This window comes from Lutjanus erythropterus, chromosome 19 (assembly GCF_056507025.1).
Source record: "Lutjanus erythropterus isolate fLutEry1 chromosome 19, fLutEry1.hap2, whole genome shotgun sequence".
Classification (NCBI taxonomy): Eukaryota; Metazoa; Chordata; class Actinopteri; order Lutjaniformes; family Lutjanidae; genus Lutjanus; species Lutjanus erythropterus.
This window is the reverse complement of record NC_139335.1, coordinates 27,185,981-27,448,275: the sequence shown is the minus strand read 5'-3', so window position 1 is coordinate 27,448,275 and position 262,295 is coordinate 27,185,981. Positions and strand designations below refer to the sequence as shown.

Here is a 262,295-nt window from a genome sequence, read left to right as displayed (position 1 = left end):
ATTTTTTCTTAAGGTCCCATTCTGGTCACCTGGAAGGAGCTTGACTTTGGCTCTATAAGTCAATATTCACTCTCTTTTAGCTCTGTTTATACCAACTCCTAATGGAAATATCAGATGGTAAAAGGCAAAGGCCAACTTTATTATGATCATACAATAATACAGAGTACAATTACACAGTCAGTTCACTCTCTGCATTTAATCCAGCCTACCATTATTAGGACCAGTGAGCGGCCACTGTACAGGATCCAGGGACCAAATCCACCTAGTATACATGTTTGTGATGGAAAGGAAACCCATGCTGGCACAGCGAGAACATGCAAACTTGGAACACAGAAAGGCCGTGTCGCAACCAAGATGCAAACCCATCACGCACTTCTTATGGGCCTTTTCCACCGACGATTTTGGCCATGCCAAGCCAAACCATACCACACCAAATTGTATTTCAGTTATCACTTTCAGCGTGCAGAGCGGCGCAGGGCCATGCCCAAGATGGACCCACTTTGGGTTGGGGCCAAAGCGAGCCCGACCCACCTCCAAGTGGGCTGCGGTTACATCCTGAAAACAGCTGTCTGCTGTGACTAGAAACAAGGCTGAAGAAAGTGCTGAGACTGAACAAAAAATATATATAAAAATATTTTTTTTTAAAAAAGTGAGCTGTAAGATGCTAAAAATGCTCTGTAGACCTGACAGGAATTGCAGAGTACATTTCAATTTCTATGATCCATTGTTAGTATAAAAATATTAATTAGTGCAGTTTTAAGTTAAAGGTACGGTCGGTAGTCGTGGGGGCATGTAGCAGTGTAGCTAGTACTTCAAGTGAGACACGACCAAAGGACATGATGAGAATTTTTAAAAAATCCAATAGAATTGTAAATTATGTTTGTCATCAAATATGCAATCAAAAAATTCTCCGTCCACGTCATGATGTATTCAGTGGCGCACAGACCACCTCCATCTACAACACTGTCGCCACTTTTGCCTCTTTCTCAAGAGGTACATCATAATTATCAGTGTTACAGCCTCCTCAATTGTCACCATATTTGCTTTTGTCAGAAACTTTTGACTCTTTCTTCAGGGCAAACTTTGATACTTGTTTGGGGTTGATTCTGAGTGGATGTATTGGTGAACATCAGTTATATTGTTTAAAATGTTTTTGTATGTGAAGATAACCTTAATCTGACACGACAGATGGTTTGTTACACAGAACCATCTCGGAAGTCGTCCTTACAGACTGTTTTGAAAAGAGCACACACTTTCAAAAACAGTCGGCAGGTGATTGGATGATCCACTTGTCTAATATGGGCTAACTTCAACCAGTCGGATCAAATTCTTGCAGGAGACAGGAGACATCAAGAAAAGCCTTCAGCGCACATCTTTTTGCCTCGCAAGGTAATGTAAACACACCACAGAGAGCAAATACTTACATAATTTTGGGTTGGTAAACCATTGTTAGCACAGCAAAATAATGAGAAAATAAGGAACTCCAGGCAGAGGGCTGGTGTCTCTGCAGATACAAACAACACCACACACCTCTAGTGGGCTATAAATGATGACTGAAAGGGATTATGAGTCTGTACATTGTTTGTTTTAGGAAAATGTTGCATATTATGCCTTTAAAAAATAATGGGATGATGAGGGGATAGAGACCTAAATGACACCAGTTGCTCTGAGTGAATTCAGCTTATAATAGTTCTGTGGTGCTTTAATTGGAGCAGATTAGGAAAACACCAAACAGCCACTAGAAAGTGACATTTTATGCTTAGTGATGCAGAGGACATGCACGTGTCAGCATATTCATCCACAGCTCGTGTGTTAAGAGACAGCAGTGGGGAAGAGAAAAAGAGTAATGGAAGTGTTGGAGTGATCGGAATAGAGTTACAGTGCGTGCGTGTTTATATAATGTGACTGACGCGTGTATTTTCACAGGCATGTCCAGACAGTTCCGGGCCGGCCGCCCCTCCCAGCCCCTGTGTACACAGACAGGGTGCTCTGGTTTCAGCCGGAAGAATAAGCAGCACAGTTGGGGCCTCACGGGGGCTCACACAGGCACTTCCCCCCACATTCCTTCTTCTGTTTTCCTGGGTTAACCTCCCCTCCCCCCGCTCTTCTACACGGGTGAATCCCTGTTGCACCGCCTCCAAAGTCTGTTGGGGCATTGCTTCTAAAACTTGCGACCTATTTTAACATAAGAGTAAACAAGAGCTCTAGTTTATTTTAGGGAATAATTACTACTTGGTTTGTCATTCACTGGTGATTCAGCACAGGCTGACTGTGCCACTGAAAATCATGCAGAATGCTATTGTTGTTTCAAATTCAACTTTATTCCAATTAAAAGAAGTAGTACAGTTCTCTGTTAACCCTCCATCTTTTATTTATTTATTCCCCTCAAGTTAAGGATATTTTTGTTTAACATTCAGTCTTTAGAACTGGGACAAATCATGTCCTACTGAAAAAAGAGAAAGAGATAAAACCTTCAAAAGTGATTGATCCCAACACTCTACTTCCACTTTTTTGGTGAAAGCTTATACTTAAATGATATGATTTTTTTTTTTAATTCCTAAACTTTGTGACAGAAAACACCCTTGTCCCAAACAAGAATTCACAATGTCAAACCATTTAAAGATGTGTTCCAACCTAAGGATAAAATAGGTATAAAAATGTGCTATTATTGTATATTTTACATTATTTTACATTTCTAATGAAAATGTTTGCCCTTTGTTGGGTTCAGCCATAATCTGAGGACCCCTTTCTCACCTGGCAAGAATACTGCTCAAGCACTGGTAAGCTTTTTTTTTTTTTTTTTTTTACAAGTTCATTAAATGATATTGCTGTCAGACGTGTCTTAACCATAACCACTATGAAATGAACAGAAATGAACATTTTATTAACTCTGACAGATTTTTCATCCTAGAATTGACTACATTATCTACATTTAAAAATATTTTTTATAATAATCAATAGGTGCTTGGGCCATTACAATGTTTAATAGCCAAGAGTTTTATCTTTTAAAATATATTTCCCTAATATAATTGAAAGGTAAAAAATAAAAAAAGAACCCTCAAAATACGTTTTTGTCCAAATTTGCAAGAATGAGCTGTACCTGTATATTTTACTGTACAGTTTCTATTTTCAATGTAAACATTTTTTTTCAATATCCCCCAGTTATAGGAGAGGGAGTGGTGGGCTTCAAATAGTTCATTAAACTTAGTTTAAAAAAGAGACATGAAATGTTCAGTATGAGGATGTAGAAATGCATTTTATAATCAACTATATGCCAAAATTGAAACATTTTGATGCTTTGTAGGCACAACAGTTCGATCGCCAATAAATATTAGGTTAGAAAATAAAGATTTGCCAGATTTAGTGTGAATTCAGGGACAAACCACGCTCACTTCTGGTCTTCTATCCAAACACTAATACAGAGACAGATAATTTTGTTGCTGAACAGATACAGATACAAATAATGACTCTATGCTAGTAGTGACAATTTCACTTCTTCCTCATGTTAAATAGATGTTATTGTGCTTTAGACAACCAAAATCGTGTTTTGTGATGCTACAGAAGGGTGACAAATTAAAATAAAACAGGGAAGTATTCTCTCTAGTAACAGTTTATATTATGAAAATAATGCAATTTAAAGCACTGCAAGGATTTCCAGCACCCGTTAAACTCCTGTGTTGATAAGTACCCACTGTCATTAATAAGCTCCACTCCACAAATAATTGAATTTTTAACCTAACCTTTTGCACCCTGTTTGCTGGACCTGAACCAATGACTATTATCATTACAGTAGGCCACAGTAAAACACTCATTGACGAGCTAGTGGACCCTGTTGTTCCCAGTGTTTGGTCGGTCAATGGCTCTATGGCCTCCCCCCAGCACTCTGCCCACTGCAATCTCCTGAATTGTCCTTTCTTTTGTTCTGCAAATCAGTGTGTCTGTGTGTGGGGGTGTGAAGTTGTGGGGGAAGGAGGTAAACTTCTTCACACCCAAACCAGCTTCCTGTCACACACCCACACACCTCTTTCACCCATTATTGCACCAAAAGCAAATCTACCACCAACATTATTACCATACTTTCCCCTCTTCACTGCAAAAAACAAAACAAAAAAGGAATGTTGAGAAAAATAATTACAAGGCAAGTGCTTTCCTTAAAAAATGAGTATGTTGATTAAAGTGAAAGACTATTAATAATGTACTGAAACATTTCACTTGGAAACAATTTTGGAAATACAGAACGGCTTAGGTTTCTAAAAAGATTAAAATGTATTTAAAGGAGAATTTTCACAACTTTTTTCCCCAGTGCACAAGGTGGAGTTCAAATAATAAAATATTATTAGGCGGACAAACTTGTTTAATTATATTTTGAAGGTTTGACTTAAAACTAAGGCATTTGACCAGAAATTAAGTTTCCTAACTTTTGTTGTTTACAGTGTATGGTGTAGTTCCTGTCATAAACAACACATCACTCCAAAATTCAGTACAAAAGTGTTTTAATAAATACTGAGGTAGTTGTAGTCATTGAATGTTTTACACTTCAACACATCTCATCTTCAGTCAGCACTCAACACAAACACACAATGTTACACTTGCTGAGCAGTTCAACAACCTGCTTCCTACACAGACTTGTGGAAATGTTCATGAAAGCAGTTCTCAAGGCCCAAATCCAGATGAACCAGTTCCTTCAGTTCCGCTTCTGACCGGCTGAAGTCAGTCAGCCCCAGCGGGGGGAGCTGAGCTCGGGCCACAACTAGGCCAAAAGTCACCGGGACTATCACGCACCAGCTGGGCTGCTTCCGTGATTCCTGGAACATGCCCCGACTTGTCCGGAGGCACGCTTTGGGACTTCTGGGACCGCGCTGTCCCGAAGTGTTTCACCCCGAACAGAACCAGGCCCATGGCGAGGCTCGAAAAGTTTAGTCTCTCAGGGTTCTCAACCACTGACTTATCAATGGGTTCAACACGCTGCAATGGCCGTGTGTAGAGGCATGGGGGTTGGGGGAGCTCCCAGTTCACTGCTGCAGTTCACATAGTCCATCAAGACGGAATTTACAATAAGCTGCGGCGGGTTGAGTCCCTGCTCAAGTTTTGCCTTTTTGCACGGAAGAAAGTCCGGCTCCACGGCAGCTTTGCCCCGTCTTTTCCTCGAGTGCTGCGCCGGGCCACTCGGGCACACATTCTCCTTGTTTTCACGCAGTTCTGCGGGGGAACACACGACCTCCTCCTGTCCGGCGGCAGGCGAAGCGGGGCCCTGGAGCTCTGCAGGGGCGCCGGCAGGCTCAGCGGTCACCTCACCCGCGGAGTGTTCCGGTTCACATCCTGGCTCAACGCTCTCTGCCCCGGCCTGGGCCGCGTGGTACATGTCCCGGGCGGATTTCATCACCAGAGTCAGGAGGAGGCTCCGGTGGAGACGGAGACCCCCTCGCTGAGTGCGGGAGCTGTACAGTTTCCCCAAAGCCACGACCATGATTCTCTTGGCCTCCGCGCTGACCTCCATGTCAAAGCTTGTTTTGAAAGTAGTCCCGGAAAAACAAGCAGAGGGTTCACGCTTCGTGGATTTAGTCGCACCCCTCTGACTTCACACAGACACACAACAGACTTGGGCAGGCTGCGGGACAACTACTTATCACCTCTTTGACGTCACTCTCTAGCGTCATTCGAAATAGACCCGCCCACCGGTCTCACAACCGGTCTGCTATCTCAAACAGCCCTGCAGCAACTGTTTAAGCAACATATGTTGGTACACTCTATACGGGAGACAGGGGCACATAGTCACACTTTTTCCTTTCACTTCAATTTCTCAGTGTCAGTAGGCCTTCACCACAGTCAGTCATTTTCCATATTAAATTAAGAAATAAATTATTCCCAAAAGTATAATCTTTAGATTTTATCTCAATTTATTATAGAGTTATCAATGGATAAACACAGAATGTGCATATGACAAGTTGCCCCATCACTGGATAAGCTGTCACACTATATTTTCAACAAATAAGAACATGACTAAAATTAGTGGCTTTCCTTTTTCATGACTCATTTTGTGGGTAAAAGTCACACTTCCTTAGACAAAAATTTCACATATCATTGATATTTTTCAGATTTACCAGCCTCAATGCCCTTTGCATTAGGAGGGTGGTGGCACCTTTCTAATGACCATTTTCACTGGCTTCACTTTGAGGTCAGTCCTTTTTTTATGTTCTTCCTGCTTCTTGCATATAACTACAAAAATGTGTTAAATAATTAAAAATCATTTTAGTAATTATTATTATCCTTTGTATTTCAACCTGGCCAGATCATTTATAACAATTTAATCACTACAACTGGTACTGTATGAAGCAGCATACCAACATGCACACTGTTGTTTACATGTTGCATGACAACCTCCAACTTTAGCGGCTAGCAAAGTTGGCTTCTACAGGACTGCAGCTGGATAATGGACGCAGGGGCAAATTTACCATGAAAGCACGAGACAACTTGCGTTGGTTCACACTCTCTGTGCTCCGGATTTGGCTCAGTGGCACAACAGACCCAGAGTCCCCTAACATTTATGTAACCCCCACCTGCTAATATGCTATTGTAATCCTGCGATAATCCCCATTTTTACTGAATGTAACTGTATCAGAATCCAGAATACTTTATTGATCCTCAGAGGGAAAAGTGTTGATGTTACAGGTTCTCCTGCTCAAGCATAGAAAATATATATAAGCATAGAGAATTATAAGAATAGGAAATATGAGGTATGTAAAAATATATACATTATACTATAATATATAAAAGAGATTATGTAACAATAACAAAAATAACAAATATATACAATAAGAAGTGTGTAAAACTGCAATATATGGAAAATAATGCACAGAACTATGAGAATGGATGTAAAATTATGTACAAAAATGTGCATCAAGCTACAGTACAACAGCATAATAACAATGCTGTATGTACTGCACGGTGACTTACCGCACAAGATGTTGTAAATTCAAGTCAGAATTGCACACAAGAATTATTGCACAGTCAGTAGGTTATAGTCGGTGCCAGGTGTGAAATACATCCAGGATCATGTAATCTGATTATGTCTTTTTTTCCCCCGTAACTGTAATGGAATGCATTTACCTTTTTTGTATCCTGATTATGTAATCCCATTACATGTAATCCCTTACTCCCTATGCTTGGTGCACTTTTACATTCAGACTCAGATGAAGAAGGGCTCTGACTGAATCACCCCTGTCACATGCAAGTCATTAGTTTAACTCACATGCAGACGTAGCCTGTTGTATGGTATCAGTACCATCTAACGTTCAAACCGTAACTAAAGAGCATTTCTGCTCGCCATGACTGCACATGTAATGTTAATCAGACCTGACCTTCAGTTATTCCACACAGTGACATATGTCAGGCAGTTCTAAATGTTTAAGGACTATTTTTAAAACTGTAAAGAGAATTTAAATCCACTATAAAGTATTTGCTTTATAAACAAAACCTGTGGCAGGAAAATTGTAATCGGTGACAGATATCTCTGTCTGTGTTTAGTCTTTCTCACACCAGCGATGAATACCACTGCTCTATTATTTGGAGCAGTCAAGAAAGCAGTCTGAGCTCCAGTCTCACCCATCCCCCCCAGTGTGTTGCTTCCTTTTGAAAGAAAAAAAGAAAAAGAAAAAAAAGGGGGAGGGGGGGTGGAGGTTAACAGACAGATGCCCATATTAAGCACATCCTGCTCCTGTGGCACATGCAGAGGAAAACCCATGACGCAAGTGGGAGCCCTTGTTTCCTGGAGCCATTTAAAGTAACAGCAGTGAGGATTGCGTCAGGGTCCGCCACCTCCCTCAGCCCATATTTGGGCAATGGAATCCATTCTAGGATGTATCGTGACCAGAGACTGCATATAACTTATGTATTGTATTTAATTTAGAACTGTATTCACTGAATATTAAATCAATGTGCCAACATGACAATATAGATTTTACTCTCAATCAGTCTGAAAGTGCATTACACATTTTAATTCAAAGAGAGAAACAGATATAGACACTTTTTCTAAGCTTGCCTGTACTTCCAGAGGAATTTGTGGTATGCAGGTGTTTGTTTCTAGTATGGCTGCAGTTCAACAAAGCATCAGTTGCAGGAGATGACAGGCTGATGTTTGTATTTTTTCAATATGCTGTAACGGTCTAAAAAATACTCTATGTGATAGGAATGCGTCAAAATCAAAGTGACATGTGAAAGACAGAAAAAACAGAAGGACCTAGAGGAACAAATAAAAGAAATGGAGCACTTAACATATAAAACCAGAGGAATTTTTAAAATTGGAAAAGGTGAGCTACATAGAAAACAACATAAGATGAACATAAAGCACCTCAGGTAAACAAAAAAGTACAGTAACTGTTGACAATCTTACATCTAATTATTTTTGGTAATTTGTTGCTGAATTATTCATGGAATTAATTTAGATTATTTAACTAATTTGTGCCCCAGCCTCTTAAATTTTACAATTCATCTTTCCCCCCCCCCTTTTTTTTTTACAATCAAACTTTTATTACTGTGTGACCTGCTTTTGGTGGTGGGGTGGAAGAGGCAGGTCAGTGATAGACAGGAAGGAAGAGAAAGCAAAATGAAACTCTTCTGCTGACAATCAGGAATAATACATGAACAGTTATCACCTTGCTTTTAGTTGCCTCTCTTAAAAATACAACCTGATTTTGTAATAGCGTTAAAAGTCCCTCCTAACTTCCTACTGATGTTTTGAAACTCAGCACAGGTCATAGTGAAGTTTAATCATTAGAGCTGGAGGGAAACTTGTTTTAGATTCACTTTTGTGACGTCATTTCAGTCCAGTAATAGATTGAAGAGCGCCCTCCTGTGGTCTCATTGTGCAATCGACGCTAATTTGTGGAGACTGGGGCTTAAAAAGGAGCTACAATAATTAAATAACACTTGACTGTAGCTGCATGTGGGAGAAGTTTGCCCTCAGGACTTTTCTATGAGAAAGGCCAAGGGGATAGTTCAGACTATCTGTTGTAAGGTTGTGTGAAGTAGTTATCTATCAGTCAGTGTATTAGCTACAGTAGATGGTGAGGTGCACCCCCAGTTTGGAGAAGCAGAGAGGAGCACCAGCATGGAAGCTAATCGATGTACTGCTGCGGACAGGGTCAGCAGGAAAAGGTCATTTAGTTGCTTAAAAAAGGTTCAGCTAATAAAAATGAATATCAGTTTAGGTGTATGCTATATTTAGAACATTTTCACCTCTTTACCTTGCTGTCAGACAGCCTTTTCTGATGGTGAAAGACCAAATGTTGCTCTCTGCAACCTAACCAAACTCAATATGCTAAATCAGTGATTCTACCTCACAGTATACAGAAGATGCTGGTCTACCACTGCCTTTGTCTGTTAGTTTTTTTGCATTATTGTATGACTTTGGTGTTTTAAAAGGATGGTTCGGATTCACTAAAATCCCACAATAACTTTAACAAACTAAAAAATTGAAGCAGCAGTGCACTAGCAACTCCTGTATCCTGCGATGTAAAATTACTGAATTTGCCTGTGGAGTATGGTTGCTTTGGAGAGAGTGATATTTGGCACATATAACGGCAAAATTACTGTTAAAAAGGCCGTCTGTCTGATAAGTAAGATGGGGAAAATATTTTAAATATAGCGTACACTTAAACTGATATTGACCTTTTCTTAATGAACTAAAACATTGTTTTTAACCAATGTTTACTGTAGGTAATACACTGACTATCGATAAGCACCATACAATATATAATCCCACTACAAATAGTTGAAACTATTCCTTTAACCATTTCCCTTGACCTCTCTGGCAGAAAGCCCTGAAAGCAAACTTCTCCCAGTACCCCTGCAGCCCTGGGTCACAGCCTTCAACACTGTAACACTCTGACTTTTTAACCTCTTTTTATTTTTTCTGGACTGACATTAGTTAATACATTTATAAGTACAATGTAAATCAGGTGTCTAACGTGTGTCCTGCATGTCAGGGAACATAGTGTCCTCCTGTCAGTGGGGCCCTACTTAAGTTCATGTAAAAAATACAGAGTTCTCCAGATGGCATCGAGTCCATGATTTTTTTTTTTTTTTTAGAAATACCCATGTGAAATCTTTCAGCCTCTTGAATTCCTCAGATGCCTGTGCTCCACATCTGGAGAATTATATAACCACTGCATTGGACTGAATTCATTTCCAAGATATTATCCCTGAAAGCTACTACAAAGAGTTTTTAACTGGTTATAAAAAACAGTCTCAGTTTAATATCAACGCCTCTATATGACCTGCATCCTTAACAAGACCATCTGCAAGAAGATCTTCTCTTTCTGTATAGGCTGTCACCGGGTCAGATTCTCCTCAAAATCAAGAAGGAGATTTTTGGTTTCATGGTTTAATTTTTTTACTTCATATTTTGTGGTTGTTTTGGTGGAAACACTATCACTTTTGTCCACAGGGGCTCTAAAATAAACAAAATATGAAAGTTCCTTGTAGTAGCTGTAAATATATACAGCTGTGATTCCCAAAGTGTGAGATGGATCCCACTGGTTGGCCATGAAGGTCCTGCTGGTGAGCCTTGAGAGGTCATGAAAAATAAATAAAACATTTTTAGGTGTCAGTTTTATAAGTTTGAAATAACCATAGCATGTTAATTATTAATTTTAACTAACTAATAAAATAAAGCCATGGGATTTTATTTACATTATTCTTCCTTTATCTGACCTAGTTTACATCCTATTTGGTGACCTTTCACATTAACACTGGAGCATATCCTACATCTTGTCATTTTACTCTCGTATGTTGATCAGGGTTATGATTAAAGGTTTCAGTGGGCTGCAGAAACTTTCAGGTTTCAAACTGGGACGTGACATTCGTTAGTTTGAGAATGGCTGATATACAGTATTAATTCATGTTTTGTACACTTGGGGGCAGCAAAACATCACAACAAACAGACAGACACACAGCCACTCCAACTCACTGGAGTCACATTTGGAGCCAATGACAAAATGCTTTTTAGTTCTGTTTTGGTCTCCACCAACTTTTGAGAAAAATATTTGTTCTGTAACACATCAAATGTTAATTTTTTAACCAGCTATTTGCTAATTCAACTGTCTGCCATTTGATACAGGCTATGCATTGGGTTTATGGTTTTTTTTTTAAATTGTACAGCAGTGCTTAAACTCAACCATTAATTAAATGTGCAGCCAGTAAAAATAAAAAATCATGAAAGAGGCCCAAAAGAACAGCATTAGGGGCTCGTGATCTACATGTAATTAAACAAGCAGTTTAACTACATTTTGTTGTGACCTGCTGGCAGCTCAACTATATCATATTTGCATAGTCATTCAAGTAGTTAAATTATTTTTGTGTGTATAGATTTAACTACTGAAACTGAGGTCTGATGAAGTAAGAGTTAATACATTTTCCTGAAATCTCATTTTCTCCTCAGCTATACACCATTTTTAATTAGGGCCTTTTCCATCTCACTTCCACATTAAAGCTACTACAAGGAATTTTCTTTCTTTCTTTCTTTCTTTTTTAAATTTTGGAGGCCGCTGAGAACAAAACACATAGTCTGTCCACTGAAATAACCACAAAATATAATGTCAAAGATAAAATAATCTAAACAAAAATCTCCTCTAACCGTATTACGTACTACTCATCGTAACTTTGCCTGGGAGAATGTCAAAAGGCTGATTATATCTGATTCCAGGGAGACTACAACCCGGTAGCAGCCATTACGAACAGCTACATAGCTGATAAATCTTCTCAGAGGTGGTGTTGTTAACTTACGCAGGTCTTAAAGATGTATCAGTCTAAAACTGAGACTGTTTCATAACCTGTTAAAAACTCCTTGTAGTAGCTTTAAACTATGTAGCTGTCCACAGAAATACAGCACTATCATTGATGACAGTTGTGAGCTGCCTCTGGTTGACATACAACCAGTAGCTTTCTATAAACTATCATTCCTAAGCTGACAGATGCTTGTTACACAGAACAGTAGATGAGCCGTGTATTAAATGTGCGCTGGTGAGTGAGTGTTGAAATGGAATGATTAAAATGTAAAGCATTTCCTGTCACGTTCAGGGGCTGCATAAAATGTTTCTGAGGGCTGCCATTGGCCTGTGGGCCGCACTTTGAGAACCTCTTACACAGACTTGCACAGAATGCAGGTAAAGCACACAATAAAAGTCATTGTCAAAAGGTGCCTCCTTGGTTACAGCACAGTTTAATACTCTGGTATCATAATAAATGGAGCTGGTAAAATAGTGGATGTTTAAGTGACAGATGTCCTGTCAGTCGTCAACACTAGGTGGTGCACTAAGACAGGAAATTAAAAAGATAACTTGACTCTCGGGCCACTCTTTGTGGGCCATGCCTGCTTTTGAGACTAGTGAGGGTTTAAGGAAGTCAAACACACAAAGAAAAGGAAGAGGGCGCCAATGGTTTGTCTCATACGGTCCATATCGACATCCAAATTGTTTATCTAGTTACATTTACATCAGAAACACTGTCATTTGTAGTCATACATAGACTGAAATTTACATTTGTTTTTTTTTTTTTCAGCTGGACCACCATATATATAATGGATGAAGCCTGTTTTCAATTAAAGTCATTAACACTACAGGAGCGGTCATGTTGACCCTTTAATTCAAAACTCCCTTATCTCTCTAGATTAAAAAAAAGAAAGAAAGAAAAAAAAAGAAAAAAATGAAATAACACCAAATGTAAATTTTGTAAAGCTTAATTAAATATTTATCAATATGCATGCCACAAAAAATAATCCTGGCCTATGGGAAAAGGCTGGAAACGAGTACAAAAATAAAACTAAAAAGAGCTGGAAACATTGCTGTTTGTTTTAAGGGTACTTTGTTTCGAAATTTGAGAGCTTTAACACAAAAAAATCAGTGAGTTAAAGGTGCTGAGACAAAAAGAGGTTAATCTGTCCCTGGTCTCCCCTACTTTATGCTTAGTGTAATTAATTATTTGTATTTTAATGTCACCAAATTGGAACCTGGGGCCACTTGTGAAGTTTCATCAATGACAATTAGAATTGCTAAAAAAAAACAACAAGATGCATCTCCTGCACAAAAAAGTAACAATATAACAGCATCAATTTGACTGCCTACATATACAATAAGACATTTTAAATGGAAATACGGACGCTTTTAGGAAAAGTTTTAATTCAACAAAATCAATGCAAATATGAATTTGAAAACAGTCAACGTGAGTGTGTTGGCAGTTCTAGTCTTAAAATAGATTAATAAAATAGATCTTAAGATAGATTTTTTTAACCCCTTTTTAAAAAATGATGATCCAGTTGACAACAGGCCTTATCAAGAGATCTTGGGAAGGTTTAATTTGTGCATAAATGAATGTTTCTGACCATTTTTACTCCAACCGTTGCATCACCTTATATTATCCTTTTGCATGATATTTGAAACATATATATCAATGAGAAATAAATGCATTAAGTCTGAGTAAACAGGTCATCTCATTGTTTTTATTTCTTCTCATCAAGACAACAATATAGGACATTTTAGCCTACCTCATGAATCAGTGCAACAATATGCACATTTAAATGTTTTATTATAGATTACTGCAGATATAAATGTTACATTTGCAGAATTTCTTCCATAGTCTGCGGGAATGACTGCTGCATATGACCTACATAAGCAAACAAGACCAGAAGAGAAGATTATCTATTTCTGTATTATTATTCTTGATGGCTTCCGCTGGGTTGGATTCTCCTTGAAATCAGATGAAATGAGCCCATGTTTAAATATTCCCAGGCAAAGTTACAGTGAGCTGTGCATTAGCCAGTTAAAATGAAGCAGGAAAAGATTTGTATTTAGATAATTTTATTTTTTACATTATATTTTGTGGTTATTACAGTGGAAATATTTCCCCTTTTGTCTACAGGGACCTCCAAAATCAACACAATATGACAGTTTCTTACAGTAGCTTTAATTGTTTTATAGCAGAGCTTCTCTTTGAGGAAATGTGGTTTTAGATACATAAGAAAAATGTGCATTTTTGAGCTAACATAAAACCCTGTTTCACAGTTGTATGTAAAGTTTAGTGGTGTCGTTTGGTCACAAGTGTCTCTAGAGATCATGAAGCATACCAGCAAATACTTTCCTCATGAGACAGCTGTCTTTTCATGTATGTAAAGTATTGTATATCTAAGTATGAAAGCAAAACTGTAAGCAAATGAAGGCAGAAACAGCTGTGTGGGATGATATGTGCGTGAAGCATGAAAAGAACTGATCATACATGACAGTCTCCAGGTGTGACTACTCAAGTGTGCATAAAGAGGAACATTGAAGAATGAGCATGCATGTTTGAACTTTCTGTTTGTGGCTTTATGACAATTACTGTAAATGACATTAAATCATTTCACATTTCACAGTGTAAAGCATTTCTCTACAGGCATGTACTTGAAAAAAAAAAACGGCTTCCTAATTTAGATAATGCTGTAAATTAATTTTCAGAATATAAACAAGAATAAATTAGAGAGGAACCCCATGGTAAATGTATCATTCATAACATTTATAACTTAAAAAGCCTTAAGAAAAGTGGAGGAAAGTATTTAAAAATAACGAAACTGGTGATGCCACCATTTCCCATTGCCGCCTATGTTTAAAAAGTTGTTTGTGCATGTCTTCACAAAGAGTTCAGTGATTTCATATGAAACATGGGGTTAGATGCAGTACAGTGAATGTGCAAAAGGGAATTTTTAACCCATAGATGCATATTTTTTTTTACAAGCTGATGTTCATCATTGCCAACATTTACACTGCTTGTTGCCAAGTTGGCGGTCGCAACTATATTTGAAAGTATTATAAAAGTGCTCTTTTAAGTAATATTTCAATATTTTTGTTTAAAATTTATGTTGAATCAATGCCAGCATTTATACCCTTCACACTACACTTATACAATTCATGCTGCCTTGCATACAAGTATACTAATATCAAAAAGTACACTGTATTCAAATAGAAGTACAGATACTTGTTTGAAAAAAGTTGGAGTACTGATTCAACTTATTTACTTAAGTAAAAGTGAAAAAGTTCAGGCTCTGAAATGTTCTCTAAGTATAAAAGTAAAAAGCCGTCCTCTGAAGAACATTTCCACAGGCTGTGTCTGTGCAAAGCTAACTGAACCTCACCTTTTGTCCTTGCTGGAGTCTCCCTCTGTCTCTTCCATCTTGTGACATTTTTGTCTTGTTACGTGATGTTACATTGTATTCATCTCACTACTACTTTTATGTTTTTGTCTTGCTGTCTCTTCTACATGGTTTTTGTCTTGTTATGTCTTTTATGTCGTTTTTGACTTATGTCCTATTCCGTCCTATTATGTCTTTTATCTTGTTTTTTTTCTTTTAATGTTTTTGTCTTACGTCGATTTTGTCTCGTTACATCTTTCATGTAGTTTTCGTCCTGTTATGTCTTTTATGTCGTTTTTGTCTTGCATTAAAACTAAAGTCACAATGTTTTGAAAATGTAAGAAGTAGAACGTACAGATATTTGTGTTAAAATGTAAGAAATAAAAGTAAAAAGTTGTCAGAAACAGAAATAAACTAAAGTACAGATACTTGAAAAATCTACTTAAGAACAGTAACAAAGTATTTGGACTTTGTTACTTCTCATCTCTGACTAATACAGCGATATTTATTTAAATGATCACTTCAGAAAGTGATACCAGGCCATGGTTAAGAAAACACCCTTGAGCAACCATTTGGATCTCTTAGAATTTTTATGTGTTTTAGAGGAGACTTTTATGAGCAATAAATGTTTGCTAGATTTTCTGTTGCGATTTATGTGAGGTTCTACACTTTCTTCTCATAAAATGTCTGTATTGAAAAAGGGAAGGTTTTATATGATCATACTGAGGTGATTTTCAAAAGTTTGTTTATGCTGCAGTGTGTGTGAGGTTGACACACACTTTTGGATAACATGCCTGGACTAAAATGATCATGAGGCGTGAAGGTGCAGTTCTAGGAGCTGGTAGCTGAGCTATTTGCTTATAGTCAAATCATGCGGTCAGTTGAAATCTCAGCCAAATGTCTGAGGTTTGTCTTAAAAACAGCATCAAAAAAAGAGCCAGAGAGAAATTGTTACAAATCTTTTATTAAGATATTCATTATTTAATCCATTTCGACATTTTCTCTATGATTTGTATTTATTTATTTTACAGTCGTTAATGTGCAATTACCTTTGATAATGTTGGGTCACAGTTACAGGGCTTTCACAAAGTTATTGGCACTTGGAACACAGAAAGAATAGGATGAGCAGTACAGGATGTCCACTGGCGCTACGGGGTTACAGAGGGTAAGGAGCAGGGGCAAAGACATGGGCAGACCAATTACTGCACAGGTTGTGAAGAAGCGCTGTTTTCTGGGTAAATATATACCTCATGCTGCGAGTGCACAACAAACAATCTGACCTCTATGTGTGCATCTATATATAATATACAGTATTTATCTATACATGTGTATAATCATATTTATATATGTACTGTTTAGTGACAAAAGGTTCCCCATGCCGTGCCACACCTTATCCATTCAAGTGTGTAGGTCTACATGTTCTGTGAAGTGTAAACACATACGTTGAAAGATACAGAAATTACAGTTCGCTTCAAACATACTGGAAAAAAAAAAAGCATGGAATCTTTCTATTCTCAAATGCACACAAAGTAAAACACTCGCCAACTATTGCACAACTATGCAAGTAGGTGGTGAGTCAGGGACTTTTTGAACATTTACTAGAGTTGGCCCTGAAAGCTGACTAAACTGGCGGTAAAACCCCGACATGCTCTGTAACCACAGTTACTCCTACTTGTTCAGCTGAACCCAACGTCAGCCCTAAACCAGTGTTTCTAAGCCGGGCTCATGGGGCCCAACAGCATGGTTTCCTGACCCGGTCAATGGTGCCGTGCGGACATTTCTGGATTTGGACCGAGCTGCTGCGTTGTCAAAGCAGACTGACACGGCTTCCTTAGAATCGACGCTGATTCACTGGTGATGTTTCAGCTCTGCAGTGAGTCAGATCGGAGGACAAGTCATTCGTTAGGTCACCGAGTAACATGTTTACTGTGAGAAACTCAGTTAAAGGGAAGGTTTGCCACTTTTCATGTGTCTGTCCAGTCAGTGTTGATGCTATATGTTGTCCATTGAAGCCTCACATTGTGCTATATTGACAGTTTTTCTGCTGCAAAATCTGTTGTTCTTCCTGCATTCAGTGATATCACTAGCTGCAGGAAGAACTGTAGACTATTTCACGTTGGATTTCTAGTCTAAGCTTCTTGGTAGCTACAGAATGTCTTTCACCTAATGCTATGGTTCTGGCCAACAAAATAAAAGCTATAGGTTGGGTGGTACATGGCAACATGGTTGTGGGAGTCACAAGCTTGCCTGCAATGCATCCTGGTACATGCAGGCACTGCTGCATGGCACCATTAGCAGGAAACCTCAGTTTCTTGGTCAGTACAGAACACACTAAGGAATTTATTGCTACATTTACCATCAACACTGACTGGACATCCACATGAAGTGCGTTGAAGTTCCCTTTTAGCCGTTCCTATTTTCCACTTATTAAGATTCCTTATTTTTTAATTTTCTATCTTTTTGTTTTCAGTGGGAGACTCACTGGTTGTAATTAGACACAATCAGGCGTTGCAGTGAAAATGCCAGTTCTTTCATTCATTACGAGGGGGGGGATGGTGTCTTTAGGCTGTGGCGGCGGGTGCTGCAAGGATATGGAAATAAAACTGCAGAAATGTAACCCAATGTCACGCTGGTTGGTTAATTTGCTTGGTCCTTGCTTGGTTAATTTTATGCACCCCGCTTCAACATCTGGGTCTGGTGTACAGCGTGAGGAGAGGGAACAGAAGTAGCGAGAAAGTTGATGAATCAGAGAAATGTTATTTCCTGATTGTTTCAAAGCGGTTATGTTCTAAGCAAAAATAAACACCCCAGCACAGCCCCAACACGAGGAATGCGTGATTAAACAAATATGGGGCCTATCGATGATGGACTCACTGACCCATTGCTGGTTGTTTGTTTTTTTGGTGGGATTCTTGTCATTTTATTTTGCCAAGTTAATGGTCACCCACTCAGCCACCAATAGGGCTGAGTATCAGTACTCAGTACATTTAATTTATCAGTTGAAATATCCTTGTACCAAGTGGTATTGAAACTTCTCCAGTCAAACAATACGTGCCTTCAATCCTGTCGGTAACCAGGTCTAGACAAAAAAAAGACCATTTATATTGTTTAGCTCGCAACTAATCACAGCAAGTGTTCTTCATAACGAAAAAAATATCCAATGAAGTATTCTGTTGGTATGAGTATCACTTAAAGGGCAGTGGTATTGTATTGAATGATACCCAACCTTAACCGGCAATGAGTGCACACACGAGGAATGGGCCTGTAGAGACAGAATATTTTCACATCTAACTCAGTGAATTAAGGATTTATTTTGACCAAACCAGTGTTGGTGATTGTTGGAACAGTGGAAAGACAAACAAAAATGGTTTTGGTGAGTTTTACCAAGTCTGAATGAAGCATGATGATGCGTTAATGAGAAAATTAAGCTTGTCTTAGTTTGGCAAAAGGGGGAAACTTGGATTCAGAAGGTGAACGGGTGTATTAGGGGAAAAGGATGAGAATGTTTCATTTCTCTACAATTATGTAGCTGATGGACATAGCAAAAATATCCTGGCAATCGCCGGTTTAACGAATCACCCAACCCTACCCCACACTCTGCAACACCTGATTTGGTCTGAACACAGCCAGAGTGTCAATCATAATTAGACTCTGGATTCATTAATAACCTCCATGAAGGACACAGTCAATAACAGTCATGTAATGACTTAAGAACACTCAGACATTTGAACAGTAATTTGGCTACTGTCATGCCTGACTTTCTTCAGGCAGCAACATTGACAGATTCAGGCAACATACTGCAAAATGAGATATTAAAAAGCTACATTTTTTCAGAGAATTCAATTTCATTGCTCGATTGAATGTCCCATTGAAAACTTTCTAGGAAACGGGTGTTATAGTGGATTTAATTTGAAGCCTCTGAGTTTGATATATTTCAAATCTGAAATGTTTTCTGCCTATCATTGCATGATAAATCATTTAAAGGATTATGGTAACTTAAATACACCTGGCAAGGACTAACTTAAGTACTGTCATGATTAAAAAAATGACACGCATGATGTTGTAATTGGAGTCGTCGTGTAAACTCGGCTCAGTTAGAAGCCACTAAGCAAATTAAAGATACACTTAACTAGCTGAAACCACTGCTTTGCTTGTCTCTGACACACATGAATAAACTTGTGGAAGTGAAACATGACACCAGCTGCATGAAGGACAGGAAGCACAACAGTCTTCTGAGATACTGGAGAGGTAAGTGGGGGAGGTGTGCTTGTGTGGCATCTACAGTCAAATGCAAAGCTTACTGAGGTTTTGTTGGCATTACCCTTAACGGAATACTTACAAGGTACTGCATTTTTGTTCTGTCCATACACCCTCAAGTCAAACCATTAAAGTAAACTCATCTTTATAATTTTAATTAATAATGAAAATAGTTTCAGCTCTATTTATCATGCCTCTAGTTATTTTTTTCCCCTATAATATTGACTCAACTGCCTTGAATAAGAAGCTTTAAACCTTTCCCTATTTTTTTACACCATACCTGACTTCAGAGAAAAAAAAAGAAAACCTTCTTAGAAATGCATTTCCAGAAGGAGAAAGTAATCAATCGTCTGTGAGAGCATTTCAGGATAAAGGGACAACTCATCCCAAAATAAAAAATACATATTTTTCCTCTTTTCTGTAGTGCACGTCTTGGCATGAGTTGCTGAGGTTTGGAGATATTGGCCATAGAAATATACCTTCTCTCCAATATAACAAAACTAGATGGCACAAAAAATACACATCTCTTTCCAGAAATCATGACTGAGTCAGTCAAGATAATCCACAGACCTAATTGTGAGCAGTTCATTGTAGGAACTACTTTATTTCTTGTAGTAAAAAGTAGCTCTGATAGATTTAGTGTAGAAAGAAAACAGTTTTTAAATTTGTTTTGGGCTCTTCGCGAATCACAAGCTGCGTGCCTTCTAGTTCCAATACATTGGAGAGAAGGCAGACATCTCAACGGCTGATATCTCCAACTCACACCAAACCTATCTAGATGGATAAATAGCACAACAGGTAAGAGGGAAAATATTTACTTTTGATTTAGGGGTGAACTGTCCCTTTAAGAACACGTTCCACCCGCAACGGGAATAAAGAACCCTGTGATCTGCAGCTCAACATGCATTCAAAAAGCTTCTAGCAAACACAAACTTTCACATAAAAAAAAGAAAGGTCAGTTGTTGACATTTCAGAATCAGATGCATCCAGCAACAGAAAGGAAGAACACTTGGGATTGAACTCAACTTAACAGTCTTCTTGATTATTTACAGTAGGAGTTTGTGCCACTTCTAAACAAGAAACACAGGCGGACATGGAAAAGAAAGACAAATTCCACCTAAAGGGGTTCAGTTGCTACACAACATTTCTCAAAAAGGTGCATGAACCACTGGTTCTTCTCATTAAGGTGCAGAAACCTCCACTCGACCTCTCATGGAAGGTGCAAAATTAAAGAGGTGGTGCATTAGATACATGAATAAACTACATACCAAAAGACACAGACTCTCCTTCTTCTCCAAAGACACGCACACACACATGGATAGTACCACAAAACCTATTTGCTTCAAGCAATATTGCCTCCTCATGACATCACTGTACCCACCAGGCTTCTGCTTATTGATTTCAATTGAAAGGCACGTTCCAATATTCCATAATTAGTTCTTGTGGCTTTTGCATTTGCACAAAAATGTATAATAATTTCAGTACAAAGGAAGAAAAAAAAAATAGCTGAGCTGTCACATCAGTATTTCTACAAGCCATCCTCTAAATTGTGGGCCAATATATTATCGGAGGAGGCAAACGTTGCAGGTTCACAACCCAACGCCAAATGGTTATCATAGACAACAGTCAAGCCAGCTGAATCAGTCTTATTATTCCTTTCAAGCTTGTGAAGAGAAGATGAAATGCTTCAAATTTAGCAGTTCAACTGCTCATTCCATCACTCTGCACCGTCAAATAAAGATAAAAATAAACGACTAAGGGTCCTATGATAAGACTGCTTTATTATACTCCTTTTTTTCTGCAAAAATAGCACTTTTTTTTCCTTATTTGACAAGACCTCTTTCAATAAAACATGAAGATCGAGATTTTAAAACAATCCCGCTCACTCTCTTTGCTCACACCTTTCTCGGCGTGGGCGCTTGTATAAATATAGTTTATACTCTAAAAATATGACCATCTTTGATTACCTGTTGCCCCTTTAATTTTCTTTACAATCATCTTAGTACAAAGCTTTCCCCTTCTCTCTGGATCACCTTTCAGTTTGTAGACGGAGAGGCATGCTAGCGATTTTCGAAAACAGAAAGGTGAGATATATTTCTATAAGACACTGCACAGTGAAACACTCAGGTGAGATTCTCTGGTCTCGAGAAAGGTGATGAGGGCTGAAGAATGCTTGCAGGGCGACGAGCGGGAAAGGTGCGAGGGGAGGAAGAACAGGTAGTGTTAGCTTGTTTTATTACTCTTTTAAATTTAGTTCCTTTTCCGAGGCTGGAATACAAGTTGTCAGGCTTGCATAGAGAAAAATGCCACTGACATTTACATTCAATATACTCGCCGCCTCTACTCCTAGCCTGTCCATCGTCCAGCCATCCCTTCCTCCTCAGGGTGCACTGGCTATTCCCCCCCACCACCTGCATTTCAGGGAATGTATTTAATATGCAACAGTGGATGCGCTTACACACCTTAAAAAGACAAGGGGAGGCAGAGGGCAGTTAGGAGAAAACTTAACATCCTCTTACTCTCTCCCTTTTCTTAACTAACTCCGTTGTACAGTCATAAAGCAAAAATGTAAGTTTTGATGTCCTGGTTACATCAGGGCAACAACAGCTGTTGACCCCAGCAGTGTAGTATAGACAGTCAGATGTGAGAGATCAGCGTGGGCTGAAGAGTGAGGAGGCAAGCAGAACTGGGGAATACTGGTACGCCAAAATTTCAACCTTTTCCCCCGGACACAATGTTCAAAACAACGGTCCTCCGTCCCCGCCCACGCCCGGTAGCGATTCACCTGAAGAGCCACCCGAAGAGCCGCCCGACTCCATGCCAGCACCGCCGGCGGCCTCAAGGGAGGCGGGGTCGAAGGCCGGGTCCGCCCCAAGGGCGTCGTCCTCCATCTTGACGCCGTCCGGGAGGAAAGCGGAGTAGGCGTCGCTCTCGGCCATCAGCAGCTTCAGCTTGGGGATCCAGCTCTTGCGGACCACGCGTCGGGCGTTGGTGCACATGTCGGCCGCGATGGCGTTCATCTCACTCTCTTTGAAGCTGGTGGCGAAGTTCTGGCAATAAACTGGCAGAGGAAAGGGAAACAGCGCAGTTAGACGGACTGTGTGTTATGCTGTAAGCGACAACTAGGGATGAAATGGTTTTTCACAATAAACCACGGTAAAATTCTGGCGATGAGTATAACTGTTTCACATCTCATGCGTGAGCGCTCAATGGACCTGCATCTTGTCCAGAGCTAATCTCTTATTCTACTGGACTGATCAGACCAGTTTTTTTGTGCATGCTCATGACTGTATGCTAAAAGATCTCTGTGCTTCACAATTTTCAAAAAAACCTTTTTTATTGCTCCACACTGGCAAGGAGTGTGACCAAACGGCAACATGTTTTCAGGTAATCCCATTTTTGCGAACATGATATCTCAAGAACACCTTCTGTCAAACTCCGTACAAAAATCACCACTTGGACTCAAGGATGAACTGATTAGATTTTGGTGATGAAAGGTCAAAGGTCAAGACCACTGTGACCTCATGTCTGACCTGTATATCGACTGCCAGATAATTATTCTTGAATTTTAGTGATGTGGTTCAACTGTTCAAATCTTTAGCATGGACCAAGAAGAAGAAGAAAACTTCTCCCCTCATAAAATAATGGGCTTTCCTCTTCCTAACTTTGTTGAATTGAAAAAAATATAATGCTGCTGATATCTGACTTTTCCTGAAAGTGTCTCTATCACAGTATTATAGAAAACACACAACAGGCAAAGAAAATGTGATCATTTTTACCTGTTTCGGGCCATGGGCGGCAGAAATCACCACTGTTGTATTGTTACCTTTAGGACAGTTTGCCATTAAAACTTCACAAGTGGTCTCAAATTTCCTGACATTAAAATGCAAACAATTAATTAATTAGACTCAATTAAAAATAAAGTAGGGGAGACTAGGGACGGTTGTAACACTTTGTTCTCGCAGTACCTATAACTCACTGAAGTTTTGTCATAAAGCTCTTAAATTTTGAAACAAAGTACCCTTACTTATCACAAATAGCAATGTTTCAAACTTTTTTGGTTTTTATTTTGAACTGTTTCCGGTCCTTTCTCATAGGTTACGATTCATTTTTGTGATGATTCTAAGTGGAAACTGAATGAAATACATTTAACTGTTTCTCGCTCGGGGAAACTCTAGATTCATCTAAAATTTGAATCAGGTGACTGATGGTTATTATCCTACAGAAAAATACTCCTGTGAATACATGCAATCATTACGGTTTACTACACTTGGTGTCATGCATATTGATAAATATATTAAAAAAATTGACTAAATTTACATTTTGATGTTATTTCATTTTTAAAAAGATCAACTAACAGAATACATGCATTAATTTAATTTTTGATATTTATCATGAACTCTATTCATTTATCATGGATAGAGTTTGGAAGTCAAAGGTCATATGGCCATTATAGTAGTTATGAAGTTCTGACAGATAATGTTAATGCCTCCTTTTGTCTATTACAGCTAGCTAGCCAGTGGCCAAGGATACAGGCAGTCTTATGTACACTCTAAAAACAGATACAGGCATTACAAGACAACCAACTGAAGAATCCAGTTATGATTTCAAGTTAAGATAAGATACAAGGGTAGCAAAAGTCCTGAGTAGAGGAGAAGCTTTTTGTAATAGGAAGACAGACAACAGACATTTTCTTAGCTTGGAAACTTAAGAGAGGACAAGAAGTTAGAAATTTATTTATAACCGCATCCTGCTGCCTTAGTCATTTCACTCATGAGATGTAGAGAAATATGTTCATCTTCACAAAGCAAACTTCACAGAGCTTTCAAAGTAATTAAATATGATTTGTTTTTTCTGAACACATCGTCACAAGGGTTTTGCAGTCAGTTCTTTAGGGCCTGACATTCAGTTTCACAGTGAATGTTGCTACCTAGTGGTCACTATGAGTTATTACCTGTTAATCACAAGGGTGCACAAGAGAGCAGATCATCTGACATTTGCACTTTTCACCCAAAAGTACCCTAAAAATCGGCATGTTTCACTGAACTGAGACATTTATCAGCCAGTCGTTAGACTCAGCAACAATGCGCTTTACAGTACGCATATGTCCAAAATGAATGCACCCAACATCACAAGCAAATTGTTTGCATGCTTGTGGGCACACACCCACAGGCAGAAAAAAAAAAAGCATGTACGCTCACATTTGACCGCATGCAGAACTCTGTTGTCCAGGGGCTTGCGGCTCGGGTCATTGGTGGACGAGCGGATGCCTGTTCCACAGCTGTTGGCCAGAGTGTTCCTGATAACATCAAAATAAGGCAGAGTTGCACAAAAACACAGAACAGAGGAAAACAAAAATATCACTCTAGTGCCAAAAAAAAAATACATTAATTTCTATATTCAAACAAAGCTTTTGCTCACATCACATGAAACACTTGCAGAAATAGACCCAGACACGCACGCAGACGGAAGGGACGAACCTGTCAAAGAAGGCAGCCAGCAGCCTCCTCAGCAGCACCTTGTGTCTGGTCCCTGCGCTCACATGACAGTTCATTAGCTGGGCTCGCGATATATACACAGAAGTACCTGCAAAGAATATCATACAAACCAATGATCCTCCAAACATCACCGCTCCCGTGACTCACTTATTGTCTCGCCTAGTGGCATGTTTGACCCGCTCAAGTTAAGAGTCATATACTTGATTTACAGGAATGGAGTATGTGTTTATGTAGTGGCAGCTCTGATTCATATCAAACTGGAATGAACAGGCTGTCTTTTAGTTACATGTCAGAGTTTTGCTTGTTTCATGTTGAATTTCCTTTAAATATTATATTTACCATCAAACTCCCTGACAATGGTACATGTTAACTCCTGTTCTGTCTGTCTTTCTTTCTGTCTCTGTCATTCTCTCAGTCACACACACACACACACACACTACATGTAAGTCAGCCCATAAGGGAACACTGACATTGTCACAGGATGTGTGTGACAGAAACACACTGAGTGAAATGTGCAAGGCTGCTACGTAATCTGCATGCCAATGCCGAGCCATGTAAGGTCAACTTGCTTTACACATGTGCATGCATGTCAGTGCTGCTAACATTAGTATACTGCTGCATGATTATTTGGTTGTTTGAGTGTATATTCTGTAAAAACAAATATATTTTGTAAAAACAAAAAAAATTAAGAAAGCGCAAGATTTCAAGGCAACTTACTTCAATAGATATCTGAGTTTTGAGCCCAACTCAAACTTTTTAAGTTCTGAAAAAGTTTTACAAAATAATAGTGTTTGGTTGAAATAATTTATTTTCCTTCTTCAGACAGATTTTATTTGGTTTTAGAAACCACAAAAGGGTCCACGTCTAGGGGTCTGAAAAGTAAATTTTCTCAACAAAATATAGGTTATATCGGTTAAATATGGGTGAAATTTTACAGTTTCAGTGCCCTGATATCCTTTTGGACAATAACATTTATCATTTAACTGTAAAATATCCTGCCTTCATTACATATCTTTGCCACAAGTGTTTTGAACTTTTAAAGGATCATTGCAAAAAACACTTGGAACATGTGAGTTAGATGAGGCTGTTTCTAGTTACCACTAAATCCTACGCACTGGTCCTTTAAAGGTCTTAGACAAACACTGAAAACTATTCTGTGCAGTTTACAAGCCCCGCTTTCTCAGAAAGACATATTCCTTTGAGCACAAATACTCACACACACAAAAAAAAGCTCACACATACACACGTACCTGAGACTAACTCTAGTTTCTCAGCAGGGTCTCCTTCCTCGTACAGTTTGGGATGACAGCGGTTGCCTATCTGAGCAATGAGTTCTGCGGGGAGACATGTAAGGTCTCTGCCTCGCATCCTACCCCGTGTCTCTGTGTGGTCCGGTAGAGCTTCGACACGCTCGCCAGCAGCTGGAGAAACACAATACTGTGAGATTAGAATAAAACCACATCACTTTTACACAGAGAGGAAACTGAATGCACAGTGCAACGCCTGCTAAAAACAGAAATGCATCATATTACTATTAAATCCATAAAAGTAAAAGAGGAAATCTCAGCAAAGAAGGCATTTACATGTATGATTCTGTCTCATGTCCATTACCTGCAGCTCCCATGTTGAGCATGCTGTACATGGTATACATGTTGCAGATTTGCCTATACTGCTCTTCAGCACTTTCATCTGTCCCCTCTTCCTCCTCTTCGTCATCATGGTAACTGATGGGTGAGTCACTGGCGTAGGTGCTCAGGGTGCCGGGGCTGGCGCCCTCTGTGCTGAGACCTGCCGCAGAGCTCCCGTTGGTGCCGGCGGTGCTGCTGAGCCCACCGCTGGCCACCATGCCCGTCAGGCCGGTCGCGGAGGCACCCATACCCATGGCCAGTCCGAGGGCTCCGGGGCTCTGAATCGCGCTGCCCCGCGCCGCCTCCTGGGAATAACGGGCCGCCTTCCTGGCCCCCCCTCCTCCCCCCGAGCCCACCCCGCCTCCATCTCTGCTGCTGCCGCCCTCCCAAAGCCGCTTGGCTACAGGAGTGCAGACCACTGAGTAAGGGGTGGCGGCTTCCGGCTGGCTCGCTGGCTGCTCTGTCTTCACTCGTGATACCAGAGAGAGCGGCGTGAGGCAGGAGGTCGGCCGGGCTGCGCTGTTACTGGTCTGTGTTACAGGGCTCTGGGGCTCAGAAGGCGGGGCCTCTTCAGCGTGAAGGCCCTGTGAGTCGCAGCTGGGGGAGGAGACCTAGAAATGAATGCATACATCAACTGTATCAGCTAGATGAACACACCAATGACTCACAACATGTGTGTTTGCTTACATCTGACCAAACAACATATCCACCCATTTATCATGGCGAACTGCTTGTTGATAGCAGCTTCATGCAGGAACTATTTTCTTTCAGCAGATGAATTTACAGAACTACTTTCTTTCTAGGAGTAGAATCTATTGGAACTACTTTCTTTCTCCTGCTCACTGGATTATCTTGAGTAACTGGGTTTCTATAAAAGATGTGCTGGTGTTGAATTTTTCAATTTTACTTTTTTTAGCACTTTGAGAAACACAAGCCGAGCGCCATTTTGTCCAGTTACAATCAAGAGAAAGCAAACATTTCTATAGCTGACATCTTTAGAACTCTGCAACTCACACCACAACTATCTAGATGGATAAACAGCACTACCAGCCAGAGGAAAAATATGGATTTTTTGATTTTGAGGTGATCTGTCCCTTCAAATAATAGTTTTGGGATCAGACCTCTGCCTCCACTGTAATGCAATTCATGTACAGTAAATGGCATGCACAAACTTTAATGTGAAGAACTCAAAAGTAATTTTCTCCATCCATTGTCCTTAACCGTGGGTCGCGGGGGGCTGGAGCCTATCCCAGCTGACATTGGGCGAGAGGCGGGATAAACCCTGGACAAGTCGCCAGTTCATCACAGGGCTGACACATAGAGACAGACAACCACTCACGCTCACATTCACACCTACGGACAATTTAGAGTTACCAATTAACCTAACATGCTGCATGTCTTTGGACTGTGGGAGGAAGCCGCAGAGAACCCATATGGACATGTGAAGAACATGCAAACTTTGCACAGGAAGGTTCTGCACCAGCCACAAACTCCCCAGCCCCCCAGCTTGTTGTAAAGTGACGGTGCTAACCACTGTACCACCATGCCGCCCCCGTGCTGGTATCACTTTCTCTTTACTCTTTTATTTATCTCTCTTATATACACAATATATGTTTTTGACTGAAAACTCTTCCAGCTTTACCTTGAGGAAGAATTCAGTGCCTTTTTCCATGATCTGTTGGATCTGCAGGAAGCCGGCAGTATACATGAGGAGAAACTGGTCCCCCACCGTCATGCTGAGACGACCTGTGTAGCAGAAAGCCAAAATCTGCTGGAAGCTCTGGGGTTGTACAGCCGAGGGGAGCTCCACTACGGTTGGGCTCGTCTCGTTGCTGTTGCCACCTCCGCTATTGCTGCTGAAGAGGTCCCGGAAATAAGAGCTGCTGGCAGCCAGCACAGCTCGATGGGCCTGAGACAAAAGCAGATAAGTAAGACGTCCCATTAGAGCAGTGCTGATTTTGAATATTAAATGTAAGATTGCTGCTGACATCAAACTAAAGAACCTTAGGTCAGACCTTCTTGGGCTTGTGGTGAATGAAAGCCATGCAGAGCTCCCTGATATTAAGGCAGGGTCGCAAGAGTTTCTTACATAATGCTTTAGATTACAGCATGCAAAGCACTGCGTAGTTACTCCGGAGTTACGGTGTGAATTTTATTGTAATAATGCTGTACCAGTATAGTACATACCAATATATGTAGGTACTGAGGAACAAAATGGAAAAGGGGTGACAATTCAGGATTTTATAATTTTTTTTTACTGTAGTTATTTTTAACTATTGTGTATTTATTCTGTTACTACAGGGTATGTATATATTGAGCAATAATATGGTGTTTGGGAGAAATTTAGTGAAAATTAAGACTGTAGTTATTATTTAACCACTGTAGTTATTATTTAACCACTGTGGGCTGTAATGTAAAGAACTGTTCGTTCCCCTATTGTTACATTTAGTTACAGGGTAATTACATTGTAACTACAGGGTGCGTGGGCTGTAATCTAAAGCACTGTTAGTACCTTGTTACAGAAGTTAAAAAATAACTAAAAACAATTACAGTATATTTTTTTTGTAAATGATATACGCTTGGAAAGGAGGAGTCAGTCATGTTTTTTTTTTGCAATCTGACAGCTCACCACAAGATGCCACTAAATTCTCCACACCGGTCCTTTAACAGAAGAAGCCAAGCTTACAAATAAATCAGTGTTTAATGTTGTCGCTAACCAAAATAAACACAGCTTCAACATAAGAAGGGTATTAATTAAATTAAAGCTACTACAAGGAGCTTTCATCTTTTGTTGATGTTGGAGCCACCTGTGGACAAAAGTGGAAAAGTGGCAGTGTTTCCATTGCAATGACAACAAAATATAACGTAAAAAATGAAACTGTTTGAAAAAACATCTTCTCCTGCTTCCTAATAACTGGCTAATGTACTACTTACTTTGACTTTGCCAGGAAATATGTAAACACACGCTTGTTTGATCTGACTTAAAGAAAAATCCAACTCAGTGGCAGCCATTAAAATAACTATATAGAAAGAGACAATCTTCTCATTGATGGTCTTGTTTACTTCTGTAGGTCATATAGGAGTCAGCTGTATTGAAAAATTGAGACTGTTTGTTGTAGCTTTAAGTAAAGAAGACTAAGATGTTAACCACTGAGCATGCACTTTGCTGTCAATATTTAATTAATTAATTAATTATATTACATTAATATCATGATTCCTAAAATACTCATTTGGAGTTCTCCCAGTGTACCTGGAATTCACTGAAATCTTGGGACCTAAAAACAAGCTTACAGGGTAAAAAAGGTTGAGAAAATCTTCCTAGATGAGAGTGAAGAATGACATCTAACCAAGGCACATCAACTGAGGGGCTTAAAAAAGCCATTATCCAATTACCTTTGCAGGAGAAGTGGGAAATAACATGTCATCATGGAGGTCCAGTTGTCATTTCAAGTAAAGACGACAACAGGTGATTTAACTTAACTAGAGGATTTCAAAGTGGGGCTCAAAAGTGTTTCAGGGAAGGCTCAGCGAAGGGAATAAAGAAAAATAATACATTATTAGTCACATTAGTTATAATAGGAGATCAGATATAGTCTAAAAGCGAGTGATTTGGTTGAAGAGATAGTTCAGAGACACGGTATTGAGCAATTTTACCAGAGTCAGAAACTAATAAATGTCTTTGGACAGAGTGTTTTTATGTATTTGGTGTAGTCTGAAATTATGTGAAGCAGCAAAATTAGGCTATCTTGGCTCGACTGTTGAGTGTCTGTAGGATCAAATAACATGACAATCATCCCATAGACATGCAGGAATTGAGCAAAACTAAGTAAGGGGGAGTCTTTTTCCATGCTTTGTGCGAGGGGAGGCCCACAGACTGTGAAAACCTCTGGACTAAACCAAACCTTCAGCTACAGAGAGGAAGCATTTAAAATCTCATGTACTGTGATTAAAACCTGCACACTGTGAAAGTATATCATGATTCCAGGCTGGAATCATGATATACCTCTGTTACAAAGTTCTCAAAAAAAAAAAAAAAAAAAAAAAAAAAAGTTACAACCACTGCCCCTGTGTTCAGACTGTCCAAACAGCACTTCTTTTGAAGTATACTGGCATTCAGTCCTCCATGCAGAATGGCTGCCATGGAGCTACAGGACTAGCCTCATTGTTTACACCCGAGCCTTAACCTCTCTAAATTTAGCTTGGAATTGTCTTTAGAAACATAATTTTCATTATGAAAACAATAATAACATGCTGTCTCCTCTGTACCTTGAAGGCATGGCCCTTGACCACCACGGAGACATCGCAGTAGAGGCCCTGCAGCCGCTGCTCATTCAGACACTCTAAAACATTGTTGCCAAAGTTTGGGATCGCCATCTGGAGGGTCTGGGCCATGGTGCGCCTACGCACACCACCAAAGGGTCTGATTGGAAAAGAAAGACAGACAGACAGACAGACAGACAGAAAGAGACGAATGACATGATTATAACAAGTCACAAAGTTATATAAAGTCTGTGTATAACATGAGTTATTAAACTCCTCAGTTGTTGGTTCTACAGTGGATTTGGGCTGATACAGACAAAAACATCACAATATTTTTGATCCAGCACCTCGATATTGATATTTATCAATATTGCAACAATACTGTAGGAATGACTATTAGTGCTTTCACAAAATATTAACAGAGTTTTTGATTTTTGATAATCATCAGCCTGGTAAGGTCAGAAAATTACATCACTTTACTGTAATGCAGACTTTGAAAACTAGGAAAAGACAATATTATCCAAAATCTAAAAAGATATCTAGTCTCATGTCACAGTATCCATATAATATCGATATATTGCCCAGCATGACACTGGATATTACTTTTAATTGCGACACCACATAGTGATTGCACATAGCTTTTGCAGCCAGATCCCCATCTCCGTCTCGCTAAAACATTGGACGCTGAGAACAAGAACACCAATATTATGTGCAGTATTACTTTTTCAACACCATGTGTGCAATATTACTTTTTAATATCATGGGGGAATATTCTGTTCATTATCATGTGCAATTTTACATTCATTATCTGGTGCAATATTACTTTTTATTTCCTCTCAATATCACTGCCAATATCAATGTCATTGTCAATACTTTTTCTGTTTTAGTTTACTTTTTCACTGTACTTCTTTTTCCTTTTTTTTTTTTTTTTTTTTTTTTTTTAACAAGCTTGTCTCTAGAACTCTGAGTTTAAAGAGTTGTAGGACTGGCTATGTGAGATTCAGATGCCAGAATTTCAAACTTAGATTTGACTACTAAAATTTCAGGCACAATAATGATGACTAAACCGAACTGAGGTGAGCACTTTATTTTTTACAGTTTCTGTACTTTTGATACTATCAAATGCATAGGCTGATTAACAGAGACCATATTGTTTTACACATGTAGTATTGAAGTATGGATACTTTTGACAGTCTTACAGTAGATGAGCTCACGGAGTGACTCATCTATTATTCTGTGTTTACACTGCTTTATCCCTGGTCATATGAGCAGGGTCATTGTCCCAGGGTAACTTGGGCGGCTCTGTTCACAAACATGACAAAAGAAAAAGTTTTATCCCGACCGTTTCTTTGGTGTGGGGTGGATTATCGGCAGGAAACGTGGGGAGGAGGCGCGACGTAACGAGGCTACGTTAAAAGACAAAAATCCTAAGGAGAACAGACCTAAAAGAAAACAGGTGAGGAATGTCTGACTCTTCCATTAATGGACACAATAAAGTGGCTGATGGTCTTTCACTGGGACAAACTAATACCAAACATACACTAAACCTAATGGAACTCATTTTTTTTTTGCAACTAGGCCAAATCCGTCATATTGAAATGCTTCTATTCTAGAGAAAAGCAGTCCGGAGCAAGAATTATATCCCTTGGCATATCCAACTGACATAGGCCACAAATATTTCTTCACACAGTCCTACTGAAGGCTTTTGGCAGGCTCGCAGGACGTTGATATTTGAAACAAAGTTTTGTTGAAGCTTCTGTGGATAATCTACATTGCATTAATCCTATACGTCACTTCAGCCTTGCAGCACTTGTTATTGCCAGGAGCAGGCTCAGTAAAAGCCTTTTTATTTTCTGTCTTCTACCAGCTATAAAACCCTGGTGTCCTTAGATAACTGGGTCATGTTCTGTTATTCTATGTGCGAAAGTGTGTGTGGCTTAAACAAACACCGCATAGCATGTTTCCATTCACTTCTCTAAACAGTCGAAGGCAAACATACCCCCTCTGCCCTGCACCCTCTCCAAGATTCCTATATTATAGCTGTAAATATTAAAGTCTCCGCTGCTGTGGATATGAACACTGTGTGCAGGCTGAGTTATTGCTTGATTCTGTGAGATAGTTTCATATTCAGTGGCAGGATATCTTCAGAGTAAGACACTGCAGATATTAGGCTACACCAGATATATTTAGGGACGAAGGACAGGGATTTATTTTTTCAGACGATACTGGTAACCAATAATAACCTGCTTCTCATGGCCGATACCCAATAGGATAATTAGGATACATTTGTATTAAGTTCATATAGCACGTAGTTTATGCAGACCTGAGGGTAAGAAAGGCTCAGATGTAGTGAGCGAGGATTCAATATTCCACAGCTCTGACTGAACCAAGGGATGTTCTGTTATGTTCAGTTCCCATTCTTCAAATGTTTATTTATTTTTGTTTATATTTATTTTTTCTAGTGAAGTTCATCAAAACACTTCGCAACCAAATGCTTTGACAATCTGTCAAATCAGATATTAGTAGAACGCAGACCGATATAGCTGGATAGGCCAATAGACCAATTTTTTGCACATATTTTCTTTTCTCTTTCAGAACTGAATCCGTCTAAGTCCTAACCCTTTTTCATTTTGTGCTGCAATGACAGTTGAGTTAGCTTGGTAGCTCAGTCAACTTTCTCTTTTCCTGTTTTTTTTTTTTTTTTTATTTAAACATGCTATACACTAGGCTCATCTATGTTGAAAAGAAAACCAAATTTTGAAGATGGTTAAAAGACGCTGTTGGGGAACCTATAAATGGGCCTATATTCACATCTTATATTAGCTAATGTTAGAAAAACACTAGCTAGCTAATCGACATAAATCATTAGCTTTTCTAGGAAAAAAGAGGCTGAGATATCAAATTTTGTCTTGTTATTGGAGCACAGAGCAAACAGGGGTGGGATTTAGAGAGGTTCAAACTGAATACATTACCTTATTCTACAAAGAGACAAAGTCCCTGCCCCATGGGGCCTTACTTTGGAAAAACTATGAACAGCAGTCAAAGGTGAAAGACAAATATAATTTTTTATTCCCATTTGAATTATGCCACGAATTACATGCATGATGTTTGTCAATTTAAAAGATAAGTTTGTAAGACAAAAATGTCTCAATCTGTGGTAGGTTTGTTGTAGTTTAGTTTTGCGTGAAACCCTTCACTGAGCTACATCTTTCGTTTCGCACAATATACGTCATAAACACCAACATCGCGTCCCATGAAACCTTATTTGACCTGAAGTGTTTTATCCAGCGACTCCTGGTCTTTTTATTATCCAGGAAACAAAAGAATGAGCAAGAACTGTTGCTTGTGTGACTACACTCTGGTACAAAAACACACCGGCATTGCAGATTTAGCTTTCAGAGGGACAAAATCATGACGTTACTCACACAACTTTTGGGTGTGCAGTCTTTCTTTACGTACCTTCACAGTCAGATGCCCCAAACGGCAACTTTCTTATCTTTTAAAATTATCTTTTAAATTAATAAACATGGTAAGAGGTCATTTGTGACACAATTCAAATGGGATCAAAAGATTATTTGTTTCTCGCTATTGATTACCATTCGCAAGGGGCGTGACTTTGTCTCTCTATGATGAACGAAGGAGTCTACTTCTCAGTGCTGGGACTTCACAGGGCTGAGCAATACATTGATAGCGGGATGTGAGACTAGATACCATCAGATTTTTTTGGTCTAAAGGCTGCTTATTTTAGAGAAAATGCATATATCAAAATATATATTATATATTGCAGAATTTACTAAAATGTTTCAGGATTAACTTTTAATTCATATTAAGAGCCTTCAGACTTAACACGTATAAACAGTATATGCCCTTTGTACCCACAACCGCTATATGAGCACCACAATAACAGCTAACTATAAAACAGATGCATTGATAAGCCCACATGGCATTTCCCTTGACCATAAACCTTTACTCTAAGCAGAATACCAGTCATAAGTGTTTTCACAGATGAGTATACAGGCTTCCAGTGTACAAAAGTGTGTACAACACTAAGCTACTTTTCACACGGATGCTTTACCACTTAAAAGTGTTGCATGAATGCATGCTGCACACACACATGTACCAGAGACAAACTGTGATACTGTGAGAACAAACCGGTTGAAGCCCACCCTGCGAGAAGCACACAACCAACTTTGGTGTGACTGACTGATGAGGGCTGGAGTGAGCCGCCCCATCATATCCAAAGCCTTTCATTTGGGACCTCGCCAAGCTCCAGGGTAAAGAGAAATGCTCTCTTTGTCTCTGTCTCACTCAAGCTCCCTCTCCCTCATACTAAAACACAGATGCGCACACACAAACTCAAACAAACCCACAAAAGGCACACTGAGTCACACACAGACATTAGACAATACTGCTTGTTTACAGTTTGGCGAGCCGCAGTAAGCACACATGCGTGCACATAAAGACACACAAACACGGGGCTGAGAGCAGGGTGTGTTTGCACAGTTTGTCCTGACAGTGAGAGAGAATGTGACTGTGTGTGTGTGTGTGTGTATTTGTGTGTGCATGTGTGTCTTTATGCACCAAGGAGGGGCAGTGAGGCCTGCAGAGATGAGAGGGATCATCTCAGGTCCTGATTCCATTAAATATATAGAGCGCAGCCATGTGAACGAATGAAATTCACCCGAACTCACCCCGTGGCTCAGATCTCATACCAACCAGCCTGGTGAGGAAAGTAGGTCAAACATGCTCACAACATACTTAAGACCTTAGACTTTTCATAGTAAGCCTTCACAATGTTTTGCTTGCATTCAAAAGGCTTATGTTATGTTATGGTGGGACGGCTGTCAACATATTTCAGAATGTAAGCCTATAATTTACAGTTTATCCAGTTCCTATGCTGAAAACAGCCAGCAGTAGAAGTAACTAATTACTGTAATTAAGCAGTTTTTGGGTACTTTGGGTACTTGTACTTAAGTGTGCGTCCCACTATGTAATCTACTTGGTTACTTTTAAAATCATAATTGAGTGCAATTTGAATTAATATTCAAACCTTTCATCTGTAACCAATCAGGTTATCTGATCGCAAACGAGCCAATGAAAACCGTGACATGTGGACAAAATCTAAACACTGCATCAGCACAGACTTGGACTAAGGATGTTAATGATGAATCGCCTGTTTGAATTTAAACAATCAAAATTGTATTCACACATATTTAATCGATAGTCTAGAAATGGCAGTGAATGCACCTCATCTGACTTTGTTTTGTCTGGTGGAGCCATGTGTTGAATAAGGAAACTTTAAATGAGCAAAAAAACAACAACAAAAAAAACTGAACAAAATGACAATGAGGAAAAAAACAATGGACACGTGTGCTGAATCTTTGAAACTATCAGCTGATTGATGCATTTTCATCTATCAGTTAAGAAAAATGCACTAAATCTGCAATCCTGGTTTGGAGAGGTGAGTGTGAGCAAAACAGAGACAGACTTGGGACTAATTTAGACTAAAGATTTGGATAAACCTCTTTGATTGAATAGCCTACTACTGATAATGTCTTAAACATCAACAGTTAAAAAGTAACTAATACTAGTAGTTTTTGAGACAAATACTTTGTACTTTTAATTAAATATTTTTTAAAACCAGTGGTTTTACTTGTAATTGAGAAATATTCTAGTAAAGTAACAGTATTTATACTTGAGTATAGATGTTCAGCACTCTTTCCACCACTGAAAACAGTTCTCACACTGCTATGTGGCTGATTACTGTGGAGTCATTGGTGCAGCTGGCACACAATGCATTCCCTCTATAGGCATTTCCTGGTTCCCATGTGCCCATGCCTGCATGGCTAGTCCTGTCAAGTCAAGACACACAGTCTAAAAAGACCTGATTCGTGATTGTTCTTATATAATAAAGGGATCCTGAATATCAAGCACATGAAAGGCTAAACTTCTGAACTCCTTTTCTTGAAGCTTTACTTAACTAGTCTGCCTCTGTGCACAAGTTTAACCGGGGAGGGATGCAGGATAATGGGGCGCAGATAAGGAGCTCTTTAACACACCGGGGTGACCGCGCCGTGCGCCAGTCTCCCCGCCGGGAGTGCTCCACTGTCTGCTGGCACCGGAGCCGGGAGGCGACGGGAGAGGAGGGGGGTGGGGGGACGACACAGGATGGCAGCGAGCCCCGGTGATACCCGGGTGAGGGCGACGGTGTGTTACTGTTTACGTGCCGCCAAATGGCAATCAAAGTACACTAATGTAAGCCACCTTCAGCTGACTAAGCGGTCGTAACGCGTCCTCCTTTCTCCCCCGTGGCTGACAGCGCTGAAATGTTTGATGCCCTCTCCCATCCGCAGCAGGCCTATAGAGGTGGCTAATGGCTAAGCTAACAGTACTGTTAAATATTTTGGGTTCGCCCCGGCGCACCATCCACCTCACGCACACATGCACAATGTCAAGCATTTCCGCGATTGTCCACCACGCAAAAGACAAACAAGACACTTACTGCCTGTGCGGACGAGGTAGCCGTGCTGCGGCGCCGGTTGTCAAGCCCAAATGTTGCTTATTTAAATATTTTGGTGATGGGGGAAATCGCTCCCCCTGCCATTCTCCATTCTACCGACATCAACAGGTCATCCCAGGACACGCAGCAGCTGAGGGCGAGCCAGACGGAACCAGTGCGGCACGGAGCGGGGGGTGGGAGCACAACAAGGCACAATTCTTTACAACCGGTGCAGCCGTGCCAAAAAAAAACCTGACTGCCATTGGCATATTCGCATATTTCAGAGAGGAGATTAAATTAACCGTTTAAGGACAAATCTTGCACCCCACGCTGACAATGCAGGGCACATTTTGAATAGATGGTGCTAAAGAAAGTTTCAAACTGTGCCAACCTGGACTCATCCCCTCAGTCGCGCACTTATCCCAAACTTAAATCGTCCCGGAAACGTTCACCATCAACCCAAATCCACTCCTCTAACTATAAGGACACCGCTACAAACCGATCTCCTCTCCCCTCCTCCCCTCCACCTCACCCTCTACTGCCGCCGCCGGTGGATCCTCAGACGACCCCGGCAGGACGCCTCGCACGCAGCGGCAGACAGACAAGACACTCACCCCCACTCGCTGGGAAGTTGATGCAGAGCGTCGGTTCAAAGGAGGAGAAGCAGCGCTCTCTCTCCCCGCTTTCCCTCGCTCCGGGCAGCCATTCAGTGCGAGCGAAGCGCCGATAGCAGAGCCATCGAGGGCGGTACAGTATCCCAGGGGACTGCGGAACACAGAGCCACCGATCGCGCGGAACAGAAGAGTAGGAAGACAAGCATGACGCGCTCGTCATTCAATCGCATGATCGTTTCGAGCGCAGCCTCAATTTGGGGAGACCTATCCCACGGCGTGCACTGTTTGCGCATTGGCACAACAGCAGCAGCCTGCAAGGAGAGACCGTCTCTCACTCTCTCCCTCTAAAGTCTCCCTCTCTATCCCGCTCTGCATATGAGCGATAGAATTGGGAAAAGTAGGCCGTGTGTGTGCGCGCGCGTGTGTATACTCATTTAACTTAAGTGAACTCTGCGTGCCATAAAAAGTAGGAATAAAGCCGCGCCCAGTTGCTGGTTGTAAACAAGGGAAACCATATGTGCAAAACGCTATCAAACCGGTCGTACCTATATATGCACCTGTGTTCAGCAGATACACAATTGGCTGTGAGCGAAGACTCTTCGGGCCTTACTATGGGTCAAACCCAGGGGCAGACTCAAGGTTTCTGAGGAGCAGGGGCGAAAAAAATAAAAAGGGCACCAGCTATATGCATTGGGCATATAGCGTGATGCATTCATGGAAAAACAGTTCCAACCCCTGCTTTAGAATAAATCGTTTTATTATGTGACATACAGTACATGTCACATAATAAACTTGTGTAATAAAAACATACAAGGAACGATATTTAACCATTTAGAGGCCACCTTATTTTCTAATAAGTAGGGCGGCCTATTTGGCACTGCATCACATTTTCTTCACTAGTAAGCCTCCCTAGAGGGCACTTTATACATTTTATCCACAGACAGGGCACTCCAGAGGGCACTTTATCATGCTTCATTCATTGGGAGGGCACCCTAGAGGACACTTTGTACATTTTATTCACTAGAAAGGCACCCTAGAGGGCACTTTATCATGTTTTATCCATTGGAAGGGCATCTGAGAGCACTCATTCCCAAAGACTGAGTCATGACCCACAGATGGGTCACAGGTGATTTTTTTTTTTGGTCCCCAAATCAATAAAAGACAATGTAGGAAATTCGGATTAGGATTAGGATTTATATCTGCAGTAAACATTTTATAAATCATTTAAAATATGTTTGAGGAAATATTTCCTGTGTTGAGGAAATACAAATTCAGCCTAAATGATTTATTTTTCATTTCTTAAGTTTTAACATATGTATATGTTTTCAAAAAGGTAAAAATGGTCAGGAATGTTACATTTATTATTAACTCTTCCCAGAATTTATTGATACTTTTTATTGTGATTTGGGTCATGATGATTTGTCATTTTTAAAAAGTGGGTCCCCGGGAAAAAATGTTTGGGAAATACTGTCATAGAGGGTGCTTTATCATGTTTTATCCATTGGAGAGGCACCCTAGAGCAGTTTCCCAAACTTTTTCTCTTGGGACCCACTTTTTTAAAAAAAATGACAAACAATCATGACACTGGGCCACATTTTGCCCAGGTCTGCTCTATGACTATACCTCTGCTCCACTAGGCTATTTCACAATACGTGGCATTCTTGGACTTCATGTGCATGCATGTGCAGCTATATTTCCATGCATTTATCAGTGTGAAGGTGGATTCACACAGATAACCAACTATCATATTTAATGTGCCAACAGTAGTCCACGTAGAATCATATCAAGTTCAACTATGGAGTTGTGTCTTCAAAATAGCACCACACACGCAGCAGTGACTGTGACTGTGTAGGCTTTGAAAAAGTAACAATAACCTGTGACTGTCCTGGAACAATAGGAAAAAGAAACCAAACCTTGGTTATACTAAACAGTGTCATGGGAAAATACCTTGGCACATTTGCCACTGGAAACTGTTACTGTCCTGTCCATGTGCATTTTTGTCATGCAAATCACTGGTAAAGTTCTGTGCTCATGGTAGAGAGATCAAATTCAAATTAAACTAAACCTTTAATCACTGGGTTGATGTGTTCTGTTCTGTCTGTATGCTGGGTGTTTCCACTGGCCTGTTGTACTGCATACATTTTAGCAGAGCCTGATGAGAGGTCAAAATACTGGTGATACAACTGAGATGACTAAATTTTAAATTCTGATTTTACAGAGAGAAAATGTAATCTAAAATATAATTTAAAGTTTAATTTAAATTTTAAGTTAAATTAATGAATTTGATCAAGTACTCTATGCTGAATAAGTTATCAGAAAGTAATGGGAAAAAACTATTCCATCCAGCTAATCCATGACAAATTAATTCATAGCCTTCCATTCAAATTCTGCTAATTTATATGCAATGTCTCAACATAAAATTTTTACAACTCACAAGTCACTTGGTCCCACCCACGTCCAGTTATTGACCACATCTCATTTGTGTCCAGTACAAATTTAATAAGAGAAAACAGTATGATTTCATCTCCTAATGTGTGATTTAAATGTCTGGCTTTCAGCCTTATCTGCATATGGCATGGCATTAAATGTGATGCTATACTATATGTATAAAAGGTTTTCGCGTGCAACATTACAGGTTTCATACAGGCTAGGATTTGTCCGGGATGCTCACGAATGCACCACGAAGGTAGTCGATTGCTGAGTCTCACTCCCAGGACATCAAATGCAGATGTTTTGTGTTGGTGACGTGTCCGGAGCACAGAGAAATAAAGAGGAAAATGAGGAAACACAGGCAGAGCGAAGCAGACAGACATCACCACGCGCTTCCTGTGGGTCATAAGTGATGATTGAAAGGAGTTATGTTTATATGAGTTTTTAGAAAAATGTTGCAGATTATACCTTTAACCATCTAAAGAGTCCCTACATGAAGTATTTGTCTCCACTTTTTTTTTTTAGGACTTTTTCAGGTTTTATTCCTCAAAATTGAATTTAGCCAGGTATTAATAATATAAAGTTTTAATTCAGCTCTTTCTTTTCCCAGCATAGAATATCATCTACTTTAAACAATGATTCTCTCAGTTTATGAATAATATGAATTTTGGCACTGTACTACATTTTGAGCTTCATAGTTTATGTGACTTAGGCCTTAGAAATTCTCTGAAAAAATAAAGATGCTGTAATGGTCATAAAACCGTGTTAAAACACTATGTACACGCAAACGAACCTGAAAAATATCGGATGTGATTTTCTTCATTGTGTTTTGAAGAAAAGCTGATGTAGGAAATTGCTATAAATTCACAGCAAAATGATATCACAACTCTGTTGTTTTTTTTCACAAGTCCAATCACACATTTGCTTGATACAACCTCCCAGAAATAACAGCGGCTATCCTAGAAATACTCCTTTAACAAACATTTATAATTTTGCTGTAGTTTGCTTCTTGTGTGCTGTTTTTTTCAGCTGCATCATGCAATTGTGGTAAAAAGCTTTTGATTATAACAAAGAATAAGCTTCAGTTCCCCAAATTATGAAGTGTTACCCAACAGGACTGTCTTTATCAGAGCCATTGAAACCTGACGGTGTCCCCGTGACATGAAGATACAAATAAGAAAAAGACATTGAGGTATCAGTTTAAGTGGTAAACACAGAAGAGGGAATATTATATGGCAGAAAAGGAGACCATCGTAATTTTCTTGTATTGTGACGACTGAGCAATGCTTTGAAGGGTTTTCCTGGAGATATACAGTCATTGTCTGAGCTTGCACCACCATCTAGAGCAGAGGTTCCCAAACGCTTTTCCTTGAAGCCCCACCTACTTGTGTCAAAGAAAAGCTGAGCCCCCCCAAACCTGCACACAAACACACACAAGCTCCAAAAGAATATGTGATTCATCCGCTTTATTGTCAAAACTTAACATCAATTGAAATTGTTTCCATTCTTAGTCTTTTATCTAGTATAACCTTAGGCTTTGTTCTTTCAGCAACCCAACAGAGCAGGCTTAAACACACTCATCCCTACCAAAAAAATAATAATTATGCATTATCACAGAGCTTGAGAGATCCCAGAGGTGTGGCCTACTATTTACTGTTTTTGAGTGAGGACAAAAAATGTATCTTTTAAAGTAATTTTGTATACAGACGTCTGTATAAATTGTGATTTTAGTTAACGTGAGCAAATCTAATTTTGATGGTCTTGGAGCAGACAAAACCTTGGGGACCACCAGATTGGGAACCACTGATCTCAAAGATAATGAAAAGGCAAATGAGCAACACACCTTGCACTATTTCCAAAAAGAGTCCTATTTTGAAAGCAGCAGGCTTACAGCAGAAATAAGTCAGAATATTTGCTCAATACCATCAGTCAGAATTGGAAGCTGTCATTTCATCATCATCACTTTTTTGTCCTAATCGTTGTTCCTCTTTCAAGAGAAAATTCTGCACTTTTCTTGTTGATGTACAGTCACTGTAAATGTTGTCAGCTGCAGCAGTAAATTCCTCAGTGTTTGCTATATTGACCAAGAAAGCAGAATTTTCCTGCTCATTTCGTGTCGTGTTGGCAGTGCTTACACGTACCAGGGTGCATTGCAGGCGAGCTTCTGACTCCCATGCCCATGTTGCTCTGCATCACCACCACTAGCTATTACTTTGTTGGCCAAAACATACCGTTAGGTGACAAAAATACTCATCTAGCACGCCCCGTGGCTACCCAGAGGCAGAGACTTAAAAAAAAAAAATCCAAGCTGAAATAAGCCTGTAGTTCTTCCTGAACACCAACTACCTCACTGTGACATCACTGGATGCAGGAAGAACAAGAGATTTTTCAGTCAATATAGTACTCACTGAGGAATATATTGGCTCCACGGACTACATTTACCATCAAAACTGACTGGACATCCACATGAAAAGTGCAGAGATTCCTTGTAACTGTAATCTCTCGGTTCACATGTATGAATTACATACAGGTCATGACTTACAAGGGAGTCAACTGTTTCAGATGTCAGGAAGACCGGGGAGTGTTGTAACACCAGGTCAGTTGTAACGCTGTCAGTCTAAGCAATGAGAAAAGTGCTGTGGTGATATCATCAGTGTGATACACTCCCATTTCCTTTTTGAGCTCACAAAAGAAATGGCATGTCTCTGTGAGCAACGTTGTGGAATTTAGGACCAAAAACCTGTTTTTCAGATACAAAAGTTAAAAAAAAGTCTGTCTTTTAATGCCTAGCATTCATGGTTGACTTACATAATCTGAGTTAGCAGTTTCTCTATTTTAATTTGACGGCGTGTATTCATGTACCTTTAAGCTAACATGCTGAAACAGTTAACTATATCATGGCTGCTTGGAGTGGGGACAGTTGTAAAAGTTCATTAAATGATGAGAATTTGTGAATTGTGTGAATGGAACCCTTTGCAAACTGACGGGCAAAAAAAAAAAAAAAAAAAAGTGGGTCAAGTGTGTACATTGTCAGTTCTGGGCCCACAAAGACGGCACCCCAGGGGTAGCTATATCCATCTGCCACAACTGTGGCAGTGATTGAAACCTTATGTGACACAAGCACTTGCAGGAATACAGTACACACAGAAAGGGCTTTTCATCACTTTAAACTGTTTTCTTTGTTCAAAACTGGTATGTTTTTTATTCCTTAATAAAGCTCTTTTATAAATTGAATAGTGTGGATCTTAAATCAGCAAATTACCTCTCATTGCTACATCTGTCCCCAGCTGGTGTTACAACTTACCCCAGTAACAGAACTCTTTTTATATGATATTGACTCACATATGTGACTGTGTAGAATGGATGCCATGTGTTTAAGTTTGAGAGATCTAGCATGAAAATCCACTGAGTTACTGATGCTAAAAAGAGTTACCATCATCCCCAGTCTCCCCTATTTTATTCCTGCTAAATAGAGCAAGTAAATGATGGAAGTAAATTTTTGAGCTGTCTCCAATTTGTCAAATCTGTGGTGATTTATCCTTATCTGGCAAAGAATTATAGCGTTTATTGGAGAGTTTGACACCTCTGTCGCTCTTTTTTGTCACATCAAGGCTAAGTGGTCCATTTTCACTTAAAGGGATAATTCACCCAAAAATGAAAGTTGAATTATTATCTACTCACCAGTTGAAGGTCGGGTTTAGTTTTTCAGTCCACAAAACACAGCTGGAGTTTCACAAGAGAGAACAGTGCTGCAGAATCAAGCCCAAACAGTTGAGGTAAATGGTGACCAGTATTCAAAGGAAAAAAACAGCAGGAAAAAAAAACATAAAATGCTTCCATACTGGCGTCTGGTGTAATTTAAGTCTCCTAAAGCCCTGACATGCCGTGTGTCGTCACACCACACACACTCAGTTCAGATGTTATGCATGCATACATGAATGCAACTTAGCATGTAGCACTTTTGGAGACTTGGATCACACCAGACAAACCCCGTGGAGGCATTTTCTCTTTCTTTTTGTTTTTGTTTTCATTTTCATTTTTGGATGATTTATCCCTTTAATGCTGCAGTTAGAACTTGTTTGTTGTTATGGTTGTTTTGAAGACATGTGTCCCACATGGCCTGTGAATTTTTCATTTTATGCTTTTCTATGACATGTCAGGATATGAAAAAGGACTGCTGGTTTCCCTTAGTTTACACCATTACACCTCAGGTCAACATGATTATCAGAATGTTGCCACCTGCTGGAAGTTTTGAACTAAAACACACATGCCTTACATTATAATATGACATGTTACAACCACATGTTTCGTTACAACAATGATTTCAGTATTGTCATGGACACTTAATTGTTCAAATCTTGTAATTTGCAATCTGAACGAGACAAGTCCTCATATGAACTACTCTGCTTACTACCAGCTCGCCACTGACGACAGCAGAGCATGTTTTTGGTAGAATAGCACAAAGCATATGCCTTTATTTATGACTGTAATCATGACAGATGAGGAGTATTATATTGCCCCTATACACAGATTGGATGAACTCAAACAATGTGTGGATTCTTTCTTGTTGTTTCTTTCTTTCTTGTTTTCTAGACATGCAGTGTAAGTGTACAAGTGTACACTAGGCCTGTGTAACTAGAACACATTCATGTATTACATACATACTGTACTTTGCCCCAGAGATCTTCTTTGATATGTCTTTCAGGTCAAGTACTGCAGCAATGCCTGTGTTTCATACCATTCTTTTCCTTTGCATTTGGATGGTTGTAGGACCTCCAGACATGTGTTAGTGTTAATTTGATGCCATATTATACAGCATAAATGTAATGGAGTACAGCAATAATGGAGTTTATATGTCTGAGGACAGATATTGTCAACATAATAGCTTCACAACCATGCAAGATGCAGTCACAAAACTTTACAGGTGTGTAGTTGAGATCAAAAATAAAGGCCGAGTTCAAAGATGGGTGTGGTCTGAGTAAGGGCCCCAGAAGTAAGGGTAAAAAAAAAAGGAAAGGTGCCATTGGCCCACATTTATTTTAAGTCAGGGATCACTCTGTCCCAGTTTCAATCATTCCCATCCTCTCTAAGACATTAAGTAAAATTTCACCTTGTGAGTCTGTGTCTGTGTGTCCTCACAGCAAAAAGGGGTCCTGGAGACACCTAGTGTTGGGAATGCAAGTTGAAGAAGATTTAGATGAGTGTGATCTGACCCGTGGTGGTGTGATCTGTGGTCTTAATTAATCAATGACTGTTTAGTACTCATGGGTCAGAACATCAACATGTTGACAGGCGTTGCGGCCGGTCTGATCTCTAGTCTCCCCCTTTTTTTAATTATTCCCACCAGGCATAAACCGGGAGGGGATCATGGACCACTTCCGTGTGTGTGCATGATGCCTGAACCTGCATCTTGTCCACAGCTAATCTCGATTACAATTGAACCGATTACCCCATTTATTTTGTGTGATTTAAACTTCTCAAAAAACCTTAAAAACATGACTTTTATACCTTTATATTTTTATGGCTACAGGTCATCCCATTCTTGTGGGTACATCATACCTCCAGAATGCTTTTAAGGAATGTCTTCATACTTGAAACGAATGTTCACTTGAAGATGAAGATGATTTTGGTGTTCAGCGGTCAGAGGTCAATGTAGCAGTGACCTCACTAAACACATTTTTTGGCCATAATCAAATATTTCATACACTAATTATGACTAAATTACGCACAAATACGTAACAGGATAAAATGATGAGCTTATGACATACATTATTCAAAAGGTCAAAGGTCAACTTCATTGTGACATCATAATGTTCAGCTGTCTATCTAGTCCTCTGTGCTCCTCTGTAAAAACAGTCTCTAAGTGAAGACAGAATGTTTCTCAGTGGATGTTTAGTGATAACTTCCATTTTTCCAGACAATACACTTAAAGCCTTTTATTACATTCCTTCAAAGTTACAGGTCAATATAGTGGTAATTTCCCTATTAAAATCCCTTAAATCCTCACTATGTATTCATTATTATAAATCTGGACAGACATGGATGTAAACTGCAACTTGACTGGTTGTTGGAGACATACATACTGTGAGGCAATTCTATTTTTTGGCCGCTCTGTTTTGTAAGACCATTCACCATTCTGATTTCTCACTCTTGTTCACCGGACACCAGGGGGCGCAAGTGATCAACAACTGCTTCGGTTTGAAATCTTGTTTCAGCTCTGACAACTCATGTGGGGGTCATGTCAATGTTGGCAGGGCTTTGCAAATCTCTGCTGGTTGCATCTGGCAGTTGTGGTGGCATTGCTTCACCATCTGTTGCCTGCTGGGGAATCTGCACTCTACTGAAAAAAAAATCCATTTCAAGATAAAGACTGATATACACTACAACAGTTAACTAGCTTAAACACCACTCTGACCTCATGTGAAAACATAGCTTCCCTTACAGTTGCCAATCCAGTGTCATGACCTCCAGTGGAAAAAATACTTTGATTGGATGGAAATTTTTTTGTCTTTACACCAATCAATCAATCAGCCAATCAATCAATTGCACACAATAAAGTAAGGAAAAGCTAGACAAACTAATAAACTTAACAACAAACATAAACCCTTGTATTAGGTTAAACAATTTCACCATAGTTTTCATTGATATAGTCCAAAAGTAACTGAATTATGTGATACTTGGATTAGGTTACTGTCTACAATATTTAACAGGTAATCAGGGGATACGTTTTTAAAGTAACCGTCCCGACCCTGGCAGTGTGTGTGTGTGCATATGTGTGTGAAAGAGCTTTTAAGATGATGATGATTATGACAGTAATAACAGTGATAATACTTTAATGATCTTTTGAGTGGCAGCATTGATTTATTTTATTTTTTTATCTTGTTCCTGTCCAATATTTGCTTTGTTCTAAACAGATATGGTTTAAAAGGAAATGTTACAGAAAGGTGTGGATGCTCAACAGACAGCTTCTGAGACTCTGAGATAAGACTAATCTTTCTGTAAGATAAGATGCTCTGTATTTCCCAGCTGAAGCTGCACTGCGCTGCATGACTTCTTGTTCAGTTCAACATGTTTAACGCTGGGAGCTGCTCAGTACAACCACAGCCTTCTACAGTTGGCCACTGGGCAGTCTGTGGTTGAGTACCTTGCTCAGTGGTGCCTCAACAGTGGTTGTAGTGACAGAATAGTTCTCCTATGTACGTGAGGATGTTTGGTTGTTACTTGTCCCTGGTTCATATTGACACACTGAAGGGGTCAAGCGAGGACCCAGAGGGAGAGGGGGGAGCAGGGGGCTTGGCATGAGAACATGGGAGGGTATGGGGGTGTTAGACAGGGAGACGCTCTCAGGCAGCCTGCTGGGCATGGTGCCCTGCTTCCCTGTTGCCGGTCCCTTGGCACTCAGACTGGCAGCAGCATGCTGTGACTCCATCCCAGCAACAGCGTCACAGATTTGGGCCGGCTGCCACGGGGTCCCCAGCCAATCAGGGCACGCACAGTGCCAGATCACTCCAGAGGTAGCCAATGGCAAGCCTGGATGCGCTTAGTGTCATCCCTCCCAGATGCGAATTCCTTTAAACCCACAAGGTACACAAATGCAGACACAAACACGCAGCTCCAACTCAAAGACAGAGTGTGAACACATTTACAGTGACTCTGTGTGAGCATGTAGATGCATGGAAAAGGAACGATACAAAAACAGAGTCTGTTTGTGTTTTCATATGAATGTACTTCTGTATGGTACCATTTAGTAAGTTCAGTTCAGACCTGTCAGCATCTTCAAATTACTACACAACTCAGAGAGGTGGCAAATCGCCACTGCTGTGTGTAGAGCTTTGTCTCACTCTTGTGGACAATCTGAGTAATGCACAGGCATTTTCTGGAGTTGAATAATCTAGAGGTGGACAAAAAGAGTAAAACTTTTTTGGAGTTCAGTCTCCCATTTAGACTACAGCTTGTGCTCAGAGACAGTCTGTAGTGGTGTAATATTTTGGTTGTCATTCACTGCGTGTTGAGGCGCACGATTTAACACTACTTGAGATGTTGATTAATATTTACAGCTTTGTTGCTGTGCCTGTAAGTCTTCACTTTTTCATGAGCAGTGCTGCACAGAGTCCTGACAATCTGTAATCAAGTACAAATAATGTTAAAATAATAAAAAACGACTCAATTGAAAATAAAAGTACTAGTGTCAGAAAAATACTTAAGTAGAAGTGTATAGTTACTTTTTAACTATTGATGTTTAATGCATTATCATCAGCAGCATTCAATCAAAGGAGTTTTTGATTCTCCACTAATTAGTAATTAACAATTTATAACACAAAAAACAGATGGTTTAAAAACAGACATCTTTATTTGGTCATTTATTGGTTGTTTTAAATTTAAAATTCCTTATTCAACAAATGGCTTCACCAGACAAAACAAAGTCAAATAAGGTGCAATTACTGCCACTTTCTAGACCATTAATAAAATATTGATTAATACAGTTTTTTTATAAAATAAAATTCTTGAATCCATTAATGATTAATCATGAACATCCTTATTCTAGACCTGTGCATATGTTCTTGTTTTCACTGGCCTAGCTGCAATCAGATAACCTAAAAAAATACAGATGAAAATTGTACTCAGTACTCTTGATCTTAAAAATAACTGAGTATATGCAGTGCATAAATAAGCAGTTTATTTCAAAGACCAGAACTGTGCACATGCCTGATGCTACTTACACATAGTATGCTGTAGTGCTGTAGATAATAAACAGTTTTATATATCATCGTTTTATTGTAAACACTTCGATAAATCACAACAAACTTTGTTTTTCAAATTGGAATCTTTATTTTTCTAAATGGAAGACCAGTGACAGAGTTTGTTCATTAAATTGGCATTTTAATCTCAAAAGCTCAATCCATTTTATCAATTCATTCATTTATTGTCGTCTTGTTTCACACATACACACATGCATTACATACATGCCACACTAAATATGTAACTGAACCATACAAAGAAATTAATATCGTATAAACTAATGCCATTAACTATAATAACAGCAATGTAAAAAATAAAGAAACTACATTAGTACACTTTCAATGTAGTTAGGCTGCATGTCATCAAAAATCATCCAATATATCATCCATCATATAATGAGATCTGTCGTGTGATCACCATCATTTTCTCTAAAAGGAGAAAACATTAGAAATATATCAGAATCTCGTATTTAAATTCAAACTACCCAAAAATATTAACATTTTAGAGTAGTGACAATATTAGACATAGTAGAGATATTAAAACCATACAAGTGATACGAAATACTGTACTGGAAAAGCACTTAAAACTACAAACCCCATTTCCAAAAAGGCCGGGATGCTGTCAAATGTAAATAAGAGCAGTATGAAATGATCTGCAAATCCTTTTTGACCTATATTCTATTGAATACAGTACAGAGACAAGATATTTAATGTTCAAACTGATGAACTTGAATCAAATTAATCAAATTTAGAATTAATGTACGTATATTTACAAAATAATAACAGTAGAGTTAACAACTTTGAACATTAAGTATCTTGTCTTTGTACTGCATTCAATTGAATACAGGTTGAACAGTATTATGCTTTACACTAACTTTTTTGGAACTGGGGTTTGTACAATAGCTGTATCTTACCTTAATTACGGTAACAATGACGCCATAGATGAGGGCGATGAGGAAGAAAAGGAGGAAAGTGAAGGCCGTGTACCAGATTTCCACATCTATGTCTTGGTCTGCATCAGCTTGCAAGGTATCATGAAACGGATTAGAGTTCTCGTCTGTGAAAGAATTAAAATGAGATTTGTCAGTTAACTGTCTTTGTTACAGCAGAAGGACTGCAAAACATATACAAATAAGATTATTCATGTAGTTAGCAAACTGACCGACAAATGTGTGAAATAGGAAGGTAATTAATGTGCAAGAAAGATGCGGATCATTGGACAAACCAGCACCTGGTTTTGATATATTCAGGGCTAGGGTGGTGTTAGCATGCGTCACCCTGCAGGTGACGACTGCCCCAGGTAACCAGTTGACTGTGGACAGACGGAGGTGGCTTTGGATGCTGAACTTTCCGTTCGGGCCTCTGTGGGGTTCAGCTGTGTTGTAGTCACGCAGTTCCTTGGTGTTGTTAAGAAACCAAGTGATGTTGATGGATGCGGGGCTGAAGCCAAACACCAGACACACCAGTTCACCAGAGCCCTGGAGCAAGGTGGCTGAAGGCTCGCTGTAGGTCACACTGGCTGGAGAAAACAGACAGAGAAGTATTTTAATGATGGCTATTGAGTAACACTGAGACCTGAGAAGAATCAGATACTCTACAACGAAGAGCTGTCCCCATCTGAGTCCTTTAATACTGAGTATCTGCTGCTCAAATATCCATATTTACTTAAATACTGTTCAAATATGTATCTGCTACATTGAAATAACAGCTGTAGCCTTACTTTTCACGAGCTACTTCAACCAAATACTGCATGCCGATAGTAAGACGCAACAAGCTATACTTTGTATCGAATTAGAAAAAAAATAAAAATAGAAATAGAAATAACATGTCCTTTACTTGACAGTACTAGACCCTTTATTAAACCCTCATTAAATTTTATCAGAGGGTAACTAAGGACATATTACAACAAAGAGAAGTCATACATCTGTTACTTCCCCATATGGGTGACTGCACAGACTGTAGGCAGATAATTTGATTTGATCCAGTGAAGTAGGCGGTGGTCCTCTGCCAACTATATGTGAGCAGCCAACAAAGGTGTCTTTGGCTGAATACAAGGACTGATCCATAGGACTCTCTACTGTAATGAATGATGTAATGAACAACACACATCAGCTGTAAATTTCCTGAATGCTAATTCTCAGCTCACCAAACACATCCTTTACTGTGCTTTCAAAAGGCGTTTCAGACGACTCATGTTCGACAACACAAGAGAACGCGTCTTTGTCCGCAGTTTTGGATATGTTCAGTCTGCTGGTCATTGAATAAGTGACGCTCCCCGTGTCTTTCCACGCAGGACTGTTGGTGTAGAGACTTGATGGGACTCTCTGGCCATTCTCCTCCCAGTGCACTAAGAGGTTAGATGGGGAAAATCCAGAAACCAGGCAGAGAAGGGTGAGGGTGTCTGATGTAGACAGCTCAGAGTCAGTTGGTTCAATTATCTTCACCGCTGGCGGATGAAGCTCTTGAGAAACACAGAAAGAAGAAAAAAGTTTATAAGGTTTATAGTTTGGCTAGTTTTAATTCGATTAATTTAAATAAATATGATAAATAAATATGGCCTAAAATGTTACAGCAAACATTTCTGATCATAAAATGTTAAAATACATATATGATATATAAAAATATGATAAATGTTAAGATGCAGTAAAATTCGTATATCATCTGATGCCAAGCAGCACTGGGTCACTTTATTTTTTTGTATTTAATGTATGATTTTTATTTTATTTTTAAAAATTAATTTAAATGTTTAACCTAACTAATGGCTGATGGCAAATGGCTGACAAGAAAAGCTAATGACGTGAAACTGATCAAACTAAAGGAAGTGTCAAACTGAACTGATGCACCTTCAGAATAAAAGAAGAAAAAAATGAAAAGCTGTTCGGACATTTGAGTGGCGATTTTAAACTTATCATTTAGTGCACAACCAGCACAACCATCATGGGGAACATTTTCAATGGTTTCTAATGCAAGTTCACCTTCATAAACTACACTGTACAATAAGCAATCGCAAAGAATCAAATCTATGCTTTTTATGTAAAACATTACCTGTGCTTTTGCTTATATGGTCCTCGTAGCTCTGGTTGGAGCACTGATGCTTTCCCCTGCAAGACACTAGTTTATATGCATGCCAATCCTCCGCTGACACGTTGAGGAAACTCCTCAAAGTCTCTGTCCTATTGCTGTGAGTCACTGGTGGCTCCGTATGGACACTGAAAGAATTTTTTTTCCCATCTACTGTCCAGGTGATGGAGAAGTCATTAAGAGCAGAGCCGACCAGGAGACAGGTGAGAGTCACATGTCCATTGTTGTGAAGATCCTGGAGTGGTGGTCCCTGAACATATACACCAACAATCTGAGATGATGCTGGAGTAACTGAAAAAAGAACATATTGGGGGAGAAAATATGTTTATCAAGTAATGACAGAAAAAAATGTGTCAAATGCTAAAATGAGTGGTTCAAAAATAGTGTGACTGTATGTATTTATTAAGATTTAATACATTAAAATAATTAATTATATTAATGTATTGATTATATATTAATTTTACCTGAGCAGAAGCTGATGTTCTTCCTGACATTTTCATTCAGGGTCTTGTCAGATACTTCACAGGTGAAGACCTTCCCTGTTTTCCACTCTTCTCGAGGGATATGAAGTTGACTGGTTACTGCCACGCGTCCATCTGCACCCATGCTGATGTCAACAGTTGAAGAAGATCTTTGCTTACTCTCAGAAAACCATTTAATTTGAGGGTTGAAGCCCCATCCTGAGCATAAGAGTCTCTGTGTGTCTGACTCTTCACTGGGGTCCAGGAGGAGCTCCACTGATGGATCCACTATTAAAACAACATATTAAAGAATCAGTTCAATTCAAGTATCAGTTAATTTACATTGAAATAAATGTACTGACAGTATCAAATCCACTTGGAAAAATGAGTACAAACTCTCACCAAAAATGTTGCCAGTGGGCTGTGACTTGAAGCTGCCAGTGAAGCCTTGATTCACAGTGCAGGTGAAACGTTTGTCTTTCGTCCAGTACTTTTGAGGGACAGTGAAGCGTCTACTGATTGAATGGCGCTCTGGGGTTTCAGGAAGATCAACATACTGTTTGTCAGAGATGTCAACACCGTTGGCTTGAAAGGTGATGTAGAAGTCACTGGAGGAGAGTTCTGTGATGCTACACTCCAGCACAGCGCTGTCTCCCTTCAGTAAATCTGGAAGAGATCTCCTGATCTCCACTGATGGAGCTGTAACTGCAGGTCCTGGATGACACAGACAGAAAAAAAACATAAGTATGTCTCCAGTCCTTCAATGTGACAAAACATTTGATTGTCATGTTGTACAGTCATCTTACCTGCAACATTCACAGTCTTCTCAGTGGATGAGAAACACTCACTTTCAGCTCTGCATGTTATAAACTTGAGTTGCTTCCACTGACTTGAAGAAACTGTAATGTTACTGATTATATGAGTCGTGTTTGTGTCCTGGTTCACTGTGTTACTGGTTGAAACCATCCCATCCATCAGCCAGGTCACGTTGGCATCAAAAGCAGTCTGGACCAAACATGTTGCGTTCACCTCAGATGCTGCCGTCATTACTGTCTTCAAGCTGGGAATGTCCACATGAATGGAAGGAGGGACGCTTGAAGAAACTGAGAATAAAAAGCACATGGAAAAATAATTATAGAGAACCACTGAATCCTTAATAAATGATGTCCTGGTAAAATAAGTTTCTCGACATTCTCCAATTGTGAGACAAGATGCTTCGAAAGCCTTTGAATACCAATTAATTACCACATTTTATATAAGTCGTTATCTGCTTCTTGTGAAGGACAGATTGAACACAACTCAGATACTTTTGATCCAGTTTTGAGTTTATTGTACTCTTTACAATATTTTAAATTGTATCATTTGGAGTTTGGTATTAATTGACATTGACTAAATATTACTGCAAGCATTCTTCCAGTCTTTGATATCAAAACAAATGTTGAGATCTCTTTCAAATTCATCTGAGGGTATAGAAATTCTCTCTTCTTTGGGTAAGGTAATTAAACCAGAGATTGTGTTAAAGTAATAACCTGTATGACTGCAGGTCCGATGATAGAAAGTGTTTGAGTGATTAGTATAACTGTATGTCATTGGCATATAAACAGATTTTGTGATTACTTGTATCAACTGGGATACCTGGAACATTTTTTTCTTTGGCATATTGCAGAGACAAATAATTCATTGTTACACCTTGAAGTGGAGATGGTAATGGGCAACACTGTCTTGTTTCTTTATATAACTGACATTTTGAGATGTATAATTTTAGGTAATGACTAACAAAATCTAAAAGGAAATTGACATTTGATTTTTTACGTTTGCCACATGCCCAGAAAAACACTACATTCCACATTACTGTAAAATTAGTTTCATTTCAGCTGGATATGAAAGTTTGTGACTGTTTCCTGTGATCTTAACATCAGAGGGAGAAATGGTGGCAACTGTATTTGTGAACTTCTTCTGATCGAAAGTTTGCTAAAAGTTATTACCTGAGCACACACTGATGTTCTTCCTGACATTTTCATTCAGGGTCTTGTCAGATACTTCACAAGTGAAGACCTTCCCTGTTTTCCACTCTTCTCGAGGGATATGAAGTTGACTGGTTACTGCCACACGTCCATCTGCACCCATGCTGATGTCAACAGTTGAAGAATATCTTTGCTTACTCTCAGAAAACCATTTAATTTGTGGGTTGAAGCCCCATCCTGAGCATAAGAGTCTCTGTGTGTCTGACTCTTCACTGGGGTCCAGGAGGAGCTCCACTGATGGGTCCACTGAAAAAGATGAATCAGTACAGAAGTAAATCATTTTATTGCAGATAAATAAAGTTTGAAACGTTAAATCATTATTAGAAATAAGGGTAATTCCTCTCACCAAAAATATTGCCTGTGGAGTTTGACTCATAGTTGCTGGACAAGCCTTGATTCACTTTGCAGGTGAAGCTTGTGACGTTCTTCCAGTACTTTGGAGGCACAGTGAAGCGTCTACTGATGAAATGAGGTCCTGGTGCTTCAGAAAGACCAACATACTGTTTGTCAGAGATGTCAACACCGTTGGCCTGAAAGGTGATGTAGAAGTCACTGGAGGAGAGTTCTGTGATGCTACACTCCAGCACAGCGCTGTCTCCCTTCAGTAAATCTGGAAGAGATCTCCTGATCTCCACTGATGGAGCTGTAACTGCAGGTCCTGGATGATACAGACAGAAAAAAAACATAAGTATGTCTCCAGTCCTTCAATGTGACAAAACATTTGATTGTCATGTTGTACAGTCATCTTACCTGCAACATTCACAGTCTTCTCAGTGGATGAGAAACACTCACTTTCAGCTCTGCATGTTATAAACTTGAGTTTCTTCCACTGACTTGAAGAAACTGTAATGTTACTGATTATATGAGTCGTGTTTGTGTCCTGGTTCACTGTGTTACTGGTTGAAACCATCCCATCCATCAGCCAGGTCACGTTGGCATCAAAAGCAGTCTGGACCAAACATGTTGCGTTCACCTCAGATGCTGCCGTCATTACTGTCTTCAAGCTGGGAATGTCCACATGAATGGAAGGAGGGACGCTTGAAGAAACTGAGAATAAAAAGCACATGGAAAAATAATTATAGAGAACCACTGAATCCTTAATAAATGATGTCCTGGTAAAATAAGTTTCTCGACATTCTCCAATTGTGAGACAAGATGCTTCGAAAGCCTTTGAATACCAATTAATTACCACATTTTATATAAGTCGTTATCTGCTTCTTGTGAAGGACAGATTGAACACAACTCAGATACTTTTGATCCAGTTTTGAGTTTATTGTACTCTTTACAATATTTTAAATTGTATCATTTGGAGTTTGGTATTAATTGACATTGACTAAATATTACTGCAAGCATTCTTCCAGAGTTTGATATCAAAACAAATGTTGAGATCTCTTTCAAATTCATCTGAGGGTATAGAAATTCTCTCTTCTTTGGGCAAGGTAATTAAACCAGAGATTGTGTTAAAGTAATAACCTGTATGACCACAGGTCCGATGCTAGAAAGTGTTTTTTGGTGACTAGTATAACTGTATGTCATTGGCATATAAACTGATTTTGTGATTACTTGTATCAACTGGGATACCTGGAACATTTTTTTCTTTGGCATATTGCAGAGACAAATAATTCATTGTTACATCTTGAAGTGGAGATGGTAATGGGCAACACTGTCTGGTTTCTTTATATAACTGACATTTTGAGATGTATAATTTTAGGTAATGACTAACAAAATCTAAAAGGAAATTGACATTTGATTTTTTACGTTTTCCACATGCCCAGAAAAACACTACATTCCACATTACTGTCAAATTAGTTTCATTTCAGCTGGATATGAAAGTTTTTGACTGTTTCCTGTGATCTTAACATGAGAGGGAGAAATGGTGGCAACTGTATTTGTGAGCTTCTTCTGATCGAAAGTTTGCTAAAAGTTATTACCTGAGCACACACTGATGTTCTTCCTGACATTTGTATTCAGGGTCTTGTCAGATACTTCACAGGTGAAGACCTTCCCTGTTTTCCACTCTTCTCTAGGGATATGAAGTTGACTGGTTACTGCCACACGTCCATCTGCACCCATGCTGATGTCAACAGTTGAAGAAGATCTTTGCTTACTCTCAGAAAACCATTTAATTTGAGGGTTGAAGCCCCATCCTGAGCATAAGAGTCTCTGTGTGTCTGACTCTTCACTGGGGTCCAGGAGGAGCTCCACTGATGGATCCACTATTAAAACAACATATTAAAGAATCAGTTCAATTCAAGTATCAGTTAATTTACATTGAAATAAATGTACTGACAGTATCAAATCCACTTGGAAAAAAGAGTCCAAACTCTCACCAAAAATGTTGCCAGTGGGCTGTGACTTGAAGCTGCCAGTGAAGCCTTGATTCACTTTGCAGGTGAAAGTTTTGTCTTTCGTCCAGTACTTTTGAGGGACAGTGAAGCGTCTACTGATTGAATGGCGCTCTGGGGTTTCAGGAAGATCAACATACTGTTTGTCAGAGATGTCAACACCGTTGGCTTGAAAGGTGATGTAGAAGTCACTGGAGGAGAGTTCTGTGACATCACACTCCAACACAGAGCTGTTTCCCTTCAGTAAATCTGGAAGAGATCTCCTGATCTCCACTGATGGAGCTGTAACTGCAGGTCCTGGATGACACAGACAGAAAAAAAACATAAGTATGTCTCCAGTCCTTCAATGTGACAAAACATTTGATTGTCATGTTGTACAGTCATCTTACCTGCAACATTCACAGTCTTCTCAGTGGATGAGAAACACTCACTTTCAGCTCTGCATGTTATAAACTTGAGTTGCTTCCACTGACTTGAAGAAACTGTAATGTTACTGATTATATGAGTCGTGTTTGTGTCCTGGTTCACTGTGTTACTGGTTGAAACCATCCCATCCATCAGCCAGGTCACGTTGGCATCAAAAGCAGTCTGGACCAAACATGTTGCGTTCACCTCAGATGCTGCCGTCATTACTGTCTTCAAGCTGGGAATGTCCACATGAATGGAAGGAGGGACGCTTGAAGAAACTGAGAATAAAAAGCACATGGAAAAATAATTATAGAGAACCACTGAATCCTTAATAAATGATGTCCTGGTAAAATAAGTTTCTCGACATTCTCCAATTGTGAGACAAGATGCTTCGAAAGCCTTTGAATACCAATTAATTACCACATTTTATATAAGTCGTTATCTGCTTCTTGTGAAGGACAGATTGAACACAACTCAGATACTTTTGATCCAGTTTTGAGTTTATTGTACTCTTTACAATATTTTAAATTGTATCATTTGGAGTTTGGTATTAATTGACATTGACTAAATATTACTGCAAGCATTCTTCCAGAGTTTGATATCAAAACAAATGTTGAGATCTCTTTCAAATTCATCTGAGGGTATAGAAATTCTCTCTTCTTTGGGCAAGGTAATTAAACCAGAGATTGTGTTAAAGTAATAACCTGTATGACCACAGGTCCGATGCTAGAAAGTGTTTTTTGGTGACTAGTATAACTGTATGTCATTGGCATATAAACTGATTTTGTGATTACTTGTATCAACTGGGATACCTGGAACATTTTTTTCTTTGGCATATTGCAGAGACAAATAATTCATTGTTACACCTTGAAGTGGAGATGGTAATGGGCAACACTGTCTGGTTTCTTTATATAACTGACATTTTGAGATGTATAATTTTAGGTAATGACTAACAAAATCTAAAAGGAAATTGACATTTGATTTTTTACGTTTTCCACATGCCCAGAAAAACACTACATTCCACATTACTGTAAAATTAGTTTCATTTCAGCTGGATATGAAAGTTTTTGACTGTTTCCTGTGATCTTAACATGAGAGGGAGAAATGGTGGCAACTGTATTTGTGAGCTTCTTCTGATCGAAAGTTTGCAAAAAGTTATTACCTGAGCACACACTGATGTTCTTCCTGACATTTTCATTCAGGGTCTTGTCAGATACTTCACAAGTGAAGACCTTCCCTGTTTTCCACTCTTCTCGAGGGATATGAAGTTGACTGGTTACTGCCACACGTCCATCTGCACCCATGCTGATGTCAACAGTTGAAGAAGATCTTTGCTTACTCTCAGAAAACCATTTAATTTGAGGGTTGAAGCCCCATCCTGAGCATAAGAGTCTCTGTGTGTCTGACTCTTCACTGGGGTCCAGGAGGAGCTCCACTGATGGGTCCACTGAAAAAGATGAATCAGTACAGAAGTAAATCATTTTATTGCAGATAAATAAAGTTTGAAACGTTAAATCATTATTAGAAATAAGGGTAATTCCTCTCACCAAAAATATTGCCTGTGGAGTTTGACTCAAAGCTGCTGGAGAAGCCTTGATTCACTTTGCAGGTGAAGCTTGTGACGTTCTTCCAGTACTTTGGAGGCACAGTGAAGCGTCTACTGATGGAATGAGGTCCTGGTGCTTCAGAAAGACCAACATACTGTTTGTCAGAGATGTCAACACCGTTGGCCTGAAAGGTGATGTAGAAGTCACTGGAGGAGAGTTCTGTGACATCACACTCCAACACAGCGCTGTCTCCCTTCAGTAAATCTGGAAGAGATCTCCTGATCTCCACTGATGGAGCTGTAACTGCAGGTCCTGGATGACACAGACAGAAAAAAAACATAAGTATGTCTCCAGTCCTTCAATGTGACAAAACATTTGATTGTCATGTTGTACAGTCATCTTACCTGCAACATTCACAGTCTTCTCAGTGGATGAGAAACACTCACTTTCAGCTCTGCATGTTATAAACTTGAGTTGCTTCCACTGACTTGAAGAAACTGTAATGTTACTGATTATATGAGTCGTGTTTGTGTCCTGGTTCACTGTGTTACTGGTTGAAACCATCCCATCCATCAGCCAGGTCACCTTGGCATCAAAAGCAGTCTGGACCAAACATGTTGCGTTCACCTCAGATGCTGCCGTCATTACTGTCTTCAAGCTGGGAATGTCCACATGAATGGAAGGAGGGACGCTTGAAGAAACTGAGAATAAAAAGCACATGGAAAAATAATTATAGAGAACCACTGAATCCTTAATAAATGATGTCCTGGTAAAATAAGTTTCTCGACATTCTCCAATTGTGAGACAAGATGCTTCGAAAGCCTTTGAATACCAATTAATTACCACATTTTATATAAGTCGTTATCTGCTTCTTGTGAAGGACAGATTGAACACAACTCAGATACTTTTGATCCAGTGTTGAGTTTAATGTACTCTTTACAATATTTTAAATTGTATCATTTGGAGTTTGGTATTAATTGACATTGACTAAATATTACTGCAAGCATTCTTCCAGAGTTTGATATCAAAACAAATGTTGAGATCTCTTTCAAATTCATCTGAGGGTATAGAAATTCTCTCTTCTTTGGGCAAGGTAATTAAACCAGAGATTGTGTTAAAGTAATAACCTGTATGACTGCAGGTCCGATGATAGAAAGTGTTTTTTAGTGACTAGTATAACTGTATATCATTGGCATATAAACTGATTTTGTGATTATTTATATCAACTGGGATACCTGGAACATTTATTTCTTTGGCATATTGCAGAGACAAATAATTCATTGTTACACCTTGAAGTGGAGATGGTAATGGGCAACACTGTCTGGTTTCTTTATATAACTGACATTTTGAGATGTATAATTTTAGGTAATGACTAACAAAATCTAAAAGGAAATTGACATTTGATTTTTTACGTTTGCCACATGCCCAGAAAAACATTACATTCCACATTACTGTAAAATTAGTTTCATTTCAGCTGGATATGAAAGTTTGTGACTGTTTCCTGTGATCTTAACATCAGAGGGAGAAATGGTGGCAACTGTATTTGTGAACTTCTTCTGATCGAAAGTTTGCAAAAAGTTATTACCTGAGCACACACTGATGTTCTTCCTGACATTTGTATTCAGGGTCTTGTCAGATACTTCACAAGTGAAGACCTTCCCTGTTTTCCACTCTTCTCTAGGGATATGAAGTTGACTGGTTACTGCCACACGTCCATCTGCACCCATGCTGATGTCAACAGTTGAAGAAGATCTTTGCTTACTCTCAGAAAACCATTTAATTTGTGGGTTGAAGCCCCATCCTGAGCATAAGAGTCTCTGTGTGTCTGACTCTTCACTGGGGTCCAGGAGGAGCTCCACTGATGGATCCACTATTAAAACAACATATTAAAGAATCAGTTCAATTCAAGTATCAGTTAATTTACATTGAAATAAATGTACTGACAGTATCAAATCCACTTGGAAAAAAGAGTCCAAACTCTCACCAAAAATGTTGCCAGTGGGCTGTGACTTGAAGCTGCCAGTGAAGCCTTGATTCACTTTGCAGGTGAAACGTTTGTCTTTCGTCCAGTGCTCTCGAGGGACAGTGAAGTGTCTACTGATTGAATGGCGCTCTGGGGTTTCAGGAAGATCAACATACTGTTTGTCAGAGATGTCAACACCGTTGGCTTGAAAGGTGATGTAGAAGTCACTGGAGGAGAGTTCTGTGATGCTACACTCCAGCACAGCGCTGTCTCCCTTCAGTAAATCTGGAAGAGATCTCCTGATCTCCACTGATGGAGCTGTAACTGCAGGTCCTGGATGACACAGACAGAAAAAAAACATAAGTATGTCTCCAGTCCTTCAATGTGACAAAACATTTGATTGTCATGTTGTACAGTCATCTTACCTGCAACATTCACAGTCTTCTCAGTGGATGAGAAACACTCACTTTCAGCTCTGCATGTTATAAACTTGAGTTGCTTCCACTGACTTGAAGAAACTGTAATGTTACTGATTATATGAGTCGTGTTTGTGTCCTGGTTCACTGTGTTACTGGTTGAAACCATCCCATCCATCAGCCAGGTCACGTTGGCATCAAAAGCAGTCTGGACCAAACATGTTGCGTTCACCTCAGATGCTGCCGTCATTACTGTCTTCAAGCTGGGAATGTCCACATGAATGGAAGGAGGGACGCTTGAAGAAACTGAGAATAAAAAGCACATGGAAAAATAATTATAGAGAACCACTGAATCCTTAATAAATGATGTCCTGGTAAAATAAGTTTCTCGACATTCTCCAATTGTGAGACAAGATGCTTCGAAAGCCTTTGAATACCAATTAATTACCACATTTTATATAAGTCGTTATCTGCTTCTTGTGAAGGACAGATTGAACACAACTCAGATACTTTTGATCCAGTTTTGAGTTTATTGTACTCTTTACAATATTTTAAATTGTATCATTTGGAGTTTGGTATTAATTGACATTGACTAAATATTACTGCAAGCATTCTTCCAGAGTTTGATATCAAAACAAATGTTGAGATCTCTTTCAAATTCATCTGAGGGTATAGAAATTTTCTTTTCTTTGGGCAAGGTAATTAAACCAGAGATTGTGTTAAAGTAATAACCTGTATGACTGCAGGTCCGATGATAGAAAGTGTTTGAGTGACTAGTATAACTGTATGTCATTGGCATATAAACTGATTTTGTGATTATTTATATCAACTGGGATACCTGGAACATTTTTTTTCTTTGGCATATTGCAGAGACAAATAATTCATTGTTACACCTTGAAGTGGAGATGGTAATGGGCAACACTGTCTTGTTTCTTTATATAACTGACATTTTGAGATGTATAATTTTAGGTAATGACTAACAAAATCTAAAAAGAAATTGACATTGATTTTTTACGTTTGCCACATGCCCAGAAAAACATTACATTCCACATTACTGTAAAATTAGTTTCATTTCAGCTGGATATGAAAGTTTTTGACTGTTTCCTGTGATCTTAACATCAGAGGGAGAAATGGTGGCAACTGTATTTGTGAGCTTCTTCTGATCGAAAGTTTGCTAAAAGTTATTACCTGAGCACACACTGATGTTCTTCCTGACATTTGTATTCAGGGTCTTGTCAGATACTTCACAGGTGAAGACCTTCCCTGTTTTCCACTCTTCTCGAGGGATATGAAGTTGACTGGTTACTGCCACACGTCCATCTGCACCCATGCTGATGTCAACAGTTGAAGAAGATCTTTGCTTACTCTCAGAAAACCATTTAATTTGTGGGTTGAAGCCCCATCCTGAGCATAAGAGTCTCTGTGTGTCTGACTCTTCACTGGGGTCCAGGAGGAGCTCCACTGATGGATCCACTATTAAAACAACATATTAAAGAATCAGTTCAATTCAAGTATCAGTTAATTTACATTGAAATAAATGTACTGACAGTATCAAATCCACTTGGAAAAAAGAGTCCAAACTCTCACCAAAAATGTTGCCAGTGGGCTGTGACTTGAAGCTGCCAGTGAAGCCTTGATTCACTTTGCAGGTGAAAGTTTTGTCTTTCGTCCAGTACTTTTGAGGGACAGTGAAGCGTCTACTGATTGAATGGCGCTCTGGGGTTTCAGGAAGATCAACATACTGTTTGTCAGAGATGTCAACACCGTTGGCTTGAAAGGTGATGTAGAAGTCACTGGAGGAGAGTTCTGTGACATCACACTCCAACACAGAGCTGTTTCCCTTCAGTAAATCTGGAAGAGATCTCCTGATCTCCACTGATGGAGCTGTAACTGCAGGTCCTGGATGATACAGACAGAAAAAAAACATAAGTATGTCTCCAGTCCTTCAATGTGACAAAACATTTGATTGTCATGTTGTACAGTCATCTTACCTGCAACATTCACAGTCTTCTCAGTGGATGAGAAACACTCACTTTCAGCTCTGCATGTTATAAACTTGAGTTTCTTCCACTGACTTGAAGAAACTGTAATGTTACTGATTATATGAGTCGTGTTTGTGTCCTGGTTCACTGTGTTACTGGTTGAAACCATCCCATCCATCAGCCAGGTCACGTTGGCATCAAAAGCAGTCTGGACCAAACATGTTGCGTTCACCTCAGATGCTGCCGTCATTACTGTCTTCAAGCTGGGAATGTCCACATGAATGGAAGGAAGGACGCTTGAAGAAACTGAGAATAAAAAGCACATGGAAAAATAATTATAGAGAACCACTGAATCCTTAATAAATGATGTCCTGGTAAAATAAGTTTCTCGACATTCTCCAATTGTGAGACAAGATGCTTCGAAAGCCTTTGAATACCAATTAATTACCACATTTTATATAAGTCGTTATCTGCTTCTTGTGCAGGACAGATTGAACACAACTCAGATACTTTTGATCCAGTGTTGAGTTTAATGTACTCTTTACAATATTTTAAATTGTATCATTTGGAGTTTGGTATTAATTGACATTGACTAAATATTACTGCAAGCATTCTTCCAGAGTTTGATATCAAATCAAATGTTGAGATCTCTTTCAAATTCATCTGAGGGTATAGAAATTCTCTCTTCTTTGGGCAAGGTAATTAAACCAGAGATTGTGTTAAAGTAATAACCTGTATGACTGCAGGTCCGATGATAGAAAGTGTTTTTTAGTGACTAGTATAACTGTATGTCATTGGCATATAAACTGATTTTGTGATTATTTATATCAACTGGGATACCTGGAACATTTTTTTCTTTGGCATATTGCAGAGACAAATAATTCATTGTTACACCTTGAAGTGGAGATGGTAATGGGCAACACTGTCTTGTTTCTTTATATAACTGACATTTTGAGATGTATAATTTTAGGTAATGACTAACAAAATCTAAAAGGAAATTGACATTGATTTTTTACGTTTGCCACATGCCCAGAAAAACACTACATTCCACATTACTGTAAAATTAGTTTCATTTCAGCTGGATATGAAAGTTTGTGACTGTTTCCTGTGATCTTAACATCAGAGGGAGAAATGGTGGCAACTGTATTTGTGAACTTCTTCTGATCGAAAGTTTGCAAAAAGTTATTACCTGAGCACACACTGATGTTCTTCCTGACATTTTCATTCAGGGTCTTGTCAGATACTTCACAAGTGAAGACCTTCCCTGTTTTCCACTCTTCTCTAGGGATATGAAGTTGACTGGTTACTGCCACACGTCCATCTGCACCCATGCTGATGTCAACAGTTGAAGAAGATCTTTGCTTACTCTCAGAAAACCATTTAATTTGTGGGTTGAAGCCCCATCCTGAGCATAAGAGTCTCTGTGTGTCTGACTCTTCACTGGGGTCCAGGAGGAGCTCCACTGATGGATCCACTATTAAAACAACATATTAAAGAATCAGTTCAATTCAAGTATCAGTTAATTTACATTGAAATAAATGTACTGACAGTATCAAATCCACTTGGAAAAAAGAGTGCAAACTCTCACCAAAAATGTTGCCTGTGGAGTTTGACTCAAAGCTGCTGGAGAAGCCTTGAGTCACAGTGCAGGTGAAACTTCTGTGGTTCTTCCGGTACTCTTGAGGGACAGTGAAGCGTCTACTGATGGAATGAGGTCCTGGTGCTTCAGAAAGACCAACATACTGTTTGTCAGAGATGTCAACACCGTTGGCTTGAAAGGTGATGTAGAAGTCACTGGAGGAGAGTTCTGTGACATCACACTCCAGCACAGCGCTGTCTCCCTTCAGTAAATCTGGAAGAGATCTCCTGATCTCCACTGATGGAGCTGTAACTGCAGGTCCTGGATGACACAGACAGAAAAAAAAACATAAGTATGTCTCCAGTCCGTCAATGTGACAAAACATTTGATTGTCATGTTGTACAGTCATCTTACCTGCAACATTCACAGTCTTCTCAGTGGATGAGAAACACTCACTTTCAGCTCTGCATGTTATAAACTTGAGTTGCTTCCACTGACTTGAAGAAACTGTAATGTTACTGATTATATGAGTCGTGTTTGTGTCCTGGTTCACTGTGTTACTGGTTGAAACCATCCCATCCATCAGCCAGGTCACGTTGGCATCAAAAGCAGTCTGGACCAAACATGTTGCGTTCACCTCAGATGCTGCCGTCATTACTGTCTTCAAGCTGGGAATGTCCACATGAATGGAAGGAGGGACGCTTGAAGAAACTGAGAATAAAAAGCACATGGAAAAATAATTATAGAGAACCACTGAATCCTTAATAAATGATGTCCTGGTAAAATAAGTTTCTCGACATTCTCCAATTGTGAGACAAGATGCTTCGAAAGCCTTTGAATACCAATTAATTACCACATTTTATATAAGTCGTTATCTGCTTCTTGTGAAGGACAGATTGAACACAACTCAGATACTTTTGATCCAGTGTTGAGTTTAATGTACTCTTTACAATATTTTAAATTGTATCATTTGGAGTTTGGTATTAATTGACATTGACTAAATATTACTGCAAGCATTCTTCCAGAGTTTGATATCAAATCAAATGTTGAGATCTCTTTCAAATTCATCTGAGGGTATAGAAATTCTCTCTTCTTTGGGCAAGGTAATTAAACCAGAGATTGTGTTAAAGTAATAACCTGTATGACTGCAGGTCCGATGATAGAAAGTGTTTTTTAGTGACTAGTATAACTGTATGTCATTGGCATATAAACTGATTTTGTGATTATTTATATCAACTGGGATACCTGGAACATTTTTTTCTTTGGCATATTGCAGAGACAAATAATTCATTGTTACACCTTGAAGTGGAGATGGTAATGGGCAACACTGTCTTGTTTCTTTATATAACTGACATTTTGAGATGTATAATTTTAGGTAATGACTAACAAAATCTAAAAGGAAATTGACATTGATTTTTTACGTTTGCCACATGCCCAGAAAAACACTACATTCCACATTACTGTAAAATTAGTTTCATTTCAGCTGGATATGAAAGTTTGTGACTGTTTCCTGTGATCTTAACATCAGAGGGAGAAATGGTGGCAACTGTATTTGTGAACTTCTTCTGATCAAAAGTTTGCAAAAAGTTATTACCTGAGCACACACTGATGTTCTTCCTGACATTTGTATTCAGGGTCTTGTCAGATACTTCACAAGTGAAGACCTTCCCTGTTTTCCACTCTTCTCGAGGGATATGAAGTTGACTGGTTACTGCCACACGTCCATCTGCACCCATGCTGATGTCAACAGTTGAAGAAGATCTTTGCTTACTCTCAGAAAACCATTTAATTTGTGGGTTGAAGCCCCATCCTGAGCATAAGAGTCTCTGTGTGTCTGACTCTTCACTGGGGTCCAGGAGGAGCTCCACTGATGGATCCACTATTAAAACAACATATTAAAGAATCAGTTCAATTCAAGTATCAGTTAATTTACATTGAAATAAATGTACTGACAGTATCAAATCCACTTGGAAAAAAGAGTCCAAACTCTCACCAAAAATGTTTCCAGTGGGCTGTGACTTGAAGCTGCCAGTGAAGCCTTGATTCACAGTGCAGGTGAAAGTTTTGTCTTTCGTCCAGTACTTTTGAGGGACAGTGAAGCGTCTACTGATTGAATGGCGCTCTGGGGTTTCAGGAAGATAAACATACTGTTTGTCAGAGATGTCAACACTGTTGGCTTGAAAGGTGACGTACAGATCACTGGAGGAGAGTTCTGTGATGCTACACTCCAACACAGAGCTGTTTCCCTTCAGTAAATCTGGAAGAGATCTCCTGATCTCCACTGATGGAGCTGTAACTGCAGGTCCTGGATGACACAGAAAGACAACAAAGTAGAAATATTTCTTGCATGTCCTTCACTTTCACAACACACCTGACTTTTTTTTTCATGTAATCCTCTTACCTGAAACTTTCTCCTCAGCCTCAGTCTCCTCAACGGATTTGAGGCAGGGATGTTCAACTTTACATTTGACAACTTTCAGTCGTTTCCAGCGACTCAAGTCAACTGTTAGAGTGCTTATTAAGTGAGTTGTGTTTCTTATTTGGTTTACATTTGTACTATATGGGGCTGTTCTATCCATCTGCCAGGTCACCTTGGCATCAAACAAAGTGTGGACTGAACACGTTGCTTTCACCTGAGAATTTGCCATCATCACTGTCTTGAATCTGGGAATCTCCAAATGAATGGAAGGAAGGGTTCTTGCATGGACTGCAGACAGAAAATGGTCATAGATGTTAATGTCATTCAAACTACTCAGTTTATTCCAACATGCATTTTCTTTTAAATTTCACAAAATTCATGATATAGCAACAATATCCATACTGCGCTATAAAATAATAGCTGTACATACTCACCCTGACAAATACTTATTGTTTTCACAAATTCAGCATCATTGTGAGTGGCCCTGCATGTAAACTTTGAGCCAGCTGCCCACTGTTTCATATTTGGTGTAATCTCACTGCTTAGACTGAAGGTTTTCTCTGTTCTGTCCAAACTCTGCAGCTTCCTTTCGATTGGTGCATAAATTACACGTTGGTTGTCTCGTTTCCACATCACACTCAGTTTGTCTGGAAAGTAGCCACTTAGGGTGCAGATGAGTTTGACTTGTGAGGCCCCAACTTCTCCATCCCAGACAGGGTGTATTGTGATGTTTGGAGAGACAATCCTGGGAACTGAGACAGAAAAGAGATTTTGTTTTTACTTATTTCATTCTAAACACTGACTGCAGAAATGTTCAAAGTTTGAGCTGATTTGATCTCTTCAGTTATACATACCTTCAGACTTTAGTCAAGTAACCAACTGTGTTGTCTCAATTCTAAGTGTAATGTCTTTTATTTAGCCTAGAGGGCAGAGTTGTACTTTACATTAACTGTGTGGTGGGCTCAGGTGGAGTCAGGGCTGGAAGTCTGTTGGCCAGATGTTGCAGCATGACAGGGCAGAGTGATCAGCACCAGCAGCAAGCGGAAGCATTGAGTAACATTCAGGTCCCAAAAAAGTACCAGAATACAGAAGTGAAACAATGCAAAGAGCAACGGTGCATCACGGACACCAGGTGTGAGGTGTGGTTATGCCAGTAAGAGAAGCAGACTGCACATTTAAATATCTCATATCAGTTTACATATGCTATCAAATAGACTTGTCAGAAGATCTCAGGACATTGCTGAAGGTTTTAGTTCTGTTTCTCTGTTATTAATAGACTCAAGAACTAACTGACTGTGAAATCTCTGAAATTACATATTGAGTTGAACATGGGCTGTTGATTCCAGGTGCCTGGGAGGTGATGAACATAACATATTACACAATATGTAATAAAATAGAATTATAAAATAAAAAAAGAAAATCAAATACTACTGTTATGAGTATTACATATTGAACTTTTATTGGTAAAACTATGTACAGTTTGAACAATTTCAAAATAATGGATGAGAGAAATAAGTGGAAGGAGCAACATCAAGGGTTATCATCATCTAAACATTTATTTTCAAAAAGACACAAAGCTCTGATAGTTAAAAAAAAGTCAGAACAAAAGACAGTTGTGATTACTTACATGATACTATGAGTTTATAAGAAAAAAGTGGGAAAAATACTTTTTTTTTCAGAAAGTTCAGCTTGCTTCATTTAATCTGAAAAGACAGAAAAAAGACAGAAACAATCTGGATTAGTAATACTGTACCAAATTCCTATTTGTCACCACTTACATGTGTGATTATAAATGTAGTAAATGACCAACATACAGTACAGACAGTACACTTAAAATATTGCAATTAGGGCTGGATAATATGGCTTTTAAATAATACTATTCCACAATATATCCCAATATACACAGTTTCACAGATAGTGCAAAGATGATCTTACAGAACATGATGCATTGCTGTAGAATATATAAAGTGGTTAGAATTAGCTAAATCAAATATCTACAGTTGTAAAATGCAACATACATATCAATGCAGCAGTACAATTAATCCAAAACATCAATTATAGTAAAACATTGTCAGGGACCATTTTACTGCAGGACGCATACTTACAGTAAATTTTGCTAAACTAAATATTTTTATTAAGGTTTAGAATGCAGAATTTTTATTTGTAGCGGAGTTTGGGTTGAAAAATAAGATTATTATTATAATAATAATAATTATTATTATTATTATTATTATCATTATTATTATTATTATTATTATTATTATTATTATTATTATTATTATTATTATTATTATTATTTATGTATGTATTTATTTATTTAAATATCAGAATGTTTTTGACCAAATCATTGATATCCAAATCATGGCAATATTGCAGGAATGACTGTTAGTGCTTTCACAAAATACAAATGAGATTTCTGTTAAATAATCGTCAGTAATGTGGATAAAATGAAAATAATAGAACAGCTAGAGGTTAAAGATGGATGGATCAACATATGACACAAACTAACTGGCTTCTGTTGTAGGGTGCCGTGCTTACTTAATAGATTTTGTTTAATTAAGTTGTGAGAAAAACATATTTGGGACAATATCAAGAACACAATAACACCAGCACCTGCAAAATTAAATTTTTTATGACACCCCTAAAATTTTAAATAATAATTTTTGTTAAGACAAAGTACCACAGTAGAGGTGATTCAACACCTCTCTATAGTCTGTAAAAGTCTTTATGCTTCAGAAAGTTCATTTTTACTTTAGGTTTTTAGTGTCTGAAAGCATTAAAATTCACAAATGCTGAGCTTTTGTTGCAATTACTTTTAGAATTAGAATAAAGAAAAAATTATGAAAACATTTTAATTGTTGGTCAGAGTGATAAATAAAAAAACAGCAACAAGATGTCAAAAATAATGATCCATTATGATATTTACTGAGTGACTTTAACTGATGTGTTACTTTTTTCTCTTGTGGCTCTGCTCTGTGTGAACCTGTTGTCATTCCACACTTCTGAGGATTTTTCTGTCAACTCATCTGTGTTGTTTGAATACAAAAACTATTTCCTCCATTGTCTTTTTTCTGGTCCTCTGTGCACAACTCATTACATATAAACTCATTATTACCTTAACAGCAGTGGTTCCAATGGCGAACACCAGAGTGATGAGGAAGAGAAGGATGAAGGTGAGGGCTGTGTTTCCCATGTTGTCTTCTTCTGCATCCATGGCATCGGTGGCAATCTGAACCAGGAAACCTGAATATAGTGCACGATTATTAATCAGTTAGTTGGATTTTATCAATAGCTCATGAGACATTGACCATATATTTTAAAATTTCACAGATCAGTTAGGATTTAATCAGTAAATAAGTCCGTCAATCAATCAATATATTAATTAGACAACCACAAATTTAAAAAAACAGTATTATTAAATTGTTATGAGTGCACCATGACGCCTGATAGTTTTGCATGTTCTTATAAAATAATGATTATGTTGATAAATTGATCCTGCAATGATCCTGTATTGCTATTGAAAGACCTCATTATTTACATGACTTGGCTTGTGAATCCGTATGTTCATCATTTGACTGAGCTGGAGTCAAAAGTACATTTTTTCATCTTACCTGTAGTGCCATTTATCCATCTAGAAAGGTTTGGTATGAGTTGCAGAGTTTTAGAGGTATCTACCATAGAGATGTCTGCCTGGAAATGTCTCCCTCAAATACAGTGGAACTAGATAACACTCAGCAGCAGCATTTTCATTCTGCAGCAGAATCTACCAGGACTACTTTCTTTTAACTAAAAAAAAAAAAACAACAAAAAAAAAAAAAAACCTTCCTATACGAAACTGCTCACAAGGTCTGTGGAGACACCAGGTCATGATTTTTTTTTTTTTTTTTTTTTTTTATGTCTTTTGGCCCTTTGAGCACCACAAGACAACTGCCATTATATTAGAGGGAAGGCAGATATCTCTAACACTCAGCAACTTCCACCAAAACAGTCTCAATGGATAATAAATAGCACTACAATGAATTTTTGATTTTGGGGTGAACTGTCCCTTTAAACAATCATTTATCTTGTGTTGGGGGTGCAAGACCCAGTAGAGGAAACACACAAACACAAAGACAAGTCACACAAATGGTGTTAATGTACCATGTATGAATACAAATGAACAAATATGATGTATTAAATGTTATTTTGGACTAATGTTAGTGGGGTGGTGGTGGTGGTGGTATTCTACAATGTGATGTTGAAATTTTGATGTAATGTTGTTGTCAGTGTGTGTTAATAGACAAACAGGCTGATGTATACCCAGTTTGTATAGCATGACGACAGCACTGTGACAGTACACTCACAATGAACATGTAGCTCAAAACACTGATTAAATAAAGACATGAATTACATGCGACATACAACAACAGAGTTGCAAAGTGCTTTTTTTTATTTTGATTTTGAATCTGCATTAAAAAGACAAACACAACATCATATCACAAGCAACAAACATTAAACAACACAACAGCAGAAGACACAGCAACACAGGGTGACATCTACTGGGCCTTGCATGTTTCAGGGATGTTCAAGTTGAGGTTGACCAGGTTGGTTTTGTCGAATGTTGTGTACCCGATGGACCTGACAATAGCTTTGGTTGTGTTAGCCACAGACTCGTGGTGAACTGCGCAGCTATAAACCACATCTTTCCTTTGCCACTGATCGAGCCTGAGCAGCAACTGGCTGTAAGCAGAATAGGTTCCATGGTTGTCTACAGGATCTGTGGTGTGGAACTCGTATTCTGTTGAGTCTGCTTCCACGTCATCAACAAGCCAAGACACATAAATGTCCTGAGGGAAGAAGTCTCTCACATAGCAAGTCAGGGTCACCATTTCTTTTCTAGTATGTTCTACTGGAGGAAGCATAAACACTGATGGACGCTGAAGCTGTCCTCCTGCAAGCATGAGACAAACAGTTAGGCCTCCTGACACAGAAAAAAACACCCACAGTACTGAAGGAAATACCTGCTACAAAATACACATAACAACAACATTCATAGACTTTGATGGCATGATTGAGTTATTTAATAAATCACATGTGCTAACTGCTCAATTGTAGTTGAAGTAGTCAAGTAGTTTTCTCACCAACACTCCTTTCGTAGGGGACCTTATGTGGCTCAAGCCACTCGGTATGTTCAACACTGCAGTAGCGCCTGATCCCCTGGCTCCATTCTTCATACGTGATGTCAAGAGAAAGGCTCAGTGTTTTTTGGAATTGCTTTGAGTCGGTGTCTTTAACGGGGGTCAGTGTGGAGCTAACCATTTCGTTTCCTTGCGCGTCCTCCCACAAAATCTTTGTGACAGATGGCTTCACTACCTGGACCTTACACACTACTGTGCCTTTTTTGTTTAAGAACATGTCCTCCATTGTGGGACCAATGATTGTGATTTCTGCAGCTGCGTCAGGGCATACAATTTCATCTGCTGTGTGAGGAATTAATGAACAGTCATTAAAAAGAAAAGCTAAAAATCAATTCACAAACAATTTTTAAAGAAAATGTAGGCATGTACTTACAACATTTATCTTTGTAAATCGCAGATGAATTCACAGACATTGGACATTTTTCACTTTTCCCCAGAAACAGACATGTGATCTTGTCATTAGGAGACCACTCACTGGATGGTAGCGTGAGCAAACCTGCTGTGCTGTACAGTTTAGTTCCATTCTCCACTCTGTTAGAAGTTGTTGTGATCTCGTCAAGTTTGTTGGCGATGTCAGCATCATTTTTCAGCCATTTGATCTGATACTTGTTTGGTGAAAAATCTTTGGCAAAGCAGGTGAAGGAAGCTTCATGTTCCTCATCAGAGGAGGCCAACACTTTAAGTGTTGGCTGCACACAAGGCTCCACTGAAAAACACATACACACACAAATATACATATATATATATATATATATATATATATATATATATATATATATATATATATATATATATATATGCAGAAGCAGAGACAAACAGAATGCTACAGTGTTCATGTAATCTAGATTGATTATAGACTTAGAATATAACTGAAGTTATGATTTTTCAGTTCTACTGTATGTTGTGCAAATTGTACACACATATATTGATTACCCTCCTCAAAATGAAGACTTTGTGTAGTTTGTGACAAAAGTGTGAAGAAAGAGTCAAAAAGAAAATAAGATTGACATCGTTGGAAAAAATCTCAAAATTGAACAACGGAGCTTTAATGCTCGCTTCTGCATACACATTATTTACATTAACTGCTCAGCAAGCAAACAGAGATTTTGCTACGAGAATGTTAATCTCAATCTATCTACATAATTAGGATTATGTAGATAGATGGAAAGAAGCAGAGCACATTTAAATAATCTGTTCTTACACAGGTGCATAGGACATATGGTGTTTTAGCAGAGAATAAAATAGACTGAGTAGCAGCTGAGTGTATAATGAAAAAGCTTCAGCTGTCTCATTCCACCTCATTGTTTGGTTTCCTGATAATTATGGAATTAAAAATATTTAAGGATATGTCAAGCTATTTCATTTGGTAACACACTGTAAACCCAAATAAGTCAAGGCAATCATTTGCCACAATTTCAGAGTTCATAAATTGGAGATTATCAGAGCCTAAATATATTTATATTATGATTTAAATAATAGTACATATACATTTTATAATATATTAATAATATTTTTAGTAAATGCAATTTTCATTCACCCCTCTCACTGCAATTAATTAACAGAACTGAATAAATCAGTAGCATAGTTTATAGTATTAGTATATATAGTAAGATAAAAGCCCAGTATTTCATGTTCCATAAACTCAATATAGTAATAAATAAATGTGAGGTTCACTACTTACTACCAATAATTGATTTGAGTGTTCAATTCATTTTACAGTGCACCTGTATTTTACTGTTATCCTCTCCTATATGTTTATGTGTGTATATTTGTTTCTTAAACAGTTAAACCAATTGTTCCTGTCTTAAAGTCAGTTCACGTGTGTCAACATAAGCAGCTAGGAATAAATTTACAAAGGTGTGATAAAGTCTGCCTCTAATAACAAGAAAACCTGCAAAACCATTTAACTGAAATGAACTTTTTTGTAGTCATATTACACACTTATTTATAACTTTTATGACTATTATTACTATATTATTATTTTTATTGTCTTTTATTGTCTTACTTTTTTGTTTGTTTTGTTTTTTACATAAAACACTTTGAGTTGTACCCCTAAATATAATTACTGTAAAATTATTATAGCATTTTACATTTTATTATAATTTTGTAACTTAATTAGTTGTTTAACTTAAGGTCACCAAATGATCTTGTATAAAACATGCTGCAATTACAGTTTACTTTTATCCTCATCATCATAAGTAGTGACTAGAAGTAATTTTGTATTACATCGTCAACAATACTGTAAAATGTAAAACTTTCTCTGACTAATGGTTTTCTGTTTGATATTGTATTTTACCTCAATTTACTGGCAATAGCCAGCCAATTAAGTATAATATTATTCATCAATTAGTACTAATACTGTGAATAATAATAATAATCATAATAATACAATAGTTTCACAATAATAAAATATGTTAACAGCTTTAACATGTAAACCTGCTAGATTTCGAATCAGCAACTAAAAAGGTATTTATATATGACATAGCTGAAGTGTTACCTGGGGGGGGTCCTGGAATAGTAGCCTGTCCATTTCCAGCTCCGTGTGTCGCAAGACATTTGAAAGTGTCCTTCCCCCATTCCTGTCTCGGCACTTTGATCTGAGTGACTCCCGAGTAAGTGTCGCCTTTCTGTACTGGAGGGTACTGGATGAAGTCTGTCAGGGCAGCCCCATTTTTGGTCCATGAGTAGGTCACTGAGGAGGGCGAGAAGCCCGTGGCAAAACAGCCAAAAGTGACAGTTTCTCCAGCCCCAGAGCCACACTGCGTCAGAGGCCACACAGTCGGTCCTTGTGAAGTGGCTGAGAAAAGAAAAACAAGCGCGTAAATAAAATACCAAAAATAATAATGAAATTCAACATTACAGACATTTTTCACCAAGCAGCAGTTAAAACAGAGAGAAGTCAGTAACAGTGATCAATAGTGCAAAAAAGTCACAGCACTGAAGGTATTACCTTTGAATATGTTGAATGTGGAAATTTCAAGTGCCCTCCATACACGGATCTTAATACGTTGTACAAAGGTTAACCTCCCTCAACAATATTATTTGTACTCATTTTTTGTTAGTCTACATATAAGTAGGAACATTTCATTTCATTTCATTTCTGCATAACTTGAAAATGATCATTAGTACTAGGGCTGAACAATTATTCAAAATTGTATCAAAATCACAATATGGTCTACTGTAATTTTCAAATCGCAGGATGCACAATATTTGTTAAAGGCAAAATGCGTGTCAAAATACCATATTAAATCAAATGTTGTGGTGTTGCACAGGTTTCCTGGCCGACACATCATTGTCTAGACTTCAAACATCTGTGTTTAGTACAAACCCCCGAAAAAAATAACACACCATAATGGTTTTAATGTGTTTTTCAATGAAAATGAGACTAATGATATAAAAATGATCCTTTCCTCTAATATTGTAGAACACATTGCAATTGTAATATCAGTCAGAATAATTGCAATTATATTTTTCTTCAAAATCCTTCAGCCCTAATTAGTACACTTTAAATTACAGCGAAGGAATGAAGCTGTAAGGTCCATAAACATCCATTAAATGAGTTTACGGCAGTCAGATTTTTTTCTACAAAAACAAATTAAATTTGTTCAAATTCAGCAGTTATGATTAAAGAGTATTCTTACCTGATGTAACAGTTACTGTTGTACCTTTTCCCCAGTAGTCAAAAGCTTCGTAGGAGCACAGTGCTAGATCTACTTAGCTCTTAGTATGAAAACTACATCTACTAATGTCGAGCGAATAAACTCAACCTCAAAATTTAATTAATTCCACCATTTATAAAACTCACTGAAAAGTCTCAAAATACTCCAGCCATAAAAATCCACCACTGAATCAGACTGAGAATACGGCTATTTGATTTTTCACACTACTGCATTAAAACACATTACTTTTGAAATGACATTATAACTTTAAAAAAATGACACTTTACACTCTGAAACATACCCTGCTGTAAATTTTAAACAATACAAATCTTACCTGATGACACTGTTACTGTAGTGCCTTTTCCCCAGTAGTCGAAAGCCCAGTTGTCACAGTTAAGAGAATCAGTTCACCCTTCTTACAAAAACTCATTTCTGTAATATCCCTTTACTTCATGTCACAGTTTGGTTTCAGCGACAGTTAAAAAATAAACTAAAATATATACCGGTTCCCATTTAACTAAACATAAGGAGTTTTAAACTTTTCACAAAATCATCTTTGCCAGGTTGCAAAATACTGTTGCCGTTCATATCACCAAAACTTATCATTAAAATGATAAAATTTTTTAAAATGTGACCAGGAATTTTATTCTTAAAACAGAAATATTAAAATTACATACCTGAGGTGACGGTGACCATCGTTCCTTTTCCCCAGTAGTCAAAGGCATTGTCACAGTTCAACAGATTATTACCCACTGCATACAAAAACCTGTTCCCACATATCTACACTTTCCAAGGTTATTTTATAATCTACCCTCTAACACATTTTCCCTGGATTTTGCAAAAAAGGATTCGGATGATTTTGTCAAAAATGATTTTCACCACCAAAGACTGGATTGAGTCGACTAGTTATAACACATTTAACATACAGTATCCCAGAAATGAACTGACTGCACAATGTCACAACCTAATTTCCCAAAAAATACAAAAATAGTTTTCAAATCAAAATATATACGTTGCAGAAAACAAAATTAGATCGACTTACCAGATGTGACGGTGACCATTGTTCCTTTTCCCCAGTAGTCAAAAGCAGCGTCACAGTTCAACAAATTATTACCCACTGCATACAAAAACCTGTTCCCACATATCGACACTTTCTATGGTAGGATATTTTATCACAAACTACCCTCTGATACATTTTCCGTTTTTGTTTTTTTTTTGTAAAAGGACTTGAAGACAGAGCCAAACATGATTTTCACTACCAAAGTTTAGATTTAGTCAACTACTTATAACACATTTAACAATACAGTATACCATAAATGAATTGACTGCATAATGTCACAACCAAATTTCATAAATTGGTTCAAAAATGGTTTTCAAATCAAAATATACACGTTACAGAAAACAAAATTAAATTGGCTTACCAGATGTGACGGTGACCATCGTTCCTTTTCCCCAGTAGTCAAAAGCATAGTCACAGTTCAACAAATTATTACCCACTGCATACAAAAACCTGTTCCCACATATCTACACTTTCAGTGGTAGGTTATTTAATGACAATCTACCCTCTGACACATTTTCCTTTTTTTTTGTTTGTTTGTTTTTTGTTTTTAAAGGATTCTTAGGATGGAGCCAAACATAATTTTGACCACCTACGATTGCATTTGGTCATCTAGTTCTTACACATTTAACATACAATACCCAAGAAATGAATGGACTGCGTAATGTCACAACCAAATTTCCTAAAGAATTACAAAATGGTTTTCAAATCAAAATATATACGTTACAGAAAACAAAATTAAATTGGCTTACCAGATGTGACGGTGACCATCGTTCCTTTTCCCCAGTAGTCAAAACCATCGTCACAGTTCAACAAATTATTACCCACTGCATACAAAAACCTGTTCCCACATATCTATACTTATATATTTAATGACAATCCACCCTCTGACACATTTCAATCGATTTTTTTTTTTTTTTTTTTTTTTTAAGGATTTGGAAAACGGGGCCAAACATGATTTTCACCACCACAGACTTGATTTAGTCGACTCGTTGTAACACATTTAACATACAGTATCATAAAATACTGTCGACTGCATGGTGTCACAACAAAATCTCCTAAAAAATACTAAAATAGTTTTCAAATCAAAATACATACATTAACAAAATTAGATCGACTTACCAGATGTGACGGTGACCATCGTTCCTTTTCCCCAGTAGTCAAAAGCACCGTCACAGTGTTCTATGTCAACCCATCCAACATACAAAAACTACCACCTAAAGATGTTGTTGATGCCACCGAGGTCTAAATATACTAAATTAAACAGTGTAATAATCACATTTTCAATATTACGACAAAAGAAGCTTCTTTTACCTGTCGTGACGGTCACCGTTGTTCCTTTTCCCCAGAGATCAAAGTAGTAGTCACAGTGACAGGTTTTGAGGCACTTTCGTACAAAAATACTTAAAAGTTTCTATCATCTAATGAACTGCACTTATTCAGTTAATTACATTATATAACTAACATTTACACTGATCTTTTGATTTTCTGTAAATTATATTTTGGTTTAAGTGCAGTATAAACCAACATAAATCCAGAACCCAGAAAAATATTGAATTACCTTCACTCAAAATATATTTAATTATTACTCACCAGAAGTTACTGTGACTTGTGTTCCTTTCCCCCAGTAGTCAAAGTAGCCATAGCTATCACAGTGACACACAACAATCTGCTTCTAATACAAATACCAAAAATGTTGTTTAATCCAAGAAAAGCAAGCACGTTTCACTGACAAAGCAATTCCCACTGTACTATTTATTAACCACTTCCCTGAAATGTTAATTCCCTGTGGTCTGGGTTACATAAAATTGAGCGTGTTTGCCGACGGTTAGTGAACACTTCCTCTTTATCAGACCCTCCTGTCAGCTCCAGCTCCTCCAGTATGGAGTTCACTCAAGCAGATACACATGATTCAGCTGAAATGAATATTAAACTTGATAAAAGTTAATGATATATGGCACTGTTTTACATTAGGTTTAAAAAAAAATAAACCTTTGCACATGTTCTCTCCATGGTGTAACTGCTTTAGGGCATTAACTAGCTATTTGAGTCACTTAAGTTTAACACAACCATGCCAATATTTTAGTGTTAAAGGTGTTTAGTATGAAAGTTTTACAGGCAATTATTGGTAGATTTTTGGAGAAACATAATATAATAATCATAAGTATATTTCCACTGTGTATAATCACCTAAAAATAGGAACTGTGTTTTTGGTAACTTAGAATGAGATACTTACATGTACAGAGGACGTGGGTGCAGTGTAGTATCCCAGCACTCCACAGTATTTTAGACCTATGTGATTTAAGGGACCTTAGGCTGGAATGATGGGGTGTTTGGGTTCGTTAGATACAGCTAATGGTATGGTAGCTAATACAAAGGTTTACCTATACTGGGTGAAACTCAAATTTCCCTGATTATGAGCAAAACTGCTACACTTATCACTATTCACCTTTATATTTAAATGACTGGACCCAGACAACTTTTTTGAAAAAAGAATATAAATTTACTTTAAGTTTAGTTTTATAAGAATTACAAAATTACACTTTAATTTAAATAAAACACAAAAATGACAAAATTACAAATTAAACCTAAAAATACAAATGTATCCCTTAGAAAACACCAGTAAACCAAATGACTTTGACCAAACTTGTAACCCCTCAATTACTGAAAATTACTCAATACTTAATGGCCTTCTACCCAAAGTACACTGCAAAACTGCAGTATTAGAACAGATTCAGGCTTACTTGTTACTACTGTAACACTACTACTATTCACTAGAACAGTTAGCTTCCGATCACGTGCAGATATTCACCCTTGTTGACAAATGTTAAATCTAAATCTAAATGCCAAATCTAAATGTTAAATCCAAATCTAAATGTTAAATGTTAAATCTAAATGTTAAATGTTAAATCTAAATGTTAAATGTTAAATCTAAATCTAAATGTTAAATGTTAAATCTAAATCTAAATGTTAAATCTAAATCGAAATTAACGCGACGCATACGCGAACGCAAACGCAAACGCATGGTTAAACAGCAAGTATATCTCCGGCCTTACTCACAGCAGTTCAGCAGCGCATGTGCTGAACAGTCCACAGCTACAATCTTCTGCTTCTTACCTAAACTTTGACTCTACAATAGCAAAACTCCATATTTCCACCATGGTTTTTCCTTCTTCCGTCGTGCCTCTCCTCCTGACATTTCTACTTCATCCTTTGTGTTGTTTCCTTTGATCCCGCCCCCTACTGCTATCTCTTCCTTACCTACAACTTATTACCACAGGTGAATCTGACTGACAACTTCAGGAACCAATGAAACACTGAAATGACAGATGAAATTAAAGCCATGCTACGTAAATTTTGACCTAGTTCAGTTTACACTTCTGTTTGTCTTCAATATGTCATTTATGACAGTTTATTTCAACATTACCTGAACAGATTATTTTAACCATTTACTCAACTATTTACACAATACTGTATTTATAACTAAATTAATTTAACAACTCAGTTAACCATTTATTTTAATTTAATTTAAATGCCTTATTGTATGAGTTTTACCTGACTTTATTAGGAATTAATTTGTTTTAACCCCTTATATTTCCACTGGGCTACACGTGAATGCATTAAGGATGCACAAGATACCCTTTAACAATTGTATCTGATACTAAAAAGCCTTTGTAACATGTAATGTGCTGTTAAATGGTGTAATGAAGACCCAGATCTTTCGTAAACACCTTTGCACTTGATTGACTGCAAGAGACAAGACATACTCATTTAATAAAAAAAAAAAAAAAAAAACAATCTAATACATTTTATGCACTCTGTATATATTGCCACTGGCAGTGATGGACAGTAAAGAAGTACATTTACTTGAGTACTGTACACTTTTTGAGTATCTGTACTTTACTTGAGTATTTGTTTTTTGAAAACTTTCACTCCCCTACTTTTCAAAGACAAATATTGTACTTTTGACTCCACAACATTTCTAGGATGGTTGTTCTTACTCGTTACTTTTAGGCTAAGTACAGCTTTGAAGTCAGCTGTTGCTGTTTTTCTTTTCTAAAATGCAATTGGTCACATGCTGTGTTCCTCAGAAGGAAACCAATTACAGTACCTGCTCCCTACTGGAATTTATGTAAAAGCAGAAATACATCATCCAGATGCGCTCTGTAACAAGAGCAAGCAGAAACTCAGTAATGGCAATGGCAGGAGAAAGACAAAATTAAATCTCAAAATGTTAAATTAGAAAAAGAGAAATAATTCCAGGTAAGCTTTTAATGTTGGATTGTTTTTATTGTTGTGAAAAATAACATATAATTAATGTATATACTACCCCGAAGACATAAAGAAATCTCAGATATTTAACAGACTTGGAGAACTCCTTACAGTCAGCTTCAGTCTAATTTTATGTGGTGATTTTAATACAGTTTCATCAGAAAATGACAACAGCTGTCCTTTTTGTTTTTGATTGTATTTCTCTGTTGATGTTTTTATAGGTGTTTCTCTAGGCTTTGTGTAGTATCTATACTTTGACTCAAGTAAGTACTTTGTCCACCCCTGCCTATAAGCACCTTGTCCTTTCAGACTTAATCTGTGCTTCATGACATTTATTCATGTTTTTTCTGTCCTGACTAGATCCTTGCTTGTGTTCTATCAGTTCTCAGATGTACATAGCTTTGAATGAACCCGAACCCTAACCTTCTAAGACTGTAATGTTGTGAATTTCACTGTGCACTTAAATTACTTAGTTACGTTTGGGCACAAAAAAGTACTTGGTTAGCTTTGGGCATAAAAAAACAAAAAACAAAACAAAACAAACAAAACAACTACTTAGTTAGGCTTAGGCACAAAAAATACTTGCTTCAGTTTAGGCACAAAAGTCTGTGGCTAGGTTTAGGCAAAAAATATCACTTGGATAGGTTTTGGCACAAAAAAAATACTTGGTTAGGTTAAAGCACAAAAAAACTGTGTGGTTAGGTTTAGACACAAAAAACTACTTGGCTGGGTTTAGGTACAAAAAAATGTGTGGTTAGGTTTTAGTACAAAAATTGATTTAGTTACGCTAAAGCACAAAAGCTACTTGGTTAGGTGCAGACACAAAAAATTGTGTGGTTAGGTTTTGGCACAAAAACAATTTAGGCTTAGGCACAAAAGAAGAAAACTACTTAGTCAGGCCAAGGCACAAAAAACTACTTGGTTAGGTGACAAACCAAACACTAGTGATAGATAGGGCCTTTCGCGAGTTTTGCAGCCACCTTACATTCTGCTACATGCTTGGAAGGGGAGGGTGCAGCAACATGTTTTTAATGTGCCAGGTCACTGCTAGATGCCACCTAGACTGGTTCTTTAAGTAGTATGATGTACAACTCGCAAACTCTAGCTTATGCCACAATACCTCATTCATGACAACTGCTGTCAAATTGCTGATACATTCCTAAGTTGTTAGCAGTTTGAGACCATCAAATCACTTTTCTAAAGTTCTGCAGGTGTATAGCAGCAGAAATAAAAAGACCTATCAGCTTGTATTGCACTTATACTTGTATTGTGATCAATGTATGTGTACTGAACAACATGATAAATATGGATGTAATGATGAATTGCAGAAGCATGATTCAGCTTTATAAATGAAACAAAATAATTGCATAATAAGTCGTAATTCGTTTTTTTCATGCACTAAAACAATATACACATTTTAAATGCTGTATAAAAGGTGTAATCCAGATATGAACCTTCAAATTTGCAGGATTTCTTCAACAGTCTTTTACTTATTTGACGACCCCCAAAATAAGCTCCTGTGGCCCACCTGTGGGTCACGACCAGTAATGACTTGAGTAGAATTGACAAAGCTACACTATAACAATAATTATATCTGTGGCAAATGACAACATAACCAGAGAAAATTGGGCATGGTATGGTACACACAAAAACATGCAAAACTACATTACTGGTTTAGTTTGCCCATTCTGGATGAAGATAAAGGCCAGTGGATTGGGCGGCAGCAGTGAGAGATATTTCTCCAACAAAGCAACAGGAAACAGTGGGTTTCCTGGTTGCTCCAACATATATTCCCACAGGCCTTTTGTTTCTTTCACCAGTGTATCATCGATGTACCATCCCCCACAAGTAAGCCAACATCACTGCTGGATCCACTGTGTTCAGCTTTCTCGTTTTTCACAGTAGCATTAAACTGATGTAGAGCCTTGTTTCTTGCTCCAAATCAAAAGCCGCTCAGCCATCCCTGTAAATCAAAATTCACAACAAAATCTGACATCTTGAAACATTTTATTTGGCACAATCATAATAACAAACATTAATAAGAAAATTATTTATCAGATAAAATGAATGAACTTTAAAAGACCCATAACTCCTCTGACTCATAACTGTTTATACTATTTTCATTACTGCATCTAATTTTAGTTGTAAATACTTTGGCAACATTTATATAAAATTAAGATAGAACCTCTTCTATCATGCAGCCCCCGAAATGTTGGAGTCATTCATAAACACAAACCATAACCGTAAACTGCTCTTACCAGGGACAGAATGAAAAGCATATTTAAGCTTATCCTACTGCATGCTGCACAACATGGCTATCACTCAAACATCAGCCGTCTCTCTGTTACTAACAGTCTTATTTATGTTAAACATTTCCAACCAGCCATTGTCAGCCGATCCATCAGCAACTGGTGTTATATATTCATTAGGGTTGCAACGATTATTTTAATAGTTGATTAATTGGGTGATTATTTTCTCAGTTAATTGATTAATAGTTGTCTGTTATAAAATGTCAGAAAATGGTGAAAAATGTCAATCAATGTGTCCCAAAGACTAAAATGACACCATCAAATATTTTGTTTTACTCACAGCCTAATAATATTCAGTTTACTGTCAGAGAGGAATAAAGAAACTATAAATAAAGAAAGAAAAAAAAACATATTCACATTTAAGAAGCTGAAATCAGAGAATTTTGACTTCTTTACTCAAAAAATTGATTATCAAAATGGTTGGCGATTAATTTAATAACTGATCAATCAATTAATCATTGCAGCTCTAATATTTGTCCGGCCTCTCCCACCTCCTCTAGTCAGTCTTAGCTGTGAGATGTGTAAACAGAGAATTCTCTATGTTACATAGAGTCAAGAAATTAAATATTCTCTCACACATTTTCCTTTTAAATAAAGAAATGCAATGGTTTGTCCTCTGAATTTAAGATTCTATCTTTTTACCTTTTTTTTCATCTCAAATTTAAGTCCAACAGTATTAGAATTTAACATTATGTGTTATAATACAGGAGTACATTTCAAGTCATTGGTAGCAAAGTGTGTTAATATGATAACTGCTTAACTGACTCTTAATTTGTAATCATTAAATCACATTTAAAAATGAAAAATGCAGTTAACCTGGCATTAAATTAATTGCAAGTGGACAAAAAATAATGTATCTTTTCATTATCCCTATAGGCTTGGATGGGATCATATTAGTGGACCAATCAGTCTAATTTGTTTAGTCCACAGTCACAACTGTGTGCTGAAGGACTGAACAGTTTTTGAAACACCTTTTTTTATGGCTCTATGCCCGTAAAAGCCGTGGCTTGAGGCATTATGTTTTCAGGTCATCCCATTCTTGTGAACATGATATCACAAGCGCCTTGAGGGAATTTCTTTAAACTTGGCACAAATGATTAGATTAAACTGATTAGATTTTGGGGGTCAAGGGTCAAGGTCATGGTAACTGCTTCAGCAAGGGACAACGTATGTGGGGGGTCATGTTAATGCTGCTGGAACTTTACAAATTTCTGCTTGTTGAATCTGGCAGTTGTGGTGGAATTGCAGTAGGTGCTTCACCATCTGTTGCCTGGAGGAGATATGCTATTTACCAAAATAAGATGAGCATCATTGGCTCGTTAACTCCTTGAAAAACATTCAAACTTGACAGAAAAGCATGTAAAACTCACCAAAACCATCTTAGTTAGTCTATCCACTCCTCCAACAGCCACCAACTCTGGTTTGGTCAAATTAAACCTTTAATTCACTACGTGAAAAGTGAGTGCAAAGAGTCAGGTTCTGCAGGCTGTTTTCCTTTCAATCCTCACCCAGCTCAGAACACTCATGATCCGGATGAGTGGGTGTGTAATGTGCCGCTGGATGAGGTTGTTGTTGCTCTGCAGATCATACATGAGCAAAATAAAATGACAAATATCACCCCCCAAAAACGGCCAGAAAACCCCCCAGCTGGTGATGGATTCAGCCCACCATCGATAACATCCAATCGCCAAACCCTAATATGAATCCATTTATTATCATTATGAATTACAAAATGGTTTAAGATTTAGATGTGAAAACTTTACGTCACACTCGGCATTTGCTGTCAATGAAATATCTTAATATACAGTACATTAGCTAGCCTAGTTTAACATGGTCTGTCTCTTTATTGTTTAGAACAAGCAAAGCGTAATTCAGGAACAATAATTTGTCTTTCCCTGGCTCCTCAACCTGTCATAAAGTTCATACTGCATTAGCTAACTCTTACATCAACCAAATTAGGTAGCTTGTGCACCTAGCTAGGTGGCAAATAGCTGGAAACAACAGAAACTAGCTTTGATGAGTGATGAAGACATTACTGAAGATTTTTGGCACAGAGGCAAATTTCTTACATGAGCTAGCTAGCGTTGCTAATGTCACTTACCCTTAGCTTACCTTTCTTTATGCTTCCCTGCATTAAGTGTTGCCGTGGTCCCAGCTGTCTCAGTCAGTGTGGCAGAATTTTCACACTGCTGCGTGTTTTCTTTTGGATGTTGTTTTGTAGATGAATTCCTTGCGGTTTATGTAGCCAGATTACATTTCACTGTAGTGAAAAGAATTTAATAGATTTTTTTTAGGTGGGCCTAAATATGTGGCTGAAATACATTTTTCCTGCTGACCCCGTCTGCAAGAGCACGATACTGAGCTCCCGTGTCTACTGAAGATAATGTACTTACTATTGCAGTATTAGTATTGAAGTACCTCATATAATCCCACTTGAAATAATCCAAACTATCCCTTTAACTTCAGAGTATCATGCCCGTGTTTATTAGAGTATAACAAATAATAAGGACCAATATAATATGATGCATCCTCTACACAGCTTCGTGTCCCACCAGCAGTGTTTCATTAGTGTTTCAGCTGTGGGGTGTTTTGCCTGCCTGCTGCCTTGATCAGATTTTGCCCTCTTTCTTTGCTTTTTTCCCTCTACCATGGGTAAGTAGGCCACAAAGTTAAACTGCTTTTACGATTGCGAGTCTGCATGGGTTCTTTTATTTTGAAAATTAACAGGATTCTTGTTTTTTCCGTGTCTGCCTTCTGGCCCGTTCAATCTGCTCTTTGCAAACTGATGCACCGTTCATCAGCAACAGACTCGGCACAACTCGACTTTGAGCCAGAGCAGAGTGAAGAAGTACTTCTGAGATGGGCTGCGTCGCTGCTGGTGAAATCCCAAGCTTGTATGATTGAATCATGGTCCATTCAAGTATAATTGTAATGTTCAACTTGCATGTTTTTAGTGTTCATTCATTATATGAATCTGGACAGACATGGATGTAAACTGCAACTTGACTGGTTGGTGGAGACAAACAACTTCAAGGCCATAATTCTATTTTTTGACTTTGACTACTTATATGACCATTGACAGCTGACTTTTCACTCTTAACTGGCTGCTAGGGGCCACAAGTGATCAATAACTGCCTCAGTTTGAAATTGTATTTCAGCTTGGGGCAACATATGTGGAGGTCATGTTAATGTTGGCAGAACTTTAAAATCTCTGCTTGTTCATCTGGCATTTGTGGTGACATTGCAGTAGGTGCTTCACCACCATTGCCTGATGGAGATCTGCACTGCAAGTGACCTCTTCTAGTTCCTTCCATGCATAATAAAAGCCAAGAGAGTCCATATCTGTTGCCATTTAAAGTTTACATTGATCAGATGAACATGTATCATCACTGGCTATGAAGCTGGGAAGGTATGGCACAGATTTGGGGGAAATCATGAAACAACAAAATTATAAAAGTTAACAAAGCTTTCTTGTTATAAAGACAGTTTCTTGTCATACAAAGAGGCATAACACAAATAACTTGATGCTTAAATGACAATGTATATCAAAATAATGGGAAAAATATGCTTGAATATAAAAGTATGATAGCTAATGTTGCTCATTTTTGTAGTATATATAAATTTTATTTCACATTTTCTGAACAGTGTGCTTAATTTTGCAATCTTGAAATATAATTTTATATATTATATATTTTGAGATTTCTACAAAGGTTTGGATGTGTACCCTGAACTGATGCTGTTTTAAATTATTAATTATTTGCATATTGAAAACATACAAATCCAGTTTCCGGCCTGCTTTGGTCTTGTGTATTATCATGTAGCGTTGGTGCGGGTGTCTGAGCCTTTGGCTTTCAGTCTGAAGTTTCCGTTTGTTAGCTGGATGAGGAAACACCTGTTGTGGTGAAAAGTGTTTCCTCTGTGTTACATAAATATTAACCAGTAGGGATGTTGATAACCACAAGTCCAAAATGTACACACATTTTCCTTTCTCTTTTGATAGTATCTCAAATTTAAGTCCAACAGTATTAGAATTTAACATTATGTGTTATAATATAGGAGTAAATTTAAAGTAATTGGTAGCAAAGTGTGTTAATATGATAACTGCTTAACTGACTCTTAATTTGTAATCATTAAATCACATTTAAAAATGAAAAATGCAGTTAACCTGGCATTAAATTAATTGCAAGTGGACAAAAAATAATGTATCTTTTCATTATCCCTATAGGCTTGGATGGGATCATATTAGTGGACCAATCAGTCTAATTTGTTTAGTCCACAGTCTACTGTGCACTGTGTGCTGAAGGATTGAACAGGTTTTGAAACACCTGTTTTTATGGCTCTATGTCCGTAAAAGCCGTGGCTTGAGGCATTATGTTTTCAGGTCATCCCATTCTTGTGAACACGATATCACAAGCGCCTTGAGGGAATTTCATTAAACTTGGCACAAATGATTAGATTAAACTGATTAGATTTTGGGGGTCAAGGGTCAAGGTCATGGTCACTGCTTCAGCAACGGACAACGTATGTGGGGGGTCATGTTAATGCTGCTGGAACTTTACAAATTTCTGCTCATTGAATCTGGCAGTTGTGTTGGAATTGCAATAGGTGCTTCACCATCTGTTGCCTGGAGGAGATATACTATTTACTGATTGATCTCCTCTAGTTGTTTGTTATTCAGTAAGTAAAATACATTAAAAATAATTTATTCCACTGTACTACAGTTCAGTTTATTAAAGAGTCTTAGTCAACCAAGTTTTCATTTATTGGTTAATCGCAGAAAAAAAGAAAAAAAAAAATAATCTCCTTGCCGTTAGGCCCAGTAGAGTGTTGTTGGTCGATGACCAAGAATACAGTACTGAGGTGATTTAACATTACAGTAGCTCTGAGCAGAACTCTGACTCCGGGGACGATGAAGACACAGTGGGTATTCAGGGGTGAACAGGAGGTGTGAAGCAACTGAGGACTGAATTTGTAACTTAACAAATTAATTTGTAAGTATGCGTTGTGTCATGTAAGCTGAGATGGGAAATAACTAAGTACAAATACTTTGTTACTGCACATAAGTCAGTAAGTAGTATCTGTATTTTAACTGATTAATTTTATTTCTTTGTTTGCCAACTTTTTACTTTTATTCCCTACATTTTAACACAAATATTTGTGCATTTTTGAAACAGGCTTGTTACTTTTGTTTTAATGCAAGACGAAAACAATGTAAAAAGGCATAACAAGACAAAGACGACATAAAAACCATATATGAAATTGGTGTAAAAGACGTAATAAGACAAAAACTGTATAAAAAATGTAACAAGACAAACATGATCTAACAAGACAAAAATACCTTTTAAAACGCAACAAGACAAAGTTAAGTAACAAGACGAAAATGACATAAAAGGTTTAACAAGACAAACTAATGTAACAAGACACAAACATAAAAGATGTAACAAGGCGAAAACCATGTAAAAGGCAAGACAAGACCGAAACAATATAAAAGGTGTAAAAAGAATAATACAATGTAACAAGACGTAACAAGAAAAGAATGATGTAAAAATGTAATAAGACAGACTGATGTAACAAGATGAAAACTACATAAAAGATGTAAAAGACGTAACAAGACGAAAACAAGTCAAGACAAAAACAAGATAAAAGATGTAACAGGGCGTAACAAGACGAAAGTGATATAAAGATGTAACAAGACAAAAGCCACATGAAAGAGGTAACAACACCAAAACAGCATAAAAGGTGTAAAAAGAGGAACACAGGGTAACAAGACATAACAAGACGTGAATGACATAAAAAATATGACAACACAAACCAATGAAACAAGATGATAAAATATGTACAAGACATAAAAGAACAGCAGAAATCACGAAAATGATAATGAAAATGGTGTAAAAATGTAACAAGACAAACTGATGTAACAAGACGAAAACTACGTAAAAGATGTAATAAGGCGTAAAAGAACATCATAACCATCTGAGGACTGGACTGATTGTTTGAACTGACGACTGTTAATCGACTTGGAGAATCTTCAGTTGGTCCTACTTCAGGGTCTAATAAAATTTGGGAAACGTTTTTGTGGATACCATCTCCATCTCTTTTTCTTGACGGCTCAGTGACTCTCAGCCTAATTTCAGTTTCATACAAGGTTTTTGTATTGTCGTATATCACTGTGTCCCAGCCCCCAGGACACAGTGTCACTGACTCATACAAAAACCTTTGCCTGTTATTTTGTACTGTAATTCACTACTTTTTTGACAGAAAGACTAAGAAATCATGAAAAATTGTTCAATTTTTGCTTCATTTCTATAATGAAACCAATTATTATTTAATATTTACAGTTTTTCTTTGTGAATATTTGTATGATCGTCTGTATGGTATGAAAAATGTATCACTTTCAAACTCTTAGTGTCCTAACATTACAGTCATTTGTGTAAAAACAGATTACTGTCAGTCTTTGAATATAGTTTCCTAAAAAGAGTTTTGTTGTACAAATACAGGCAGCAGAAAGCAGCCCTACCTCTGTGTTTCTGTATCAGCATCACTGACAGTATTCTCTTCTCTGTGGAAAGAGGTTTTTGTCACACGATATTTCACTGTGGCCGCTGCCATATGTTGCACTGTGATACAAGTCCATACAAAAACTCCACTGTGTGCGCTGGATACCATGATACACAAATGCTGTTACACCTCACCTTCTCACCTGAAAATGAACCGTTATTGATGGATATTATGAAGAACATATGAAAATATTATGATGAAATCATTTATTTAAGCCATAATTCCTGCTTTTAGTGATTGAAAATGTTTTGTTTATTTATATAAAATATGTATCATAAATAGCATCAATATTGTTAATTTCATTTAACCTCTGTGGGAAGAATTCATGGCTTAAAAAAATGTGTTTGTAGCTCCTACAGCTTAATGTCAAATGAAAATGACTGTAACACACCTGTCACTCAAAAGTTAGATTTTAATCCCTCTGACATGACACACCCATGACATAGTAATATTGGATTCTTAACATATGATCATCACATTTTAATCATACTTTAAATAGTTTATCATTATATTAACTATAAGCAGTCACACATCTGTCTTTTTGTATTTGCTTTTCATTATGTGAAATTATTATTATTAAAATAAATTCGGGTGAGGAGGGTTCAAAGTAAAACTCATGATCAGTAAATCAGTAACTCAGCACAGTAACTCTGTGCCTCTGCAGGTTTTTGTATTACCATATATCACTGTTTTAGTCACCATACACCACCATGTCACACACTCGTACAAAAACCTTTGACTGATACGATGCATGGTCAGTGTTTTGTCTTTGTCCTCAGCAGGAGAATTTACCATTTTTCAGTTGTGTTTTTTACAGTAAAACAATAAAACCTTAAAAGAACATTCTACTTTCTGTTTACTAATGACATTTTTACTTGAATATTTACAGTCTCATGAAAGAAAAGAAGTAGAAAGTAAGAAAAGTAAGAAAGTAAAGAATAAGTTTTAACTCATTTGTGCATGAACACATTAACTTTTAAACATTTCTGCTTTTCATAATAAACTTGCTTTCAGTATCAGCTCCATGTCTCCTCAGTGAAAGAGGTTTTTGTCACAGGATATTTCACTGTGGCCGCTATACTGCACTGTGATATACGTCTACACAAAAACTCCACCCTGCGCACTGGCTATCACAAAAACACAACCGCTGTTACTTTAACTACAGTGTTTCTGATAATAGCTTAACAAGTAATGTAAAGATTCCATCGTGAAAGAAATCAGAAGTGAAAAAAGCCCCCTGATGATTTTTTTTTCATTATTATCACTATTATTTATCTATTTTTTTCATTTGGTCATGTTGTGCACAGTCCTGAAGAGGGCTTCACAACTATAATAACTGTACAATTAAACAAGTATAGTTATTGATTTATGGTCTGCAGTAAAACCATGGACAGATGACATACACCTAATGTGAATGAGGAACAAACTGTAGAATAAACCAGGATTAACAGGCTTTTATAGGATGGTGAGACATATTTCATATCAAGCTTTTTTCAGGCATATCATCACAAACCTTAAACAGTGTATGTGTCTTAGTGTAGCAGTATATTAAAAAAATAAGAGTATAGTTGTTATTTATCAGTTCCTTAACTTATGACCATTTAGCTCACATTTAAAATAAACTTTAAATAACGTGATATTAAATTAACTGCAAGTCACATCTGTCTTCTGTGCTTGTTTTTCAGGATGTGAAATATTTTATCTTTGACGATACAAAGCAAGTGGGTGTTATAATTTAACTTTTTTTTTCAGCATTAAAAATGAGAAAAGTACAATTTGACATAAATGCAGTTTGGCCCTCCAGCATTGCATTAAATGTCACCTTTCTTCAGATTATTATTTCTTCAGATATCACTGTGGGTTCCAGTCCACACAGTGTCACATGCACATACAAGAACCTTCACCTGGTGAATTATTAGCCTCTTGTGCTACATGTAATCAGCAGAGGGTAATTATGAAACATTCGACATGCTCTTTTTTTCTCCACTTTGTTTAAATTTGCACCCATAACAATTCTGTGTTCTGAAAATGACATAAAAGATGTACAAAACGAAAACGGCGTAAGAGATGACAAAAATGACACCAAAATGTAACAAGACAAACTGATGTAACAAGACAAAAATACATAAAAGACGTAACAAGACATAAAAGAACATAACCATGAACTGACGACTGTTTGGGAAATGGTTTTGTGGATACCATCTCCATCTCTTTTTCTTGACGGCTCAGTGACTCTGAGCCTAATTTTAGTTTCATACAAGGTTTTTGTATTGTCGTATATCACTGTGCCCCAGTCCCCAGGACACAGTGTCACCGACTCATACAAAAACCTTTGCCTGTTATTTTGTACTGTAATTCACTACTTTTTTGACAGAAAGACTAAGAAATCGTTAAAAAAGTTCAATTTTTGCTTCATTTCTATAATTAAAACCAGTTATTATTTAATATTTACATTTTTCTTTGTAAATATTTGCATGATTGTGTAGGTATCACTTTCAAACTCTTAGTGTCCTAACATTACAGTCATTTGTGTAAAAACAGATTACTGTCAGTCTTTGAATATAGTTTCCTAAAAGGAGTTTTGTTGTACAAATACAGGCAGCAGAAAGCAGCCCTACCTCTGTGTTTCTGTATCAGCAACACTGACAGTGTTCCCTTCTCAGTGGAAAGAGGTTTTTGTCACACGATATTTCACTGTGGCTGCTGCTATATGCTGCACTGTGATACACGTCCATACAAAAACTCCACTGTGTGCGCTGGATACCATGATACACAAATGCTGTTACACTAGTTTAAGAATCAGCAGAGAAAAACTTCACTGATGATTTTCTTTAAAGTTTGATTGGCATATGTATATTTTCATGTGGTCATGAAAATATGATCAAATCATTTATTTAAGCCATAATCCCTGCTTTTAGTGATTGAAAATGTCTTGTTTGTTTATATAAAATATGTATCATAAATAACATCAGTATTGTTGATGTCATTCAACTTCCGCAGGAAGAATCTGTGATTTAAAAAATTATCTAAAAAATGTGTTTGTAGCTCCTACAGCTTAAAGACAAAATGTATCTGCTGAAAAGTTGAAAATGACTGTAACACACCTGTCACTTAAAAGTTATATTTTAATCTGTCTGACACGACACGCCCAGCCCAAACTCTCTGCTCTGAATTTCACACATTCTCAGTCCTGGAGAAATCTTCACCATTATGATAATGATACAATAAAATAAATATTGTAATTGATCTACATTGTACAGTAAAACCATGGACAGATGACATCACCGTTAAAAATTCCCTGATTTTTTTTTTTTCAGGGTAAAACTGAGAAAAACAGGAGAAAATAAATTTGGGTGAGGAGGGAGCAAAGTAAAATTTCTGATCAGTAAATCAGTAACTCAGCACAATAACTCTGTGCCTCTGCAGGTTTTTGTATTGTCGTATATCACTGTGCCCCACCCGTAAGGACACAGTGTCACCGACTCATACAAAAACCTTTGCCTGTTATTTTTTACTGTAATTCACTACTTTTTTGACAGAAAGACTAAGAAATCATGAAAAAATAGTTAAATTTTTGCTTCATTTCTATAATGAAACCAATTATTATTTAATATTTACAGTTTTTCTTTGTGAATATTTGTATGATCGTCTGTATGGTATGAAAAATGTATCACTTTCAAACTCTTAGTGTCCTAACATTACAGTCATTTGTGTAAAAACAGATTACTGTCAGTCTTTGAATATAGTTTCCTAAAAAGAGTTTTGTTGTACAAATACAGGCAGCAGAAAGCAGCCCTACCTCTGTGTTTCTGTATCAGCAACACTGACAGTATTCTCTTCTCTGTGGAAAGAGGTTTTTGTCACACGATATTTCACTGTGGCCGCTGCTATATGCTGCACTGTGATACAAGTCCATACAAAAACTCCACTGTGTGCGCTGGATACCATGATACACAAATGCTGTTACACCTCACCTTCTCACCTGAAAATGAACCGTTATTGATGGATATTATGAAGAACATATGAAAATATTATGATGAAATCATTTATTTAAGCCATAATTCCTGCTTTTAGTGATTGAAAATGTTTTGTTTATTTATATAAAATATGTATCATAAATAGCATCAATATTGTTAATTTCATTTAACCTCTGTGGGAAGAATTCATGGCTTAAAAAAATGTGTTTGTAGCTCCTACAGCTTAATGTCAAATGAAAATGACTGTAACACACCTGTCACTCAAAAGTTAGATTTTAATCCCTCTGACATGACACACCCATGACATAGTAATATTGGATTCTTAACATATGATCATCACATTTTAATCATACTTTAAATAGTTTATCATTATATTAACTATAAGCAGTCACACATCTGTCTTTTTGTATTTGCTTTTCATTATGTGAAATTATTATTATTAAAATAAATTCGGGTGAGGAGGGTTCAAAGTAAAACTCATGATCAGTAAATCAGTAACTCAGCACAGTAACTCTGTGCCTCTGCAGGTTTTTGTATTACCATATATCACTGTTTTAGTCACCATACACCACCATGACACACACTCATACAAAAACCTTTGACTGATACGATGCATGGTCAGTGTTTTGTCTTTGTCCTCAGCAGGAGAATTTACCATTTTTCAGTTGTGTTTTTTACAGTAAAACAATAAAACCTTAAAAGAACATTCTACTTTCTGTTTACTAATGACATTTTTACTTGAATATTTACAGTCTCATGAAAGAAAAGAAGTAGAAAGTAAGAAAAGTAAGAAAGTAAAGAATAAGTTTTAACTCATTTGTGCATGAACACATTAACTTTTAAACATTTCTGCTTTTCATAATAAACTTGCTTTCAGTATCAGCTCCATGTCTCCTCAGTGAAAGAGGTTTTTGTCACAGGATATTTCACTGCGGCCGCTATACTGCACTGTGATATACGTCTACACAAAAACTCCACCCTGCGCACTGGCTATCACAAAAACACAACCGCTGTTACTTTAACTACAGTGTTTCTGATAATAGCTTAACAAGTAATGTAAAGATTCCATCGTGAAAGAAATCAGAAGTGAAAAAAGTCCCCTGATGATTTTTGTTTTCATTATTATCACTATTATTTAACTATTTTTTTCATTTGGTCATGTTGTGCACAGTCCTGAAGAGGGCTTCACAACTATAATAACTGTACAATTAAACAAGTATAGTTATTGATTTATGGTCTGCAGTAAAACCATGGACAGATGACATACACCTAATGTGAATGAGGAACAAACTGTAGAATAAACCAGGATTAACAGGCTTTTATAGGATGGTGAGACATATTTCATATCAAGCTTTTTTCAGGCATATCATCACAAACCTTAAACAGTGTATGTGTCTTAGTGTAGCAGTATATTAAAAAAATAAGAGTATAGTTGTTATTTATCAGTTCCTTAACTTATGACCATTTAGCTCACATTTAAAATAAACTTTAAATAACGTGATATTAAATTAACTGCAAGTCACATCTGTCTTCTGTGCTTGTTTTTCAGGATGTGAAATATTTTATCTTTAACGATACAAAGCAGGTGGGTGTTATAATTTAATTTTTTTTTCAGCAGTAAAAATGAGAAAAGTACAATTTGACATAAATGCAGTTTGGCCCTCCAGCATTGCATTAAATGTCACCTTTCTTCAGATTATTATTTCTTCAGATATCACTGTGGGTTCCAGTCCACACAGTGTCACATGCACATACAAGAACCTTCACCTGGTGAATTATTAGCCTCTTGTGCTACATGTAATCAGCAGAGGGTAATTATGAAACATTCGACATGCTCTTTTTTTTCCACTTTGTTTAAATTTACACCCATAACAATTCCGTGTTCTGAAAATGACATAAAAGATGTACAAAACGAAAACGGTGTAAGAGATGACAAAAATGACACCAAAATGTAACAAGACAAACTGATGTAACAAGACAAAAATACATAAAAGACGTAACAAGACATAAAAGAACATAACCATGAACTGACGGCTGTTTGGGAAATGGTTTTGTGGATATCATCTCCATCTCTTTTTCTTGACGGCTCAGTGACTCTCAGCCTAATTTCAGTTTCATACAAGGTTTTTGTATTGTCGTATATCACTGTGCCCCAGTCCCCAGGACACAGTGTCACCGACTCATACAAAAACCTTTGCCTGTTATTTTTTACTGTAATTCACTACTTTTTTGTCAGAAAGACTAAGAAATCATGAAAAATTGTTCAATTTTTGCTTCATTTCTATAATGAAACCAGTTATTATTTAATATTTATATTTTTACTTTGTGAATATTTGTATGATCGTCTGTATGGTATGAAAAATGTATCACTTTCAAACTCTTAGTGTCCTAACATTACAGTCATCTGTGTAAAAACAGATTACTGTCAGTCTTTGAATATAGTTTCCTAAAAAGAGTTTTGTTGTACAAATACAGGCAGCAGAAAGCAGCCCTACCTCTGTGTTTCTGTATCAGCATCACTGACAGTATTCTCTTCTCTGTGGAAAGAGGTTTTTGTCACACGATATTTCACTGTGGTCGCTGCTATATGCTGCACTGTGATACACGTCCATACAAAAACTCCACTGTGTGCGCTGGATACCATGATACACAAATGCTGTTACACTAGTTTAAGAATCAGCAGAGAAAAACTTCACTGGTGATTTTCTTTTTAAATTTGATTGTATATTTATTTTTTCATATGGTCAAATTAAAGTCCTGGACAGGGTGACCAGATGTCCTGAAAAAATCAGGACTGTCCAGAAGTACAAGCTGAATCCTGAATCCTGTCCTTTCTCACCTGAAAATGAACCATTATAGTGACAGATTTTATGAAGAACATATGAAAATATTATGATCAAATCATTTATTTAAGCCATAATTCCTGCTTTTAGTGATTGAAAATATCTTGTTTGTTTATATAAAATATGTATCATAAATAACATCAGTATTGTTGATGTCATTCAACTTCCGCAGGAAGAATCTGTGATTTAAAAAATTATCCCAAAAATGTGTTTGTAGCTCCTACAGCTTAATGACAAAATGTATCTGCTGAAAAGTTGAAAATGACTGTAACACACCTGTCACTTAAAAGTTATATTTTAATCTGTCTGACACGACACGCCCAGCCCAAACTCTCTGCTCTGAATTTCACACATTCTCAGTCCTGGAGAAATCTTCACCATTATGATAATGATGCAATAAAATAAATATTGTAATTGATCTACATTGTACAGTAAAACCATGGACAGATGACATCACTGTTAAAAAAAATTTTCAGGGCAAAACTGAGAAAAACAGGAGAAAATAAATTTGGGTGAGGAGGGAGCAAAGTAAAATTTCTGATCAGTAAATCAGTAACTCAGCACAGTAACTCTGTGCCTCTGCAGGTTTTTGTATTACCATATATCACTGTTTTAGTCACCATACACCACCATGACACACACTTGTACAAAAATCCTTTGACTGATACGATGCATGGTCAGTGTTTTGTCTTTGTCCTCAGCAGGATAATTTACCATTTTTCAGTTTTGTTTTTTTACAGTAAAACAATAAAAACTTAAAAGAAGCTTTTGTGGATATCATCTCCATCTCCTTTTCTTGACAGCTCAGTGACTCTCAGCCTAATTTCAGTTTCATACAAGGTTTTTGTATTGTCGTATATCACTGTGCCCCACCCGTCAAGACACAGTGTCACCGACTCATACAAAAACCTTTGTCTGTTATTTTCAATACTTTTTTGACAGAAAGACTAAGAAATCATTTTAAAAAAGTTCAATTTTTGCTTCATTTCTATAATGAAACCAGTTATTATTTAATATTTACATTTTTACTGTGTGAATATTTGTATGATCGTCTGTATGGTATGAAAAATGTATCACTTTCAAACTCTTAGTGTCCTAACATTACAGTCATCTGTGTAAAAACAGATTACTGTCAGTCTTTGAATATAGTTTCCTAAAAAGAGTTTTGTTGTACAAATACAGGCAGCAGAAAGCAGCCCTACCTCTGTGTTTCTGTATCAGCATCACTGACAGTATTCTCTTCTCTGTGGAAAGAGGTTTTTGTCACACGATATTTCACTGTGGCTGCTGCCACTATATGTTGCACTGTGATACACGTCCATACAAAAACTCCACTGTGTGCGCTGGATACCATGATACACAAATGCTGTTACACTAGTTTAAGAATCAGCAGAGAAAAACACTGATGATTTTCTTTTTAAATTTGATTTTATATTTATTTTTTTATATTTATATTTATATTTTTTTGTAATTGATCTACATTGTGCAGTAAAACCATGTAAGGATGACATAACCTGATTTAAAACAAAAAAAATGCATATTTAATGCAAAGTATTTTTTTCAAACATATCATCCATTGGTTGGGTGACCAACCAAATGATTATGTTTTTAGATAATCCTAATACTTTAACAGTAATATTGGATTCTTTACTTTTAAGTGAAAACAAAAAAGGGATTTTCTGAAGCATTAAAAATTCCCTGATCCCTGAGAAAAATAAACTCGAGTGAAGTGAAGAGGGTGCAAACTAATTTTTTTGATTGGTGGTAGTGTAGATGGAGGTTTATTTCAATTATTTAATTTCATTTTGTTTTTTCTTCTTTATCTTTTTATTCTAATAAGTGATTTGTTTAAATGCATTGACACAGCAATGTTCATGGGGCTTATCCTGAGTGCACAGATTTATGAACTATTTACTTATTTTGGTATTTCTCGACAATATGTGAATGAAAAGCAGCGTACAGAAGGTTTATGGGTTTACCTAAATGAATAGATGAGCTCTGTACATTCAAATTCTGTTATGACATTTTCCAATGTGAGCAAAGAAAAAAAAAATAAAAACTTGGTCACAAAAAAAAAAAAAAAAAAAAACCTTGAGAAAAAAACAATACCACAAAACTGTAATAGTATTCCATTAGATTTCACCTTTCCTCAGTGTCTAATGAATGTTGGAAATGGTCTTGTTTTGAGAATATCCTCACAGTAACTGAGGCACAGTGACTCTGTGCTTCAGTTTAGATTGGTGCAGGTTTTTGTATTACCACACATCACTGTGGTAACCATCATGCACAGTGCCACACACTCATACAAAAACCTTTGACTGATGCAATGCATGGTCAGGGATTTGTCTTTCACCACTACGACAATGACACAATAAAATAAATGTTGTAATTGATCTATATTGTGCAGTAAAACCATTTAAGGTTGACATCACCTAATTTAAATAGGAAACAAAACTACTAAGCAAGATAAATATCCTGAATGCACAGATATATCTGCTGTTTATTTGTACTCATTTACCTATTTCTGGTATTTCACAACAATATGTGAATGAAAAGCAACTTACAGAAGGTTTATGGGATTACCTAAATATGAAATGGAATATCCAATGTGAGCAACAAAAAAATAATAACAACTTGGTCACAAAAAGTAAAACTGGGTAAAAAAAAAAAACAATTCCACAAAAATGTGAGAGTATTCCATTACATTTCACCTTTCTTCAATGGCCTCGTTTTGAGAATATCCTCACAGTTAGGTTGGTGCAGGTTTTTGTATTACCACACATCACTGTGGCTCCCACCATGCACAGTAACACACACTCGTACAAAAACCTTTGACTGATGCAACACATGGTCAGGGTTTTGTCTTTGTACTCAGCAGGAAAATTTACCATTTTTCATTTTTTTCCCCAGTAAAACAATAAAACCTTAAAAGACCATTGTATTTTTTTTTTTTACTACTTTTTCTTTTTACTTGAATATTTACACAATCTCTTATGTGGTAAAGAATAATTTTTAACTTGTTTGTGCATGAACACAACTTTTAAACATCTCTGCTTTTCATAACAAGCTTGCTTTCAGTATCAGCTCCATGTGTCCTCAGTGAAAAAGGTTTTTGACACAGGATGTTTCACTGTGGCCGCTATATTGCACTGTGATATACATCCACACAAAAACTTCACGAAACACAACTGCTGTTGAACCATGTTGTGCACAGTCCTTAAGAAGGCTTCACATTTATGATACCTGTACAATAAAACAAGCATGTATAAGTAGTTATTGATATAAACTGTGCAGTAAAACCATGGACAGATGACATACACCTAATTTGAAAGAGGAACAAACTGAAGAATAAATAAAGATTAATAGGCTTTTATAGGATGAGGGGGACATATTTCATACAAAGCTTTTTTCAGGCATATTTTCAAAAACGTCATGTGACCTAATACAACTGGTTGTAGTCTTTATTTAAACACTCAGTTCCTTAACTTATGACCATTAGCTCACATTTAAAATAAACTTAAAATAATTTGATATCAAATTAACTGGATGTTACATCTGTCTTTTTGTGTGTTTATTTTATCTTTGCTGATACAAAGCAAGTGGGTGTTATAATTTTCAAATTTTTTTCAGTGTAAAAATGAGAAAAATACAATTTGAAATAAATGCAGGTTGGCCCTCCAGTATTTCAGCTGTCACCCTTCTACAGAGTGACAGGGAGTGACCTGATCGAGTCGTTTCCTTGAGGCACGGTGACTTTTTGTATTACCACATATCACTGTGGGTTCCAGCCAACACAGTGTCACACGCTCATACAAAAACCTGGTGAATTATTAGCTTCTTGCACTGCATGTAATCAGCAGAGGGCAGTTATGAAACATTCATCATGCATTTATTTTTTTCCCCCACACTTTGTTTAAATTTCACCCATAATTATTCTGTGTTTTTAAAAATTACATTTGTCACACTTTGGTGACTTTTAGTCATGCTGGCAGCATGGCTACAGGGATGGCAGAGTTGGTCTGCTGGGTCTGCCCACCAGTTTGGTCGGGGCTGAAATATCTCAACAACCGTTTGATGGACTGGGATGAAACTTTTTACAGATGTTCATGTTCTCCAGATGATGAATCTTGTGACCCTGGCGATCCCAAACTTTTCCTGTAGTGCCACCAGCGAGTGCCTCAATACCTTAACAACTATAATATGCAAAAGTAAGATTAACATGGTTAAAATATACACGCTTCAAATTCAAGAATACACATTTTCACTCTTACCTGTAGTGATATTTATCCATCTAGATAGCTTTGGTGTGAGTTGATCTGAGTTGTTTCATGTAGGAAATTTCTTGCTGCCGTAGAATCTCCTGGAACTACTTTCTTTCTACGAGAAAGAAATAAGTTCTCACATGAAACTGCTGGCAGCAAGGTCTGTGGATTATCTTCAATAACTGGGTCATTTTGAATTTTTTAAATGTATTGGGGGAAAAATGTGTATTTTTGATTTTGGGGTGAACTGTTCCTTTAATATCTTGACAATTATAACATGCTAAACTATGATGAACATGATTAAAATTATATATGCTTAACATAAGTATGTTAGCATGCTGACATTAGCTTATAGCTGACATACACCTTCACAGAGGCACTAGCTTGGCCAGGCTTTAAGTTGCGTTACCTTGTGAATACGTAAATAATCTCTTGTGTGACAGTAAACTGTCACATTTAATGATGATTTAACACAACCCTTTGTTTAAGGACACATTAATGTCAATCTTTGGATATATCTGCTTTCATAAGTTCTGTCAAACACACATCTCACCAAATCGTTTTCTATATGGGCCCCACATTTCCCTTTCAGCGAAAGAGGTTTTTGTCACAGGATATATCACTGTGGTGGTAGTTAGACACTGTGAAAAGAGTCCGTACAAAAACTCCACTCTGCACACACTGTCCCTCATGACACACACCAGCAGTTAGTGCTGTACCTTTAACTATTAGTATGTTTCATATTAGTTTCATGTAAGTTTTATCATTCCATTTTTTTTCAGTGTGTGAAATATTTTATCTTTGGTAACACAAAGTGAAAAAACGCTTCTCTGTTGTCTTAATTTTCCTGTTTCTTTTTTCAGAGTAAAACTGAGAAAAATATAAATCCACATGAATGCAGTTTACTCTGTTCCATTAAATTCTTCAGGTAACAGAGCACAGTCTGATCTTCTCTTGTTCTTGAGGCACAGTGACTTTGTGCTTCAGTTCAGCTCAGCACAGGTTTTTGTATTACCACATATCACTGTGGTGCCCACTCCATACACTGTGTCACATGCTCGTACAAAAACCTTTGCGATGGTGACAGCGTGAAGTGTAGGAAAATAATACAGTTTAAGTGTTGTTGTTTTTTTCCAAAAAAAACAACAGTGCCATTGTTTAAAAATATGGCATTTAAAGGGTTAAAATGATGAAAATGAATGAACATTTTGCAGTTATGATCAGGGGAAAGGGACATTCTTGCCCTCTGGGTGTAAATTTGCCATTTTAAAAAAAATCTGACACAAAAATAGAAATAAATGAAAAAAATCATGAAAATCAACATTGTTGCTAATCACTGACAAATCCCAGACTCTGATAACCCCCCAGAAAAAGCTTATGCAGAATAATACATTTTCTTTCACTTTTTTTTTCAACAAAAAAGTGAAAGGAATATAAGGAAACAGTCATTTAAAAAATTAAAATTCTTAGAATGGTTATGATAAAAAAAAGTAGACAAAAACATTAATGTATAGTTTTTGCTGTTTGTTTGTTTGTTTCTAACACTGACACTGCACAAAAAATAAAAATCCATGAAAACCAATGTTGTTCCCAGAGCATTTACTATATGGAAAATAATTTATTTTCTGTTTTTTTTTCCCATAAAAAACAATAGTGGCATTATGTAAAGAAACAGGGGCACTTAAAGGGGTAAATTAAAATTAATGAATATTTTGTAGTTAAGATCAGGACTGAAGTTGGTTAAAAGATAAGTGGAAAATAATATTGATATATATTATTTTTACACCTTTTGTAACCTTAAAGGCATTTTTGTGTAAATATTAGGTGTGAATATTGATGTAGTTATTATGCTGCGCACAAGAGCGAGGGATGGCGAGGTTGGTCTGTTGGTCTGTCCACCTCTTTGGTCCCGGCTGAAATATCTCAACAGCTGTTTGATGGATTGAGGTGACGCTCACTGTCCCCAGATGATGATGAGTTCAAATAAATTCAGTGATCCTTAATGTTCCTCTGCACCACCAGTGCTGACGTTAGCATTTAGTTTTAGACACGCTAGCAGGGGCGTTTTTATACTTTTTTCACTTGGTGGGGGGCAAGTGGAGCTTATGCAGGGGTGGCTTGAAGTATGCACGCTTGTATGCACATAAATGTGCCATTTATTATATCAACTTTAATAACTAACTTAACACAATCTTACAATTTCTTACATTCCTGTGTTTAAAATTGATATTTAAAAGGTAAATAGTCCTATCACAACACAGAGTGGCACCATGACAATACAATATAAAGCTTCTGTACTTAATTCTGTAAGTCCTCAAAAAGAAAATGTACCTCCATTATACATTTATTATTTAGGTAAATAAAAAAAAAATAATAATAATGGGGTGGCACTTTGGGTGGCTAATCATATTCCAGGGGTGGCCAATGCCCTATCCCCCTAGAAACACCCCTGTAGGCCAGCGTGGCTACAGACTTTTAGATTTATTACCTTGTGAATATTTATGATCTACTGTGCTTAAAATTTAAGGCCACATCATTGTCATTTTTCGAACATCTTTGCTTTTCATAACTAAGTTTTCTTAAACACACATCTCACCTACACTTGCTCTCAGTAACGGTCCTACATTTCCCTCTCAGCAGGTTTTTGTCACATGAAGTACCACTGTGGATGTTATACTGCACTGTGACATGAGTCCGTACAAAAACTCCACTCTGCACCCTGGCTATCATGACGCACAACTGCTGCTACCTTTAACAACAGGGTTTTTCAAATTATTTATTTCTTTTATAATGTTAAGATCACATGTGAAAGGAACCAACAGTGTAAATATTTCTTTATTTATTTTGCAGTGATAATTTTGTGTTTATTCTTGATAAAAGGCCTCACTACAATAACATAACAAATACATATTAATAAATAATAAATAAATAGTTATTATTATTATTAGTTCTTCTTCTTCTTCTTCTTCTTCTTCTTCTTATTATTATTATTATTATTATTATTATTATTATTATTATTATTAGTTCTTCTTCTTCTTATTATTATTATTATTATTATTATTATTATTAGTTCTTCTTCTTCTTCTTCTTATTATTATTATTATTATTATTATTATTATTATTATTATTATTATTATTATTATTTTGATAAGTATTTAATACTGTTTTTTCAGACATCCAGAGGTTGGGTGACCACAGTAGTCATACTGTATCAGCAATATTTAAAAAGATAAAAACATAAAGTAAGAAGACTTTGAAAAAATAAAGGCTTAAAGTAATTATACATAATGTACTTGGGCTGCACTTACTGTTAACATACCTCTTTCATCGTATTAAGACCTTTTTGTCTCTTGAGAGGTTTTTGTAACTGTGTGAATTACTGTGGCCACCCCCGTAAACACAGTGAAACACCACAAGGCAAAAACCTTCACCACTGTGAGGCTGTTATACCCTTTTTTATACTATTGTGGGTGTGAAATGATGGTTGTACAGTAAGTGTCTGTTTATTTATTTATTGATGTTCATGAATGCATATTGTTCTGTGGCAGGAATAATAATTTCTTTGGCCAATTATTAACGTTTAAAAAAGTTTTTTTTTAGAGGTGCAACAATTAATCAATTATTAAATCAATTGCCAGCTATTTGATAATCACTTAAACTATTTCAGTAATTTTATTAAAAAGAAATCAAGTCGAAATTCTCTGATTCCAACTTTTTAAATGTAAATATTGTCTGTTTTTTTCACTCCTTTATAACAGTAAACTTAATATCTTTGGATTGTGGGCAAAACTGCTTCATAAATCAATAATGTCACAGGGTCAACAAACACTTTAAAATCATGTTGCAGAGCAACTGTATTTAATTTATTGCGATTTTACTAGTGTGACACTGTATATGTTGACTCACTTTGTTCCCATTCTCTACATTTAAACAGTGATTTGTCTTATAACAGATTTATTACTGTGCTACTTCCCCAATAAGTAATGTAATTTAAGAGTTTCAGTGTATCCTTTAACAGAAACCTAATATTATCGTTGATCATTCATCTGGACTTTTACTTACAGCAGAGATACGATCGAGTCTCACATGGTTTTTGTTATGGCGTGTAACATGGTGCTGTAACTGGTACCAGTCCAGCTACTGTACGCAGCCACAGTGACACAAGCACTTACAAAAACCAATGCCTCATCTGCAAGAGCCCACAATTTGGTAAAATAGTGGATTTTTCTATGGAATAAGTTGACATAAAAAAGAGAGAGGTTTTACAAAAATAAGAGACAACATTTCTCTGTAGCCTGTGTCTTTGTTTTTTGCATGATGTGATTCCATGTAATTTTGACCTTTGACTATCCCTCATGGCAAATCACAAACTAAGAAATGGATGCATTTATTCTGTAACATAAATAACACCAGAATGTAAATTTTGTGAAAATGTTATTCATATATTTATCAGTATGCTTATAATAACCATCAGTGATCGGATTCAAATTTTAGATAAATCTACTGAGAGTGAGAAACAGTAAAAGGTATTGTATGAGTTATAAACATTATCTTAATATTATTTAAAGCAAATTTCCGCCTAGAACCATCACAAAAAATAATCATTGCCTATGAGAAAAGGTTGGAAACAAACACAAAATTAAATGAAAAAAAAAGAAAGAAAAAAGAAACATTACTGTTTGTAATAAGTTGGGGTACATATTTTCAGAACTTTAACACAAAATTTCAGTGAGTTAAAGGTGCTGAGACAAAAAGAGCTACAACTGTCCACTTTATTTTTAACTGAGCCTAATTAATTAATTATTTGTATTTTCACATTGAAAATTTGAAATCGAGACCACTTGTGAAGTTTAGCATATTTAGGAATATTTAGGCATCTCCAGCTGTGCAAAAACTAACAATATAAGAGTGTCAGTTTCCTCAATGTCTTAAATGAAAACACAAACAAAGGAAAAGTCAGGCACCGGCAGCATTGTATTTGATTTATTTTATTTTATTTTATTTGTACAAACAGAAGGTGTATGTATATAGTCTCGAGCAGAAATGAAATAATTAAATGTAAATTAAATATTTTAGATTTTTTAATTCTTTACTATTTTTATTCTATCTTTATTTTACTGATATTCTATTTATCAGTCATTCCTTTTTATACCTGTACTTCTTGCAGCTGCTGTAACATGTGAATTTTACCCAGTGTGAGATCAATAAAGTTTATCTTATCCTATCTTATCTTATTTGATTCAACAGTATACATATAAATTTGAAAATGTTCAAAATGACCACCTTGACTGTTCTTATGTTAAAGCCTTGAATGAAGTAGCTTTTACTTTTGAACACTATCTGAACATTTGATCATATTTCATAAAATCAAGGAACAAATGGTGATGGTCGCTGTGCGGTCATTCAAACTGAACTTGTCCTTCAATGAACTGCTGCATAAGTGGGCTCTTTCAAGGACACACTGGGCTGCAGCTAACCTTGGATTTAGGGAGTTTTGACACCAGATCAGTGTCATCTGCTTCCATGTATGTCTGGGGACAGAATTTCAAAACTTTTAACCCAGATAAGAATGAGCCGGAAAGGATTAAATCTCAGATTTGGGTATTTCAAAACAAGACTCAGTATTTCAAAACCAGGATTTGTGATCTGGATCCTACAAGAACAGAGTACACATTTAGTAATCTAATTCTACCCAGAATCCAGATCAGATGTTATTTTTGGGGAGTTCAAAACTGTAAATTAAGATTAAGATTTTGATGCTTAAAAATCTAGATTATTCTGATCCCAGGGGATTCAGCATGGATTCAAGATGGATGTAGGGCTCATGGGATGTATTTTATCATTCTTTTATTAATTTCTTGCATATTAAAGTAACATGGTTCAGGACAAAATAATATCCTTTCCAAATGAAAAAAAACAAGAAACCGATATTTTCAGTTAGATCACCAAAGAAAGTCTAAACTGTTCAATGTATCCTTTAACAGAAACCTGATATTATCATTGATCATTCATCTGGAGTTTTACTTACTTTACAATTAACAGCAGAGATATGATTGAGTCTCACATTGTTTTTGTTATGGCGTGTAACATGGTGCTGTAACCCGAGCCAGTGTATCTAGCCACAGTGACACAAGCACTTACAAAAACCAGTGCCACATCTGCAAGAGCCCACAGTTTTCCACTAAAACAGTGGATTTTTCTATTGAATTAATTTAGATAAAAAAAGAGAGTTTGTTTCACACTTGTCTGTAGCCTGTGTCTTTTGTCTTTTTTGTTTTTTGCAGGATGTGATTCTATGTCAGTTTGACCTTTGACTTACAAACTCTATTATCTCAAATAATAGACTAAGAAATGAATGCATTTATTCTGTAATGTTATCTTTTTTAAAAATTAAATAACTGTTATTCATACATTTATCAGTATGTGTTTAATAACCATAAACAGTTAAAGGTATTGTATGAGTAATAAACATTATCTTAACATTATTAAAAGCAAATTTCCACCTAGAACCATCACAAAAAATAATCATAGCCTATGAGAAAAGGCTGGAAACAAATACAAAATTAGAAGAAAAACAAAAAACAAAAAACAAGGAAACAAGGAAAGGTAGTAAGGGTACTTTGTTTCAAAATTTCAAAACTTTAACACAAAAATTCAGTGAGTTAAAGGTGCTGAGACAAAAAGAGCTACAACTGTCCATTTTATTTTTAACTAAGTCTAATTAACTAATTATTTGTATTTTCATGTTAACAATTTGAAATCGAGGCAGCTTGTGAAGTTTTATTGACAGAAACAACAATAGCATCTCCAGCTGTGCAAAAACGAACAATATAACAGTGTCAGTTTCCTCAATGTCTTAAATGAAAACACAAACATTTTTAGGAAAAGTCAGGCACCGGCAGCATTGTATTTGAATTATTTTATTTTATTATATTTGTATAAACAGAAGGTGTATATAGTGTATACAGTCTTAAGTGTATAATTTGATGCATTTAATATTTTTAAAATTCTTTTATATCTTCTTCTGTCTTAATATGATTGGTATTCTATTCAAACTGTTTTGCAAAAAATGGGTTGGTGCAAAAAGAAGAATTTCACATACATCCTCTGAAAGTGCAAGATAATTCTTGCCTGCATCACGCTTCATGATATCACTAAAGGATGCATGTTTCCTCACTGCGTTGTGGAAGCTCTGAATAGATGACCCTGACCTACAACTGGTGGCACTACAACTAGAATGAAATGTTGGAGGTCTATCCAAAGACTGGCCAAATCTAGATTCTGTGATCCAGATCTTGTGGTATCTGGATCAGAATGATCCCATCTGGCAGATCTTTGAAAAACCAGGACAAAACCCACAAGATCAGTTTCATCTGGCATAGTAAAAAAAAAAGGATTACAAAATCTGGATAATTCTAATTTGAAAAGTTATAAAATACTGACCCCTGGTGTTAGTGTTGGGTTTGTGTTTTTAAATATGTTTTAGTATTATTTATTAATCATTTATTAATTATTGATTATTTAATTTCATTTAACTTCCTTCCTGCAGTTGTCAGACTCCACAACCAGCACTGCTCCCTGTAGACCAATATATATACTGCAGGTGTAGTATTTTCACTTCAGCCTGTGCAATATCAGTGTCTCACTCAGGTATAGTTTCATTTTGACGGTAAATAAGCGCTCTACCTCAGATTGGGGGCAGTGCACAAAGAAAGCAGCAGATGGCAGCATAAGCACTATTTTCAACTTGCATAGTTCCTGTATTGTTGTTATTGTTGTATTGTATTGTTGTTGCAAACGCTCCTGCACACTACAGGATGCACCAGAGGGCAGTCCAGTGCTGTGGTTGCTTGCTATCAGCTGCTGCCCTCATGTGCAACAGACACTAAATGAAACAGCTTGTACGTGCAAATACAGTGAGTGGATTTATAGGCCTGTATACCTTTAGGGGCGTATCCACACGTGAACCATCCACATCAATGAATCCTCAGTTTTCTATACTGTGTATGATGGAGTTTGTCTGCAAATGTTTTAGATCCATGATAATGAGATTAATAGAATAAAGAAACAGGATCTGTAGTAGTGTACACACAGCTTTCTTTGACTTTTTTTGACTTTATGAGGATTCATCTGTCAAAAAAAAATTTTTTATAAGTGTTTTATACTTCTAATCATGTTATTTCATTGACTAGATCAAGTCAAAGTGATGGATCACCTTATCTTCACATAGATTTTGCCACTAGGTGGCAGTCTTCCCTCACTCTGACTTTTATTAACCAGTTAGAAGGTAAACCAAAATGTAGGGATGGCACATGAACCAGCTGAGGTCAGTATTTCAAAACTTTTAATATAGATCAGAATGATCCAGGTTTTGTAATCTGTTTTTTTGTTTGTTTGCTTTTTGTTTTGCTACCCTGGGTAAAACTAATCTTGTGGGTTTTGTCCTGGTTTTTCTAAGAACTTTCAGATGAGATCACTCTGATCCAGATAAAACAAGATCTTAGTCTTTAGATGGGCCTCCGTCTGTTGGTCAAAGTAACATTTCATTAACTCAGACATGAACATGTTGAAAAGAAGTACAAATGAGTATCATTAAAAACCTGGTGTAAATGGCATATTTTTGGGTCAAATTTTAATGTCGTGGCTTGCAGACATTTGGATACACCACACAAGCAGTACTGAGACATGTTGTGGTTTTTGTTGTGTTCTTTTTTTACATTTTAAAACTGGTCACCATTCACTTCAATTGTACTGGATTTGGCTGCAGTGCTGTTTTCCTCTAATGCTCTGGGAGTGTTTTGTGAACTGGAGAGCTTCACTCATCCTCACATCAGCACAGAGGTGAGTAGATATTGAGTGAATTTTCATTTTTGGGTGAACTATCTCTTTAAGCCAAACAAAACATTCACAAAGCCACTGGATCATCTGACAATGCATGGTTATTTTTCTCAGCTCCTGGAAAGTTGACATTTTGGAGATTAGTGTTTTTTTATTCGACAGTAACAATTTGCTGGATACTATATTTATCCGTGGTTTAACTATCAAATTAATAAATTTAATGTGTTATTATTATTAGTAGTAGTAGTACTAGTAGTGTAATGTGACCATTCAGTGTGTGGTGGCTGGATCACTCTTGTTGAAGATAAACAGTAGGATGGCAGCACTTTACTGTTCTATACACTTCAGCAGCTTCACAACAACAACATTTCCCTGGTTGCATTTCCTTGTTCTGGGTCACATCTCTCTCAACTAACCAATGGGAAGCTAGAAGGACTGAGACTGAGATAAATGTATGTAAGATTTAAAGAGGCACATCCAGCCAATTATGTAACTGTTTTTAACAATGCTGCTGCAAATAAATATATTTTTTAGCAAATTACTAAAATATATGAATTAACTTGACTCGTAAACCTTACAGTAGTAGTGGTATGAAACGTATGAAACATGCTGGACTTTTTTTTCAGCATACTACTGCTTTTATTGATCAAAAGACCCTCGGTGTGTCTCACTGACAGTCCAGCTGGTCCATGTGCTTGTAGTGCTGGTGGGTCAGGACCATCTGTTTGGGGCTGTGAATGATCACCTCTTCCGTTGCAGCGAGGAAGCTTGCGTTGTTCAGTGATATTATGAAGCACAATACGGGCGAGAGTTACGTTGCGTGCACACTGTGGGTTTCCATGAAGGTTGCGGGCATTCAAAGACCCTCAACTAAGTGTTCAATCGTTCTTGTACTTCTTCCAAGAATAATTCAGTATGTGCTGTGTGTCCTACATACACCTTGAATCCATACTGAATTAACCCTTCCAGTGGGATCAGGATTATACTGAAATTTTGCAATAAAATTGTTTGGGTTTTAAGATACCCCCCAGAAGACATTTGATCTGGATTCTGGGTAGGACTGGATTACCAAATCTGCATTCCAGTTTTGTAGGATCACATATCCTGGTTTTGAAATACCAAAATTGTAGATTTAATCCTATTCTAGTCAATTCTGATGGAAAATACTGGCCCCTGGTCATTTTAAAACCTGCTCACTGTTAGGTACACAAGTGCACACAAATACACCAGGCATAAATGTACTTCCTCTGTATCTGATATATCTGTATCCTGCACACACTACATTTGCTGCTGTAATTTCATGTCTCTGTGTTTATCCTGCATCATCGTAGTGTTTCATGAGAAATGCTTCAATGTCTGTGAAGATGTGTCTGCAGTACGTGTGTCAGCTGCTTCACGCCTGGATACATGCTGAGACGCAAATATGTGCAGTGAAAGATGAAACTCTCGCCTCGAGGAAGTTTATTTGCAGCTCAGACGGTTTCTACAAAGTTTCACTGCTGCAGGTGTGCTCCCAGAGGTGCAGAGAGAGAGCGGGGAAGTGGCTCTCTAAAGATGATAAGTTTAGAAATTGAAAGACCTTCACAGTCTAACTGATAACAGAAGTTTACGGTGTGTTGACTCCATGTGGTTATTTCTTAGATATTCTTAGATCCCTGTGTCGTGACTCAAACAACAACAAAATCCTCAAAGGTTTCTGATCACAAGTGAACTCCATTCAATTTTTATGTGGCTGCACAGATCTTATCTATTGTAAGTATCACATCTGTGACAAATTATTGATTTATAATCAAATTACATAATGCAAAGCCACATGCAGATTATCTTTATTTCTGTTACAGAACATTTATTATAAATGTAACAATGAAAAGTTTATTAACTGACACATTTTATTGTCACCTAAGAAAAGTAATCAAGAAGACTGGTGATCAAATTGTAACATGCTTACATTTATTAACACAAACAATTAAGAAGTACAGTTTTATTTATTTTTTTTTCTGCAGGTTACAGAGAAATCCATTTTCAGTGGCTTAGTTCAACATTATATAAAGCAGATATACAGTCCACTGTAAAAACCAAATGCCCACATTAATTAATTGTAATAAGAAGTAAAATAGTAAAACTTAAACTCAGAATTTTTAATTAATAGGAACTTTACTGAACATGAAATATTTTTTTTAATATTAAATTTAATCAGTTCTGTTGAGAAAACTTATTTTAGAGTTTTGATTCAAGCTCAAACTCTCAAAACTCAAACTTTTGAAATAACCTAAACACAGCTTTGCCGACCTACAATCTTTTGTTGAGATAATTTACTTGTTTTCTTCAAAATCGAACCTTGTATTGTGAAAATTCCTCACAGTGAATTATGAATCTGATTTGTTATTATCTGGGTGCTTGAAAATTAGTTGCAAGTGAAAATATTAACTTATGAAGAATTGTTTACGCAACAAATTTTGAAATGCACATTTTTGGAGTTTCTAAAACTCAAAGATTCAAGTTTTTCTAAAGAAGAAAATTAAATTATGTAAACAAAACATTATTAGTTGGTGAAACTTTATAAAAACTGTTGTTTCTCTTGTTTTTTTAATTGTGTTAACTTGTTGCAATGGGAGGTGTCTATATATGTACATATTCTGTAAATATGTTTAGTTTAAAAAAACAGGCAAAAAACAAAAGAGGACCTGAAGTCATCAGTGCTGTAGATCCATCTCATCCTTTATTGTTTCTTCATCTGGAAAGAAAACATCAAACAATTAAAAATATATATTTGTATAATATTCATTTATTAAATGCAGATTGTTACACAATGCTGAGGTTTGATGGATCACTTCAATCTGGAGTTTCACCCTGCTGGAGAATTAACACCAAAATGATCTGTGTGTCTTCAGCAGAGCAGATTTGCTGATATTCTACGACAATTTGATTAGATTATTCTGTTCAGAACAGAAAGTGAAGTGAAAGTGAAGCATTTCATATCGTCTCCATCAAAATCCACACAATGAACCTGTAATATCACAGGTTTTGTTTTTCTAATCTTAACACAAGGTTTGTTGTATTATAGAGCTGTTCACCAGCAGGAACTTTTCAAGTATTGTTGATGATGGATTTCTTGATCGATTGTTTTGTCATTCAGCTAAATGGAAGCACTTTTTCACATTACAGGGGCAAGAAAGTGAGCAAATCTAGAAAAGTTGGCAGTCCATCACAAGGATAGACAGAAAATCACCAACTTTAACGTGAATTTGTCTCAGCAAATTGGAATTTTTTTCTTCTCCTGCACTTTCTTGTCGGTGAGGACCCTTAAAAAAACTATGCAAAGATGAGTTAATCAAAAATTTGTCTAATCTTTATATTTTATTGTTCACACATGCTCTTTATTTCCTGTAATGTTCTCGGTCAAACTCTTTTCTTATTTTCAGTGAACGTATAAATCCTGTGTTCTACTCTATACAGTGTTTAGTATAACTGAAATACAGAAAAGGTCTGCATGTTTACCTTAACCAGGCTGAATGTCATGCTATAGAGGACAGAGAATATGAAGAGGGATACGAAGGAGGAGGCTGTGGACCACAGACTGCTGAACTCATCCTCTTCAACAGGAGCGTTTGAGCAACTCAGAGCCAAACTCAATCCTGATTCTAAAGGAAAATCAAAGAACAGTGAGGTATAGGTGGTTAGATTAGAGGTGTGTGTGTGTGAAGAAAGTTTTTTTTTAAGATAAACTCTTTGTCTGTCTTGAATAGTGCTCATAAACTAGATCTGAACATGTTTCACTCTCTGATCACATGTTGTGTGTACAGTTGAACAGTGGAACAGAGCAGCATACTAATGTGACTTTGTGCTCTTTTTTTCAGCTTGTTTTTGAAATACTGAATCATTCACGAACATGAAACACAAGTTTCTCCATGCAACATTTATTTCAAACAGTCAGCACACTTCTGAAGCTGTTAGACATCGTGACAGAGACAGATTGACACACAACATGACGGCAAACAAAACTAAACTGACATGATGACTTTTACTGTTACAATCACAAAGACTGATGAGATCACAGAGTGCACATGGCAGAGAGAACACACAGGGATGCAACAACACATGAGCACAAACTACTACATTTAAAACTGCTATTTGCGACATTCAATTGAGTTACCCTGGGCCTTGGACACTTCTTGTCTCATGGACTCGTTGCTACCAGCAGCCCAGACATTGCACTCGAACTTATGTGTGTTCCATTTGTCGGTGGTGTAAACACTTGTAGCTACATAGCCGTCTTGGCTCTTCTGTGGGGGGAAGTTAATGCCATCTGTATAGGAGCCAGTCCTGAGTCCTGTGTGCTCTAACCAGGCGATGTAGAAATCCTGCTGCTTGCGACTGGAGACCAGACACACCAGATCGACCTTAGCTGCACCTCCTTGTCGGATGACCTCGTCTGGGAGGACGTGGACTGTCACTTTTGGTTTACTTCCATCTGAAAGAGATACTCAGTTTAGCAGGGAGGTTCATATGTAAGATTTATAGATTATAACATGTTTGTGTGTGCAGGTCAGCTGCCTCCTTTTACAGGGCTGTGTCCAGACTTTTTTTTTTTGTTTATGCAGCGATAGTATACATATCAGAATGGTATTTACATTACAAGCTTGATTACATCCAGTGTTTTCAATTCCAGATCAAATAAATGCATCCAAGAATTTATTTTCACTTTACCTATGATCTCATGTCACACTTTTAAATGGTAACTAGGAAGTGGCTGGATGCTAGCGTTAGCTTCGATAGCCAATTGGTTATCTTATATGTTGCTTTGGCTTGAAATATGGTCCAATATCTCTCTGGATTTTCACTGCCCATTGTCTTTTAAGTTGCTGGTCAATCAGGAATCGTTGAAATTATAAAAGATTATCAGATACTCTACGTTTGGAACACAGCAGTCTTACATTTGAAGTCAGGGGAAAATAGCTGTCATGTGAATATGGTGTATGGAATAACAGATTTCTGTTCTACCAATCAGTGTCCATCACTGAGTGACGTACCTCCTCTGTGGACAGTCAGTTCTTCATCTCGAGTCATATCATTTCTACTGGCAGAACAGCGCACTCTGTCGACTCTCTGCCAGTCAGTGCGATTGCGAGTCATTGTGCTGGTTTTGCTGTACTGACCATCTTTTGACACTGTTGCTCCTGTAACGCCATCAGTCACATTTACTCCATCAACATTCCAAGTAACTTGTATTTCATTTACAATGGTCTGATCTTGTCCAGTAACGACACACTCCACTTTTGCCTGGTTGTTGTTGAATATTTCTTTGGCACTTGGTTGTTTCAGTGTCACTGTGAAAGGAGCTACAGAAAAGAGAGCAGCAGAGAAAACTATTTCTTAACATCTGGAAATTCAGTCGGACAGTTAAAACTCTCATGTTTTGTACTATAATGTCACTAACAGCGTACACTATGACACTATTATGTAATTGTGTGACTGTAGTAGCACTGTACCGTCACAGGAGGCCTTTGGAGGGACAGAGGGATCCTCTGAACATGTGGAAGAAAGAGCAGAAAAAAAGACATATGTTTCAATTGAGGATTTTTAGAAATAAAAAAGTGTAAAATACCAGACAGATAAGGGTAAACAGGACAAACAGAAGTTATCAATGAAATTCTAAAATAAAAATAAGACGAACAGGCTCATAGCACAAAAGTATGGGGTGCCAAATGTAAAAACTTGATTACAACTGATATATTTTCAAGATTTAGTTCATTTTCTTCACATTTAGCTCACTTTACACACATTTGAGACATAAATTATTTAAAAATTTGGAAATATGTGAACGAAAATGAAATATTAAATCTAAATGTATATCTAAATGTTAAATCTATATCTAAATGTTAAATCTATATCTAAATGCTAAATTTAAATCTAAATGCTAAATCTATATCTAAATGTTAAATCTATATCTAAATGTTAAATGTTAAATCTAAATCTAAATGGGTCGCCGAGTGTAAAGCTAAATATTTAGAAAATATCCTACGCCCCTTCTCAACCACGCCCACAAGCTTGCAGCCAAATCCAGTAAAATGGCAGTGAATGGAAATCAAATGTAAATGTAAAAAAAAAAAGAACACAAAACAAACACAAAATATCTACATCCTGCTCGTGTGGTGTAATCCAAGTGTCCGCGAGCCGCGACATTAAAATTTAACCACAAAAATCGCCATTTACACCATGTTTTTAGCCGAAACGTCAATTGTAGCATGTAGCAGGTAGTATGTAAATATGTCGTCGATCTCGCGAGACTTCCTATATACCTTAATGGATGCGCGTGTGAAAATATCGCGAGATCATTAGCTGCAACCATTTACTGCTGAAACTCCACTGATCCCTGATCATAGATATAGATTTTGCATTTAGATTTGGATTTAGCATTTAGATATAGATTTAGCATTTAGATTTAGCATTTAGATATAGATTTAACATTTAGATATAGATTTCGCATTTAGATTTAGATTTAGCATTTAGATATAGATTTAACATTTAGATTTAGCATTTAGATATAGATTTAACATTTAGATATAGATTTAACATTTAGATATAGATTTCGCATTTAGATTTAGATTTAGCATTTAGATATAGATTTAACATTTAGATTTAATATTTCATTTTCATTCACATATATCCAAATTTTTAAATAATTTATGTCTCAAATGTGTGTAAAGTGAGCTAAATGTGAAGAAAATAAACTAAATAATGAAAATATATCAGTTTGAAAACTGTAATCAAGTTTTTACATTTGGCACCCCATAGAGCCGTGGCACTCGGTATTGCCATTATAGTCAACGCTATAATTTACTGCAGAAGCGCCGCGGCGCGTCTCAGCAGCATCACAGAAGCGGATCAGCGCTCCGCGCCGCAGACGATATACAGCAAGTCTATTTTTGACGGATGGCGTGTCAATTGACACAGAGCAGGTCGAACGGGCAGGAAGTCAGGCACGGAAAACAGGGGAGAATCTGGTTGATTTTCAAAATACAAGACCCCGTGCAGACTCGCGATCATAAAGACAGACAGAAAATAAACAATTTAACTACGTAGCATGCTTATCCATGGTAGAAGCACATAGAGCAAGGAAAGAGGACTTAATCAACAAAATCAGAGCAAGTAAACATAATCAGACGGGCAAAACGCTCTGCTGCTAAAACGCTTCTGCAACGCTGCTGGTGGAGTCGCATGCATGATCACAGAGTGCACATGGCAGAGAGAACACACAGGGATGCAACAACACATGAGCACAAACTACTACATTTAAAGCTGCTATTTGCGACATTCAATTGAGTTACCCTGGGCCTTGGACACTTCTTGTCTCATGGACTCGTTGCTACCAGCAGCCCAGACATTGCACTCGAACTTATGTGTGTTCCATTTGTCGGTGGTGTAAACACTTGTAGCTACATAGCCGTCTTGGCTCTTCTGTGGGGGGAAGTTAATGCCATCTGTATAGGAGCCAGTCCTGGATTCTGTGTATTCTGACCAGGCGATGTAGAAATCCTGCTGCATACGACTGGAGACCAGACACACCAGATCGACCTTAGCTGGGTCTCCTTGTCGGATGACCTCGTCTGGGAGGACGTGGACTGTCACTTTTGGCTTAGTTCCATCTGAAAGAGATACTCAGTTTAGCAGGGAGGTTCATATGTAAGATTTATAGATTGGCTTGAAATATGGCCCAATATCCCTCTGGATTTTCACTGCCCATTGTCTTTTAAGTTGCTGGTCAATCAGGAATCGTTAAAAGTATAAAAGTTTGTCAGATACTCTACGTTGTATGACTTGTAACCTGGAACACAACAGTCTGACATTTGAAGTCAGAGGAAAATAGCTGTCGTGTGAATATAATATATGGAATAATAGATTTTTGTTCTACCAATCAGTGTCCATCACTGAGTGACTTACCTCCTCTGTGGACAATCAGTTCTTCATCTCGAGTCATATCATTTCTACTGGCAGAACAGCGCACTCTGTCGACTCTCTGCCAGTCAGTGCGACTGCGAGTCATCGTGCTGGTTTTGCTGTACTGACCATCTTTTGACACTGTTCTTCCTGTAACGCCGTCAATCACATTTACTCCATCAACATTCCAAGTAACTTGTATTTCATTTACAATGGTCTGATCTTGTCCAGTAACGACACACTCCACTTTTGCCTGGTTGTTGTTGAATATTTCTTTGGCACTTGGTTGTTTCAGTGTCACTGTGAAAGGAGCTACAGAAAAGAGAGCAGCAGAGAACAGTCAGCACACTTCTGAAGCTGTTAGACATCGTGACAGAGACAGATTGACACACAACATGACGGCAAACAAAACTAAACTGACATGATGACTCTTACTGTTACAATCACAAAGACTGATGAGATCACAGAGTGCACATGGCAGAGAGAACACACAGGGATGCAACAACACATGAGCACAAACTACTACATTTAAAGCTGCTATTTGCGACATTCAATTGAGTTACCCTGGGCCTTGGACACTTCTTGTCTCAAGGACTCGTTGCTACCAGCAGCCCAGACATTGCACTCGAACTTATGTGTGTTCCATTTGTCGGTGGTGTAAACACTTGTAGCTACATAGCCGTCTTGGCTCTTCTGTGGGGGGAAGTTAATGCCATCTGTATAGGAGCCAGTCCTGAGTCCTGTGTGCTCTAACCAGGCGATGTAGAAATCCTGCTGCTTGCGACTGGAGACCAGACACACCAGATCGACCTTAGCTGCACCTCCTTGTCGGATGACCTCGTCTGGGAGGACGTGGACTGTCACTTTTGGTTTACTTCCATCTGAAAGAAATACTCAGTTTAGCAGGGAGGTTCATATGTAAGATTTATAGATTATAACATGTTTGTGTGTGCAGGTCAGCTGCCTCCATTTACAGGGCTGTGTCCAGACTTTTTTTTTTTGTTTATGCAGCGATAGTATACATATAAGAATGGTATTTACATTACAAGCTTGATTACATCCAGTGTTTTCAATTCCAGATTAAATAAATGCATCCAAGAATTTATTTTCACCTTACCTATGATCTCATGTCACACTTAGTAGTAGTAACTAGGAAGTGGCTGGATGCTAGCGTTAGCTACAATAGCCAATTGGTTATCTGTTGTTATGTTGCTTTGGCTTGAAATATGGCCCAATATCCCTCTGGATTTTCACTGCCCATTGTCTTTTAAGTTGCTGGTCAATCAGGAATCGTTAAAAGTATAAAAGTTTGTCAGATACTCTACGTTGTATGACTTGTAACCTGGAACACAACAGTCTTAAATTTGAAGTCAGGGGAAAATAGCTGTCATGTGAATATGGTGTATGGAATAATAGATTTCTGTTCTACTAATCAGTGTCCATCACTGAGTGACGTACCTCCTCTGTGGACAGTCAGTTCTTCATCTCGAGTCATATCATTTCTACTGGCAGAACAGCGCACTCTGTCGACTCCTTGCCAGTCAGTGCGACTGCGAGTCATCGTGCTGGTTTTGCTGTACTGACCATCTTTTGACACTGTTCTTCCTGTAACGCCATCAATCACATTTACTCCATCAACATTCCAAGTAACTTGTATTTCATTTACAATGGTCTGATCTTGTCCAGTAACGACACACTCCACTTTTGCCTGGTTGTTGTTGAATATTTCTTTGGCACTTGGTTGTTTCAGTGTCACTGTGAAAGGAGCTACAGAAAAGAGAGCAGCAGAGAAAACTATTTCTTAACATCTGGAAATTCAGTCGGACAGTTAAAACTCTCATGTTTTGTACTATAATGTCACTAACAGCGTACACTATGACACTATTATGTAATTGTGTGACTGTAGTAGCACTGTACCGTCACAGGAGGCCTTTGGAGGGACAGAGGGATCCTCTGAACATGTGGAAGAAAGAGCAGAAAAAAAGACATATGTTTCAATTGAGGATTTTTAGAAATAAAAAAGTGTAAAATACCAGACAGATAAGGGTAAACAGGACAAACAGAAGTGACAGTAAGTTGAAAATCACGTACTTTTTTGCAGTTTCACACTGCCGGAGCCTGCAGGGTGAGTCACAGAACAACTGAAAGACTTCTTTGAATCCCAGTCAGATTTTGGCACTTTGATCACACTGATTCCTATATATTTGTCGTTTCTTTGAAATGGAGGATATTGTACAGAAGTCTGGCTGGTCCCACTGTCATCGGTCCACTGAAAAGTTGCGCTCTGGGGGAAGAAGTCTTGTGCAAGACAACCAACAGTGACTTGACTGTCAGACCCAGTGCTGCACTGAACCATCGGGAACACAACTGGTGGCGAATTTGTTTCTGTGGAAGAGGAAACATGTAAACACCAATATAGATAAATTCAAGAACACATGATCAATAACTTATCTTAAGGCTGATTAGAAATATTACTAGTGAGAATAACATGTTTCTTTCTTATCTTTACTGTGTCAGCATATAATCACTATAACAAAACAGAACCTGTGTCATTTTTATGTTGAAATGCTGCTGCAGAATCATAAAATTATCTTCATCCTTCCTCAACAGCAATGGCATCTTTAAAATACCTTTTTAAATGTCTTTCTTAATAATACTAAATAAAAACAATCATGTGCAGGATACGACCTCACCAACTGTGACTGTTGTTATTTTGCATAATAAAACTGAGGAGAGATTAGAGATCTGCCCAAAAGATCATTTTAATGAATAATAAATTTTGTAAAAAAAAAATTTGTTCATCTGCTCAGCTCACAGAAACAGTATTTCTAATACAGCAGTCTTCTGTGCAATATAATTAATAAGATTTACATTTTTTTCCTCACATTTCTGACATCAGTCGACTGCAAAAATCTCTTTGGGTTAAAGTCACTGATTTTATCTCGAGAGACTTTACATTCAAAATACACAATTATAGACTAAACATAAATGATTACAGATAACCAAATGCTTTTTTAAAAGATTAAAATATTGGTTGAATCTTTAAAATACAGAATAAAAAATGGAGCACCAAAGTGTTGAATATTTAACAAATAATCATACAAATACAATACTTGTGTTATATGGATGAAATTGTCAACTAATTCAATAAATGTTTAAAACTCAGCTCATGATTTAACATTTTTTTCTTTACTTTTTAAAATCATTTATTTATTGAAACTTATTTTTAGCGTGTCGTATTAATTTATTTAACACTGAACACATTGTGTCTAATATAAAAAAAATTCATTGTTCACATCAAAACGCCAATCATTAATGAGGAGAATGTAAAAATTTCACAAACTGAAAACCCGAATCGGTCTTCACCATTTTGCAGGAACGACTCCTGTTTTATCTAAAATATATTTATTTTTAATAGTTATTAATAAAAGAATACATGACATTTAATTAATGTTAATATAATGGACTAGAAAAATGATTAACACTAGCAACTATGACAGCAGTTTGCACAATAATAATGAGGACATTTTCTTTCATATGTGATAAATAAAACACTATGAGGCTACTATAAAATCTTCATGTCTTAACTGTGCACATGTAACTATTTTATCACATTTGATGATCATATTTTGCGCCTTTTTGTTTAACAGCAAATCTAAAACCCTAAAAAAGTTTTTGGGAAGAATTACAGATCACTTGATGTGAGAAGATTCCCATAAAACTTCAATAGATAATTAACAACTGAACATGAGTTTAAATGCATACAGTCCCTGTCTTATTTCAAAACAAACTATCGACTCCACACTTTATAAAAGTATATACTTAGTTATGTCTCTGTTTAGTCTTCACTTGTTTAATTGAAACAAATACTGACCCTGTATTTTAACACAAAAATAAAATATTCCTATTTTAAGATCTACTTCTATTTTAAAAAAGGCAGAACAGTATGGTGTATAATTAATTTCCATGGTAAAAAAAAAATATATTCAATAATAGGAAGATTAAAAAGAGGCAGACATTCATCAGACGCAACTGCGATCCAGCTGAATAAAACTAGATTAAAGAAAAAAACAAAAAACAAAAAAACAGCTCCTGCATTAAGCGATAATGCCAAAGAAGCTTTTTCTAAAGCTTTCTAAGAAACAGTTGCATTCAAAACATCTGTCTGGTCTGTTTTCTAGTCCGTACAACATCAGTTTAAACCTAAATAAGACCTCGAGTTAAACTTCTGTACCACAAATAATCACATTTTAGAAATAAAAATAAACTAGACAGTGAAAATATTAGTTGAAATGAGACTTACCTGAAGTTACTGTGACTTGAGTCCCTTTACCCCAGTAGTCAAAATAAGCATCACAGTGCTGCAGCTCCACTCACTGCCTGAACAAAAACCTGACAGACCAGAAAAATGTCTTCAAACCACAATAAAGTGTTTGAATTACACAGAGATCCTGGTCAGTATTTTACCCCGGTGTCATCCTGTGAACATGTCTTTTGTTTTGATTCTTTATCTGTTTTTAAAGTTAAGATTTACTGGAAGATAACATTTACATCTGTGTACCAACTGTGGCTTTAAAGTACTAATTAACTAACTTTTAACTACTAATGTGCTTATTAAAAATCATAAACACAGCAGTTACCTCACATTCCATTGAAAATGACTTTGTCCTGTCCTTTTTTCCATCACAAGAATGTAGGAGTGTAAGATTATTGATCTTAGGTTTTTGTATGGATCTGTACCACAGTGCCCACCAGCCCATCACAATGATAAACTGTCATACAAAAACCCAACACTGTTTCCTGCACAGTAAACTCAGGGGACATGTGTTGTCAGCAGTGGGCAAGAATAAAACAAAATTTAAATTTTAATCACATTTGAATCAACAATAGATCATATAACTACTGACAACAATTAACTCTGCTTGATTGAGAAAAATTGAAATATCAAAGCAACATTGAATGTTTAAATTTGCAGTTTGTATGATTTTGATTTTTTTAAGAAAAGCTTTTAAAGTTTTACTTTGCATGCAAATAAGTATCTAACTATGATAATCAAATACAACATTCATAAAAAAAATACTCAGATTACTGTAATTATGTAGTTTTTGGGGCACTTGTACTTTTATGAGTAGATTTTCAAGTCTGTACTATTACTTGTACTTAAGTATTCTTTCACCCTGTAATCTACTCAGTTACTTTCAAAATCATAGTTGAGTACTGAGTACAATTTGAATTGATATCCAAACCTTTCATCTGCATTTTTTTGTGGCCAATCAGGTGATCTGAGCCAGTGAAAACAAAGACATAAATAAAAAGATGGCAGTGATCAAGAGTTGCATTGACTCCTCCTCACAGTGCTGAAAAAATAGATAAAATATGATATTAATGGAAAAGATTTGATTTACACACTTGGAGTATTTTTGTTAATTATAATGAGGTTTCAGAGCTGGTTGTAGAAGATGTTCTGTGACATACAACATAAATGGAACTGATCCAGCATTAAGGCCTGATTCTGAAACACAGTATAAACAATCCTTCAACGTTAATTCCCAGCAAAACTCAAGAGTATTGTGACACATGTTTTGTTTTAAATATAATTTTATGGCTACAACTAAGTAACACATTTAATATTCATGGTGAGGATTCTTACCAGATTACTAATCACTTGCCTTTTTCATGGTCACAGCTCTTAGTGCACATTGTGTAATAGGCAGTAACAGGATCCACTTGCAGCACATCTTTGTTACTGCAAATTCATGAAAAAGTTTAGAGTTTTACATGAATTTAAAGACAAGCAGAGAATCTTGCTACTCAGATACTGAAAACCTGATAAAGAAAAACAAAAAACTGTCTGCTTCAGGTCAGAAGAAACTTGTCGGCCCTATATGCACGCAACACAAGATGCATAGGGCCTTGCGAGGAACACGAGGGCCCCGCCTCTCCCTCCTGTCAGAGCAGGTGTCAGTGTTTACAACTTTGATGAGAGGATGAAGCAGAACTAAAGAGAAAGAAACAGTCGTAACAGAGTTACTGGAGTGAACAGTAATCAGGTCAACTTGTGTTTCCTCCTCTACCAGTTTGATATCATTCATTCACAGTAACGTTGAGTACATGCTCCTCCATCTGTCTGTCTGTCTTATGTCAGATGTGCTGCAGTCTTCTAGTCTTTGTTGTGCTTACAGACACATCCAGGGCTGTTTAGATACTGTCTACCACAACTCTGAACTAATGCAGAGTTGGAAGATGGAACTTAATGGATTGACAGTGACCGATGATTGATTAAAGATTGAATTTAAAATCAATTAACTGACTAATGACCAGGCAGCAGACACAAAGCTCAGTGTTACGTTTTAGTATTTTCTACATTTTATATATTGTAAAAAATCTTATTTATGTTAATGCCAATATTCACTTATCTTAAGATTCTACACAAAATATTCTTTTCAAAGGGAAGGAGTGGAGATTTGAGTAAATTTGAGGTTTAATCCTATTCTAGCTGATCTAGATTAAAAGTTTTAAAATACTGGCCCCTGGTCATTTTAAAACCTGCTCCCTGTTAGGTACACAAGTGCACACAAATACACCAGGCATAAATATACTTCCTCTGTATCTGACATATCTGTATCCAGCATGCTCCACATTTACTGTTCTTATTTCATGTCTCTGTGTTTATCCTGCATCATCGTGGGGTTTCATGAGAAATGCTTCCATGTCTGTGAGGATGTGTCTGCAGTACGTATGTCAGCTACATGCTAAGACGCAAATATGTGCAGTGAAAGATGAAACTCTCGCCTCGAGGAAGTTTATTTGCAGCTCAGACGGTTTCTACAAAGTTTCACTGCTGCAGGTGTGCTCCCAGAGGTGCAGAGAGAGAGCGGGGAAGTGGCTCTCTAAAGATGATAAGTTTAGAAATTGAAAGACCTTCACAGTCTAACTGATAACAGAAGTTTACGGTGTGTTGACTCCATGTGGTTATTTCTTAGATATTCTTAGATCCCTGTGTCGTGACTCAAACAACAACAAAATCCTCAAAGGTTTCTGATCACAAGTGAACTCCATTCAATTTTTATGTGGCTGCACAGATCTAATCTATTGTAAGTATCACATCTGTGACAAAGTATTGATTTATAATCAAATTACATAATGCAAAGCCACATGCAGATTATCTTTATTTCAACATTTATTATAAATGTAACAATGAAAAGTTTATCAACTGACACATTTTATTGTCACCTAAGAAAAGTAATCAAGAAGACTGGTGATCAAATTGTAACATGCTCACATTTATTTACACAAACAATTAAGAAGTACAGTTTTATTTATTTATTTTTTTGCAGGTTACAGAGAAATCCATTTTCAGTGGCTTAGTTCAACATTGTATAAAGCAGATAGACAGTGCACTGTAAAACGAAATGCCCACATTAATTAATTGTAATAAGAAGTAAAAAAGTAAAACTTAAATTCAGATTTTTTAATTAATAGGAACTTTACTGAACATGAAATATTTTTTTTAATATTTACATTTAATCAGTTCTGTTGAGAAAACTTATTTTAGAGTTTTGATTCAAGCTCAAACTCTCAAAACTCAAACTTTTGAAATAACCTAAACACAGCTTTGCCGACCTACAATCTTTTGTTGAGATAATTTACTTGTTTTCTTCAGAATCTAATCTTTGTATTGTGAAAATTCCTCACAGTGAATTATGAATCTGATGTGTTATTATCTGGGTGCTTGAAAATTAGTTGCAAGTGAAAATATTAACTTATGAAGCATTGTTCATGCAACAAATTTTGAAATGCACATTTTTGGAGTTTCTACAACTCAAAGATTCAAGTTTTTCTAAAGAAGAAAATTAAATTATGTAAACAAAACATTATTAGTTGGTGAAACTTTTTAAAAACTGTTGTTTCTCTTGTTTTTTTAAGTGTGTTAACTTGTTGCAATGGGAGGTGTGAATAAAATGAAGTTTTATATACTGAAAATATTTGAGTTGCCTAAAACAATCATTTTATTTTACTGTGATCATGTAACACTAATTATATTTAAGCCCTGATAACATCCAACTTTTAAGTTTATCAACTCAAAAAATTGTGGCGACTGATTGCTTCAGGTTTTTTTTTAGTATTACTATCTTATTTTGTTTTACAGTGTGGATTATCTATATATGTACATATTCTGTAAATATGTTTAGTTTAAAAAAACAGGCAAAAAACAAAAGAGGACCTGAAGTCATCAGTGCTGTAGATCCATCTCATCCTTTATTGTTTCTTCATCTGGAAAGAAAACATCAAACAATTAAAAATATATATTTGTATAATATTCATTTATTAAATGCAGATTGTTACACAATGCTGAGGTTTGATGGATCACTTCAATCTGGAGTTTCACCCTGCTGGAGAATTAACACCAAAATGATCTGTGTGTCTTCAGCAGAGCAGATTTGCTGATATTCTACAACAATTTGATTAGATTATTCTGTTCAGAACAGAAAGTGAAGTGAAAGTGAAGCATTTCATATCGTCTCCATCAAAATCCACACAATGAACCTGTAATATCACAGGTTTTGTTTTTCTAATCTTAACACAAGGTTTGTTGTATTATAGAGCTGTTCACCAGCAGGAACTTTTCAAGTATTGTTGATGATGGATTTCTTGATCGATTGTTTTGTCATTCAGCTAAATGGAAGCACTTTTTCACATTACAGGGGCATGAAAGTGAGCAAATCTAGAAAAGTTGGCAGTCCATCACAAGGATAGACAGAAAATCACCAACTTTAACGTGAATTTGTCTCAGCAAATTGGAATTTTTTTCTTCTCCTGCACTTTCTTGTCGGTGAGGACCCTTAAAAAAACTATGCAAAGATGAGTTAATCAAAAATTTGTCTAATCTTTATATTTTATTGTTCACACATGCTCTTTATTTCCTGTAATGTTCTCGGTCAAACTCTTTTCTTATTTTCAGTGAACGTATAAATCCTGTGTTCTACTCTATACAGTGTTTAGTATAAGTGAAATACAGAAAAGGTCTGCATGTTTACCTTGACCAGGCTGAATGTCATGCTATAGAGGACAGAGAATATGAAGAGGAATATGAAGGAGGAGGCTGTGGACCACAGACTGCTGAACTCATCCTCTTCAACAGCATCGTTTGAGCAACTCTGAGCCAAACTCAATCCTGATTGTAAAGGAAAATCAAAGAGGTATAGGTGGTTAGATGAGAGGTGTGTGTGTGTGAAGAAAGTTTTTTTAAGATAAACTCTTTGTCTGTCTTGAATAGTGCTCATAAACTAGATCTGAACATGTTTCACTCTCTGATCACATGTTGTGTGTACAGTTGAACAGTGGAACAGAGCAGCATACTAATGTGACTTTGTGCTCTTTTTTTCAGCTTGTTTTTGAAATACTGAATCATTCACGAACATGAAACACAAGTTTCTCCATGCAACATTTATTTCAAACAGTCAGCACACTTCTGAAGCTGTTAGACATCGTGACAGAGACAGATTGACACACAACATGACGGCAAACAAAACTAAACTGACATGATGACTCTTACTGTTACAATCACAAAGACTGATGAGATCACAGAGTGCACATGGCAGAGAGAACACACAGGGATGCAACAACACATGAGCACAAACTACTACATTTAAAGCTGCTATTTGCGACATTCAATTGAGTTACCCTGGGCCTTGGACACTTCTTGTCTCAAGGACTCGTTGCTACCAGCAGCCCAGACATTGCACTCGAACTTATGTGTGTTCCATTTGTCGGTGGTGTAAACACTTGTAGCTACATAGCCGTCTTGGCTCTTCTGTGGGGGGAAGTTAATGCCATCTGTATAGGAGCCAGTCCTGAGTCCTGTGTGCTCTAACCAGGCGATGTAGAAATCCTGCTGCTTGCGACTGGAGACCAGACACACCAGATCGACCTTAGCTGCACCTCCTTGTCGGATGACCTCGTCTGGGAGGACGTGGACTGTCACTTTTGGTTTACTTCCATCTGAAAGAGATACTCAGTTTAGCAGGGAGGTTCATATGTAAGATTTATAGATTATAACATGTTTGTGTGTGCAGGTCAGCTGCCTCCATTTACAGGGGTGTGTCAAGACTTTTTTTTTTGTTTATGCAGCGATAGTATACATATCAGAATGGTATTTACATTGCAAGCTTGATTACATCCAGTGTTTTCAATTCCAGATTAAATAAATGCATCCAAGAATTTATTTTCACCTTACCTATGATCTCATGTCACACTTTTAAATATTAACTAAGAAGTGGCTGGATGCTAGCGTTAGCTTCGATAGCCAATTGGTTATCTGTTGTTATGTTGCTTTGGCTTGAAATATGGTCCAATATCCCTCTGGATTTTCACTGCCCATTGTCTTTTAAGTTTCTGGTCAATCAGGAAGCGTTGAAATTATAAAAGATTATCAGATACTCTACGTTTGGAACACAGCAGTCTTACATTTGAAGTCAGGGGAAAATAGCTGTCATGTGAATATGGTGTATGGAATAATAGATTTCTGTTCTACCAATCAGTGTCCATCACTGAGTGACGTACCTCCTCTGTGGACAGTCAGTTCTTCATCTCGAGTCATATCATTTCTACTGGCAGAACAGCGCACTCTGTCGACTCCTTGCCAGTCAGTGCGATTGCGAGTCATTGTGCTGGTTTTGCTGTACTGACCATCTTTTGACACTGTTCTTCCTGTAACGCCATCAGTCACATTTACTCCATCAACATTCCAAGTAACTTGTATTTCATTTACAATGGTCTGATCTTGTCCAGTAACGACACACTCCACTTTTGCCTGGTTGTTGTTGAATATTTCTTTGGCACTTGGTTGTTTCAGTGTCACTGTGAAAGGAGCTACAGAAAAGAGAGCAGCAGAGAAAACTATTTCTTAACATCTGGAAATTCAGTGGGACAGTTAAAACTCTCATGTTTTGTACTATAATGTCACTAACAGCGTACACTATGACACTATTATGTAATTGTGTGACTGTAGTAGCACTGTACCGTCACAGGAGGCCTTTGGAGGGGAGCGAAACTCTGAACATGTGGAAGAAAGAGCAGAAATAACGACATATGTTTCAATTGAGGATTTTTAGAAATAAAAAAGTGTAAAATACCAGACAGATAAGGGTAAACAGGACAAACAGAAGTGACAGTAAGTTGAAAATCACATACGTTTTTGCAGTTTCACACTGCCGGAGCCTGCAGGGTGAGTCACAGAACAACTGAAAGACTTCTTTGAATCCCAGTCAGATTTTGGCACGTTGATCACACTGATTCCTATATATTTGTCGTTTCTTTGAAATGGAGGATATTGTACAGAATCCATGTTGCTCCCAACGTCATCGGTCCACTGGAAAGTTGCGCTCTGGGGGGAGAAGTCTTGTGCAAGACAACCAACACTGACTTGACTGTCAGACCCAGTGCTGCACTGAACCATCAGGAACACAACTGGTGGTGAAGTTGTTTCTGTGGAAGAGGAAACATGTAAACACCAATATAGATAAATTCAAGAACACATGATCAATAACTTATCTTAAGGCTAATTAGAAATATTACTAGTGAGAATAACATGTTTCTTTCTTATCTTTAGTGTGTCAGCATATAATCACTATAACAAAACAGAACCTGTGTCATTTTCATGCTGAAATGTTGCTGCAGAATCATAAAATTATCTTCATCCTTCCTCAACAGCAATGGCATCTTTAAAATACATTTTTAAATGTCTTACTTAATAATACTAAATAAAAACAATCATGTGCAGGATACGACCTCACCAACTGTGACTGTTGTTATTTTGCATAATAAAACTGAGGAGAGATTAGAGATCTGCCCAAAAGATCATTTTAATGAATAATAAATTTTGTAAAAATAATTTTGTTCATCTGCTCAGCTCACAGAAACAGTATTTCTAATACAGCAGTCTTCTGTGCAATATAATTACTAAGATTAAAATTTTTTTCCTCACATTTCTGACATCAGTCGACTGCAAAGATCTCTTTGGGTTAAAGTCACTGATTTTATCTCGAGAGACTTTACATTCAAAATACACAATTATAGACTAAACATAAATGATTACAGATAACCAAATGCTTTTTTAAAAGATTAAAATATTGGTTGAATTTTTAAAATACAGAATAAAAAATGGAGCACCAAAGTGTTGAATATTTAACAAATAATCATACAAATACAATACTTGTGTTATATGGATGAAATTGTCAACTAATTCAATAAATGTTTAAAACTCAGCTCATGATTTAACATTTTTTTCTTTACTTTTTAAAATCATTTATTTATTGAAACTTAGTTTTTAGCGTGTCGTATTAATTTATTTAACACTGAACACATTGTGTCTAATATAAAAAAATCATTGTTCACATCAAAACGCCAATCATTAATGAGGAGAATGTAAAAATTTCACAAACTGAAAACCCGAATCGGTCTTCACCATTTTGCAGGAACGACTCCTGTTTTATCTAAAATATATTTATTTTTAATAGTTATTAATAAAAGAATACATGACATTTAATTAATGTTAATATAATGGACTAGAAAAATGATTAACACTAGCAACTATGACAGCAGTTTGCACAATAATAATGAGGACATTTTCTTTCATATGTGATAAATAAAACACTATGAGGCTACTATAAAATCTTCATGTCTTAACTGTGCACATGTAACTATTTTATCACATTTGATGATCATATTTTGCGCCTTTTTGTTTAACAGCAAATCTAAAACCCTAAAAAAGTTTTTGGGAAGAATTACAGATCACTTGATGTGAGAAGATTCCCATAAAACTTCAATAGATAATTAACAACTGAACATGAGTTTAAATGCATACAGTCCCTGTCTTATTTCAAAACAAACTATCGACTCCACACTTTATAAAAGTATATACTTAGTTATGTCTCTGTTTAGTCTTCACTTGTTTAATTGAAACAAATACTGACCCTGTATTTTAACACAAAAATAAAATATTCCTATTTTAAGATCTACTTCTATTTTAAAAAAGGCAGAACAGTATGGTGTATAATTAATTTCCATGGTAAAAAAAATATATTCAATAATAGGAAGATTAAAAAGAGGCAGACATTCATCAGACGCAACTGCGATCCAGCTGAATAAAACTAGATTAAAGAAAGAAACAAAAAACAAAAAAACAGCTCCTGCATTAAGCGATAATGCCAAAGAAGCTTTTTCTAAAGCTTTCTAAGAAACAGTTGCATTCAAAACATCTGTCTGGTCTGTTTTCTAGTCTGTACAACATCAGTTTAAACCTAAATAAGACCTCGAGTTAAACTTCTGTACCACAAATAATCACATTTTAGAAATAAAAATAAACTAGACAGTGAAAATATTAGTTGAAATGAGACTTACCTGAAGTTACTGTGACTTGAGTCCCTTTACCCCAGTAGTCGAAATAATCATCACAGTGCTGCAGCTCCACTCACTGCCTGAACAAAAACCTGACAGACCAGAAAAATGTCTTCAAACCACAATAAAGTGTTTGAATTACACAGAGATCCTGGTCAGTATTTTACCCCGGTGTCATCCTGTGAACATGTCTTTTGTTTTGATTCTTTATCTGTTTTTAAAGTTAAGATTTACTGGAAGATAACATTTACATCTGTGCACCAACTGTGGCTTTAAAGTACTAATTAACTAACTTTTAACTACTAATGTGCTTATTAAAAATCATAAACACAGCAGTTACCTCACATTCCATTGAAAATTACTTTGTCCTGTCCTTTTTTTCCATCACAAGAATGTAGGAGTGTAAGATTATTGATCTTAGGTTTTTGTATGGATCTGTATCACAGTGCGTCCCAAGTATCACAATGATAAACTGTCGTACAAAAACCCAACACTGTTTCCTGCACAGTAAACTCAGGGGACATGTGTTGTCAGCAGTGGGTAGAAATAAAATGAAAGTTAAATTTGAATCAATAAAAAAATATTTAAGCATGTAAATTGGAATATTTATTTTATTTGGCATTGTACTTTTCAATCACTTTAACACTGTTAATTCAGAAACTATCTTCATCTGTATTTAATATACAGTGACATAGCTTACTTTTATATTTTCATCTGAAGAACTGAAATTAAAAATTAGTCCAAAGTCATTTTTTTAAAAATTTTAATATATTGATACAACACCAGTCCACTAATTTATTTAGACCACAACAGTGGATAAAACTGTACCATCATTATATACCACATTAATTTAATTAAAAAAAATGAATACATATTAAAATTAATTGCATTTTTTAATTAAATTAAATATTTAAAATGTATTTTGTACATATTTTAAATATTCAAAGTATAATTTGTAAATATTTTGGAACTTTTAAACATCTTTAAAGATACTTCATGACAGCTGAACTAAACAATAGATGATATAATTACTGACAACAATTAATTCTGCTTGACTGATGAATAAAAATTGAAATATCAAAGTGACGTTGAATGTTTAAATTCACAGTTTCTATAATATAATGTTGACATTTTTCAGAAAAGCTTTTAAAGTTTTACTTTGCATGCAGGGGTGGAAGTAACTGATTAATTACTGTAATTAAGTCGTGTTTTTGGGGGGTACTTGTACTTTTATGAGTAGATTTTCAAGCCTGCATTTTTACTTGTACTGAAGTATTAATGTCACCCTGTAATCTACTTAGTTACTTTCAAAATCATAGTTGAGTACTGAGTACAATTTGAATTAACATCCAAACCTTTCATCTGCATTTTTGTGGCCAATCAGGTGATCTGATCACAAACGAGCCAATGAAAACAAAGACATACAGCTGAAAATCAACACAAAATGGTACAGCAGCAAACATTTGGAGTAAGGATGTTAATGAATAATCATTAATCATTAATCATTAATTGCCATTAAGAATTTACCCAATTAGAAACATATCCATTGATGTTCATGGAAGGAACTGCACTTCATTTGATACTGATTTATCTAGTGGAGCCATTTGTTGAATGAGGAAACTTAAACTTTGACCTAACATGAGAAAAAAATGAACAAAAACACAGAAAAAAAGAAAATTCTGAAAGTAAAATGTCTAAATGTCTGTCTAAATTATTAATGATTAATCAAATGTTAGCGTTTTCAACTATTGGTTCAGGAAAACACACAAAAATATACTTTTACTTAAGTATATTTCTAACACCAGTACTTTTATTTGTAATTGAATATTTTAGCAATGCAACAGTACTTGTACTTGAGTATAGGTTTTCAGTACTCTTTCCACCACTGCAAAAATAAGCAACATAAAACATAAACATAAAGTAAATAAGATAATGTTGAGTGCGTATTTGCCAACTCCTATGTCAGCTCCTTACAGGTCCTAAGCTGAAAGACTGAAATATAATAAAACTTTTATTTTGTTATTTACAGACAAACTGCTGCCCATCCTCGTCACAGGAGATGATCATCCTGATGATGTGTAAACTCCCCTCTCATACAGGTATTTTTAAAAACAGCTTGATTAAAGTGGTTTTAGATCAACTTCTATCAGTGACTGTAACAGAGACATCTGCAGTGGTTTTTGAACAGCTCTGTGGCTTCCTGTATCACTGTGGCTCTCGAGCACAATAATAAACAGCAGAGTCTTCAGTCGTCAGGCTGTTCATCTGCAGATACACCTGGTCCACGTTGTTGTCTCTGGAAATGGTGAAGCGATTCTTAACTGATGTGGAATAATGTTTAGTGCTTCCGCTCGGAGCAGAAATGTAGGCAACCCCCTCCAGTCCTTTTCCTTCAGCTTGTCTGATCCAGCTGATATGAGCATCATCATCTGATATTCCTGCATACGTACAGGTCAGTTTGTGTGATTCTCCAGGCTGCTTCACCACTGGTTCAGACTCAGTCAGAGTCTGACTGCAAATACCTGGAAGAAAAGCAGTTCAATCAGAACAGAAGCAAACAGAAACCTTCAGGGAGAAAAAGAAGAGTTCAGAAGTGTGTATTCAGCAGAAATCAATGAGAGCATCAGATTCAGAAACATTATCCATGTAGTTAAAGTCATAGTGAAACTGTGCTCTCTGTCTGTTGGTGGTTTGGTTTCTCTTCTTCAGTTTGCAGTGAGATAAATAAAGATGGCAGTGATGAAGATTTGCATTGACTCCTCCTCACACTGCTGAAAATATTAAAGGATTAAAATGATATTTTTTTTATTTTATTTTATTTTATTTTTTTATTGATGGAAAAGGTTTGATTTACACTCACTGTGTTGAACATAATGAGGTTTCAAAGCTGTTTGTAGAAGATGATCTTTGTACAAGAATAATAATAATAATAATTCATTATACTTATATAGCGCTTTTCAAAATACTCAAAGACGCTTGACAAAAAGAAAAGAGAAAGAAAGAAACAACATACAACAATACAGCAAACAACAAAAAGGAAAGAGAAAAAAAAACAAACAAACAAGGGATGAGGAGAAGAAACTGTCAGTGGTTGAAAGCGGCATTGAACAGATGAGTCTTGAGCAGTTTTTTGAATATGGGGAGAGAGGACGAATCTCGGATGGCTAAAGGGAGTGAGTTCCAGAGGGTGGGAGCAGCGATGGAGAAAGCCCTGTCCCCCCAGGATTTGTACTTGGTCCGGATGGGTGGGTACAGGAGATTAGCATCAGCAGAGCGGAGTGCACGGGTGGGAGTGTGTCGGTGAAGAAGTTCAGACAGGTAGGGTGGAGCCAGGTTATTTAAGATTTTGTATGTAATTAGGAGGATTTTGAAATGAATTCTCTGGGGGATGAGCAGCCAGTGGAGTTTGTGGAGGATGGGGGTGATGTGTTCACGGGTGCGGGTATGGGTGAGTAGTCGGGCGGCAGAGTTCTGGATGTACTGGAGCTTATTGAGGGTTTTTGATGGTGAGCCGTAGAGGAGACTGTTGCAGTAGTCCAGACAGGAGGTGATGAAGGCGTGGATGAGGGTTTCTGCAGCTGTGGAGGAAAGGGATGGACGGAGATGGGCAATGTTCTTGAGGTGGAAGAAAGCTGTTTTGGTGAGTTGTCTGATGTGCTGGTTGAAGGAGAGGGTTTGATCAAAAATGATGCCAAGATTACGGATGTGAGGGGAGGTTGGTACTGAGGTGCCGTCGATGTTGAGAGTGAAGTTATGGGTGGATTTGGTGAGTGCTTTTGGACCAATGATGATTATTTCGGATTTGTCGCAGTTTAGTTTGAGGAAGACACACAACTTTAATGGAACTGAGTGGATCCAACATTAAGGCCTGATTCTGAGCAAACATTTTGTAACAAACACACATTAATTCACAGCTCAGAGCAAAACTGAAAAGAGTATTTAAATTTCTCTCCATATTTTAATTCTCTTTTCTTTTTCTTGAAACACATCTGTACAGACAAAAGTTCTCAGAAACAAAAGTTACATTATCCGATCTTCTTAAATAACATTAGTGTTGACAAGAAAACCAACAAAAGACTGCTTATGTTGATGAAAACATCTATTGTTTGTTTGATTTCCTCACTGCCATCACTTTCATGTATGTTCCATGTGAGTTCATGACTGTGATCAGTATTATAAACACAGTTGGCCCTTGTCTGCCCTCTAGAGGTTTAAAGGAGGAACTACAACTATCTTGATTTCAGCATAATGTAACTCACTTGTATAATACAGAAAGATGTTGTGTCTGATGCTTTGCGATACACTGTTAACCTGCACATATCCCTGTTTCCCCTCTAGTGCATCCTGGGATATGCTCCAGCACCTCACTGATGTGACAATGAACAGAAGACAGAAGCTGTAGAAAAAGAATGGATGGATGGATGGAAATGATGGATTATGATTATTAATTATGTTTGATTGTTATTCCTGCCTGACATAAGTCTGGAGGGGATCATGTAATCGCTTTTTGTTTGTTTTGTTTTTGTGCATGTTCATGACTGAAGGATCGCTATTATTCAGAATTCTTGAAAAATACTTGAAAAACAAATTTTTGTGACTTTTATATCCTTGTATTGTATATGGCTGGATACATCATTTTCTCAGGTCATCCCATTCTTGTGAACACACTCTCTCACACCTTGAAATGTCCTGGTTGTTCTGTAAGATTTTTTAATGTGTGGGAGACGAAGCTTTACATAGAGCAAACTCTACAGGTTTTGACATTCAATGCTCTCAATCATATAAGGTTAATAATATAAATGTTCTTACCACAACCACTCAGTCATCAACAGCATTTCTACAGAAAATTGTAAAGAACCTCCTTATGTTGTATAAATAGTTTAATGTCATTGAACAGACTATGCCATTTTCTGAATTCAGAAAAAAATCCCTCTACAAATAGACAAACTCTTAAACTAAGTTTATTAAACTGATGTAGGCAACTTTTAGTTCTCTTTGACGAAATGTAACCTAAAAAAAAAAGCATGTCCAAATTAAGTGCTGATCAACATTTGTTCACTTTTTACAGCTAGGGCTCTGTCTTTCACCTGGTGCAAGGCGGATGCGCAAGTTGCATTGCTATCTTACACTGGTGCAGTTGCCATTTTTGCCACATGTAAACAGCACTGTATTAAACAGCGCTGTAGTGCAGTGTGCTTGCGTAGACAACAGTTTGTTCAACATAGCACCTTTTCTGTTAAATTATATGTTTTGCTATGGCCCTGCTTTTAAAGGTGATGAGAGCTGACTTTTTGGTTGGTTTACTGAATGTTCAGCCTAACACTCACCCATGAAGTAGTCAAGGCACTTGTGCACAGTGCTGTGTGCTGCTGGCACAAGAGGTGGATACCCCTGCACCCCTGGTGCAAGATGGCAAAGGTGGATTGGGACACACCTTGAATAAATTAAAACCACTGCCGTTTGTGCTTCCAATTTTCAGTTTAGATCAGTCTAAGATAGTAGATACTTGCTGTGCTTTCTTTACTTGTATACTTGTACATCTGTGTCCTTTGTTAAGTTTTTAAATACTGTGTTGTTGTTGTATTGTTTCTGTACATGTCGAGCACAGTAAGGATGAAGAGTTTGTACAGCTGCTCAACCAACTCCACAATAATAGCACAATAATAAACAGCAGAATCTTCAGTCTTCAGACTGTTCATCTGCAGATACACCTGCTGTCTGCTGTTGTCTCTGTTGTTGTTAATGTTAATGTTTTGTCAAGAATCTCTATTAAGGCCATGCAACAGTACTACACATCTATTAATGGCAAATTATAGACATGTCTTTAAAAAAATCACATGTTCACATGCTGACATTGACATAACATAGTTGTGAACATACTGGGCAGCAGAGCACAGGGAGGGGTCCTAAACTGCAACATACTGGTTTCTTTTTGTCCACTTTTTAAAAAACCTGCTTTTGAGTAGACAAATCACTTTTTAAAACTTTATACAACTTTCTGACTTTATGCAAACTCAGTTTTGATCATGATTTCAGCTAATTAGTTAAAAGATTGAGACGATAAATGAACTATTAAGTTTTTTAACACACAAAATGAATATTAAAATGAAAAATAAAACAAGGTCATATTGTCAATCCTGTTTCTTTGCTCAGTAGTAAAACTAAAACATGCTGTTTTCATACATACAATACAAGGATACAATCTGGTCTCCTTGAGGGGAAAACGGACAGAAAAAAGATGCAGTTGTGTTAGATTTTGGATCCATCACTGTTAAAGTTTAAAAAAACCAAAACTAATACAACAAATGTCTTGAATTACAAGGTAATAGATGTACATCTCTACACCTAATTCAATATAATACAGCAGTCCTGCAGTGACTGGTGGAGATCAAGGTCAATAACTTCCACATGTGTTACGGCCTCCAGTTGAAAATCCTCGCTGGAAGAAAAAAAAGAAGTGACTGGTTTTCTTATTTTCATCATATATCCATCATTTCCTGACTTGACATAGATGCTGTCTGCAGATTTGCCTAGTAAGTGTACCTACACAGGGTACTTATTATTACTTATTCAGACACATTTATATCCTATTTTTATTGCCAGTTGGTTTGTACTGACTGTGCTACTGACAGATCTTCTCCGGCAGTGTTTACGCTGGTGAAATCTAGGTTTGGTGATCAATTAATTAACTGATTGCAGCTTTAATGGCAAGATGTCATTCTGAAAGTCAAAACCAAAAGATTTTCTTTTTGATCAGTTTTATATTGTTAAATAGAGAATTTACCATTCAATATAGAACAATACATTTTGACTCTTTCCTTTTAGTTGGCTGATGAAACATCATGAAGACAATTAAAAAAAGAAACACACTGATGTTGTAAATATATATTGGGAAGGTGAATAATATCCAATAACCTTTTAGAAAAAAACCCAGATGTCATTCAGATCTCATTGTTGTTTGTTGTGTGTGGAGGTTTTTGTGCAGCTGCTCCACTGTCTTCACTCACTGTGTGTCTTCGAGCACAGAAGTAAACAGCAGAATCTTCTGCTGTCAGGCTCTTGACCTCCAGGTACTGAGTGCTGCTGGACACGTCTTCAGTCATGAGGAAACCACTTTGAAATGAGCTGCCATAGCTAGCAGTATTTGTGCCTGTGTTCATCCACCCAACCCACTCCAGAGCTCTCCCTGCTCTCTGTCTGATCCAGTGAATATAGAAGTCTGTCATGTCAAACCCAGATATGATACATGACATCTTGACTGTCTCTCCAGGTCTTTTCACCTCAGAGGGAGACTGGTCCAGTTTGATCTCACTCCAAACTCCTGTAAGTAAAGAAATGATGATCATTATCAAACCTGTAAATCACATGTTGGACATTTACAAAAGAAATAAAACAGGACTGAATTTCTCACCATGGATAGAAAGTACAAATAATAAACTCCAGATAATTGTATTTTCCATTCTGTGATAAACACTGTAGCTCAGTGCTCTGTGATCTGAGTGTTTGACAAAATATATCAAAGTGTCCCAGTGTCCTGCCACAAGCTGCTGATGGTGTGTTTATAAGAGAGGAAGAGTTTGCATAGACGTCCCTCTGCAGCTTTAAAAAGACAACAAGACACACACATACATTTACATAAGTAGAGTCTGATTAGAGCTTCCACCATGGACAAATTACAAAAGGAAAATTTGCATTTGTGTTTTAGTAAAAATATATTCAAGTTTAGTTGTAGTTTATTTTTTAATTTAAATGGTAAAGAAAACAATGAATATACAGTGCAGGAAGAGGCAAAAAAAAACTTAGGGGGCTTATTTAAAGCCTCACCTAACAAAGTTAAAATTTCAACGTTCTCACAATTAATACAACTGACATCAGTAATGAATCTCAGCATAAGTTCAGTGAGGAAGACTATCTTAATGTCTCATTCATCCATAACTGTCTTTCTTTACCTCCCTCTCTTTAACCACAAATTCTAAATTGATCTAATTAGCCACAATCTCCATCCATCAGCCATGTTGTTGTGTCTGTTCTCCTCTTTGACACTTTCAGCTGTCATTTCTGCTTGGAATTGTTGCGACCCTCTTCCACCCCATTCCCCTCCAGTTCCTCTAGTCCAGTGCGGAGGTTGATCTCATCAGAAGTCCAGTCCTCATTCCATCCAGATCTTCAACCATCCCTTCACCACCACCAGTGTCTAGACTCCACTGAGGGGTTTCCTTTACTAATCACGGCTTCATTACCCTCTTTATACATGATGTCACAATGGAGTCTAATCGCCAAAGACTTTTCACATTTCTCATCTTGACTGTGCACATGTCAGTTAAATATTTTCTATAGACTCAGAACGAAGTCTCTCCTGATTAAAATGTAGTTGCTTTTTAAGTTATAGTTATAGTTAGATGTTATTTTCTCCACCATTGCACTCCATGAAAACAGGGGAAATGTTTTCCCTATCATTTCCAGGCAATAATAAATCAATAAATACATGCAGCTTTTATTGAGAGATTCTCTCAGTCTCTTCTGTACTGATGTTGGAACTCAAATTAGATCTACATGGATACATTAAAACATTCAACTCTTCTTCTCCCTCGCACTGACAAACAAATAGTGTTATTTAGTAATTCACAAACATTATTTGTCATAAACTCATCAAAGAGCACTGTCTTTATTACTGTTGACATTTAAAATGTGTGTGTGGTTGAGTCACATGGTTGTTGAGTATTTGTGCAGGTCTGTTGGTGGTTTGTATCACTGTGGCTCGACGTACACAGTAATAAACAGCTGTGTCCTCAGGCTGTGCATTCTGTCCTCTTATTGTCACTGTTCCAGCTGAAGTGTCTCTGCTGGAGCTGAACTTGTTCTTCAGAGCATTATTTTGATAAAAGTTTCCTCCTCCATACTGGTGGAAAATCCACTCCATTGTTTTTCCTTCACACTGTCTGATCCAACCTGTTGCATAGCTGTTATCAGTCACAGAATAACCAGAGACCCGACAGGTGATGGTCAAATACTGTCCAGGCTGCACAACCATTGAGTCTGGCTGGATGAGATCAATACTGTTCACACCTGTGGAAACAGAAATCAACATTATCTCCATCATTCATGTGAATATTCAGTGTTTCTAATGTGTTTCTTAGTGTGAATCCACTGAAAGCTCCTCACAGGATCCAGCAGCCAGCAGCAGCAGCAGAGCTACAGAGAACATGGTTGGTATTGAAGGTGATCTGATGGGAGCTTCTCTTCTTCTGCTGCAACTGACAGCATGATATCAAGTCTTTATATCAGACTGTGAGGAAGTTCACTTTGCATAGAGAAGGACACTGACAGACTATAAAAGAAGGATCAACTGTCCTCTCACAAGCAGTCATAGCTGAGAACTGTGTTGTGAACATTTATTTTGACTCACATGGAAGAAAATGTTTTTAGTTTTTTGCTTTTTTGACTGAGTTTTATAATTCACAGACTTTCCAATATTAGTTAACAAAAGCAAATGACAGCGTAATTTTTACACAGAGACAGAATATTTACTGTTTCCAGTCTCAGCTACATGTAGGAGAACAGGAATTAAACAGTTTTATTGAGACTTTGTTTTTCTGAGTGTGTTCATGATGTTGAATGTTAATTTCTGTTAATGTGAAAAGCAGAAAGTAAAGTTTTGACTTGTTTTGACATGTTTAGTTTTTGTACAGAGTTTCTTCCTCCTGTGTCACTGTGGGTATCGAGCACAATAATAAACAGCAGAATCTTCAGTCTTCAGACTGTTCATCTGCAGATACACCTGCTGTCTGCTGTTGTCTCTGGAGATGGTAAACCGACCCTGAACTGACTGAGAGTAGTAGCCGCTACTGTAGATATAAGCGATCCACTCCAGTCCTTTTCCAGGAGCCTGTCTGACCCAGTTCATCCCATAGCTGCTGAATGTGAACCCAGAGGCTGTACAGGTCAATCTGTGAGATTCTCCAGGTCTTTTAACCACTGGTTCAGATTCTGTCAGAGTCTGACCATCAACACCTGTCAAGACAAAAAAGTATGTGTCACTTGTTATGTTGGTAAGAAAAATGAAAATATGTCAAATAAAGATCAGTGAATATTTTCACCTGTCCAGCAGATAGTTAAAAGCAGCAGTCCTGTCCTATAGTCCATCATGTTAAACTGTGTGTCCACTGTTCTCTGTCCTCCTCTCTGCAGTCAGATAAGTAGAGGTGGAAGACATCTGAGTTTTGCATTGACTCCTCCTCAGGGAGGAAACAGTTGGACTGGAGATATTTAAGGGGAATGAATGTCCCACTGTCTTCACATTTGTCTGACATATTTTAATTCATGTAAAATGGCTATCAGCATGTAGAAAACAAATTTATCATTTAATGTACATTTATCATAATTATACAAAAATGTTAATGTTGTCCAAAACATAACATTTCTATTGAGATTAATAAAATGATAATAGTCTTGATGTCAAGGCTCTGTTACTCAATAGTCATTACAATCATAATGGGCAGCACATGACAACATTTACAACAATAAAAATAAAAAAACAAACAAACATGTTAACCTGTTTAAATTGTGCATTTCTGTTTGATATAATTTATTTGTATTTTTGAGATCAGTTTGATGAGTACTAGTGGAGGATTTGGATTGTTGTGTATTGTTTGTCTTTACAATGTGTATTATATTATATGAGTATTGTGAGGATTCAGCATGGATGATGGAAACATATCAACAAAAATCTACACTGCAATAAATATAATAAAGACAAAATGTGACGTTCTCAGTGGTGGTAAATAGAGGAAGTAGTTTTTGTATGACTCTCCTATTATTGTCTCTCACTGTGTCTCTTCTGGCACAGTAATACACTGCTGTGTCCTCAGTCTTCAGACTGTTCATCTGCAGATAGACTTTACTGCTGGAGTCGTCTCTGGAGATGGTGAATCTACCTCGGACTGACTCAGAGTAATAGATAGGAGTACTAGATGTGTGTACAAGAGCGATCCACTCCAGTCCTTTTCCAGGAGCCTGTCTGATCCAGTTTCAGACTTCGCTGCTAAAGCTGAATCCAGATGTTGTGCAGGTGAGTCTGTGGGATTCTCCAGGTTGTTTAACAGCTAGTTCAGACTCTGTTATGGTCTGACCTTCAGCACCAGTCCAAACAAACAGAGCAAACAACAAGAGTGTCATCTTTCTGTCAGCCAGCCATTTTCACAGTGAGCGTCTGATTTCAAACCCATCAGTCTCCTTTAAATATGATGTCAACTGGATCTCTGTGACAATTTGTTTACAGGAAGCTCCTCCTACATCACATTCTGCTTTTAGAGTCACATTCAAAATAAAACCTGACAGTTAGCAAATACTGATTTAAAACAACTGGTACTTCATGACTACAACAAACTGCTGAGTCAATTTAAAATATGATAAAATATGAAAATATATTTAGTCTTTTTTCACTTTGGTTTTCTTAACAGATCCAGCAGATTTATTCTTCAAAAATTTGACTCAAATAAGTTAAACAAAGGCCTCACTGCTCCTGATTTTAATTAAAAACCCCCCCCGTTAATTTCAGAAATTCGAAGATCATGAAAAAGATTCATTTGATTTTAATTGTAAGATCCATTTATTTCGTTTATATACATATATATATATATATATATATATATATATATATATATACATATATTTATTTATTTATTTATTTACTTTATGGGTTTTATTTTGGTTTTATTTTGTTATTGAAAACAAAAGTGTGTTTGAAGCCACAAACATACGGAGAAACTTGAGAGGAAATTAACTTCTAAAAACCTGTGTCATGACATGAAACAAAAAACTAATTGCTGTTGTGTTCAGGAAAATGTCTGCAGGCTTATCTGTCAAATAATGTGTCTGAAAGTGATCTATTATGTCACTATTCAATATTAGATTCAAAAATAATAAAAACAAAAAAGTAACAATTCTCTAAAAGTGTGTAACTGCACTTTATCGTTTTCTTTGACTGCTTGACATGAGGACATTAATGATGTGAGATAATTGTGGTGAAGATGAAGTGTATATTTGGCTGAATTTGTGGAATTTGACTTGTGGATAATCAAAACATGTTGAAAAAAACTAACATCATAATAAATGTAATGCAGATAATATTTGAGTCTCCCAGATGTGGTGGTAAATAGAGGAAGTACTTTTTGTATGACTCTCTGATTATTGTCTCTCACTGTGTCTCTTCTGGCACAGTAATACACTGCTGTGTCCTCAGTCTTCAGACTGTTCATCTGCAGATACACCTGCTGTCTGCTGTTGTCTCTGGAGATGGTAAACCGACCCTGAACTGACTGAGAGTAGTATTTGCTGCTACCACTAGGTTGAGTGAGATATGCAATCCACTCCAGTCCTTTTCCAGGAGCCTGTCTGATCCAGTGCATGCTGTAGTCACTGAATGTGAATCCAGAGGCTGTACAGGTCAATCTGTGAGATTCTCCAGGTCTTTTAACCACTGGTTCAGATTCTGTCAGAGTCTGACCATCAACACCTGTCAACACACAAAAGAATATTATGAGAATCAAGATTGAAAATTGAAGTTATAACAGCTACAAATCAAGATCAGTGAATATTTTCACCTGTCCAGCAGATAGTTAAAAGCAGCAGTCCTGTCCTATAGTCCATCATGTTAAACTGTGTGTCCACTGTTCGCTGTCCTCCTCTCTGCAGTCAGATAAGTAGAGGTGGAAGACATCTGAGTTTTGCATTGACTCCTCCTCACAGTGAACCAGGTTGGACTGGTGACTTTACTTTAAACTCAGAGGACAGACTGAACAGTGTCCTCTGTTCATAATTCATTGCTAATATTTATGATTAAAAGTTATTGATATTAGTATTATTATATAATTTAGTTTCAGTTAATGAAGTATGAAACATATTTTCTTTTGTTTGAGATGGGCAAACACTTATCTTGTCTACATAAGTTATTTTTTGTCAAAGTTCAAAATTTTATATCAACATAATATGAACAGAATTTCATACATTTTCTTTCAGGGGAGCTCTTAAGTTTTTTGACTGCATACTTTTTCTTATTAATAAATTTCATGTACAATAGACAACAATAAAACTCAGAGCACAAAATTCAACCTCTGACAACTATTGAAATTCAGAACAAATCTCACATTCAGTTGCATGAATATAATAATTTGACTTCATCTCTTAATTGTATTCAAGGTTCTGCAGGAAGTTCTCAAGCAGTGATCAGGTTTCTATCAGGATTCATCAGATCACAGAAAGAAGCAGGATCCTGATCATGTAACTCTTTAAAAACAAACAGTCAAATCTTAAAGTCATTTCTAACATGAACAAGCAGCAGGATCAGTGTAAAATGTTCACTTTTCTGAGTGTATTCAAAGCCTTACAGAAGCATTTTTATGAGCTGTAGTCAGTGAATATTTTACCTGCTGATTCCAAAACACACACATAAAACACAAAAATACTTTAGTTACAACTGGAGGAGATAAAAGACTGGATGACTTCTCCAGGTCAACAAATGAGACAACAATTTACAGCAAATAAAACATTTTGTCACATGTCACAGTGTGATGTTAAATGTGTTTCTGGATATTTGTGCAGGTTTGTTGCTGGTTTATATCAGTAACATTATTACACAGCTGTGTCCTCAGGCTGCACATTCTGTCCTTTAATATTAACTGTCCCAGCAGAAGTGTCTCTGCTGGAGCTGAACTTGTTCTTCACAGCATCATTTTGACAAAAGTCCAGTCCGTTTATTTTCCTTCACACTGTCTGATCCAACCTGTTGTTTTGTTGTTAGCTGTAGTTATAAAATACCTACAGAACAAATTCAAGACTAAATTCAAGAAAAAATTTAACTTCCATGTTGTTCCCTCCTTATTCCACAACTTCACATCTTGTTCCCCTGTACCTTCATGTATGTATCTGTACATACTGTCCTGGTTCACCATCAGTACCAACCACTGTAAACTGGGAGGATTTACTATGATTAGATTATGATTATGAATTTTAATGATTTTATTTCATAATATTTATTTACACCCAAATTAGATGTATTTATCAATTCTGCTCAGCAACATTTAGTGGATCGTCCATATACTGGATATATCATGTATAAATGTTCAAATATATTCTCAACTTCTGCTGTTTAAAATCAATAAAGAGATTATTATTAACCACTATGTTGACTGAAATGTACAAAACAGGAAAACACAAACCACAAAGTCAGCTGTTGCTGTCACAGTGTGCATGCATGTGTGTGTGTTAAGTAACATTGTCATGTTCTCATTGGTTGGTGTTATCAAATGTTGATCTTCTGCTGCCACCTGCAGGTCTTTGGAAAACATGTTTGTAAAGCCTCTCTGCTTCTTTTAACCAGTGTGTGTATCTGGCACAGTAATACACAGCAGAGTCCTCTGGCTTTAAGTTGGACAGTCTCAGATACACCATGCTGTTGCTGTCATCTCTGCTGATTTCTATTCGTCCTTGCACACTGCTGGCATAGATGTTTCTGCTGGCATTGGAGTAGCCGCTACCTGTCCATTCCAGTCCTTTTCCTGCAGGTTGTCTGATCCAGTTCATAACACAGCAGCTAAATGTGAAGCCAGATCCCCTGCAGGACAGACTGAGAGTCTCTCCAGGCTTTTTCACCACTGAACTGGAAGGAATGGACTCCATACTCTGACCTGTACAAGCTGATGAGATGAAAGGAGAGAGGAACCACAGAAAAAAGTGAGACAGTCATGTGTGAAGTTTTCTGCTCTCACTGACTGACCATCAGTCCATGTTGTGTGATAAAAGATAAAAGAGCAAGAAGCAGGAGAACTCACAGGGCAGAGAGAGAGCAAGCAGCAGAAGAGTGAGTGTGTTCATCATCCTGAGGCTGGAGATGTGACCTCTGATGCTCCACACAAAGTACAAGAGCAGTCAGCAGGACACAAGTACACTGCACACACTGAAGATTTGCATCAGGATATCATTCAAGGATTCAAGGATTCAAGGTACTTTATTGTCATACCAGCTCACCTTTACAGTTTATGGTACGAAATTGGTACTCGGGGCCGGGATTGAGCCATAAATAATTAAAAACAAAGTATTAAAGAGCGCAGGTAAGGCAAGAGAAGAATATACACAAGGCAATATACAAGTAAGGCAAATCATGAGGAGGGAGTGGCTCATGTACACACACTCTGTTACACTTTACTTTCATTCTGTCATTTATTTTGTCTTCATGTTTTAATGTAGCTGATTGTCCTTCCATGTTAGAAACAATATCACATCAGAAAACAGGACATTCTCAAATATTTCTTAATAATCATAAAGAAGAAATAATATGGCAGATGGCGATATGAAAGACAATATCTCATCTGGTTATAATTGAATGATTCATTGACTGATATATTTATGTTTTTGAGGACTTTATTGTGAAGCGACATGATTGTTTTTATACTGTTAAAGGATTCAGATTGTGGCTGTTTGAAGCCACAGACATACAGAAAAACTTGGAGCCTTAAGAGGAAATAAACTACTGAGAAGCTGAAAATTATGTGATGAAATGCAAAACACAAATTGCTGTAGTGTTCAGGAAAATGTCTGGAGGCCTGTCTGCCAAATAATGTAAATAAGTGTGATCTTTTATATCACATCTAAATCTTACATTCATCAATTAACTAAACCATTTAATGAAACAAATGCTGTTTATTGTTTGGCTCCTGTTTTCTCTGAGGAGTCATTTTAATGAAGCTCTGAATGAACAGGATATGCATATTTGGTAAAATCATTATATCTCTGTTTTGAAATATTTTGTTAATCCAACATTAATGATTCTCTCATTCAGTGTCACAGTTTTGAATCATTTTCTTGGACATTAATCATGTGAGATAATTGTGGTGAAGATGAGTCCTGTAGGATTTTGTACAGCTGTTCAACCAACTCCAGTCACTGTGAGTCTCGAGCACAATAATAAACAGCAGAATCTTCAGTCTTCAGACTGTTCATCTGCAGATACACCTGCTGTCTGCTGTTGTCTCTGGAGATGGTAAACCGACCCCGAACTGACTGAGAGTAGTAGATGCCACTACTGTCACTGTAAATTAAAGCGATCCACTCCAGTCTTTTTCCAGGAGCCTGTCTGATCCAATTCATGCTGTAGCTGCTGAATGTGAATCCAGAGGCTGTACAGGTCAATCTGTGAGATTCTCCAGGTCTTTTAACCACTGGTTCAGATTCTGTCAGAGTCTGACCATCAACACCTGTCAAGACAAAAGATATGTGTGTCATTTGTTATGTTGGTGAGAAAAATGAAAATATGTCAAATAAAGATCAGTGAATATTTTCACCTGTCCAGCAGATAGTTAAAAGCAGCAGTCCTGTCCTGTAGTCCATCATGTTAAACTGTGTGTCCACTGTTCTCTGTCCTCCTCTCTGCAGTCAGATAAGTAGAGGTGGAAGACATCTGAGTTTTGCATTGACTCCTCCTCACAGGGAGGAAACAGCTTGACTGGAGATATTTAATGAAACTGGAGAATTAAAAGAGAGTTTAAAGAGTATTTTGTGTAAAATGTCTGTCTCTATTAAAATCACAATCATTCAAATTATACAGAAATGTTACAGACAATGTTTATTGAAATTAGTCAAATTATATACTCTATTATATATTATCTTATATTATATATATTATTTGTATGAAGGTTCTGTTTCTCATTAGTCAATTTGGGCCGCATATGAGATCATTTATTAAAGTACAAATAATCAACAGTTTTATATAACAGCACTGAATAATAAATAACACCATTTTTGAAATGTTATGTCCTCTATTGTCATCTCATCATCTCACGTCACAATATTAATCAATGTTTTCAATTGTGGACATTTCAGTTTTCCAGTTATGTTCTGATCAGGTCAAGTTTTCTGTCTGATCAAATGTTTGTCAGTTTGTTTCACTTTGTTTCAAACTAAATTAATGAAATTTATGTTTTGTTCACTGACATACTGTGAGTGATGTAACATTATCAGAAAGAAAGTCACTCATTTGTAGCATCACTATGATTTGATTTTCGACAAAAAAAGTCTTAAAACTCATGAAGTTTGAAGAGGAAGAAGAAAAATGCATCATTGTATGATGCATTTTTTAAAAGTAGTTTTTTCTGTTTTGTTGAATTAATGTTGTAATTACAGTGAGGTTGTCATCTTATAAATACAGGCGTCACTGTTATGATAAACTGTCCCAACACACTGACAAACACATTTTTATTGATGATGAAATGTGTTTCATTCAAAGGGACATTAGTTTTTAAAGTCCTGACATGCTTCAGTGATTCTCACACAGAGATCAGTGTTGTTCAGTTTTTGTACAGCTTTGTAGTCTGCTGTGTCACTGTGGCTCTCGTGCACAATAATAAACTGCAGAGTCTTCTTGTTTTAGACTCTTCACCTCTAAGGACACAAGACTTCTGGAAGTGTCTTTGCTGATGGAAAACTGGCTCCTTTTCTTTGGGCAAATATTGTTCCAGTTCCTGCATCAATGCATCTGATCCATTCCAGTCCTTTCCCTGGTTTCTGATGAATCCAGTGCAGCCAAGACAGAGCAAGTCCTTCCACTTTACAGGACAGAGTGACTGGTTCTCCAGCTCTGCTGACCACTGGCTCTGAGGACGTGAGGGACTGACCCTGAGCAGCTGAAAGAGACACACAGTTTAGATGACGGGGAGTCAGCAGACATCCAAAGCTCCTTTTCTCCTCCTCCGCTGGACACCGACTTCACTCACCTGAAATGAGAGCCAAGAGGAAGACACTTTGTACAGCTGTCATGGTGGGAACTTGGCTGAGTGTGCAGCTGCAAAGGCTGTAATGAAGGATATATATTGTGCAGGCAGAATGGATGGAGACTGTCATCAGTGTGTGAATTTGCATTTTACCAATCAGAGATTTTGGAGTTAAAAACAGACTGAGACACCAAGAATAAAGAAGTTGTATAAACTGTAGTTCAGTCCACAGTTTGAGTGTCACTCAGTTCAGATCTATGACATCAGCAGGTATGAGAGTCTCGTTATAGAGACAGAGGAGAGACAAACTGGACACTGACTGACATCTAGTGTTTTTATAAAAGCAACTGCAACATTATTTTTCACTCTCATGTTGAGACCAACTTTAGATGGCAAATAATATAAACATGAATGTATCTGAAATGTTAACAAGGTATTTTTTATTTGTTTGGAGAGGAAATGATCATTACAGGAAGACTTTTTGTTGATTTATGTGTTTAATGTTTATTGTTGGTTAATGATGAGATTTTTCAGGGTCTATTTTCATGATTTTATTGAAAACAACAAAAGATGAATTCAAAGTGTAATTCTTTCTCAGGATCTACTACAAAAAGCCCAGAAGTGTTTGTTAAACTAACTCGGCAACAAAAAATAAAAAAAATGAGACAAAAACTAAAACAATGTAACAAATGAAGGCACAGGTTTATTTCTTCTCAAAGAGAGATGTATCTGACTTTTCTTTATATTCAGGTACAAATAACTTTGTCTGTGTCATTTGTTACATCCCTTAGCTCGTGATGGGAAAAGGGAAGGAACATAAAACCAGTTGTAATTGGTAAATTAAAGTTGTTTATTTGTACAGGCGGTTAAATGAGGCAAGTACTGTCAAAGCAGGCAACAGGGCCGTCAAGTGCTGCTCAACTCAAAGAAAATAGTAAAATGAAAAGAGAGTGCCCAGAATGGGGCTTAACAACTACCTACCATGGCTAAAAGGAAAAGAACAAAAGGGAAGCCTGTAGCTATCTACCTGGTCGAGGTTAAACAAAAATACAAATGAGACAGCACCCCTTTGCCTGGTGTAATGTAATGCAAATGTAGCTCCCTCTGTTCCAATTCAGTAAGCTGCAACAGCATTGTATGTTACTGTTATGACAGTTTTCTGACAATTAAATTCTTTAAAAAACTCAATATATCGTTGTGCCTATAGTATCGCAGTATATCGCAATATATCGCAATATATCGTACTGTTACCCCTGTATCGTGATGCGTATCATATCGCCAGATTCTTGCCAATACACACCCCTAGTTGATAAAGTTACATTCTCATGAAATGCAACTTTAAAGCCAGTCATACATCAGTGGTACTCAAATATCTCTGTGTTGTATCATATTAAATGACTTGACTTTAATTAGTAGAAATGTTTAGTATTTATAGTTGTTTAATTTCAGCAGTCAGATTGCTGTGCTGTCTTTAGTCCTTTTATGAACAAGTGATCTTTGTTGTGTTTTTTATGTGTAAACTGTTTAGTAATAATGTTTCTAAGGAACAGTTCTTTGTGTAGGACTTTGTATGATGCAGGGACAAAAATCATTTTCTTATTTTGAAAGTAAAGTAGAATACATTATAAAACGGCAAAAGAAAACTGCTTCATGGTTGAACTCTACCAGCCTGAGAGATGAGTCCTGTAGGATTTTGTACAGCTGCTCAACCAACTCCAGTCACTGTGAGTCTCGAGCACAATAATAAACAGCAGAATCTTCAGTCTTCAGACTGTTCATCTGCAGATACACCTGCTGTCTGCTGTTGTCTCTGGAGATGGTAAACCGACCCTGAACTGACTGAGAGTAGTAGATCTCACCACTGTCAGATCTGATCAGAGCGAGCCACTCCAGTCTATTTCCAGGAGCCTGTCTGTTCCAGACCATCCACCTGCCACTAATAGAAAGTCCAGAAGCTGTACAGGTCAATCTGTGAGATTCTCCAGGTCTTTTAACCACTGGTTCAGATTCTGTCAGAGTCTGACCATCAACACCTGTCAAGACAAAAGATGTGTGTCAATTGTTATGTTGGAGAGAAAAATGAAAATATGTCAAATGAAGATCAGTGAATATTTTCACCTGTCCAGCAGATAGTTAAAAGCAGCAGTCCTGTCCTATAGTCCATCATGTTAAACTGTGTGTCCACTGTTCTCTGTCCTCCTCTCTGCAGTCAGATAAGTAGAAGTGGAAGACATCTGAGTTTTGCATTGACTCCTCCTCACAGGGAGGAGAGAATTAGCGTGAATTTGGCTTTCAATTTAGCGTTCAGTAACACTGGAGAATCATTGTTCAGGAGTCATTCCTTCATGTCAGTCAATTTCACGTTTCTGTTAATTAAGTATTAATAGCACCACCACATTTCCTGTAATAAAACTTGCAAATGGTCATTTTAGTTCAGATATCTGTCTCATTTACAAACAGTTTATTTGAATTAGTTTTAGTATAATTCATTTTGGCATCATGTGTTGTGCCAGAAATAGTTTATTCATTCAATATCAAGGGATTTCTGTATTCATGACCATTGGCTGTATACTACTTTTCACAATGCATTGTGGGATACTTTCAATCCACAATACAAGGTATGTAGCATGGCTGAATGCAACCGTAGCATACTGGAATGGTTGATAATGACCTTTGTTGTCACACTTGCAGATCAGGAACTTGATCAGGCAACACAGGATAGGAAACTGTTCATAACTCAGGAAAAGAGTTAACAAAGTCTCTGGGGTTTCGGCTCGGTTCCTCCTTCAAGTCGAAACCCCAGGAAGTGGAATAATGAGTGACTGTGTGAGCCCACAGATCCAAGCTGCTGATCAGGAACCAAGTGAGTAGTCAGATGGAGCAGATGAGCTGACGAGGAACAAGCAGGAGGTGGGTTGAGCGCAGGGGATTCAGAGCCAGATGAGTAGACAGGCAGAACAGACGAGCCAATAGGGCAGAGGCAGAAGATCAAGGACAGGTGAGGGATCGATGAGCCGACAGGTAGGCAAACAAAGAACACTCATACAGGAACACATGTGGTGAAACAGAGTCTCTGAGCCACAGATAAGTAGGTGGAAACAATCACTCTGTACCATCGTCGAGTGGAAACACCAGGCAGTCACAGACAAGCAGGTAGCAAGGACGCCGACACAGATCTCGTGGTTGGGGACAGAAGGTGTGTTGACCATGACAGACAGAGCAAGCAGGTCAGAGGCATGCAGAGTGGACAACGAGGAATCAGTCCAGAGATGGACATTGGAAAGTCTTGCATGGATACAAAGAACAATCTGGTAATGAGTGAGAGAACTGGAGAGGCTTATATACTGAGTTGATCACTGATGAGCTGCAGCTGTGAGACCAGGTGAGTGGAGAAAAAGTGAAAAAAAATATTATGAATGTTATTGAATCTTTAAATAAAGGAAAAACATGTATCCTTATGGATGACATGAATACTGAATACTATGCTTTTCAGTCAATACAAACAGTTTTCATTGTGTTGAATTTCTTGTTACATGAAATGTCTTTTCAAACAGTATGAACTGAAATAATATTATTAATTCGCAATAATACTGTAAATCAGAAAGAGAAGACACTTTGAAAAATGCTTCCTGTGTTCAATATTATTAATATTATTGTCTATTTTAATAAAAAGGTGTTATATCCCTTTCACTTTTTCATTGTTCAATGTGTCTGTTTCTGTCTTTACTGTAACAGTGAGCTGGTGTTGAAATCATTAGTGGTCTGAGGGCTCCTCCTCTGGTGGCTTCATGTTACAAGTGTTCAGACACTGAGGGGTTTTTGTTCAGGTCTACTGATGGTTTGTCTTATTGTGTCTGTCTGATCCAAGCTGTGAACAGAATAAGAGACCTGACAGGTGATGGTCAGACGGCGTCTGTTTGTGAGGAAATACAGTATCCAGGCCAGAGTGCTAAATTTGACAAGAGATAAGATAAAGATACACGATGGCATCTTATGTGTTTAGCTCGTCTGGAAATGTGGTCTCACACATGGTGCTCCTGCTTTTTTAGCCTGTGATGTTCTGGATTGATTGACACATGTCTTTGGTGTTGAAGTGTCTCTCCAGTCTCTGCTGATGTCTCCTCTTTGCCTCCTTGATGTCACCTTTCAGTTTTCCTCTGGTGGTGCTTTCGTTCCTTGCCACCTGAACAAAGGGCATCTTTGAGAGCATTAAAAAGCACAATATACATATATATAGAGGCAAAAAACACAGAGAACTTGTTTGAAGCCTCAACCTAAATGTGGTGAAAATGTCTCTGAGTTCTCACAACTAATGTAAGCGATGTCAAGCGGTGTTGTTGTTAAAGTTATAGTGTAAGTTGATCAGATGTTATTTTCTACACCATTGCATGAAAACAGGAAAAATATTTTCCCATCTTTCTCAGGTAATAATATATTATTAAAACATGTCTTTTATTGAGAGAGAATCAATCTTCTCTGAGTCTCTTCTATACTGATGTTGGAACTCAAATGAGATCTATACATTAAAACACTCAACTCTTCTTCTGTCTCCCACTGACAAACTAACAGGCTGATTCAGTAAATTCATAAAATATGATTTTTATATTCTCATCAAAGAGCACTGTTGTTACTTATGTTAACTTTTAGAACATGTTGTTGGTTGTTGAGTATTTGTGCAGGTCTGTTGGTGGTTTGTATCACTGTGGCTCGACGTACACAGTAATAAACAGCTGTGTCCTCAGGCTGCACATTCTGTCCTCTTATTGTCACTGTTCCAGCTGAAGTGTCTCTGCTGGAGCTGAACTTGTTCTTCAGAGCATCATTTTGAGTAAGGCTTCCTGCTCCCCACTGGTGGAAAATCCACTCCATTGGTTTTCCTTCACACCGTCTGATCCAGCCTGTTCCATAGCTGTTATCAGTCACAGAATAACCAGAGACCTGACAGGTGATGGTCAAAGACTGTCCAGGCTGCACAACCATTGAGTCTGGCTGGATGAGATCAATACTGTTCACACCTGTGGAAACAGAAATCAACATTATCTCCATCATTCATGTGAATATTCAGTGTTTCTAATGTGTTTCTTAGTGTGAATCCACTGAAAGCTCCTCACAGGATCCAGCAGCCAGCAGCAGCAGCAGAGCTACAGAGAACATGGTTGGTATTGAAGGTGATCTGATGGGAGCTTCTCTTCTTCTGCTGCAACTGACAGCATGATATCAAGTCTTTATATCAGACTGTGAGGAAGTTCACTTTGCATAGAGAAGGACACTGACAGACTATAAAAGAAGGATCAACTGTCCTCTCACAAGCAGTCATAGCTTAGAACTGTGTTGTGATTTTTTGACTCACGTGGCAGAAAATGTTTTTTATGATTTGGTTTTATTATTGACAAAATTTCTAACGTTAGTCAACAAAATCAAATAAAAGCATAATTTTTACACACAGACAGAATATTTACTGTTTCCAGTCTCAGCTACATGTTGGAGAACAACAATTAAGCAGTTTTATTGAGACTTTGTTTTTCTGAGTGTGTTCATGATGTTGAATGTTAATTTATGTTAATGTGAAAAGCAGAAAGAAAAGTTTTGACTTGTTTTGACATGTTGAGTTTTTGTACAGAGTTTCTTCCTCTTGTGTCACTGTGAGTCTCGAGCACAATAATAAACAGCAGAATCTTCAGTCTTCAGACTGTTCATCTGCAGATACACCTGCTGTCTGCTGTTGTCTCTGGAGATGGTAAACCGACCCTGAACTGACTGAGGGTAGTTTGTCACACTACTATCAGTGTTAATCCAGGCAATCCACTCCAGTCCTTTTCCAGGAGCCTGTCTGATCCAGTGCATCCAGGAGCTACTAATAGAGAATCCAGAGGCTGTACAGGTCAATCTGTGAGATTCTCCAGGTCTTTTAACCACTGGTTCAGATTCTGTCAGAGTCTGACCATCAACACCTGCCACAGAAGACACAGAGAAATAAAATTATATAACTGAAATGAAACCTTTTACAGATCAAGATCAGTGAATATTTTCACCTGTCCAGCAGATAGTTAAAAGCAGCAGTCCTGTCCTATAGTCCATCATGTTAAACTGTGTGTCCACTGTTCTCTGTCCTCCTCTCTGCAGTCAGATAAGTAGAGGTGGAAGACATCTGAGTTTTGCATTGACTCCTCCTCACATAGATGAGACAATAAGATTAAACTCATCTTTCATTTTAATGTTTAGTGAGATGGGAGAGTCAGTGCTCAGGAGTCATTCCTCCAAGTCAATTAATTTGTTTGTCTGCATGTTTAAATTTCATTTTCATAAAATGTCTGTGAGTATAAACAACATTACCAAATTCCCACATGTGAAGACTTTGACAATATAAATTTCATAATATCACCAAAGTAAGTGTTACATTACATTCATTAAATTTTCATAAAAAAAAAAATCCCCCAAAAGTTGCTCATTGTGTTTCACATTTGATGTTTTTTCACAAAATGTTCATAAGTCAAACCATTTTCACTTCATCAAATAACTCCATGAATGCCATAAATGTGCATATTTTCCACTCAGTATAGAATTTCTCTTGTATTTAATTTCTTGTTTGATTAAATTATTTAAAAAGCACAGTGTGATAAAACATTGTGAGTCAGACAGACAAGAAAAATACCTCCTGTATTCAGTATTATGAATATTTTCGTATATTATTATAAAAGGTGTCATATTCTGTTAAGTTTTTCACTTACATTAACAGCACTAAAATAATTAACTGAACCACGAGATACAGTTTTTCAGGACTTTTTACTGTTCAGGTGCAGATTCAGTTAAACAGGTACCAATCCACTGACACATCACCCAACCTACCAAACAGGTACACTGACCACTATGTCAGCCAACAAAAAGTAGTGCCTTTCCAAAGCGTGCAAATACTGTGTCATTTCCTCAAATACATAACATATTCCTTTTATTTTTTCATTGTTAAATGTGTCTGTTTCTGTCTTTACTGTAACAGTGAGCTGGTGTTGAAATCATTAGTGGTCTGAGGGCTCCTCCTCTGGTGGCTTCATGTTACAAGTGTTCAGACACTGAGGGGTTTTTGTTCAGGTCTATTGATGGTTTGTCTTATTGTGTGTCTCTGGCACAGTAATACACAGCAGTGTCTTCAGTCTTCAGACTGTTCATCTGCAGATACACCTGCTGTCTGCTGTTGTCTCTGGAGATGGTAAACCGACCCCGAAATGACTGAGAGTAGTAGATGCTGCTACTGTCGCTGGTGATAGCAGCAATCCACTCCAGTCTTTTTCCAGCAGCCTGTCTGATCCAAGCAGCATGAATATCACTACTGAACCCTGAATATGTGCAGGTCAGTCTGTGAGATTCTCCAGGTCTTTTAACTGCTGGTTCAGACTCAGTCAGTGTTTGACCCTCAGTACCTACAGACAGTTAAACAGCTCATTAGTTACTGTAATGCAGCCATATTGTCTTTGTAGCAGGAGGTTTGTCAGAAAAACACTCATTGTTCTTACCTGCCCAGTTAATAGACAGGATGAGAAAAACAAGCAAATAATCAGGTGTGATCATTGTAAAAGCCAGTTGTCTCTGTCCAGTCTACAGTGTGTATGTCAGTGATTTAGTCTCTGTCCTTCACTCTGCAACACATATGTAGAGATGGAAGAGATCAGAGTTTTGCATTGACTCCTCCTCCTCACACAGAAACACAACACATCTCACATCTCTGGAAACAATATATTTTAGATCATTATTTTACATCATGATTACATTTATCATTTTATAGTTAGTGATTTCAAGGTGTTCAACAGTAATGTTTATTTTTTCCTAAATTAGATGTATTTATTTATTCTGCTCAGCAGCATTTGGTTCATTTGTATACTGGTTGTTTCATGCATGAATGTCCAAATATATTCTCAACACCTGCTGAGAAACAAGAAGTCACAAACCACAACATCAACTGTTTCTTTCATAGTGTTCATGCATGTGTGTGTGTTTAGAGGCTCTGTCATTCTCTCCTTAGTTAGTGTCATCTGACTTCATGTGTTCTGCTGCCACCTGCAGGTCTTTGTAAACAAATGTTGTGTGGAGTTTTTGTAAAGCCTCTCTGCTTCTTTTAACCAGTGTGTGTATCTGGCACAGTAATACACAGCAGAGTCTTCAGGCTGCACATTCTGTCCATTTAGAGTTACTGTTTTGCTGGAAGAGTCTAAGTCGATACTGAACTTGTTCTTCAGTGAATCTTTGTAGTATGAAGCTCCAGTATATTTCATTCCAATCCACTCCAGTCTTTTCCCTGCAGGCTGTCTGATCCAAGCTGTGTAGTAGCTGCTAACAGAATAAGAGACCTGACAGGTGATGGTCAGACGTTGACCTGGCTGCACAGTCACAGAGGCTGGCTGTGTCAACTGTTCACACTTCACACCTGTTAAAAAAAAGAAAATGTTTTGTAACAAATGATCAAGTTCTGCTGCAAAAGAAGAACTGTTGACTTTGACAAATCCAGAGAGACTCACATCCAGCTGCCAACAGCAGCAGCAGAGCTACAGAAAACATGGTTTATGTTGAAAGTGACGTGCTGTGAACTCCACTGACAGCCTGATGGCAAGTTTTTATAGCTGAGTAACAAGGAAGGTCAGTGAGTTTGCATAGAATCAAACATATGAAGCATCAATGTTGGTCTAACTGGAGCCAATAGAAGAGTCTGTTGACTGTTATTATATCTGCAGAGTGAAAACATGCCTGCAAATCACCTCTGCTTTACATGTGATATTCAACACTGAATGTGTATTGACAACAGTTTGATATTAAACCATTATGCAAATTGTTGTATAATTTCACACCATAATAAGGAACATTATTACTGCAATCACAATGATTTGCACACAGAAACAAAAGGAGTAACCACCAAAAATGTATCTTTCTGTAATTCATGTTTACAGTGTTTCACCTGTTTTCATGTGATTAAAACACACTTGAAGATGAAGGATTGTAATGACAGCAGTCAGAATCATGTAAATAGTATGAAAACTTCAGTCTCATGCTGCTGGTTTGCAGATTTGCATAAAAAACCTTTTCAGTGTTTCAGTGTTTGTAGATATTTGAATGACTGTTGTATCATGCAGTGTGATTTATAGTTTTGTTATTTGGGGTTTTCATGTTATTTCCAAATAAAATTAAAAAAATGAGAGACAAAATCAAAAACAATGTAACAAAAATAGGAAAAGGTTTATTTCTGCTCAAAGAGAGACGTAGCTAACTTCTCTTTATATTCAGATACAAATAACTGAAACTAAATAAATGAAACTTGTCTGTTTTATTGAATCAAACAGTCACTGTTCTCACCACATGTTGATAAAATTACATTTGTCATGAAATGTAACTTTAAAGCCAGTCATACATCAGTGGTACTCAAACGTCTCTGTGTTGTATCATATTAAATGACTTGACTTGAGGACATTAATCATGTGAGACAGTGCAGGGTCCATGAGGATGAGAAAATGTTTCTTCCTGCTGTATTAATCCTTCATCCATCTGAACCATCTTTAATAATCATCAACATCATTTTTAGACATTATTGCATCTTAATTAGTAGTTGTTTCATTTCAGCAGTCAGATTGTTGCGCTGTCTTTGTCTTTGTGTTTTTTTTTTTTTTTATGTGCACACTGTTTAGTAATAATATTTCTCAGGAACAGTTCTTTGTGTAGGACTTTGTGTAAAACCCCTGTATTACACAAGTATCAATTTGTTATTTAAAAATGAACGTAGAATTGAATAGGAAACTGCATATGAAAAAACTATGTCATGCTTGGACTCTACCAGCCTGAGAAATGAGTCCTGTAGGATTTTGTACAGCTGCTCAACCAACTCCAGTCACTGTGGCTCTCGAGCACAATAATAAACAGCAGAATCTTCAGTCTTTAGACTGTTCATCTGCAGATACACCTGCTGTCTGCTGTTGTCTCTGGAGATGGTAAACCGACCCTGAACTGACTGAGAGTAGTATTGGCTGCTGCCACTGCTGATATACGCAACCCACTCCAGTCCTTTTCCAGGAGCCTGTCTGATCCAGGCGAGATCCAAGAAGCTGAATGTGAATCCAGAGGCTGTACAGGTCAATCTGTGAGATTCTCCAGGTCTTTTAACCACTGGTTCAGATTCTGTCAGAGTCTGACCATCAACACCTGTCAAGACAAAAAAGAATATTATGTGAATCAAGATTGAAAATTTAAGTTATAACAGCTACAAAACAAGATCAGTGAATATTTTCACCTGTCCAGCAGATAGTTAAAAGCAGCAGTCCTGTCCTATAGTCCATCATGTTAAACTGTGTGTCCACTGTTCTCTGTCCTCCTCTCTGCAGTCAGATAAGTAGAGGTGGAAGACATCTGAGTTTTGCATTGACTCCTCCTCACAGGGAGGAAACATCTGGATCAGACTTGGATTTGTTACTAAAATTTACAAATTAATATTAATTGTAATTTATAACCAAAAGTCACAATCAAAAATCACAATCAAACAGTTAAAGACTGACATTTATGTGTGACCTGATGATACTCAATGCATGGTACCCAGAATAACCAGGAACTAGAGGCTACTGTACCAAAGTGCTGATTTTATTAGAGTGCATGGAATAAAGCAATTCTTAGTCACAAATCTGATCAAAACTTAAAACAACAAGCAAAGAAAAAACAAACCAAGAAAAAACAATATGAGGAGACTTAAACCACACACTAAAACACATGCAGTACTTCTACCATTCTACTCACCTTTAAACATTATAGAATTTTTTGTTTAATCACAAACTATGATAAGGATAATTGTAGCTATTCTTAATGTGAATATCAACATGAATCTAATTGAAAACATCATTATATTCAATATTTATTGCGGAGACAAAGCAGCAACCATCAAGAATGTTAATAATGATAATAATAATAATAACTTTATTTGTATAGCACTTTTCATACAAAAGGAATTGTAGCACAAAGTGCTTTACAATCATAGAAAAGAGAACACCCCCCCCCCCCCCCCCCCACACACACACACAGGATCATACAAACCCACACAATCAGCACTTATGTTACATCATGATACTGAGGAAACGCCATCTTGAATTAAAAAGAAATGGAATGAGGAAACACAGGAGATAAGTTTGAAATATTAAAACAATAAAAGTATACATAATAATAAAAACATAGAAATAAATAAATAAATAAATACATAAATATATAAGATAAAATAAAGTATGACAGATATAAAAAAGAATAAATTGAATAAAATACCTAAAAACTGATCAAATTAAAAATTTAGTTAAAAGCCAGTCTAAAAAGTTTGGTCTTAAGTTTGCTTTTAAAAATATTAATATTACATGTCGCCCTCAGATCTTCAGGTAGGCTATTCCATAAATGGGGGGCATAGTAGTAAAAAGATACCTCATTGTATGTTTTAGTTTTAACTTTGCAACTTTGTTGTTTTCTATAATGTTTACAGTGTTTCACATGTTTTCAAATAATTAAAACGAACTTTAAATATATCAAGCACAGCTTTTTAGGATTTGTAGCATTTATTAATTCATTTATTTGCTCACTTACTGTTTTTACTCACTATATTTAAGACAAACAGAAAAACAGTGACTGCAGGACCAGGATCACAAAAGTCTGAGAACTTAAATCTGATTCTAAGTTTGGATAGAAGTCATTCAGAAGACAAACGGAGAAACTTGGAGTCTCTGGAGAAAAACAGCTGCTCAGGAGATGTGACAAAATGCAAAAGACTACATCTGAGTGTGGACTTGAAAGTCAGTCAGTTAAGATCAATGAGAACAAGACCAGATCTGAGCGTCTCCTTATAGGAACAGGTTTGAAAAAAACTTGACACTCACTGCCCTCTACTGAGTTTATACAGGAAACTGCAACATTATTTTTCACCCTCATACTGAGGCTCCCTTTAGATTCCACATCAGACATTACTGTCTCTTGAAATGTTTTAGTATTTGTTGTAGTTTAATTTCAGCAAACAGATGTTGTGTTGTCTTTGGTCCTTTTATCAACAAGTGATCATGTAAAACAGTGTATATAATATAATAAAATATAATAAATACAATACAATATAAAAATAAAATATACACAGTTTAATAGAAATTCAAATAAAGGTACTTCATACTCGAAGCCTGAGAGATGAGTCCTGTAGGATTTTGTACAGCTGCTCAACCAACTCCAGTCACTGTGAGTCTCGAGCACAATAATAAACAGCAGAATCTTCAGTCTTCAGACTGTTCATCTGCAGATACACCTGCTGTCTGCTGTTGTCTCTGGAGATGGTAAACCGACCCTGAACTGACTGAGAGTAGTAGATGCTGCCAGCAAGATTACTTATAAAAGCAATCCACTCCAGTCTTTTTCCAGGAGCCTGTCTGATCCAGACCATATGGTAGCTGCTGAGTGTGAATTCAGAGGCTGTACAGGTCAATCTGTGAGATTCTCCAGGTCTTTTAACCACTGGTTCAGATTCTGTCAGAGTCTGACCATCAACACCTGTCAAGACAAAAAACATATGGATGTCATGTGTTACATTAGAAGTACAGAAAAAATATGTCAAATAAAGATCAGTGAATATTTTCACCTGTCCAGCAGATAGTTAAAAGCAGCAGTCCTGTCCTATAGTCCATCATGTTAAACTGTGTGTCCACTGTTCTCTGTCCTCCTCTCTGCAGTCAGATAAGTAGAGGTGGAAGACATCTGAGTTTTGCATTGACTCCTCCTCACAGGGAGGAAACAGTTGGATCAGATTTGGATTTGTTACAAAACAAATGACAAAAAAAACAGCTAAAACATCTATATTATGACTGAGGTGTCCAAAAAAATCACTTCACCAACCATTTTTTGTCATATTTTTAATACTATGAACATCACATTTCTGTGGATATGATGTCAACAGACAGAAACTCATGTAACAAAATTTTCTCCAGCTTTCCGACTTGTTGTTCTGACTGGAGTGAGTGTTCACAAGAATTTTTTTAGTCAGGGAATTTTTTTTCACATTATTCCGACACTACATGACTGCATTATAAGTCCAGGAAGAAAATGCTCAGATGATCTCATATATACGTAGACGTCATACTGACCATTTCAGCTTGTTGCTGCTTTTTTTCATCGTTGCTGCCATTTTCACTCAGTGAGTGCTGTTATATCCAAGGCTTTATGATCTCAGTGGATTCAGGTCGAAAAAACAAACTTATTTTTCTTGGTCCATGCAGATCAAGACATGTGTACACAGGTTTACCACATCGATACAGAAAATTCAATCAGTACCACCGTATGAAACTGGAGATAATGTTTTTTAACATCTTAATGTTGTTTCAGAGAAAACACACAAAAATACATAGTTTTACTTAAGAAATTAAATTCAAATTCTTTATATTCCTGTAGCTTGCAAATGAAATCACCATTTAGGTGAATAAAAAACACTTAATTATTTACGACTTTGAATTTTCATTCAAAAAGAGACACTGAGACAACTGAATGTTCTTAATGGTGATAAATAGAGGAAGTAGTTTTTGTATGACTCTCCTATTATTGTCTCTCACTGTGTGTCTTCTTGCACAGTAATACACAGCAGTGTCTTCAGGCTGCACATTCTGTCCATTTAGAGTTACTGTGTTGCAGGAAGAGTCTAAGTCGATACTGAACTTGTTCTTCAGTGAATCTTTGACATTTGAGTCATAGCTCATCCACTCCAGTCTTTCCCCTGCAGGCTGTCTGATCCAAGCTGTGTAGTAGCTGCTAACAGAATAAGAGACCTGACAGGTGATGGTCAGACGTTGACCTGGCTGCACAGTCACAGAGGCTGGCTGTGTCAACTGTTCACACTTGACACCTGTTAAAAAAAAGAAAATGTTTTGTAACAAATGATCAAGTTCTGCTGCAAAAGAAGAACTGTTGACTTTGACAAATCCAGAGAGACTCACATCCAGCTGCCAACAGCAGCAGCAGAGCTACAGAAAACATGGTTTATGTTGAAAGTGACGTGCTGTGAACTCCACTGACAGCCTGATGCCAAGTTTTTATAGCTGAGTAACAAGGAAGGTCAGTGAGTTTGCATAGAATCAAACATATGAAGCATCAATGTTGGTCTAACTGGAGCCAATAGAAGAGTCTGTTGACTGTTATTATATCTGCAGAGTGAAAACATGCCTGCAAATCACCTCTGCTTTACATGTCATATTAATGACTTATTGTGTATTGACAACAGTTTGATATCAAACATTACAGAATTTTTTGTTTAATCACAAACCATAATAAGAATAATTGTAGCTATTAATGTGAATATCAACATGAATCTAATAAAAACATCATTATATTCAATATTTATTGGAGAGAAAAAGCAGCAACCATCAAGAATGTTGCTTTCTATAATGTTTACAGTTTGTTTCACTTGTTTTCAAATAATTAAAACACACTTTAAATATGATGCAAGCTCTTTTCCTGAGAGAATTAATTTACTGTCAGCACCTCCTCTATCATTCAAGCACAGCTTTTTAGGATTTGGAGCATTTATTCATTCATTTATTTGCTCACTTACTGTTTTTTCTTACTATATTTATGACAAACAGAAAAACAGTGACTGCAGGACCAGGATCACAAAAGTCTGAGAACTTAAATCTGATTCTAAGTTTGGATAGAAGTCATTCAGAAGACAAACAGAGAAACTTGGAGTCTCTGGAGAAAAACAGCTGCTCAGGAGATGTGACAAAATGCAAAAGACAACATCTGAGTGTGGACTTGAAAGTCAGTCAGTTAAGATCAATGAGAACAAGACCAGATCTGAGCGTCTCCTTATAGGAACAGGTTTGAAAAAAACTTGACACTCACTGCCCTCTACTGAGTTTATACAGGAAACTGCAACATTATTTTTCACCCTCATACTGAGGCTCCCTTTAGATTCCACATCAGACATTACTGTCTCTTGAAATGTTTTAGTATTTGTTGTAGTTTAATTTCAGCAAACAGATGTTGTGTTGTCTTTGGTCCTTTTCTCAACTAGTGATATTTATTTATATATTGATATTGATTTCTGGGATTAAATAATGTAAAACAGAATGTATAATATAATAAAATACAATAAATAAAATACAATATAAAAAATATACACAGTTTAATAGAAATTCAAATAAAGGTACTTCATACTTGAAGCCTGAGAGATGAGTCCTGTAGGATTTTGTACAGCTGCTCAACCAACTCCAGTCACTGTGAGTCTCGAGCACAATAATAAACAGCAGAATCTTCAGTCTTCAGACTGTTCATCTGCAGATACACCTGCTGTCTGCTGTTGTCTCTGGAGATGGTAAACCGACCCTGAACTGACTGAGAGTAGTATTTGCTGCTACCGCCATTGCTAATCCAGGCAACCCACTCCAGTCCTTTTCCAGCAGCCTGTCTGATCCAGACCATATCGTAGCTGCTGAGTGAGAATCCAGAGGCTGTACAGGTCAATCTGTGAGATTCTCCAGGTCTTTTAACCACTGGTTCAGATTCTGTCAGAGTCTGACCATCAACACCTGTCAAGACAGAAGATATGTGTGTCACTCTTTATGTTGCTGAGAAAAATGAAAATATGTCAAATAAAGATCAGTGAATATTTTCACCTGTCCAGCAGATAGTTAAAAGCAGCAGTCCTGTCCTATAGTCCATCATGTTAAACTGTGTGTCCACTGTTCTCTGTCCTCCTCTCTGCAGTCAGATAAGTAGAGGTGGAAGACATCTGAGTTTTGCATTGACTCCTCCTCACAGTATGGAAGTGGATTTGACTTGGATCTCTGTTCAGTGAAATTGGAGAATGAATATTTACTGTACATGAGTCATTCCTCCAAGAATTTGTATTAATCTCTAATATATTTAATCTCACTATTGTTGAAACAACATACATGTGGAAAGTATAAGGATCCAACTACACTAAAAAATTGGAGACCAATTATTTTACAATGTAATGATGCTAATATATTATCTAAATGTCTCACAAATAGACTGAGAAAATTACTGCAAAATATTATTCATCCAGATCATTGTGGCTTTTTACAAGGTAGATCGATCAGTGACAATATTAGACAAGTAATTGAAATAATTGAATATTATGATCTTGTAAAAATCCCTGCTTTATATTCTTTGCTGATTTTGGAAAGGCATTTGATCAAATTCACTTGGATTTTATTTTTAAATGTCTGGAATACTTTAACTTTGGAGACTTGTTAATAAATTGGATAAAGGTAATATATAATAAACCAAGGTGTAAAGTAATAAATAATGGCTTTTTTTGCTGAAACAATCCTTCAGTATAGAGGTTTAAAACAAGGCTGCCCTCTATCTACAAATTTATTTATCATTGCAATTGAAATTGCTCAAAAAATAAGACTGAATGATCAAATAGAAGACTTGAGAATAAATGCTTTGGAATGAAAAATGTCAATGTACATGGATGATGTAAGCTTTCAAATTCAACCAAATATCTCTTCTCTTACTGCTTTACTGTACGTTTTAAATAATTGCTCAGCTATTTCTGGACTTAAACCTAATTATGATAAATATACTGTGCTGTGAATTGGAGCTTTGAAGGGTACAAGCTTTGAGCTCTGCTGTAATCTACCCATAAAATGGTCAGATGGTCCAGTAAACATAGAAAACATCACTAAGGAAAACTTTGAGAGAAAACTATATATTGTCGATAGAAAATTAAAGGTTTGGAGAATGGCTCATTTAACTTTATATGGAAAAATAACTGTGATAAATTCCTTAACACCACAGTTTATTTACATGCTTATGTCATTACCTTCCCCAAGAGAAGAGATGTTTAAAAAATATGAACAAATTATATTTAACTTTTTGTGGAATGGTAAGCCTGATAAGATTAAAAGAGATTGTCTTTACAATGATTATAAATATGGTGGCCTCAAATTGCTGAACCTGAGAACATTTTGCATTAAAAGCATCCCTTATACCTAAATTTATTTTCAATCCAAAGTGGTTCTCAGCAAAACTACTGAAATCTATTCATCCTTTGTTTCAAAAAGGACTCTATCCTCACCTGCAGTTAACTGCTTCTCAGTTTGCTGCATTAAAGAGAAAGTCCTTTCCATATTTATGAGGTTTTTTAGAAGAAGTTGTAGTTAGCTGGTTTCAATATCAACATCATCAGCCAGAATTTTCCTGTGTTATGGTGTAATAGGAATATATTAATTAAGGAACAACCTTTGTTTATTGAATCAATGTTTGAACAAGGAATATTATTTATAAATGATCTTTTGAACAGTAGGGGTGAAATTATGCCTCATGGTGTCTTTACAGTAGCATATGGAGACGTCTGTGACCCCTTCACATATAATCAACTCTGTGCAGCCATACCACAAAACTGGAAAAAGAAACTATTATATACAAAACAAATAGCATGCTGACCCTTTATTATTGATTGGACATGGATGAGTACAAAAATTAACAAAAGAATATATTGGTCTTACATGCATGTAAGAAAAATATCTGCTGCACCAGAGGCAATTCAGGCAAAATGGGAGGCCCTGTTGGACAAATGGATCCCTTGGGGAAAAGCGTTTACATGCATTTACACAACTACCTCGGATGTCACCATAAAAATGTTACAGCTAAAACTAATCTATAAGTATTAGCCCACTAGACAAATGCTTAAAAAATGGGGCAGACAACAATGTGGCTTGTGTCGATTTTGTGAAGAGGAAGAGGAATCAGATATTCATCTCTTTTGGTACTGTAAAGAAGTAGCATTATTTTGGAAAAAAAAATGAAGAATGGATTTCTGCATATAGAACATTTTTTTATTGTTGTCCCTTGATGGTATTGTTTGGAGATTTGAGGGATGAGGAGGATGGGAGCGACCTCAATAACCTCATCATTATGATGGCAAAAACATTTACATTTAGAGCTATAAAGAAACAGCAACTGAATATTGAATGTTTTAAAACATTTTTGAAGAATCAGTGGGTTCTTGAAAAGGATGTAAATATAAATAAGAAACAGGATTTAATTTTTGAATGTGGGTGGGGTACTTTGAGTCAGGGTGAAGCCTGGAGCTATACTTTTAAATGTTTCAGTATTCAGATTGTGGCTGTTTGAAGCCACAGACACACAGAGAAACTTGGAGCATCAAGAGGAAATTAACTACTTAACTGCTGATGACCTGTGTGATGAAATGCAAAACACAAACTGTTGTGTTTAGGAAAATATTTGCATGTTTATCTGTCAAATAATGTAAATGAAAGGGATCTTTATATCACAATTAAATCTTATATTCATCATTCAAAACCATTTAATGACACAAAATGCTATTTATTGTTCAGCTCCTGTTTTCTCTGAGGAGTTGCTTTAATGAAGTTCTGTCGTGGAAGAAACAGGATATGTATATTTGGTAAAATCATTATATCTCTGTTTTGAAATATTTTTTAAATCAAACACTAATGATTCTCTCAGTTTTCAGGGTAACAGTTTTAAATAATTTTCTTGCACTGCTTGAAGTGAGGACATTAATCATGTGAGATAATGGTGGTGAAGATGAGTCCTGTAGGATTTTGTACAGCTGCTCAACCAACTCCAGTCACTGTGAGTCTCCAGCACAATAATAAACAGCAGAATCTTCAGTCTTCAGACTGTTCATCTGCAGATACACCTGCTGTCTGCTGTTGTCTCTGGAGATGGTAAACCGACCCTGAACTGACTGAGAGTAGTAGATGTAGCTACTGCCACCATGAGTAGCAATCCACTCCAGTCCCTTTCCAGGAGCCTGTCTGATCCAGTGCATATTGTAGCTGCTAATAGAAAATCCAGAAGCTGTACAGGTCAATCTGTGAGATTCTCCAGGTCTTTTAACCACTGGTTCAGATTCTGTCAGAGTCTGACCATCAACACCTGTCAAGACAAAAAAGATATGTGTATCATGCGTTATGGCAATAAAAATGAAAATATGTCAAATAAAGATCAGTGAATATTTTCACCTGTCCAGCAGATAGTTAAAAGCAGCAGTCCTGTCCTATAGTCCATCATGTTAAACTGTGTGTCCACTGTTCTCTGTCCTCCTCTCTGCAGTCAGATAAGTAGAGGTGGAAGACATCTGAGTTTTGCATTGACTCCTCCTCACAGGGAGGAACTGGATTTCACTGTTTAGTGAAAATGGACCATGAATATTTACTGTCATTCCTCCAAGACTCCCTCGTTGTATGTTTCAGTTAATTTGTGCAACAGGTTGACAAACTCATTATTTAAGTTAATTGACCATAATTATTAAACAAAGTCTGTCTCATGTGAAAACTGTGACAATCGTTTATAAATTATACAATACCCCTGAACTGACCTTTACATTACATTACATTCTCATCAGGTGTTAATAAGTCAAAGTACATCAGGGGAAAGAAAACACCAGCAAGAATAAACATGAAGAAAACTATTGTGAATATTAATTAAGCATTACACATACATTCAAGAAAAACCTATAACCAGACTGATACTATGAAAGCTATAAATAAATTCAAATAAATTGAATTCAAATTATGTTGTGTTTTATTTCTTGTTTAGTTCAGTTCTTTTTAAAACACAGTGTGCTGAAATAATGCTGTCATTAATTTACAATAATACTATGAGTCAGACAGAGAAGACACTTTTTGAAAAATGCCTCCTGTTTTCAATAATATTAATGTTGTTGTATATTATAGGAATAAAATATGTTATATTCCTTTTATTTTTTCATTGTTCAATGTGTCTGTTTCTGTCTTTACTGTAACAGTGAGCTGGTGTTGAAATCATTAGTGGTCTGAGGGCTCCTCCTCTGGTGGCTTCATGTTACAAGTATTCAGACACTGAGGGGTTTTTGTTCAGGTCTACTGATGGTTTGTCTTATTGTGTCTCTCTGGCACAGTAATACACAGCAGTGTCTTCAGGCTGCACATTCTGTCCATTTAGAGTCACTGTTTTACTGGAAGAGTCTAAGGTGATACTGAACTTGTTCTTTAGTGAATCTTTGATGTATGTGGTCCATCCAACACCTCCCCTGATGATCCACTCCAGTCTTTTCCCTGCAGGCTGTCTGATCCAAGCTGTGTAGTAGCTGCTAACAGAATAAGAGACCTGACAGGTGATGGTCAGACGTTGACCTGGCTGCACAGTCACAGAGGCTGGCTGTGTCAACTGTTCACACTTGACACCTGTGGAGGAAAACATGTTGAATATTGAATCAGTGTAATAACAGTGATCAGTCAGTGTGCTGTGATCAGACTGCCAGTGTCTCTGCCTCAGTGAGACTCACAGGATCCAGCAGCCAGCAGCAGCAGCAGAGCTACAGAGAACATGGTTGGTATTGAAGGTGATCTGATGGGAGCTTCTCTTCTTCTGCTGCAACTGACAGCATGATATCAAGTCTTTATATCAGACTGTGAGGAAGTTCACTTTGCATAGAGAAGGACACTGACAGACTATAAAAGAGGGATCAACTGTCCTGTCACAAGCAGTCATAGCTTAGAACTGTGTTGTGAACATTTATTTTGACTCACATGGAAGGAAATGTTTTTTGTTTTTTGTTTTTTTTGACTGAGTTTTATAATTCACAGACTTTCCAACATTAGTTAAGAAAAGCAAATGAAAACATATTTTTTTCACACAGACAGAATATTTATTGTTTCCAGTCTCAGCTACATGTTGGAGAACAGCAATGAAGCAGTTTTATTGAAACTTTGTTTTTCTGAGTGTGTTCATGATGTTGAATGTTAATTTATGTTAATGTGAAAAGCAGAAAGTAAAGTTTTGACTTGTTTTGACATGTTTAGTTTTTGTACAGAGTTTCTTCCTCCTGTGTCACTGTGAGTCTCGAGCACAATAATAAACAGCAGAATCTTCAGTCTTCAGACTGTTCATCTGCAGATACACCTGCTGTCTGCTGTTGTCTCTGGAGATGGTAAACCGACCCTGAACTGACTGAGAGTAGTAGATGCTGCTACTGTCACTGTTGATCAAAGCGAGCCACTCCAGTCCTTTTCCAGGAGCCTGTCTGATCCAGACCATCCAGTAGCCACTAATAGAAAGTTCAGAGGCTGTACAGGTCAATCTGTGAGATTCTCCAGGTCTTTTAACCACTGGTTCAGATTCTGTCAGAGTCTGACCATCAACACCTGTCAAGACACAGAAGAAACATCATGTGAAATATGTTGATGACACAAATAAAATAAAACTCTCATAAAACTGAGATCAGTGAATATCTTCACCTGTCCAGCAGATAGTTAAAAGCAGCAGTGCTGTCCTATAGTCCATCATGTTAAACTGTGTGTCCACTGTTCTCTGTCCTCCTCTCTGCAGTCAGATAAGTAGAGGTGGAAGACATCTGACTTTTGCATTGACTCCTCCTCACAGGGAGGAAACAGCTGGACTGGAGATATTTAACTGGGGAATTTAGAGTCCTCTAAGTCAGCTGCTTTGACATTTGTATGACAATTTGTGTAACATATTTACAATAATATGAATGATCTGTTTTTATAAGTTTTATATAAGTTATATGCTTTATTGTCATCTCACCACATCATATCATTAATAAATGTTCTGAATATATTTTGGATTGTGGACATTTCAGCTTTCTATTTATGTTCTGATACGACAAGTTCACTGTCTGATCAAAGATTTTTCTCTTTTCAAATTAAATTCAAGTAATTTGTGTTTAGTTCACTGGTATTCTGTGAGTGATGTAAAATCATGAAGAAAATACTCACTTGTAGCATCACTATGATTTGATTTACTGTATGCTTATGCCTTAACTCTTGATAAGTTAATGTTATAATTACAGTGAGGCTGTTGTCTTAAAAATAGAGACATTACTGCAAGTCATGATAAACTGTCCCAACACTCTGACAAATACATATTTATTGATGATGAAATGTGTTTCATTCAGTGTGACATTACTTTTCAAAGAACCAACATGCTGCAAAATAGGAGCCACAGAGACAGAAGGAAATCCTAAAAGTTGGAATATAAACAAGAAGAAATATAAAAAGAGAAACACTGTACAAATTAAAATATAAATAGCAAACACTATTTTCTAATGATGATCTTTCTCAGGGTTTTAATAATTGTTTGTTTAAAAAAAGACTAAAAACATAACTTGATCCATCTATTGGCTTATTAAAGATGAGTCCTGTAGGATTTTGTACAGCTGCTCAACCAACTCCAGTCACTGTGGGTGTCGAGCACAATAATAAACAGCAGAATCTTCAGTCTTCAGACTGTTCATCTGCAGATACACCTGCCGTCTGCTGTTGTCTCTGGAGATGGTAAACCGACCCTGAACTGACTGAGAGTAGAAGATGTTGCTACCACCACTGTTAATACGAGCAACCCACTCCAGTCCTTTTCCAGCAGCCTGTCTGATCCAAGCACCAGCAATATTACCACCAAACCCTGAATATGTGCAGGTCAATCTGTGAGATTCTCCAGGTCTTTTAACTGCTGGTTCAGACTCAGTCAGTGTTTGACCCTCAGTACCTACAGACAGTTAAACAGATCATTAGTTACTGTAATGCAGCCATATTGTCTTTGTAGCAGGAGGTTTGTCAGAAAAACACTCATTGTTCTTACCTGCCCAGTTAATAGACAGGATGAGAAAAACAAGCAAATAATCAGGTGTGATCATTGTAAAAGCCAGTTGTCTCTGTCCAGTCTACAGTGTGTATGTCAGTGATTTAGTCTCTGTCCTTCACTCTGCAACACATATGTAGAGATGGAAGAGATCAGAGTTTTGCATTGACTCCTCCTCCTCACACAGAAACACAACACATCTCACATCTCTGGAAACAATATGTGTTAAATCTAGGACTGTCAGTTTAACGCGTTAATTAGATTAATTAATTACGCTGCAAATTAACGCGCTATAAAAATTAACGCAATTAATCATGAGTGGCAAGTCAATGCGCAAGCATTTCAAATTTGGCCCATTGAGTTCGGCACGTGTGTGATCCGCGGACCACATGTGAGCATCATAGTTTTACTGTCACTGCTACTTTTGTATAAGTTATAATATGCGAAATCTCAATGCAGAGTTGCAGTGAAAAGAGGACAAATGCGGCTGTATGCAGCGCATCTCTGTGAAGAGCGACTGATTTAAAAGCCGTCACGTCACTTCGAGTGAAATCCAGACCATAACTTTTTTCACTGATGTAACTCTGCTATCACCAAAGAAACAGATCATAAAATTGTGATGTTTATTGAAACTTTGGTGATAACAACTACACAGCTCTTCTCTGCTCACCGCTGCAGCTCTGTCTCATCCCGTCTGTGACACAGTGTGTCTGCTGATTGATCATGACTTCTAACCAATCAGATGTGCTGCTGTAGGCGGGACATTGAGCCAGACTACAGAGCGTAGTTGTGTATTATACTGTACAGTGTATAATGATCTAATATATGTATAGTATATACATAGTTCAGCACTGTATAAGTTTGAAGTTTTTAATATATTACCATTATCATTACTATTATCGTTATTATTACATTACATAACTATGGTGATAATTACAGACAGACAAAGATCGAAGACAAGTGCATTTTTAAAATAATTTAACTCTAATCCTACCACTTTTTTCTTTTTTGCTGATCCGAAAAATGATCCGATCCGTGACTCAAACCTGTGATACGATCTGAACCGTGAGTTTTTTGATCCGTTGCAGCCCTAAGAGCGAGGCAAGCTTACTTGGACCTTTGAACGGCAAGTTTATTTATAAAAAGAACAAAGACGGGACTATTAACAAGAACTCAGTGATTTGTACCTTGTGTATTCAATTGATTAGTCATGCACTACAATTTTGTAATGTCCCAGAATTCAAATTCTTTATTTGGGGACCTTTAGCAGATATGAGATTAAAATGCGATTAATTAGATTAATTAATTACAAATCCTGTAATTAATTAGATTAATTAATTACAAATCCTGTAATTAATTAGATTAATTTTTTTAATCGCCTGACAGCACTAGTTAAATCATCATTTTACATTATGATTATAATCATTATTTTATAATCATCAAGTTTTCAAAGTTAATCAACTATTATGTTAATTTATACACAAATTAGATGTATATCATTTATAGTGTTCAGCAGGATTAACAATCCATACACTGTTTATATTATGTATAAATGTTCAAATATAAACTCAACACCTTCTGTTAAATGTAACACTGAGAAACAAGAAGTCACAAACCACAACATCAACTGTTTCTTTCATAGTGTTCATGCATGTGTGTGTGTTTAGAGGCTCTGTCATTCTCTCCTTAGTTAGTGTCATCTGACTTCATGTGTTCTGCTGCCACCTGCAGGTCTTTGTAAACAAATGTCTACTTGTATCACTGTAAATACGACACATCCATTCCAGTCCTTTTCCTGCAGGTTGTCTGATCCAGTTAATACTGCAGCAGCTAAATGTGAAGTCAGATCCCCTCCAGACTGAGAGTCACTGATGATCCTGTGTGTTTTACTATCTACTTTCTAAACAATATTCAAGGTTCTTCAAAGTGTTTCCTGGAGTTAAATTCACCAGGTGTCGTTGTCTTTTTCTCAATTCTCCTTTTATTGACACTAAACCACAACAACCAACCCCCTTGTCACATTATGATCACCAAGATCTACTATTATTTCTGAAAACTGCTTTGTAAACTCATTACATCATACTATTAACAAATATTTGGAATATATTTTGGATTGTGGACATTTCACCTCACTAATTATGTTCTGATCAAGTCAAACTTTCTGTCTGATCAAATGTGTTTCAGCTTTTGTCTCTTTTCAAACTGAATTTATACCATTTAACATTTGGACTTGGTGTGTCACTAGTGATTTAATATTTAATAATTCTGTGAACAATATCCTTTCTTGCATCATGAAGGAAATACATTTTTACAGTGTCTTCAGGCTGCACACTCTAGAGTCTAACTCGATTCCGAACTTGGTCTTCAGTGAATCTTTTAAAAAAAAAAAAAAAGGCTCCAAAAGAAATATCAGCTGTCCTTTAACAAGTAGTCAGATTTTAGAGTTGTTAATTTTACATAAAATATTTTTCATGATGATTTTATTATTCATAGAATTTCCAGCATATCTCAGATAAATCAAATAAAACCATCACTTTTACACAGACAGAATATTTACTGTTTCCAGACTCAACTACATGTTGGAGAACAGCAATTAAACAGTTTTATTGAGACTTTGTTTTTTCTGAGTTCATGATGTTGAATGTTAATTTCTGTTAATGTGAAAAGCAGAAAGTAAAGTTTTGACTTGTTTTGACATGTTGAGTTTTTGTACAGAGTTTCTTCCTCCTGTGTCACTGTGGCTCTCGAGCACAATAATAAACAGCAGAATCTTCAGTCTTCAGACTGTTCATCTGCAGATACACCTGCTGTCTGCTGTTGTCTCTGGAGATGGTAAACCGACCCTGAACTGACTGAGAGTAGTAGGTGCTGCTACTGGTGTACATAGAAGCAAGCCACTCCAGTCCTTTTCCAGGAGCCTGTCTGATCCAGCCCATCCAGTAGCCACTGATAGAAAATCCAGAGGCTGTACAGGTCAATCTGTGAGATTCTCCAGGTCTTTTAACCACTGGTTCAGATTCTGTCAGAGTCTGACCATCAACACCTGTGAAATCAAAAAAGAAATGCATGTCATGTGTTACATTGGCAGCGCAAATGCAAATAAGTCAAATTAAGAGCAGTGAATATTTTCACCTGTCCAGCAGATAGTTAAAAGCAGCAGTCCTGTCCTATAGTCCATCATGTTAAACTGTGTGTCCACTGTTCTCTGTCCTCCTCTCTGCAGTCAGATAAGTAGAGGTGGAAGACATCAGAGTTTTGCATTGACTCCTCCTCACAGGGAGGAACTGGATTTGACTTGGATCTCAGTTCAGTGAAATTAGAAAATGAATATTTACTGTACAGGAGTCTTTCCTCCAATAATCTTGATTTGTGCAACACGTTGACAAACAATTTATTTCAGTTGTTTGTCCTTCATTTTTAGACACAGTCTGCAACAAGTTATGACTTTTACAACAGTTTATTAATTTTACATTACTCCTAATGTGAGTATCTTAATTAAACCTTGAGAGGAAACAAATTTGATTGATTTGATTTTTGATATTCATATGTCATATTATACCATGTTTTGTTGTTACTCATCTTAGTTTGGATTCAGTTATTTTCATATTAATGAACTAAAACCAAAGGCTGCCTGTGAGACAAGACATCTAACAGAGTGAAAACATGCCTGCAAATCACCTCTGCTTTACATGTGATATTTGAATTTCATTACACACTCAGTCTTTAACATTTTCAAAATGTTCCTGCATTTACAGAAGTGAAACTTTGCTTTTTCTGTAAACTGTTAATGCCTGAATATGTTGTATTGACATTAACAAATCAGTGATAAAACATTATGTAAATTCTTGTATAATTGCAAACCATGATCAGAATCATAACTGTTCCTAATGTGTGTATTAACATGAATTATAAGTGAAAATGTATTCATTTAAATCAGCATTAAAATACAAATTATGACGTGCAGTAAATCATGGATGTATCTTTCTATAAGTCATGTTTAAAGTGTTCAGCATGTTTTGAAATGATTAAAAAACAATTTATACATGATATGAGCTGTTTTCCTGAGAGAATTTATTTACTGTCAGCAGCTCCTACATCACATTCATGATTAACTTCAAACATATGAGCACAAACTTGTTGTTTTTGCAGCATTTATTTATTCATTTATTTGCTGACTGACTGTACTTACTGACTGTATTTGTTGCAAACAGAAACACAATGACAGCAGTCAGGATCATGTAAATAGTATGAAAACTTCAGTCTGATGCTGCTGGTTTGTATAAAAGACTTTTGATGGTTTCAGTGTTTGCAGATGTTTGAAGACATACAGAGAAACTTGGAGCCTCTGGAGGAAAACAGCTGCTCAGGAACTGAAGCCTGTGTGACAAAATGCAAAAAACTACATGTGAGTGTCAGTCAGTTAAGATCCATGAGAACAGCAGATCTGTGAGGGTCAGAGGAGAGACAAACTTGACACTGACTGTCCTCTAGTGGTTGTAGACAAGAAACTGCAACATCATTTTTCTCATTCTCACTCACTTTAGATTCCATGTCATTTGCAAACATTATTGAGTCTTAATTTGTAGAAATGTTTCATATCAGTAGTATCTCTGTAGTTCAGTTTCAGCAACCATATACTTGTGTTTTGATCCTTTAATCAACAAGTGATCTCTATTTTTATTTTTGTGCCTAATTTTCAATCATAATATTTATCATTTATTTTAAGTTTCTTGGTCTGCACATCTCGGAGGACCTGGGCTGGACTGTGAACACCTCCCACATCATCAAAAAGGCCCAGCAGCGTCTCTTTTTCCTGAGAACGCTGAGGAGGAACAAACTCCCTCCACCTCTGCTGAAAAACTTCTACCACTGCACAACAGAGTGTCCTCACCTATGGATGTACGGTGTGGTATGCCAGCTGCACTGCATCTGAAAAGAAACAACTGCAGCAGGTCATCAAGATGGCTCAGTGGATTATCGGCTGCCCACTTCCACGCCTAGAGGAGATCTACTCCAGCCATCTCCTCCGACGGGCCACAAAGATCCAGGATGACCCTGCTCACCCAGGACACTCTATTCACCAACAGACTGAGACACAGCTTCTTCCCCATGGCTGTGAAGAGACTGCTGCAGGAACCATGACTCCCCCCTACTGACTACTGACTGACTGTCTTGCACTCTTGATACAGACTCTTACAGTCTGCATCTGTTGTAAGTATTCTAACTGCAACTTATTTTATTTACTTATTTTTACTATTTATATTACATTATATTATATTTTATGACCAGGACATTGTCGCTGCTACAAGAGATGTTGCCAAACAAAATTTCATTGTACCCCTTGCAATGACAATAAAGCTTCTTACCTTCTTACCTTATCAAGAACAGATTTCAAAGCAATATAATATTTATGAAAAAATACTTGTACATGTTTGAACTCTTTGTGACCAACTTAAGATACCAAATAATATAAACTTTAAAGTATCTGAAATGTTAACAAGGAGTTCTTCTTTTACTTAGATGTTCACTGAGGAAGTGATCATTACAGGAAGACTTTTTGTTTATTCATATGTTTAATGTTTATTGTTGAATAATGATGAGCTTTTTCAGGGCATATTTAACATGGTTTTATTGAAAACAATAAAAGAAGAATTAAAAATGTAATTCTTTCTCAGGATCTGTCAGTCAAGTTCGATATTGAACTCTGCAGATCAGTGAATTCTGATCAAGATCTGATCAAAGACATAAAACTGTGTCAGTTGTTCTCCCTCAGATGATTTGACATTTGTTTTTGGTGTGTTTATAAAGAAGGAAGAGTTTGCATTGACCTCCATCTACAGATTTAAAAATGGAACATGGAAGTCAGATGTATCTTACTCTACCTGCTGCTTGTGTTGAGAGGATGTAGAGTATTTTAAACAGAATATTAAGTCCTGATCCCTAGAAACAAGTTGTGGGATTGTGAATATGTTTTTTAAATGTAATATATTACAGGTATACTTAGTTACAAGTACATACAGGTATTCCACTTCATGAAACAGAAAATAGTCACTTCAACATCTACATCAATGATGTCCACCTCTACATGTCCACCACAACTCTGTCCACCCTGACCAAAGGCCTCACCAAAATGAAATCATGATTCAAGCCAAGTTTATCAAACTGCTCCGCTCTGTCTCCTGCACCTTACATCCACAAACCTGGAGTCCACTGCTGCAACAGTCTTTATGGTTCACCCTTTCAAGTCCTTCATGGACTCAAGAACCTCCAGAGCTCACCAGCTCACTCACTCCTGCTCCTGTGACCACATCAGTTCAACTGTTACAGCTCTAATTCCTTCCCCTCACTCACAAAGCCCTCCATAATCAGGCCCCTCTTATCTCACCAACCTCCTCCACTGACATTCTCTTTTCCACAGCCTCCATTCCTCTGATTCCAACCTGCTGTCCCTGTCATCTCAACCAAAGCTGCTCCAATCTTTGAATATTATTATACTTTTATAGTTTCTTGGTGTGGAATGTGAAGTGTCTGAGTATCTTGGAAACAACTTTATATTTATTTAGCAATAATGACTGTTTAAATTTTTTGAGCCATCAGTGGATATGAAGGATCAAGATAAAATAATATTTTGTTATTGTTCTGACAGATAAAGTGCTGCTCTACCTCACAAGAAGAGATGATCAACCTGATTATATGTAAACTCCACTCATTTAGGACAGGTTGTCTCAGGGACATCTGCAGTGGTTTTTGAACAGCTCTGTGGCTTCCTGTATCACTGTGGCTCTCGAGCACAATAATAAACAGCAGAGTCTTCAGTCTTCAGGCTGTTCATCTGCAGATACACCTGGTCCACGTTGTTGTCTCTGGAAATGGTGAAGCGATTCTTAACTGATGTGGAATAAGCTGTAATGCTTCCACTCGGAGCAGAAATGTAGGCAACCCACTCCAGTCCTTTTCCTTCAGCTTGTCTGATCCAGCTGATATCAGCATCATCATCTGATATTCCTGCATACGTACAGGTCAGTTTGTGTGATTCTCCAGGCTGCTTCACCACTGGTTCAGACTCAGTCAGAGTCTGACTGCAAACACCTGGAAGAAAAGCAGTTCAATCAGAACAGAAACAAACAGAAACCTTCAGGGAGAAAAAGAAGAGTTCAGAAGTGTGTATTCAGCAGAAATCAATGAGAGCATCAGATTCAGAAACATTATCCATGTAGTTAAAGTCATAGTGAAACTGTGCTCTCTGTCTGTTGGTGGTTTGGTTTCTCTTCTTCAGTTTGCAGTGAGATAAATAAAGATGGCAGTGATGAAGATTTGCATTGACTCCTCCTCACACTGCTGAAAAGAGTTCAAACTGATATTATTGAAGGGATTTACTTGCTCATCACAGGAGTGTTCTGCCTATTATTTGCTTGTTATATGTGTTTGTTATTTGAGATTTTGAGGTTGGTTGGACAAGACGTTTATGTACGAAACAGACAAAATAAATTGAAGTGAGTGGATCCAGCATTTGGTGCCTGATTCTGATCATAGAGTTTATAACATACAGACAGACAGCAGGAAGATAGAATCAGTTTCTTACATACATTCATGTCACACATCACAATACTGTGATACATGTTGAATCATTTTCTGACCACAAGTCAGGAACACATTAATATGATCAGGACTCTATACATTTTCCAAATCACTTGTCTTTTTCACAGTCAGAGATTTTCTTAGAGCACATTGAACAATTTGTACATTTACAATAATCTAAAAAATCTCAACTTTTATTTTGATCAGCAACACCGACCATCATTTCTGAAAATAGCTTTAGTATCATCTCACCTCATGACACCATGCAGTGTTTTGAGAATATTCTGGACTGTATACATTGTAGTAGTAGTAGTAGTAGCAGTAGTAGTAGTAGCAGTAGTATAAGCAGTAGTAGTAGTAGTAGTAGTAGTAGTAGTAGCAGTAGTAGTAGTAGTAGTAGTAGTCCACTGGTTATGACATCCTGTGTGGATCTGTTGGTTCTGGATGCAGACTGTTGAGGGTCCAGACTGGTAAGGATGTTTTTCTTTTCTTTTTGTTTTTTAAAGATTATTTTTTTGGGGTTTTACCTTTATTTTGGACAGGGACAGCTGAAGATATGACAGGAAAGGGAGTAGAGAGAGAGGGAGAATGACATGCAGTAAATGGGTCACAGGCGCTGCAGAGGAGCAACAGCCTCAGTACATGAGGCGAACGCTCTACCAACAGAGCTATGGGAGCAGAAGAGGATGTTTTTCTTTGTGTGTTAGAAAAGCAGTTTGTCAAAGTTCTTCATTAGAATGGGGATGAGTGTCAAAGCACAGTAGTGATTTAGACTAGACACTGCAGACTGTTTTAGGTAGGACGTGGTGGCTGTCTTGAAGCAGGTGGAAACTCTCTCCTGTGACACTGACATGTAAAAGATGTCAGTGATGACATCTACTAGGTAGTTGACACATGTTGTTAGTACACAACCAGGGATGTTATCAGGCCCTGAGGCTTTACTCATGTTCACTCTCAGCAGGGTTCTTTTCACATCTGGACAGCGTGGCCTCACATGATGGAGACGCTCCTGTTTTTGTAGCCTGTGATGTTCTGGATCACTTGCCACATATCTTTGTTGTTGGTGGTGTTGAGGTGTCTCTCCAGTCTCTGCTGATGTCTCTGACTCCATGAGGACAGATTTCACTCTCATGTTAAGACTCACTTTAGATTCCACATCAAGTACAGACATGATTGTGTCTTTATTTGTAGAAATGTTTAGTGTTTGTGGAAGTTTAATTTCTACAACCAGATTGTCTTGATGTCTTTCTTTGATCAACGACTGTTTTTTTTGTTTCTTTTTATGCTTTTAAAATTTTGTGATAACATTTTTAATGACATTGTGCATCAATAATAAAAGATACTATATGTAATGTTTAAAGTGTAGAATATAAATTAATAAATAGATAAGTCAATACTGAGTAAAAAATGCATAATGCTTGGGCTCTACATGCCTGGCAGACGAGTGATATAGGATTTTGTACAGCTGCTCAACCAACTCCAGTCACTGTGAGTGTCGAGCACAATAATAAACAGCAGAATCTTCAGTCTTCAGACTGTTCATCTGCAGATACACCTGCTGTCTGCTGTTGTCTCTGGAGATGGTAAACCGACCCTGAACTGACTGAGAGTAGAAGGTGCCACTACTGTCAGTGTAAATTAAAGCGATCCACTCCAGTCCTTTTCCAGGAGCCTGTCTGATCCAGCCCATATGGTAGCTGCTGAATGTGAATCCAGAGGCTGTACAGGTCAATCTGTGAGATTCTCCAGGTCTTTTAACCACTGGTTCAGATTCTGTCAGAGTCTGACCATCAACACCTGTTAGGATATTTAAAAAATACAGTATATGAATTTCATTGGTACACCATTAACTATGTCAAGTCAAGATCTGTGAATATCTTCACCTGTCCAGCAGATAGTTAAAAGCAGCAGTCCTGTCCTATAGTCCATCATGTTAAACTGTGTGTCCACTGTTCTCTGTCCTCCTCTCTGCAGTCAGATAAGTAGAGGTGGAAGACATCTGAGTTTTGCATTGACTCCTCCTCACAGAGATGAGACAATAATATTAAACTCATCTTTCATTTTAATGTTTAGTGAGATGGGAGAGTCAGTGCTCAGGAGTCATTCCTCCAAGTCAATTAATTTGTTTGTCTGCATGTTAAAATTTCATTTTCATAAAATGCCTGTGAGTATAAACAACATTACCAAAATTTCCACATGTGAAGACTTTGACAATATAAATTTCATAATACCACCAAAGTAAGTGTTACATTACATTCATTAAATTTTCATAAAAAAAAAAATCCCCCAAAAGTTGCTCATTGTGTTTCACATTTGATGTTTTTTCACAAAGTGTTCATAAGTCAAACCATTTTCACTTCATCAAATAACAACATGAATGCCATAAATGTGCATATTTTCCACTCAGTATAGAATTTCTCTTGTATTTAATTTCTTGTTTGATTCAGTTCTTTAAAAAGCACAGTGTGCTAAAACAATTCTGTCTTTTCTGTCTCTACACTGACTTTTCACATTGTGAATCAGACAGACAAGAAAAATACCTCCTGTATTCAGTATTATGAATATTTTCGTATATTATTATAAAAGGTGTCATATTCTGTTACGTTTTTCACTTACATTAACAGCACTAAAATAATTAACTGAACCACAAGATACAGTTTTTAGGACGTTTTACTGTTCAGGTGCAGATTCAGTTAAACTGATACCAATCCACTGGCACATCACCCAACCTACCAAACAGGTACACTGACCACTATGTCAGCCAACAAAAAGTAGTGCCTTTCCAAAGCGTGCAAATACTGTGTCATTTCCTCAAATACATAACATATTCCTTTTATTTTTTCATTGTTCAATGTGTCTGTTTCTGTCTTTACTGTAACAGTGAGCTGGTGTTGAAATCATTAGTGGTCTGAGGGCTCCTCCTCTGGTGGCTTCATGTTAAAAGTGTTCAGACACTGAGGGGTTTTTGTTCAGGTCTACTGATGGTTTGTCTTATTGTGTCTCTCTGGCACAGTAATACACAGCAGTGTCTTCAGTCTTCAGACTGTTCATCTGCAGATACACCTGCTGTCTGCTGTTGTCTCTGGAGATGGTAAACCGACCCCGAAATGACTGAGAGTAGTAGATCTCTCCACTGTCACTCCGAATCCAGGCAATCCACTCCAGTCCTTTTCCAGCAGCCTGTCTGATCCATGCAGCATAAATATCACTACTGAACCCTGAATATGTGCAGGTCAGTCTGTGAGACTCTCCAGGTCTTTTAACTGCTGGTTCAGACTCAGTCAGTGTTTGACCCTCAGTACCTACAGACAGTTAAACAGATCATTAGTTACTGTAATGCAGCCATATTGTCTTTGTAGCAGGAGGTTTGTCAGAAAAACACTCATTGTTCTTACCTGCCCAGCTAATAGACAGGATGAGAAAAACAAGCAAATAATCAGGTGTGATCATTGTAAAAGCCAGTTGTCTCTGTCCAGTCTACAGTGTGTATGTCAGTGATTTAGTCTCTGTCCTTCACTCTGCAACACATATGTAGAGATGGAAGAGATCAGAGTTTTGCATTGACTCCTCCTCCTCACACAGAAACACAACACATCTCACATCTCTGGAAAAAATATATTTTAGATCATTATTTTACATCATGATTACATTTATCACTTCATATTTAGAGATTTCAGAGTGTTCAATGGTAATGTTTATTTTTTTCAAAATTTAATGTATTTATTTATTGTGCTCAGCAGCATTTGGTTCATTTGTATACTGGTTGTTTCATGCATGAATGTCCAAATATATTCTCAACACCTGCTGAGAAACAAGAAGTCACAAACCACAACATCAACTGTTTCTTTCATAGTGTTCATGCATGTGTGTGTGTTTAGAGGTTCTGTCATTCTCTCCTTAGTTAGTGTCATCTGACTTCATGTGTTCTGCTGCCACCTGCAGGTCTTTGTAGACAAACGTCTACTTGTATCACTGTAAATACGACACATCCATTCCAGTCCTTTTCCTGCAGGTTGTCTGATCCAGTTAATACTGCAGCAGCTAAATGTGAAGTCAGATCCCCTCCAGACTGAGAGTCACTGATGACCCTGTGTGTTTTACTATCTACTTTCTAAACAATATTCAAGGTTCTTCAATGTGTTTCCTGGGGTTAAATTCACCAGGTGTCATTGTCTTTTTCTCGATTCTCCTTTTATCAATACTAAACCACAACAACCAACCTCCTCATCACATTATGATCACCAAGATCTACTACTATTTCTGAAAACTGCTTTGTCAACTCATTACATCATACTATTAACAAATATTTTGAATATATTTTGGATTGTGGACATTTCACCTCACTAATTATGTTCTGATCAGGTCAAACTTTCTGTCTGATCAAATGTGTTTCAGCTTTTTTCTCTTTTCAAACTGAATTTATATAATTTATATCATTTAACATTTGGACTTGGTGTGTCACTGGTGAATTAGTATTTAATAATTCTGTGAACAATATCCTTTCTTGCATCATGAAGGAAATATATTTTTACAGTGTCTTCAGGCTGCACACTCTGTCCTTTTTTAGTCACTGTGTTGCTGGAAGAGTCTAACAGAAGTCTTCAGTGAATCTTTGAAAAAAAAAAGGCTCCAACAAAAATATCAGCTGACCTCTGACAAGTAGTCAGATTTTAGAATTGTGTTACTTTGACAGATAAAAAAAATATATTTCATTACGGTGTTATTATTCATAGAATTTCTAGCATAAACTTTTGACTTTTTTTGACATTGTAACTGTCTGTGAGACAATTGAGTTAATGTTTATTTTACATTTTTTAAGAAAACATAATTTCATTTATATTTCTATTCAAAATGGTTAAAATGTATTTAAAATGTATTGTTCTTTATGTAAATTTATTTTTTTAAGAGTAATGGTCGTGTAATAGAGGTCAGAGGTCGCGCCCATGGCATTATGGGTTGGGGGAATGCCTCATGGCTGCAGAGCAGAGAGAGGAAAGCTGAACTGTACACGCGGCCCAAAAAATTACATTCTGCATGGTCCAAGAGGCGCACACGGTATTTATTCTTACATTTATTTGTTTTTGTATGTTTTTTAATGTGTGTGACCTTTAATGAACAGCTTGGTCTGTTGTTGTGCTAGCTTGTGGGGACCCGTCTATAATGTCATGTTCATGTGAAGGTTTACTTTTGAGCCTGCCTGGACATTTATTAATAGACTTTCAGAGACTTTCAATTATAATTATTTGTTTTTTAAATGCTGTTTTTATATGTTTTATTTTATAGTTTTCACGGTGTCTATGGAGATTAAAATTTTTAAAAGACATCTGTATGATGCGTGGCCATTATTCATTGGACCGGTGTAGTTACAGACATGTTGAGTTTTTGTACAGAGTTTCTTCCTCCTGTGTCACTGTGGCACTCGACCACAATAATAAACAGCAGAATCTTCAGTCTTCAGACTGTTCATCTGCAGATACACCTGCTGTCTGCTGTTGTCTCTGGAGATGGTAAACTGACCCTGAACTGACTGAGAGTAGGAGATGCTGCCACTGTCAGATCTGATATAAACGATCCACTCCAGTTCTTTTCCAGGAGCCTGTCTGATCCAGCCCATGCTGTAGCTGCTGAATGTGAATCCAGAGGCTGTACAGGTCAATCTGTGAGATTCTCCAGGTCTTTTAACCACTGGTTCAGATTCGGTCAGAGTCTGACCATCAACACCTGTCAAGAGGATGAAGAAACATCACATGAAATACGCTGATGACACAAATAAAACGCTGTAAAATGAAGATCAGTGATTATTTTCACCTGTCCAGCAGATAGTTAAAAGCAGCAGTCCTGTCCTATAGTCCATCATGTTAAACTGTGTCCACTGTTCTCTGTCCTCCTCTCTGCAGTCAGATAAGTAGAGGTGGAAGACATCTGAGTTTTGCATTGACTCCTCCTACAAGATAAAAATTGGTTAAAAAACAGCCTCTAACTGTAAAGAAAGTTAAAAGTTGCATTATAAAAACGGTTAAAAAGCAATTTTATGAGAGGTTAAAAAATATTATACTCAAACTCATTTGTGTGTGATATGATATATTTACGATGTGTGCTCAGCTTGTAAAGCAGTTGTTTGAATTTGATCATCCAGGAAACAGACTTTTTTAAACAGTGCCACTCTGAATGGTGACAAATGAGCTTGTTAAGTGAGTTCTCATGCGCATTTGTAGCATTCACAATCAATGCTCCTTTAATTTCAACATCATTTTTCTGTATTCCTCTCAAGTCAGGTGAAACTGGTTTCTGGTCTCTTGTCAAAAAATCTGGCCCACCAATTCCAGTGGCATGTGCAGCTCCTTTCTCATGAGGCGGTCCATTTTTACAGCAACTGTAGCTGCTGTTAATTCCAGTCTCGGAATTGTTGTCTGTTTCAACGGCGACACTCTGGACTTGCCGATGATGAATGAACAGTGAGTTGATCTCCTTTCACTTGTTATGCAAAGGTAGGTGACGACTCCATAACCTTTCTCACTTGCATCTGCAAAATGATGCATTTGTGCAGCTGTGATTTTTCCAAACCCAGCTGGTTTCAGACATCTGTCCACTGTGAAACCATGAAGCTTTGTGAGTTCAGAAATCCACTTTTGTGATCTTTGAGCCAGTTCAGGGGGGACGTGCTCATCCCAGGAGACGTTCCTGCCACACAGCTCCTGCAGGATCATTTTTGCTGGAAGGATGACAGGTGACAAAAACCCTAAGGGGTCATATATAGCACTTACAAATGAGAGGATGCCACTTATCCTGATCTTAAATACATCTGACTCAGCACACCAGTTTACTCCGAGGACTCTTTCATCAGGTAATGCATCGTAACTGAGGTCCAAATCCTTAACCTCCTTTGCTCTTTCTGATTCAGGAACGGAGGCTAGGACGGTTCTGCTATTGCTCATCCACTTTGTTAGGTGGAATCCTCCACTCTAACAGAGTGCTGTCAAGTTCCTGACCATAGCAACTGCTTGGGTTTCATCTGGCACTGATAAAAGGCAATCATCTACGTAAAAATTGTCCATTAATGCTTTAACTGCAGCAGGTGGCATTTTGTCTCGTGCGTGTTTGTCCTCAGCTGTCTTCTTCAATGCAAAGTTGGCACAGCTGGGGGAAGACGTAGCCCCAAACAAGTGCACAACCATCTTGTATTCTCGCAGTGGTTTGTTTAAGCTTCCATCTGGCCACCAGAGGAATCGCAGAAGGTCACTGTCTCCTGGTGGCACTTTCACTTGATGATACATAGCCTCTATGTCTGACATTACGGCAATGTGGTCATGTCTGAATCTTGTTAACACCCCTATTAGTGTGTTTGTTAAATCTGGGCCCTGCAAAAGTTCTCCATTTAGTGACTTGCCTTGATATGATGCTGCACAGTCAAAAACTACATGAAGTTTCCCTTTTTTGGGGTGATATACCCCATGATGAGGTATGTACCAAACTCTCTCATTCTCAGACACAGTCTTTTCTTTTGGTACTTCAACAGCATAGCCTTTACTCAACAGGTCAGACATGAAGCTTTGATACTCTGTCTCTTTTTCAGGTTTTCTGCTCTCTGAACAACTACACTTCTGTTGTTAGGCATTTTAACAGCCTTGTTTCTCAAGGGAAGACCTATACTATAGTGTCCATCAACATGTTTTGCTGTTTCATTGACAGATTCCATAAACTGGATGTCTTCTCGTGACATTTCATGTTTCTCTTCGCTGGCTTTCTCTGGAAAATCATGGTTAAACTGTTGCACAAGCAGGTTCTCTACATCAGCGATAGAGATGTGATTTACAGAGACACTTGGTTCACTTTCAGATGGAGTGGTGCAACTGTCACTCCTGAGAGGACCATTGATGACCCAACCAAGGACTGTTTGAACTGCATATGGACCATCATCCTCACTGTGGATGACTTCCCATGGTTCCATACCCTTGTAAACATTACAGCCTATTAACAGTCCGATGTCTGCATTTATTTGTGGCAGCTGGATTCCATGAAGGTGTGGCCACCTTTTCAAATCATCTTGCACTGGAATGTTCTCTTTGGACACTGGAATGTCTCTGTGAGTGTAAATCTCAGGTAAGTCAATGTAGATGTTCTCTTTCAAACCACATACCTCTAACCCTGAGAGACGGTAGCTTGGCTCTAGCTTTTCTTGGCCCATTGTACGGAGCAAAATTTGGGTTTTCTTGCCCTCAATGCCAAGCTATCTCGTCAGCTTTTCAGTGCAGAATGTGGCTTGGCTTCCATTATCCATGAATGCATAAGTCTCTATAATCTTGCTGCCTTTCTTTGACTTGACACACACAGGCACAATTGCTAAGACACGACTGTCTTTTCCAGCCCCGGTAGCTCCACAAGTTCCACCTGAGATGTGTGTTGTTTCACAAGTTGTAGTGCTTTCTGTGGCGTTTCTCTGACTTTTCTCAACTGCTTCATTATCTACTTCCTTTGCGAAATGAAGCATGCATGGATGTCTTTTAGAGCAGTATTCACATGAAGCTCTTTTCTTACAGTCTTTACTCAAGTGTCCTTGTGTCAAACATGAAAAACACAGTCCTTTTTCTTTAAGAAACTTACAGAACATTCTGCCAGTGGATGTTGTTTTTCACAGTATGTACATGGCTTCTGAAAGGCATTAATGGTGTGAAGAGAGGAGTTTTTTACAGTTATCAGGTTACTGTTCATTTGTAGCTGGAGCTATACTTGTGGCAAATGTACTCCCCTTTGGCCTGAATGCTCTTGTAGTTCTCACATTTGCATAAGGTTTTCCCTTATCTTCAGCATCCTTTATGTTACCAAACAAAGGATCTACAGCTATTTTAGCTTGCCTGTTTATGAATCTGACCAGATCTGAAAATCTTGCTCTCCTTCCCTTTGTTTCTTGAATGTCAAAGGCAGAGACTCTCCACATCTCTCCCATCTTGTATGGTAACTAAGAGACAATGATTCTGAGATTAGTGGGATTCTCCATTTCTTGGAGCTGATTGAGGTCTTGCATTGCATTGTTACAGCCAGTTAGAAACAGGGAATAACTATGATAATTACCTTAAAATTACAGTATTAAAATTACAGTTAAACTGTAATTAGGTCAACTTAGGTCAACTGTATTAAAGAACTCATGTCACCTAAAGAAGGGATAAGTGGGTCATAATAAAGTAATGTGAAATATAGTGTAAATACAAAAATAGATCTAAAGAATTAAATATGAAGTAAAGCATGTTGGTGTCTGTTAAAGATGAGTCCTGTAGGATTTTGTACAGCTGCTCAACCAACTCCAGTCACTGTGAGTGTCGAGCACAATAATAAACAGCAGAATCTTCAGTCTTCAGACTGTTCATCTGCAGATACACCTGCTGTCTGCTGTTGTCTCTGGAGATGGTAAACCGACCCTGAACTGACTGAGAGTAGTATTTGTCACTACTGTCATGTCTGATAAAAGCAATCCACTCCAGTCCTTTTCCAGGAGCCTGTCTGATCCAGTGCATGATGTAGCCACCAAAGTTAAATCCAGAGGCTGTACAGGTCAATCTGTGAGATTCTCCAGGTCTTTTAACCACTGGTTCAGATTCTGTCAGAGTCTGACCATCAACACCTGTCAAGAGGATGAAGAAACATCACATGAAATACGCTGATGACGCAAATAAAACGCTGTAAAATGAAGATCAGTGAATATTTTCACCTGTCCAGCAGATAGTTAAAAGCAGCAGTCCTGTCCTATAGTCCATCATGTTAAACTGTGTGTCCACTGTTCTCTGTCCTCCTCTCTGCAGTCAGATAAGTAGAGGTGGAAGACATCTGAGTTTTGCATTGACTCCTCCTCACAAGGACGAGAGAACTGGACTGTGCTTGGGCGTCTCTTGTCTTTCTTGTTTGGTGAAACTAGAATGAATGTTTTATGACGCGTTCATACAGTCGGTCAAAATGTTTCTGACACATTTCAAATTGAGTAACTTGTTCATCAACATGAACACAGCAGTAGAATAACATCACACAGTCACACAGCAGACAGAAGCAGTAGTTACATCCTGGCACCTGACTGGCAGATTTTCACTCACCTCACAAATGAAACATGTCATCAACATAATATGATGTAGAGTTTCAGTGTCATTCACACTAATAAAGTATGGTGGTTATTTATCAACATGTATAAATGTGAACTTCCTTCATTTTATGTTTGCTGTGTGTTTGTGCTGTTTTTAGTTCAGATAAAAAGTCCATCAAGCTAACGTTAGCAGCACAACACATGAGAGCAGACAAGTCTGTAAAGTTTCCCCAAGTATTCAAGTATTTCACTCTTGGTAAACTGAGCGAGGTACTAAAACTTAAAGCTCTATAAACTGTACAGATAAAATGTTTGTTGTTGTTATTAAAGGTTACTGTGTTATATTCTCTAGTAGAAAAAGTCAATTTGCTAATTGAGCAGCACATCACTTCATGATTACCAATATACACAGTTTGTTATTTTCAGTTACTTCATATAAAACTGAATGTAGAGTGTATAAGACTGTAAATGCAAATGTTGGACTGTAAAACTGTTTAGAGGATTAATATGAGCAGCAATCTTGTTTACTTTTAGATTTCTTGTCACGCTGCTCATCATGTACATCATGTCATGTTTTTACCTTTCCCAAGACAGTTGATCTATAATCAATAACAATATTTAAATGGAAAAGGTTGGACTGATTTTAAGTTAACTTTGTTATTATCTGTCACTTTGGAGGAATACATATTTTTTCTTGTGATCAACAAACAAGAAAATAGGTGAAAAATTAGAAATGTTTTTAAATACATCCTCAGACTGAACCAAAGACTGAAGTTGAAGACAAATTCATTTTTAAAGTAAAATACTATCAGGGAGGTAACAGCCTCTGACTTTCTTTATTTATATCTCTCACTGTAACATGTGTTGGGAGTTGAGTCTTGTTGGTTGTTGAGTATTTGTGCAGGTCTGTTGGTGGTTTGTATCACTGTGGCTCAACGTACACAGTAATAAACAGCTGTGTCCTCAGGCTGCACATTCTGTCCTCTTATTGTCACTGTTCCAGCTGAAGTGTCTCTGCTGTAGCTGAACTTGTTCTTCAGAGCATTATTTTGATGAAAGCTTCCTCCACTCCACTGGTAGAAAATCCACTCCATTGTTTTTCCTTCACACTGTCTGATCCAACCTGTTGCATAGCTGTTATCAGTCACAGAATAACCAGAGAGCTGACAGGTGATGGTCAAAGACTGTCCAGGCTGCACAACCATTGAGTCTGGCTGGATGAGATCAATACTGTTCACACCTGTGGAAACAGAAATCAACATTATCTCCATCATTCATGTGAATATTCAGTGTTTCTAATGTGTTTCTTAGTGTGAATCCACTGAAAGCTCCTCACAGGATCCAGCAGCCAGCAGCAGCAGCAGAGCTACAGAGAACATGGTTGGTATTGAAGGTGATCTGATGGGAGCTTCTCTTCTTCTGCTGCAACTGACAGCATGATATCAAGTCTTTATATCAGACTGTGAGGAAGTTCACTTTGCATAGAGAAGGACACTGACAGACTATAAAAGAAGGATCAACTGTCCTGTCACAAGCAGTCATAGCTTAGAACTGTGTTGTGAATATTTATTTTGACTCACATGGAAGAAAATGTTTTGTTTTTTTTGACTGAGTTTTATAATTCACAGACTTTCTAATATTAGTTAACAAAAGCAAATGAAAACATATTTTTTTCACACAGCCAGAATATTTATTGTGTCCAGTCTCAGCTACATGTTGGAGAACAGCAATTAAACAGTTTTATTGAGACTTTGTTTTTCTGAGTGTGTTCATGATGTTGAATGTTAATTTCTGTTAATGTGAAAAGCAGAAAGTAAAGTTTTGACTTGTTTTGACATGTTGAGTTTTTGTACAGAGTTTCTTCCTCTTATGTCACTGTGGCTCTCGAGCACAATAATAAACAGCAGAATCTTCAGTCTTCAGACTGTTCATCTGCAGATACACCTGCTGTCTGCTGTTGTCTCTGGAGATGGTAAACTGACCCTGAACTGACTGAGAGTAGTAGGTGCTGCTACTGTAGATAGTAGCAATCCACTCCAGTCCTTTTCCAGCAGCCTGTCTGATCCATGCAGCATGAATATTTCCACTGAACCCTGAATATGTGCAGGTCAGTCTGTGAGATTCTCCAGGTCTTTTAACTGCTGGTTCAGACTCAGTCAGTGTTTGACCCTCAGTACCTACAGACAGTTAAACAGCTCATTAGTTACTGTAATGCAGCCATATTGTCTTTGTAGCAGGAGGTTTGTCAGAAAAACACTCATTGTTCTTACCTGCCCAGCTAATAGACAGGATGAGAAAAACAAGCAAATAATCAGGTGTGATCATTGTAAAAGCCAGTTGTCTCTGTCCAGTCTACAGTGTGTATGTCAGTGATTTAGTCTCTGTCCTTCACTCTGCAACACATATGTAGAGATGGAAGAGATCAGAGTTTTGCATTGACTCCTCCTCCTCACACAGAAACACAACACATCTCACATCTCTGGAAAAAATATGTTTTAGATCATTATTTTACATTATGATTATATTTATCATTTCATAGTTAGTGACTCCAGGGTGTTCAACACTAATGTTTATTTTTTCCTATATTAGATGTATTTATTTATTCTGCTCAGCAGCATTTGGTTCATTTGTATACTGGTTGTTTCATGCATGAATGTCCAAATATATTCTCAACACCTGCTGAGAAACAAGAAGTCACAAACCACAACATCAACTGTTTCTTTCATAGTGTTCATGCATGTGTGTGTGTTTAGAGGCTCTGTCATTCTCTCCTTAGTTAGTGTCATCTGACTTCATGTGTTCTGCTGCCACCTGCAGGTCTTTGTAAACAAATGTTGTGTGGAGTTTTTGTAAAGCCTCTCTGCTTCTTTTAACCAGTGTGTGTATCTGGCACAGTAATACACAGCAGAGTCCTCTGGCTTTAAGTTGGACAGTCTTAGATACACCATGCTGTTGCTGTCATCTCTACTGATTTCTGCACGTCCTCGTACACTGCTGGAATAAGTGTTTCTGCTGGCATCGGAGAAGCCGTTACCGATCACCTCAAGTCCTTTTCCTGCAGGTTGTCTGATCCAGCTCATAACACAGCAGCTAAATGTGAAGCCAGATCCCCTGCAGGAGAGACTGAGAGTCTCTCCAGGCTTTTTCACCACTGAACTGGAAGGAATGGACTCCATACTCTGACCTGTACAAGCTGATGAGATGAAAGGAGAGAGGAACCACAGAAGAAAGTGAGACAGTCATGTGTGAAGTTTTCTGCTCTCACTGACTGACCATCAGTCCATGTTGTGTGATAAAAGATAAAAGAGCAAGAAGCAGGAGAACTCACAGGGCAGAGAGAGAGCAAGCAGCAGAAGAGTGAGTGTGTTCATCATCCTGAGGCTGGAGATGTGACCTCTGATGCTCCACACAAAGTACAAGAGCAGTCAGCAGGACACAAGTACACTGCACACACTGAAGATTTGCATCAGGATATCATGAGGAGGGAGTGGCTCATGTACACACACTCTGTTACACTTTACTTTCATTCTGTCATTTATTTTGTCTTCATGATTTAATGTAGCTGATTGTCCCAACATGTTGGACACAATAGCACATCAGAAAACATGATATTTTCAAATATTTCTTAATAATCATAAAAATGAAATAATATGGCAGATGGCGATATGAAAGACAGAGTATCTGAGCTGGTTATAACTGAAATACTCATTGATTCCTTGAATGATATATTTATGTTCTTGAGGACTTTATTGAGAAGCAGCAGGATTGTTTTTATGCTTTTAAACATTTCAGGATTCAGATTGTGGCTGTTTGAAGCCACAGAGAAACTTGGATTCTCAAGAGGAAATAAACTACTGAGGAGCTGAAAATTATGTGATAACATACAAAACACAAATTGCTATAGTGTTCAGGAAAATGTCTGCAGGCGTATCTGCCAAATAATGTAAATGAGTGTGATCTTTTATATCACATTTAAATCTAACATTCAGCAATTAACTAAACAATTTAATGACACAAATGCTGTTTATTGTTCGGCTCCTGTTTTCTCTGAGGAGTTTTGAATTATTTTCTCTGACTGACTGAAATAAGGACATTAATCATGTGAGATAATTGTGGTGAAGATGAGTCCTGTAGGATTTTGTACAGCTGCTCAACCAACTCCAGTCACTGTGAGTCTCCAGCACAATAATAAACAGCAGAATCTTCAGTCTTCAGACTGTTCATCTGCAGATACACCTGCTGTCTGCTGTTGTCTCTGGAGATGGTAAACCGACCCTGAACTGACTGAGAGTAGTAGATCTCGCTACTGTCATCACTGATGTAAGCGATCCACTCCAGTCCTTTTCCAGGAGCCTGTCTGATCCAGGCCATCTCATAGATGCTGAATGAGAATCCAGAGGCTGTACAGGTCAATCTGTGAGATTCTCCAGGTCTTTTAACCACTGGTTCAGATTCTGTCAGAGTCTGACCATCAACACCTGTCAAAACACAATGGAAAAATATGTTAATCTCTATAGGTTTATTGTTTAAACTCAAATGAACATCAACATAATAAAAAAAAATCTTCACCTGTCCAGCAGATAGTTAAAAGCAGCAGTCCTGTCCTATAGTCCATCATGTTAAACTGTGTGTCCACTGTTCTCTGTCCTCCTCTCTGCAGTCAGATAAGTAGAGGTGGAAGACATCTGAGTTTTGCATTGACTCCTCCTCACAGGGAGGAGAGAACTGGATTTTCACTGAAATCTTTGTCATAGCTGTTTTGTCAATGAAATAACATTTAATTTAGAATAAGAATTCATTCTAAAATGTGCATTAAAATTAGTGTAATAATATTTGTTTTAATTGTCAAGTATCTTCATCAAGGTCATGAGGTGGTGCTATACATCTATTAACAACAACAGCATCAGTCCACACATGTTGACATGTTGACCAGAACAGAACTGAACTTGTGAACATACTGGGCAGCAGAGCACAGGGAGGAGCTCTAAACTACAAAATATTAACTTTATTTTTCAACCATTTTCTTTCTGACTTTATACAAACCCAGTTTTGATCATGAATTCAGTCAGTTGGTCAGAGGACTGAGGTGATACATTTGAACATATAAAATGATAAATGTATATTTTCATGTTGTTAATCCTCTTTATTTGTTCAGTAGTAAAAGTAAAACATCTTCACACACACAGTGTGAAGATACAGTCTGGTCTCCTTAAGGAATAAAGAAGCAGAAAAGAGGATTCAGTTATATTATATGAGGACAGGTAGATTTTAGCTGTGTCACTGTAAAAGTGCAAAAAACAAAACCATCCATGAAATCTTGTACAGTTCAAACTGAGTCTGTGTCAGACTTAAACATAATGCTTAAGCACTAGTTATGAGGGACCCTTGATTGACGCTGGATATTTTGCACACTGGGTGAGTCTACATTTTCCTCTTGTGTCTAAATAATTGGCATATTAAATCTTGAGTAGAATTGTATCTCTTACCATGAAGAGTAACTATACTTTTCATTCTAATTCAAGTTTATTCATTTTAGTTTTGTAAAAGTATTTGGTCAGTCAGAAATGCCGTGAGAGTTGCTGATAGTGTGTTTATAATGAGGGGAGAGTTTGCATAGACTTCCCTTTACAGGTTTAAAAAGGGAACATGGAACACAGATGTACTTTTAATGACATTATTATTTCTATAATAGCAGAGGAAATGTAAGATATTAAATGCCTGGAAATTGGTCATCATTCTATAAATTATTTGGATGGGACAGACAAGAATATTACCTATGAAACTAAAAACCTCTTTAAACTGTATTTAATTCCTGATTGGATGAGAGCCAGAAGTTTATATTTATCAAACTGGTGAACTTGAAATTTGCTGAAGAAGTCAAGTCAAACACAGAAACATTTTGAAAGTAAACTACTATCAGGGAGTAACTGTCCATGACTTTTCTTATTTGCACCTCTCACTGTCAACATGTGTGTGTGGTTGAGTCTTGTTGGTTGTTGAGTATTTGTGCAGGTCTGTTGGTGGTTTGTATCACTGTGGCTCGACGTACACAGTAATAAACAGCTGTGTCCTCAGGCTGTGCATTCTGTAATGTAAGTGTCACTGAACTGTTAGAAGTGTGTGTGTTGTAAAGGAACTTGTTCTTCAGAGCATTATTTTGATAAAAGTCTCCTCCTCCCCAACGATGTAAAATCCACTCCATCGGTTTTCCTTCACACTGTCTGATCCAACCTGTTCCATAGTTGTTATCAGTCAAAGAATAACCAGAGACCCGACAGGTGATGGGCAAAGACTGTCCAGGCTGCACAACCATTGAGTCTGGCTGGATGAGATCAATACTGTTCACACCTGTGGAAACAGAAATCAACATTATCTCCATCATTCATGTGAATATTCAGTGTTTCTAATGTGTTTCTTAGTGTGAATCCACTGAAAGCTCCTCACAGGATCCAGCAGCCAGCAGCAGCAGCAGAGCTACAGAGAACATGGTTGGTATTGAAGGTGATCTGATGGGAGCTTCTCTTCTTCTGCTGCAACTGACAGCATGATATCAAGTCTTTATATCAGACTGTGAGGAAGTTCACTTTGCATAGAGAAGGACACTGACAGACTAGAAAAGAAGGATCAACTGTCCTCTCACAAGCAGTCATAGCTTAGAACTGTGTTGAGAATATATATTTGGATTTGCATGGAAGATATTTTGATTTAGTTTTATTGTTCACAATATTTCTAACATTTGTTCACAAAGTCAGATAAAAACATCACTTTTACACACATGCAAAATATTTACCGTTTCCAGTCTCAACCTCATGTTGGAGAACAGCAGAGCAGCAATAAACTCATCTGAATGAAGCAGTTTTATTGAGATAATGTTAGTCTGAGTGTCTTCATGATGGTGAATGTTAATATTTTATAATGTGAAAAGCAGAAAGTTAGGTTTTCACTGGTTTTGACATGCTGAGTTTTTGTACAGAGTTTCTTCCTCCTGTGTCACTGTGAGTCTCGAGCACAATAATAAACAGCAGAATCTTCAGTCTTCAGACTGTTCATCTGCAGATACACCTGCTGTCTGCTGTTGTCTCTGGAGATGGTAAACCGACCCTGAACTGACTGAGAGTACCATGTGCCGCTTCCAGTATCAGCAGTGGCAATCCATTCCGGTCCTTTTCCAGCAGCCTGTCTGATCCAAGCATTCCAGGGATGGCTACTGAACCCTGAATATGTGCAGGTCAGTCTGTGAGATTCTCCAGGTCTTTTAACTGCTGGTTCAGACTCAGTCAGTGTTTGACCCTCAGTACCTACAGACAGTTAAACAGCTCATTAGTTACTGTAATGCAGCCATATTGTCTTTGTAGCAGGAGGTTTGTCAGAAAAACACTCTTTGTTCTTACCTGCCCAGTTAATAGACAGGATGAGAAAAACAAGCAAATAATCAGGTGTGATCATTGTAAAAGCCAGTTGTCTCTGTCCAGTCTACAGTGTGTATGTCAGTGATTTAGTCTCTGTCCTTCACTCTGCAACACATATGTAGAGATGGAAGAGATCAGAGTTTTGCATTGACTCCTCCTCCTCACACAGAAACACAACACATCTCACATCTCTGGAAAAAATATGTTTTGCATCATTATTTTACATCATGATTAGATTTATCATTTCATAGTTAGTGACTCCAGGGTGTTCAACACTAATGTTTATTTTTTACTAAATTAAATGTATTTCTGCTCAGCAGCATTTGGTTCATTTGTATACTGGTTGTATCATGCATGAATGTCCAAATATATTCTCAACACCTGCTGAGAAACAAGAAGTCACAAACCACAACATCAACTGTTTCTTTCATAGTGTTCATGCATGTGTGTGTGTTTAGAGGCTCTGTCATTCTCTCCTTAGTTAGTGTCATCTGACTTCATGTGTTCTGCTGCCACCTGCAGGTCTTTGTAGACAAATGTCTACTTGTATCACTGTAAATACGACACATCCATTCCAGTCCTTTTCCTGCAGGTTGTCTGATCCAGTTAATACTGCAGCAGCTAAATGTGAAGTCAGATCCCCTGCAGGAGAGACTGAGAGTCTCAAACTGACATTTTCCATTTTTTTTAAATAATCATAAAAATGAAATATTATTGCAGACGTGTATCTGATATGGTAATAATAATGAGATTAATTGACTTCTTGTTTCATTTTTGTATAAAATATAAAAAATAAAAGTGTGTTAATAATTTCAGTGTTTGTAGATGTTTGAAGTCATTCAGAGAAACTTGGAGTCTCTTCTTATTCAAATAACATAACACATCATGAATCATTTCAGACAGTACAGAGTCTATTAGTTCATCGAAAAAAGACAGAACTTTTACTCAAGAATCCCAGAAAATGTTTCTTACTGCAGGATTAGTGTTTCATGGTTCTTCAATCACAGGTTCCACATCATTTACAGACATTACTTTGTCTAAATTTACAGACATGTTCACTAACTGTAGAAGTTGATTGTCAGCAACCAGATTTGAAAAAGTGATCTTTATTTTAATGTTTTGAATCTTTCATGATAATAATGCAGAAACACTTTTCAGGATGTATATTTTTCTACAATATAACAAAATATATATACATATATATATATATATATTTTTTTTTTTTTTCTGGCAGATTTTTGGTTTAGATTTTTAGAATATTTGGGAAGTAGAAGATACAATATGAAACAATAAATGCCAAAATTAATATAAAAATATTGGGAAAGGTATATATTATAAATATTATAATAAATATTTCATGATACTATCAGCCCTGTACAGATGAGCACGGTACAGCAACAACAAAACACAAAATAAAAACATAACTCTAACCATCTATCAGCTTACTAAAGATGAGTCCTGTAGGATTTTGTACAGCTGCTCAACCAACTCCAGTCACTGTGAGTCTCGAGCACAATAATAAACAGCAGAATCTTCAGTCTTCAGACTGTTCATCTGCAGATACACCTGCTGTCTGCTGTTGTCCCTGGAGATGGTAAACCGACCCTGAACTGACTGAGAGTAGAAGATGTAAGCACTGTCATATCTGATGTAAGCGATCCACTCCAGTCCTTTTCCAGGAGCCTGTCTGATCCAGTTCATCCGATGGTCACTGAATGTGAATCCAGAGGCTGTACAGGTCAATCTGTGAGATTCTCCAGGTCTTTTAACCACTGGTTCAGATTCTGTCAGAGTCTGACCATCAACACCTGTCAAGACACAGAAGATGTCATGCGTTATGTTGGCAACAAAAATGAAAATATGTCAAATTAAGATCAGTGAATATCTTCACCTGTCCAGCAGATAGTTAAAAGCAGCAGTCCTGTCCTAAAGTCCATCATGTTAAACTGTGTGTCCACTGTTCTCTGTCCTCCTCTCTGCAGTCAGATAAGTAGAGGTGGAAGACATCTGAGTTTTGCATTGACTCCTCCTCACAGGGAGGAAACAGCTGGATCAGACTCACATCTGTTCCTTAAATGTGTGAATACATATTCATTATAAAGTGTTGATAAAAGTCACAATCACACAACTAGAGACATTCATTACATGTAGATCAGTGTTTACATGGATCAGTTGTTTACATCATTAGACCAGGTAGAAATATTTACCATTATCAGTATTTGTGTTAATGTTATATAAAACCAATCAAACCACCTCTGTTCTGTCTTGATGTTACTTCTATCATCATTCTTCATCATCATCAGTGCAAGTATGAAACTCAGTCAGTCCAAGACTGCCCTCTAGAGGTTTGAAACACAAACTGCACTTTTCTGTCACCTGTGACCACATTTTCAAAAACACCAAGACAACACGTTGTTTTCTTGTTTACAGAGTTGGTTCAACAGTCTGAACTCATTCAACCTGTGGATGTTGGATTCTGTCACTTTTTGCTGAGAGACACCAACTTGTTTGTGTTTCTGAATCTACTTCCACTCTGAATGGTGACAAAATGATTTTACTACAATGATGTTTTCTTTTCTAACAAACTATTACTATTAGTAAAATTATTTCAGTGTTTGTTGTCACTGATTCAGGTCATAATTTTGTCAAATGGGTTATAGCAATATTTTTGTGCTGTAAATGGCTGAATGTGTTTATATAAATCATGTATTGTTGTTAATATGTCGTGAATGTGTTTCTGGATGCAGTAGAATAATAAAGAGATCAACAGAGTGACTTAATAACAGCATTAAAGCTCCTGGTGAAGTACAGGGTGTCCATAAAGTCTCTTTACAATTTAACAAATTAATTACAAAAGCAAATGAATAGACAAATCTGTGGAAATTATTACAAAACGAAAAGTAGATATTGAAGGTTTTTTTTCCTCATTTAATACACCTCTATATGAGCACCATTAGTTGCATGAAGCACATCAAGACGGTACTCGATTTCTTGCCACGTTCGCTGTAGCACAGCCTCATCAATGGTGACAAAGACATCAGTGATCTTTTGCTTCATGTGTGAAGCATGAATGTGATTAAAAACTTTGATACATAGAGTGGAGGCAGAGACAGCAGGAGAGAGAAGACAGAGGAAAGTTGATGTATCGATACGCTAAGTGCTGCATCGATTTGTTTCCGATTCATGTTCAGCTTTTTACCGATACAGGCCGTCTGAACCGATGCACTCATATCTTACACATTAAAGTCTGATGCATCGGACGCATGAATGAATCGTTACACCCCTATGAATCAGTGTAATAACAGTGATCAGTCAGTGTGCTGTGATCAGACTGTCAGTGTCTCTGCCTCAGTGAGACTCACAGGATCCAGCAGCCAGCAGCAGCAGCAGAGCTACAGAGAACATGGTTGGTATTAGGGCTGGGCGATAAAATGATTTTGAAACGGGATTGCGATAAAATGTATGTCGATGACGATGATAAACTATGGTCATTTTTACTCGGTATGGATAAACCTATATAAATCCAAACAGCGTGTCATGCAGTAGAAGTTAACAGACAGCAGTCAATCATTCTGCAGTGTTGGGGATGCTCGTCATAGTACACGCCCACTTTGCAATGTTTGTTTGTGAGGAGGTGAGGAGAAGTAGCGTGGACATAACAAAAAGAGTGGAAGATGAGTGGAAGTGAGAAGCAAAGCGGTGGGGAAGGTGAAGAAGAACTGGTGTTATCCTCAAAAACAAATGAAATTGTGGATAAAAAAAGGTTACACAACGTCAGTAATTTGGCTACTTGAAAGGTGACGATGCACAGACAAAGACGGTATGCAAAATATGTCATCGGTTGGTGCCAACCAGAACGGGAAACACAACAAACCTTTTCCATCCCTTGCAAAGGTGGCATCCCAGTGACTACATTGAGAGCATGAAAATCCGGCCCAAAACTGCAGCACATCCCCCAGTAAGTATTACTCAACGGCCTCGTACTAATGCTGCTGTGAGCAGTGCTAGCGGGGCTGCACCAAAACAGCAATCAATAGTGTCTTCTTTTGCCGCCGTGACCCAATATGAGAAGCGATCCAAAAGGAGCAGAGATATAACAGACGCAGTGTCATACTTTCTAGCCAAAGACATGATGCCCATGAGCACCGTGGAGAAAGACGGATTCAAGAAATTAATTAAAACGCTAGACTGCAGGTACGAACTTCTCTTTACTTCTCTGTCATTTGTTTTTTGTATTAGGTTGTACCACTACAGACAAACATTTGAGATTGAAATGTTTGCTGCCCTGGGAATTTGATGTGATAAAAAGTCACAGATTTTACTTTTATTTACATTTTTGGCATGATTTAGATTGTTTTAATTAGTTGTTTAAAAAACAAAGTTAGAGGAGGTACCACTTCCCAAAAATGTAGGCAAAACTGGCAACGCAGGCATAAAAAACAAAACAAAACTGGAGAATGTTTGCACTAGGTGATAGAAGGCGTACTGCTTCACTTTATTTTCCTTTTACACTAGAGGGCAATGCACAAAGCATGTTTGCTTGTTTACAGTGTTATTACAAACTGTTTGCACAATTCTTTATGTTATATTACCTAATTTTATGTTAAGAAACTATATTCTAAGTTCATCTAATGAATCATTTGGTTTCCTCAGGTGTCAGACTTTACCAGGATACTTTTCAAACTCACAGCATTATCAAATTATATATCGTGATAAATATCGATAAAAAAATTATCGTGATAATATTTTTTTCCATATCGCCCAGCCCTAGTTGGTATTGAAGGTGATCTGATGGGAGCTTCTCTTCTTCTGCACCTAAAGGCCCATTTATTCTCCATGTTAGATATGCATATATGCAAAAGGATGGAGGCTTCTGTCTGTACTCTGTGTTCATTTCATCCATACATCTGCACGTTTTCTGAAAGCTCACAGTTCAAATGAAGCAGTACCACCAGCAGTTGTAGGAGCAGTGTAGTACTGTAGCCAGTAGTTCAAGTGAGACATGAGAACAGGACACAACAAAGAAGTTTTTAAAATCCAGTAGAATAAAACCCAATGACAAATAGACAGTGAAAAAACTCTCTATCCACATATCACTATGTATTTAATGGCACACAAACCACCTGTCTACAACGCTGCCTCCATTTTTGCCTCTTTTTCAAGAGGTTCATTATTACATCCTCCTCCAGCGTTGCCATGTTTGCTGTTGTCAGAAACTTTTGACTCTTCTTTGTGAGTTGACTCTCAAGCGGCACGACACGAGATATACAAGATCTGGCGATACCTTCACACCTGTGTTTACATGCTACCTGGAAGTGACTCAGACAGCAGAGGTTTTCTCAGAAATAGTGACTTGTTACGTGCACAGTTGACTTCACAAACTTTCAACAAAGAAGAAAATGTCAGAGGACTTCGACATAGAAGAGGAGCATCATTTCTTTGCTGCAGCTGTGACACTTGAGCGAGAGCTTCAGGCGTGTGCATGCAGATCAGGTCTGACAGGCCACAGTTGACATGTAGGCTAAAATATGGTGTAAATGGCGTCTTTTTGGGTCTGATTTTAATGTTGCAGCTTATGGACACTTGGATTACACCACATGAGCAGCATGGAGATATTTTGTGTTTTTTTTGTTTTTTTTGTGTTTCTTTTTTACATTTTAAAACTGGTCACATTCACTTCAGTTGTACTGGATTTGGCTGCAACACTGTTTTTCTCTGAAGCTCCAGAAGTGTTTTGTGAACTGAATATCTTCACCCATCCTCACATCAGCAGGGGTGAGTAGATATGGAGTGAAATTTCATTTTTGGGTGAACTGCCTCTTTAATCATCACAGCATGACACCAAGTCAGTTACACTTCTGGGATATTGATCTGTCCTGTCATGAAGTGTAAGTGATTGTGAATCAGGTTCACCTGCTTTGGTGCAAATGAAAGCGACAACAGGTGGACAGGAGAAGCAAAGACAAGACAAACCCCAAAAAGAGAATGTTTTTGCAGATGGTGCCTCAGACCATTTCTCTCTCCTTATCCTTCCTGAATGATTTTTCTCAGTTTTACATTTTGCTAGTGTTCTTGTCACTACTGGGAGCATGAGGCAGTACCAGCAGCCCATTCAGGTTGCACAGGTAGTCCAGCTCCTCCAGGATGACACATCCATACGATCCATCTCTAGAAGATGCATGTATCATCGGTCATTCATTGTTGGTCCATCTGTTGTTTACCTTCTCCCTTTTCTCCATGTCGACGTGTCGAAGAACAATGAAGAATAAACAAACTGGTCTTTGGCCACAATTTTTTCAAAGTGATGACTGAAATAAATGTCATGTATGTGTGCCATCAAAACAGAATGTTGTGATGATGTCATCAGCATTCTTTCTGTGTGTGTGTGTGTGTGTGTGTGTGTGTGTGTGTAATGTATGTGTGCCATCAAAACAGAATGTTGTGATGATGTCATCGGTGTTCTATCTGTGTGTGTGTGTGTGTGTGTGTGTGTGTGTGTGTGTGTGTCTGTTTGTGTGTCTGCAGCATCCCACCTAAGGCAGTCGGTGCGTCTCCAACTTCTTCATATTATTTTTCCAAAGTCTATTTGTTAAATACAAACCACTGCCATCATGTTGAGATCAAAAGAGGAGCCTACAATATCTTAACTGTGACATCATCTGTGAGGTCACAGAACAGAATAATTCCTCAGAAGCCATGACATCATCAGAACCAGTGGTGGACAAAGTACTCAATCCCAGTACTTGAGTCAAAGTATAGATACTCCTGGTCAAATATTACTCAACTACAAGTGAAAGTTGATCAGTCAAAATTGTACTCAAGTTAAAGTACTAGAGTACTTGCTTAAAAATACTTAAGTATTCAAAAGTACAAATTACAAAGTACATTTTCTAATATCACTACATGCTGTATTGTTTTCACGATGCATTTACAGAGGTCAGAACCAGTGACCTGATCAGAACCATGATAATATCTTAACTATGACATCATCAGTGAGGTCACAGAACAGAATAATTGTTAGAACAGGTGACTTTAAAAACCAACCAACCAACCAACTGCCCCAAGGCTGATTATTGCTCCCATTTAGGTCAAGTAGTAAACTGGAGATCATCAGTGACTCAACTTGTTCTCAAGTTGATGTAATGCTGCAGACCTCAGGTGTGTGTGTGTGTGTGTGTGTGTGTGTGTGTGTGTGTGTGTGTGTTACATAAGTAGTAACTTGCGAGCATGGGCTTATCAAGTGTGAGCCTAACAGCTTTGATAAGCCTTGCCAGATGATGAACAGTTAAAGATAGTTTTCACCATTATTATTATTATTATTATTATTATTATTATTATTATTATTATTAGTAGTAGTAGTAGTAGTAGTAGTAGTAGTAGTAGTATTATTATTACTGTTATCACTGAAAACACAATAATGCCCAATAATACACACAATGCTCAAGTATTGATGAAACTGATGGAAACCATTGTTGTTAAATTAAATTAAGAACTTTTTTTTTTTTTTTTATCTAAAGACTATTTCTGTCTTTACTGTAACAGTGAGCTGGTGTTGAAATTATTAGTGGTCTGAGGGCTCCTCCTCTGGTGGCTTCATGTTACAAGTGTTAGGATTTTGTACAGCTGCTCAACCAACTCCAGTCACTGTGAGTCTCGAGCACAATAATAAACAGCAGAATCTTCAGTCTTCAGACTGTTCATCTGCAGATACACCTGCTGTCTGCTGTCGTCTCTGGAGATGGTAAACCGACCCTGAACTGACTGAGAGTAGTAGATCTCACCACTGTCATATCTGATTATAGCGATCCACTCCAGTCCTTTTCCAGTAGCCTGTCTGATCCAGTGCATCCAGTTGCCACTAATAGAAAGGCCAGAGGCTGTACAGGTCAATCTGTGAGATTCTCCAGGTCTTTTAACCACTGGTTCAGATTCTGTCAGAGTCTGACCATCAACACCTGTCAAGACAGAAAATGTGTGTCAATTGTTATGTTGGAGAGAAAAATGAAAATATGTCAAATAAAGATCAGTGATTATTTTCACCTGTCCAGCAGATAGTTAAAAGCAGCAGTCCTGTCCTATAGTCCATCATGTTAATCTGTGTGTCCACTGTTCTCTGTCCTCCTCTCTGCAGTCAGATAAGTAGAGGTGGAAGACATCTGAGTTTTGCATTGACTCCTCCTATGAGAGAAAATGATGAGCAGGTTGTACAATAATTGTCACTGAAACTGAAGAATGAATGATGACTGTATCAGAGTCACTCCTGTACAGAACAGAGTTTTATGATCTTCTTCATGTAATGTTTGTGTTGTTGTAATTGTGTGAGGATTATCAGAATGAAACAACTGATTTCTGATATGACAATAAACTAACTGTCTAATCATTTTTCATCATTTCAAATAAACAGTTCTGAAAATAATCAAAACAGTAAAAGTATGTTTTATGTTTTATTACTGGCTGTAAGCTGCAGCAGATGAGAGAACAGAGAGAGATCATATCCTCCAGGCACCAAATCAATTCTTTTATTTTACTACTTTCTGATGGAAAATATTGAAATTATAAATACAAAGGACCAAGAGAGATCATCTCCGTAATACTTCAGCAAATGTGAACTCAAAGGTTAGACATATATCAGAATGTTTGTGTATTTGTGAAAAACATTATTTTCAAGTTTGCCAATATGCATTATAGACTAAAACTTAAAACAGACAGTCTATTATCTATTCTTTGAAGCTATTACTGTATTTGTGACATCATTTCGATTGTAAATCACAGGTTAGACAAGAATAATACAAACAGCAAAAATGGGCTGCAAGGTTTTGTTTATTTAAAGCTGTAAAATTTCTTGATTTCAGAATTGTTTGAATATTTGCAAAACATTTTTTAAAATAGAAACTTAAACAAATGGTGCAAATGTACAATTTTAACATAGATACAGAGAAATTAATATAGAATTGTTTAAAAAGGGACAGTAATTTTTCCGTTCTCTCTAAAAATTGCTTTCAAGGCATTTCTGTTATTAAATTTAAGCCAACTGTAGGTTGTCGGCCACTCCTCTCTGAAGCTCCTTGTAGATGAACCTGTTTCCTCCATGTCCCTCCTCTGATGTTTAGGAGTAGGACCCGGCGTGGGACTGCCACAATCACCATCTTGGACACTTTGGGATGCATTGATGCCATTCGGGGGTTTGGCAGCTACGAGGCATGAGACAGTAGGTATATACAATTCCCCTCCTGGATCCATGGTGGCATTACTGCCTTTATTGGCAGTGGTACAAATAATCCACTTATTCATCGGTAGCGTTTTACTCACTTAATTACTGTTAGCATGCTGTTTCTGGCTAACTTAAGCTACAGCTACCTGGCTGATGTAAACAGTGGCAGAGTCGTGATGCCAACTTTGCAGGGTTCAACCTGTCAATCATTCTGCCCTCTGCCAACCACAAGAATGTCTGGAGTGTTGCTAGCTATGATTTGATTGGCAGTGGGAGGGGAGGGGGCTGACCCACAGCCACTAGCCTGCAGCAAAATAGCCAGATTATGTGTGGGGGGGATGTGTGTGCACCATCAAAATAAAATGCTGTGATGATGTCATCAGTGTTCTTTCTGTGTGTGTGTGTGTGTGTGTGTGTGTGTGTGTGTGTGTGTGTGTGTTTCATAACTAGTAACTTGTAAGCATGGGTCTATCCAGTGTGAGCCTAATATCTTGCCCTGGGGTTCGTCATAGTTCACCTACACCACTGAGGGTAACGATGTTTGTTCAGCTGTTCTCTGATAATGTTTGCTCTTCATGTCTAAACAGGTTTGGTAGAGTTGTGTTTTTAATCATTTATAATTAATGTTAGCTTAGAGTATTTGATGACTCCAATCACTTCTGTTCTTTCTTCATGGTGCTTCTAGTTACATTAAGAGAGAAATGTATTTACTTAAATTCTTATTTTGATTTCATATAACTCCTCCTAAATTTCTTTAACAGATGCATGTACTCATGTGGCGTGTGACATATGGACATATGATACAGAGAATCACAATCAGCACCACTGTATGAAAATGGAAATAATATTTTTACATCATATGTTATTTCCAAGGAAAACACACAAACATACTTAGTTTTACTTATCAAGAAGTTAAATTCCAACTATTTATATTTCTGTAGGCTGCAAATGATTTCACCATTTAGGTGATGAAGAAAAGACATCAATATTCACTACTCCAGATTTTCAGACTGACAGTTCATCATGATCAGTAAAAAGTGATACTGAGACAACTGAGTGTTCCCATTTAGAAAATAGAGGAAGTAGTTTTTGTATGACTCTCCTATTATTGTCTCTCACTGTGTGTATCTGGCACAGTAATACACAGCAGTGTCTTCAGGCTGCACATTCTGTCCATTTAGAGTCACTGTCTTGCTGGAAGAGTCTAAGTCGATACTGAACTTGTTCTTCAGTGAATCTTTGTAGTATGTTGTGGATCCAGCTCTCATTCCAATCCACTCCAGTCTTTCCCCTGCAGGCTGTCTGATCCAAGCTGTGTAGTAGCTGCTAACAGAATAAGAGACCTGACAGGTGATGGTCAGACGTTGACCTGGCTGCACAGTCACAGAGGCTGTCTGTGTCAACTGTTCACACTTCACACCTGTTAAAAAAAAGAAAATGTTTTGTAACAAATGATCAAGTTCTGCTGCAAAAGAAGAACTGCTGACTTTGACAAATCCAGAGAGACTCACATCCAGCTGCCAACAGCAGCAGCAGAGCTACAGAAAACATGGTTTATGTTGAAAGTGACGTGCTGTGAACTCCACTGACAGCCTGATGGCAAGTTTTTATAGCTGAGTAACAAGGAAGGTCAGTGAGTTTGCATAGAATCAAACATATGAAGCATCAATGTTGGTCTAACTGGAGCCAATAGAAGAGTCTGTTGACTGTTATTATATCTGCAGAGTGAAAACATGCCTGCAAATCACCTCTGCTTACATGTCATATTTGAATTTCATTACACACTCAGTCTTTAACATTTTCAAAACATTCCTACATTTACAGAAATGAAACTTTGCTTTTTCTGTAAACTGTTAATGCCTGAATATGTTGTAATGACATTAACAAATCAGTGATACAACTTTATGTAAATTCTTGTATAATTACAAACCATGATCAGGATCATTATAACTGTTCCTAATGCACTTATTAACATGTATCATAAATGAAGATGTATTCATTTAAATCAGCATTACAATAAACATTATGATGTACACTAAATAATGCATGTATCTTTCTATAAGTCATGTTTAAAGTGTTCAGCATGTTTTGAAATGATTAAAAAACAATTTATACATGATATGAGCTGTTTTCCTGAGAGAATTTATTTACTGTCAGCAGCTCCTACATCACATTAATGATTAACTTCAAACATATGAGCACAAACTTGTTATTTTTGCAGCATTTATTTATTCATTTATTTGCTGACTGACTGTACTTACTGACTGTATTTGTTGCAAACAGAAACACAGTGACAGCAGTCAGGATCATGTAAATAGTATGAAAACTTCAGTCTGATGCTGCTGGTTTGTATAAAAGACTTTTGATGGTTTCAGTGTTTGCAGATGTTTGAAGACATACAGAGAAACTTGGAGCCTCTGGAGGAAAACAGCTGCTCAGGAACTGAAGCCTGTGTGACAAAATGCAAAAAACTACATGTGAGTGTCAGTCAGTTAAGATCCATGAGAACAGCAGATCTGTGAGGGTCAGAGGAGAGACAAACTTGACACTGACTGCCCTCTAGTGGTTGTAGACGAGAAACTGCAACATTCATTTTCTCTCTCACTTTAGTTTCCACATCATTTGCAAACATTATTGTGTCTTAATTTGTAGAAATGTTTTAGGTAAGTAGGAGCTCAATAGTTTAATTTCAGTAACCATGTTGTTGTCTTTTAATCAACAAGTGATCTTTATTATATTTTTTGAACCCAATGTTTAGTTGTAACATCAACATTATATTTTTGCTCTTCCAGCCTGACAGATGAGTCCTGTAGGATTTTGTACAGCTGCTCAACCAACTCCAGTCACTGTGAGTCTCAAGAGCTCATAATTCAAGAGCTTATAAAAAAGAATGAATGAAGCTGGAATGAAATGTTCTTTGTGTCTGAAAATAGAAGATGTTCTCTGTTCTTTGATATATTCCATGTTAACATAATCATAGAACTGAATATTCTGTAGATGTTGAAAAATCAGTGAATTTTGTCAAAAGTCCTGGAGCAGGATTTCATGTCATTTACAGACATTATTGTGTCTGAATTTACAAACATGTTCAATATTTGTAGTTATTCATTTTCAGCACATGAACAAGTGATCTTTATGGTATCTTTTAATGTGCAGAAAATTGAGTGATGAAAACACAGACATAGTTTTTATATAATTTATAATGTTTTTGTATTCAGAAATGAATGTGATGGAAAATAGAGAATAAAATATATAAAACATAAAAAATAGAAAAATATATTATATTACATATCATATCAAATATTCCATGATATTATCAGCCCAGTAAAGATGAGTCCTGTAGGATTTTGTACAGCTGCTCAACCAACTCCAGTCACTGTGAGTCTCGAGCACAATAATAAACAGCAGAATCTTCAGTCTTCAGACTGTTCATCTGCAGATACACCTGCTGTCTGCTGTTGTCTCTGGAGATGGTAAACCGACCCTGAACTGACTGAGAGTAGTATTTATAAGTACCACTACCACTGCTAATAGTAGCGATCCACTCCAGTCCTTTTCCAGGAGCCTGTCTGATCCAGGCCATCCAGTGGTTGCTGAATGTGAATCCAGAGGCTGTACAGGTCAATCTGTGAGATTCTCCAGGTCTTTTAACCACTGGTTCAGATTCTGTCAGAGTCTGACCATCAACACCTGTCAAGAGGATGAAGAAACATCATGTGAAATATGCTGATGACACAAATACAAACTCTGTAAAACTGAGATCAGTGAATATCTTCACCTGTCCAGCAGATAGTTAAAAGCAGCAGTCCTGTCCTATAGTCCATCATGTTAAACTGTGTGTCCACTGTTCTCTGTCCTCCTCTCTGCAGTCAGATAAGTAGAGGTGGAAGACAACTGAGTTTTGCATTGACTCCTCCTCACAGGGAGGAGAGAACTGTTTAGGAACAGCATTTGAGTTTTGTTTTATGACAATGAAATGTGATTGAGTCCTCTGATTGACTGGTGAACTGTCCATGATGTTTGTCTCACCCAGTGTCACCTGTGATTGACTCCAGTGAAAATGCTGTGTTTTCAGACCTCAGTCATATTTCCAGGTCATTAAGCGACTGTCAGTGGTGACTGACTGCACTAAGCATTTAATCTTTGTTTCATTAGACAAGGCTGAAGGTAAATCAGAACTGTAACTTCAGTTTTACAGACATGATACAGATACAATATCACAAAATTATTCAAGTCAATTTTTGTGTCCCAAAACATCTGAAACCTCACAAAGATTAGTTGATCTCTACTGAGGACATTTTGGATTGTAGTTTTGCAGTGTCATTATTTCCAGTCTGGAGACTTGGCTTTTCATAAAATATACAAGAACCACAATTTATTCAAAGTGGCAGTGGCATTGCATTAAAGGTCCACTGTGTACAATCAAAATATTAAAACTGAGATGTCAGACAGAAATGGAATATAATATTCATAAGTCTGTTTTCATTAGTGTTTGATCACCTGAAAATAAGAAGTCTGCCATGTTTCATCACCATGTTTCTACAGTAGCCGTAGTTTCTTTCGTTGACTATTTAAACCCAGTAAACCCAGATGACATTACAATCAATTCACAGACTTGTTGTCTGTGGAGGTTTTTGTGCAGCTGCTCCACTGTCTTCACTCACTGTGTGTCTTCGAGCACAGAAGTAAACAGCAGAATCTTCTGCTGTCAGGCTCTTGACCTCCAGGTACTGAGTGCTGCTGGACACGTCTTCAGTCATGAGGAAACCACTTTGAAATGAGCTGCCATAGTCAGCAGAGCCTGAATCTGTGTATATTATCCCAGTCCACTCTAGTGTGTCCTGTGTCTTCTGTTGAATCCAGCTGATGCTGTAGCTTGTCATGGTGTAACCAGATGTGATACATGACATCTTGACTGTCTCTCCAGGTCTTTTCACCTCAGAGGGAGACTGGTCCAGTTTGATCTAACTCCAAACTCCTGTAAGTAAAGAAAACATGACCATCCATCAAACTTGATATTAAATAAATACTTAACATTTCTAAGTATATTTTTAGTTATCAGAATTGATTTTCTTACCATGAATGGCAACTACAACAAAAAATATCCAATCATATTTTCCATTCTATATTAAACTCTCACAGTTTAGTGATTTCTGATCAAAATTTGATCTAAGACATAAAACTGTCAGTTGTTCCTCCTTAAATGATTTGACAGTTGTTTTTGTTGTGTTTATAAAGAAGGAAGAGTTTGCACAGACCTTTCTCTGTAGTACTGGATTGTGAATTTTCTATATGCATTTAAACTGTAACAGATATTATACAAGTATAAATAGATACAAGTACATTTGGGTACATACAGGTATCCCAATGCTTGAAAAAGAAAACAACCTTTTATTATCATTTCAAAACATTACTCCTCAAGAAAATTATACTCAACATGTCATGACCTCCTCCTCTCCTCAGACTGTTCTTCTCTCCCATCTTAAATTCTTCATCATCATCACTTGTAGCTTTCCCTCCTCCACTGATTTAAGTCATATCCCACAGACAGACAACAGTTCATCAGCATTTACAACTTTACATCTCCTCCACTGCTCCTTTGTCTCAAGGTGTCCCCCAGGTGTCCATACTTGGTCTTCTCCTGTCCACATGCCTACAAGTGTCCCTCTAAAATATCATCCATCATCATGATCTGCACTTCAGCTTCTATGTTGATGATGTCCACGTGTAGATAGCCACTAAATCATCATTATTTTCAGTTTTTCCTGATTCTTTGGCTTTAGCAGCTCCCTTAATTCCCCTAATGATGCTGATAAAATTGCCGACTTTCCTTTATGGGTGTCTGAAAGCAGGACTTCAATCTACAAACTCCTGAAAGTCTTTTTTTCTTAGATGTTATTTTCATGAATGACCAGTTCCTGACAGAAGGGGAAGCGTGGACTTATATTGTATTATTGAGCATTAATTATGCAAATTTACCAGTCTTGTGCACGTGCACTCAAATATGCACAGGTGGATCATTTACAGAGTTACCTGAGGTTAGAAGCGTTTGCTGAATCTGATCCAGCATGTTGGCTGTTAGGCCCAATGTTTTGATATTCTTACATATAAAGTTCTGCTCAGCCTCATAAGAAGAGAAACCTGATCATGTATGAACTCCACTCATTTAGGACAAGTTCTGACAGAATCATAGTGGAGATCATCTGAATTATTATTTTAATAACACTGTGTATAACATGGTTTTAGATCACCTATCAGTGACTGTAACAGAGACATCTGCAGTGGTTTTTGAACAGCTCTGTGGCTTCCTGTATCACTGTGGCTCTCGAGCACAATAATAAACAGCAGAGTCTTCAGTCTTCAGGCTGTTCATCTGCAGATACACCTGGTCCACGTTGTTGTCTCTGGAAATGGTGAAGCGATTCTTAACTGATGTGGAATAAAGTTTAGTGCTTCCACTCGGAGCAGAAATGTGGGCAACCCACTCCAGTCCTTTTCCTTCAGCTTGTCTGATCCAGCTGATATCAGCATCATTATCTGATATTCCTGCATACGTACAGGTCAGTTTGTGTGATTCTCCAGGCTGCTTCACCACTGGTTCAGACTCAGTCAGAGTCTGACTGCAAACACCTGGAAGAAAAGCAGTTCAATCAGAACAGAAGCAAACAGAAACCTTAAAACAAACAAACAAACAAAAAAAGGCAGAAGTGTGTATTCACCAGAAATCAATGTCAGCATCAGAAACATGATAGTTAAAGTCATAGTGAAACTGTGCTCTCTGTCTGTTGGTGGTTTAGTTTCTCTTCTTCAGTTTGCAGTGAGATAAATAAAGATGGAAGACATCAGGATTTGCATCGACTCCTCCTCACAGTGCTGAAAAAATAAAAAGGTTATAAATGACGTTTACTGACTGAAAGGATTTGATTTACTCAGAGGGATTTTAGTTGACTGTATTAAGATATTTATCACTGAAGTCTTCTGCTTGTTATTTTTAAACATGTTTTTTAATTGAGGTTTCAGGGCAGTTTGGATGAGACACTCAAAACAAATGGAACAGAAAAGACCAAACATTTGCTGCCTCATTCTGTAATATAATCATATGATCCATCCACATCAATTCATGGCACACAACACAACTGAAGAGAGTATTGTGATACATTTTAAAATGATCTTAAAGCCACAAGTGAGGAACAGATATAATATTTCATCATCAGTATTTTCTACATATTCCTTTTTGCTTGTCTTTTTCACGGTCACAGTTTCACTTCATGCACATTAAACAAGAGAGGTTGAAACACATCTGTACAGACACACACATTCACACTTATGAACATCTGAAAAAGTTAGAACCATCTGTGTCGACAAAGTGAGGAAACCAACATGAGACTTGGATGAAAACATCAGTTTTAAGTGTGTTATGTTTTCCTCACTGCTGTTATTTTCATGTATGTTCCATGTGAGTCCATGACTGTGATCAGTATTATCAACACAGCTGGTCCTTGTCTGCCCTCTAGAGTTTTAAAGGAGGAACTGCAGTTATTATTGATTTCAACATAATGTCACTCACTTGATGGAGAATTTTAACTGAGGTTCAGGAACAAAACAACACCACTTTCTTTCTTGCAAACCTGATCTCCTTCATTTTGAAAATTCACCCACCTGTGACTCTAACAAACTCACTTCACCTGAGTCTTATTCATTTATCACCTGTGTCTCTCTAATCCAATCAGAGTGCACATCTATATGAGCATGGCAGCTCAGTGCTCATCACTGTGGCCCCACAGGAAGAAGGTCCCAGATTCAACATCATCTGTCCCAGGTTCCCTCTGTGGGGGTTCACTTGTCCTTCCCATCTTCACGTGGGTTTCTGCTAGTTGCCCAGTTTCTTCTCATTAAAGACATATCAGGTTTTAATACGTCCATAAATGTCTCTTCCTTTTTGTTCTGTGGGAACCACAGGGGGATGAAACACTGAAGAATTGAAATGTGCCCCATCCTGAGCCTCAACCTCATGCAATCAACTCTCTTCACCCCTTCATCCCCCATCTCTTATTCCTGAATACAGTCACCAAATAAACTACCTTTTGTACTGAACACATGTTGTGGTCTTTGTTAGCTTTGTGTCATACTGTTAACCTGTCCATGAAATATGTGATAACGTGATTGATTGTTGATGATGTGATGACTGATTAGTGCTGTTTTTTAGGTCACTGTTATTTTATAGTTAACTAATTTGTCCAGTAATCATTTACTAATTATGCTCATGTTAACTATGGCATTTATTCACACAGTTAATAGTTTGTAAAGGTGCTACTAACATTAGTTAATATCATAATAACCAATACCTAACAGTTAATGTATGCTGTAATAAGCGTCAATTAACCATTAACTGTTAATGTAACTGTGTTTCAGCCTAACAGTAAGAAGATTGTGTGTTGACATGTGAGTTAGCATGTTCTCCCTGTGTGAAGGCTTCCTCTCGGTGCTCTGGGTTCCCCCACCATCCACCAGAGCTCTCCCTGCTCTCTGTCTGATCCAGTGAATAAAGAAGCTTGTCATGTCAAACCCAGATATGATACATGACATCTTGACTGTCTCTCCAGGTCTTTTCACCTCAGAGGGAGACTGGTCCAGTTTGATCTCACTCCAAACTCCTGTAAGTAAAGAAATGATGATCATTATCAAACCTGTAAATCACACGTTGGACATTTACAAAAGAAGTAAAACAGGACTGAATTTCTCACCATGGATAGAAAGTACAAATAATAAACTCCAGATAATTGTATTTTCCATTCTGTGATAAACACTGTAGCTCAGTGCTCTGTGATCTGAGTGTTTGACAAAATATATCAAAGTGTCCCAGTGTTCTGCCATAGACGTCCCTCTGCAGCTTTAAAAAGACAACATGACACACATACATTTACATAAGTAGAGTCTGATGAGAGCTTCCACCATGGACAAATTACAAAAGGAAAATTTGCATTTGTGTATTAGTAAAAAGATATTCAAGTTTAGTTGTAGTTTGTTTTTAATTGAGCACAATTTAAAAAGCACAATATACAGATATATAGACTCAAAAAACACACAGAGGACTTGTTTGTAGCCTCAACCTAAATGTGGTGAAAATTTCAAGTTCTCACAATTAATGTGATGTCAATAATATAGTTGCTGTTTAAGTTATAGTTTAAGTTGATCAGATGTAATTTTCTACACCATTGCATGAAAACAGGAAAAATGTTTTCCCATCTTTCTCAGACAATAATATATTATTAAAACATGTCTTTTATTGAGAGAGAATTAATCTTCTCTGAGTCTCTTCTATATTGATGTTGGAACTCAAATGAGATCTATACATTAAAACACTCAACTCTTCTTCTGTCTCCCACTGACAAACTAACAGGCTGATTCAGTAAATTCATAAACAATGATTTTTATATTCTCATCAAAGAGCACTGTTGTTACTTATGTTAACTTTTAGAACATGTGTGTGGTTGAGTCTTGTTAGTTGTTGAGTATTTGTGCAGGTCTGTTGGTGGTTTGTATCACTGTGGCTCGACGTACACAGTAATAAACAGCTGTGTCCTCAGGTTGCACATTCTGTCCTCTTATTGTCACTGTTCCAGCTGAAGTGTCTCTGCTGGAGCTGAGATAAAAGTCTCCTCCACCCCACTGGTGGAAAATCCACTCCACCAGTTTTCCTTCACACTGTCTGATCCAACCTGTTCCATAGCTGCTATCAGTCACAGAATAACCGGAGAGCTGACAGTTGATGGTCAAAGACTGTCCAGGCTGCACAACCATTGAGTCTGGCTGGATGAGATCAATACTGTTCACACCTGTGGAAACAGAAATCAACATTATCTCCATCATTCATGTGAATATTCAGTGTTTCTAATGTGTTTCTTAGTGTGAATCCACTGAAAGCTCCTCACAGGATCCAGCAGCCAGCAGCAGCAGCAGAGCTACAGAGAACATGGTTGGTATTGAAGGTGATCTGATGGGAGCTTCTCTTCTTCTGCTGCAACTGACAGCATGATATCAAGTCTTTATATCAGACTGTGAGGAAGTTCACTTTGCATAGAGAAGGACACTGACAGACTATAAAAGAAGGATCAACTGTCGTGTATTGGTATCCTTCACAAGAATTAAAAAAAACTCAGATGTGTCAAACATTCATATTTCCACTCAGATCAACAGAATATTTAATGTGTACAGTCTCAACTACATATGTGGGAACACCTGAGCTGCAAAAAGACTTTTTATCAGTGGGACCATGTTATCTGTGAGCTCAGATCACTGTCACACACAAACTCTCAGACATGAATAACAGAACCATCACACACCAAACCCTCACAGTAACACATGACACTGATCACCTCCTCAATCATCACTTCACCATGAAACCATCTGGAGGCTGATAAAAGACTTTAAAATGGAAGAAAGCTCATTTCAGTAGTTTTGTCCATTCTGCCTTTTCAGCACTAAACAAACTCCCTCCCTGACATGTTGTGCACTAAGACGTATTTATAGTGACCCTATGTCTTGTCTTGCTGTGTTTAATATGTTTACATCTGTTTCTGTGTTGAACAGGCTGTGAAAACAAATCAATGAAATCTACAATAAAATATAATCAAATCTGATATTTCTCTGAGTGTGTTTGTTATGTTGTAAAAAAATATTTTGGTGATTGTTAAATGTGGAGAACAACCCCTCTGACTTGTTTTGACATGCTGAGTTTTTGTACAGAGTTTCTTCCTCTTGTGTCACTGTGGCTGTCGAGCACAATAATAAACAGCAGAATCTTCAGTCTTCAGACTGTCCATCTGCAGATACACCTGCTGTCTGCTGTTGTCTCTGGAGATGGTAAACCGACCCTGAACTGACTGAGAGTAGTATTTGCTGCTACCACTGCCACTGATGTAAGCGACCCACTCCAGTCCTTTTCCAGGAGTCTGTCTGATCCAGTTCATCCAGTAGCTGCTGAATGAGAATCCAGAGGCTGTACAGGTCAATCTGTGAGATTCTCCAGGTCTTTTAACCACTGGTTCAGATTCTGTCAGAGTCTGACCATCAACACCTGTCACAGAAGACACAGAGAAATAAAATTTGTGAATTAAGATAACTTAAATTAAACTTGTAAAATAAAGATCAGTGAATATCTTCACCTGTCCAGCAGATAGTTAAAAGCAGCAGTCCTGTCCTATAGTCCATCATGTCAAACTGTGTGTCCACTGTTCTCTGTCCTCCTCTCTGCAGTCAGATAAGTAGAGGTGGAAGACATCTGAGTTTTGCATTGACTCCTCCTCACAGGGAGGAAACAGCTGGATCAGACTCACATCTGTTCCTTAAATGTGTGAATACATATTCATTATAAAGTGTTGATAAAAGTCACAATCACACAACTAGGGACATTCATTACATGTAGATCAGTGTTTACATGGATCAGTTGTTTACATCATTAGACCAGGTAGAAATATTTACCATTATCAGTATTTGTGTTAATGTTATATAAAACCAATCAAACCACCTCTGTTCTGTCTTGATGTTACTTCTATCATCATTCTTCATCATCATCAGTCCAAGTATGAAACTCAGTCAGTCCAAGACTGCCCTCTAGAGGTTTGAAACACAAACTGAAATTTTCTGTCACCTGTGACCACATTTTCAAAAACACCAAGACAACACATTGTTTTCTTGTTTACAGAGTTGGTTCAACAGTCTGAACTCATTCAACCTGTGGGTGTTGGATTCTGTCACTTTCTGCTGAGAGACACCAACTTGTTTGTGTTTCTGAATCTACTTCCACTCTGAATGGTGACAAAATGATTTTACTACAATGATGTTTTCTTTTCTAACAAACTATTACTATTAGTAAAATTATTTCAGTGATTGTTGTCACTGATTCAGGTCATAATTTTGTCAAATGGGTTATAGAAATATTTTTGTGCTGTAAATGACTGAATGTGTTTATATAAATTATGTATTGTTGTTAATATGTTGTGAATGTGTTTCTGGATGCAGTAGAATAGTAAAGAGATCAACAGAGTGACTTAATAACAGCATTAGAGCTCCTGGTGAAGTACAGGGTGTCCATAAAGTCTCTTTACAATTTAACAAATTATATTACAAAAGCAAATGAATAGACAAATCTGTGGAAATTATTACAAAATGAAAAGTAGATATTGAAGTTCAAGACGGTACTCGATTTCTTGCCATGTTCGCTGTAGCACAGCCTCATCAATGGTGGCAAAGGCATCAGTGATCTTTTGCTTCATGTGTGAAACATGAATGTGATTAAAAACTTTAATAACCACTGATTAACATATCTCATCAATTGCTTTTGTAATACATTTTTTAAATTGTAAAGAGACTTTGTGGAAACCCTGAATATTTTGGAAGCTGTTTTATAGCTGTATTCATGTGTTCTAATATTAATGGATGAATTGTGAAATTTGTTGTTTGTTAAAAAAGATACTGTGAATATGGGAAAGGATAAATTAGATAGTAAAAGTACTAGAAGTAAATAAATCACTGTATGGTGCAATGTGTAGAACATTATACTGTGTAGGGGTGTGTATCTCACTGACTGAGACTGATTCAATACGTATCTTGATACATGTTCAATGATACGATATGTCTTATAAATCTTTGATTGGCCAATGATTCAGCTCTGTCACAATAAGATACGATGCAAAGCAAGACAATGCAATGTTACAGTCTTTACATTTTGATTCAATTAATGCTACATTTGTAGAGTGCTGTGAGTTGCAAAAAAACTCCTGATAGTTTTACTAAATATAGTAACAGTAGAGACAGAGAGGAGGAGACATTACAGTGGTGTAAACATCTTATTATGAGTCTCATGTATAAATGAGATACTGTAGCTTAAATGAGAATCTGTGAAGACACTTTAAAAGTGTTTAAAATATCAGTATTTCTGCAGTAAGATGATGTGCTGCTGTGTTTCATATGAAGAGTGCTGATGGTTTTGATCAGTGTGGAGGAACAGTGATGCTCTGTGTTACCTGCTCTCACAGTGACATGACGTCTCTGTGCCTCAGACTCGTGTCTCTGTTTGACAGAAATGATTTGCAGCAGCGTTTCTCATCTTTCTTAGAAAACACAAACTTATTCTACACTTACACGTTATGAAAGTTTGATCTGATCTGAGGTCTGACAGGCCACAGTTGACATGTAGGCTAAAATATGGTGTAAATGGCGTCTTTTTGGGTCTGATTTTAATGTCACAGCTTCTGGACACTTGGATTACACCACACAAGCAGTATGGAGATATTTTGTGGGTGTTTTTGTGTTCCTTTTTTTACATTTTAAAACTGGTCACATTCACTTCAGTTGTACTGGATTTGGCTGCAGCACTGTTTTCCTCTGAAGCTCCAGAAGTGTTTTGTGAACTGGAGATCTTCACCCATCCTCACATCAGCAGGGGTGAGTAGATATGGAGTGAAATTTCATTTTTGGGTGAACTGTCTCTTTAATCATCACAGCATGACACCAAGTCAGTTACACTTCTGGGATATTGATCTGTCCTGTCATGAAGCGTAAGTGATTGTGAATCAGGTTCACCTGCTTTTGTGCAAATGAAAGTGACAACAGGTGGACAGGAGAAGCAAAGACAAGACAAACCCCAAAAAGAGAATGTTTTTGCAGATGGTGCTTCAGACCATTTCTCTCTCCTTATCCTTCCTGAATGATTTTTCTCAGTTTTCATTTTGCTAGTGTCCTTGTCACTACTGGTAGCATGAGGCAGTACCAGCAGCCCATTCAGGTTGCACAGGTAGCCCAGCTCCTCCAGGATGACACATCCATACGATCCATCTCTAGAAGATGCATGTATCATCGGTCATTCATTGTTGGCCCATCTGTTGTTTACCTTCTCCCTTTTCTTTATGTCGATGTGTCGAAGAACAATGAAGAACTAGAAAAGCAATTTCTGAAGAAATTGCGGGTGTGAATGCTTCAAGCTGAAGCCAAACTGCAATGCTGCCTCGAATACAAGAAAGTTTTGAAACATTTGAATGTTTGAATGTATGTTGAAAGGCTGACGCCACACTGAATACCTGCCATGAAAATAAATTAATATTTGAATTTAGTATAATATTAGAATTTTTATTGAAACACTGAAACTACTTTGAATAGCTGCGCTGACAATAAATGAATATTTGAATTATGTAGAATATTTGAATATTAGTTAAGAAGCCAAAGCCACGCTGAACAGCTGATATGAAAATCCAATAATGTTAGAATTATGTAGAAAATTTGAATGTTTGTTAGAAAGCTGAAAGAACTAAATAGAAGAACATAGGGTTTGAATGCTTGCAGCATTCACACCCTATAAACAAACTGGTCTTTGGCCACAATTTTTTCAAAGTGATCACTGAAATAAATGCCATGTATGTGTGCCATCAAAACAGAATGTTGTGATGATGTCATCAGTGTTCTTCCTGTGTGTGTGTGTGTGTGTGTGTGTGTGTGTGTGTGTGTGTGTGTGTGTTTTGGGGGTGGGGTGGGGTGGGGGGGGATACATGTGTGCCATCAAAACAGAATGTTGTGATGTCATCAGTGCTCTGTCATTGTGTGTGTGTGTGGGGGGGGGTATGGCAAGCCGTTTTAACATTTAATAGCTAAATTTGACTATCCGGAATTAACATTATAGATATCAATAATTTCATTTTGACTAGTCGTAATTATATTATGACTAGTAAGTATTTTCATTGAAGATATCTATAACTTCATTCTGACTAGTCAAAAGTACATTTAGAGATATCTGCAATTCAATTTTGACTAGTCAAAACAGAATTGCAGATATCCTAAATGACGTCACTTAAACTGACGCTCGACTCGTCACACATCCTAAATGACAATTACAGATACCTGTAATTCAGTTTTGACTAGGCGTAATGAAAATTAAAGATATCTCAAACGTAATTATGACTAGTCATGCGAGGCTTCCCTTTCGTTGCTCATTATTATGGCAAGCTTTCCATTGGATACTGGCTCAGTAAACAAAACAATTGAACAGTGTTAGAAGAAGAAATGCACATAAAGAAGAAAAAGTAGAAGAAATGGCGGTTGCTGTTGTGAACAAGGTTGTCAGAAAATGCCACGAAATAGAACGAGCTTATCGCCAAGGAATTTGGTTTGAAGGGTTTTGATTGATTGACTAGGAAGCCCTATGGCCATACAAGCCGCTCCTACCAGCCACTTGCTCTCGCCTCCCACTTTTACAGATATCTGCAATGTCATTTCGCCTTGTCAAAACTCCAATACAAGATATCTGCAATTACATTCTGACTAGGTAGATTGCAGGTAAAAGATATCTCCAATTCGAGATATCTCTAATCAAAATCCATTCCAAGATATCCACAACCCGATTATAGATATCTACATCTGAATTATGACTATCCATAATCCCAGCTAGAGATATCTACAACATAATTTTGACTAGTCATAATTCCAACTCAAGATATCTATAATGTAATTCTGGCTAGGTAAAACTCATTTGAAGATATCTTGAAAAACAAAGCAGATATCTTGAATTAAGGGCATTTGGAGATATCTTTGAATGGAATTAGGGATACCCATAATTCAGATGTAGATACCTTTAAATGGAATTAGGGATATCCATAATTCAGATGTAGATATCTGCAATGCGAGTTGTGGATATCTGCAATTTAATTACGGATATCTGCAATGACAAACCCCATACACATGAATGGGGAAAGTGACGTCATTTGTCCTAGTAAAAATTACTTTGTGGATATCTGAAATGTTATTTTTGAATAGGAAGAAATTAATTACAGATATCTGCAATACATATCCAGCCTAGCTATTAAATGTTAAATGTGTGTGTGTGTGTGTGTGTGTGTGTGTGTGTGTGTGTTTGTGGGGAATGTGTGCCATCAAAACAGAATGTTGTGATGATTTCATCAGTGCTCTATCTGTCTGTGTGTGTGTGCGTGTGTGTGTGGTGTGTGTGCCATCAAAACAGAATGTTGTGATGATGTCATCAGTGTTCTTTCTGTGTGTATGTGTGTGTGCGTGTACATGTGTGTGTGTGCGTGTGTGTGTGTGTGCGTGTGTGTGTGTGTGTGTGTGTGTGTGTGTGTGTGTGTGTGTGTGTGTGGGCAATGTGTACATCAAAACAGAATGTTGTGATGATGTCATCAGTGCTCTATCTGTGTGTGTGTGTGTGTGCGTGTGTGTGTGATGTATGTGTGCCATCAAAACAGAATGCTGTGATGATGTCATCAGTGTTCTGTCTCTCTCTCTCTCTCTCTCTCTCTCTCTCTCTCTCTCTCTCTCTCTCTCTGTGTGTGTGTGTGTGGGGGTCTGCAGCATCCTACCTAAGGCAGCCGGTGCGCCACCACTGGCATCATGTTGAGATCAAAAGAGTAGCCTACAATACCTTAACTGTGACATCATCAGTGAGGTCACAGAACAGAATAATTCCTAGAACAGGTGGCTTTAAAAACCAACTAACCAACCAACCAACTGCCCCAACGCTGATTATTGCTCCCATTTAGATCAAGTAGTAAACTGGAGATCATCAGTGACTCAACTTGTTCTCAAGTTGATGTAATGCTGATGGATGGATGGATGGATGGATGGATGGATGGATGGATGGATGGATGGATGGATGTGAGCATCATTAAGATTTTTTTAATGTATACCACTGTGATAAGACCAATCCAATCACTTCTGTTCTTTCTTCATGGTGCTTCTAGTTACATTAAGAGAGAAATGTATTTACTTAAATTCTTATTTTGATTTCATATAACTCCTCCTAAATTTCTTTAACAGATGCATGTACTCATGTGGCGTGTGACATATGGACATATGATACAGAGAATCACAATCAGCACCACTGTATGAAAATGGAAATCATATTTTTACATCATATGTTATTTCCAAGTAAAACACACAAACATACTTAGTTTTACTTATCAAGAAGTTAAATTCCAACTATTTATATTTCTGTAGGCTGCAAATGATTTCACCATTTAGGTGATGAAGAAAAGACATCAATATTCACTACTCCAGATTTTCAGACTGACAGTTCATCATGATCAATAAAAAGTGATACTGAGACAACTGAGTGTTCCCATTTAGAAAATAGAGGAAGTAGTTTTTGTATGACTCTCCTATTATTGTCTCTCACTGTGTCTCTTCTGGCACAGTAATACACTGCTGTGTCCTCAGTCTTCAGACTGTTCATCTGCAGATACACCTGCTGTCTGCTGTTGTCTCTGGAGATGGTAAACCGACCCTGAACTGACTGAGAGTAGTATTTGCTACCACCACTGCTAATACCAGCAATCCACTCCAGTCCTTTTCCAGGAGCCTGTCTGATCCAGGCCATGTAGTAGCTGTTGAATGTGAATCCAGAGGCTGTACAGGTCAATCTGTGAGATTCTCCAGGTCTTTTAACCACTGGTTCAGATTCTGTCAGAGTCTGACCATCAACACCTGTCAAGACAGAAAAGAATATTATGTGAATCAAGTTGAAAACTGTTGTTACAACTGCAAATGAAGATCAGTGAATATTTTCACCTGTCCAGCAGATAGTTAAAAGCAGCAGTCCTGTCCTATAGTCCATCATGTTAAACTGTGTGTCCACTGTTCTCTGTCCTCCTCTCTGCAGTCAGATAAGTAGAGGTGGAAGACATCTGAGTTTTGCATTGACTCCTCCTCACATAGATGAGACAATAATATTAAACTCATCTTTCATTTTAATGTTTAGTGAGATGGGAGAGTCAGTGCTCAGGAGTCATTCCTCCAAGTCAATTAATTTGTTTGTCTGCATGTTTAAATTTCATTTTCATAAAATGTCTGTGAGTATAAACAACATTACCAAATTTCCACATGTGAAGACTTTGACAATATAAATTTCATAATACCACCAAAGTAAGTGTTACATTACATTCATTAAATTTTCATTCAAAAAAAATCCCCCAAAAGTTGCTCATTGTGTTTCACATTTGATGTTTTTTCACAAAATGTTCATAAGTCAAACCATTTTCACATCATCAAATAACTTCATGAATGCCATAAATGTGCATATTTTCCACTCAGTATAGAATTTCTCTTGTATTTAATTTCTTGTTTGATTAAATTATTTAAAAAGCACAGTGTGCTAAAACATTGTGAGTCAGACAGACAAGAAAAATACCTCCTGTATTCAGTATTATGAATATTTTCGTATATTATAATAAAAGGTGTCATATTCTGTTAAGTTTTTCACTTACATTAACAGCACTAAAATAATTAACTGAACCACGAGATACAGTTTTTCAGGACTTTTTACTGTTCAAGTGCAGATTCAGTTAAACTGATACACTGACCACTATGTCAGCCAACAAAAAGTAGTGCCTTTCCAAAGCATGCACATACTGTGTCATTTCCTCAAATACATAACATATTGCTTTTATTTTTTCATTGTTCAATGTGTCTGTTTCTGTCTTTACTGTAACAGTGAGCTGGTGTTGAAATCATTAGTGGTCTGAGGGCTCCTCCTCTGGTGGCTTCATGTTACAAGTGTTCAGACACTGAGGGGTTTTTGTTCAGGTCTACTGATGGTTTGTCTTATTGTGTCTCTCTGGCACAGTAATACACAGCAGTGTCTTCAGTCTTCAGACTGTTCATCTGCAGATACACCTGCTGTCTGCTGTTGTCTCTGGAGATGGTAAACCGACCCCGAAATGACTGAGAGTAGTGGATGTTGCTACTGGCACTGTTGATATAAGCAATCCACTCCAGTCTTTTTCCAGCAGCCTGTCTGATCCATGCAGCATGAATATCACTACTGAACCCTGAATATGTGCAGGTCAGTCTGTGAGATTCTCCAGGTCTTTTAACTGCTGGTTCAGACTCAGTCAGTGTTTGACCCTCAGTACCTACAGACAGTTAAACAGCTCATTAGTTACTGTAATGCAGCCATATTGTCTTTGTAGCAGGAGGTTTGTCAGAAAAACACTCATTGTTCTTACCTGCCCAGTTAATAGACAGGATGAGAAAAACAAGCAAATAATCAGGTGTGATCATTGTAAAAGCCAGTTGTCTCTGTCCAGTCTACAGTGTGTATGTCAGTGATTTAGTCTCTGTCCTTCACTCTGCAACACATATGTAGAGATGGAAGAGATCAGAGTTTTGCATTGACTCCTCCTCCTCACACAGAAACACAACACATCTCACATCTCTGAAAAAAATATATTTTAGATCATGATTAGATTTATCATTTCATATTTAGCGATTCCAGGGTGTTCAACGGTAATGTTTATTTTTTTTCAAAATTTAATGCATTTCTTTATTCTGCTCAGCAGCATTTGGTTCATTTGTATACTGGTTGTTTCATGCATGAATGTCCAAATATATTCTCAACACCTGCTGAGAAACAAGAAGTCACAAACCACAACATCAACTGTTTCTTTCATAGTGTTCATGCATGTGTGTGTGTTTAGAGGCTCTGTCATTCTCTCCTTAGTTAGTGTCATCTGACTTCATGTGTTCTGCTGCCACCTGCAGGTCTTTGTAAACAAATGTTGTGTGGAGTTTTTGTAAAGCCTCTCTGCTTCTTTTAACCAGTGTGTGTATCTGGCACAGTAATACACAGCAGAGTCCTCTGGCTTTAAGTTGGACAGTCTCAGATACACCATGCTGTTGCTGTCATCTCTACTGATTTCTATTCGTCTTTGCACACTGCTGGAATAAGTGTTTCTGCTGGCATTGGAGTAGCCGCTACCCGTCCATTCCAGTCCTTTTCCTGCAGGTTGTCTGATGCAGCTCATAACACAGCAGCTAAATGTGAAGCCAGATCCCCTGCAGGAGAGACTGAGAGTCTCTCCAGGCTTTTTCACCACTGAACTGGAAGGAATGGACTCCATACTCTGACCTGTACAAGCTGATGAGATGAAAGGAGAGAGGAACCACAGAAGAAAGTGAGACAGTCATGTGTGAAGTTTTCTGCTCTCACTGACAGACCATCAGTCCATGTTGTGTGATAAAAGATAAAAGAGCAAGAAGCAGGAGAACTCACAGGGCAGAGAGAGAGCAAGCAGCAGAAGAGTGAGTGTGTTCATCATCCTGAGGCTGGAGATGTGACCTCTGATGCTCCACACAAAGTACAAGAGCAGTCAGCAGGACACAAGTACACTGCACACACTGAAGATTTGCATCAGGATATCATGAGGAGGGAGTGGCTCATGTACACACACTCTGTTACACTTTACTTTCATTCTATCATTTATTTTGTCTTCATGATTTAGCTGATTGTCCTAACATGTTGGACACAATATCACATCAGAAAACATGACATTTTCAGACATTTCTTAATATATGGAGAGTGGAGCACATTACACCAGTGCTTATACGTTACTTATTTTTAGGATAATCTGTAGCCATTGTTTTTATATTTGTCTGCTGTTGCTTTTGTTTTGTTCACTTTTTAAATGCATTTTAATGTTTTAAACTATTTATTGTCTTGCTTTTAGCTCTTGTCTTTAATTATCTCAAATGCAATCTTAAAGTTCCTTCAATGTTTTTATTTTAATGTATTTTCAAGTTCTGTAAAGCACTTTGAATTGCCTTGTGTATGAATGGTGCTATATAAATAAAATTGCCTTGCCTTGCCTTAATAATTATAAAGATGAAATAATATGGCAGATGGCGATATGAAAGACAAAGTATCTGATCTGGTTATAATTGAAAGATTCATTGAATTCTTGACTGATATATGTATGTTCTTGAGGACTTTATTGTGAATTTACAGGATTGATTTTATACTATTAAAGGTTTAAGTATTCAGATTGTGGCTGTTTGAGAGAAAATTGGAGCCTCAAGAGGAAATTAACTACTGAGGAGCTGAAAATCATTTGATGAAATGCAAAACACAAATTGCTGTAGTGTTCAGGAAATGTCTGCAGGCCTGTCTGCCAAATAATGTAAATGAGTGTGATCTTTTATATCACATCTAAATCTTACATTCAACAAGTAACTAAATAATTCAATGACACAAATGCTATTTATTGTTCAGCTCCTGTTTTCTCTGAGGAGTTGCTTTAATAAAGTTCTGTCGTGGAAGAAACAGGATATGCATATTTGGTAAAATCATTATATCTCTATTTTGAAATATTTTTTAAATCAAACATTAATGATTCTCTCAAAGTTTTCAGTGTAACAGTTTTAAATAATTTTCTTGGACTGCTTGAAGTGACGATATTAATCATGTGAGATAATTGTGGTGAAGATGAGTCCTGTAGGATTTTGTACAGCTGCTCAACCAACTCCAGTCACTGTGAGTGTCGAGCACAATAATAAACAGCAGAATCTTCAGTCTTCAGACTGTTCATCTGCAGATACACCTGCTGTCTGCTGTTGTCTCTGGAGATGGTAAACCGACCCTGAACTGACTGAGAGTAGGCGATGTTGCTACTATCATAAATAGCAGCGAGCCACTCCAGTCCTTTTCCAGGAGCCTGTCTGATCCAGTTCATCCAGTAGTCACTGAGTGTGAATCCAGAGGCTGTACAGGTCAATCTGTGAGATTCTCCAGGTCTTTTAACCACTGGTTCAGATTCTGTCAGAGTCTGACCATCAACACCTGTCAAGACAAAATATATGTGTGTCACTTGTTATGTTGGAGAGAAAAATGAAAATATGTCAAATAAAGATCAGTGAATATTTTCACCTGTCCAGCAGATAGTTAAAAGCAGCAGTCCTGTCCTATAGTCCATCATGTTAAACTGTGTGTCCACTGTTCTCTGTCCTCGTCTCTGCAGTCAGATAAGTAGAGGTGGAAGACATCTGGGTTTTGCATTGACTCCTCCTCACAGGGAGGAAACAGCTGGACTGGAGATATTTAATGAAAATGGAGAATTTAAAGAATGAATTCTAAAATCAGCTGTTTTAATGATTGTTAGACATGTTAAACATGATAAAAATCAGTTACTTGAATTATACAAAATTGTTATAGACAAAGTTTATTGAAATTAGTCAAATTATATACTGTATTATGTTATTCTCATTAGTCATTTTGTGCCGCACATGAAATAATCTATTATAGTATAAATAATCAATAGTTTTATATAACAGCATTGAATAACACCATTTTTGAAATGTTATTTCCTCTATTGTCATCTCATCATCTCACGTCACAATATTAATCAATGTTTTGAATATATTTTGGATTGTGGACATTTCAGTTTTCCAGTTATGTTCTGATCAGGTCAAGTTTACTGTCTGATCAAATGTTTGTCAGTTTGTTTCACTTTGTTTCAAACTAAATTAATGAAATTTATGTTTTGTTCACTGACATACTGTGAGTGATGTAACATTATCAGAAAGAAACTCACTAATTTGTAGCATCACTATGATTAGATTTTCTGTAAAAAAAAAAAATGTTTTAAAACTCATGAAGTTTGGAGAGGAAGAAGAAAAATGGATCATTGTATGATGCATTTTTTTAAAGCAGATTTTTCAGTTTTGTTGAATTAATGTTGTAATTACAGTGAGGTTGTCATCTTATAAATACAGGCGTCACTGTTATGATAAACTGTCCCAACACACTGTCAAACACATTTTTACTGATGATGAAATGTGTTTCATTCAATGGGACATTAGTTGTTAAAGTCCTGACATGCTTCAGTGATTCTCACACAGACATCAGTGTTCAGTTTTTGTACAGCTTTGTAGTCTGCTGTGTCACTTTCATTCATTAAGTGGGTGAATGAATATTGTGAATATTTTAATGAAGTTGTAATAGAAAACTAGCATCTTAACAAATGTATTTCACCTTATTTGACAGGTGATTCTTTACACAAAATGTTCATTTGTGAGCCAGAAAACGTGTGCACTTACAGAAATGAAACAACTGTTCACTTTGCTTTTAATATAAAATATTACTGCCTGAATATGTTGAACTGACAACAATCTGACATTTAAACATCATGTATATTCTTGTATAATTGTAAATGATGATAAGGATCATTTTTTAATATTCTTAATAAGAACATTAACATGAATCATGGATAATATAAAACATACTGATTAAATTCAGTATTGTAATAACAATCATGTTGTGCATACATGAAAACAAAAGGATCAAGAATGTTTCCTTCTATAAATCATGTTAACAGTGGGTTCAGCACATTTTCAAATGATTAAAACAAACTTTAAATTTGATGTGAGTTGTTTTCTTGAGAGAAATTTATTTACTGTCAGCAGCTTCTACATCACATTCATGATTAACTTCAAACATACAAACACATGTAAACAGAAACACAGTGACAGCAGCCAGGATCATGTAAATACATGAAAACTTCAGTTTGATGCTGCTGGTTTGAATAAAGGGCTTCAAGCATCTGGATGAAAAAATAAATGAACTCAGAAACTGAAACCTGTGTCACAAAATGCAACGAACTAAATTCTTTAGGTCAGATTAAAACTATAGTTTGCACATTTTTAGGTTATTTTTTGTATTTTACATTTACATTTACCTTTGTGTTTTTTGTTGGAAGTTCAAATATTTTGATTCACTTTAGGTTCTGCATAATTGACATTAGTGTGTCTTAATTTGTAGAAATGTGGTGGTTGTAGAACTTGACTTAATTTCAGCGAGATGGTTGTGTTATTATTTGCCTTTTTCATCAACAGGTGATCTTTATTGTGTATTTATGAGTTAAATGTGTATTTATAATATTGTGCAGTCAGGAAGAGATGACAGGAGGAGTTTGTATGATCTATTTTTTAAATAAATATATTAAATATAACAATATATTAAATATCTAAAATACAGACGATAAAACAGCCAATAAAGAAATAACTATTCAAAAATATAGAATTAAAAAGAAAGAATAAAATAAAATGTTATAAAGAATAAAATTAAATGTTAAGAAAAAAAAAGTCATGTTTGGGCTCCACCAGCCTGAAATATGAGTCCTGTAGGATTTTGTACAGCTGCTCAACCAACTCCAGTCACTGTGAGTCTCGAGCACAATAATAAACAGCAGAATCTTCAGTCTTCAGACTGTTCATCTGTAGATACACCTGCTGTCTGCTGTTGTCTCTGGAGATGGTAAACCGACCCTGAACTGACTGAGAGTACCATTTGCTGCTACCACCACCATTGCTAATAGTAGCAATCCACTCCAGTCCTTTTCCAGGAGCCTGTCTGATCCAGTTCATATAGTAGCTGCTGAATGTGAATCCAGAGGCTGTACAGGTCAATCTGTGAGATTCTCCAGGTCTTTTAACCACTGGTTCAGATTCTGTCAGAGTCTGACCATCAACACCTGTCAAGACAAAAGATATGTGTGTCAATTGTTATGTTGGAGAGAAAAATGAAAATATGTCAAATCAAGATCAGTGAATATTTTCACCTGTCCAGCAGATAGTTAAAAGCAGCAGTCCTGTCCTATAGTCCATCGTGTTAAACTGTGTGTCCACTGTTCTCTGTCCTCGTCTCTGCAGTCAGATAAGTAGAGGTGGAAGACATCTGAGTTTTGCATTGACTCCTCCTATGAGAGAAAATGATGAGCAGGTTGTACAATAATTGTCACTGAAACTGAAGAATGAATGATGACTGTATCAGAGTCACTCCTGTACAGAACAGAGTTTTATGATCTTCTTCATGTAATGTTTGTGTTGTTGTAATTGTGTGAGGATTATCAGAATGAAACAACTGATTTCTGTTATGACAATAAACTGTCTAAGTAATCATGTTTCTTCTTTTCAAACACACATTACTGAAAATAATCAAAACAGTAAAAGTATGTTTTATGTTTTATTACTGGCTGTAAGCTGCAGCAGATGAGAGAACAGAGAGAGATCATATCCTCCAGGCAGCAAATCAATTCTTTTATTTTACTACTTTCTGATGTAAAATATTGAAATTATAAATACAAAGAACCAAGAGAGATCATCTCTGTTATACTTCAGCAAATGTAAACTCAAAGGTTAGACATATATCAGAATGTTTGTGTATTTGTGTAAAACATTATTTTCAAGTTTGCCAATATGCATTATAGACTAAAACTTAAAACAGACCGTCTATTATCTATTCTTTGAAGCTATTACTGTATTTGTGACATCATTTGGATTGTAAATCACAGGTTAGAAAAGAAAAATAGAAACAGCAAAAATGGGCTGCAAGGTTTTGTTTATTTAAAGCTGTGAAATTTCTTGATTTCCGAATTGTTTGAATATTTGCAAAACATTTTTTAAAATAGAAACTTAAACAAATGGTGCAAATGTACAATTTTAACATAGATACAGAGGAATTAATATAGAATTATTTAAAAAGGGACAGTAATTTTTTCTGTTCTCTCTAAAAATTGCTTTCAAGGCATTTCTGTTATTAAATTCAAGCCAACTGTAGGTTGTCGGCCACTCCTCTCTGAAGCGCCTTGTAGATGAACCTGTTTCCTCCATGTCCCTCCTCTGATGTTTAGGAGTAGGACCCGGAGCAGGACTGCCACAATCACCATCTTGGACACTTTGGGATGCATTGATGTCATTCGGGGGTTTGGCAGCTACGAGGCATGAGACAGTAGGTGAATACAATTCCCCTCCTGGATCCATGGTGGCATTACTGCCTTTATTGGCAGTGGTACAAATAATCCACTTATTCATCCGTAGCGTTTTACTCACTTAATTACTGTTAGCATGCTGTTTCTGGCTAACTTAAGCTACAGCTACCTGGCTGATGTAAACAGTGGCAGAGTCGTGATGCCAACTTTGCAGGATTCAACCTGTCAATCATTCTGCCCTCTGCCAACCGCAGGAATGTCTGGAATGTTGCTAGCTATGATTTGATTGGCAGTGGGAGGGGAGGGGGCTGACCCACAGCCACTAGCCTGCAGCAAAATAGCCAGATTATGTGTGTGGAGAATGTGTGTGCACCATCAAAATAAAATACTGTGATGATGTCATCAGTGTTCTTTCTGTGTGTGTGTGTGTGTGTGTGTGTGTGTGTGTGTGTGTGTGTGTGTGTGTGTGTGTGTGTGTGTGGAGAATGTGTGCCATCAAAACAGAATGTTGTGATGATGTCATCAGTGCTCTATCTGTGTGTGTAAATTTCTTTAACAGATGCATGTACTCATGTGGCGTGTGACATATGGACATATGATACAGAAAATCACAATCAGCACCAATGTATGAAAATGGAAATAATATTTTTACATCACATGTTATTTCCAAGGAAAACACACAAACATACTTAGTTTTACTTATCAAGAAGTTAAATTCCAACTATTTATATTTCTGTAGGCTGCAAATGAATTCACCATTTAGGTGATGAAGAAAAGACATCAATATTCACTACTCCAGAGTAGTAGTGAATATAGTTTTTGTATGACTCTCCTATTATTGTCTCTCACTGTGTGTATCTGGCACAGTAATACACAGCAGTGTCTTCAGGCTGCACATTCTGTCCATTTAGAGTCACTGTCTCGCTGGAAGAGTCTTAGTCGATACTGAACTTGTTCTTCAGTGAATCTTTGTAGTATGTTGTGGATCCAGCTCTCATTCCAATCCACTCCAGTCTTTTCCCTGCAGGCTGTCTGATCCAAGCTGTGTTGTAGCCGCTAACAGAATAAGAGACCTGACAGGTGATGGTCAGACGTTGACCTGGCTGCACGTCACAGAGGCTGGCTGTGTCAACTGTTCACACTTGACACCTGTGGAGGAAAACATGTTGAATATTGAATCAGTGTAATAACAGTGATCAGTCAGTGTGCTGTGATCAGACTGTCAGTGTCTCTGCCTCAGTGAGACTCACAGGATCCAGCAGCCAGCAGCAGCAGCAGAGCTACAGAGAACATGGTTGGTATTGAAGGTGATCTGATGGGAGCTTCTCTTCTTCTGCTGCAACTGACAGCATGATATCAAGTCTTTATATCAGACTGTGAGGAAGTTCACTTTGCATAGAGAAGGACACTGACAGACTATAAAAGAAGGATCAACTGTCCTGTCACAAGCAGTCATAGCTTAGAACTGTGTTGTGAACATTTATTTTGACTCACATGGAAGAATATATATATTTTTTAAAATGAGTTTTATAATTCACAGACTTTCTAACATTGGTTAACAAAAGCAAATGAAAACATATTTTTTACACACAGACAAAATATTTACTGTTTCCAGTCTCAGCTACATGTAGGAGAACAGCAATTAAGCAGTTTTATTGAGACTTTGTTTTTCTGAGTGTGTTCATGATGTTGAATGTTAATTTCTGTTAATGTGAAAAGCAGAAAGCAAAGTTTTGACTTGTTTTGACATGTTGAGTTTTTGTACAGAGTTTCTTCCTCCTGTGTCACTGTGAGTCTCGAGCACAATAATAAACAGCAGAATCTTCAGTCTTCAGACTGTTCATCTGCAGATACACCTGCTGTCTGCTGTTGTCTCTGGAGATGGTAAACCGACCCTGAACTGACTGAGAGTAGTAGATGTAGCTACTGGTGTACATATGAGCAATCCACTCCAGTCCTTTTCCAGGAGCCTGTCTGATCCAGTTCATCCCATAGTCACTGAATGTGAATCCAGAGGCTGTACAGGTCAATCTGTGAGATTCTCCAGGTCTTTTAACCACTGGTTCAGATTCTGTCAGAGTCTGACCATCAACACCTGTCAAGACATCAAAAAACAGTACATGAATTTTGTTGGTACACCATTAACTATGTCAAGTCGAGATCAGTGAATATTTTCACCTGTCCAGCAGATAGTTAAAAGCAGCAGTCCTGTCCTATAGTCCATCATGTTAAACTGTGTGTCCACTGTTCTCTGTCCTCCTCTCTGCAGTCAGATAAGTAGAGGTGGAAGACATCTGAGTTTTGCATTGACTCCTCCTCACAGGGAGGAAACAACTGGATCAGATTTGGATTTGTCACTATAATTTATGAATAAATATTAATTGTAACAGGTAACCAAAAGTCACAATCAAAAATCACAATTAAACAATTAAAGACTGACATGTATGTGTGACCTGATGATACTCAATGCACAGCACCCAGAATAACCAGGAAGTAGAGACTACTGTACCAAAGTACAGATTGCATGTAATAAACCGATTTTTAGTCAAAAATCTAATCAAAACTTAAAATAACAAACCAAGAAAATAAACAATATGAAGTCAAATTTCTCTATCAGGGTGACTAGTGTTGTGTGTGGGTGAAACAGCCATAAATTATGCAGGAAAATTATGAATGAACCACCACTACACACTTATCAATGCAAAGAAAATCAAAACTTTTCTGCAACACTCAAATTTACTCATTCACAGTGAACTGAGGAGACTTAAACCACACACTAAAACACATGCAGTGTCTCTACCACTCTACTCCACTTTAACACAGCAGAAAACCTCACAAGAAAAATAACAGAAAATGTCCCATTCAATGGTTAGTTAAAGTCTCACTTAATCTAATAAGTCTATAACTACAAGAAACAGATTCACATTAATATACAAAAGAAGATTGACACAGAGAATTCAATCCGCACCACTGTATGAAACTGGAAATAATCTTTATACATCATGTTGTTTCCAAGGAAAACACAAAAATACATTCTCTGACTTAACAAGAACTAAAAAATTAAATTGAAACATTTACATTGAAATTCTCTGTATTTTTGTACATTATAAATTAATTCAACATTTGCTAATCAGAATTTTCAGACTGACAGTTAATCATGATCAATAAAAACTGATACTGAGACAACTGAATGTTCTCAGTGGTGATAAATAGAGGAAGTAGTTTTTGTATGACTCTCCTATTATTGTCTCTCACTGTGTGTCTCTGGCACAGTAATACACAGCAGTGTCTTCAGGCTGCACATTCTGTCCATTTAGAGTCATTGTGTTTCTGGAAGAGTCTAAGTCGATACTGAACTTGTTCTTCAGTGAATCTTTGTAATATGAAGTTGATCCAGCAGCTGCACTTCCAATCCACTCCAGTCTTTTCCCTGCAGGCTGTCTGATCCAAGCTGTGTAGTAGCTGCTAACAGAATAAGAGACCTGACAGGTGATGGTCAGACGTTGACCTGGCTGCACAGTCACAGAGGCTGGCTGTGTCAACTGTTCACACTTCACACCTGTTAAAAAAAAGAAAATGTTTTGTAACAAATGATCAAGTTCTGCTGCAAAAGAAGAACTGTTGACTTTGACAAATCCAGAGAGACTCACATCCAGCTGCCAACAGCAGCAGCAGAGCTACAGAAAACATGGTTTATGTTGAAAGTGACGTGCTGTGAACTCCACTGACAGCCTGATGGCAAGTTTTTATAGCTGAGTAACAAGGAAGGTCAGTGAGTTTGCATAGAATCAAACATATGAAGCATCAATGTTGGTCTAACTGGAGCCAATAGAAGAGTCTGTTGACTGTTATTATATCTGCAGAGTGAAATCATGCCTGCAAATCACCTCTGCTTTACATGTGATATTTGAATTTCATTACACACTCAGTCTTTAACATTTTCAAAATATTCCTGCATTTACAGAAATGAAACAACTGTCAACTTTGCTTTAACTGTGAACTTTTAATAACTGAATGTTGTATTGACAACAATTCAGTGTTCAAACATTGTGTAGCTTCTTGTATAAATCCAAGCAATGATTAAGATAATTTTTACTATTTATAATGTAAATATTAATGTGAATCATGGATTATAGAAACGTATTCATTAAAGTCAGCATTGCATCAACAAGACTGGCTGCATATATTTGAGACCGATATTCTGACTAATAAAATTCATAACATGCAAGAAAAGTGGGCATGTAATTGATTACAAGTCTATTCACAGACGATTACAAATCATATGATAGATACATTTGAAACATTAGTAGCTAAATTTACTAAATTTCACAATCATTTTTTCTTTAAGTATTTACAAATAAAGAAGTATTTCGTGAAACAGCAGAGAGAAGAACAGAGTCAGAGAAATGAGGGGTCACTCAAATTTATGAGGAAAAAAGTTAAAAAAAAGAAAGTGAAAAAAGTAAAATCTCAAAATTGCTCAATCTGGCCAGGCGTCATAAGACGCCGGATTTCATAAGAAATTCAGTTCATTTACTTACACCTAGACTAACTCTTATTGGGGAGGTTAAGGTAAAAAAACAGTTTGGAAAATCTATTAAAAAAATAAAACCTAAAGGGAGAATCCCCCACAAGCAGCACCGACATGTGAAACATGTTAGATTTGAAGAGATCTTGATCAATTTACTTGTTCTCATTCTGTGTTGAAGCAATCAAGAAGTTATATCTTTTCACAGAATATACTTTATTAATGGGGTTGATAAAATCTTGGTATAAGAACTGTGAGATATATGAAGATATTAATTTTCATTATGGTATCCTGGTGAATAACTGACTGTTTTGATTCAGCATGATTGTTTAAGATTTATTTTAACTTTAGATATTTGTTTTACTGATCATTTTTCAAATCATCTCAAGTAATCATTGTAAATGATTGATTGATGTGATATGCTTGCTATTGTTATATTTACATTTTAAAACAGATAAAGACAACTGGTTTGTCACATAAAACAGTGATTACACTACTGATTCCTACTGATTTGCACTTGTACTCTTTATATATATATATATATATACATATATATATATATATATATATATATATATATATATATATATATATAGCCATACTACTGACCTTATTATATGCAATTATTACCATGTGGATTATTGATTCAGCCTGACAGCTGTTGTGTGTCTTACAGTATCTTAGTGTGGGACTTCTTAGTCCCAAATGGAGGACTGTAGTGGCATATTTTCACATCATGATGTTCATCCAGCATTGCTACATTGTGTTGTTTGGGAAGGACAGTTGTGGTGCTGTGCTTGGCACCAGGATCATTATCACCATCCTTAACTTGATACTTTTTGGTATTTTCCCAGGGAATGTTTGAGTAAGATCTGTTTACACCGCAGGCCAGCTGTGCTTTTCTTTTTATAAAAAAAAACATGTGACTAAACCACACAAACATAAGGGAAGTAGCAATTTGCTAGAATATGAATTATGCTAAGGCCAAATAATGAGAACACTAAATACACAGGAATGTTTGGATGTGAGCTGAAAGTTTAAAGTGGCAGGAGGCTCTAAACTGGTATATAATAGTGTTTTGAGCCCCTTTCTTCAGTCTAACCCCTGGTTTGACTCATGCTTGTTGATTTTTCTACACCAGAGAGATCAATAAACTTTGTATGGCAGAACTTGTTGCTCCTCCAGTGATTCTTCCAAATTTTTCCTGATTTTTCCTGATCCTTCCTTTAATGATGGTCTGAACTTTTAAAATAAGAGTGATAACTGTGTTTTTTTTAATAAGATTGATAAGGTGTTGTGGCGCTAAGCCCAGACCTTACTGGCCCATCTTCTGACGACTTTTTGTCATGACACAACCATCAAGAATGTTGCTTTCTATAATGTTTACAGTTTGTTTCACGTTTTCAAATAATTAAAACACACTTTAAATATGATGCAAGCTCTTTTCATGAGAGAATTCATTTACTGTCAGCACCTCGTCTATCATTCAAGCACAGCTTCTTAGGATTTGTAGCATTTATTCATTTGCTCACTTACCGTTTTTTTTATCACAAACAGAAAGACAAACAGAGAAACGTGGAGTCTCTGGAGAAAAACAGCTGCTCAGGAGATGTGACAAAATGCAAAAGACACATCTGAGTGTGGACTTGAAAGTCAGTCAGTTAAGATCAATGAGAACAAGACCAGATCTGAGCGTCTCCTTATAGGAACAGGTTTGAAAAAAACTTGACACTCACTGCCCTCTACTGAGTTTATACAGGAAACTGCAACATTATTTTTCACCCTCATACTGAGGCTCCCTTTAGATTCCACATCAGACATTACTGTCTCTTGAAATGTTTTAGTATTTGTTGTAGTTTAATTTCAGCAAACAGATGTTGTGTTGTCTTTGGCCCTTTTATCAACAAGTGATATTTATTTATATATTGATATTAATTTCTGGGATTAAATAATGTAAAACAGTATATATTATAAAATACAATAAATACAATACAATATAAAAAAAAATGTACACAGTTTTATAGAAATAAATAAATAATAATAAAGGTAATAAATAAAGGTACTTCATACAGGCTCTACCAGCCTGAAAGATGAGTCCTGTAGGATTTTGTACAGCTGCTCAACCAACTCCAGTCACTGTGAGTCTTTTGAACAATAATAAACAGCAGAATCTTCAGTCTTCAGACTGTTCATCTGCAGATACACCTGCTGTCTGCTGTTGTCTCTGGAGATGGTAAACCGACCCTGAACTGACTGAGAGTAGAAGATGTAAGCACTGTCATGTCTGATATAAGCGATCCACTCCAGTCCTTTTCCAGGAGCCTGTCTGATCCAATGCATGCTGTAGCCACCAAAGTTAAATCCAGAGGCTGTACAGGTCAATCTGTGAGATTCTCCAGGTCTTTTAACCACTGATTCGGTCAGAGTCTGACCATCAACACCCGTCAAGAGGATGAAGAAACATCACATGAAATACCCTGATGACACAAATAAAAACACTATAAAACTGAAGTCAGTGAATATTTTCACCTGTCCAGCAGATAGTTAAAAGCAGCAGTCCTGTCCTATAGTCCATCATGTTGTGTGTCCACTGTTCTCTGTCCTCCTCTCTGCAGTCAGATAAGTAGAGGTGGAAGACATCTGAGTTTTGCATTGACTCCTCCTCACAGGGAGAGAATTAGATTAAACTTGTCTTTGTCTTTGTTTTAATTTCATTTCCATAAAATGTAGTTTTGAGTATTTGTAATGAGTTAATGAATATTAACAGCATTACCAGATTTCCACTTGTGAAGACAGTAGGCTATTTTACAACACCCCCATAGTATTACATTACATTTTGATAGAAAAAACAAAAAGAATATATAAGAGAGCTATTGACAATATTAATAAAGCTTTAAAAACAAGTTCAATAAAAAACAAATAACCCCATAAAAAGTCTGAATGTCTATGTTTTTCACTCAGTGCAAAGAATTCCTACGTTGTTTAATTTCTTGTTTAACAGTCAGAGTTGAAATAATACTGTCATTAATTCACATTAACTTTGTGAGTCAGAAAGAGGAGACACTTTTTAAAAAATGTTACCTGTATTCAGTATTATTAAAATTGTCATATATTATAATAAAAAGTGTTATAATTCTTCTACTTATTCACTGTGAAATGTGTGTCTATGTTTCTGTCTTTACTGTAACAGTGAGCTGGTGTTGAAATCATTAGTGGTCTGAGGGCTCCTCCTCTGGTGGCTTCATGTTACAAGTGTTCAGACACTGAGGGGTTTTTGTTCAGGTCTACTGATGGTTTGACTTATTGTGTCTCTCTGATCCAAGCTGTGAACAGAATAAGAGACCTGACAGGTGATGGTCAGACGGCATCTGTTTGTGAAGAAATACAGTATCCAGGCCAGAGTGCTAAATTTGACAAGAGATAAGATCAAGATACAAGATAGCATCTTGTGTGTTTAGCTCGTCTGGAAATGTGGTCTCACACTTGGTGCTCCTGCTTTTTTAGCCTGTGATGTTCTGGATTGATTGACACATGTCTTTGAAATTATTAGTGGTCTGAGGGCTCCTCCTCTGGTGGCTTCATGTTACAAGTGTTAGGATTTTGTACAGCTGCTCAACCAACTCCAGTCACTGTGGCTCTCGAGCACAATAATAAACAGCAGAATCTTCAGTCTTCAGACTGTTCATCTGCAGATACACCTGCTGTCTGCTGTCGTCTCTGGAGATGGTAAACCGACCCTGAACTGACTGAGAGTAGTATTTGCCGCTACCACCACCATTGCTAATAGCAGCAATCCACTCCAGTCCTTTTCCAGGAGCCTGTCTGATTCAGTGCATCCAGTAGCTGCTGAATGTGAATCCAGAGGCTGTACAGGTCAATCTGTGAGATTCTCCAGGTCTTTTAACCACTGGTTCAGATTCTGTCAGAGTCTGACCATCAACACCTGTTAGGACAGCAAAAATAAACCATTATATGTAAAGAATTAACGAGAAACATCAAATAAAGATCAGTGAATATTTTCACCTGTCCAGCAGATAGTTAAAAGCAGCAGTCCTGTCCTATAGTCCATCATGTTAAACTGTGTGTCCACTGTTCTCTGTCCTCCTCTCTGCAGTCAGATAAGTAGAGGTGGAAGACACCTGAGTTTTGCATTGACTCCTCCTATGAGAGAAAATGATGAGCAGGTTGTACAATAATTGTCACTGAAACTGAAGAATGAATGATGACTGTATCAGAGTCACTCCTGTACAGAACAGAGTTTTATGATCTTCTTCATGTAATGTTTGTGTTGTTGTAATTGTGTGAGGATTATCAGAATTAAACAATTGATTTCTGATATGACAATAAACTAACTGTCTAAGTAATCATGTTTCTTCTTTTCAAACAAACATTACTGAAAATAATCAAACCAGTAAAAGTATGTTTTATGTTTTATTACTGGCTGTAAGCTGCAGCAGATGAGAGAACAGAGAGAGATCATATCCTCCAGGCACCAAATCAATTCTTTTATTTTACTACCTTCTGATGGAAAATATTGAAATTATAAATACAAAGAACCAAGAGAGATCATCTCTGTTATACTTCAGCAAATGTAAACTCAAAGGTTAGACATATATCAGAATGTTTGTGTATTTGTGTAAAACATTATTTTCAAGTTTGCCAATATGCATTATAGATTAAAACTTAAAACAGAGACAGTCTATTATCTATTGTTTGAAGCTATTACTGTATTTGTGACATCATTTCGATTGTAAATCACAGGTTAGACAAGAAAAATGGAAACAGCAAAAATGGGCTGCAAGGTTTTGTTTATTTAAAGCTGTAAAATTTCTTGATTTCCGAATTGTTTGAATATTTGCAAAACATTTTTTAAAATAGAAACTTAAACAAATGGTGCAAATGTACAATTTTAACATAGATAAAGAGAAATGAATATAGAATTGTTTAAAAAGGGACAGTAATTTTTCCGTACTCTCTAAAACTTCTTTCAAGGCATTTCTCTTATTAAATTTAAGCCAACTGTAGGTTGTCGGCCACTCCTCTCTGAAGCGCCTTGTAGATGAACCTGTTTCCTCCATGTCCCTCCTCTGATGTTTAGGAGTAGGACCCGGAGTGGGACTGCCACAATCACCATCTTGGACACTTTGGGATGCATTGATGTCATTCGGGGGTTTGGCAGCTACGAGGCATGAGACAGTAGGTGTATACAATTCCCCTCCTGGATCCATGGTGGCATTACTGCCTTTATTGGCAGTGGTACAAATAATCCACTTATTCATCGGTAGCGTTTTACTCACTTAATTACTGTTAGCATGCTGTTTCTGGCTAACTTAAGCTACAGCTACCTGGCTGATGTAAACAGTGGCGGAGTCGTGATGCCAACTTTGCAGGGTTCAACCTGTCAATCATTCTGCCCTCTGCCAACCACAGGAATGTCTGGAATGTTGCTAGCTATGATTTGATTGGCAGTGGGAGGGGAGGGGGCTGACCCACAGCCACTAGCCTGCAGCAAAATAGCCAGATTATGTGTGTGGAGAATGTGTGTGCACCATCAAAATAAAATACTGTGATGATGTCATCAGTGTTCTTTCTGTGTGTGTGTGTGTGTGTGTGTGTGTGTTTCATAACTAGTAACTTGTAAGCATGGGTCTATCCAGTGTGAGCCTAATATCTTGCCCTGGGGTTCGTCATAGTTTGCCTACACCACTGAGGGTAACGATGTTAGTTCAGCTGTTCTCTGATAATGTTTGCTCTTCATGTCTAAACAGGTTTGGTAGAGTTGTGTTTTTAATCATTTATAATTAATGTTAGCTTAGGTTATGTGAAAACATGCCTGCAAATCACCTCTGCTTTACATGGGATATTTGAATTTCATTACACACTCAGTCTTTAACATTTTCAAAACGTTCCTGCATTTACAGAAATGAAACAACTGTTAACTTTGCCTTGACTACAAACTATTACTGTGATGTAATCAGTTTTGAGTACTGACAACAATGAATCCTGCATAATAATAATAATAATAATAATAATAATAATAATTGAAATCATTATTAAAATACCAATCTTAATGTGCACACATGGAAACAAGAAGAGCAACCACCAAAAATGCATCTTTTTATAAGCCATGTTTACTGTGTGTTTAACATGTTTTCAAATGACATATGAGGATGGCTTTTTTTGTATTTGGTGCATTTATTGATTCATTTATTTGCTGACTGACTGTACTTACTGACTGTATTTGTTGCAAACAGAAACACAGTGACAGCAGTCAGGATCATGTAAATAGTATGAAAACTTCAGTCTGATGCTGCTGGTTTGTATAAAAGACTTTTGATGGTTTCAGTGTTTGCAGATGTTTGAAGACATACAGAGAAACTTGGAGCCTCTGGAGGAAAACAGCTGCTCAGGAACTGAAGCCTGTGTGACAAAATGCAAAAAACTACATGTGAGTGTCAGTCAGTTAAGATCCATGAGAACAGCAGATCTGTGAGGAGAGACAAACTGGACACTGACTGCCCTCTAGTGGTTTTATACAGAAATCATCACTTCAACATGAAACCATCTGGAAGCAGATAAAGGACTTTAAAATGGAAGGGAGCACACGTTAGTAGGAGTTTTGTCCATTTTGCTATTTCCGAACTAAACGAAGTCCCTCACTGACATGTTGTGTGCTCTGATGAATGGATTTATTTATGGTGATTATATGCATTGTTGTTACCTGTATGTTGCTGTGTTCACTGTGTTTATATCTGTGCATTTCTGTGTTAAAAAGGCAATGAAAACAAATCTTCCTCTGGGACAATAAGAGCTAATCAAATCTAATCTAATACCCATCTGATACTCGTTGTTATGTTGTAAAAAAAAGTATTTTGGTGAATGTTAAATGTAGAGAACAACTGCTTTGACTAGTTTTAGTTTTTGTACAGAGTTTCTTCCTCTTGTGTCACTGTGTGGCCCTCGAGCACAATAATAAACAGCAGAATCTTCAGTCTTCAGACTGTTCATCTGCAGATACACCTGCTGTCTGCTGTTGTCTCTGGAGATGGTAAACCGACCCTGAACTGACTGAGAGTAGGAGATGTAGCTACTATCATAAATAGCGGCAACAAACTCCAGTCCTTTTCCAGGAGCCTGTCTGATCCAGGCCAACCAGTAGCCACTAATAGAAAGTCCAGAGGCTGTACAGGTCAATCTGTGAGATTCTCCAGGTCTTTTAGCCACTGGTTCAGATTCTGTCAGAGTCTGACCATCAACACCTGTCAACACACAAAACATATGCATGTCATGTGTTACATTAGAAGTACAGAAAAAATATGTCAAATAAAGATCAGTGAATATTGTCACCTGTCCAGCAGATAGTTAAAAGCAGCAGTCCTGTTCTATAGTCCATCATGTTAAACCGTGTGTCCACTGTTCTCTGTCCTCCTCTCTGCAGTCAGATAAGTAGAGGTGGAAGACATCTGAGTTTTGCATTGACTCCTCCTCACAGGGAGGAAACAGCAGGATCAGATTATGTTATTAAAATCTATGAATACATATTCAATATAAAGTGTTGATAAAAGTTGCAAACAACTAAAAACGGGACATTCCAGGAAATGTCTGGATTTCAGTTTTTGTAAAATTGGAGAATAAATATTACTGTAATCTCTCCAAGAGTCAATTTCTGCATGTTTCAATGTAATTTGTGCAGCAGATTAGTTCACAATAACATTGTGAGTCAGACAGACAAGACACTTTTTGAAAAATAGCTCCTGTATTTAATATTATTAATACTGTTATATTTTATAAATGAAGTTTTATAACAAGATTCAGGAACAAACACCACGCCTCAGACGGATTCATTTCTGTACTATGAGTACTTAAGAACACCTCATCTGTTTCCTCACCCTTTCACTCTGTTTCCACATCCCTCCCTCCCCGACCCCCTCTTTTTCTTCTCTCTTTACCTGAATACAGGAACCGGGGGGCTCCATACACCAGGAGTCTGAGAGAGACGGTACCCTCACCCAGAGTCTCAACCTTGCCTGGTTCCATTACGTCTTCCAGCCACCAGCCGACTCCACCAAACCCATCCATCCATCCAACTCAAACCCCTCATCCTCTCCACCACTTCTTCCCATCCTATACATCCCTCATCCAACAAGTTTTTCTATGTCTGCCAGGGAGAGAAACGGTCTGACCTTTGCAATATTCCTCAGATGATAGAATGATACCTTAGTTACATTTCTATTGTGATATTCAAAATTTATGTCTGGATCAATGAGAACACCAAGGTTGGTCTATTCCTTTGTGTTCAGTGCAAACAATTTTAGGTGGTCAAACTATTTGTGATTAATCCAGAGACTTAAATCAGACATACATGTGTAGCGCCCTGAAACATGTTATTTCAGTTATTTCATTTCTCTCTTGCTAATTTTATATCAGTGTGTTCAGTTAAAAACATTCCATTTAAATAAGTGTTTTGGTTAAATCATATTTTTATTATTAAAATTATTAAAATTATTATTTACCTGGATACTTACCCTATGTGAAGGGAGAAGAATTGTCGTACTTACCCTTTAGAAGAGAGCGCTGTCACTTTAAGAGGGAGAGTCACGGAGACGTGCAGAATGCAGGCTGAAGCAAAGTATGCTTGTACTGAACCGAAGATTTATGTTAATAAAAGTTGCAAAAAAGAAGATGGACGTGTTTTTTGACGGTTCATTTTAAGGGTGCAAGACATGCAGTCAGATCACTGACAGAACTGTAGTTATTGGGGTTTACTGAGATATATAGCTGGGTGTCATCTGCATAATTGTGTAAATTGATGTTGTGACTTCTAATGATGTTGCCAAGTGGTAACATGTATAAGCTGAAGAGAACTGGTGCCAAGATGGAACCCTGAGGAACACCACATGTCAGGTCAATTTCGTCTGAAGACTGGTTGTCCATGGCCACATAGAATTGTCGTCCAGTTAAGTAAGACTTGAACCACTTAAGAACTGTTCCAGAGAGACCAACCCAGTGTTCAAGTCTATCAACACCATCAAACACAATTTTTTTCTAAGATCTTACTCAGAAAAGGTAGATTTGAGATTGGTCTGTAATCAGAGACAACAGAACTGTCCATGTTGTCTTTTTTGAGCTGTGGTTTAATCAAAGCAATTTTAAAAGCTTTCGGGAAGGTGCCTGTGAAAAGTGAGTAGTTCGTAATTGTTAGAAATTCCTCAGCCAAACAGTTAAAAACCAATTTTAAAAAAAGTGGTGGGAACAGGATCTAGGGTGCAGGTAGAGGATTTTAACTCACAGACAACTTTCTTTATCGTTTCCAAGTTGACTGGTGTGAAGGACTGGTGCTTTTAGCTTTTGGGCCAATACTTATTACTTCATTGTCTAGCCTTTTCTGAGAAATATTTGTTCTGATACTTGTAATCTTGTCTCTGAAATAGGCAGAAATTTCGTTGCATTTTAAGGTGCCCAGGTGTTCGGAGTAGGAACTTGGTGCAGGGTTAATAAAACTATCAACAGTTGAAAAAACAGCCCTTGGATTGTTAGAGTTATTTTTTATGAGATCAGAGAAGTAGGATCGCCTGGCATTTCTCATTGCTGCATTGTATTTTGCCAGAGTTTCTTTTAAGATATCCTGGTGGACCTGAAGTTTCGTCTTTCGCCATCTCCGTTCAGCTTTGCAACAGTTTTTTTTCAGTTGATTAGTATTCAGGGTTCTCCAAGGTGGTCTTTGTTTTTGAGGTATTTTTTTGTGCCTGAAAGGGGCAATTTGGTCAATAACTGATTGCAACAGATGAAGGGAGAACTGGTAAAGACATATGATTTATATGCAAAGTAAAGTTTTCTGCCATTTCAGGTGCAAGATATCGTTTTTTGATAGTGCATTCAGTGTTGTGGTGCAGCATTTGAAAGGAGACAGTGAATTCAATTAGATAGTGATCAGACAAAACCACATTCTTAACTAGTGAAATGTCAACAGAAAGACCCTGTGTGATGACAAGGTCTAAGGTATGACCACAGCTGTGAGTTGGTTCATTGACATATCCCTTTACCCTCATCCTCTCCTTCCATCCCACATCCCTTTACCCTCATCCCTCCATCCCTCAAACTCTAACCCCTTCCCCCTTCCCTCCTTACCTCCAACCTGCACCCCCTTCCAGACCACTACTTCATCATCCAAGCTCTACTCCATCCATCATAACCAATAAACTGTTTATATGTAAATCTACGTTGGCGTGGTCTTTGTTAGTGAATAATAAAATGTGTTATATTCCTTTTACTTTTTCATTGTTAAATGTGTCTGTTTCTGTCTTTACTGTAACAGTGAGCTGGTGTTGAAATCATTAGTGGTCTGAGGGCTCCTCCTCTGGTGGCTTCATGTTACAAGTGTTCAGACACTGAGGGGTTTTTGTTCAGGTCTACTGATGGTTTGTCTTATTGTGTCTCTCTGGCACAGTAATACACAGCAGTGTCTTCAGGCTGCACATTCTGTCCATTTAGAGTCACTGTACGGCTGGAAGAGTCTAATTCAATACTGAATTTGTTTTTCAGTGAATCTTTGTAGTATGAGTATCCAGTACTTTTCATTCCAATCCACTCCAGTCTTTTCCCTGCAGGCTGTCTGATCCAAGCTGTGTGGTAGCCACTAACAGAATAAGAGACCTGACAGGTGATGGTCAGACGTTGACCTGGCTGCACAGTCACAGAGGCTGGCTGTGTCAACTGTTCACACTTGACACCTGTGGAGGAAAACATGTTGAATATTGAATCAGTGTAATAACAGTGATCAGTCAGTGTGCTGTGATCAGACTGTCAGTGTCTCTGCCTCAGTGAGACTCACAGGATCCAGCAGCCAGCAGCAGCAGCAGAGCTACAGAGAACATGGTTGGTATTGAAGGTGATCTGATGGGAGCTTCTCTTCTTCTGCTGCAACTGACAGCATGATATCAAGTCTTTATATCAGACTGTGAGGAAGTTCACTTTGCATAGAGAAGGACACTGACAGACTATAAAAGAAGGATCAACTGTCCTCTCACAAGCAGTCATAGCTTAGAACTGTGTTGTGAATATTTATTTTGCCTCACCTGGAAGAATATATATATTTTTTAAAATGAGTTTTATAATTCACAGACTTTCTAATATTAGTTAACAAAAGCAAATGAAAACATATTTTTTACACACAGACAGAATATTTATTGTTTCCAGTCTCAGCTACATGTAGGAGAACAGCAATTAAGCAGTTTTATTGAGACTTTGTTTTTCTGAGTGTGTTCATGATGTTGTATGTTAATTTCTGTTAATGTGAAAAGCAGAAAGCAAAGTTTTGACTTGTTTTGACATGTTGAGTTTTTGTACAGTTTCTTCCTCCTGTGTCACTGTGGCTCTCGAGCACAATAATAAACAGCAGAATCTTCAGTCTTCAGACTGTTCATCTGCAGATACACCTGCTGTCTGCTGTTGTCTCTGGAGATGGTAAACCGACCCTGAACTGACTGAGAGTAGTAGATGCTGCTACTGTAGATAGTAGCAATCCACTCCAGTCTTTTTCCAGCAGCCTGTCTGATCCATGCACCATGAATATCACCACCAAACCCTGAATATGTGCAGGTCAGTCTGTGAGATTCTCCAGGTCTTTTAACTGCTGGTTCAGACTCAGTCAGTGTTTGACCCTCAGTACCTACAGACAGTTAAACAGATCATTAGTTACTGTAATGCAGCCATATTGTCTTTGTAGCAGGAGGTTTGTCAGAAAAACACTCATTGTTCTTACCTGCCCAGTTAATAGACAGGATGAGAAAAACAAGCAAATAATCAGGTGTGATCATTGTAAAAGCCAGTTGTCTCTGTCCAGTCTACAGTGTGTATGTCAGTGATTTAGTCTCTGTCCTTCACTCTGCAACACATATGTAGAGATGGAAGAGATCAGAGTTTTGCATTGACTCCTCCTCCTCACACAGAAACACAACACATCTCTCATCTCTGGAAAAAATATGTTTTAGATCATTATTTTACATCATGATTAGATTTATCATTTTATAGTTTCAGGGTGTTAAACGGTAATGTTTATTTTTTCCCCAGTTTAATGTATTTCTTTATTGTGCTCAGCAGCATTTGGTTCATTTGTATACTGGTTGTTTCATGCATGAATGTCCAAATATATTCTCAACACCTGCTGAGAAACAAGACGTCACAAACCACAACATCAACTGTTTCTTTCATAGTGTTCATGCATGTGTGTGTGTTTAGAGGCTCTGTCATTCTCTCCTTAGTTAGTGTCATCTGACTTCATGTGTTCTGCTGCCACCTGCAGGTCTTTGTAAACAAATGTTGTGTGGAGTTTTTGTAAAGTCTCTCTGCTTCTTTTAACCAGTGTGTGTATCTGGCACAGTAATACACAGCAGAGTCCTCTGGCTTTATGTTGGACAGTCTCAGATACACCATGCTGTTGCTGTCATCTCTACTGATTTCTGCTCGTCCTCACACACTGCTGGCATAAGTGTTTCTGTTGGCATTGGAGTAGACAACTCTGATCCATTTCAGTCCTTTTCCTGCAGGTTGTCTGATCTAGTTCATAAAACAGCAGCTAAATGTGAATTCAGATCCCCTGCAGGAGAGACTTTTCACCACTGAACTGGAAGGAATGGACTCCATACTCTGACCTGTACAAGCTGATGAGATGAAAGGAGAGAGGAACCACAGAAGAAAGTGAGACAGTCATGTGTGAAGTTTTCTGCTCTCACTGACTGACCATCAGTCCATGTTGTGTGATAAAAGATAAAAGAGCAAGAAGCAGGAGAACTCACAGGGCAGAGAGAGAGCAAGCAGCAGAAGAGTGAGTGTGTTCATCATCCTGAGGCTGGAGATGTGACCTCTGATGCTCCACACAAAGTACAAGAGCAGTCAGCAGGACACAAGTACACTGCACACACTGAAGATTTGCATCAGGATATCATGAGGAGGGAGTGGCTCATGTACACACACTCTGTTACACTTTACTTTCATTCTATCATTGTATCATACATGATTATTCATGTATGTTTGATATAATATTACAGGTAAAAAGAGAACATTTTCAAATAAGTTTTTTTTTTAGTTTTCAACACTTAAAAATAATCAACAATAATTAAAGAACAATTAGAAAATAAATATGTTTAATCTGTTGGGCAGCACGTTATGTTACTAAAAAGTATTAATTCCCTGAAAATGTTATGATGCAGATATGACATCATTAATCATTAAATCAAAATATCAAGAATTTCAGGTTAACATTTGTGAAATGTTAATATTAGAAAAAAGTAAAATGAATAAAGTCAGTTTGAATTATTTTGATGAGCTACAGAGCTTTTTGAATCAAAGAATTCAGCTAAATTCTTGTAATTAAAAATATCTACTACTTTATTAACATCATCTGTGACAACTTTATCTGACACCTTCCTCCTGCATTAAATAAGTTTCATGAATAATGAATTAAATAAGTGAAATTATTATTTCAATAATGATGATGGTACATTTTTCATGTAGTCATTGATTTTAAGTTCATGAGATTAAAATTCATGTAAGATTTATTTTTTTACATCTTTATGTTTTAATTATTTGAAAACTTTTTTTACAGACTGATTATCTATAGAGTTTGACATTGATCTAAAACTGATGATTACCTGAATGTCTGACTGTATAAAACCATCTGAATCAGTTTCATTTCATATGTTCTCAGGTAGCTGCTGTTGAAATCATTGGTGGTCTGAACTTTACTGCTTTACATGTGATATTTGACTGTCAGCAGCTCCTACATCACACTCATGATTAACATCAAACATACAAACACAGGTATTTTCTTCTTTCTCCTTTTTTCTTTCTTTGTTTTTTTTTTGTACTTGCAGCATGTGTTTATTAATTTATTTTCTCACTTGTACTTATTTACTTTACATAAAGCAAACAGAAACACAGTGACAGCAGCCAGGATCATGTAAATATATGAAAACTTCAGTTTGATGCTGCTGGTTTGAATAAAGGGCTTCAAGCCTCTGGAAGAAAACAAAAATGCTCAGGAACTAAAACCTGTGTCACAAAACGCAAAGAATTAAATCCTTCAGTTTAGATTAAATTTGTCACGGAGTGATGGTGTGTGTGTGTGTGTGTGTGTGTGTGTGTGTGTGTGTGTGTGTGTGTGTGTGTGTGTGTGTGTGTGTGTGTGTGCAGCCAAAGTTAGTGACTAGGCGAGGGATGTAACAAAGGGCACTTAACTGTATTTAAGAATAGTGTTACTTGACGACCAGAGTGTTTCCATGGTAACATATAGTGTTACGTGACGACCAGAGTGTTTCCATGGTAACAAAATTAGTGTTACTTGATGAACAGTTTCCATGGTAACAAAGAACATTGTTATATGACAACCAGGGTGTTTAATATGATCGGGGGGTCAGAGAGAACCCCCGGGGCAGGAGAAGGGTTAATATTTTTAAACATTTTCTTTTAAAATGGATTCTACGCAATCAAACACCAAACAAAGGCTGATCTCAGCTGCTCTCTCAGGAGGGTCTCATAGTGCATTCATGTGTCTCAGATGGTCCCAGGATGGGAAGTCATTATTCCACTTGTCTGGGTCACAAAATACATTACATTACAAATTAATAAATAGTTTTCAACCAAACATTCACTCTCATCCACCACATTTCTGTGGATATGATGTCAACAGACAGAAACCTCGCAACTCATGTAACAGAATTTTCTCCAGCTTTCCAACTTGTTCTGACTGGAGTGAGTGTTCACATGAATTTCTTTAGTCAGGAAATTTTTTTCACATTATTCCAACACCACATAAATGCATTATAAGTCCAGGAAGAAAATACTCAGATGATCTCATATATACGTAGATGTCGCACTGACCACTTCAGCTTGTTGCTGCTTTTTGTCATCGTTGCTGCCATTTTCACTCAGTGAGTGGTGTTATATCCAAGACTTTATGATCTCAGTGGATTCAGTTAGAAAAAAAACAAACTTATTTTTCTTGGTCCATGCAGATCAAGACATTTGTACACAAGTTTACCACATCGATACAGAGAATTCAATCAGTACCACCGTATGAATCTGAAAATAATGTTTTTTTTACATTTTAATGTTGTTTCAGAGAAAACACACAAAAATACATAGTTTTATTTAACAAGACATTAAATTCAAAGTCTTTATATTCCTGTAGCTTGCAAATGAAATCACTATTTAGGTGGATAAAAAACACTTAAATGTTTATTACTTAGAATATTCATTGAAAAAGAGACACTGAGACAAATGAATGTTCTCAGTGGTGATAAATAGAGGAAGTAGTCTAGTCTAACTGGAGCCAATAGAAGAGTCTGTTGACTGTTATTATATCTGCACTATAAAATTTTAATGCCTAAATGTGTCGTACTGATGACAATTCAGTGTTAAAACATTATGTAAATTCTTGTATAATTGCAAAATAAAATTGAATAATTACATGAATCGTAATGGAAAACATATTCATTAAAATCAGCATTAAAATAACAATGATGATGTGCACATAAGGAAACAAAAGGGGCAACCACCAAGAATGTAGCTTTATATGAGTCATGTTCAAAGTGTGTTTAGCATGTTTTTAAATCAATAAAACAAACTTTAAATATCATGTGACCTGTTTTCCTGAGAGAATTTATTTACTGTCAGCAGCTCCTACATCACATTCATGATTAACTTCAAACATATGAGCACAAATTTGTTGTTTTTGCAGCATTTATTTATTCATTTATTTGCTGACTGACTGTACTTACTGACTGTATTTGCTGCAAACAGAAACACAGTGACAGCAGTCAGGATCATGTAAATAGTATGAAAACTTCAGTCTGATGCTGCTGGTTTGTATAAAAGACTTTTGATGGTTTCAGTGTTTGCAGATGTTTGAAGACATACAGAGAAACTTGGAGCCTCTGGAGGAAAACAGCTGCTCAGGAACTGAAGCCTGTGTGACAAAATGCAAAAAACTACATGTGAGTGTCAGTCAGTTAAGATCCATGAGAACAGCAGATCTGTGAGGGTCAGAGGAGAGACAAATTTGACACTGACTGTCCTCTAGTGGTTGTAGACAAGAAATCATCACTTCAACATGAAACCATCTGGAAGCAGATAAAGGACTTTAAAATGGAAGGGAGCTCACGTTAGTAGAATTTTTGTCCATTTTGCCATTTCGGCACTAAACAAAGTCCCTCACTGACATGTTGTGCGCTCTGATGAATGGATTTATTTACGGTTATTATATGCATTGTCGTTTCCTGTATGTTGCTGTGTTCACTGTGTTTATATCTGTGCATTTCTGTGTTAAAAAGGCAAAAACAAATCTTCCTCTGGGACAATAAGAGCTAATCAAATCTAATCTAATATTCATCTGATAGTCATTGTTATGTTGTAAAAAAAAGTATTTTGATGAATGTTAAATGTAGAGAACAACTTCTTTGACTTGTTTTAACATTGAGTTTTTGTACAGAGTTTCTTCCTCCTGTGTCACTGTGGCTCTCGAGCACAATAATAAACAGCAGAATCTTCAGTCTTCAGACTGTTCATCTGCAGATACACCTGCTGTCTGCTGTTGTCTCTGGAGATGGTAAACCGACCCTGAACTGACTGAGAGTAGTATTTGCTACTGCCACTACCACTATCTATCCAGGCAATCCACTCCAGTCCTTTTCCAGGAGCCTGTCTGATCCAGTTCATATAGTAGCTGCTGAGTGTGAATCCAGAGGCTGTACAGGTCAATCTGTGAGATTCTCCAGGTCTTTTAACCACTGGTTCAGATTCTGTCAGAGTCTGACCATCAACACCTGTCAAGACAAAAGATATGTGTTATTTGTTATGTTGATGAGAAAAATGAAAATATGTCAAATAAAGATCAGTGAATATTTTCACCTGTCCAGCAGATAGTTAAAAGCAGCAGTCCTGTCCTATAGTCCATCATGTTAAACTGTGTGTCCACTGTTCTCTGTCCTCCTTTCTGCAGTCAGATAAGTAGAGGTGGAAGACATCTGAGTTTTGCATTGACTCCTCCTCACAGGGAGGAGAGAACTGGATTGTACTTGAATGTCTCTATTCTTTTTTTTCCTTTTTTTTTTGGTGAAACTAGAATGAATGTTTTATGACGCGTCCGTACAGTCGGTCAAATGTAAAAAATTTCTGACACATTTCAAATTGAGTAACTTGTTCATCAACATTAACACAGCAGTGGAATAACATCACACAGTCACAAATGTAAGCTGAGTGAGGCACTAAAACTTTGTTCTATGAGCTTTATATATAAAATGTTTATTGTAGTGTTATTAAAGGTTATTGTGTTATATTGTTTAGTATCAGAAAAAGTCAATATGCTAATTTGCTAATAGTGTATTGCCAACTGTAGATGGCATTCAGCATGTCTGCAGTGCTGCTGTAAGAGGCTAAGCAATGTGCTGCTGTGGACAGGAAAAGCAGCAGACTGATTTTAGCCACAGGAAGGCCCAACTAAAAAAAATTTTCACTGCTTTACCTTGCTGTTAAACAGAACTTTCCAATGGGAAACCACCATATTCATTATAAAGTGTTTCAATATATGTAGATCAGTGTTTACATGGATCAGCTGTTTACATCATGAAACCAGGTGAAAATATTTACCATCATCAGTAGTTGTGTTAATGTTACAATCAAACCACCTCTGTTCTGTCTTGATGTTACTTCTATCATCATTCTTCATCATCATCAGTCCAAGTATGAAACTCAGTCAGTCCAAGACTGCCCTCTAGAGGTTTGAAAGACAAATGTTATTTTTCAGTTGGTGCATCAACTGTGACTCCACTTTGTTCAAAACATCAGAAAAACAAGACCAACATGGAAAAAGACATGAACAAGGAGCAAGAATGTTTCCTTCTATAAACCATGTTAACAGTGGGTTCAGCACATTTTCAAATGAGTAAAACAAACTTTAAATTTGATGTGAGTTGTTTTCCTGAGAGAATTTATTTACTGTCAGCAGCTTCTACATCACATTCATGATTAACTTCAAACATACAAACACATGCAAACAGAAACACAGTGACAGCAGCCAGGATCATGTAAATATATGAAAACTTCAGTTTGATGCTGCTGGTTTGAATAAAGGGCTTCAAGCCTCTGGAGGAAAACATAATGTTTCTATAGTTTACCATTATCCCATCACAGCTGTACACTGGAACAATGTTTGAAGTCATATTTTGTACATGTAATGTCACTGTATGTATGAGTGTTAATGTTGATGTGTTTGTTTAAAATGGTTGATTGCATGTGTGTAAAGGTAAAGTAGATCAATGCAAACAGTAACATGAAGCTGGTAAAGAGGAGAATGGGGGTCAGGAGGGAATTTTTTGCCCTCACTTGTATTGATCAAGATATTAATTGATGGATTGATTGATGCATTAATGGAATGACTTAGTGTTTGAGCAGTTTACCAATTTTATGAGAGACTAGTGTCTCTCAAAGGGGGAATATATGGTAGTGGGAACATATGTCAGATCAATATATTATAGTATGTTGTCATATTCTATTACAAAACAACAGTGTTACTGTCTCTGTGTGTCATGAAGGTTCTGTGACTTCAAGGTTATTGACTTCAACAGACTATGATGCAACACATAAGAACAACAAAATAATGAAGTATCTGTGGACGAGGTTCTCAGAAATGATCAATCAAGGAAATATCTGGGGTCAATCAAGGACACACACACATACATGCACATACACACATATATACAGGTGAGACTATAAAATAATATTATTACTCTCTCTTTCTATTTGTCAAATAAACCACTCCTCTTATGCACTATGCTCTCATCCTGTCTCTGTCTCATCTCTGCATCGTCTCTCATGTGCCACCACACTGCTCAGGACCTGAAACCTGTGGCACAAGATGTAAAATACTAAATACTTCAAGTTAGATCAAAAGTATAGTTTGCACTTTTCTAGGTTGTTTTTGTAAAAATTACATTTAGTTTTGTGTGTTTTTTGGAAATATAAATATTTTGATGTGTGACTCACTTTAGATTTTACATAATTTACATTAATGTGTCTTAATTTGTAAAAACTTTGTGATAATTTAATTTCAGCAAGATTGTTGTGCTGTTTTTGCCTTTTTTTTTATCAATGAGTCATCTTTATTGTGTTTTTATGAGTTTAATATTTAGTTATGATATTCTATAATATAGAAATTTGAAGAAAATAAAATATTTCATGCTTGAGCTCCACTAGCCTGAAATATGAGTCCTGTAGGATTTTGTACAGCTGCTCAACCAACTCCAGTCACTGTGAGTGTCGAGCACAATAATAAACAGCAGAATCTTCAGTCTTCAGACTGTTCATCTGCAGATACACCTGCTGTCTGCTGTTGTCTCTGGAGATGGTAAACCGACCCTGAACTGACTGAGAGTAGTATTTCCTGTCATTATCATTTTCAATCCAGGCAACCCACTCCGGTCTTTTTCCAGCAGCCTGTCTGATCCATGCACCATGAATATCACTACTGAACCCTGAATATGTGCAGGTCAGTCTGTGAGATTCTCCAGGTCTTTTAACTGCTGGTTCAGACTCAGTCAGTGTTTGACCCTCAGTACCTACAGACAGTTAAACAGCTCATTAGTTACTGTAATGCAGCCATATTGTCTTTGTAGCAGGAGGTTTGTCAGAAAAACACTCATTGTTCTTACCTGCCCAGTTAATAGACAGGATGAGAAAAACAAGCAAATAATCAGGTGTGATCATTGTAAAAGCCAGTTGTCTCTGTCCAGTCTACAGTGTGTATGTCAGTGATTTAGTCTCTGTCCTTCACTCTGCAACACATATGTAGAGATGGAAGAGATCAGAGTTTTGCATTGACTCCTCCTCCTCACACAGAAACACAACACATCTCACATCTCTGGAAAAAATATGTATTAGATCATTATTTTACATCATGATTAGAATTTTCATTTTCATAGTTATGGTGATTTCAAGGTGTTCAACACTAATGTTTATTTTTTCCTGAATTAGATGTATTTATTTATTGTGCTCAGCAGCATTTGGTTCATTTGTATACTGGTTGTTTCATGCATGAATGTCCAAATATATTCTCAACACCTGCTGAGAAACAAGAAGTCACAAACCACAACATCAACTGTTTCTTTTATAGTGTTCATGCATGTGTGTGTGTTTAGAGGCTCTGTCATTCTCTCCTTAGTTAGTGTCATCTGACTTCATGTGTTCTGCTGCCACCTGCAGGTCTTTATAAACAAATGTTGTGTGGAGTTTTTGTAAAGTCTCTCTGCTTCTTTTAACCAGTGTGTGTATCTGGCACAGTAATACACAGCAGAGTCTTCTGGCTTTAAGTTGGACAGTCTCAGATACACCATGCTGTTGCTGTTATCTCTGGTGATTTCTACATGGTAGGGATTGGCGGGTTGCATCAGCGTGTGACGTAATATCGGGTAATATAACTGCAATCTCAGCTGTGTGCAGCCATTGTATGTTTTTTCCGTGCTTTTGTTAACAGCTCCTTAATTTTGTGCATGTAGACAAAGTTAGTGACTAGGCGAGGGAGGTAACAAAGGGCACTTTGTGCAATATTCACAAGGCAGAAGCCATCAGTCAATAGTAACAGTGTGGTTTGGTATTAATTGTACTTTATAACAAACAACTAAACTATGCACATTAATAATGGCACTCGGCACTTTGATAGCACTATTTGCACTTTATTAACCCTTTCAAACATAGAGGTCACTACAGTGGAGAGCTATTCAAACTTTTTTCATGTAAAGTGAACATACTTTTTTGTGTCAACTTGCTATAGTTACAATCAGGTTGAAGGTCTGATGTGCACTCAAAGATTCAGTGAATTCGCTCAAAAATTCCTGTGTGAAAATATGTTGATAATGACATGGTAATAGGTTATAACCTAACACTGATGACATCATAGTGTCCATGCTAGATCAAAGCACAGGGTTTGTGATGTCATCACATTCCCTTTGATGACATCACAGCCACCTAACATTCTGATGTGTTCAATTGTGTGTGTGTGTGTGTGTGTGTGTGTGTGTGTGTGTGTGTGTGTGTGTGTGTGTGTGTGTGTCCAGACAAAGTTAGTGACTAGGCAAGGGATATAACAAAGGGCACTTAACTGTAGTTAAGAATAGTGTTACTTGACAACCAGAGTGTTTCCATGGCAACAAATAGTGTTACGTGATGACCACAGTGTTTCCATGGTAACAAAAGTAGTGTTACTTGACAGACCAGAGTATTACCATGGTAACAAAGAATAGTGTTACGTGACAACCAGAGTGTTTCCATGGTAACAAAATTAGTGTTACCATGTGACGACCAGAGTGTTTCCATGGCAACAAAATTAGAGTTACTTGATGACCAGAGTGTTTCCATGGCAACAAAGAATAGTGTTACATGACAACCAGAGTATTACCATGGTAACAAAGAATAGTGTTACGTGACGACCAGAGTGTTTCCATGGTAACAAAATTAGTGTTACCATGTGACGACCAGAGTGTTTCCATGGCAACAAAATTAGAGTTACTTGATGACCAGAGTGTTTCCATGGCAACAAAGAATAGTGTTACATGATGACCAGAGTGTTTCCATGGCAACAAAGAATAGTGTTACATGACGACCAGAGTGTTTCCATGGTAACAAAATTAGTGTTACTTGACGACCAGAGTGATTCCATGGTAACAAATCATGTTACGTGACGACCAGAGTGTTTCCATGGTAACAAAATTAGTGTTACCATGTGATGAATGTGTGAATGTAAATTTTGAAGTAAAAGCGTTCGTGTGTGTCTCACGCTCGGCTCAGGTGCACACGTCTCCACAATCACAGAACACTTTTCCTTAATGTTAAACAGCCGTGTGCGCATGCATCTTTAAAAATGAACTCACTAATGAGGAAGAGAATTCTAATCATAAAGCCTAATAAATCTAAATAGACCTGCGTAGTGAGCACGGCCACGATCACAGCTGTAAGATCGTCTTTATCAGATGAGTCAGCATGACAGCTGGAGCAGCTGTAGTGTGTGTCTGCCTGTTTGTTATGATCCAGAAAAACAATGATTGAACAATTATGATCTATAACATACAAAATATACAAGACATCATATCTGACCACACGAGTCTGACCCAACCTGAGAGAAAAAGTTATGTGTGCTTCTGTCAGAGCTGGTTGGATAGATCCATGTGTAATTTTGCGCACTCCAAACTTCAGAACAGAACAACTTGTTTCGCAGCGGGACAGAGGAGCGAGGATGGGAGGAGGAGATGAGGATTAGGTGGGAGACGAGAAGGAGTAGGAGCACAGACCGCTGCTTAACTGCTCCTCCACCTGGCTTAGATGGGCCAGCAGAACCGGGAAGCTTCACGGCTGGACTGGATCTGTTCACCTCCCCTCTCTACTGCACCATCTCTCTCCCCGCTCCTCAGCCAGTAAAATTAATAATGATGATGATGCAAATAATTAATTATAAAATACAACACAATTTCAAGGTGCTTCATTGTAAAACATCACCAGTTACATATCTGCATGACATTTGCGGTTTATATTTATTGTATTGGTTTTTGCAGACGTTACTGTAAAGTAAACTATTTTGGTGTGAAGCTATTTTGGGCACATCCTGCTGTCTCCATATATTGTTTGCTCTTGCACATTCTCTTCTGGAACCAGGAGATCTGTCTCCTTGCTTTGAAAATCTATTCTCTTTGTTTCCTCCTGGTAACTCCACCATCATGCTGCCTCCACTTGTGCTGCTGGCGCACCTGCCTCTTAAAAGGTGATGAGAGCTGACTTTCTGATTGGTTTATTGCAAATTCGGCCTAAACTCGCCTGTGAATTAATGAGGGCACTTGGGCACATCTGATAGGTGTATCCTGCTTTGCGCTGGTGGCACAAAGGGCGGGGCAGGGAAAAATATCACTCCCTCCCCTGGCACAAGATGGAAAAGGTGGATTTGGACACACCTTGAATAAATTAAATCCATTGCGCCTCCTGCTTTCCACTTATTCTTTCGATCAGCATAAGTCATGACCCTAAGGCACAAGTGTATTTTACTCCAAAGTGCTGAGCACAAGATAGCAAACGCGCCTGGCCACGCCTTCATTTTGCCTTCATGCTTAGACCTCCCGCCCACAGCGGCACAGACCAACGCAAGTGCGTTTGATACTTTACCCACATGGCAAAAATGGCGCTGGCGTAAGATAGGGCCCTCAGTGAATTCTCTCAAAAATTCCTGTGTCAAAATATGTTGATAATGACATTGTGATAGGGTTATAACCTAACACTGATGACATCATAGAGTCCATGCTAGATCAAAGGACAGGGTTTGTGATGCCATCACATTCCTTTTGATGACATCACAGCCACCTAACATTCTAATGTGTTCTATTGTGTGTGTGTGTGTGTGTGTGTGTGTGTGTGTCTGAGTGTGTGTCTGTGTGTGTGTGTGTGTGTGTGATGTATGTGTTCCATCAAAACAGAACGTTGTGATGATGTCATCAGTGTTCTATCTCTCTGTCTGTGTGTGTGTGTGTGTGTGTGTGTGTGCGTCTCCAGCTTCTTCATATTATCTTTCCAAAGTCTATTTGTTAAATACAAACCACTGACATCATGTTGAGATCAAAAGAGTAGCCTACAATACCTTAACTGTGACATCATCTGTGAGTTAGTAGTAGTAGTAGTACTAGTCATGGTAGTAATAGTAGTTAGTAGTAGTAGTAGTAGTAGTAGTAGTAGTAGTGGTGGTAGTAGTAGTAGTAGTAGTAGTAGTAGTAGTAGTAATAGTAGTGGTGGTAGTCATAGTAGTAGTAGTAGTAGTACTAGTCATGGTAGTTATAGTAGTAGTAGTAGTAGTCATAGTAGTAGTAGTAGCAGTAGTAGTAATAGTAGTAGTAGTAATAGTAGTAGCAGTAGTAGTAGTAGTAGCAGTAGTAGTAGTAGTAGTAGCAGTAGTAGTAGTAGTAGTAGTAGTCATAGTAGTAGTAGCAGTAGTAGTAGCAGTAGTAGTAATAGTAGTAGCAGTAGCAGTAGTAGTAGTAGCAGTAGCAGTAGTAGTAGTAGTAGTAGTAGTAGTAGTAGTAGTAGTTGTAGTAGTAGTAGCAGTAGTAGTAGTCCACTGGTTATGACATCCTGTGTGGATCTGTTGAGGGTCCAGACTGGTAAGGATGTTTTTCTTTTCTTTTTTTTTTTTAAAGATTATTTTTTGGGGTTTTTGCCTTTATTTTGGACAGGGACAGCTGAAGATATGACAGGAAAGGGGGTAGAGAGAGGGACAATGACATGCAGTAAATGGGTCACAGGCGCTGCAGAGGAGCAACAGCCTCAGTACATGAGGCGAACGCTCTACCAACGGAGCTATGGGAGCAGAAGAGGATGTTTTTCTTTGTGTGTTAGAAAAGCAGTTTGTCAAAGTTCTTCATTAGAATGGGGATGAGTGTCAAAGCACAGTAGCGATTTAGACTAGACACTGCAGACTGTTTTAGGTAGGACGTGGTGGCTGTCTTGAAGCAGGTGGAAACTCTCTCCTGTGACACTGACATGTAAAAGATGTCAGTGATGACATCTACTAGGTAGTTGACACATATTGTTAGTACACAACCAGGGATGTTATCAGGCCCTGAGGCTTTACTCATGTTCACTCTCAGCAGGGTTCTTTTCACATCTGGACAGCGTGGCCTCACATGATGGAGATGCTCCTGTTTTTGTAGCCTGTGATGTTCTGGATCACTTGCCACATATCTTTGTTGTTGGTGGTGTTGAGGTGTCTCTCCAGTCTCTGCTGATGTCTCTGCTTTGACTCCATGAGGACAGATTTCACTCTCATGTTAAGACTCACTTTAGATTCCACATCACGTACAGACATGATTGTGTCTTTTTTTTTAGAAATGTTTAGTGTTTGTGAAAGTTTAATTTCTGACAACAGATTGATTTGATTCTTTGGCCCCTTTGATCAACAACTGTTGTTTTTAAATGTTTTTATGTATTTAATATTTAGTGATACAACTTTTCATGACAATGTGTGGCATTTATTGAAAAAAAAAAATTTAATGTTAAAAATATAGAATATAAATAAATAAGTCAATACTGAGAAAAAATACTTCATGCTTCAGCTCTACCTGCCCGAAAGAAGTATGGTAGGATTTTGTACAGCTGCTCAACCAACTCCAGTCACTGTGAGTGTCGAGCACAATAATAAACAGCAGAATCTTCAGTCTTCAGACTGTTCATCTGCAGATACACCTGCTGTCTGCTGTTGTCTCTGGAGATGGTAAACCGACCCTGAACTGACTGAGAGTAGAAGATGCTACTACTGTCAGTGTAAATAAAAGCGATCCACTCCAGTCCTTTTCCAGGAGCTTGTCTGATCCAGCCCATATGGTAGCTGCTGAATGTGAATCCAGAGGCTGTACAGGTCAATCTGTGAGATTCTCCAGGTCTTTTAACCACTGGTTCAGATTCTGTCAGAGTCTGACCATCAACACCTGTTAGGATAAGAAAATAACAATACAAATAAGTGAGATAAGTATGTACACAAACAAAGCTTTGTAAGAATAAAGATCAGTGAATATCTTCACCTGTCCAGCAGATAGTTAAAAGCAGCAGTCCTGTCCTATAGTCCATCATGTTAAACTGTGTGTCCACTGTTCTCTGTCCTCCTCTCTGCAGTCAGATAAGTAGAGGTGGAAGACATCTGAGTTTTGCATTTACTCCTCCTCACAGGGAGGAAACAGCTGGATCAGATTATGTTATTAAAATCTATGAATACATATTCATTATAAAGTGTTGATAAAAGTCACAAACAACTAAAAACGGGACATTCCAGGAAATGTCTGGATTTCAGTTTTTGGTAAAACTGGAGAATAAATATTACTGTAATCTCTCCAAGAGTCAATTTCTGCATGTTTCAATGTAATTTGTGCAGCAGATTAGTTCACAATAACATTGTGAGTCAGACAGACAAGACAC

At 37.3% G+C, this 262,295-nt stretch overlaps 8 protein-coding genes across 10 annotated transcripts; all 8 read right to left on the bottom strand.

The window, feature by feature from the left end:
* Positions 1-3,235: 3,235 nt before the first annotated feature.
* ier2a (immediate early response 2a) lies at positions 3,236-5,616 on the bottom strand. Its single transcript, XM_084745102.1, has one exon. The coding sequence runs from the start codon at positions 5,495-5,497 to the stop codon at positions 4,958-4,960; it is 540 nt and encodes a 179-aa protein (XP_084601228.1). The 5' UTR covers positions 5,498-5,616; the 3' UTR covers positions 3,236-4,957.
* A 16,217-nt stretch (positions 5,617-21,833) lies between these two features.
* On the bottom strand, positions 21,834-38,415 carry nacc1a (nucleus accumbens associated 1, BEN and BTB (POZ) domain containing a). Of its 3 annotated transcripts, none has more exons than XM_084745282.1 (8): positions 37,907-38,415; positions 30,804-30,957; positions 28,180-28,446; positions 26,521-27,148; positions 26,160-26,330; positions 24,892-24,997; positions 24,613-24,710; positions 21,834-22,472 (listed from the first exon to the last, which is right to left on the bottom strand). In XM_084745282.1, the coding sequence occupies exons 1-8, from the start codon at positions 38,128-38,130 to the stop codon at positions 22,150-22,152; spliced, it is 1,971 nt and encodes a 656-aa protein (XP_084601408.1). In that variant the 5' UTR covers positions 38,131-38,415; the 3' UTR covers positions 21,834-22,149. The 3 variants fall into 3 exon arrangements, with proteins under 3 accessions (XP_084601408.1, XP_084601406.1, XP_084601407.1); XM_084745280.1 differs by having other exon boundaries at positions 37,911-38,047; XM_084745281.1 differs by lacking the exon at positions 37,907-38,415 and adding an exon at positions 37,300-37,755.
* Positions 38,416-49,498: 11,083 nt separating this feature from the next.
* LOC146310013 (uncharacterized) lies at positions 49,499-68,080 on the bottom strand. Its single transcript, XM_084744228.1, has 28 exons — positions 67,738-68,080; positions 67,518-67,591; positions 65,299-65,521; positions 64,894-65,205; positions 64,495-64,779; positions 63,315-63,611; positions 62,911-63,222; positions 62,512-62,796; positions 61,333-61,629; positions 60,929-61,240; positions 60,530-60,814; positions 59,349-59,645; positions 58,945-59,256; positions 58,560-58,844; positions 57,379-57,675; positions 56,975-57,286; positions 56,576-56,860; positions 55,395-55,691; positions 54,991-55,302; positions 54,606-54,890; positions 53,427-53,723; positions 53,023-53,334; positions 52,624-52,908; positions 52,124-52,450; positions 51,225-51,539; positions 50,310-50,597; positions 49,993-50,135; positions 49,499-49,507 (listed from the first exon to the last, which is right to left on the bottom strand). The coding sequence occupies exons 1-28, from the start codon at positions 67,934-67,936 to the stop codon at positions 49,499-49,501; spliced, it is 7,539 nt and encodes a 2,512-aa protein (XP_084600354.1). The 5' UTR covers positions 67,937-68,080.
* Positions 68,081-71,714: 3,634 nt separating this feature from the next.
* LOC146310009 (immunoglobulin mu heavy chain-like) lies at positions 71,715-169,704 on the bottom strand. Its single transcript, XM_084745287.1, has 7 exons — positions 169,662-169,704; positions 157,477-157,769; positions 76,474-76,531; positions 74,978-75,277; positions 72,854-73,186; positions 72,424-72,762; positions 71,715-72,233 (listed from the first exon to the last, which is right to left on the bottom strand). The coding sequence occupies exons 1-7, from the start codon at positions 169,702-169,704 to the stop codon at positions 71,839-71,841; spliced, it is 1,761 nt and encodes a 586-aa protein (XP_084601413.1). The 3' UTR covers positions 71,715-71,838.
* LOC146310012 (uncharacterized) lies at positions 114,165-115,745 on the bottom strand. Its single transcript, XM_084745283.1, has 2 exons — positions 115,286-115,745; positions 114,165-114,726 (listed from the first exon to the last, which is right to left on the bottom strand). The coding sequence occupies exons 1-2, from the start codon at positions 115,386-115,388 to the stop codon at positions 114,383-114,385; spliced, it is 447 nt and encodes a 148-aa protein (XP_084601409.1). The 5' UTR covers positions 115,389-115,745; the 3' UTR covers positions 114,165-114,382.
* Positions 118,536-120,102, bottom strand: LOC146310011 (uncharacterized). Its single transcript, XM_084745284.1, has 2 exons — positions 119,652-120,102; positions 118,536-119,074 (listed from the first exon to the last, which is right to left on the bottom strand). Exons 1-2 carry the CDS (start codon positions 119,752-119,754, stop codon positions 118,731-118,733), a joined length of 447 nt encoding a protein of 148 aa, XP_084601410.1. The 5' UTR covers positions 119,755-120,102; the 3' UTR covers positions 118,536-118,730.
* Positions 126,334-139,051, bottom strand: LOC146310010 (immunoglobulin gamma-1 heavy chain-like). The gene is made up of 9 exons (XM_084744060.1): positions 139,003-139,051; positions 138,599-138,912; positions 131,595-131,652; positions 129,387-129,680; positions 129,216-129,248; positions 128,757-129,098; positions 127,878-128,207; positions 127,232-127,368; positions 126,334-126,467 (listed from the first exon to the last, which is right to left on the bottom strand). The coding sequence occupies exons 1-9, from the start codon at positions 139,049-139,051 to the stop codon at positions 126,453-126,455; spliced, it is 1,572 nt and encodes a 523-aa protein (XP_084600186.1). The 3' UTR covers positions 126,334-126,452.
* Positions 169,705-212,550: 42,846 nt separating the features above from the next.
* On the bottom strand, positions 212,551-216,212 carry LOC146310008 (uncharacterized). The gene is made up of 5 exons (XM_084744227.1): positions 216,170-216,212; positions 215,957-216,073; positions 214,678-214,891; positions 212,957-213,042; positions 212,551-212,867 (listed from the first exon to the last, which is right to left on the bottom strand). The coding sequence occupies exons 1-5, from the start codon at positions 216,210-216,212 to the stop codon at positions 212,551-212,553; spliced, it is 777 nt and encodes a 258-aa protein (XP_084600353.1).
* Positions 216,213-262,295: the final 46,083 nt, after the last annotated feature.

Bases quoted from the DNA above. Each gene is read 5' to 3' on its own strand.
- ier2a (XM_084745102.1), bottom strand. From the start codon at position 5,497: ATGGAGGTCAGCGCGGAGGCCAAGAGAATCATGGTCGTGGCTTTGGGG.
- nacc1a (XM_084745282.1), bottom strand. From the start codon at position 38,130: ATGACGAGCGCGTCATGCTTGTCTTCCTACTCTTCTGTTCCGCGCGAT. The intron at 27,149-28,179 runs GTAAAGCTGGAA...ATTCATTTCTAG, and splicing joins GCACTGAATTCTTCCTCAAG to GTCTCCTCCCCCAGCTGCGA. The intron at 26,331-26,520 runs GTAATGGACATG...GTGTTTCTCCAG, and splicing joins GCTCAACATGGGAGCTGCAG to CTGCTGGCGAGCGTGTCGAA.
- LOC146310013 (XM_084744228.1), bottom strand. From the start codon at position 67,936: ATGTGGAAACGAGACAACCAACGTGTAATTTATGCACCAATCGAAAGG. The intron at 63,223-63,314 runs GTAAGATGACTG...TGTATCATCCAG, and splicing joins GAAGACTGTGAATGTTGCAG to GACCTGCAGTTACAGCTCCA. The intron at 61,241-61,332 runs GTAAGATGACTG...TGTGTCATCCAG, and splicing joins GAAGACTGTGAATGTTGCAG to GACCTGCAGTTACAGCTCCA.
- LOC146310012 (XM_084745283.1), bottom strand. From the start codon at position 115,388: ATGACTCGCAATCGCACTGACTGGCAGAGAGTCGACAGAGTGCGCTGT. The intron at 114,727-115,285 runs GTACGTCACTCA...TATCTCTTTCAG, and splicing joins ACTGACTGTCCACAGAGGAG to ATGGAAGTAAACCAAAAGTG.
- LOC146310011 (XM_084745284.1), bottom strand. From the start codon at position 119,754: ATGACTCGCAGTCGCACTGACTGGCAAGGAGTCGACAGAGTGCGCTGT. The intron at 119,075-119,651 runs GTACGTCACTCA...TATTTCTTTCAG, and splicing joins ACTGACTGTCCACAGAGGAG to ATGGAAGTAAACCAAAAGTG.
- LOC146310010 (XM_084744060.1), bottom strand. From the start codon at position 139,051: ATGGAAAATACAATTATCTGGAGTTTATTATTTGTACTTTCTATCCAT. The intron at 129,681-131,594 runs GTAAGTCTCATT...CCTCTTCCACAG, and splicing joins TCAAGTCACAGTAACTTCAG to AAACAACTTCACCACCAGTT. The intron at 129,249-129,386 runs GTATGTGATTTT...CCACATGTTCAG, and splicing joins CAGTGTGAAACTGCAAAAAC to AGTTTCGCTCCCCTCCAAAG.
- LOC146310009 (XM_084745287.1), bottom strand. From the start codon at position 169,704: ATGTTCTCTGTAGCTCTGCTGCTGCTGCTGGCTGCTGGATCCT. The intron at 157,770-169,661 runs GTGAGTCTCACT...TTTTTTTAACAG, and splicing joins GCTGCTGGCTGCTGGATCCT to GTGTGAAGTGTGAACAGTTG. The intron at 73,187-74,977 runs GTAACACTTCAG...TGTGTTTTTCAG, and splicing joins TATTCCAGGACCCCCCCCAG to TGGAGCCTTGTGTGCAGCCA.
- LOC146310008 (XM_084744227.1), bottom strand. From the start codon at position 216,212: ATGTTCTCTGTAGCTCTGCTGCTGCTGCTGGCTGCTGGATCCT. The intron at 216,074-216,169 runs GTGAGGAGCTTT...CTGTTTCCACAG, and splicing joins GCTGCTGGCTGCTGGATCCT to GTGTGAACAGTATTGATCTC. The intron at 212,868-212,956 runs GTGAATACACAC...CTTTTCTTCCAG, and splicing joins GATGCTGACATTGATTTCTG to GTGTTTGCAGTCAGACTCTG.